This window comes from Microtus pennsylvanicus, chromosome 2, assembly GCF_037038515.1.
Source record: "Microtus pennsylvanicus isolate mMicPen1 chromosome 2, mMicPen1.hap1, whole genome shotgun sequence".
In the NCBI taxonomy this organism is placed as follows: Eukaryota; Metazoa; Chordata; class Mammalia; order Rodentia; family Cricetidae; genus Microtus; species Microtus pennsylvanicus.
Window position 1 is genome coordinate 16073095 of NC_134580.1, and position 288358 is coordinate 16361452.

A 288358-nucleotide genomic window follows, 5' to 3' on the forward strand; every position below is an offset into this window, starting at 1 on the left:
GAATAATACAAAATTAATGTGTGATGTGCAGGGATTATCCCTGTACATGGACAAGTATCAAAAGAAAACAGAGAATAATTAAGACATTTAGTTAATGTTGTAGAAATCTGGATAAATTTGATTTTGATTTTGGGCTGAAGTTATTATAAGCAAGTTTATGTACGAACAATTGTTTGGGATATTGAAGAGGAAGAAAAATGAAGCAATCAGCGATGAGGAGAGAGCTCAGTGGATACTAGTGCTTACTGAGTAAACATAGGGCCTAAGTTCATATCCTCAGCACCCATGTTAAGCCAGGTATGACCATACACACCTGTAACCTCAGTGCTGGGGGTTGCGGTTGAAGCACAGACAGGATTACTCTGGCTTGCTAGCCAACCAGTCTAGCCCAAACACAAGTTTCAGGTTCAGTGAGATGCTCTATTTCAAGCAGAAAAGGTAGGTGGAAGTAATAGAGGTCACCCAGTGTCTACCTCTGATCTTTACAAAGTTCTGCACATGCCCACTCCCATGCTCACACATGCACACACAGGCGTGTGCTACATACATATACACAAAGGATGGAGTATTTGTATTTAACTAGTAGGTGGCTTGTTTTCTGGTTTTTTTTCTTCTGTTTTTTCCTGTAAAAAATAGGTCAAGTCCACAGACAGTGGGGAAGCCAGTGAGAATAATTCCAGCAGTTATCACTGAGGAAGGCAAATAAAAAGAGTAACAGGAGAGCCAGATAAAAGCCTTTCTGAACCATCCTGTGAAGCCACAGGATGCCTGAGAACAGCCCAGAAGGGGTTATCCTCTGCTCTTGGGCTCATTCAGATTTATAAATGTGCAGTGTTAGGGAGAGCTTCACCATCACTCAAGGCAGAGAGAGAGAGAGAGAGAGAGAGAGAGAGAGGTGTGCATCATATGAAAGGCCCTTAGTGACCCTTCAAGGGAAGGTAAGACCCATGCTAAGTCACAAAAAGGATCTTCAAGCCAGGCGGTGGTGGCGCACGCCTTTAATCCCAGCACTTGGGAGACAGAAGCAGGCGGATCTCTGTGAGTTCGAGGCCAGCCTGGTCTACGAGAGCTAGTTCCAGGACAGGAACCAAAAAAAGCTACGGAGAAACCCTGTCTCGAAAATTTAAAAAAAAAAAAAGGATCTTCAAGAGTCCACCCACGAAAAGATGCAACTTTCTCCACCTCCCACAACAGCAGTGACAGCAAGCATCTTCTATGCCTGCCAACTCTAAAAGTATTCCATTTTGTACATTTTTGGTAGGCCCAGAGCCACGCAGGGATTCTGGCTACAGTGGATAGAGCATTGCCTTCCTACCTTCTGGGCTGCAGCCCCATGCCCCAGTGCCCCTAAAACATCTTCAGCAGACTTCTGGTATATACAGAAACTGCAAGTCACAGCAAGAGTCCCGGGACAGCCAGACCTCCTGCTCCTTCTCTTTGGCATCTCTACCCTGGAGACATGCCATGAAGTGCTGACATGGAGGGAAGGGACAGGCTGGCCCATCACTATGTGCCCACTGTGCTGTGGGTACCAGAGGTTCCCCTCCCTCTGACTATGCAAGACTATCCAGCCATCCCTCTACAGGATCCTACAGAGGTGTGTGCCATCCCATGGCCCCATGATGGCCCCTTAGTGCTGTGGACCTTCTTTGCTGTTTAGGTCCAGTGTAGCACCTTTTGAGACAGGGTCTGTCTTGGTTAGGGTCTCTATGGCTGTGAAGAGACACCATGACCACAGCCACTTTTAATTGGGGCTTGCCTACAGTTCAGAGGTCTAGTCTATTGTCATCATGTGGGGAGGCATGGCAGCATGAAGGCAAACATGGTGCTGGAGAGGCATGTGAGAGTTCGACATCTTGAGACACAGGCAACAGGAAGTAAACTGTGTACCATAGTAGGCATAGCTTGAGCATATAAGACCTCAAAGCTTGTCTGCACAGTGATATACTTCCTTCAACAAGACCACTTGTACTCCAACAAGCCACACCTCCTAATAGTGTCACTCTCTAAGGGGGGGCATTTTCTTTCAAACCACCACAGGGACTCACTATGTAACTGTGTCTGGCCTGAAACTTTCTATGTAGACCAGGCTAGCCTCAAGCTCAGAGACCAGCCTGACTGTACCTCCCAAGTATTGGTATTAAAGGCATGTACTACCATATCCTGTGAGCTTACTTTCCTAATATGTCTTGGGTGCCATAGACTCCCAATTCTGAACTGATGAATAGAAAGAAATTTTTATAGACTCATATGCTGTTTTAAGCTGATAAAAACTTAGAGACAGGAATAGGCTAAATTTAGAGTGAAATGGTCACATCTACAGTTTCAGGGCTGCCAACACCCGGGCAGGTTTCACTATTTGATTCCAGCAGGGACATGTGTCCATGCACAGACCCAGGATCACTTTTCCTTATGCCAACAAATAAATATAAAACAAACCCAAGACCATTTACCTTCATGTACAACAAGGTATCAATGTGTGTGCTGCCAGACAGCTGTGATGTTCCAAGGTGACCTTCACTTGGGGTGTGCTCTTGGTCATCACCAACTTCTCAGAGACTCTCAGTTGTACAGACAGCCTGACAGGTGGATAAAAACACAGTTTTGAAGCATCCATCAAACATTCTTAACAAGAAGAAGCTGTGGATGAGCACAAAGACTGTTTAAAAAAACCTGGGGCTTAGCTTATGTGTATAGATCTTCACCAATGTAACAAGCCAAGATTGGGGTTGAATGCAGTTGTATCGGGACACTACAATAGCTGCAATTTTCCAAAAGATGTTCAAAATTAAAGATCGCTTAGAAAGAGTACTTATTGATAACTTTTTACCTGGTAGTGGGAGATATTTACAGAGCTGGCCACCTGCTAGAAGCTATGCATGTCATAGCACTTGAATGGAGCCTAGTGTTCCCAAGTAGGAGATCCACAGTGATCTTAGAGACACTCTAAGATGGTGAATCTGCATGCTTTAACATAGGAGCTATTTCTAAAATGTGCAACAAGGCCTTAGCAGCAGCAAGGTACACTGAAACCAGTAGGAGCTCAGTCTTAGAAAGGCTCATCCCACCTGTCTGCACAATGCACATCTGTAATCAGACTTTCCTTTGGACTTTCAGCTCAAAAATACAATGCAGAGACTTATTATTAACTATGAAAGCTCGGCCTGTTAGCTCTCATAACTTAAATTAATCCATATTTTTGTTAATCTTTGTGTTGTAAGAGACTGCTTGTTTGTTTCCTGGCTGCTCAGACTCCTAGAATAGCCACACAGAAACTGCATTAATTCAATCACTGCTTGGCCAATTAGCTCTAGCTTCTTATTAGCTAGCTCTTACATCTTAATTTAACCCATTTCTATTAATCTGTGTATCACCACAAGGCTGTGGCTTACCAGGTAAAGTTCTGGCTTCTGTCTCTGGCAGGGCTATATGGCTTCTCTCTAACTCTGCCTTCTTTCTCCCAGCATTCAGTTTAGTTTTCCCCACCTAGCTCTACTCTTTTGCCCTATTATAGGCCCCAAACAGCTTCTTTATTAATCAATGGAATTCACAGCATACAGAGGGAAATCCCACACCATCTATGTTCTACCAAGTGGCTTTTACCTCTCTCCCATTTTGTGTGTCCAACTCATTCCGCATCTTGATAGCATCTCTCACACCTCAATTCATCTCCTCCTTCTTCTTGCTCTGCAAGAAGTTCCATCTATACTTCCTGCTTAACTATTACCCACTCAACTCTTCATTAAACCAATCACAGCAACATATCACCATACAGTGTACAAATATTCCACAACACACATCACAGCTGGAGACAAAGTGAAAGGAAACTACAAGAATTGTTAGTTGATCATGGAGAATGAAGGCTGAGCGAGCCAACTGCAGGTTCAGGAGATACACTGTAGGGCCAGGGCAGGTAGTATTGGGTGGGTGCAGAATGGAGGTCATTCCACAAGGATGGGTGATATTGGGTTGGAATGTTAGCTGGACAGTGAATGTATCAAGCATACTCTACTCCTCATGCTCTACTACAGAGCTGAGAGAGTTCCCCTGAGATGCCCAGCTCTGAAGCTCTACAGCCTGGGTGGTTTCCTAGCTTCAGCGGAAGAGAAAAATGAATGTTCTAGGTCCTAAAGACAGGGATGGTAGAGACCCACAGGCACTTAAAAGTCAACTGGTTGGATAGTGTTCAGCCAGAACAGTTCTATCCTCCCTCAATCCTTCTTCCTTTTTCTGCTTCTGTCTTACTTTCCTCATTCCATTTCTTCTTTTTTCCTCCTCTCCCTCCCTCCTTCCATCATCTCTCTTTCCCTTATTTTATTTTTTTCTGAAATACTTTATAGTAAGTGTCATACATTGGTGTTAATCTACCTTCTAATCAATTCATCACAAATACCTGAAAATAGACATATAGTCACAGAACCCAAGGCCCACTATTGTACCTCCCAGAACCAATGATGACTCAGAGCACCACCCAGAGTTCTCCAGTCATCTAAGTCTCTACTTTTGACAGGTAGTTTTTAACAAACCATGACTCATACAGGGTGTGCTGGCTTAGAGCTTGTGTTAACTTTGCTTTTTCATCCCTGTGACCTACCTACAGATATTACGACCTTAGGTTATAATAACTCTTTCCTGGGGTCACATCCTTGGCACACTTTGCTCTCTTCTTTCTTTGTATCACAGTCGGCAGTGTTCCTGCAGACCACATGCCCTATCCATACCTCTTATCCAAGAGAAGACTCTTTCCAAGTAGCATCATCTCATAGAGATGCTACATTCACCTCCATAGGCCCCAAAGTCCCTCCCTGTTACATGGTTTTTGTAGATGGAAGTTTCTGTCTTGCCCTAACCTGCAACTGTTCAGTCCCAAAAAACCACACAGGTTTATGTTAACTATAAGCTGTTTGGCCAATTAGCTCAAGCTTATTATTAACTAGCTCTTACAACTTAAATTAGCCCATAATTTTTGTCTTTGTTTAGCCTCGTGGCTTGGTAACTTTTCTCAGTGCAGCATTCTCATCTTGCTTCCTCTGCATTTGGATGATGACTGACTCTCTTCCTTTCCTTTCTCCAGAATTCTCTTAGTCTGGTTGCCCAACCTATACTTCCTGTTTTGCTATTGACCAATCAGTGTTTTATTAAATCAATATGAGTGAAAAATCCTTACAGTGTGCAAGAGCATTATCCCACAGCAGTTGTGATGTGAAAAGAAGCCTATACTTTCAGCCAGCAGGGCTACCTGTTGCTGCAGGTCTGACTTGATGGTAGTCAGTGTTCATATTGCTCTGTCCTTTGTCATCAATCCATACAAAACACCCAAGGACCTCACTGGAGTCTGACCTGCCTCAGGTTCTGTTTGTCCCTTCCCATCACTCCTCCTTCCAGGAGGTTGGAGCCCCAACCTCCAGGCTGAAGCATGGTTTGCCTTTCTTTCAGGGCTAAGAGGCACAAGGCACCACTGTAACCATGAGTTAAGCACTTAGCAAAGGTGTTTAGTCCCATGAGGATGACCCAACCAAGTACACAGGGAAGACTTTCATCTTCATCCCATCTTGTCCACACTCTCCAGGTTCAGATCCTGCCTAGGGTATGCCAGTCCTGATTCTGTGCATCTGGCATGCCTTCCACACTGTCCAACCCTGTGGTTGCCTGCTTACTCACCTTGGCCAGCAGCCTGGTGGAGCTGGAGTTCTTCCCTGACTTGAGGTCACATGTGTTCTGTTGAAGCACATGTCACCCCAACTGTGATTGTCCCCAACACTGAGAGCAGAGCTGTGCTGTGTCCTCTCCTGCCAGCACTCCAGCAAAGGAGCAGTTTTGCCCCATTCTTGTGAATTTGAAGTGAAGAGACAACATTTGATCATTTTTAATGGAGAAAATGCAAAACAGGAGACTTTTGCCTCCCAAACAATGAAATGGCAAAAATGAAACACACTGCCCGCAGCATCAACAAAACGGTGGTCGTGGGTGTGTATAAAGCAATGCTTTGAGAGAAACTGATACCAGGTGATGGAAGCCAGAGATGCTGAGAGACAGAACACACCAGAGACCCTAGCGGACTCCCTGAGAGGAGGATACAGGTGCAGTCAGGCCTTCTGTATGGAGAAAATGGAAGAGACATCTAGGAGAAGAAAAACCAGGTGAAGGTGCTGAATTTAGACTGAGGGACGCACAGAGAGGACTCTCAGACCAACACAGTTTACCTTCTCCAGCACGGATGGAAGGTTTGGTCCCCGCTGTTCACCTAGTGGCAAGGGTAATTTTTTGTTTGTTTGTTTGTTTGTTTTTGTTTTTGCACCATCAAAGTTCCCGAGATAGTGGCCTCAAGGGTGGGGTATGAAGCACTGTGCTTTATGCTGCCTATGTTTCACCTAAGAAGACCTGCAGAAGCAGTAAGACACGGTTGCATTGAACGAAGCCCCGTGATATTTATGGCAATACAAATACATCCAGCATCACAGGGACAGTTCATATTGACTGATGTCCAATAAAAAGTTGTCGGGAATGTGATGAAGCTGGAAATTTCAACACACGAGGGGATAAATCAATTCAAACCAACCTGGAACTGACACAGTGTTCGAATCAGCAGGCAAAGATGTCTGAAAAGACATTAAAACAAGAATCCATATGTTCACAAAGCTAGCAAGAGATGTGGAAGAGACCAGACGGCCCTCTATGAATTTCTAGAGGGTAGAAATTATAAGTGAGATAAAAGCGACACCAATGGGATTAACGGCAATTAGAAACATGGCTGTTATGCTCACCTGTGGCTAGTTAGAAAGCAGTTAGGGACTATGCTGGTTAGGAATGATGCTGGTTAGGGACGATGCTGGTTAGGGACAATGCTGGTTAGGGACGATGCTGGTTAGGGACGATGCTGGTTAGGGACAATGCTGGTTAGGAACGATACTGGCTAGGAACGATGCTGTTTAGGAACGATGCTGGTTAGGAACCATGCTAGTTAGGAACAATGCTTGTTAGAAACCATGCTGGTTGGGAATCATGCTGGTTAGGGACGATGCTGGTTAGGGACAATGCTGGTTAGCAAAGTGGTAGTAGTAGGCTTTCCGCTAGGGTTCATGCTTCACCAGCCTTGGGTAGTTGGCTAAGTTTGCAGTACCAGACATGAATTCCCTCCTCTTGAAAAGGCCCATTAGATAACTGTTGGGCTTCCCTCATTAAACAAGCTTGTCTTTGCAGCTGATAGAGGGCATTACAGAAGTCCACAACTGGTCAAAATGCAGACAACAACTGACGGTAGTGTGTCCAACCCTAGCCGGTACATCTACAACACAATTCCTACCCCTAAAGCTCAGGGAACATCACGGAAGAAGGGGCAGAAAGATTGCAAGAGCCAGAGGACCAGGATATCTGTGCTAGTATGCCTTCTGTGTTCAACAGAGAAGCTGCACTCTGAAATCTCAGCAACATGGCTGTCTAAAAAAGACCAGAAAACGACACCAGTTGATATGCCAACATGGATGGGTGGATTCTTACAAAGTCCCACTCCTAAATGAGGGAAGAATCATTTTTTTTCTAGTGAAGAGTCCCCTGATAGTTATTCTATCTCAAGTGGTCAACCCTAAATACATATACATGTGAAAAACACTAAATGGGCTCAACAGGATGTGTGTGTTTATGTGTGTAAAACAATTAAAATTAAAAAATAAGAGGTTGTGCGCTTAAGAAGGAATAGGGGGCACTGGAGGAGCTGGAAAATTGGAGGAGGAGGAAATGGAGGAGGGGGGAAAGGTGTAAACACAATACACACAGATGAAATTCTCAAAAAAGAGCACAAAGATTAATGAATTTGAAGACATGCATAGTAATGTAACCTATTCAAAATAATTTTAATAATAAGTATGCCATGGAGCTATTAAATACTTCCAAAATATGATGAGTGTTCTCAGAATGGGGCAAAAAGAGATATTTGAAAATACCTTTGAATTTCTGAAAAATTTGAAAAAGAAAGACTGAATTATTTTCTAATTTGATGAATGTTGTGAAGCCAACAATACAAGAAGCTGAAAAAAACTCCAAGTAGAAGAGACATAAAGAAAACTATACCACTCACATAGGATTGCCAAGCCCACCAGCAATGAAACTACCTTCCTCAACCATGTTTGTTCCCTTGGGTCAGCTTTCTCAGAGTCCATCCACACTGTCACAAGTGACAGATTTTTCCTCTTTCGTGCTGAAGAGCTTCAGTGGTTACACCACTTTGTCTTCATCCACTCACCCACAGATGGTCCTTGTCCTTGGACTGGGTCCCTGTCTCACCTGCGGTGAGTGGTGAGGCCATGAACATGGGAATTTGTTTCTTTGGTTTCTGATTTTCCTTCCTTCAGATATAGATCCAGCAGTGGGCAGGGAGGATCATATGACAGTTCTAGTTTTCATTTTTAAAGACTTTTAGGCTATGTCCTTTAATAACCATAATACTTTGCATTCCAAATATCAACATTATATATGATTCAGTGCTTCTGTATCAAGTATCCCCCAAAAGGCTAAGGTGTTGAATATTGAATCTGAGGTGGTATATCCAGTTAAGAGAAGATAACCAGATTATGAGGGCTCTGACTTCATCAATATTTTTGTGCTGATGAGTTCATAATTGGGTGGTGTTATGAAGATGTGATGGGGGTAGATTCTGCATGGAAGAAGCGTGCCTTTGAAGGAATTTGTCCCTGGTCTCTGGCTGGCTGCCATACTCTGCTCCAGCTTCTATGGAGTATGCAGTCCTGCCTTTCCACATTCTCCGACAATGATGCTCTACCCAACACCACCATTAGGTCAATACAAAGAGAAAAAGAAAGAAGCAAAAGGGAAAATAAATACTCCTTAAAAATAAGTAAAGAAAGGGCATACAGAAGAACAAATATAAGACTCAGAGTCAATTTTCCATTGAAAACAAGAGCAAATGGTGTAACATTCAGAAGGGCACAAAGCAAGTAAAACAGTTCAGGTGGCATGGGGCATCATCTGGGGCATCATCCATCCTTCCTTCCAAGGCTCAGGGAAGATCTCAAAGAAGGGGCAAGAAGCATGGAAGGGCTGGAGGTTGGGGGAGTGCTGTGGGGGATGGGGGAGTGCTGGGGGAATGAAGGGAATGCTGTGGGGGATGGGGGAGTGCTGTGGAGGATGGGGGAGTGCTGGGGGGATGAAGGGAATGCTGTGGGGGATGGGGGAGTGCTGTGGGGGATGGGGGAGTGCTGGGGGGATGAAGGGAATGCTATGGGGGATGGGGGAGTGCTATGACTTGCTGTAGGCCACCTACACAAGACCTGCAACATCCTAGCATGGAGGAGGGTGAGATGAGGTTCTGCTTAGTTTTTGACATCCTGACACAAGCTGGAGTCCCATGGAGGAGGGAATGAGAAAATTCCTCCCTTAGATTGGCCTGGGGGCATTCTTTTTTTAAGTTAATGATTGATGGGAGAGGGCCCAGCCCACTCTGGGTGGTACCACACCCCAGGGCAAGTACTCATGGCCGATATAAAAAAGCAGGCTGGTCAAACAGTAGTGGGCAAGCCAGCGAACAGCTTTCATCCATGGCCTTTGTTTCAGTTCCTGTCTCCAGGTCCCTACCTTCAGTTCCTGCTTTTGCTTCCCTTGACAATAAACTGCACAGCATACTTTGAAGCAAACCTTCTTCTCCCCAGGTTGGTTTTAGTCAGTGTTTTATTACATCCTCAGAAAGCAAATTAAGACAAGGGCACATGAAGGTCTTACCCACAGCTAATAGTTTCTGGTAGAGAGGGGCAGTCACTGCTAAGGAACTCATGATCCAATAAATAATCTCTACCCCACACGTATGGCAGAAACCCCAATTAAACTCAGTGGCTTATAGAATCTAATCATAAAGTAGGAGGGAAATGTACTAGGAAGAATGGCTCCAGAGAGATTGGGGTTGGAGATAGGGGCATGAGACAGGATTGTAGGTGGAGACTGCTCATTTGTTTCCCAGCTGCCCAGACCCAAATAATAATACAAAATCTATATTAATTACAATACTGTTTGGACAATAGCTTAGGCATATTTTAGCTAACTCTTATATCTTAAGTTAACCCATTTCTATTAACCTGTGCATCAGTACAAGGCTGTGACTTACCGGCAGGGATCTGGCATCTGTCTTCTTTGGCAGCTACGTGGTGTCTCCTTTGGCAATTACATGGCATCTCTATGACTCTGCCTACTCTCTATATCTCTTTCAGCCTGACTGTATTCTGCCCTGCTATAGGCTGAAGCAGCTTCTTTATTAACCAATGGTAATAAAACATATTCTTAGCATACAGAGGGGAATCCCACATCAGAGGACAACAAGGAAGAGGGAGCATATGGTCAAAATGCATTACATACATGTAAGAAATTGTCAAAGATAAATTAAAAGTATTTACAAAACACCCACTTAATTATTAAAAAGTAACAAAAGAGCCAAGTATAGTTGTTTGCTGCTATAATTCTAGCATTCAGGATGTTGAAGCTGGATGATTACAAGTTTGAGGTCAGGCTATACTGACTAAAACTTATCTCTGAGAAAGCTAAAAATACAGAGAAAAAAGTTGGACTCTGAGGAGTAGATTTATTTCAAAGTGAATGATTATGAAGACTAAAGATGGCTACATTATATGGCTAGGGACGTCTGTTCATGAAGCACCTAACAATTATAAATCACCTTGAAGTTAATGACAGAAGTTCAAACACTGATGTAACTTGAGCATAAATAGATAAGCCACAGTGATAACCAAAGAGTGGAGACATTCTCTCAATAATTGGCAGAATATGTGAATGGAAGACCAACGAGGGTGCAGATGACTGACAATGTTATCCACTAACTCCATGCAGTAGAGCTTTAGGGAGAACCCTCCCCCAACAGTGGTCCACACTATTTCTCTGTGAGCTTGAAATGCTGGCGTACAGACCCTTGTGGGTATAAGCAGCTCTAGGATGGATCATCAGGATGAGCTTAAGTAATACTCGTGGCCAATGTGAACTTAGTTAGGAATCAATTAGAGAAACACTCTTAAAATCATCAGATGGAAGAGTACACGTCTAAACGACTCATGGAAGAAATCACAAGAGATAGGTACCAGGAATATTTTAGACTAAACAGAAATGTGACTAATAAAGCAGCAGTAGTGGGGGGGAGCAATATGCTATTTCAGAAGACACAGAAAAAAATCACTTCGAAAAATCCAACATCCATTTCTGACTTAAAAAAAAATCTCCAAAAACATAAGTATAGGAGAGAACTTCCCCAACCTGAAAGGGTTATCTTCACAGTACCAATACCTGATGTGATGAATAATAGTGAAATACTGAGTGTAAGATCAGAAATTAGAAACAATGTCCTCTGTTATCATTTACATTCAACATTGTGGTAGAGGCTGTAGCCACTGCAATAAAGCAAGAAAATAAAATGTTATGTGTCTGTGTTAAAAAAGAAGAAGAAGAAGAAGACGACGATCTTACCTTTGCCTAGAGATTTTAGTAAGATAGTGCTTGTGGGGAAAGTGGTGGAATTGACTCAGCTGGAACAGAGCTGAAATCAGAGTTTACCAAGGCTTCATGATATTGAAAGTCAAAGGTTGCTCTGTACAGTGGGAGCCAACAGTCAAATGCCTTGAGAAAATAATCAAAATCATGCCCAAATCTGTTTTTAAAAGTAGAAAATATGGAAGCAATAGTTAATTGTAATTGTCAGCATGACATAATCTAGATTAACCAGGAAAAAAGGAGTCTTGGTGAGAGATAGTCTAGATCAGGTTAGCCTATGGGCATGTCTGTGGATGATTGAATTAATTTAGTTGATTGATACAAATGCTACTACTGTGGGTGGCATCATTCCCTAGGCGGAGCATCCTGATCTGTAAAAGAAAGGAGAAATTGAGTTGAGCACAAGCAAGCAGGTGAACATTCATCTCTCTCTCTCTCTCTCTCTCTCTCTCTCTCCTCTTGACTGTGGATGAATGAGGTGTGACTTGCTGTTTGGAGTTCCTGCCTTGACTTCTTCATAATGATGGACTGTGGTCTGCAACTATAAACTGAAAGAAGCCTCCATTGCCCACGTTGCTCATTGTCAGGGTGTTTTACCATAGTAGCAGGCAAGACACTAGGACAATGGCAGAGACAACAAAAGCAGATAAAGATTTGCTCATTGAAAACCTCAAAAATATTTCTGAAAATTAAAGAAAAACCTAAATAAATGGGGAGGAAAACTGTCTATAGATCAGAAGGCTCAACGTGAAGATCCAGTCACATTCCAAACAGATTTATATACTCAACACTCAGTTATGAAATGAAATCACAGGGAAAACTTATAGGCATTGGCAAATGGAGCTGGGGAGCCACTCAGTTGGTTAAGTGCCCACTGTACAAGCTGGAGGACCTGTGTTTGATCCCCAAAAACTAAGTAAAAAAGGAGCCAGTTAAGGTGTCATGCACCTGTAACTCCAGAGACAGATGGATACCAGGGCTCAGTCTAGACAAGATGCTGTGCCCTGGGTCTCAGTGAGAGATCTTGCCCCAAAAGACAAAGTGGATGGCTCCTAATGAACAGCAGTCTAGTTTGCTCTCTGGTTTCCATATATACACATACATGTGAATGCATGCGTACATGTGCATACACACATATACACATTGACAGACTAATTCTAAAATTCACATGGAAAATGTAAAGAATCAAGAAGAAATAAAATGCTTTTCCAGGGTAAGAATAAATGACATCACTATGTGATTTCAAGACATTTGAAACTATGCTGACCATGGAAGCATGGATAAATTGAGATGAATGGGTCAACAGAACAGAAATATATAAGTCCAATATTAGCAGCTGAGCTTTGGTAAAGGTACAATTATCTTTCAAACAAACAGTAGAACAGTTAAAAACCCACATCAGAGCTGCTGCCAAGGGCCATGTCTGGGTCTATTTTCCTCCTTCATCTGGGGTTTGCAATGAAGTCTAATGCCCATCAGGGTTGTAGCAACCATGTGTGTTGAAATCTGAGGGCCAAGCTGAATCTTCCCTACCCCTCATTGGCCCTGGGGTAGCTGGCCATGGCTCTCTCTAGACACTGCAGCAGGAGATCTGGCCTCACTCCCCATTGGAGAGTTGGGCCCTACACTTGGGAGAGATGGTTCCATCCCTCGCCAAGGGCATGGGAGAGCTGACTCTAATGGCTTGGGTTTAGAAAGGCTGGCTCTGCCCCTCGCCTGATGGGGACAGTGGCCCATACTAACCAGCTCAACTACCACCCAGACCCACACACTGGGCCTTGGTTTGGTCCATCCTGGCATCTACTCCACCCCATCTGTGGCCTGCTGGAAAGCATGAAGGAACTGGTCCTATGGAATGATAACTTCAGGAGCTCCAAGACCCAGGGCAAGAACAGGGTATCCAAGAGGAGTTTTAGTGAGGATTCAGTGATGATGATTTGCCAGAGGCCTTGAACCAAACCAACGACTCATTGCAGTAAGCATTTTGTGGATGGGGTGGCTTGGACAAGGGTATACTGTGTGACCCACCAAGACCACAGGGATGAGCGAAAAAGTGTTGGAAAGATGGATGAGTGAGATAGGCTGTTTTGCTTTGTTTTTAATTAATTTTCTGGGGGTCTTCTTTGGGGAAGGCACTCTGCAAGGGTGAGGGGCAGATATAGAGGAACTGGGAAGTGAGCATGATTGGGGGAGGGAATGAAGTAGAATTCCCAAAGAATCCGTAAATAATTATGTTTTTAAAAATCCATACCAAAGAATCAAGTACGTCTACAGTCTAGGACAAATGAATCATATACTGAAACATGGCATCTGAAACCATATATGTTCAGGAAGCAAACACACCTGGAAACTGTATCAGCTTTGGCTAGTCACTGGTATCCGAAGTAGAGGGTGGACATGAGAAGAAAAATGGAAAGCTGGGCTTTGCTGGATACGTTTTTATTTTATTCTTTGAGAATTTCGTTTGTGTTGATAATGTATTTTAATCTAAAATTTCTTACATGTAGATGTCTGTGTATGATGTGTGTGCATTGCTCACAGAGGCCAGAAGAGGGCGTCAAAGCCCCCTGCAACTGCAGTTAATGGTGGTTGTGAGGTTCTCAGCATGGATGGAAACTGAACTTCGGGCCTCTGGAAGAGCTGAAAGTGAGCGTCTCTCCAGGTCTGATGCTATGGTTATTTTGAGGGTCGTACAGTATATAGCAATGGAGAGAGAATAGTAAGAGGAATGGCTCCAGGTTGGGCAACTAGATATATTATGTCTTCACTCAGGTAGAAAGAGGGGGGTGGGGGCAGGGAGGGAAGGTGGGAGAGAGAAAGACAATGAGAATGAGAAAGAGAGGAATGCTGTTATTCACCTGCCTTCCCCCTTTGTTTAGTTCTGGGCCCAGCCGTGGGAAGGTGCAGCTCACCCTCAGGGTAGGCACTCCCTCTTAGTTACACCCTCTGGACAGTCCGTCACAGACTCACTGGGTGTGCCTTTTAGGGGTTTCCAATCCAATCGAGCTGACAGCGGCGATTGCACTGCAGAGGACCATAGTCAAAACACTGACTGTGTGCAACTAAAGGCACAGCAAGCAAAAGGGAAGCAGGGAGCTCATACGGGTGTGAATGTGCAGTGGTGTCATCCAGCTGGGGTTCATGAGGCAGCTGTGAGCCTGTCTCTGCCGCCAGCCATCGTAAAGGAAAACACGTCCTCATGTGGACACTTGTCCAGGACTTAGCTTCTGACAGCCATCCTGAACCATCATGACCTGAACACCATCAACAGGTGAGCAAATATGACTCCCCTGGCATGGCATCCTGCTAGCAATAGAGAGGGACTATCTCATTCCATGCATGGTTGGGCCAAAGTCATTAGCCAGAAGAAAGGATGTATGGACTGTGTGGCTCAAGGTATAAAAACTGCTAGAACATTGCTACCAATGAACAGGAGAATCTATGGCTCTTCCGGGATGCAGTGGGCAGGAAGGGGTGGCAGTGGCGATGCCAACATTTGGGTGATGGCTATGGAGACTTTCTTCATTCTGACCACAGTGACTTGTTCCCCACACCACACATCACAGCCGGTCACACAGTGCACTGTGAACGTGGGGTGCATGTCATAGCTAGCTGCATCAATTTGGCCAGGCCATGGCACTCTGCTTTCGGGTCCAACACCAGTCTGGCTGCTGCTGGGGAGACCTTTTAAAGATGAGCTCAGCATTCAAGTCAGTTGACTCTGAGTAAAGCAGATGATGCTTCATAATGTAGGTGGACCTCATCCAATCAGGTTAGGGTTCCGACAGAAAAGCTGAGGTCACCCAGAGAGCAGGGAATTCTGCTGGAAAGTGACATTAGGCCCGAGCCGTCCCTGTAGTGGTCGCCTGCTGCTCAATCTGCCCTGTGTGTTCTGAACCCACAGACTGAGCAGGATGCCAGCCAACCCTCAGGATCCTCTCTTTGCTCTCTGTCTCTCACCTCTCTTTCAACTGCTTTCTTAATCTCTTCTTGTTATCATTTTCAATCTCTCTCAAATCTCTCATCTTGATTTCTATTTCAATCTCTCTCAATATCTCAATTATAAACCTTTCGATTTCTCTCCCTCCTCTACCTCCCCACCTCGATTCTTGATTCTTTCTCTTTGGATAATGGTAAACATCTCTAATGTTACAAATACCAGGCATTCCGACAGATAGGACTTTCCCACACATTCCCGCTGGCTGTGCATCTCAGTCTCCATCAGGAAACACTGGTATGTGACAAGGCCCACAGGGACGATGACCTTGACAGGCAAGATGCTGCTGATGCTGACAATGTCTTATTTCCACCGATGCCTGTTTTTAAAATCCCACTCAACTTGAGAATGTTTATTTCAGAAATTGGAAGAGTTCCTTCCAGTCAATAGTGAAAAGATAAACACCCCAAGAGCCATTGAGAAAGAGATATAAATAGATGATTACCCCCCAGACATTAATGCGCTCATAACAACTGTTAACCCTTGTTAGATCAAATGAATGCAAATGAAAGCTATTGTGGGAGCCGATTGCCACCTGTGTGGATGTCCACAAGACTGATGTCTACCAGCTCATCGGGAGCTGGTGCGTGTGGATGGCAATGGATGCTCCCAAGGCACAGTGGCAGGAACGTGAGCATTCATATTAACACTGCTGGGGGCTGGCAGGGTGATCCACAGCTGGGTCTAAAATCACGTCCTTACTTTGACCTAATGATTCCGGCTCTATAATCCCTATCTATAAATAGCCGCAGCGATCCAAAAAACATTTAGTCTAATCGTGTTCATTTCTGCAAGTGTTTAAACAAGAAAAGCATGGGACATAGCCTAACTGTCCAAAAATAAAGACCAATGAATGAGATGGTGGTATTTATGTGTGACAGAACTTCGGATTACCACCACAGCAATGTCACCGCCGCAAAGAGCTGGAAGAAGCGATGACACCCTGAAATAACATTCACCCATACTTCAGGGGATCATAGGACATTTGCGGAAGGAGGAGAAGGAAAAAAAAGGAGCAAACTACGGGATGTGGGAGCTCTGGCGGGGGGGCGTGTTCTTGAATCTCTCTCCATTTGGCAGCTTTCAAAAACGAGCCCACTCTAGGAACAAGAGGCCAAGGAACACAGGGTATCAGAACATTTTCAGAAGCCAGAAGGCATGGGTTCTAACCCCAGCTGCCACCCTCCTGCTCACAATCCTTGAGACATTTTCCCAACCCCTTTCTGCTAAGCGCCATAAACTCTAAGGGTGCTATGAAAGGCCCAGGGAATCCTGGGAAGTGACTACACACAGAATGGGGTATTGAAACCCTACTTCCTGCATTAGGGCTGGTGCCTGCACAACTGATAATCACTGTTCACAGCGGCTCCTCATCTCCACCAGCAACTCCCTGAAGGCAGTTTATGTGCTCAAGTCTGGAGCCTGACGCCTGGGCGTCCTCAGGCGGCTTACTCTCTGCTGGGAAATGCCTTGTCTTGTGTTTCCTTCCTGCCTGCTGCTAACTCTTCTCTCTGCTGTGCCCTTGTCCCGTCTCATCGCAAGGTGATCCCTCCTTGTTTGAGGTCATTCCCTTGCAGCTGACCAGGAGCTGTCTCAACATACATGAAGATCAAATTCACAGCCTTTGTACCAGAAACCCGGAGGCACAGAGGCCATTTTAGTCCTAGCCATATCCTTGTGATGCTGCTGAGCTCACTGTGGTCTCCAAAGCTCGCAGGTGGGAGAGGAAGCAGACTCTTACCACTAGATCTGTAGTCTAGCCTCTCCTCCAGTTCCCATCTTGGCAGACAGAGGTGTTCTCTGCAAATGTGCACAGCAGAGAAATACAGAGACTTGGAAGTCTGTGTTGAACACAGGCTTGCTGCTGTTGCTGGAAGAAGAGCAGGTTAAGGACAGGACACACAACTTGTCCCCTGAACATCTGGCCTTCTTGCCATCCATAAAGAGTCCCTATAAACAGGATTATCACTTTTTGACATCAGCTTCCCTCTCCACCATCTCTGTAAGAACAACCCTATTTTTATGTCAATAGGCAAAGATCTGGATTCAGGGTCTTTGGGTGCTTTGGTCAGCCAGGCGTCTGGGACAAGCAGCAAAGGTGACAGTATGGAAGACACAGATGATGGAAAGTCTTGCCAGCCTGTGGCTCAGTCAAGCAGAGTGGGAAACACTGACAGCACACCTTGAGGTGCTGAAACTTTCCCACAAGGACGGGGAGTGCTTGTCCTGGGCAAGCTCAGAATCCCCCACCCCCACCCCAGGAGCTCACCCTTTCTGTTATATATACTCTGTGACTGATGCTGGAGCCACCAGGCTGGATGCTTCTGGCTTGGCCATGTCTCTTGGAGTTCATTGACTGTGAACTGGCCTTTTGGGAGACCTGGGGTTCTCCTCTGGCTAAACAGTCACCATCTCTTTTATTTCAGGCTTATAGTCAAGGTGAAGGTATGATTCTCTAGTAAGCTTCCAGTTTTCACATTTTAAAGTCCTGCTAATTCTGGCTGGTGATCAAAAGGAGCCCGTCAACAATAAAAACAAAAATTGTCAATTGGTAGCACATGTTGGGTTCTAGAACTGAGCCTCTGTCTCCTAGCAACAGAACTCAGCACTCTGCTTGTCGCCCCCATCCTCAATTCCATCCTAGTCTTTCTTACCAGGCCTTGGAAACAAGACCTGGAAGGAGCATGCTGGGCCAGGCACCTCTCCTTCCGTCTAGGCTACAGGTTGATCTTTAGGTCAGGGGTGCTATCCACATTCCAATTGTAGCTTTGAAATCTCTCTTACACTTCCCACAACTCCTGGCCTGTGGAGCCTGAGGCAGAGAACTGGGCTTCTTTAGCCTCCCGTGTCTCATGAATACACTTCCATGCTGAATCGGGAGACTCAAGCCGACAGTGGCTCCCCTCATGTCCCTCTCTGCCGGAGTCTTTAGGACTCAACAGGAGCCATTCTCCAAAATCCTAAACTTTCCCCCAACACTTTATCCCCCAGAAATCTCAAGGTCAGAGTGCAAAATAGACCGGATAGTGCACCTCCGTTTGCCCGACTCTCAGCACTGTCCCTGCCACTTCTCCCTGGGAAAGGGCCGGTTCAATTTACACCTCCACAACTCAGAGAACACATCTGTCCTGCAAAAGGGATTTTCAAACTAAGGCTGTTAGTGTAACAGCATTATTGGGTGGGCAACCAACCAGCATTTTAGGAAAGAAATTAGGGCAGAACAGAAACTACCAGAGCTAGTAAGTGGGTAAGTGCTGTTCTGTAAAACTTTTATTTCAGGTGTGTGTGTGTGTGTGTGTGTGTGTGTGTGTGTGTGTGTGTGTGCATATGTGTGCATATGTGTGTATATGTGTGTATATGTGTGTGTATGTCTGTGTCATCAAAGTCTGTCTCTTAACACATCTCATGGAAGTTCTCCCAGCACTTTCCTTACAGTAGCCCAGAACTCAACCTTGGGCTGGATGTTCCAACAGGGGGATTAAGGGATGACTCAGTGGTTAGAAGCTCTTGTTGCTCTTCCAGAGGATCTGGGTTGGATTCCAGCACCTAAGTGGTGGCTCACAAATACCTGTAATGGCAGATCGAGGGGCCCTGATGCCCTCTTCTGGCCACCGCAGCCTGCACAGTGCTGCACAGCAAAAACTGCACGAGCTTGTGCATGCACACACAAAGAAGTCATTTTCATAACAAGCACAAACCTTCAGCAATACCCTTGAATCTTTCTCAACATGATACCTAGCATATGAACGTGATTGCATTTTCCTTGTGTATTTTTCAGGTCCATTGCAAACTTCTCAAGGAAAGAAAATGTAAATATTATTGTCTCTCTGGCCCTGTGTGCCTGGCATCTAGTAGATACTCAACAGATGCATGTTGTGTGAAGGAACTCCTGTGTCAGAGTAGAATTTCAGGGTGGGCAGGATGAAGGGGGTGTGTGTAAGGGTTTAGAGCTCTGGTTCTTTTTCAGGATAAAAGGCACAGACCAAAGGAAGGTGTGTGAAGGCAGATTCAGACAGCCATGGTATGTAGAACTTTGTAGAAGCCAGCTGAGGGACCCCTTCCTGGGCTAGGGACGGAGATGTCCATCTGGAATACTCAAGACAAGAGGCGCCACCACCCTGCCCACTTGAGAATGTCAGGAGACCTAGTTTCTGCAGACTGTCCTCCCTGCAGGAAAGTAAGCTGGGAGAGGCTGTCCTGGAGGAGGTGGTGCCTGGAAAACCTGGGTCTTAGACAGGAATTGGAGATTAGTGGGAAAGCCCGTTGGTGGACACGATCTTATTGTAGAAAGAGCACTGCGAGGTCTTAGTGTGCAGTCTGCCTCACATTCACTAGCACAGCCTTGGATGTGTGTATGCTTGTGAGAGGGCGTACTTATGTATTCTCTGCACTGTGTGTAGGTGGTCTCATGGCTTGCACATCTGCATGTGCACACGGTGTATATGCATGTATGTATGTATGTGTGCCTGTGTATTGATGCGGGGGTGTGGCCACGTGCCATGTATACGTGTGTGGAGTATGGTAATGTGGTACACACCTGTGTATATGTGTTTTTCATATATGCATGCTCATGTGCGATGTAAATAGTGTTTATATACCTGCATGTGTGGATGTTTATGTGTGCATATAAGTGGGGGTATGTGTGGCCATGTAACATGTATATTCATGTTGGTGCTTTGTGTATGTACATATGCGGGAAAGTTTGTGCTTGTGCCCATATGATGACGTGTATGAATATGCATATATGTGGGTAGTGTGCATGTACAGGCCTGTGGCATGCATATATGCATGTAGAGTATGTGTCTGTGGAGTATCTTCATGCAGCCATGTGGCATGAATGCACATATGATCTAGCTGTGCTTGTGGAGTATATGCATGTGTGTGTATGTGTAGAGAGGGCCTGGGTGCCTGCCCTTCCTTAGTCCCTCAGGAATTTTCTCTCTTTCCTAGACCCTTTAAATGCCACACTGGACCAGGGTGCAAAGCGAAAAGCTCATGCTGGTGGCCACCTAGACTGGGGCTTCTATTAGCATGTCCATTGAGGCGTAGGAAGGGAAGGGGAGTGGGCCTCATGGCCATGTACCTGTAGAGCCACCTGGGAAACACATGGACTTCTGAGTTATCTCCTGGGCTCCAAGGAACTTACTAGGGACGGTGGCTCAGCTGGTTTGCGGGTGCAAACCTGTTCTACAGTGACAGGCGAAGCCATTGCTGCCCTTCTCAGAAAACCAGCAAAGTGACTTTGCCCTGTATAGACTCTAGAAGATGGATGAGGAGTGGAATGGCACTCAGGGGGCAAGGAAGAATTTCTGGGCAGGTGTAAAGGAATGTCTTCTTAGGGTAGACACAGAGTTCACAGGGTGGCACGCTCTGGAGATAGGACAGGGCAAGTGCCCCCAGATGCTCCCTAGTGGACCCACAACATCAGCGCACACCACGGAGCCCTGGTGCTGGGCACATGTGGGGAACGGGCTCCAAGTATCCTTTGCTTGGAATAAACTCTGGGTTCACTCTACCGGTCCATATCAAACAAGGTCTGGGGCCCCAGTGTCACAGGCCTTCTGTGGAAGCCTCTGGGGGGGTCCCGAGTTCACAAACTTCCCGCTGGCCCTGCTGGTCCTGCGCGCCCAGGGCCCAGGCTGTGGGTATGCTGGGCTGTCTCTGTCGCCATCCAGAGGCTCGGCTGGGGCGCGGCGTCCCCTCTGCCCGCCTCCCTCGCCAGTCCCGGGCCAGTGCGGGGCCCCGTCACGTCGGGCACGCGCTCCAGGCGCGCCGCTCGCACTGGTGACGGGGCGCGCCGAGCTGGGGCGCGCAGCGACGCCCAGAGCCGCGGGCTGGCGTCCCCGGGCGGGCGAGCACGGGCGCGGGCGGCGCGGGCGCGGGCGCGGCGCGGGCGGCGCGGGGCGCAGTGGGCCGGGGCCCGGGCGCGGCGGCGGCGGTAAAGGAGCACGGCGACGAGGAGAAGGAAGACGAGGAGGAGATGGCACACGCGGGGCCCGCACGTGGAGGCCGGCACGGGGGCGCGGGCAGGGCCGGCTGCTGAGACGCGCTGCTGCCCCCCGCGCGGGCACCGCGGCTTCAATGGCGCCATCGCCCAGGACCAGCAGCCGGCAAGATGCGACCGCCCTGCCCAGCATGTCCTCAACTTTTTGGGCGTTCATGATCCTGGCCAGCCTGCTCATCGCTTACTGCAGTGAGTACCGTGCACCGGAGCCCCACTCGGGCCTCGGGTCCCCGGGCCGGCCCCTGCCCCGGCGGGGCGCCCCGCGTCGGTGCAGAGTTGCGAGTGCGTGGCGCGCGGTCCCGGGTCTTGGCCGCTGCTCCGCTGGCCCGCGAGGGCTGGGTGCAGGCGGCTCCGGGTTCCAGGCACTCCGCTGCCGGGCGCATCAGCCCGAGCGTGCTTCCGCGGACTCGCCAGCAGGGCCGGCGTCAGGCCCAGGCCAGCACGGCGCGTCCCTGCGCGGGGGTGCCCACTGCCCGCCGTGCGGTCACCACTCTGGCCCAAGCTGGCGACCGAGCGGAACTGCGCGCGCTGAGCTTCCCGCCGGCGACACTCCCTCCGGGGACTTGTGGGGACGCAGCAGCCGAGCCCAAGCGGGACTCCTCAGGCAGGAGCGCGGCTTGGGTGCCAACGCGTGGCGGAGCTTCTTGCCTTTCTGAGAAGCGGGCTCGCCAGATGCTTTCTGTAAAAGGAGAAGTAAGGGGACGGATGCCACTGGAGGGGAGGGTCCGCTACCGCTGTGAGGGTGGTTTGGAGAAATGAATTGGCGACCCAGTGGGTCTGGCAAGGGCTGCGGAGGGAGGTGCGGGCTGGTCGGTGCCTGGCAAGGGGCGCTGGAGCTGGTCTGGACTGGGAGCAGGACGGTGAGTGGTGGTAGGTCGCATCTGGGAAACGATTATTTGAGTCCTGTATGTACAGACTTGGGGCTGATGTGGGGTGGGGAGGCATTGTCCTGCCTGGTGCCTAGTGCCTGGTGCCTGTTGGTAACTGGTGGGGTGGGTGAAGGTTGGTTAGCGTCCCGGGCACAGGCTTCATCAGGGACGGGAGCTTGCCTGGTTACTGGCTCCTGCCTTCCTGTCTCTGTGGGAAGGAAGAACTAGTGCCAGGGAACACCTGTCATGGAAAATTGCCACAGGCGGAGAGGGTGGGGGTTGATGAGAAAATGTGGATTCTTTACAAAATTAAAATAAAATTAAAGGCCATCACCAAGCGATTCCTCCCACTTCCCCCAGTCATTACCAGAACCTCGGGTCTCTTAGCTCCCAATTCCAGCTTCTCCTGTCTCTGAAATGGGATTGCAGGAGACTCGGAGACTCAAGTTATGGCTAAATTTGTCGCCAGAGTCCTGGGACAACGCTGCCTTGGGAATAGCTCAACCCCCAGCATGAAGGCGTCTTGAGGGAGATTCGATTAGGCCCAGAGCAGGAATTGTCCCAGTTGTTTCAAGCCGTCTGTGTCCCCCCAGTGTTGCTGTGGCACCTTCCATTGGGGTTCAACAAACAAGAGGCTTACTGCTGGCAATGTTCTAACCTGGTTGCCCTAGCTGCCCTAGGAAAGGAGACCATGGTGTGAACCACCAGAGAGTGCCCACTGCTTAGCCTTCTGCAGCCTACTGCCTGCTTTCAGGGGCTACCCAGGTACCTCTGAGGCTTGATTCCTTAGCGATACAGGAGGAGTTAAAGACAGGTAAACTCAAGAGCTGGACAGGGGCTGTCAGATAACACTTCTGGTGCTATCCCAGGGGTGGCACATTCAGGTGTGTATGTGTGTGTGTTGGGGGGAGGGGCCATGGGGGGAGCTGAAATCGGGAGCTGGCAGTACTTCCTGGGCAGGTTCTGGTAACAGTATCCTTGGGTTAGCATGAGAGCCCAGAGCTACAGACTGGGTCAATAGAGGCAGCTCTACACATGGGAAAAGGACAGATATCCACTAGTGACCTCATCACTCGGCACTTCAGGGTACCACCAAGCTATACCTTGTATCCACTCCCAGCCTCTGTCCCTTGTATTCTAGACCTCAGCGTGAATAAAAATTTACCCTTACCTCTTCATCCTGTCTGCTTGCCTCTTGATCTGACTGGAGGGAAGGAGCCTCATAGATGCAGAGAAAGGACAGGGCCTGCTGTACATGTCTCTGTCTTTATTTCTCTGTTTTTATTTCTCGGCTACCAGGGCAATTGGTAAGAATCTTATCCAGATGAACAGAAGTCCTCAGCAGCCACGTTTTGCCTGCTGTTGCCATCTCCACATAATGGAATAATTGACAATGAGCTAACGTTTTTTTAGACACACCCCATTACACCAGAAATGCAGTTGGAGAAATTAAAACATTGCTCTAAAATACAAAATAACATCATAATAATTTATAGCTGAGAACTGCAATCCTGGGGGGAAAGAATATTTCGTTTTTCTTAGAATCGATAATGCATAGGAAATGATAATTGAATAGTTCCCGTGATTTCCAGCCTCTCGTTCAACATATCTGGGTTGAAGGATAGTTAGCATCCTTGTGTGCAAGATGCTTCAGTAAAGGATTTTTTTTTACCCTAACCATCTTTTTGCTACAGAGCAGATACATTTGGGAAGCCGGTGTCCATCTTTTGGGGCTCAGGGATGTTGCCTATAGTGTGTATATTTCTCTGTTACACACATGATGCTCACTTCCTGGCACTAATCGGAGGAAACTGGATTATTTCCTGGCCTGGTTTCTGTTGGGGGATTCAACTGCTCTTGCCCATTGGATGTCCTTTGCTATGTGCTTGAGATTCATATTAAGGAGGTGGGCTCCACCCTCTGGCTAGAGAAAGACCTGCAGTCCACCAATTAGGATGGTTGCTATGGTGACTCAGCCTTGTCATTTTCAGGGATTGGGGAAGAATTGCCAGGAAAAGCAGAGAGAGAGAGAGAGAGAGAGAGAGAGAGAGAGAGAGAGAGAGAGAGAGAGAAGAGAAGAGAAGAGAAGAGGAGAGGAGAGGGAGAGAACAGGGCCCCTATGAGGCTGTTTTTTAAAATGGGTGCTCTATTTCGTGTGTGCTAAAAATGTTACTTACAAGGTCCACTTCATAAACAAGCACTCAGCGTGTTTACCAAGGGCTCCCGGTAAAGTTAGATGTTGTGAGAAGGGAAAAGTGCTTTATTCTGGGCTTGGGAAACTCCTCAGACTGTGGCTTCGAAGGGGCTGAAATGTTTGAATTGCTCCAGCTTGTGGAGCAGGAAGGTCAGCTGGCCAGACGCCGTTGTTGAATGAAGAAGTACCAAGGGCTGGTGTACTGTGTGCCGGGCTCACAGCTAAGAGTTCTTCTTTCCACACTGGCTTGCGGTCTATTGGAGATAATAACAGCTAGGAGTATGGAGAAAATGATGAGACTTGTGACACCCGAGCCTTGACTTGGATTCTTGCGAGCCATGTTCAGTTCCAGAATAAAGGAGTCTTCTTTAGCGTAGATGGCAAGTTCCGCCTTCACAGCCGCGTGGTGGACAGACGCTCCCGGCATGTAAATGCTGGAAGAACGGCCTCAGAACGGCCTCGTTTCAGAGGACTGGGGAGTCCTGTGCGGGAGAGGCATTGGGGCTGCCTGCTTAGCATACATTTTTTTTCAAATAAATCCTGCTAAAATTGAATTGTGCCGTTCAGTTAAATCTCATGGCCGCAGCTGCACATAGAAGAAATTACAAACAAGTTTTGAATTGTTTTTAATCCATTAGAATACTAACCGAGCGTAGGCACTTTGCTGGTCTCCAACATGCATTTCCTCTACAAATACAATTTGTGGCATATTTAGTGGCGATGACAATGTACTGTATTCCTGCTGATCAAATGTGTTTTCTAGAGTTCTCAAAGAGGTAACATTGAAAATACCAGAGGCTTCAAAGAAATGATGTCTTTTAGGAGTCAGTTGGGCTCTCTCTCTCTCTCTCTCTCTCTCTCTCTCTCTCTCTCTCTCTCTCGTCTCTCTCTCTTTGATGAATGTCTGGCTTGAAATGTGCTGTTTCTTTCAACCACATAATATAATGGTAAACGGCTTTCCCTGACTGCGTTTAGAGCCCAGGGAGAAGGAAGCAGAGGCATTTTGCCTTCTCTGAGGGTTTTCTGTTTATAGACCCGCAAGAGGCAACTTGGATTTGACTATCCATCTCCTTTTCAGAGCCAGGGCTGCTCCTGGACAGAAGGTCTCAACCACTTCTGCCCTTCCCCCAGCCTCTCCTTGGGGCCGCTTACACCAATGTCTACTGCCTGCTTTACACTTTCACACTGGGCTGACTTCTTTCTCCCATCAGCTGTGAGTTATCTGGACCTCAGTGAGGTCAGAAGCAGCGGGAACCAGGAGAGAGCTTGACAATGGGAACCAGACAGAAAGGAGCTTGACTAGACAACACTCCTCCCTGTTAAATTCCCAGCCCTGGCCCTGCCTCTACACTCAGGGCATAAAATATGTAGATCAACTTTGGTGGTGTGAAAGTACTTTCAGGTGACTTTATAGATGCAATTATGGGGAAACGTTACGATAATGGCACAGTAGACGAGGGGAGAAAAAGCAAAACATTAAAATCCCCATTTCTTTATATAGCTCGGCAGCTGCCTCTTTAGAAGACCTCATTTTTGCTTTAAAACTTGGCGTGCTGGAGTTAATGACCTCTACAGAGTGCAACCTGTCACCTAGGGCTTTGCTGATGCCCCGCCCCTGAGATTGCCCAGGGCTACACCCTGGCTAGCATCTAGGTGTGGCTGACAAGATTTCTCAGGTGCTTCTAATGTGTGTTGCCACTACTGGCTCAAGGCCTGTGAGGGGCTAGAACAGGACCCACTGAGGCTCCTCCTTCCTTCTTAAAGGCTCACTTGCCTTTACCAGAACCTCTGAACTGCCCCAGGGGTTTCTGTGAGCTGGGGTTTCTATGCAGGCCACTGGCATCCCCTGAATGTCACTGACCCCACTGCTCCAGAGTGCACCAACTAAATGAAGCAGCATCTGGTAAGAGCTGTCCTGGAGCTGAGCTATGGGGCAGGGACAGACTTAGCGTTGGCAGGGAGTCTGGGTGACTTCCTGGCCCTCTGTCACGCAGAGAGCTTGGTGAAGGACTGAAGAGTGCTTTGTAATACCCACTTCTTAAAAATTGGTGGCAGAGAAAAGAGGGCACACCCTATACCTAGGAGGTAAGTGGGGCTCCTTTGGGCTCTTACCCTCTCACATCCTGGGAAGGCAAGTCCCAGCTTGGCAGACTCTGCCATTAAGGATGGTGAATGGTGGGAAGGACTCCTGTGTCACTTTGTGGTTGGTCTCCCCTTTGCAAAGACCTGTCCCTGGACTCACCTTCCAGGCTTCACAAGGGGAGCCAGAGTGGTAGGTCAAGCTGGAGGCAGAGCCTCTGGCTGTGGAGGAAGGAGTAGACCAGATGACTGCTGTCCTAGTGCTGACATTACTATTGGAAGGAAGGCAGTTGACACAGAGGAAAGACTGGAGAGAGTTGGCAGAGGGCATCTTTGTTCTGCACTCTCTATAGCCCTTGGACTGTCTCCCCTCACCGCCCACCCAGCACTGGGCATAGAGGTGCTGTCCCATCCACCTTGTGGTTAGCCAGTGGCTTCTCAGAGCCTGCCTGTTTGGGCTTTGTTTGCAGAGTGAGAGATGGTTATGACAAGCAGATGGGGCAATCCAGCCCTCAGGGTCCCTGATATCAAGAGAACTGTCACAAGGAATAGACTGTCCAGATTGAAGAACCAGTTGATCATGGCTCTGGGGCATGGGAAATGGGGCGTGGGTGCTGTTCTCTGAATGCATATGAAACAAAACACAGAATGCTCAGCCTATACTCCTGATGAGGAAGGAGAATCTGATTCCAAGTTCAAGGTCAACCCAGACAACTTGTGGAGATCCTGACTCAGAATAAAAAGATAAAGAGGTCTAGGGGTTCACATTTCGGTCGGGGAGTGTTTGCTTAGCATGCACAAGGCCCTGATTTCTGTCTCTCCATTGCAGAAAAAAGCCCCGAACCACAAAGAAGCCAACCCCTACGTAGACTTTGACAAGCTGCTTGTGTTTGTCTTTCTTGCTGTGGAAGACAGACAGACAGACAGACACACACACACACAGAGCCACCCACTGCTACTCTCCCAGTCTAACCCTGGAGCCTGAGTCTGCTTGCTAAGTTTGTCTGAGTCTGTCTGCATCCGTTGGGATCTTGGGATGCAGAGATCCAGGATGTGAGTTGCTGGTCTACCTGATTATGGGTCTGGGCTCCTTCTCAGCTAGCCATGTCTATCAATTCACTATGGGCCTAGAGCTCACCATCAAGTGGCCCCACTCATAGGAAGCTTTGCCTGTTAGTTCCTGAGGCTGTGTCCTTCTCCGCTCCCCAGTTTCTCCAAACAACTCTTCCTCCTTTATGCTTGGGGTCAACCTTCCTCTGTGTAGAAAGAATAAGCAGTATTTTTCCTGGAACACTGCAGGTGCTCACTGCCTTCTGCCTATGTTCACAGTGATAGAAAATTCCAGAAAAGGTGGCGTTTCTACCTTACCACCACTGGTAACCTGGAGGGAAGTGATTGAAATTGCTGGATGGTCCTGGGTCAGCATCAGCTGTTTGTTATCTTTCTATGACTGGGAAGGGCCGAGAGGACTGGGTGACAGTGTTGGTAAGTGATGTCTCTGTAGAGAACGGAATTTGGTCGCAGGACTAGAGGTGATGCTGAAGAGCAGCAATGGGATCTGGGGACAGGGGTGGACATGGCAAGAGTCTGGAGACTGCAAACAGGCCCTGGCTGGAGCAGAGAGCCATTTCCTTCTGCAAAGAGACTAAGCCGTTCAGATCCCTGAAGACCCTCGGTTCTGCATTCTGACAGTTTTATTGAAAAGAAAGCAGACAGTGGCATTCCTGACCTGTGTTCACTCTTTTATAAAGTGTGCCTGGGAGTAGAGGGAGCTTCTCAGGATGCTGAGACAGAAGGCTCTCCACCCTCGGGTGAGTTCGTCGTTTACTTCACTCTCAATCAGCATTTTCTTGACTTCTCTTCTCTTTGCTCCTTTCTAACTCTGGGCCAGTTTCTCATGGGCACCATAGGCACCTGGACCATCTCAGTGCACTGGAGGACATGAACAGTACCCCCTCCACACACACACACACACACACACACACACACACACACACACACACACACTCACACTGCCATAGTCCCCTTTCCCAGTTGTGATGACCAAAGCTGGCCCGAGCCACTTACTTGCCTCTTAGAGACTGAACTGGATTCTCTTGAGTTTCCTGCCCATGGGTCCCCAGTGGACAAGAATGTGGAGGCATCTCTCAGCTTGGAGAATTGAGACTTTGGGCTTCTGGACTACTACTGACAAGGGGGTGAGGTTTGCATCCCTTCTGAGCTGCATAGCCTGTCAGTGATCCGAGGATGTCCCACTGCAAGGACCCAGTCGGGCTTTCCCCTGCCCAGAAGGCTTGTGTGGGCTTTGTGGATGCTGTGAGGCCTCTTGCTGGCTGCCGGTACTGTTGGAACCACTTCCTGCGGCAGGGAAGGTGTCTCCACAAGTTCCCACAGCTGCTGTTTTCCAGAGCTGGGACCAGCGTGTTTTGAAGGTGGCTTGCAGCCTCCTCTTCGAGGCTTCATTTTCTGTGTCTATCACACATGAAACCGTAGTGCTGATGGTGATGAAGCCATTTAGCGGCAATCAAACATCCCGGGTCCAGCGTAGCAGCAGAGGCGCCCATCAGCCCCTTTTCATCCACCCACTTTCTCAATTATGCTCGCCTCTCTCAGAGGAGGCAGCCCAGTTCCCGCGTGTGATTTCAGTGTTCTGAGGGTGTCGAGAGCCCTTCCTTTCCTCTCTGGGAAGTTCTGCTCCTGCTTGCCGTGGCTTGGCTGCTTCGTTTTAGTGTCTGGGAAGCTGTGGCCTGAAACTGTACATTGTGGGCGTGGAGAGTATGTGTGGTTCTGTTCCAGTCTGCCCCTTCTCTAGGCCCTGGTCACTCTGCCCTGGTTAAGTGCAGGCTCCCTCAGAAGCTCTGCAGGGACCCAATCCCATTTATGCCTGAGTATCTTCTCTCTGCCAATATGCTCTTTTCTTATGGGCACTTGGCTTGGGATTTCTGTGTTTCTGTATCTCAAAGATAAACATGACCCTTTCTGGTTTCTTATTGTACATAGGATGGCCACGAGTGTCCCATGGGAGAACTGAGATGTGTGTTCTGGTGTGGTGGTCAGTAGTGAGCATGCGCATGCACACACACACTCACTCACTCACAGTGACCCTTATCCCCCATATCATTGGACGGAATTGCACATCCTGGCTCTCCCTCCTTGATAGTGTGTATTAAACAAAATCTGTCCTTTGGGTCTCTAACCTCAGTAGCCTTTGAAGACCCCAGGTTGATAGAACAAGAGGGGACAAAGGCTGGACTGTTCTTATAGACCCCTCAAGGTTCATTCATTAATCTGTCCTTCACCCAGTAAGGCAAGGAACTGTAAGTGTGGCCCAACAAAGGGACAATGAGAGCCAGTGAGGAGATGGTAGAGATAGACCCCTCCTGCTACTTGTGTGCCTTTTGTGCATGTCACACTCCAAGCAAGAGTCTACCTCTCTTCTTTGGGTCCTGGTTCGCCTGCTTGGAATGGATGGTGATCACTGACCGCCAGGGCTGGGGTTTTACCATGCGTGGATTGGAGATGTCTCACTTGGGCCTATGGAGTCTGTGTTGGCTGCCTCAGAATAAAGCTGGAAGGCCACAGCATGCAGCCACAAGTCCCCTTGTACTCTGACATCCTCCCTTGTCATTGACTAAGATGAGGCTATAGTGACAACTGCTTACTTTTGGCTTTAACCATGTAACCTATGGGGATGTACCTGCGATTCCCTCAGTGAAGCTGGCGCATTTTCCAATGAACATTTCTGCTGTGTTTCGCTTTGATGATCCAAATGAACTCTAGAGGACATGGTAGGTGTCTGGACCCTGGGCATACGCTGATCGCCAATGTTGATGCTGATATGGGTAAGCCTGGAGAACTGGTGGTGGCTTGCTGGATTATGAGCTCTGTGCCTGCAAGATTGTGACGTGAGTCCTAGAGTTCTCAGCTGGTTCCTATCTACCCTTCGCTACCTCTTTGACAGCAGTAGACAACGACATACCTCAGAACCTACCTAGGGGCTTCCTTGCGCCCCCAGAGATGTGGGAAGCCAGGAGAAGCCTGAGCCTGTATGTACAGGCTGAGGTGTGTCTGGTGCCTGAAGCATTTGCAGTGAGAAGAATTGCTCGGGTGAGAGATGCTTAAGTTCATACTGGGGATAGCCCAGAAAGTCAGCCTCGTTGTTACCTTGTTAAAAGATGGCTCTTTCCTTCAGTGGCACTGTCCCTTGTCGCCTGCACTTGGCCATTTCCTTACCCCAGGTCAGCCAACCTATTGTCTCAGAACAGCTGACCCACACCCTGCACTCATCTTGTCCTTTATTCAACCCTGCAGAGGCCTAAGACAGGTGTGGCTACAGCTCCTGCCTGAGCTGCTGCCCCTCCCTGTTCAGCCCCTCTTCCCTGTGGCCACAGAACTCACTAGCATTTGGCTCCTTAGAGAGTCTTGGTTGAACTGAAGAAAGTCTTCTGTTCTGGGCACAGCCAGTCTTCACTCTCAGAGGAGCTCAGGTCTGGCCCCTGCCTGTGAGGGCAAATGCAAGGTCTGTGTTGTGTGGCACAGGGTTCCCAGTGCATCTTTCTGCCCTTCAGCTCTCTGTTCTGTGGGAGATAGGAGGACAGCCATGTCTGCTACTTTCAGGAAGCTCCCGTTTCCAGGCAGCTTAACCCCCAGCACGGGCTTTAGTGTGGAGAGAGAGGGAGTTAAAGGTGGAGGGGCTTTCAGGGTGAGCTGGCCTCACAGTCTTGTCTCTGCCACTGAATCCTTTTAGAAACACAGTGTGTGTCTGGTGGGAGGTGCTTTCCTGCTAGCCCCTCTCTGAGGCCTCCATTAGACTCAGGGCAAAGCTGTGGATGGGCTGTGCTGACTGCCTGTTAGAAATGTAGATAAACAATGTTGACGGTGCTTCTGGCCTCTATCTGGAAGCTCCCACAAGTTCCAGGACATCTGATGAAGTGGGGTGATGGGAATTAAGTTCATCAAGGAGCCCAGAAGGGAGTACTTTCTCTATTGTCAGAGACTCCTCTCTCTCTCTCTCTCTCTCTCTCTCTCTCTGTGTGTGTGTGTGTGTGTGTGTTCATGCCAGAGAAGGGTGGAATATTTCCTGATTCTTTCCGTTCACCTTCCAGGCATCCCAGCCACCATGCCTGGTTCCTACACACCATACCCCAGCTGGTAGATGGCTTCAGAGGATTTCTCAAGAAACAGAATAGAAGTGATACAGTTGTAGGTTCTAGGGTCTGGGGACTTTGTTAATTTCACCAAATGGCCTCACCTGCCATATCTTTTAGATCTTGAGCTTCAAGTGGGAGGGACCATTAACCCTCCTAGGCCTCTCCTAGTCTCATCACTGACAGCCATGACCCAAGATCTCTCTTCTGAAGGTTAGGAAGGCCCACGCCTCTGCTTTGTCCACCAATTTCTTTATTCATATCAGAAGCCACTGGGTAGCAGGACAACGGAAGGCCTGATTGACCCGAGAACAGATTTTAAAACCCTGTTAATGTCCTCAACTGCTATGAAACATCCAGGCTGAGCCAGAGAGCAATAGATGTGGCTTGTCTTGTTTCTGCCGTGCATTTGATTATGTTGAACACCCAAGCGAGCCAGTTTAGAGGAATCACGGAGCCTGGAGCCTGAACCTGGGTGGCTCGTTTTAGGGAATATTGGAGCGATCTTTGGAGGTCTCTAGAGGCTCCTCCCTGTGCTAGTTTTTATCAGATAAAATGCTAAAAGCTCCAAAGGATTCTTAAATGCTGTGTGGCCTCTTGCTCGTGGCCTTCCAGCCAGAAAGATACTTTTACCCTGGTTGAAATTGCTCCTCTCCTGTAGCATTTTGCTACGTGATGGCATATCCTAAATAAAGTGAAATGGGTTCATTAATTGGTGCTAATTTATGTTTCTCGGCTCCGGTGCTCCAGTGGCTGAAAGAGCCAGGCAGAGTCATCTGTAGCCTGCTGCAGAGCTGTTCTCACCCTTTTTGCCCTTTTCCTCGCGGGCTCATTGCTGGGAAGGAGCCGCTGCCTCGGTGTAGGGAGATGAGTAGGAGGCGCCCCCTGGGTCCCACCGATCTTCCCATCTTTGAGGGTCATGGGGCACTTGGCCTGGGCAAAACTCTCAGCTTCTCTGGGACTGATAATGTGTAGAATTCTAACCTTGGTGAGACAGCTTTGGGTCTGAAACTCCACGTGAAGCTAAGTGTTTGGAAACTCGTGTGATAGACCCCCAAAACAGGTGTTGTCCCCCTGGAAACCTGAGGAACCCACTGGAACCGATTCTTAACTGGGAACTTGGGGCTTGGCTGCTGGAGATGTTGTAGATAGTGACCCTGGAGAAGTGTGTGAAGGTCAGGGCTTGGAGTGCTGAGCTCCCCGGACTAAGAAAAACTCTTACGAAGTGAGTCCACGTACTGAGGCTTTGGAATTGTGTAGCCGGCAGGCTCGGTGCCTCTAGCATTTTTCCTGTTTCGAAACAACTACTGTCCCATTGAGAGGTGGCATTTCTCCGAGGACACCACAGTTTCGTCTGAATCCATGCTTTTCCTGAGCGTAGCAACATACTTCTCTTGCTTGCCTTCCCCCCACCCCGATGTTCCAGAATGGAGCAGAAGCCATTTGTAAAGTCACTCTGAAAGCCTCCGACTCTTCAGTGAGCATCAGGACATCCACAGGGCCGTCATCACAGTGACGCTGAACAAATCCCAGTCACCGACCTCTCCTCAGGTGGCCATGTGGTTTCTCTGGAATTCAGAAGTAGCCAGGATGCTATGGGAAATGAGAACATGTCGGTGTCAGGTAACCTTGAGCACATGGGAGGGACAATGGCTTTGAGGACAAATCCAGGACTGGCTGATCCTATGCTGGGCAAAATCACAGTGCAGGTGGAAGGAACCAGCCTGCCCATGCCTTCTATGCTCTTTGCATGCGAAATGTATGTTATAACTAAACAAACGTGAATTAAGCACACAAAAAATCCTGAACTTTCTCATAAAGGACCCTCAAGGTGCCTGTCAGTATTCAACTGTTTTTGGGAAATGTGACTCACGGGTTCCCTGTCTCACCTGCCACCAGTTCCACACCGGTTGGGGAAGCTGGATTTGCTTTCTGCAGTGTCCTTACCTGGATTTCTGCCTGGCTTGTTTGTACATGGGAATCTCTGTTAACTGTGCACTGCCACCTTGAAGTCTGAGGACCTATGGGGCAGACTCTCTGAAAATGTTAAGCTAGTACCCACACTCTGAGGCTGTGTGTACCTGCTCCTTACTTAACACCAAAGCAGTATTAAGTACCCGTGCAAGATCCTTCACCAGGAGCTCACAGAGATCGTTGGCCTGTGGAATACCTCTTGGAAGAAGTGGCAGCTGCCACCTGATGGTGGATCGTGAGGTGGGGTTTGAGGAGAAGTGGATTGGATCAATAGAGAAGTCCATTTCCCTCTGATGAAGGACAGGAGTGTGACAAAGACCTTGAGAGAAGGGCAGCTTGGTTAGTGTGGTGTGATGTGGGGCTTGGGGGGTTTTTGAGCTCACCTTGCCTAAGCAGAAATCCCTGAGAAGCCCTGGCTCCCCATGAAGACTTACAGTCCCTTCGATCCTTTCTGTGCCCTTCTTTTCTCGTTATAAAATATTTGTTAGCTGTAGACGGTGTGGGATGTTCCACAGCACACAAAAGGCTAAGAATCCTCAGTGTTCTTCATGTTCAGAAAAGCCAGAGCCTCTTCACCCCACAGTGTGGTGTGCCAGTGCTGGGTGATGGCTGATTGGCTGTGTCCCCTCTGGTGGGCCATGGGCCATGTGACTCAGCAAGAAACATTGGCACTGGTTAGCTGACAGGTACTTGCAGTTCCTGAGAGAAAGCCTGTTGTAGACAGTCCACCCATTTGCTGCTGCATCTTCCAGAAGGCATTGTTGGGCCTTTTGAAGTCTCAGGACACACTTCACTTCTAATGCCATGGGTTGGACCAAAGAATACTGTCTGACGACATGGCCATGCGCAAGGCATGTCATGGTTTGAGCCAGCTTCACTGCCTTGGCACTATCTTAATCCCCAGGGAGCCACCCATCCCCACCAGAATCCTTTGTTTTCAGCAAGCACATGCGTTTTAAATTCCTTATTGCAAACAGATGGTACCAGCCACTGTATGTATTTCGCTGCAGTGACCCTCCCAGGGGGAGGCCAGACTCACGAATCTCCTTTCTACACACAGAGAAGCAGAGGGTCATCAAGAAACACCGTGGTGCCCTTTTACCTCCGTGTTCAGAGCTCTCACCTCCAGATCAGGCTATGTAGTGTGAATTGCTTCCTGCCCATGGAGAGCTGGGTGCTCACTACTCTTGGTTGCTTCACTGAGCTATTTGACGCTCTACAAAAGATTCCCCATTTTCTTCTATGGTTCTTGGTGCTAGGTGAGCTGTGGAGAACACCACATCATGTCTCTGTGCTTAGCAGGGTAGGGAGCCATGCCCACCTGGGATAGGGCAGGCACTAGAGCAGGTGTGCTGTTCAGAAGAAGCCATATTTGGGGCAGGGTGGAGAAGGAGGTGGGAGGTGACTAGCTAATTGGGTGGAACAGGCTCGATCCTGACTTTGGGAAGATAATGGGGTACCAATTTGGCTTTTCTGGAAAGTTCTCTGTTGTCCCTTCCTGGGGCTAGTGCAGGGCTAAGGAGACTTCGAACAGCATTTAAATGTGGAGGCATTAGTCAGGGACCTTGTCTTTTTAAGAGGGAGCTACTTCTGCAGTAGGCTTCTGGAAGTAGCCCCCTTCCACCCTGTATGCTCTCCAGCCAGGCATGGATGGACTCTTGGGCATGTTCTGGCCTCAGAACCCTAACTTCTAATGATGCTATGAACGCTGTGTCCTGGGCTGTGGCTCTCCAGAGGGGGTAATTTTGTCTTGGTAGTGCCATGAACCGGTGACCCTCAGAGTGGACTGGGAGTGCTGCCATAGTGAACCATGTTGACTTTAGTAAAACTGGGTGGCATCAGGAGAAAGATGTGTCAACACGGGCAGAGATCCTTTACCACTCCACACGTCCTCGACTCCCAGACACCAGGGACTTGAAGGAAGCTCTCTGGCATAGTGGGACTCCTCTTTCTCAGGGCTTGGCTTTTGGGGGGCCAGGTTAGCCCTAGCCTTATCTGCAGTGGCCATGAGCTGTGTGAGAGGGCTTTCCCACTGGCCTCGTGGTCCTCACTATAAGTCAGTATGTTCATCCTGAGCCTTCAGTGTAGAGACGACTGTGTTTTGTCTTTGGAGCCCTGACACTGGGCCCCAGGCCACATTCATGTTCTAGTCTCAGTTCCTCTCTCCCAAGCTGCTGTTTCTTGCACTCAGAGCCTTAGGTGGTTGGGAAGGCCATCCTGTCATTATAGACAAGGAAACTGAGGCTAGAGAGGTAGGTGCCTCTTAGATTCAGCTGGGCCTTAAGCGAGGACTTGGCCAGACATCAGGGCTGCCTCTCTTAGAGACACCCAAGTTCATAGCTCGTAGCCTGAACTGGAAGTGGGAGCCAAGGTGCCCAGGAGAGGGGAGATGGAGCCAACAGTACTGAGAGCAAGAAGATGGGTAACTGGAGCCTGTGCAGTCCCCTGGCGTTCTAGAGGTCAGTGGGTCAAGGTTGGTGAATCCCAGAACCTATCTCCCGTTTCCTACCCTGTTAAGCTGTTGCCTCAGCAGTGGCTCTGCCATTGTTCTGTGTAAGTTCAGGAACCATTGCTTCTAGAAATGATGTTGTTTCTGGTGATTATAGCCTTAGGACATCAGTGGAAAGCATCATGGAAACGTAGTCCTCGATTACAGTGGTACGTTCTAGAGTGGAGACTGTAAGACCTGGGAATCTGCAGAGATACAGTTCCAGAGATACAGACTGACTGTCCCCATGAGTGTTCCTTGTAAAGTGAGGCAGAAAGACCCTTACTCCTGGAAGCTAGCCTGGACTCCCCACCTCATCACTAAGTCCTCCAGCTGCAGGAGCAGCTAGAGAAGAGCTGGTGATGCTGAGAGATGCCCCGGAGATGCCAGACTGTGTGTGGCGAGAGATTGGCAGCTGTCCTTCCAACATCCAAAGCACTTAAGCTCCAAGAAAGTATTGGCCATACTCCCTCCTCTCTCCTCCTCCCAGGAGTTTCTGGCCTTTGTCAGTGTTTTATGTTAAAGAGAAGTCTGTCTGGTGATACCAAGTAGTGTCCAGATTGGCCCAAACCAGGACTGTTGTGTGGCCGTATGTGTTGGCAAGTCCTAACCTGGATGACCCTACGGCTTGTGGTATATGTTGTCACCAAACTACAACCTACCACTCACCCACACTTCAGCCCTTAGTGCTCACACACCAGCGTCTGGGTCCCTCCACCAGGTAGAAAGTCCAGCCTGACCTGGCACACCACAGGCCCGCCTTTGGTGCCCCGACTTGGTTTGTCTCCTGGCACATGACATTGGGAAAACCTCCGCTTCCCAGGAAGGAATGTGCAACAGCCACTGTCACCTCTCTTCCCCACTTCTTGTCTTCCCCACTGGTGCCTGAATTGAGGCCACCATGTTAGTTTTGCATTGCGGTGACAAAAGGCAGGACAATATACTTTAAGGAGACATTCATTTCAGCGCACGGCTTCAATGATCTCAGGCCCATGACCTTTGACCCTCGAGGCAGAGCCATTCATGTCATAGCCAGAAGTGTGTCAGAAGCTTCCTATGTCGTGGAAGACAGGAAGCAGAGAGACAGAGGAAGAGATGAGGGATCAGGTGTAATCTTCACAGGCATATTCCCGGTGACCTACTTCCTTAATCACCCAAAAATTCCATCTTGTAATGACCCCATCTCAGAAACGATCCACTGATTAGCCCAGTCACCTCAGGATCCAACCACTTCCCAAAGCCCAACATCAGGTTACTATGCCCCCAGCACACCAGCCTGTGGGGACTTTGAATATTTTAACCTCAGCATGTACCCCCACACTCCCAGCCTGAATACTATATTACAGGGTGTGACTTCTCACAGAGCAGAGGGGGAAATTTATGAGAGCAAGGTTGATAGCCTTCAATCAACACCATATTCCTAAGCTGCAAAGTGTCTCTTCATTCCTATTTTACAGCTACCCCTTCTTTGGTTCCATCAGGCAAGCCTTGTAGACAGGCCCAGAAACCTTGTGGCAAAGCACTTACACCTTGCCATGGCGAAGAAAGGAAACTTTATTTGTGCTTCAGTTGCTGTTATAAGGAGGCTCTGCCTGCCTCAGGGAGCCAGGGACAGCCTAAGAGTTGGGGACCAGCATGTGGGTGGTACATCTCCCCTGTTCAGGTAAAGTCAGGTCTCTATGGCTAAGGGGAACCTGACAGTTACAGGTATTGAGTGGTCTAGGAGAGAGAGAGAGCAGCATTCATGAGCATTCCTAGGTTGGTGGCCAAGCCCTGGATCCCAGGACACAGAGAAGCTGGGGGGGGGGGCTTCTGGGAGGTGATGCCTAGGAAGGAAGCCAGGACACGGGCTGTGATCTGGAGAAAGTGGCCCCCACAAACTGTATGTCCTGTGTCTCTGTGTTTGTGAAGCCCATCTGCAGATCATCTGGCAGACCCAAGCAGCAAGGTGATGGGAGCCTGTTGAGGTGCCCCGTGGGAGGGCTGCCTCGCTGTGGGTGATGTGTGTAGAGGAATCCCTATCCCTCTTGTGTCTTGGCCACACTACAGTATAGAATAATGTCCTTCACTGTGCTTACAGACAAGCAGTCATTTCCAGGGGACTTTTAAGTAGAATTAAAGGCTAATAAAATCTGAAATTAAGAGTCTCCGGGTGTAGACTGGCAGGGAGACCAGAAGGTAGGCCAGGGGCCGGCCTGTGCTCGCTGTGCAGGGCCAGTGCAGCATCTCTCAGCAAGCACTGTCTCCTAACACAGTGCTATCCATACACAGGGGACTTCTGAGAGAGGGAGCAGTTTGGGGCCTGGGTCTCCTCAGGGCCAGCATCCACCTAGCAACGTGCTTGCGGAGTGAGACTATGTCCCGTTGGTTCAGGTTGTATTTTCAGTGACAGGGATGGCTTTGCTTCTGGGCAGCATCCAATGCCAGCTATAGGAATTGGGAAATTGTGGGATCGAGAGGATGTAACACACTCGTTCCTCCTTCAGCATGGCCACTGTGAACTTCCTGAGACTGTGGTTCACTCTGGTGCAGGCTGCATCCCTGAGTTGGTATGACTCGTGTCTGCTGTGTGCCCTGGTAGCCCGGCCTTGGGTCGGGTGCACAAAGAGTGACCCATGTATTGCTTGTTCCCTGGAGGCTCCCATATGCTCTCAATGTGGCCCTTCAGTAACGCTGATGCCTTTTAGAGAACTCTGGGCTGTCTCATGTGTTGGGAGCAGAGTGTCTGCTAAGATGAAGCTGGAGCTGTCTATTGGGAATCAGTACAATGACCTCAGCTTGGGTGAGATTTCTCAGTTGCCTAAGAGGACAAGGAGAAAAGAGAAGGACTGGGCTCCTTTCCGGTTCTTAGAGCCTTTCATGCATTTCTGTGAGACGGTCCCGTGTGTGCGTTTTCTCTTTGTCTCTCTAGGATGCTCACTCCCTATCCTGAGGCCAGTTGCTGTGTGGTACAGTGGGAGGAGGCAGGGCATGGCAATCTAGTGCTGGCCCACTAACTGCCACCCATCCCCCTGTGCGAATGGACGAAATGTGCACATGCTCCCCCGAAATTCCACACTGAGAAATTTTCATCTCAATTAATGTAACAATAAGTTTCTGCAGGCTGCGGCAGTGGGCACTGGAAAATGAAATGACACCTTCTTGGCACCTCACGTTGGTGGGTAGGCCAACTGATTATTTTTATATTACAATGCCCAGGCGTTGTCAAATTGATTAATAAATTCGCCGAAGAGCCGTTAACTCTTAATAAATTTAATTTTGGTATTGGGGGTGACTTTGTTATGACCTTTGAGTCTTGACACCCTGTGTGGGCATCAGCATGGGTTTCCTGTCCTGTGGACTGGCCACAGGCTTTCCTCCAGACTTGCCTAAATGCAGGGAGAGTTTCCATTAGCTGTGTTCCAGTAGACATGGTCTTAGGTGTCCTGAGGTGACATGGGGTGTCCTTTGTAGTTTTCTTTGATAGCTGCTGTGTTGAGTTCTTGGGAAGGCAAAGCATAAAAGGAAATGTCCACTGGTCACATGACTTTGCAATTCTTCCACATGCAATGGTCTTTACATGACTCATAGTGTCCCAGAGTATTAAAGTCACAGTCCCAGGACTGTCGTTTTTGGGGTGACCCTTTTGTGCCACTCAGTAGTCCATGTCTAATCTCAAAACTGCAAGGCTTCTGCTTTCATTTTGACGATAAAACCATAATGGCCCAATTTTTGGTGAACCATAGACCTCCCTTCCAGGTCAAACTCTGTTAGTAACCTTTCTGCAGAATTAGGTGGCCATTATGCAACTGCGGCATCAGGCAGGTCCCAGCAAGGATCAGTAAGTAGATCCCTGCCCCAAGTCTTTGTTGTCCTGCCCTCTTGGCCGCGCCCACTCAGCCAATCACCTGGACTCACAGTCCAGGGTTCCTCACTCCTACCTGTCCCATCCTCCCTCCGGCTCACCTCCGTTCCACCCTGGTTTTCCTTTCCTCCTAGACTCTCTCAAGGTCACTGCTGACCTTTCAATAGCCAATTCCAAGGCCTCTCTGTAGGGCCTCACCCCTTCCAGGCCTAGGGCTTGCTTCTCTTACTGTGTCCCTGAACCAGGCCAGTACTCCATGGATGCACACCCATGGCACTTCCTGAATGTCCTACCAGCAGCAACTGAGATTGCCTTGCCTTCTGATTCTGTGGGAGCTTCTTCCCTGGAGGACTGGGAGTTTGACCTTGGAACCAGCACAGAAACAAGATACTCTACTGCAAGCCCCTCAGGCATCTCTGTGGATGACAGAAGGTGTAGGGCAGTGGTCATGTAAATCCCAGTAGAGGAGAGGACATCTGGAGCCACACTTCTGACAGAAATTGTCATTTCAACCTGATGGGTGACTTTGTGGGCTCCCTACCTGAACTCCAACCAGGGCCATCTGATCATCCTTTGTGGACAGGTGTTCCTCCTCCATGCGGGCTCAGCATACAGGTTCTACCCTGCCAGGTCAGAGGGAAACCGAGTTGGCTATCCTCTGGGCCTCTATTTACCTCGTGCCATTGCCCAGCAGCACCGCCACCCAGCCACCCCCAGCCTTGACTTCTTATCGGTCAGGAGAAAGAAACACAGTGACATAGGGCTTCCCAGTCCGCCTTCTGATTGGCCCCACAATGTTCCTGCCGTTAACTTTATGGCGCACTACCCAAGGCCTAATTAAACCAGATGGCGGTGAAACCCGAGTAGAAGCACAGAGCCACTTTTACATTTAAGTTGATCAAAATTACTCAGAATGGCATATGCTGGTGGAGATTGAGAATTTTTTTAACTACATATTAACGGCCTCGCTTAATACTCTCCTGCAGAGCTCAGTATAGCCAGGGCCCATGGCACCACGCACTTCACATTGTCCCATCCCTGTCACCCAGCCACGTGGTCGTGGTGTAATTTAAGCGAGTGGGATATTCTCCACAGACATCCTCAGAGCATCCTGGGACATGACTGCTGGGCAGAATGGGAACATGCGCCCCTCCAACTCCTGTCAGTGCTGGGGATGCCACCAAAAAGGCCATATTCCTGATGATGGGACACTGTGACTTTGCGGAATGAAGCCCACTGACTTCAAGCCTTTGCAGTGCTTTGTTGAGGTCAGGGGCTGGGGATTGCGTCTGTGCTGAAGCTCACGGTATCTCCCATATCAGATGGAGGACTTCCTGTGGTTTGATTGCTGGGCCCACGTTGGAATTTACCTTCTAGGTAGAGTTTGTCTCCCAGCCTGGGGAAGTGTGGTTGCCTGTCTAGGCCTGGTCAAACCAGAAGATAGCCCCCACCCCCGACACAGAGAGATCCTGCTGCTCCTATAACCTCACTGAGTTGGGTTTATTTGATATGAATTTCTCCTAGTGCAACTCACTACGGCCACATGCTTTCTAGAAGCATTTAGTCTAGACATTCCCTGTGTGACCATGACAAGTCCTCAAATGTCCTCCTTACCCCCCCCCAAATAAAACTGTGCTGTGAGATGATCACCCCTCTGTCCCTCTGCTTTAGAAACCCCAGGGGTTGCAAGTTTTATGAGAGAGACCCCCCTAGATCTGGCATGTGGGACTCTACCAAATGCCCCCCATCTATAGCTGGAAAACTAGCTAGTCTCTGACTGGTATGTGTCTATATGTGTGGGGCTGAGAGTTACTCTACTCTCAGGCAAAAGGCTCCCAAGGTGGCCTCATCTTCCAGACCTGCAGTTCTTTCCGAGATAGGCTTTTTGGCTGGTTGACAGGGTGTCTGTATCCGTGTTGTTTATACCAGTAGGTGCCCAAGGGGAGGCAGGAACTTTAGATCTCAGGCTGCAGAGAGGTGTGCTATGGTATGCTGCCTGTAGTGGGTGTTAATGGAAGCAGCTTATTCAACTCCTTCCAGGCCCTCTGCTCTGCCCTTCCCCCTCCCAGACTTCTGAGCCTTCTGAGACCCATAGCGTGAATCTGGATCTGAGAGGATGTCCCAGAAGCCAACTCAGGCTGGGCCCAGGCCTAGAGTATGCTCAGTGCTGACTAGGAAGCTTGTGTCTGCTCTCTCCAGCACACACACACAGACAAAGACAGACAGACACACACACACACACACACACACACACACACACACACACACACACACACACCTGGGACCACTGGCTTGGTGCTCTGAGCTATCACAGGTTTTGAACTGTGTCCCAGGAAGAAAGCGAGCCTATACTCAGGGAGCTTCAGAACGTAGTCCAATTTCTGCTGTCTTGTCCTGCTGCTGACTCCGTGTCCCCATGTCCAGAGTCTACGATGAAGCCAGATGTTTATTTCCAGGGCCAGACTCTCTGCTTGGGTGCCCGAGAGGCCTACTGTCTCCCCTATCCCTTCCTTCTGTGTATTCCTCCCCCTGCTGTCCTCCTGGGCAAGAGAGATGGGGGTGAATGCTGGCAAAGGCCTGCCCTGTTTTCCAGTCCAGTGACACTGGCATGTGACAGTACGGGGCAGTCCCATGAAAAGCCCCTTTGTCTCCTCTCACTAATTAAGAAATAGCAGCAGGCCTCAAGGGAACCGGGCCCCGAGTCCTCTCTGGATGCCAGCTCTGGTCCTAGAGCTAAGCAGCACAACCAGTTATAGACTTCACGGAAGACCCCAGCTCCAGATCACACACTCTTGATGTTCAGTGCATCCTGAGTAGGTCTATAAGATATTTTGATTCTTCGGGGGGAGGGGAGTCATGGAGTGAAATAATGCTGGGGACCATCAGAAAATTTGCCACCCAGGACAGACCTGTGCTCTCCCTTAGCTGTCACTGAGCCTGGGTCTCAGTCCACATATCTAAACAGGGAGCAGTAGCCTCTGGGCCTCACTGTGATGAGACAGAGAGGTAGGTAGAAGAGCTGTCAGCATTGGACCCAGTACCTCTGGATGCTTAGCCACAACTCCCCCCATGTGGCAAGTCATCTCTTAGAGAATAGGGTATGGTGTCCTTGCATCTTCTCTTGTGTATCAGGTACTATATACAGCCCAGAGAAAAAAGCCATGACTCACAGTGGACCTCATATGTTCCCCCATGGCTGGATACACCCCCAGCCTGTATCACAGACATAGCTGTATTTCCTAGAGCTGGGCTCGGGCTTGGTGGAGCTCCTGATGGAAAACTAGGTCCTCCGGTAAAAAAGGAACTTCTCAGGGACATGATGACATTAAGCAGGCCTCTGGCCTCTGGTTGAGTTTCCCACACTTGGAAGGAGACAGCCATGCTGGGACAGGCAGATGTTGTTTGTCTCCCACTCTTTACCCTCCAGAAATCTGGGCACACCCACAGGCAGGACAGATAGGAGAGCAGAGCTTTCTCAGTGTGACAGGGTGCCGGTTCCCACCAACACATATCCCTGCAGAGTCTGGAGGACCTGTGGTCCACAGGGCAGGCCAACCACTCTACCCGCTCCTCCTAGACCCCGTGCCAGTAGCAGCCTCTAATAGCTGACCCCAAGCAGGGAGCCATAGGGAAGTTTAAATTTGAAAATTAACATGGAATCAAAAGAGACAGAGTAATTTTTCATTCTGCTTGAGAGGTTATTTGCTTTCTCAACCGATGCTTAGTATACTGATACATGATGTCAAAAGGTAAATGATTTTAAACCAGATTCAATTTAAATTTCATTACATATTTGTAAGAGATAGGGGCTCCAAGAATCCCTCGCCTTCTCCTTGAGCATCTTTCAGTTTTAATAACTCCGGTGCCTAATACCCTAATCTATTTATTACACAACCATGAAGAGGGGCCCGCTCCTAGGGAGCTGACTTCACATGCCTCTGAAAAGGCCTTGTCTCTGAGGTGACCCCAGTACTGGGGATCAGGGGAACTCTCCTGCCGGCGAGCCCATCACCTCACTGGTCCTGGTGATGCATGTGCCACTCCAGCTGAATAGGGAAACATCTTCCACAAAAGCAGACTTGGGTGTGATGCCTTCACCGAAGCAGACTGGAGCTTGTGAGATGGCACAGTGGAAAGAGTGTACCTCTGAGGCTGGCCACCCGAGTTCAGTCCCTGGATCCCACATAACAGAGGGAGAGAAAAGACTTTAGTGTGTTAAACTTTGAACTTTGTGTGTGCTGAGGCTTGTGCACTCACACAGCACACTTAATAATGACACAAAAGATCAAAACATGTATATTAAAACAAACAGAGCTGAAAGTTTGGAGCACGGTGCCCCATGCCCTGCTATGGCAGGGACCATGAGAGGACATTGGGAAAGGCTCCTGTGGTGGCTCACAGCAGGGGGCAAGATGGAGAGCTGAGAAGCTGTGTTTGAGACAATGGCGTGTGAAAGAACATCTTTAGGGGCAGAGTAGGGGACTGTCGGACTTGGCCGTGGAGGGATGAGCAAGCTGATGGTAGGTGGACATTAGAGAGGGCACCTGAGGATCAGAGACAAGCAGGGAGCCTGGGAGAGGTCAAGGGTGGATTTCAAGCAGGTAGTTTTCCCTCCTATTTCCAGAATGTGCCAATACACTTCCTGTCGCTCCTGGCGTTAGGTCTGGAGATATTCCACCACCGAGACCCTGTATTGTTTTCAGACTGTGGCATCTAACCATCCCTCTGGCTGGGAGTGGGAAGGACCTAGAACTAGGCTTGGGTGGAGACACTGGAGTGTCATTCCCCAGAAATGTTTGTCTGTGTGGAGCTACATGCATGAGTGCAGGGGTGGAATTTTCTTTTGAAATTTATTGCTGGGTACATCTTCCCAGTCGAGCCCCAAGAGTGCAGGATCCAGGCACCGGAAGAGCTACAGAGTGTCCTCTGCCTTCTCTCTGCTCCTGCCTCTGGTTTTACTTTCCCAGCAGGGTGTTGCTTTTGCATGCACATCTGGGCACTTTTAACAAAGCCAGCACCCTTGGGGAGTCCTCTCTGATTCTAGGCTTTTTTTCTTCCTCAAAGAGTGAGGAAAGGAAGGTTCCAGATCACAGCCCCAAGACCCTTGGGTTCAGTAGGCGCACTCCTGCCAGGCCTAGAGCAGGCTTCTTCTCTGACTTTTAGCTCTCCTTTATGCCTGCCTCCTCTCTCCTTCTCTCCCGCTCCCCACAATGATGATCTTGTTTGTTCCCAGTGCCACTCGGAAAAAGCACAAGATAATCACCCCGACATTAGTCATCATTAAGCTGGTGATAAAAACAACACAAAACAAAAAAAAATCTTAAGCGCTCTTTCCAGGATGGGCGTTGTGTCTGCAATGAATGGTGTTTATTACAAATGTGGGTTTGAGGTATCCATCACGGCCAGAGGCACCCAGACGAAGGAGGCGTGCTGCAAATAGACCTATCTATTAGGGGCTCAGCATGACTATGTGGGGCTCAGTAGCCACATGTATTGGCCCAGCTGTTGGGTTTGTTGTTACAACATTATATTCGTTGAGGGGGTGGGGAGAAGCTAGGCTGGACTCTGTCGAGGCAGAGTCGCCTTGTCGCTCTTCCTGGACGACTCCTGGGCAGGGTTGTACTCTGCTAGACCCTCTTTGTGCCAGTTCAAGGCTCTCGGTTGAGCTTTTGAGTTAGTCCTGGTTGCCTGCCTCTCCAGGAGCAGGAGGGAACCATGGCATAGGAAGCTGAATGCCTTAATTTCTCTTATTTCTGAAGCCCTAGTGCTCCTGAAACAAGGTTCTGCGTTCACCCAGGAGCCTCCTTCCAGAAACACCGCACACCTTAGGTGTTGACTCGGTTACCCCTGGCTTTGCCCACTGTCCAAGGATCCAAGAGACAGCATACGGACTGTCCACACTTTTTGCTATTCCTATCGTACTACCAAGGAGATTTGGAGGGACCTGTCCCCAGTAGCTGAAAACAAACCAGGGTTACAAGCAAGGCCAAGCAGAGCATGGATGCAAGTCCATGTGTGGAAAGACGGACGGGCTAAGGCTTGGCACTGCCTTTGATGATAGCCCTGGCTACAGGGCACTGGGCCTGCAGTTCCCCAGCCCACGCGCCTTCCCCACCTGCTCCTCTCAGCCAGGCAGCCTTTGATGTGTGTGAGGCTGAGTGAATGGAAAGATGAAGCGATGCCGTGTGAGCCGTTTTCATTGTCACTGTGTTATTTTGGTCCATACTGGCTGCTTTTCCTGGAATCTCACTATGCCCCTCTGTGTTGCCTGCTTCCCTCTCCCAGCAGATAGCCTGGCTAGTTCTGGCACTGATGTGTGGACATTCATCTTTGCAACAGTGTTGTTTCAAAGACTTGTGTGGATACAGCATCTCGGGGTGATGGGGGTCATGCTGGATGGGCCTTCTGTCATTTTGAGTGGAGAGGAAGCTCATTTGTAAACACAGTCCTCTGGAGTTCTGTGTGTCCATAGGAAGTTGATAAAGATGTCCCTGCCCCGTGTCCCTGGACCACGGGGACATTATCTCAGCATCCTCTGCCATCTGGAAGCCTGTACCGTACTCTCTGGACATCTGAGGATTAAAACAGGATGTCTTCTGCTTCCATGGAGCCCTTGAGATTTCATCTTATGAGTATCAACTCTAGAAGCTAGCTGGAACACTTGCCTCTATCCCTGTATCACATGCTCTTGCTCCCATTCTCCCCAGGGTCAAAAACTGGGGACAGGAAATAGTCTGTCTCTTGGACCCTTAGGCAGTGGGCAAAGACAGGGATAGCTGAGTCAAGAACTAAGGTGTGTGGTGTTCCTGGACAAAGGCTCCTGGGTGAATACAGAACCTTGTTCTAGGAACCCCAGGGCTTCAGGAGTAAGAGAAATTAAGGCATTCAGTTTCCTATGCCATGCCTCCCTCCTGCTCCTGGTGGTGTTAAGTCTATAAGGGGATCCCGCTCTGGCCCATAAACCACCCAAACAAGACGAGTCTCTGCCTTATTCCCAGGTTCGGGGTGCACTGTGAGTCTTAGAGCATGTCTCTGCTATGGTGACCCCAGCACCCTTACCTAGGAGGGTAAGTGGGCTGCACACCTATGAACCATGCCAGGAGCCAAGCCTCTGTGTGTCTATTTCCTGAAGACTCTGGATTTCTTTGAGAAAGAGGGATGGAGGCAAAGAAAGAGGAGGAGGAGGAGGAGAAAGAAAGGCGGTATGTATACACCGTCAGTTCATGTCTCTCAGGGGTCTTCTAGACTCATTGTACCCCATCTGGGCCAGGTTGGAATTTAGAAAGAACAGAGGGAAAGAGAAAGGCCCTGCTGGCAGGGACCAAGCACCTGCTTTCCTGGAGTGTTAAAGCCGAGGAAGGTCTCTGCCCTACCTTGCCCTCCAGGGTCTACAGAGCTTCTCATTCACTCCGGCTCCCTGCAGCTGAAGAAGGACACTGCCCCACCTCTTTGCGCAGCAGTCACATGACTTCTAGCGTGCACCAGGCCTCCTGCATATTCCCTTGACTTGATACTTTCCCAGCACTGTGGGAGGTAGGGTGGGTGTGCCTGCTTCACCCAGGGGCTTGATGCTGTCTTGGGTGGGAGCATGGAGGGGCACAGATAGACCAGGTTTGTGCTGGCCTGAGCTGTCACCTAGCTCCAAGCGGGTACTTACTCACTCTTAGTAAGACTTGTGGATAAATGCCTACTCTTCGTAGACATGGTTAGATATGCTGTACTTACAACAGTCATCTCCGTCTGCTTGGGAGCAGGTCTTTTCTTTTGCTTGCTTTTCATTTTGCTTTGGGTCCCATGTCCCACTGTGACAGTTGGAGGAACATGTGGAAAATAACATTCCTATGGATTCACTGTGACATTTCCACAAATGTCGGTGTCAGGATGGAGTCCATGGATCATTTGGTTGAATGAGGTCTGGGTACAAGAGTGCCTGCTATAGGGTCTCAGAGAGGCCTATTGGATCAGGATGGACCTCAATCCATAGGGAGCATTGTTGTCAGAGACCCTTTGTCCCCATTTTTGACCCAAAAGGAGGAGTGTGCATGCTAAGTGAGAGGCTCAGACTTTGAACACCAGAATGTGGGCTCACGTGGTCCTCACATGGTCGCCAGGAAAAGCCCTGGCAGCATTTCTTTCTCCTCAGGATTCATCTGAGAGCCAGGGAAGCATCTTTTCATAGGAAAGCAGCCTTTCCACCTTCCTGTCCTCTCAATCAGTATCTTCATCATATGCTGATTATCAAATTATCATCACTGTCATTGTCAAAATATCATCATGGTCATTGCCATCATCATTACTATCGTCATTTTCATCTTCATCCTCAACACCCTCATAGCCATCAGCTTTGTTGTCATCTCCAACATCCTCTTCATTGCTATCTTTATCATCATCACTGACACTGTCTTCATCATTATAACCGTCATCATCATCATTATAGCCAACATCTTCATCACCATACACCATGGCTTCCTTGCCATCACCATCATCGTTTTCATCACAACCATCATCTTCTCTGCCACCATGTTTTGCTGCCATCACCATGACCTTCATTATGGTCACCTTCATCGTCTTTGACATTTTCTTTATGTTGTCACCATTTTCTGTGCTTTCATCTAGCTGTGATCCTCACCATCATTCACTGCCAACATCGTCATCACCTTCGTCATCTTCATCACATCATCCTATTCGTCATCACTGTGGTTTCCATCGTAACCGTCCTTGTCACTGCCGTGTTTTGCTTCACTGACGTTCCCATCACCTTCATTATCATCACCATCATATCCTAATTCTCCTCACGGCCATAATATCTTCATTAAGACCAACATCTTCACTGCCTTCATCACCGTCATCTTCATTAACCATCCTCTGAACACCTAGAGTCTTCTCTTACAAGATCCAGGGGGAGTTCAGATCTAGTCCCATCCCTTCTCTAAAAGCCTCTGCTCAAGGTTCTTCTCGCCCAGCTCTTTTCAAGCAGAGAGCCGTGAACCTTTGCCACTGACAACCCAGCTCTGTAGGATGGGCCCTTTTTGCAGTAACTTAAAGGAATTCCTCAAATTCTCTTAGGCCCCTGTGAGCAAGACACACAACATCCAAATAGTCCCTTAATTTTTCCCTCTGCAGTCAAGTCTCGTGCCAGGCCCTGGTGGCCACTAGTTTTGTCTGTATAGATGTTGTATCTAGAGGACTCATTTCTGGAGCTTCGATTCTGCTTCTCTCACTCAGCCTGGCATATCTGAGGTTTACTGGGTGTTTCCTGAGCCCACCTCTCTTCCTTTCTCAGGCTGATGTAGATATATATTCATTATCTATTCCACAATTCCACTATCAGAAGACATCGGTGCTGCTTCTAGTTTGGGTTGATGATGAGTAAAGCTGCTCTAAACCCTTGTGTATGTGTCTTAGCGAGAACGTAAGCTTCCATGTCGCCAGGGATTGGATTTTGTGTCTCTGTGAAATCGATAGCCCAGTGCAGAGTCACGAGGTGCTCTGGCGGTGGTGGGAATCAGTCTCTTGCTGAAATTTTCATTCAGACCTGTGTGGAAACCAGGGAAGGTGTGACTGTAATTCCCACGGTGGCTGGTGAACCTCCCGTGTCACCAGGTCCTCAGGGACGCAGCTGCCGCCACGGGTAGCAGCGCTAGTGAGAGACTTGGTTTCCGCTTATTAGAATCTGCGTATCTGTTCACACTAATGGAGATATTTAGAGGAGAACTCGAGCTGGCTGGGAAAGTTTTCCTGTGGTGACCCGGGCCACACCATGGTTTGTAGGAGCACCTACCCACGAAAGCGTGCGGAGAACAAGGTCACAGGCTCAGCTGGAGGTCAGTCTGTTGTTGATGTAGAAAGTCCCTGACATCAGGCTGTGTCTGTCCTTTGGGCACTGTAGGGTCTGTTTTCAGGGAGGGACAGACTTGGTTTTTGCAGAGTGACTAGTGGGATCATTGTTCTGAAATGAGCAGGTACACACGAGACAACTCAGAGGTAACCCCATGCAAAGCTAGAGTCTACCCAGCCTCGGGGTCTCCTGTGATGTCCTCCTGGATATCCCCTGTGGACAGCTTACAGGTGGCCCTGTGGAGATTAGACTCCACCCAGTCTCAGGGTCTCCCGTGATGCCAGGTTAGCTATCTGCCCTAGAGACATTTCTCTAGCACTTCCCAGACCAGAAGAACTAAAACCTTGACCTCTGACCCTTGAAATATTCCATCTGGGGGAAGCAACGAGGTCATGGCAAGAAGTTAAAGTACTGGGGTGCCGCCTCTCTGGCTGTGCTCCTGACCCCCACAACTTCCTATCCCAACACAATCCTAGCCTCCTCCCTGCCCCTCCTCCTACCCCTTTCCCTCCAGCCTCTGGGCTTCTTGTCTGCCATTTCTCTGCCCACAAGTGACTTGTCCTGACAGATCTTACCCTGAGGTCAGCAACCCTGACACTCATTGCTCTCTTTCCTTCCCAGGAGTCTGACTCTGTCAACAGCCTTCTCCTGTGTGGACTGTCTGCTAACATCCTCCATCAGCTAAGTTGCTCTGTTGAGAGGCAGCGAGTATCCATGAGCATTGTAGATCCATGTTCTCTGTTGCAGCTACTCACCCCTGCTGTATAGCGAGAATCTGACCCCAGATGGTACAACAGCCAGTGAGCTGGGCTGCCAAGCGGGGTTGTCACAGGCTCACACTGTGACCTTATTCAGGAACACATATGGTCACACGCCATATGTACTGATCTGACCTTATGATGGTATGAAAGTGACACACGTTCAGTACCGATTGTACTTGTGACTTGAATTCTACTTCTTCCTGGCTAGTGGCACATGACGCTTATATACTCTTTCTGTGCAGTAGGCAGTGGCTGGAGCCTCAAATCTCATTCAGCAATTCGTTCTAGAGGCTTCTGCCTGCTTTGGGAAGCATAACTCCACAACTTGTGAGCACAGTCCAGTCCCAAGCCAGTCCTCAGCATCTATCGTTATAGAAGGGTTGAGGATGGTCAGTCAGACTCTCTGGCTGTGGACCAGCCCTGGCAACTCCTGCAACTGAGAGACACCTGTATTCATGGCCATTGAGTGACAGATGGTGGAATGTAACTCTTGAGCCTGGGGCAGTGGCCCTGTGTGGGACCTCCTGCATCTGCTGTAGCAGGGAACTTTACAATGCCCAGCCCCAGGATGTGGACCATCCAGTAGTCCCAGAGGAGATGTCCGCCTGTTGCTTCCTGGGCTGAAATAAAGGGCTCCTTCTCTCTGAACAACTGTAAGTGACTTTTCCAGAGCCTGTGCTCCTGGGCTTCTTACTCATCTCTAAAGCCAAGAGAATGGCTTTTCCCTGTCTCTCTCCCTTTCCCTCACATCTTGGCTTCTGAAGCTATTCACACTGTTTTCATTTGTTTGTTTGTTTGTTTGTTTGTTGTTTTGCTCTGCTCTGGTGGGCAAGGTCCCTAGCCTCCTCATCCTTCTATATAAGCTGGTTCAGCTGTGGGCAGGGACAGTTCTCAGCCCCAAGAGCAGGCACTGCTGCGTCTCTGGGGAGTCTCTTTTCTGAAACTTGCTGTGTCTTGGAGCTCAGCAGCTTCTGCCTTCTGAGGATTCTGGGAGAGTGTGGGACAACACAAGGGAGTTTAGGTGTGGTGAGGAACTGTGAGGACTCTGTGTGCCCAACAAGGTGTCTCTGTCTGGCCCTCAGTGACTATTCTCATCACCCTCCAGGGAGGGCCCATCTGCCCTGCAAGGCCCCAGGCTCTATCCTGGTGGCATTTCAGGAGGTCCTCAAGATAGTTGATTGGTGATCCTTCTTTCCATATCTTGGTTTGGGCAGTTTGCCAAGGGCCCTTGAACCCATTTGTGACCGCTACCCAGAGGAGAGGGCAGGGCTGCTGATGCCTTCCCCAGTGACACTACAGGCCTGTGCTAGGTAAGCCACCAGCTTGGGGAGACTCTTTTACCAGCATGGAGGTGGCCCTTTTGCCACCTCCTGGGTCTCCAGGTAAGGTTTGCCCTTGCACCTATGGTGGTGGTAAGGACTTCTGGTTGTAGCATTGGGTGTGCAAACCTGTCAGTGTGAGCATGTATGTGTGTACATGTGTATATCCGTGTGTGCATTCATGTTCCTGGTAATCATTGGGAGGATAAGGGCACCAGGAGGGTATAGTGGCAGCCATGGAGAACATGGATTCCCGTTCCTGGTAGTGGTTGGGAGGACAAGGGCATTAGGAGGTCATAGCTGCTGCCATGGAAGACACAAACTTGGGGCTGGCCATGCAAATTTGATGAACTTCTGCTCCCTCTGTGTCCAGTGACAGTTCCTGTCCCCGGCCTCACTTTGATTGTCTTACAGTCAGGCAACCTGAGGGGTACTTCCTGTGGCCTTACCCTGGTACTCTTGGAAGATGGTAGTGACCTGCCCTGGCTGGATTCAGGCCTGTGTCAATTTCCCACATTGATTTCCTTCCACTGTGGCCCTCTATGTCCCACTATTGAGCTGCATTGCCTATGCCTTTGGTTGGTTTCTGCAGCCATTTTCAGGGGACCACATCCTGTATCATCAGCTGACTCCAAAATGCTTTTGGGGGGGGCAGAGAACGATCAGGTGTCATCTTAAAATCTTGTGCTCCATGCCAAGACTTGCCTGTGCCCTTGGAGACCAGGACATGTCAAATGTGGGGGACTCTTGCTCACCTCTTACCTTGCACCAAGTGTCACGTGGACCTTCACTGAGAGGAGCTCTTGCAGGCGCATCCCCATTGTTCCCTCCTTCCTGGTCCTTACAGGAGAAACAATGTCCCCTGAATACATCTGCATGTTGATCACGCTGTCATTATGTATCTGGGAGTTTTTATCGTGAGAAGAATGAGATAATCATGTTGGTATATACTGAATAGACTTCAAAAGATTGCAAGGCGGCACTTTCATTGGGAGAGGGGAATCAGTTTAAAAATATGCTGTCAAAATATGTTGTTCTAAATGCTGAGTTGATGGTTCTTTTGTTTTGCTTTGTTTCTTGAATGTGTCATTAGAAAAAATTAACAATGACATCGACTGGGAGATGGGACTGCCGTCCTCTGAAAGGGGGAAGATGTGAAGTTGTCCTTGTGATCTTTAAAAAAAAGTGGTTTCTTTGCCTTTAAATCTGATCTCTGTCATGATGAGGCCCATCATAACTTTGGTTGTTTCCGTTCTGTGAAAGTCAGAGGCAATGCACTTGAAAAAAATCTGTTATCAAGGTTACCATGTGGTAGCCCAGCCCCAAGAGCCCCTCAGCAGGGTTTCTGGCCTCCTCATTCTCCCATAGAAACTGGTTCAGCTGTGAATGTGAGCGTGTGTGTATGTGTACATGTGTGTGCCTGTGTGTACGTGACAACACTTACACACAGGCACACACATGTACACACATAGACATAGACACACTCTGATAGCCACTCACACAGTCAAGGTTCATACATGCATGGTTATATGAATATACAATATATACTAGTATGTATTCATTGGCACACGCGTGCATACACTCACAGCAGCCCATACACATGCAAGGTGTATATGCACACCATCACATGACAGTCACAAGCACATAGGCACACACATTCATAAGCACATGTGTGCCTGTGCAGGGTGTATATGTGTGTGTGTACATGTATGTCCTCACATTTAAGAGCATGTGTATCATTGTGTATCATTTGTGCTCCTGTATGTGCGGAGTGTGAGTGTAGAGAAGGCTGGAACGTAGCACTAGCTTGCTTGGCTCCATGCTGTCAAGAATCCACACCTGCACCTACTTGTCCTGAGTAGTGGCCTTCAGCCTCTGCCCCTTAACCCTTGCAAACTAAGGACGCTCTCCACGTGTCTGCTGCCTCTAGTATGAAAAGACAGACAGAGAGTTCGAACGTGGGGGGAATAATTGGTTTTCCTTCTGGAAATCAGCCACAGGAAGGGTGAGATTTGAGAAGATGTAGTTCTTCCTGCCTTCCTGCCCCTCTGCAGTCACCTGTCCTGCCTCTGTGGTCCACCATTGTCATCGCTAAAGATCTTAGGGAGGCTCAGCCTGGTCATTCTGGGTTCATTTGACTTTTCACCATCACTAATGGCTGTGGTATCAGGAGAAGGAGTCAAAAGGTAACTGTAGAAGCTGGGTGGAGGGTGGGAGCTCTCCCTGGATTAAGGTAGCAGCGTGGGGAAGTTTGTCCCTTCTATTCAGATTCTTTTTTTCTGGAATATGTGTAGTTCTGAGTACAGGTATGGTTGGTCCCCTTGTGGATAGCCTTCTCTGATCTGCCCTGGTGTCTGCTGGCACCGTCTTTGTTTCCTGACAGCCAGCCATACCTTTTTGGACCACAGGCTCTGGGCCTCTTATTTCTCCATAGTAAGACTGAAAGCCAGCGATCCCTTGAGGTCCGCGAAGGTAGAAGAGAGTGGTGTTGGTGAGAGCTGACCCTGGGCTCTCCACCCATGCAGTCCCCCTGACTGTATGTCCCTCCCTTCTTTCTGTGACCTTGAGTGGGCTCTAAGTATGCTTCGGTGACAATGTACTGATGAGAACACTAAATTAAAAATGCTTAGAATCACCAAGGCAGAGTGTTTCCCCCTGGCTGATGACAGGAGAGAATTTCCTTGGGAGTGTGCTAAGGGACGGGTACGGTGAGTCCCCAGAGCAGGAGAGAGACTGTACTCAGTGTGCCTTCCTGATCTCATGGCTAACTAGGTAGCCATCTTGTTGTAAATAGCTGGACTATCCCAGGGAGACCCTCTCCTAGTCCACTGGGCATTCTAGGGTAACCCCCACCTCACTCTGGTTAGCTTATAGAGCCTAGGACAGAATTTAGAGACAATGCAGAGAGTGGATTTCAGTCTGTGCACTCAGTCTGGGCTGCCCCTGGGAGTGTAGCCAATCCCTGACCACGCATTGATTTTCCTTAAGGTTCCTCTCCTGTCTAAGCCACTGCTGGTTCAATCATAGGACTGGGATTGTGAGCTGAGTTTGTGTTAGTGTCCCCGAGATGTGGCCATGGCAGGTCATGCCTGAGGCGGTTACATAACTGGTAGTTAACTTGTGATGTTTTAGGTCAACACGGGTGCATTCTGGTCTTATGATGAGCCAACCCTTCTGACAGCTGGCGCGTCCCAGAGAGTCAGGGTCTACGGCAGAACTCTTGGCTAAGTTTGGACCTCACCAGCAGACTGGCACCCCACCAGGTGTCACATACAGTTGGAGGGTTTCTACGCGTGCATGCTCAGAAGATTCTCAGGGATTCTGAAGTGAGGTGACCATGCAGGAGAAGAAGTATACAGCCAAGAGAAAAGATGCGAAGTGTGCAGGCAGGACTCAAGTTACATATCTAGGAGAGGAGGTAGGTGCCCGGGAAGTCATGTCCACGTAAGAGATGAGACGCCCAAGCAGGAGACTATACCGGTTACTTGTTTCTGCTGCGGAAAAACACGATAAGAAGGAACTGAAAGAAGAAAGGGCTTTGAGTCACAGTTTGAGGTACAGTCCACCATGTCAAGAAGTTGTGGTGGCAGGAGTCACGTGGCAGCTTGTCCTGTCATCTGCAGAGTCAGGAAGCAGAGGGAGACGCATGTTAGTGCTTGGCTTGCGTTCTTCTTTCAGATCCATCCAAGACCACAGTCCATGGAATGGTGACACCATTGCCTAAGGTGAATCCTCACACCTCTGTTAACCCAGTCTAGAAACTCTCTCACAGACATGCCCACTGGCCCATCTCGTGGGCAAGTCTAGATCCTGACAGTCAGATTAGCTGTCATGTCAAAGCAGGAGATGGGAGATTTTTTTCCACAGGATGGTCTGTGACAGGGTTGGGTTCAGTGTCCATGTGGGGAGGTGTTCAGCACGGAGCAGGAACAGGCCTATGTGTGTCTCACTCCCGCCCTGTTCTGATCTGCGAATGATGAAGTGGTTGTGACCATTCTGTCACAGTGATCTTGGCAGACTGATACGGAAGAGGACTCTTGAAGAAGAAGCTGTCCAGGTGAATGCTGGACCAGCTGGACCAGTTGCTCTTCTCTGGAGACTGGCTCCTCTCAGACCACATCCCTAGTGTGCCTGTGGTTCCTGGACTTACTGGACACTGTCAAGCAGGAGTAGTTTGACTTCTGCAGTCTTCCCTCCTGGGCTGATGACCTGCACAGCCGGCTTGGTCACCATGGTGACGTGAGGAGGAGGTAGGAGGCAGGGTTCCATCTACATTTTTTGCCTGCAGAACAAATTTAGCCTAAGTCTCCTTGCTCTTGTGACATCTACACACATCCTCAGACAAATGGGGCAATCAAGCGGCTTTGTACCGCTGCCTGGTGCTGCAGTCTTCTGAGGAAATGCAGGGCTGAGCAAGCCTCCACAGCCAGCTGGGCCTGGTCAGCAGAGCCTGGAACAAGGTGGAAGCCCAGCATGAAACCTCTTACTGAGCACCAGATCACCCTCCTAGGAGGGGCACTCTCTAAGAGATAATTCTTCTCAGTTACCTGCTAAGCAGAGGAGCTAAGGGCCCAGAGTCCAGTGTGCCCTGCCCTTGTTTTACACACAGAGAGAAACTGTGAGCCGTCTTGCGGATTACCCATTTCCTCCCCTGCTTGACATGAGACAGGAAACCTAAGGCTGCCCCAGAGTGACTGCTGTCCTGACTTCTCGAGGCCACGGGCAGTGGGTCCCCATCCTTCCTGTCCAGTTGTTTTTAATCCCTGGGACCTACTCTTTATGTATCAGGGTTATCTTGTTCAACTTGCCATAGGCCAGACTTTAGTGACCGCCCCCCCCCCCACCAGCAGAGTAATGCCCCAGGAAATAACCTTGACCAAGTGAGGAACACCCCTTCCCATGCCCCTGGATATAAGATTATGTCCCCTGGGGTTCCTAGTGAAAGTAGACCCCGGTTTCATGGTGTCCTGAGTGTGCCCAGTGCCTGGTCATTTCAGGAAGTCAGTCAGAGTGTGACCCAAATAACTACAGTACGTAAGCGTGATGCAGAGTGTCTGTATCCCAGGAATATGACTCAGTGTCTGCCACTTGTGGCATTTTGGCCTTTCTAGAGACCTGTAGATGGAATGACACAAGGCCACGTGCAGTATCTCGGCTAATGGTTCAGGGAATTCATTGGTGGCTCAGCAGAGGGTGTGAAGAAGAGCCTGGGACAGCGGAAAGATAAAGGGACTTGCTCTTTGCCCCTCCCTGGAGTTCACTTTTCCTAATCTAGTCGTTGGTCTCTGCACCCAGACTTCCCTGGCATGGGACCTGAGTTCTTAAGGTCTCTGAGATGACCATACACCACCAATGCAGGCGACAGAGTCTCTGGGCTGGGTGCGGAGGACAGGCTGGAAGTGGTAGACCTGTACCTCATAGCTGAGCTTTGTGCTGGATGCCAGCCCAGATCCTCCTCACATGAGCGGGTGAGGTGACAGTGTCCTTTGAGGGCCTGGAACCCACAAACCGTAGCCACTGAGGGAGGGTGGGAGACATGGAGAAGGATGAGGCTGTCTGGGACAAAGCGAGGACTCTGCACTGTACCCCTTGAATGCAGTATTGGAGGGGTGACCCTAAAGTGGGTAGCAGCGCAGAGAGCTCATGCCCAGGTGGATCAGGGGGTGGATAAGTGGGTGAATGAATAGATGGGTGGAGAGAAGGATGGGTGGGTTGGTGGGTAGATGTGCGGACCAACCCTGCCCCATAAATGTGCTCTTGTGTTTGGGTCTCCAGGCCAAGCTTCTCCTCTCCAGGGAGCCTCACTACTAGGCTAGGATGGTGGAGGGTAACTCCCTCCTGAGTTCTCCCTCCCACCAAGAATTCCCTAGCCTTCTGGTAGCTGCAAGAGGGAGTTTCCTTGTCTTCTTAGCAGATGAATTCTCCCTTGGAGGATTTCTCTACGGAGATTATGCAAATGTCTGTGAAGTCTTGGGGCTGCCTGCTAAGGGCTCTGCCGAGATTACAGGGACAGGAGTCTAATCTTTGCGGTATTTACTCCCTTTTATTTACTTTTTACATTTTCAGCAGCGCTAACAGCTGCTGGAGGGTTCAAGTCACACACACCCCCTTTCTGGGCTTTTGTACCAAGCTCCCATTTTGGAAATGGGTTTCCCAGATACCCTTTGCCCAGGTGGACATAGGTTGGCTGGGTTTGGCAAAAATTAGGTCTGTCAGGGAGATGAAATCTTATGGGGTGACCCCTGGAGAGGGAGCAGAAGAAGGGGTAAGTATGGGCTGGTTGGTGGTCTGGTCACCAGAGGCTAGGTACCAGCTCCATCACCCCAGCCAATGTGACTGAACCAAGAGGGCCCTCGAGAATATTATGAATGTCCTGCCCTGTTCCCAGTTCTGACTTCCCCTCCCCACCCTGGGCTGTTCAGTTCTGGAGACTGCCCTGTGGGTCACTGACTCCACAGTTCCTGCAATACAAAGTGCTGTAGATGGATAATACAGCTAGACTTTCTTCCTTGTGGAAAGGGTCTGACTTTGCATGTAAAACTGACCCAGAAGTAGGAATGTTTTTAAGATTTGAGGGAAAAATAGCAGGTCTACTCTATATGTATGTGAAGCATTAGAGTATATCTTGTGTACGACACAGAGAAATGCATGCACACTGCTGTCCAATGGAACCTTACACATGCGTGTGTAAGATGCTCACTTATGACTGATGTGCGCAAAATAGATAAAGGAACCACTTGACCTGTCAGTCATCTAGGAGTGATGTCAGATTTTCATATTCCATGGGTATGCCTATATCACGGTGGGGCATGACAGTGCACACATGCACAAAGCCTGTGCTGATAACATCCACATGAGTGTACACTCACCTCACACAACCACAAGCATGCATACATGTGTGCACACATGAAGAACACTTGCAAATGAATACTTATGCACACACAAGTACGTCCTGTATCTCTCATTTTCCTTCTTTCCTTCCCGACATCCTGGCAAAACCCCCACAAAGAATGATCTGCTGCTGTCTGATCCAGGCTGAGAAGGTGCCAGTAGTGTCCCACAAGGCTATCTTCTAAGCCACCTTCTTCTTGAGATCAGCTATGTCTACTTGCTAGAGTCTATCATGGTCTGGCCTGTGAATAGTTGGTGTTCCTCCCATTAGGAGGGGGTTGAGAGGTCACTGGGCTCTTTATATGAGCTCCGTCCACTTTTCCCTGTCACTTATATTGGGTTTTGCCTTGGGTACCATGCAGGATGCTAGAATATTTAGTCTGGGAGAGACAATGGTGGCTATGGAGAAATCTTTACCCATCCTGGGTGAAGACTTGCCAGTGTAGCTGCTTTGGGGTCACCCAAACTACTGTCAGTAACCCCTCACCTACACTCTGTAAGTCCAGTAAACCCATTGGTCCCCCAGGATGACTTCTGGTGGAATCAAACTTTGGCTCTTGTCCTCAGAACCTTAGAAGGAGCGGGTAGACATTCGTGTCTCCCCCAGGGAGAAAATTTTAGCAACCGCTAGCATTATTTCTCAACATCGAATCAGTTTTCTTCTGAAAGTAACTTGGCAGAGGCAGCTGTCCATATGTAGGTGTGGGACTGTTTCTTGGTGTGTCCCCCGTAGTCCCCACACAGAGGCACTCACACGCACACTCGTGCATCCACACGCGCACACACATTCCAGTTAATTAGACGGGGCTTGGAAACCCACCACTGCTTGGCGCCGGGTGAACGCCAGCAGCACCAGGGTTTTGCAGCCACAGAGGGAGAATTGTCTGTCCGAGGGCTTTCTCTCCTCCAGCCCGGGAAACAAGGAGATTGCCCTTGTTCACTCGCAAGTTCTGTGTCCGAAAGAGAGATGCACCCACAGCCGCGTGGTCCGTTGAGTGTACAGCGTGTCAGCATGGGAGTGGTGCCGGTAACGAGCGAACACTGCCTGGCGAGGCAGACCCACGGCTGCGTGCCGCCCTTGACCTGCTGTCAGGAATCCATGGCAGGGCTTGTTTTGCCAAACGCCGCACTGTGGAGGAACACGGACTCCAGCCTGCTTATCAAAATCTGACATTTCAAAATAGCCTGAGGGTTTTTTAACTATTGGGTTTCCATGTCAACTGCGTGTCTGGCTTCATCTGCCGCCTGGCTTCCGGCCTGGGTGTCCCTTCACCATGGAGAGGACAGAGTGTCTTTGTGTGTTGGCAGCTGAGGGCCACACGCTGCAGCGTGCACAGGCTCACCATCCCTCTCTCCAGGCTCTGGGATGGCTTGTCCTGTGTATAGAGGAGTTTCCTCTGGAAGGGGGCTATGCCAGGCTGTCCTGGGAATGGAGAAGCAGACTAGGGGTGCTGTCTGTGTCAGGGAATGCCTGGACATTGAACAAAATACCCACTAAGTCTGTCTTCCTTGTCTGAGGAGCCTTGGTGCTGGTGGTGGCCAGAGGAGATGCCACCCCAGAGTGAAGCCCATTTGGCCTCCATTCTGGCAGGACCCAAGAGCCCTGCAGGCTGGAGCCAAATGACGTAATGTAGACAGGACGTAGGGATGCTGTGGTCTGCCTTCAGTCTCTAGCTGTTTCTTCTGATGCTGAGTATTGGGTTGTGAAGCAAGGTTGCTACCAGCCACATGGCCCACTCCCTCAGGGACCTGAGAAGTTGAGGGCCTCTTTAGTCTCAGAGCACTTCTGGGTAAGAGTGGAAAGTAGCAGAGGTGTGTCTGATGGGTGGGAGCCAGCTAGCAGTCAGCTAGGGGAGGGTCAGACAGCCAGTACTGAAGATAGCTGGCCCCTCTGGGTTTCAGACATGGGTCTGAAAAGGTCTGCCAGGACTTCTGTGAGGACTGGGCAGTTTTTAGCTCCTTATGGGCATGAAATAAATAGCCACATCCTCCTACTTGCTGAGGGCTGGCACACACCCTAGTCCCTGCAGTCAGGGACCCCCTCTGCTTTCGATTACCGGATACTTAGTAGCTAGCTCGTTACTGGGACAGATCCCAGGCTTCCTGCTAAATGCTTTCTCTCCTGAAGAGAGAGGTTGTGGGAAGAGTCTGGAGCAAGTTAAGAACCTTTGTTCTGAGAAGACTGTCAGGCGGGGGTGTTCTGGAAGCTGTTAAGGATTTGGTGTAGTCAGGGACAGATGAAAGGACAGCTAGGGCAGTTGTCCTGTCTCTGCTGGGTCACTGTTTGATCCGGATATAGTGATCTAAGACTTTAGACGGGTTCCCACCAACTGTGTGGTAGTGTTGCTTCCTCTTCCTTCAGGGTTCCAGAGGGGCCTCTGTAGTCTCTCGGCCCCATTTCTGCATTGCTAGGTTTTGAAAAATGTGTTTGGCAATCTTCTAACAAAGGAGTGCGTGTTGTGACCTTTGAAGCTAGAACCATGGTTTTCAAGCCCTCCAGAGAAAGATAAAAAGGAAGCAGTGGGAGCCAGGACTTAGCAGGGCATGGAATAGAGCAGGTTTGGTGTCTTAGTTAAGGTTCCATTGGCTATGAAGAGGCACCATCGCCATAGCAATTCTTATAAAGGAAAACAACTGGGGTTGGCTTACAGTTCAGAAGTTTAGTTCATTGTCATCATGGCTGGAAACATGGCGGCCTGCAAACAGCATGGTGCTTGAGAGGTAGGCTGAGAGTTCTATATCCCAATCTGAAGTAAGCAGGAAGAGAGTGACACTGGGTCCGGCTTGAGCTTCTGTAAACCCAAAGGCCACTCCCAGTGACACACTTCCTTCAGCAAGATCACACCTAACCCAACAAGGTCACAGCTCCCAATAGTGCCACTCCCTCTGGGTCTGTGGGGCCATTTTCACTCAAACCACCACACACGGCCAACAGATTGATGGGCTGAGGATTGGATCAGGCACTCAAGCTGGCTGTTCGGGGACCAAGTTTTCAGATATTTGGGACAGTTAAACCCTGAGTCACAAAATCTCCTTCCATTGAACTCTTTGAAATACTTAGTAGTGTTTGTGGAGTATTGTGACCAAACAGAATCATGGCTTAAGTTAGCATGACAGTCAACCCCTTTTACACAGGTCATTTGACGTGTTTCCTCCAGTGGCCTACTATAGTGACATTGGTTGTCTTACCTCAAGAGCTGAAGGTTTGCAGAGCTAGGCTCCATACATCTGGACAGTGGGATCAGATGTTTTGGTGTGTCTCCACCAGCTCTTTCCTCATGTCCTCCTGGCACGATCTTGTCATGGTGCATTCCAGGCATCTAAGACACCAAACTGGAAGCTGCAGGCTCAGAGTGCCTGAAGGACACTCACCCGCTCCATGTCCTTTGTGAGGACAAGACCCTGGGATGACTGGCATTAGGGGGACTGGGAAAGACTGTCTTCTCATGGCCTGTACTACAGATACTAGTAAAGAGGGGTGGGACGATGATAGGCAGTAATCCAGTCCACATCCTGGAGGGTGGAGACCATAACATAATCTATAAGGAAGATGTCAGGATAGGGTCTCTCATATCTAATGTCTGTTTTATTTAGATCTCATAAAATTGGCAAGTGGGTTTATATTTTAAATGTGAGTAATATGTATGTATATATATTAACATATATATGTGGGTTTCTGTTTTAAATGTGAATAAATTATACAATATATTTTATTTACACACATAAACATATATATTTATACAACACACATATATTTATTTACACACACACAGACAAACAGACACATACACACACTGTCAGAGAACCAAGTATGTGGATTTGGAGACCTCTAGGCTAGAGACATTGCCTTCTTTCTTTGCCGCCTCCGATGCAGTCAGGCTGAATTCTACTGAGAAAAATACCCCAGGGCCTTCTGCTGACCTGCTGAGTAATTGCCATTTTCAGACCTTGCTTTCTCGGTAAATAATGACATTTCTCATCTCACGGAGGATGCTGGCTGTATGGAAATGAAGATAAGGTCAGTTCAGCCAGGGCCCTGGAGAGGAGGCCAGAAAGACCCTGGTGGGCTCCCAAATTGGTTTATTTGCCAGATAATCGGAGACGAAGAAGACTCCGTAATAGGACATGGGTTTCTTTGTAGTCCTCAGCTCTGTAGGGGCAGCGTGGTCCGGGCTCTCACCGATTCTCAGGCAGAAAAAGCTCTTTGATTTCCCTCTTGGCACCTGGAATGAAACAAAGAGAATTACCGTGTTGACTTTTCCTAAGACGAAGTTACCTTTACGTGTGTGTTAGTTTATCAGCTTGGCTTTTCCTTTCCATCTGGGTGCATTCTAAAGCAGGCAGAGCTGAGGAGAAGCTTGCATGCGTCTAGTGGCTATCTGGAATACTACTACCTAAGTATTTGGGGTGGGGAGAGCATAGCAGCTTGGGGCTCCTACAGCCTGATGACCCCCATGCTCAGAGAGCACCTGCTCCTGGCATAGGAAATGGTGAGCAAGTCCGTGAACAGGTTCCAGGCCTCTGCAACCAGCTGCCATTGTGGGATTACTGTAGGGGGTTGGTGCAGCAGGCCAACTTCAGGAAACAGCCAATCAAAAAGGTCACTCATAGAAAGCGACATTTTAGTTGAGCCTGAACCACATGGAGAGAGATAGAGACTCTTCCAGTCCCCAAACTTCACAGAAGCCATGACTGGACAGGCCTGTCAGAGTAGGTTGGGAGATGGAGGTAGGTCAGTGCTTGGAACCTGCAGCTTCTCCTCTTGATTTGACCTGATTCTTGGCGAGAAGGAACAGGCCCAGTCACCTTCTGGGTGATCTTGGACCTGTCGACTGGTGTCTTTGGGTCTTCTCCAGCCCAGGCTGGCCTCCATGGCATGTTGACTCTCCTAGAATCTGAGCTCCAGGAATCCATGGCACCTGAGAGATTCTCTTTTGAATTGCAGCTTGACACAATCTAGTATTACAATGCAAAGGTCTCAGTTCTGACACAGAGAGAAACATTCAGAGCTAGGTGGACTGCCAGGCCCTAACCCAGCCTCTGTCCTGCCATACCCCTCCTGGGCTGGCATCTTTTACATGCCTGTTCATCCTCCAGTCCCAGGCTGTGTCTGTGCCCTCCCTGCACTGGGGATAGTCCTGAGGCATGGCCTGGCTGTGGAGACTGAGGTTCTTCTGGCTGAAGCAATATATGTCTAAAAGGTGACCTTTTTTTTCCTTGTGACGAGACACAGCATGTAAGGAGCAGGCAGTCCCCTTACCATGGCTGTAGCAGGTTGGGCATGAGGTAGTAGTGTTCTTGCTAAACTAGAAAGCCTGGCAAGCATCAGGGAGACTGAGACCAGAGCTGCAAGGCTTGGGAGACTCTGCACAGGTTTCAGATATGACAGAGTCACAGGTGACTCTTTGACTTGTTTCAGGTCACTTGGAGCCCAGATATTTCTCTCCATAGAGGAAATCAGCAGACACCCAGTCCCTCTGCCCCGATGCCTGCTTTTGTCTAAATGAGATGCTTATACTCTTGACCTATAGGTCTGCAGCTCCAGCCAGGAGAGTCCCAACATGATGGGGACTCCGCAGCAGACGTGTCCCAGGGTTCCCATTTGCTCACCTCAGATGCACCCACCCTTCATGCTGTCCTGAACCCCAGCTAGGTTCCCATTCTGTTTGGAACTCTCCACCCAAGTTGCTTTGCTGAAATCCTTTTGTAAGTCAATTGCTTCTTCTTTTTAAAAATGTATTTGATCTTTCATGATTTAATACTTAGCTGCAATGTACTTTGATCACAATCCCCCATTAGTCTCTCATCCACCTCCCACTGAACCCCTCCTTTCCAAAAAAAACCTCTGTCTACTCTCATCGTGTGTGTGTGTGTGTGTGTGTGTGTGTGTGTTTCTCTCACTGCATCTAATGAGGGTTGCCTGCATGAGGGTGGGAAGGGGTTATAAACTTGAGCAAGGTATCCTACCAGCAGCTACACCGCTGAAGAAAATGACTCCTCCATCCCTTAACAAATATTAACTGCCTCAGCCCCTCGGTAGGGTGGAGCCTGGTGTGTGATAACTCCTCATTCTTGATGGGGAAATAACTGGTGGATGAGAGTTTGTGCATAGTCCATGGGTACAACAGTTCCCGTTGTATCTAGAAGACGGTGTTTTATAGCATTCTTTTCCATTCTCTTGCTCTTTCATTCTTTCTGCTGCTTCCCCTGCTCTGTGACCTTCGAATGGGTCTGCTACAGCTGTTTCTTTTATGGCTGAGCACATAGCAGACACTTACTCTCAGCACTTTGACCAGTTACAAGTCTCTGCATTAACCTGTGCTCAGTCCAAACAATTCTGTCTCTCCCCATGGTGCAGTTCAGAACCCGGTCGCCAGTGAACCACGGAACAGGTGGCCTCAGATGTCTAGAAGATGGCCTGTGGGGCTCCATGTCAGATAGTTGTTTGCTTGTCGAGCCGTTTCCAACCTCAGTGACCAAAGTAGCCATTTACTAAAAGCCAGTCAGGTAGCACCTATCGCGAGCCAGGATCTGCATGTCCTTATGCAGTGCTGGAATCTGGGAACCTGCAGTGGTGCTAACAAAAGGGTAGCAGAGACCCGGGACATGTGATATTCCTGAGAATATTTGGTCTAGATGAGGCTCTGGGGTTTGAGCTTCAACTGTCTCACTCTCAACAAGGTTTACCACTGCAGGACTCTTTGTGACTAAGGTCCTGTCTGCAGGGACCCAGTGACCACAGGATCCTGTCCCACCGGAGTCGTGTCTACAGAGACACCCACTTCGACGCCCATAGGGCACCTTGTCTATGCCTGTTCTGCAGATGTGGATCCTGGAGAGTGGGGTGATCTACCCAGGAGCATGCTGGGAGGACAGTAGTGTGGTCTACATCACACCCGGCCCCTGATCATCCCTCCCTGGTATGAAACCTGCCCTGAGAAGTTCTCAGATCTTGTTCCCCGTGTTGGCTTCCCTGAAAACCAGAATCAGTGTGCGAGGCATCGGTGTTTATTGCCAACCCATCAGCCAAGTGCATGCTTTCCTGGGGCAGAGGTTGGGCCCCAGTCAATTTTTGTAATAACATTTGTGGAACGTAAAGACAAAAACCTTCATAAAAAGATCATAAAATATAATCATGACTATGAGACTGGCTGGAGTGGAGGGGAGGTGACCTTTCGGGCCATTCTCTGGAGAAAATGTCACCCAGAAGAGTGGGCTATGAGAACTTCCATTATGGGGCAGCTTCCCCCTGGGCTGTCAGCCACCCTCCTGAGACAGAAAAGGAGCTAAATGGTTCCTGGAGCAGGGCCTTTCTTAACATGGTCTAAATAAGGAGAGCTAGGGAAATGAGTGTAGCCCAGGCAGTCAGGAAGAGCCTTGAACTCTTTGGTCTGTTTGCAGGACAGACAGGGGAGCATTCATGATCGTGGGGGCCTCGTTACAGCCTGCGAGCAGACCTCGAGGTGCAGGAAACGGGAGCCAGGGTCCTTCATGATCACCCAGACTCATTCATACCAGTGGGTGTCTGCTAATAGCCATGTGGCCAGCACCTGCACCACATGTGTGTTCCTTAAGACTTGCTGGGGGTTCTCCCGAGCCCAGAAGCTCCTAAGTGCACTCTACACCTCAGATCCAGCTTTCTCCAGGCTGGAGACCCCAGGACTGTCACTGTCTTACTGGATCATACAGCTCTCAGATGATCATAAGATGCCTTGATGTCCTTACTGTCTGAGAACAATAATCTCTGGACCCAACAGTCTTGTCCAGCTCATTGGATCTGAGTGACCACAGGATGTTGCAGCATCCCCCAGCCAAAGTGAACTCTGCGGCCTTTCAACACTGGCTGAGATCCTAGCCCCCTGTCCTGTCTCTTCACTGCTGTAAACCTGGAGCATTGTTCATTCCAAGCTGTTTGCCCATTTTATCTGAGGATGGCCAAACCAGTGTGTCCACTGGGAACTGTCTCGGGTGCCTTTCCTCATGCGTAGGCCAATTCTAGGCTTGTTGGGGCCTCCATCAGATCTCAGTCGAGCAGACATCTGACAAGGCTTTGCATTATTGAAATATGCAGACCTCTGCACCGAATGCTAATTTGGGCTTTATTCAAATGAGCAGTGGCACCAAGAGGGTGGGAATAGTGTTAATTACATTAGCGCCATGCCAGCTTTCTCCTGGGGCTGGGGAGGAGCAGGCGCCAGCTGTGTGAGGTGGCTTGCATTTTGTGCACACTTTTTGAAAGTCCTGATGCACGCTACACAGTAGCTTGGAGAATTCACCGGGTCCTGTGAGCTGCCTGCCAATGAGAACCTGTGTGCATCTCAGTTGCCTATGTGGGCCATGGGGAGACCTAACAAAACTTTAGGTCTTACCTACTTTTACAGTCTTCAAGGGCCAGTGTGGCACACCTTGGTCTTAGCAGAGTCTGCAAAGAACAGATGAGCTTAGGGTTCTATGTCCCAATCTGGTTGGAGGAGCATGGGGACTCCTGGAAGAGCCTGCTCAGCCAGGGATGAAATTCTGAAGGCCTTTTGCCTGCCTTCAGGCCCTGTAGAGTCAGAAGTGAGGTGACACTCCCAGGACCTTTTCTCCCATAGGGCAAGAGGCATGGGGTGCTTTCTGCAGTGCAAGCATCGGTCCCAGAGGTTTGTCAACTGAAGGAAGACTTTTCAAAGACATGATTGCCATCATTTCCAAACGAACCTCCAAGTGATGCTGAGCCTCAAGTCTGAAGAGAATTGCATTTGTCGACTCGACTTTCACACACTTGCTTTCCCACCAGCCTTTCCCTCTGTCCACCAAACCCAGCTTCCCAAGTGTAACCATGGCTTACGTTTTGCCTAATGTTCTGGGGCTCTGACTTCTTTTCTCTGAATTTCCTAATACACCACTTGTCCAAATGCTCGATGGGCCCTGTCTCAGCGGGATCTGCTAGTCTCTCTAGGTAGGTATGTGGCCACTGTTTGACAGTCTTCATAGAATGAAGTTGGGCAGAGTGGAGTATCTTGTGTTGATGGTGGGTAAGTTTGGGGTTCCTAGATGATCCTGTTCCAGACTTCTGTGTGCCTGTTGGGCAGGTCAGGGCCAGGACCTGGTGGCCTTCTCACTAGAGGAGGACATCTGTAGACTGGATAAGAATGAGCAGGGAGCCTCATGAGACCCCCAAGGAAAGAATAAGATGCAATAACATGGCATCTCCAGGGCCAATCTCTGACAAAGATGCCATGTTAGCTAACAGCCCCAAGTCAGGTAGGGCAGAAGCACCCGGTCACTGTGAGTGAGTGAATGAGAGCGCTAGGGTGTGCGCATGAGTGCATGCCTTGTCCTGTGCACTGGCTGCATTCTCCACATAACGTGACCATGCTCCAGAATCCAAACGACCAGCCAGTCTTGTCCAGAGGAGTTCTCCTGAGGTTCCTGGTATTTGCGCCAAGCGTGGAGTAGAGGGATGGTGCATGGTTTGTGTTGAGTCCCAGATATCAGTGTCTGGCCCTCTCACCATCAGTGGAATTGCCCAGGTAGGCAAACTGGGCCAGCAGTTGGAGGACGCTGTGAGTAGCTGGTGGGACGTAGCCTCCAGGATGAGTGGAAGACCTGTAGCTGCCCTGAGTAAGATGTACCCTCAGTGAGTCTCACCTGGGCAGTGCTCACTCCTGGTCCTAGCATCCTGAAGTCTTCACAGGAAATCCTTGCTGAACATCTGTGGCTTCTTCCCTGCTCCTGGAAGATCTCAATGACTTCCTCTGAACAGCCTGCCCACTCTCCATGGCTAAGCATGTAGAGTCATCAGGCTTACCCATGTAAATACATGTTTTCAGCAAACATGTTCTAGTCACAGAATTACCTGGAGATCTGTTGGTGATCTTGGGAGTGTTGCTTTGCCTCTAAGAGCCAGGAAGGAGGAAACGAGGTTCTTTGTTTTCATGAACTTGCCAGCACATCTACATCCATGGTTTCAGGGAGGCTGAAGTAGTGTTGATTATAGGATAGGTCACTGATGTAGAGATCCAGGGCTTATGATTGTGTAGGACAGGAAGTTCCAAGTTCTCATTCTATGGTCAGCCTTGTACATATACCCAGTTCACATGACGAAGAGTCAGAGGTCTACCAGGAAATCTTAGGAGACACAATGGTGGTGCCTACTAGAGAGTTCTGGAAACTTCTGACTCCAACTGCATGTGCAGAAAGGCCCCACCATGTGCCATGGAATTCAGTCTCTGATGGCAGTAGGTTGCTCCTGTAGGCTACCCTGACTCAATTCAACAAGGATTGAAAGTCGCCAGTTGGCCAGACTCAGTCTTCGTCTTGTTTGAAGGGTTTGTTTTTCCAGACTCTTTCCAAGTCTGTTTTAATCCACCCAAAGAGGAGCTAAGTTTGATAAATAAAAGAAGATTAAAAATGGTAGAGAAAAAATGTGTTCCCCTCCCCAGCTCCCAAGAGAGTACTGCCAAAATTGAAGTGTAGAAACAAAAATAGAAATGATCAAAATGTCTGATGGTATCTATATTTTCCAATGAAAAGGCAGAGGCAGCCTGCCGCAGACCCAGTTAGGGGGGATCCGTGAGCCCAAGGGCTGACCTCATCGCCCAGAGCAGATAGAAGGCAGGTTTGAGCCCACCTCCTCCTCTGGCAGGTCTCATGGGTCACCCTCCACAAGTGGTGGCGGTGATGATGTCTAATTCATCAAGGGAGTCCCTGAATTATTCCAGGGTCATTGTTGGGCCCTGTGGTTTGGAACTGCCCAGGGATTCCCTGGGATGCTGAGGTCCCCTGTAACTGAGCCCATCCTTGGGAGGGAAGTGATGGAGTCCTTGTCCACAATGTTCACGTGATGTTGAGCCTAGAGCCCCTGTCCCAGATGAGAAACGGGAAAAGGTGTGTGTGCTTGGCCCAAGGCTTGGCCAGCCTAGAACACTGGGACAGCTGTGCTGACACATGCGTGCAGAGCGGGCAGCTCAGTCGAGCCTAGGCCTCACAGAAGGCTCCAGAATGGTTGTATGTTAGTGATATTCAATGATTTTCTGAGCCAGTGGACCCTCAGAACCATGTCCAGTACACCAATGTTGCCTAGGGACATGGTTGAAAGTCCTGCTCTCTGACATCCCTGTGCCTATGGATTTAGAACTGGGGGCTCAGGCTCCCTTGTCAGTGCCCTTATTCAGAGGACTGCCTGAGCTCCTGACCCATGCCTCTGTAAATGTATGTGTATGCCTATGTAAATACATGTATGCATGTGTGAGTATGAATATATATGTGTGTGTGCTTACCTGTGTTGTGTGTGGTTTACATGCGTATGTATTTGTGAATGTAAACATATGTGGTGTGTCTGTATGTGTGTGCATATGCATACATGCTCACACATGCATGTATGTTTTTCCTTCCTGCACTTTCTAGTGTCTGAGCTATCATTCAGAGAACTGCCTTTGTGCATATATGTATGTGTGTGTCTATGTAAGTGCATGTATGCATATGTATGTGTGAATATAAATTTACATGTGTGTTATGTATGGTATACATGTTCATGTATCTTTGAATGTATACCTATATGGTGTGTATATGTGTGCATGTGCACATGCTCCCACATTGATGTGTGTTCCTTTTTCATACATATCCTAACATCTGAGAGGTGAGAGCAGTTATCCTTCAATGCTGGTAGACTAGGCCAGAGGCATTAGGGTGCTGGGTGCAGACTCTGCCCCTTCTTAAAGTCCCTACAACTCTCCTGTAACCTAGTAACACTTGGAACTCTGACCTTTGACTCATTGCCCAGTCTGATAATAGCCACAAAGATAGATGGCTTACATTGCTATGTACCATCATGCTCCCCAACGCTCCCCCGGCGCTCCTACCAACCTGAGCTATGACCTTGAATGTGACTTGCTGGGTTTAAGGCATCATGAGCTTGCTTGGATTCTTCCCCAGTCTGAACATATTTTAAATGAAGCACCAAGAACAGTTCTTACAATAAGATGCTGGATCACACACCAGGAAGCCCTCTGTGGCTGTGGTCAGCTGGAGGCCTCGGCTGAGGGTTTCTGATTCAGCTTTGAAAGCGCTATCCCTGGTCTGCACTCCAGGCAGAGCTCGGAGTACAATGGGTTCAGATTGTGGGGTGGGTTCATGACCGATCCTCACAGAACTGGCACAGTCTCAGAAGCCACCAGTATCGCTTAGGGACATGGTTGAAAGTCCTGCTCTCTGACATCCCTATGCCTGTGGATTTAGAGCTGGGGGCTCAGACTCCCTTGACAGTGCCCTTTTTCAGAGGACTGCCTGAGCTCCTGACCCATGCATCTGTGCATATGTATGTGTGTGCCCTGTCCCTACCTGACACCAAAAGTCCTACTGGCTTCACCTGGCCATGTGCCAGGCCTTGTATTAGCTATGTTTTGTTGCTGTGATAAAAATGCCATGACTAAAAGCAACTTACAAAAGAAAGTTTAATTTTGGCTTATGGCTTCTTAGGGCTTATGGGACATGATGGAAAGGAAGGTATGGCAACAGGTGGCAAGAGTAGGAAGCTGAGATATCCTACCTCCAGCCATAAACAAGGCACAGAGAGAGCAAACTGAGAGAGGGGGCTCTCATTCTCAGAGCCTGTCCCAGTGACTTGTTTCCTCTAGCCAGACTCCACATCCAAGAAGTTCCACAACCTCCCCAAACAGCACCACCAACTGGGAAGCAAGGGTTCAAATACCCCAGCCTATGGGGGATATGTATCATCCAACCCACCACAGCCACCATTCATGGGTGGGAGTAAGCGTGCCCTCAATACTCATCCAGTATCCACACCTCTTCCTTCTCTCTGCCTCTTCACTGTGTTTCCCACAACACTGGGCATATAGCGGGTGCTTGTCTAATCCTTGTCTCCTGGTTGAACCAATTCAAATGGCTTTCACCAAGTTCTTTGCCTTTCTGAAATTTGAGGATGATGCACTGCTGAACTATCCATCGATATCCTTGTTGCAAAGCGCTGGCAGGTCAGAAGGTCCATTTGGAAAGCAAAAGAAGGGCTTTCAAATGCAAAGTACAGATCTGTTGGTCGGAAGTGACACAGTCAGATTCATTGCAAACCCTCCCCTAAGCAGATTTACTGAAAGCAGATACTTTACTGGTTCCTCATCTGGAGCCAACGTGATTCTTCCAGCTGGGAGCAATGTCCGTGGTCCTCATGTATTGTTTCTGTTCTTTTCATTCCAATGATGAGGATAAAGGCCGTGTTATCTGCGATTGGTAGTTTATCCAGCCCTGGTTCGAGGCTTCTACCTCCCCTCCCCAGCGTCAACGTGTTTGACTAGCGTGGGCCCTCATCAAATGCCAGGAGTGACCTAGATTTGAGAGATGTTGAGACCCACTGGCAGAGCAAGAGGTGTGCTTTCTTCCAGATCCATGCTAATCTGAACTTTGGTTCAGGGAGTAAGATTCTGCATGCATTTCAGAAGTGGCCCTGCTTTGCATTTAAATATCATTCATCTATTCATGTGGTGGCATTTGGAGAAGGGGACACGATGGCAATGCCAATCTGCATGCAGAAACTCAACAGAAGCAAAGGCAAGCACAGGTGCTTCTCAGGGCCAATGGCTCCTGGCCAGCCCTGCTGATTCCATCCATCCCTTCGACAGGGGTGTGGCCATGCCACAGATGAGCTTTTGGCTTTGGGGCTCAGGCAGCCTAACCCAGCACCTATCTGCACCCTAACTAACCACAGAAGCTTTGTACATTGGCCAGAGCTGCACCTGCATGCATATTAAGGCAAGACACTGGCCCTGCCCAGGTGTGTGGGCTGCTCACTGTAGTGACGATTCATGGGGCCAAGCCCCCACGAGAGTATCACACGCTCAACAGTTTGCTCTCGTAGTTGGTGTTCGCTGACAACCCACTCTGCCCTGGGCATGGATCCAACTGATTTGTACACAGTGACTCATCCTTCCACAACCCCCCTGTCAGGTGCCACCATGGCCCCTCTTTTCCAAGCAGGAGCTGAGTCACAGAGCATTTAAACAATTGAGCCCGTGAACGACCAGCATGTGACGGAAGCTGGTGACTTGGCTTCTGTGCCCTGGGGATACCTGCTGGGTACTCATCTGCTACTGTATTTTCTCTGGGCTGTTATTCCCCACCCCAGGGCCACCCGACCTGTGGGCCTGCTCCATCCCCTTGTACAGCCTTCTGGGAACCAGGTGATCTGAGTGAGAGTTGAGGGACCTGTCGCTAATTAGATGTAGGGAATGGATTAGCCAGGGCACAGGGAGACCGGTGCTCCTTGCTCCCTGCCCCAAAACTTAGGCCGTGTGAGGGCAGGGTTCCTTGATGCCTTGAGCTGCACATTATAACGCTCAAGAACCAGACACTCAGTAGCCATTCAGTCAGCACTGCGTGAATAAAGGAAGCTGGAAGCAGAGACTTCTCAGTTCTTTTAGAGCTTTAGGATTGGATAAGTCCCTTAAAAACAAAATCGCTAAAAGAAAATTAATGATCTTTGAGTGTAGAACAAACTCCACCCAAGAAGACATGAACACTGGTTTTTCTTCATGCTGCCCCCCACCTGCCATCCCTGGACAGGATCTTTGGGGGGGGGGCAAAGCTTAAAACCCATTCTAAGGAGAAAAAGGATGACATTAGGACACCCACAGTGTGGCTTCTCTACAAAGAAACCCTCTAAGGTTTAGCTAGCTGCTGAATCCCGGGACCAACGTTATTTGACCATGGGGTGTACATGTAAAGACTGTGCTGATCCCCAAAGGGTCAGTGAGACTACTTCTTCCGCTATGCAGACAGAGAACACAGCCTTCCCTGGTCAGAGCCAGAAGCCCTCTGAGTTGCTCCCGCCTAATTGGATCAATCTTTCAAATACCCCTCAAGGGGCTCTTGAGTCCCAGACAGATGGGGACAACCCTTATGAGGGTCTCCCATAGATTAACTCAGCTTTCTTGAGTCATTGATTTTGTCGGGGTCCGTTCATCATGCTGACATCTGGAAAAACCTTAAATAAATATTTATCATTCTCAGAGAGACCTGGCTTCTGGTGAGGGCATAGACAGGTCTATTGGTACTCTCGCAGGCTGGCCATTTGAAGGCAAGAGCTCTGTTACCCTCTGGGCCGGATCTGGGATGCCCACAGGTGCTCACCATTGATGGAGTCCCTTCCAAAACTCTCAGAGACTAAGGTCTGCCTGGGACTATCTGGAGGAAGGGTTGTTAATTCATTCACCTACCCACCCAACCTTCCTCCCTCCTTCCGTCTCTCCTTCTCTCCCCCTAACCCACCCTCTTTTTCTCTTTCCCTCCTCCCCTCCTCCCTCAGTCCTTTTCTCCCTTGTTCCCCTTTTCTCTTTACACCCTCTCTTCCCACAGCTCTCCACCCTTGCTCTACTGGGGTACAAAGGAATCTGTGGGTGTAACCCAGGAGGAAACCTCAACCTACAACCTTCAAGTCCATCTGCTCCACAGGACAGACTCAGTCACCAGGGGCAGGCCCATTTCTGCCTCCTGGGTCATTGTTGTTGTTCCCCGATCAGCTACCCTGGTAGCCTGCCTCCCACTCATGCCCAGTGCTACTCGTGTCCTAACTGGCCTCCTGAGGACAGCTTGTCTACATGATCTCGGGGATTCCGTACACTTTACCAACATCCCTCCCTGCTCAGACCCTCTTACATGCTATCTCTCTTCTTGAGACAGCCTACTCTGGCCTCAACATCTGTCCTGGCCTCTGGCCGCCTCCACCCATCTTCTTTAGACTTGTTCTTTCCTAGTCTTCCTCTTGGCTGGTGGTATGTCCAGAGATCACCTGACAAGGGTCCCCTCCTGCATCTGACTCCACATATTTATGTATTACTTCCCTGACCAATGAGGCTCTCAAACATGATTGGTGCATGGCCTCCCTGCCCAGTCTGAACTCAGAAGTCCAAGACATCTTAGGACCATGTACAAGGCTGAACTTTTGTGAGGCTCCTGGAAGACCCAAGGTAGTAGGAGGAATCGTGAGAGGACCAGACTGCCTTCCCTCCCCAGCATGTCCAGGGCATGCAGTCAAGACGTTTGGATTGGGTAGAAGATGTGTGTCTAGGAGCTGAGCCAATAAGATGGTTGGAGAAGACAGGAGGAGGAATTTGTGCATGGGTGTAGACTGGGAATTGCTCTGGGGTTTGAGCTTCTGGTTTGGGGACTACTGAGCTGGAGAAAGGCATATTGAACAGGTGAGAGGCAGATACGAGTCTGGAGGAGAAATCAGGGGTCAATCCTGAGGTACTTCTGTTTTATACTAAAAGTTGGAAGAATTCCTGGAAAGGGTTAGAACAGGCCAGTGGACAGAAAGACATGACTCACAGCTTCTGTGCTTGATACTAGAGTGGGATTTGCCATGCTTTCCCAAGTCCTTCACATGGCTACACACTGCACCTGCCTGTCCCCCTTTGCCTGGGCATGCTGGGAGGGCCCGCACTCTAGCGCTTCCTAAGATTGCCTTCCAACTTAGGCCAATCTGCCACTCTGTCTAAGGTGTGTGTTGCCCATGGATGTCTACCTAACATTGGCTGCAGCAGACTCCTGGCTTTCCCACCATCCACCTAATCAGCTGTGGACTTCTCTTCTTCAGAGGGTGTGTAGAAGTCAGAGAAGTGAGCACCAGTGGATGAGTGGCGTGTGCTCCTGCATGGAACACATGCCCTGTGCCCGGCCTTGGGTTCTCATCTCTGCCCATTGTAGACCATCCTGCTTGCTCCCACACCCAGTGTGAGCATCAAAGTAGATGTGGAAGTTCCTCCAAAGTGCAAAATGAGGAACAAACCACAGGTTCCTTTTTATCCCGCCGCAGCTCCTGGATTGTGCTCTCACAGCGGCTCAGAGGGGTTCACCACCCACCTGGGCTCTGGGGGACCAGAGCGGCTTTGAAGCATTATGGAGGAGGCCCAGCAAGGCAGCTTCTTGGGGGCACTCCTTGGAGCCTGGGGTGTGCTTTGAAGGTACAGAGATTTGACTACCTTATTCCGTCATTTTTTTTTTGCATTAATAAAACTTGAGGTAGGAAAGAAATTTAACACAATCCAACACTGACAGCTGAGCTCTCCCATTTTCTTCTCATTCTGTAAAGGTTTTTTTTTTAATTTTTTTTATTTTTTGGAAAAAAATCAAAACGAATTATGATTAATACAGTACATATTAAAACTTTTAACCTGGTACCTTTGTAAAGTAAAAAATGTTCCCAACATATTACATTTTTAATCACATGAGTTAATTACTCTTTAGGGAGGCCCTGAAAGTTCTGGAAAGGAGGGCATTGCAGATTTCAAAGAATGAGACAGAAACTGTCATTTTAATGAGAATGCAAATGAGGATTTTTAAGGTTCAATGAAGGTCACAGAAGCTTAATCATCAAATTACTGTGGTCATTTATTGCCAGTAACAAATGAATATTAAAAGCTATTGTTTTAACAGATTAGACCTCCAAATTATTATTATTCCAAAATTTCCCAGGTGCCTGAATATAATTTAAGAATTATTAATGTTGGGACTCTCTTCAGACTTGCAGGCTTCTCTCCAGGGGTATTAGTCCTGGAAAGATGTGGGCTATCTCTCTCCCCAGATATCAACTGCGGGTTCTTCTCACTGGTTCTTCGACACTGTGGCTAGGTCTGTCTACCCAGGAGAGGTACCCTGCTGGCCCCTCACAGGATCCTATTCCGTGTCCTCAGGAGTGTCCTCATAATGCCCCACTGTGACAGCACAGCCACTGAGGAGGTGGGAACCGAAGAAGGATATGGAAGACACCACCACAGAGGCATTGTGTCCTGGCCTCTTCCTGTCACACTCACTTCTGTTGTTCTGTGACAGCCCAGGCCTGGCATACTGCAGCAGGCTTTGTGGTATCAACTCGAGGGAGGAGGAAGGGCTAAGTGAGCGCAAGTCACATGACCTTCCTGGGGTGACAATAAGTAGCATCAAGTCAGTCCATATAGGAAAGAACAAAGAAAGGATCCTGTCTGAATCCTGCCTCGTGAACCAATGAATGTACTAGGGTTATTTTCAGGTACATGAGTGGCCTAAAGATACTATACTTGGAAGCCCCAAACCAATCAATCCTTCCTTTTCAAATACCGTCAGGCAGGAGTGGAGTCTTGTGATGGACTTTTGAACATCTTATGGTCCCCTTGTGAGTCTCGTGACTTTTTTTTAACCAGAGAATGTTATTTGATCTCATGAGGGTCTCCTGCAGGTCGTCACAGTGGCTGTAATTCAGGACTGAAATGACTGCACAGCTGTCTTCATCTCAGAGGAAACAGCTACACCACAGTGTGGGGCTGGTGCAAGGTGACCGCGTGGCACAGCCATTCTCCCCTCATGGCCTTGGATGTTAACGCGAGCTCTTCCTCTCTCCCAGCACAGCAGGTGGATCCCATTGTGCTTCTGGTACCCGGCAGGGGCTCAGACCCCTCTGCTGGAGAGCATCAGGTGCAAGGATGCTGACTCCCTAGGGAGATCCCTTTCTGGCTTTTCTCAGTTGTCCTTCACCTCTACACAGTGGATCCTCAAGTGGGAATGTATCTTTAGAAATGAAGATCATTGCAGGAGGAGAGAAGAAGCTTAGCATTAGACGCCCTAATGTTAGCTGGGGTGTGTGCCCTTCCACAATGTCAGCACCCTGGAGTTTGAGGCCTTCTGCATCCAAGCTGTGTCCATCCTTATCGCCGAGGCCCAGGATATAGGAAGGTTGTTACTTGGCTATAGTTGGCTGATGGTTCCTTCTGGGGTATCTGGGAGATTGGTATGCTTTTGCCTGTTTAAAGGTTGCACATATAGGACTGGTGGCTCCCAACCAAGGCTCTGGCAGATAGATGGATCTGTGCATATGGGGCATGAAGGCTAAAGCCCACTGATTTCCTCTTCCATCCCTCCCTGGCAGGGGTATCTTCATCTTGGGGCTTGGGATTTTATAGGTAAAACTGGGATCCAGGGTCTTAACCAAGACTTTCTGAGACTAAGTCTTCCTGCAGATAAGGGAGACTGACGGTGTTAGCAAGCATTTGAGGCATGGGGGCTTGGAACCTAGCTGTGGGCTTATGGCACAGGGGCATAAGGTTTGTTCTGGCAAATGGAAATGCTGTGTGGTGGAGAGGTGAGTCCCTGCCTCTAGGACAATCCTCACCTCCTCCCCTTCCATGCCAGCCTCCCTCACCGAGCTGTCTCTCTGGGGTTTGCCAGGCTCCCAGGACTGTGCCATTATCACTGCTTCTGTATCTTCCACACCACAAGGAAAAGTAATTAAATGTAATAGATGCTGAGGCTTCCAAAATCACATTATTTAGGCGCTGCTTGCACACACACACACACACACATACACACACACACACACACACACACACACACACACACACACACACAGAGGCATGCTAAGCTGCAGATAATTAATAGATTTATTTAAATCAGCCTCCGCCATCTGTATTCAGCAAGGACGAGTGCTTTCTTCTCAGGCCAGCCTACGTTGGAACACCTCAGCCTTGTGAGAGAAGCTGGGAGGCCCCAGAGGAGCGTTTGATGCTGAGTTCCAGGAAATGGCACCCGACAGGTGTCATTGATGTGGGGTAACCAGGGCTACCACAAAAGAGTTCCTTCAAGGAGACCTGATAAGGGAGTGGGGCAGGCAAGGCCATGGTGTTGCACAGGCTGGCTTAGGAACCTACCCCACAGGCACACACTAGAGAGGCAAGATGCTCCTGCCCTTTTTATCAGTCACTGAGGCCAGTGGCCCTGGCCCTGTGCAAACTGTGGGTCTCTGCCTTCGGCATTTGGCTTGGATCTAGGCTGTGGCTCTCTGTTCTGCCATACTCCATACTCTCTCTCCCTCTTCTCAAAGTGCAGAGACACTTCCTGGTGCTGGTAGCTGCATAGGGGGCAAGAGGTTCCCAGTCATCGTTGGCCAGATGCCAGTTAGATGACTGGGAGTGGTCCTCCTTCTGAGAGGAAGGTGGCTCTGCAGTGGGGGGGGATGGGTGACATGGCTGAACCACAGCCTGGCAGAGAAGAGTTAGAGAGTTAGTGGGTGTGCCCTTGGGGGAACCCAGCTCCATCCTTGTACCTGGAAGGGGATCGCTGTCTCATTGTGACAGATCCTAGCTGTGGAATCCATCATCATCTCTGTTGGAAGAATCCTAAGGGGTCAAGTGCAATGTCATAGTTTGGAGCACGTTTGGTCCTTGGGGTTGATCGCATCCTGGGTAGCTGAGCTCTGCTGTTGCTTGCAGGGCCCCCCCAAGAGTGTTCAGAAAGAATCTGACATCAGGTGCTTCTATTAGAGGCTCTCCCCGATTCGTTCCAAGGCTGAGCTCCAGCTCTCTCTTCACCAATTCTGCAGCCAGTGTGGGTTTCCTAAATGTGAGGGAAATGTATGAGCAGCAGAGAGGACGATGGAGAATGAGTTCTAGTCTTGCTAGACTTCCAAGTTCTGGAAAATTGGGATGTCCTGGTAAAGGAGATTATGCCTCCTTGTCCCCCGCCTGCAGTAGGAGCAGCTTGGTGCCTGTCATAGTGTCTCAGGTAGGGAACCCATAGAGAAAACGTTTTGTCTCAGACAGAACTGGAGCCTCGGGCTCAGGTTCTCCTGTGAAAATGTAAGCACATGTTTTACCCCTCCCTGCCAAGGTTGCCAGAGGAACTGGGCCCTTGAAGTGGGTGGAGAAGGCAGTGCCTAGCTTGTGCTGTTGCCGTGGCTGCACAGCCTCCTCATTCAGCACGGCTTCATGTGGTCATCCTTGTGGCTGTTCCTCCCGGCACAGGAAAGTACCCAGTTTTGGGTCCAGTGCCTAGAGGTGGCCAGGATGGAGTTGGGCTACTTCCTTGTCCCCGTGGCATGGACTTTTAAAAGCTGGAGTGACCCACTAGATCCTCCATATCCCTCCAGACATGTCTATGAAAATAGCCAGGCCTGCGTTACTGGTAAATCTTTTATCCACTCTTGGCTATGGCTTGCAGGAACAAGATCGTAGGGTCTGTTGTGCAGAGGGGCAGTTATTTCTCCTGGATTCCATAAGAGAGCCAGCTCCAAGCACAGGCAGAGTCCTTCCTGTGTGAATTCCCAAGACCCAGCCAAAGGCAGAAACAGGGCTGATCCCCTCCTCAGAGCCGTGCTCAGGCTCACCAAGCAGCTCCTGAGAAGCTGACTTCCCTCTGGGTCGTCCATGGGCTTCTTAGGGAAGCCGACAGACATGCCAAGCGCCACAGCTCCTGGAATCCTGGCTTTACCCACATTTCCTCCCCACTTGGTCCTTGAATTAAAGGAGAAAATGACACTGAGTTTATTCCTGGACAGAGGGAAAGCAGTCTTTTTTTAAAGCTCAGCATACCCATCACGCGTGTATACACTTGGCAGAATCTATTGAAGGAGGGGGAGGAGCATGGGGTCTGGGGACTCATGCTTCGTGACATCACCGGTATTTAGGGTGAATTATGGGCCAATTATGTCTCCCTGTCAACGGCATGTGCCAAAGTCTTCTATCCAAGTACTTAAGACTTTGAACGTATCTAAAAAGGGTCTCTACAGTGGGGATTAGGGTGCAATGAGGTCATCTAATCCAGTATGGTTGGTGACCTTGTAAGATGAGGAGATCAGAACAGGGCCAGCCCCTGGGAGGTGACTTTGGAAGGACACAAGTGCCAGGGAGAGGGGCCTTTCTTGACCAGCAAGCCTCACTCCTTGCTCTGGGATGTCCAACCTCCTGTGGTAGAGGAGACTAAGTTTCCGTTCAGCGTCAGCTGCCCCTCTGTGACGTTTCACCATGGCCAAGAACCACCCAAGGAAGAAGCATGGGGGGAGGGCAGGGAGTGCTGATCACAGAGTTTGAATTCCTGGAGGTCTCCTGAATTAATGATTGCCACTCAACTTCACCCAATCCTCCACGCACAAGCTCTCCAAGGTCATGGCCATCCACAGCCACTCCCAGATACAAGGCACTGTGGCTGTTCTCAAACAGATGGGTCACCTCCAAATCCATAGCAGGGGTCTAGTCTCGGCGCACCCCCCCTTCTAGCGGGGAGTTTTCCTAGCAGAAGCCCTTGTTGCTTATGGGAACAGTGACCTCCATTTCCCTCCACGCCTTTGCTGGATTCTGCACATTAGGAGGATAAGTTCAGACTCTCGGGAGCAGGGAAGGTGACGGGAACTCCCAGATGGCTAAGGAGCTGGCCTGCACCGATTCGTTCTCATTCAGCACCATGGTCGCAACATCCCAATATAGTCATTATTGCGTTTTCGCTTTCTGTAGCCGCATTATAATGCGAGCTTATGTTCAATTTGCTGGGAGCCAGCAAATCGTCGCCTGCTTTTTCTCAGCACACCCTCATTTGCTGCGTGCCCTAGGTGTTTCTTAAAGTCTAGGTTTTACACATAGACAAATTAAATCTTGTTTTTGAATGTGTCCCTCTCCAGAAGCGACATAATGTGTTTTAATAGCCATCGCACCTCTCGGGGCTCGGAGCTCACGATCATCTGCATTTTCAAGCAGCGCATTACTTACAGGGACATGTCCTCAACGCCAGTAATGAAGCCAGTGAATGGAGTGGGCTCTGTGCGGGGCCTCCCTGTCTCTCTCCTGCCTCTGCTCCTTGGAGGCTGGTGTCAATAAGAGTTCTCCTTTTGTTCTCTGCATTTTTAATTCATCCCACTGCCAGTCAACCCGCGTGTGCCTTCTTCGTATCTTGCCCATGGGGCACCCTTAGGCAGGAGAGGGGCAATGTGGGCAGGTGCATGCAGGTGACAAAGCCATGTCAGTGAGTAAACCAGGGCAGGGAGAGGTCGGGATCAAGCCCATGAAAATGGGAGGGTAGCAGTTCCTGGACCAGAAACATGCAGATGCCTCTGTGTCAGACAAAGGAGAGACATTCTGTGCTCAATTGGCCATTCACCTGTTAGGATCTTAGGGGACACCAGGAGCAGGTGCCACCCACCTGTGGAGTCACAGCCCCACCAAATGAATCTACTAAAGGACTAACTAGAAAGTGGTGTTGCTCAGAGGTAAGCCTCTAGAGGTCATTTAGGTCACGTGGCGTGCCCTGATAGTGGTGCCGGTACCCTAAAGAGGAAATGTGAGAGCATTTCTATAAGCTCTGTTTCCACCATGTGAACACTAAAGAATGACAAGGGTCCTTCTGAGACCCAAACAGAGAGCCTCCTCAGGGCCATGGCTTGGCCTATGGATCTTTGAGACAGCATGCAAGCTGATATGGACAGTGGGCATTCCTGCTGTCTCACTTGGGCCAAGACAACAGAGCCCAGATGCTGTGACAGTTGAGCAGTGACTGTGACACAGCCCTATGGCTGCGAAGACATCTGAAGAGGTCACCCATGAGGCTTTGTGATCCAAGGCCTCTCCAAGGGCATCGGGGGCTTCCTTCCCTACCACTAGACTACTCTTTCTGGATTTGCTCTTACAGAAGCTCAGCTGTGGACACGGACTTGACCATGGAGAATACAAGCTTCCTCTTCATGTGCTTCAGAGTCCTCTGTTCTGGTTTGGCAGTTTTGTGCAATGAGATAACAAGTGTAGCAGAAGCAGGGGACCACAAGGGATGACCTGGGGAGCCATGGGGTTTACAGTGGCACAAGACATGCCGCCTGTCCCATCAGGAAAGCAACAAGCCACCCGACCAAGAGGGTCAGCGGACTAATGACATCACATGAGTGTTACCTTCTTCCTTCATGTTTCTGGGATGTTTTCCTGGCACACCTATCCAGCACACTTGTCTACAACATCTTTTCTGCTTTAAAGAGAAACTCACTCAGCCTATGGCAAATCCAACTCAGGATGCACAGAACACAAAGCTTTTCCTGCATCTGGGCTGAGTCTCCTCGTCTCTGTGACGCCCTCTTTTCTTTCTCACTCCCTGTACCTTTGCAGATTGTAATATCCTGGGGCCTCTCCAGGGAAGAAGGCTGTCCCAGAAGTATGCAGGCTGCTGGCTAGGGAATGTGTGTGTGTTGGGGGAATCTCAGCTTCTCCCCAACTAGGTGGCAGCCAGATGTTTCAGGCCACAAGCGTGGCTTAAAGTAAACTCAAGCCTGTTGTTCCTAACTGATCTGCCCTCTTGGGGCCAGGACACTTGGCAGCTCCTAACCAATCATCCTCGCTCTCTCATCCTCCTCTCCCCAGTGTAAGGACTGAGATGATTGACTCCTCCACCAGTGGGATATAATTGCAACCCACAGACCACATCCCTGTTAGAAAGTTCTGGATGCTAGCGGGCAGGAGTGAATTACTTTTGCAAGCTGAGATCCCCCATGGATTTTAAAATCAATAAGCTATTTCTGACGCTCAGGACAGAGGCGCACGGTGGACTTGAGCTCCGACCTCCTCGGGAAGTGGATGTTCTCGCTGCTGCCCAGGACTGAACCAGCTGCCCACACTCTGGGAAAAAAAGTGACATGGGGCCAAAGTCATTTCCATTCATTGCTGCATAGTAAGGGGAGAGGTCTGAGGGCAGTAGCTCGGCCCGTAGCTTCAGTGTCCAGCTCCAGCCCAAGCTTGAGCACGTGAGTTCTCCGTGCCTCATTTTCCCTTCCTGAGGATGAATCTAAGGCATGGACTGATCGTGTGTTCTATGTCCTCTGCTAGTTCCTGTCATATAGCGAGCCCTAAAAGATGTCAGCGGTACAAACCACCATTCCTGCTAACTCCTTCTAGAGAAGGGAACCACAGGATGACTGGTGGTCAGCTCTACAGACCTGGCATAGCAGCCTGTGACATAGAGGGGACAGCCTTTCCAGTAGACCTGTGTCTTGGGAGGAAATGCCAGGATTCCATTTTGATGGGAGGGCTTTAGGACCCTCTAGATTCTGTTTATAGAACCTTTGACTCTACCTGCTTTTCCAGGACTTTCAGAGGGCCGTCTGGACCACTATAGAACCTGGTTACATCAGGTGAAGGTGATTGGAACCTGGTCCTCTACACTGCTTTTCTTGGACTCATCAGCCACAGAGAAGGGACCTGTAGGAGCCTATGAAGATGTTTTATCTTGGGATAGGACACTGGCGCCTGTACTTACACAAAATGGAAAGAAAGGATGAAAACATACATTGAAGCTGACAGTGTGGTCTCTTCCTGTGGTAGCCAGAATGCCAGTGATGAGTCTTATGTGGGACTGAGGGGATCAGACAGGAACCTTCCCAGTGCCAGATCAGACATGTCTGGTCCCATTGCCCTCCCAGCTCCTCTCCAGCTGAGCAGCAGGGAAAGCGCTCACTTTTCTATCTGGGCGATAGAGGCTTTCTGACACCACCCCGTGTGTCGCAGCTCACCTGAACCCCCTGCTTCTACCTGTGGCTTTGTACCTACCCTTCCTTCCACCCCATCTGTGTTTTCTCCTGCCACTGTGGGAACATTTCACTAGCTACTTCAGTGAGGTCAAATCTATTATACTAAAAAAAGTCTGTAAGGACCACGTCTCTCTCTGTACCTAAGTGAGTTCACTTAGGATATTATCCTCCAGCCTCATTCATTTTGTATTAGATGTCAGGATCTTTTTTCAAGGATGAGTAGTATTCCCTCACTTATACCGGTATTTAATACATGTATCAATGCACTAATTTGTACAATAGTATACAACTCTCTCACACATACATCGTTCTCCCTTGATTCATCAATCTGCACACAAATCTGTGGACTCCAAGGCCAAGTCTGCATCTTGACTGTTGTGAACTGGGCTTCAGACACATAGGAATGTTGGCATCTCCTTGGTTACCTGATGTCTTCCCTTTGGATATGGATCCTGAACTGGGACAGCTGGGTCCTACAGAAGGTATGTGTTCAGTTTGAGGTTCCTTCATAATGGTTTCCATAATGGCTACACTAACTCAGTCTTGAGAGAAAATTTAAACTACAAGAACTGAACCATGTCCCTCCCATCCTCCCCAAAGATTCTTTGGGGGCTTAGCCAACCTGAAGGTGAACCTAGATACCACAGATTGAGAAACAATCTTGGTCAATAGGTGTCTAAGCCAGGCTCCTGATGGGTCTTGGTGTTCTTTGCCTGAGTGCTCCATCTGTAGAATGCTCTTGGGGAAATCAGATGTGTATAAGTGGGTGCCGACTTCCTCCCGACTTACCCTACCCACAATAGTTGTTGAGATATCATGTTTCTAGAACCTTTTGGGTAAAAGGAGGGTGCAGAAATGTTCCTGGAATTTTGCTTAGTTTCATCAATGATCAACGGGCAAAGACTTTACTCCTTTCTGCATGCTGGCCTCCCCCTAAGTCTGAGAAAGACCACACACACACACACACACACGCACACACACAGTGCCGAGGAGATCAGGAGTGGGTGGATTGATAGGGAAGGTACAACAAATGTTTATCCTACAGATGCCAGCACCTTGTGGTTGAGATGCAAGGTCGCAGGGAAGCCCATGGTCTCCAGGTAATGCGGCTTTCAGAATATCCGCGTGGCTTTCTAGAGAAAGTATGGTGGTACACACTTGTATGAACATAATAGGGATGCACAACGACCTCTGTCCAAAGCAAACAGCCACAGATGTGCACATAGGGATATACCTAGTCATGTGTGCATGTATGAACACCAAATTAAGCATATCTGCATATTTGGTACACACAAACACATGTGAGCAAGCACAGAAATTTGTGACCGCATACCTGTAGACATGCATATAGATAAAGACACTTTTACTAATGAACACATGGCTCAGAAGCTGCTTGTAAGCAACCTAGGTAGCCTGCTGGGCGGGAGCAAGTCAGCTCCTCATATTCCAGTCTTTATGCATCTAGATGTCTTCATGGGTCCCTCCATGGAGGGCCCCGGATCTCTGAGAGGCTCAGTCTGTGCTGCAGTGACTAAGATGACCCATCTCTTCTACCTCAAGGCTGCAGCACTTGCTTGGGAACTACGCGTATGTCTTTTTCCTCTCCAGCCCTATTCACTGAGGGCAGTGCCCTGCTGAAGTCTGCCTTCCTCATTTTTTCACGTCATCTGCTACCCCCTAATTCCCTGACCTGTGCCCATGGGTCCTCCTGGGGCCAGCCTATATCCCTTCTCTTCTTATCCTGGCTCTCAATTCAAGTTGGTGTCCAAGCCATGCCCACTGTTTCATTCATTCACTTGCTCATTCATTCATCCACATACGTGTACAAATACATTGTGTTCTATGCATGGTGGGTGGTGTGTGTGTGTGTGTGGTGCATACACACAAGTGTGCAGATATGCATACTCATGTGTGTGCACGCCTACATGTGCAAATGCCAAAGCCAGAGCAGGACCCTGGGTGTCCTCTTCTATCCCTCTCCATCATACTGCCTTGAGAAAGGGTTTCTCAGAGAACAAGAAGCTCACTGTCCAGGTGGCAAGCTCTAGGAACCCACCTCTGTGCTTCCAGACACGCTGGGCATTCAAATTCAGATCCCTCTGCTTGTAGAGCAAGTGCTGGTACCCAAGGAGCTGTCCCCGCAGCCCCTGTGCACACGCATCTTTAATGATGAGTTTAGGGCTCCGCGTTTGGCTAGCTGCTGGACTTTTTCTGAGACTTGTCTGCGAGCTGGTTTTAAGACGTGCATAGCAACAGAGGGTTTATGGTCCTGTTCCATCCGTGGAGCTTCCCACAGAAGAGACCACTGACTAGAACCACGGAGAGAAAGAGAAAGACCTGGTATTTTACTGTTAAGATTTTGCCGGTTGAAGGAGATTCTTCCCAATTTCAGGGCCCAGTGCCTCTTTGTGCATATTCTGCAGGCCTCGTCTGCATCTCAAAAGTCTCCTGGTTATCTCTTCTTCCCTGTGATTCTTTTCTCCGCCGGAGCCCTGGTCAGCTTTCCCTGTGGGGGTGGGTGGAAAGGTTCCTCCAGCTGCCATTAGTGACATATAGAGCGGCCGGTCAGTACCTTGGTACCTTCTCTTTCCCCACCAGCATGGGAGGACACTGCTCTGCTCTCAGGGGAAAGCCAGCAATCTCGAACAAAAGCCCATTATCGGTTCACCTCAGATTTGATAGGTCAGAACTGACTTACTCTTCTATTCGATTTTCCAGGGTTTCATGGCTGCTTGGCTCTGGGTCTGCCCATCAGATCTGTTTAGAATATAGCAAGCCCTTCCATTTCTTACCACTCACCCCTCTATGTTCTCTTTCCTGACTTCACAATTTTTAATAGGAAGCTTGCACATATGAGGTATCCTCTCCACACTGTAACACCCCTGGGCGTTTTCTTTGCTTCTCTTCCATAGGCTCCACACTCTTGGCCCAATAGATTCTCCGCCCCTGGCCTAAATGTGTGTGTCTGCGCATTTTACCACCTAAGACCTAACCCCGGCATCTTAAGGCATGACCAAAACATTCCTTTTAAGCCTCTTGTTTTCTGGCTTTGTGTGATAGCTACAGTGTTTTCTTGTGTTTTTTAGCATGATGGAATTTAGGGTTATTGTAGTTCCTTTATTCTTTCCTGAATCATTTCTGTCCTCTTGGAGTTAGATGTGGAATGCGTGTCTTCAGCCTCCCTTATCTATTCTGTCCTGGCTTTCTGGAGACACCTGGTGATCCCGTCTGCCAGTCCATGTTACATGGGAAGGGGAGCTGAAATCATAGAGCCAGAGGGCAGTAACTGGTTGGTGTGCAGGATATGATCGGAACACAGTTTTAATTTGTCAGCACACGATAAATGGTCTGCGTGCAGTGACTGGTTAGTGCCTGTAAGGGGCCAGAACTGGACAGTGCACAGCAATGATCCGGGTGTAGAATTTGCCAGCGCACAGCGAGGGACCAGTACGAAGTGACTGGTCAGAGGACTGCCTGTGTTCTCTGTAAATAGAGTGTAGTGTTTATAGATAGGCCTCTTTGGAAGTGGGCATAGAGTCTAAGAATGGACTGGCCTGGTGAATTTCACAACCAGGGCACTCTGGTGCCCAGACATTTGGGCTGTGTTGCGTAGAGGTACTCCCTGCATTCCACCCCACTCCACACCAGCTGTGTATGCAGCCCTGACTTTTCCATGAGGGCAGAGGTCATGGGCATAATTGGCTAACTGCTTAAGTCTATGAATAACCTGTCTTAGAATAGCATAAACATATGCAAGATTACCAAGAAAAGCAATTATATTAAATGCAGTTATCAAATGTAAAAGAAAAAACCCATTTTGATACAAGGGTATGTTTGCGTCTTTATTAAAGCATTACATAAAAAGCCTAGCTGTAGAATGACTGTAATTTGAAATAATGGTGAACATAAGCAATGTACTATGATAGCCATAGATCTGTAACTTGATATGAAAATACCTGTGATTTCTATTGGTGACAAAGCCACAGTAACAACTAAACTATTGTGTTTACTGCCCCCCTGCCTAATTGAAGGCAAGTTCATTTTTGCCTAGAGACATGTAAAATAAAATACCTCTTCCCCCCACCTGGGTTCCTGTGCCTGGGGCATATGGCATGTAGGGACTGTCCCCTCTTTGGGCAGCACGACATGGTTTACTCAGCTAACTTCCCCTGGCAGTAACAGTTTCTGGGGTACAGAGCCTTGATCACACGAATCTTCGGCGAGGCTGCTCTTTGGCTAAGTGCCCTTCCATGGGCCGGCTGGAGAGACCTCTTAAATGGTTCCAACTCTGGCATTCCAGGTGCTATGGCTGGAGGAAGGGGCATTCCTCATAGCCCCCTTCTTCTTTTCTGTCCTCAGCACCAGGATTTCCCTGGTTTGCTAGCTCTTGATACTCATTCTCAGCACTGTCACGGTCTTACGACTTTTAAAGGGTCTTTTCCTCTGTCCGCTGCACTGGTCTGGTGTCCCCTCCTGAGGCCTGTGGTGGCTTCCTCTATTTAGCTGCTGGCTTAAGCTGAATGCCCCATGGGCTCCCCTGTCTGTACAGTGCACCTGCTCCTCTGGGTGCCAAGCATAGGCTGTTTCTCACCTGTGGTTTCTGCAAAGGGTACCAGCAACACTGCCTGCCAGCTCAGTAGGAGAGCTTGGCACCTGGGGGAGGATGCTTCAGGTCCTTAAAATTGGAGATACACCCATTCTATCCAGTGGGTATGAATTCATTGGTGGGCCATGAATTTCTTTAGGAACTTTCTTCTCTTTTTATAAATTCAGTTTACAGAAGGATCCTTCAAATGGTTAGTTCTTTTTAGGTAGTGATCCGTTTTTAGGATTTCAAATAATGTGTGCCTGATTGGGGACAGAGCAAATGTCAGGAGTGGGGCCTTCTCTCCTGGTTGCTGTCTTTTGGGGGGTCAGGTCTGTGTGTGTGATGAGCACCTGCCTGACTCTGAGCCCTCTGAGGTGGAGCTCACTGTTCCAGGTGCAATGAGTAGGCCAGCGACCTTGGCGGAGGTCAGACTTCCTAAGATGGACAGGCAGGATCCTGAGGCTGCTGTGGGGATGGCTTTGCTGGAAGATGTATGGGAATATATAAATGGATGGGGTGGGGCAGTTATTTGATGGAGGGGCTCCAATGAACTGCACAAGAGTATGCCCAGTCTCTCCTATGGTAGATCTATGGTAGATCCTAAATCGTTCAGTTGCTTGGCTGGTGCAAGACTGGGCGACCTCTTCAGGTTGGGGGTGGGGAGCTCTGACTGACTTCTGTCTCTCTCTCTCTCCTCGATGTCTTCTGGGGTGGGAGAGGGGTGTTGGCAGCCAGAGAGACAAATTACTTCCGAACAGCTCCTCCTCTGCTCAGGCGTGAGCATAATAGAGTCTGGTCAGCAGACAGCATCAAGTTTGGTGGCCTGGCAGCTTTACCTTTAATGGTGCTGGTTACCCCGCTACTATAGGCCTCAATTTCCCCAAGTGCACCCTAAGAAGTTTGATCTATCTGACCTCTAAGAGCCCTTCAGAACTGGCCTCTTGCATGTCACCTACACACTTGTGCAGAGAGGGAGGGAGAGAGGGAGGAGAGAGAGAGAGAAAGCTGCCTTTATGGGAAGCAGGTGAGCCCCAGACTTAAGACACACACACACACACACACACACACACACACACACACACACACCGCTCCTGAACGACACACAGAAGACAAAGCACAGGTCCCTGGTTCCTATCCAAAGCCCTGAACTGGCCATTTGAAATTCTATTCAGACAAAAGTACTTTCAGGCCTACCGTGCTGGTGCTGGTGTTGTTAGCAAGGAAGGACCCTCTAAAAAAGACAGCACTGCCTCCAGCTCTGGGTCTCCAGACACAAATGCCGGCTCTTCCTTGCGGAAGAATGGAGGCGGCAGCAGGGTAATGCCTGCTGGCTTCTTCTGGGGTAGGCTGTGTGCATCCACTATGCCTGTGCTATTGGGTGTCCCGCAGCTGGCTGGAGGCGGGCACACAGGAGGCCTAGGATACAATGTGATGGGGAAGGGTGTGCTGTTTTCAAACCCCTCGGAACCGCCTACCGAGAGCAGCCTCCTCTAAACCTATCTAGTTGCTCGTCAGCCCGCCAGTCCTCCTTCTGGTTCTGCATTCTTCCGAGGACCTGGGGTAGAAACGGATTGGGGGCTGGGCTCGCTTCCCCTACTCAACGGAGCCAACCCGGCCGCTCTGCAGTGAGGCCCCAACGCACCTAGGTGGAGCCCGACCCGCAGTTTTCAGCTGGACCAGCCCCACCTGACCCGCTGGCACGCCAGACGGGGGCGCTGCAGGGCGGCCGGGTCCCCGGGGTCCCCTCCGCGGCCCAGTGCGCATCGGCAGCCCGGCGGCCCGGGCGCTGCACAGACGGCGGCAGGCGCGGGCCAGAGTCCGAGGCAGCGCGGCCTGGCCGCCTGGGCCGACAGAGACCCACACCGCGCTCCCGTTCCCGCCGCAGCTCGCAAAGAGGCCGAGCCGAGTGGCGGGCGCGCGCCACCAGCACCGGAGCAGCGGCGTCCCGCGGGCGGCGAGGCGCGCAGCGTCTCCGGCCCCACCTGTCGGCGCGGCCACCCTCAGCGTCGCCCCCGGCGTCCCCAGCCAGCGCGGGCGGCTCGTGGGAAGGCTGGGCCCGGCCTCGTCCCGGCTGCGGCGGCGGAGGCGCGCTCTCCCGGCTAGGCGCGGAGGCCGGCACCGTCCCGGGCGAGGGGACCGGCCCGGCATCTCCCGGGCCGTGCAAGTTGGACTGCGGCGGACTCGGCCCGGCCGCGCGGGCCCCGGCGGCGGCGATGGTGCTGCAGCTCCGCGAGCGGTGCACAGCCCCGGCCCTGAGGCTGGCCCTGCGCGGCGGTGGCAGCGGCGGCGGAGCGGCCCCCTAAGCCCCCCGCCCGAGCAAGAGCGGGCAGCGGCGGCGGCGGAGCCTAAGAAGGCGGCGGCGGCAGAGCAGCGGAGGAAGGCGACTAGAATCTCTGGCGCGGGGCGACAGGCGATCAGCGCCGGGGCCGCGCCGGACCCCCAAGCCCGCCGGGCCGTTGCGCAATCCGCGGCCGGTCTGGGCCCTGCTGGCGGCGCGGCTCCGGGGGCGGCGGCGGGGCTGATTCATGGGGCCGCGGCGGCCAGTCCCCCGCGCCCGGGCCCCCGGCGCCCCGCAGCGCGCGATGGTGGCCGAGTGGCCGGAGTGGTGGCCGCCGCGGCCCGAGACTTTCTGCTAACCTCCCCGCCCCCGCCCGCCCCCTCCCCGGCGCCCTCCCTCGCGCCGTCCCCTCCCCCTGCCCAAAAGACACAGATCGCCTCCCGGAGTGGCGCCTCCAGTCGCGGCGGAGCGCGGCGTTGGCGGCGGATGGAGGGCGCGATCGGGCGGCCGCGGCGGCTGCACCCAGCGGGGCGCTGATGCGGCGCCTGGACCTTCGCTGCGCGACTTCGGGGGCGTCGGCCGAGTTGGCACTCCGCGATGCAGCTCCTGAAGGCGCTCTGGGCACTCGCAGGGGCCGCGCTCTGCTGCTTCCTGGTCCTGGTGATTCACGCGCAGTTCCTCAAAGAAGGTAATTGTTCCCGGCGCGCGCGGTCCCCCGCACTGCTCGCGGCGGCCCCTGCGCGTGATACTGCTTCCAGCACCTTCCACCACTGCTAGCGTGGTGGGCCGAGGCTCTGCGGGGCTGGAGTGACCAGTGGCGTGAGCCTCCCAGAGCCCAGCGCCGAATCTGCCGCCTGTCGGCGCCTCGGGGCTCACGGGTGGCACGGGTTAGGCGCGAGCCCGGGCGTACTGGGGCCTGGCGAGCTCCGGTATAGTCCCGGAGCCCGGGCTTATGCCCAGGCTGCAGTTGCCATCCCCTGCCCCGCAAGGCTCGGTGGCAGTTGCGCCTACCCGCATGCCATCGACCCTCGGTAGGTGGCACCAGCGCTCCACTTGGTAGCCTGGCTGAAGCCAGTGCTGAACAGGCCAGGACTGAATGGATTGGGGGCTGGGGAAGCAAAGGTGTCAAGGGGGTGAGGACAGCGAAACTGACATGACCCATGCTACTTTCCGTGCGGAGTTGGGTACCCATCAGACTCAGGCTAGTTGGGCAAAATTCTTCATTACCGTAATGCCCAGTTCCGCGCAAGTTTGATTCCTTTGCCCTCCTGGTCCCCTCTAGATTGCAGGGTTGTCCCATCCACTTCTCGAGACTCTGTTGAGACTTACGTGGTACTCACATTGGACTTGTGATCTTAAGGTCACAGTAGCCCTTTGGGAATCCCTCCTTTGAGTTAGTTAGTGTGCGCTGGCAGACAGCAAATGGTGGGCACTTTCGGAAACTGCCTGCCCGCCCTTTGGTAGCACCTCTTGGTCTTGGTGCCTCTGGGCACAGCCTGCTAGGTCTGTTGTTGGTGTTCTTGTCCACAGGCTGTGCCTGAACTGGCTAGCACTCCCCGGGTGGGCAGGGAACACTGAGCCCTGGAAAGTGCTGGTACAGGTTCCCAACTACTGTTCTCGGCATTCCTGAGGAGGAAGGACTTGCAACATTTGGCTGCTTCCCGGCCTAACTAGTGAGTACTTGGACACCAGGAGCCCCCTGGAACCTGGGAGGGCTTATGGCCTGCTCCATATTGTTCTCCCTTGATTTCAGGTGTTACTTTGGAGAAGCTAGCTAGGTTTTGCTGCAGGTAGTTGATCCTGCTCTGCTGGAACTCCCAGGCCCTTCTTGGAGTTGGAGGCCCATCTTTCCTCAAGTTTAGGCGACTTAATTCATGAGTGGGTGGTCCTGCCACTGGCTGGGGTCCCCTGCTATTGAGATAACGCTTTCCTGAAAATATGAGTCGTTTCCTTCAGCACCCCCTCACCACCAGAGAGCTGGGGCGGGGGGGGGGGGGCACCTCATGGTATACCTCAGACTTCAAGTCATGGGGTCCTTATACTTTGAGACTTTGTTTGGGCCACAAGTTCTCTCCCAAAGCTTTCCACTCTTCTTTGTTGGTTAGGGCATTCATCTTAGGGAAGAGCATGGGTATTGAGGTTCCATGGCTCCTCTGAGTTTAATCTAGCCTACTAGAGTTACTATGTTGTAGTAAGCAGTAATTGCTTACTACAAAGAGATCCTGGTCATTTGGAGACGTGATCCAGTGAATGGGTCCATTCATTCTGTCTTGCCTGGTGGGGATGAACTAGTCACGGAGTCTTCTAAGCTACTAGATTCTGTCTTTTGGTCAAGAGGGAAGAGGTCACATGGATAGCAGTAGCGTGCATTGATTGGCGCCTGTGTTCTGAAGTGGAGGGGGATGTCCCCCGAGGGGGTGGATTTGCAAGGCAGCCCTTTATAGAAGCCTGGGTATTGGATGCGGATAGACATGATCATGTAGTGACAAACAGTAGAGTAAAAGAGGAGGTGGTACATACTGGCCATGGCTCATAGGACCCAAAGGTACAGTGTCTTGGAGCTCGCTGTTGAGGAAAAGCCCAAGCGTTTACCCTGCCCTATGGGGCTTTGTGAGCTCTTGTTGTCCACCCTGAGTGTTTGCCTCTATGACCCTGCATCCCAATTCCCTTTGCTGTTTCTTTCTGTCACAAAGGTCAGGGCTGGCATTCCTGTCCTTGTTTGCATGGATTTTTTTTTGTCTCTGGCAACAGAAGCAAGAGCCTCAGGATAGGCCTTAGGGTTTGCAGTGAGAGGCTGGAGACTGTGGTTCCCAGGGGAGGCACAGGGCCCTTCTTGGAGAATTGGGCTGCAGACTGAAATCCGCTAGGGGAGAGAGAGCTAGGCAGCTTGGACAATTGTTACTTGTTGCCTGGGGATGGAGTGGGAAAGAGCTGTATAAATAGCCACTTCCATGAATTTGGGTCCCCTCCCCCTCCAGGGGTGAAGAATGAGGGGCCCAGGGAACCGTTTTTCCACACTTTCCCTTTTGTGTGGAGATACAGGCCACCCCGTGGCTAATCTATCCCATTCTGGCCGGCCTGTCTTGCAGCGATTGCACAGATGAATAGGGCTGTGAACCCAGAGAGAGGAGAATTGTGGTCCTAATTGCAGCCCTGGTTTGTCCAGTTTCTGTAAGAACAAGCCTTGCCCACCGTGCCTACTCAGTGGAGGCAGGCAGAGGGCTGGGGGCTGGTGTGTGTACTAAAGCATGGGTTTCAGGCATCAGTAGGGTGCCCTAACTACCCTCCTGAAGCATCATCCGCCCTACTTGTTAGTGCACTCTGGTTTCTCAGCTAGAACAGGTCAGGGAAAGAGTGATGTGTTGGGAACCCTGCTTGGATCCAGCTGCCTCGTGGAAGCCGACAAGGGTGTGGGATGAAAGGAGGAGGGGACAGGAGGCTGTGCCCACAGTTTCTTATTTATGTGGGACTCGGGACATAGAGTTAGGGCAACAGCTGGGTTTATAAACATTTTTGAACTCTTAGAAGCCCCTAGAGTAGGGCACAGCAACCCAGTATCTGTTTTGGATATTTATCAGGCTAGGAAAACAGTACCAGTACAGAGAGACCTGCAGTGGTCCATAGTGATCCATGGATTTCTGGCCTTTCGGATCCAAACGAGACAGGGATTTGTCTGGAGGAGACATCCCTATGTGTCTCCATTAGCTATGGATTTAAGGTTTAGCTCTCTGTCCTTGTAAATCCTTTTGATGGCTGGGTGGGTATTGCATTAACTGAGTATGCTATTCAAAAGCCTTTCTCGGGTTAATATTGAAAGCTTGTGGATGAGCTGAGTGCCTGTGTCCAGCCGCCCCAGCACAATGTCCCAGCATCTTAATTCCCAGGAACTTGGAGTCACCTCACCCAGTGTTATCTTCCTCAGCGGCTCCGAGGACTGACTGTTGATTGAGCAAATAGGATCCAACTTTAATTTATTTAGTTAGCTTACTACTTTGGAAGTCAAGCACATTCTGTGAGCCTGTGTGCCGTGGCCAGACTGAAAGGGACACACTTAAAACCCTGTGCAGGTATGCAGTGGTACTAAGTTGTGTCTCAGTAGAGAACACTAATTAGAACCATCCGTGCAAGCCCTCCAGCCATCCCAGGACAATTGTGCATCTGTGACATTGATCAGTTTATTTACTTTGTGTGTGTGTGTGCATGTGTGTATGCTCATATGTATGTGTATGAAGAGGCCAGAGGTCAACATTGGTTGAGCTCCAGGGACTCCCCCGCCCCTTTTCCTCTCCAGCTCTGGGATTACAGGCCACAATTCCAAACCTGGTTTTTTCATTTGATTTATTAGTTTGTTTATTTATTTTATGGTTTCTGAGGATCAAACTCAGGCTCTCGCACTCACAAGGCAAGCACTTTACCAACGACCCTATTGCGGACCAGCTTCTAAAAAAATTGACAAAGAATTTCAACAGCATAACACAGTTACTGGCACTAAGAAATCATTAAAGTTTTTCACTGAAGGGGCTGGAGAGATTTTTTGCTGTTAAGTGCACTGGTTGCTCTTGCAAAGAGCCTGGGATCTGTAATTCCAGTTCCAGAGGATCTGATGCCCTCTTGTGACCTCCATGGGACCAGGCACACCACGTGGCAAACAGGCATACATTCAGGCTTAACGTTCGTGTGTGTGTGTGTGTGTGTGTGTGTGTGTGTGTGTGTGTGTGTGTATTTCCTGTTATAAATACCTGTTTCCCTGCACAGCCTGTGGCAGTGGGTGGGGACTGGTGGGGCCCACTGGTATTGGGTAGGGGCCTGAGGCTGTTAGAACAACCTTGCTGTTCTTGGTAGAGGCTGAGCTGTGCTTGGCCCTTGCATGGATCCTATAAGGTAATGAAGGGACGAAGCCTGAATGGTTCAGGAAAGGTTTTTTTTTTTTTCCAAACCTGTCTTCCTATGTTCCCACAGCTGACCTGGATCTTATACCTCCCCTCCATGGTTCAGGGTTGCATGCAGAAGGGAACCCCAGGGCTCCCCAGTGCTTCCTTCTCCATTCTTAGGATGTAGAGCTCTGTAAGGATATGTTATAGGACAGGGCTTGTGCCTTCCCAGTGCCCGAAGGCTGCTTTTCTCCAGCCTTCCCCTATACTTTACCGAGAGACCAAATGAATGGATGGCAGCTAGGAAGGGTGGGGTTGGAAAAGAGTTGGAAATGACCGACTTCTTTATCATCATTTACGATCACTTCTGTGTCACATGGAATCTAAATAGAACCCACACTCACTGTACCGGGAGTCTCACGGCTGCATGGCTGACCGCTCTGAAAGTTACAACACGAAGGGGTTGGTAACGGAGGTGACCGGCTCACCGTTGCTTGCCGAACAGGAGTCTGGAGTCTGAGTTTCCCAGTTCTCCAGCACAGAGCCAGCAGGAAGACCCTTGAGAGTCAGGTTGCAGTAGGGATGGGCTGTGCTAGGGTATCTGAGCACACTGGCCACATCTGAACACACACTGGGCCTGGCTGCATAATGACATGATTGGTCTTCCCTGTGCATCCTGGGAAGCCCAGTCTTCTATCTTGCTTTGATGTAAACTTGGTATTGGAAAGCCAGGCCCAGTCCTTGACTCTGGTGAACTGGCTGCTTGTTCGGCCCAGGTGGTATGTGTATATGTGGTATTAATATCTGTGTATACAGGGTGTCAGAGTGGGTGGCCTTAGGATGTCCACTGCTGACCTCTTAATAAGTAAGTTGTTTGTGTTTATGCATATGATTATATCTTAATTAAATACCGAGATGTTTGTACAGTTGTAATTTGCATAAGCATATAAATTTATGAACATGTATTATGAACTTGATTAAAAATACAGCTGTGGAATGAGGGTGATGGTGGGGGCTGTTCCCTCTCGCTGCTTATACCCAAGTGGAGCCATTGGTACCGTGTGAAAGCCTGTGGCTTCCTATGGCTTGAGCATACATGAAATACTCAGTGTGACTCACAGAACTGCAAGTCGGCCTGTGGGACACCGATGCTAGCTAGTATTCTGTTTACTAAGTCAGGTCTGCCTGTTATGATCTCTCCCATCTGCAGGCCCCGTCCTGCCTATGTTGCCACCCCTCCCCCAAAGTCTTCTCTCTTCCTTTCACTTGGATATCATGTGCAGCTTAACTCACCCTTGTCCATAAGGCATGGCACTGCACCACCTGACTACACACAAGCACCACACACACCTCATGCATACAAACCAAGTAAACACAACACTTATGCACGGCATATGCATACCGTAATACATCTAATGTACTGTAGTGATATTTTGTTTATGTTTTAACAACTAAAGCTAGCCCGAAGATAAGAGTGCAGAGGTAAGCTACTAGAGGCCAGGGTGTGGTAGCACACACCTTTAATCCCAGGACTCTGTTAGTACAAGGCCACCCTGGGCTACACAAGGTTGACTAAAAGAGAAACAGAGATCATACAGAGGTGGTCCCAGCACTTGAGATCCCACGCCTTTAACCAGCAAGGTGGAGACAGGAGTGCTGTGGCTGGGCAGAGAGAGAGATAATGTAAGACTGAAGGAGACAGGAGCTCGAGGCGGTCTGAGGCTTGGTGAAGACAGTTGCCGTCTGAGCAGGATCGCCCCTTCACTGAGCAGTGGTTGCGGTAAAAAGTCTCTCTAGTGGCTGGCCATACTGCTTCTCTGATCTTTCAGTTTTCACCCCTTAATATCTGGCTCAGGATTTTATAACTAAGAGCAATTAGAATTCGTGCTACAATGTACCACATAAACACATGTTCTGTATACATGCATTTTGTTCTATCACATGACATATATACATGTATATCTCATTTTAACACCATATGAACTCACAATACCCACATACAACATATATATTCATGCCATATAACTACACTACCTACAAATACATGTCAAACACATACATACACTGTAGACCATGTAAGCACAGCACAAATAAAGCTAACACACACCATGTATACATGTAACCCACATGTACATATGACACATTGACACCTCATACATATATAATTCTTATAGCTATGTGATATATGACACCTCATGCACACATACCCCACATATATTTGTCACATATTAATAGCTCATATACATGTAGCCTACATGTATGTATATTAATATGTCTTGCATGTACATCTCACATCTATAAATAACATATTAATACCTTATACAATGTAATACCCTACCCATACAAACCACATACATAGAACATATACATACACAATATACTACATAAGCACAACACATAAACACTGAGCATACACCACCTATGACATGTATACATACATACATACTGAATATGCATAACATATACAAGCATATCACATTCCTCATGTACATACATATATTATGAATGTTGGCCTTGTATACATACAGATACAGTGGAAACACATGTATGAATATTTCACATTTACACACATGCTGAACTTCACACATACATGGTAGCACCATACTCTGGGTATACTACACAGATTCCATGCAAATAACATCTATACATACTTCCCACAGACAGAATACATAAAAATATACACTATAGATACATCCATGTAAAACACATACATACCATGTGATACACACACTACTCTACCACATACTTCACAGATACATGCCAATTCCATTCACTATCAACGCAAACATGTGCCACACATTTATACCTTACACAAGCATGTCACGTGAAAACATACCATACACATATCTCACACAAACCCACACCACACAAACACATTCTACACACGCATCCCACATAGACATAGGCCACACATACACACATACACATACATCCCACACAAACCCACACCACGCATACAAAGAAACTCCCACACAGACATAGGCCACACACACACACACACACACACACACACACCAAATAAACACACACCACACTTGCAGACTCCAAGGCCTGTTCTCGCGGCCCGTCCTGCACCTGGCACCTAGCAGCCAGGTCTTCCCAGAACAGTCTGCATACAACAGAGGCTAGGCTTTGTCCATAGGAACGGCAGACAGTGTATTTTGCAGATGAAGAGACAAGTGTGGCCTAGTGAGAATAAAGGGTGGACTTTGGATTCCTGAGGCTAGAACAGGAGGTCAATAGAAGACAAACTCAGTGGTCACTGGGAAGCCTGGCAGACAAGTGGTACATGAAGTGGAATAACCCAGGCCCTTTTAGGAAAGCAGTCTCAGCCAAGCAACCATGACACAATGGTCCTGGCTCCACTGTTCCTTCCACCTGGGTCCCTTTCGCTCCTGCCTTCTTCAAGTTAGATGAATGCTGGAGCATCCACGGAAAGGCCTGGCTCTGTCTCTCTGTCCTCTTAGCATCATGAATGGCTGGCTGCATCCTGTATCCTTCCTGGTCTTGTGGGGGAGAGAGAAGGGCAAGGATGTCCTTTGAGAGTGGCAGGTTTCTACAATCTCATCTGTAGGGAGGGGATTCCTATGAAGAAAGTGAAACCTTGTGACCAGTATGAGGGACAGGTGATCTGGAATGGCTACACAGGTTCACTTCCACACTGGTCCACTTCAGAATTGGGGCCAAACCTGGGGTCTAGGTCACACAGAGGAGCGAGAACGGATGTGAGCATTGGCCTATTGGGGACACCTTGTTCTTAAGCTCTTTCCTTTGGCTCTTTTGGAGAGTTCATTTAGCGATTTGTGTGATGGAAACCACAGACCTCTTCCAGGTGGTTGGTGACCGGGTTACTAATTGTCAAGATGACAACAAGGGCCACATCCATATGGGTGGTGCTGCAAAGGTCATGCAGTGTAGGTGGGGAGGAAGGTTAGTCACTTGCGCTTGGCATCGGCTGACCCATGGTTGCCCCACTCCCCAGCCGAACCTTGTTCTAAGTTCAAGGGTAGAGCCTGTCTGGAAACTCACCGTGCCTCCATGGAGATGACAAAACCTGAAACACTGTCACCTTCTTCAGGGAAGGACAAGCAAATATTGGCAGTCTGGAGGAAATGGTGTCCCTCAGGAAGGCCTGACTTTTATGGATGGTGCCTGCATCCTGCTCAACTCCTGGTTGTTAGTCCTGGCACCGTTGGATGCATTCTTAAAGCCCCATCTAGATGCTGCTGTACACAGCTGCAACCTTCACAGTGCCCAAGAGATCTTAGGCCTTTTCTTCAGCAAACAGCCAATTTATTGAAACAGTGTAGCACGAAGTGGGGGCCAGACCCACCATACACATCCCGAGCCCCATCTCCAGGGATATGAGTTCACTGCCATAGGCAAGCTCCAAGGTCCCCATCTTTTGGAGAAAGTTTACCAGTGAGTCAGATCAGGCTGGCTACTCTAGAGTAGCCGTGTGACTGTGCACGTGACGGATTGCATGCGATACTTAGTGCGACTGGAAGGACAGAGGAGACCTTGGAGCAGTGATGTCCCTAGTCACTTTCAGCTCCCTGCTGATTTGTTTTCTGCTCCCGCGGACAGGGCACATGCAGACATGGGTCTAGACTAGGTAATAGGACACAACTTTCAAACTAGTCCAGTCTGCCCACGTGAAGATGACCACAGGCAGGTCCTTGAGGAGATGCACCAACTGTATGCTGCTAGTTTTATGTCACCTTGTCACAGGCTAGTCATTTGAGAAGAGGGAGCCTCAGTTGAGGAAATGCTCCTACTAGATTGGCCTGTGGGCATGATTGTAGTGCATCTTCCTGCTTGGTGATTGATGTAGGAGGGCCTAGCTTATGTAGGCAGTGCTATTCCTGGGCTGGTGGTCCTTGGTGATATAAAAAGACAGGCTGAGCAAGCCACAAGGGGCAAGCCTGTAAGCAGCGCTCCTGTGGCCTTGGCAATCGGCTCCTGCCTCCAGGTTCCTACCTTGCTTGAGATCCGGCTCAGACTTTCCTCAGTGACAGACCATGACCTTAGAGTTATAGATGAAGTAAACCCTTTCCTTTCTAAGTTGTTATAATTGTGCTGTTTTATCATGGCAATAGAAACTATAACAAATATGGAAATTGGTGCCAGGAGTAGGATATTGCTGTGATGGGCCTGGCTGTCTTTTGGAGAGAATTATAGGAGGATTTTAGCCTGGAAAAGTGATTGAGTTCTCAGTGCTTCATGAGAAGCTGTAGGAGCTTGGACGATGATGTTGAGGACAGTGCAGGTGATGGAAGTCTGACTTTTAAAGTTTCAGGAGGAAGCAAAGACTATACTGGGGCTATTTGTGTGATATTTTGAATTAAGAATTTGTGGTTCTGGTCATTTGGGGCTGGAGAATCAGCTTGTATCTAAGAAGAGACCAACATCATTGAGGCGGAACCTTCTGAGAAGTGATTCCTCAGAGTTAGCACATAGAGGTTATGGTCCAGAGGTGACCACAGCCACACCTCATGCTGACAGCCAAACTTGCAATGTGTAAGAGTCTCCCAGAGGGGACTGGTTTTGAAGAGGCTATAGAGAGCTCCGAGTGAGGCTTGACACTATGAGAAGTCAGGACAGGCCGTTAGCGCGTGCGAGGCCTTCATTGCGGTGGGAGCCCCAGGACTGAGTTGTGAAGAGAAGTTGAGGCTTGGTACCAAGTGGAAGAGTGAGTTCCTGAAGAGAGGTCAGGAATGGCTGTTGGTGAAGGCATCCTAGTTGCAGAGCCCCTGGTGGTTTTGGAGATACCATGTTTTGGAGGTACCATGGGATGACTGCCAAGGACAATGGGAGCCTCGGATTGGAGCCATTCAGGCCTAGGGGAAAAGCCATGTAGGCTGTAAAGGACAGAATTGGAAAAGTGACTTAAGTACCGTGGAAGAGCCCAGAAGGTAGCTAGCACTGAACCTTTCACACTATTGGCCTTTGGTTTTCTCTGATTTGATTGTGTCTGTGCCCTGATTCTTCCCTCTAAGAGTAAGAAAGTAAGTAACTTATTTTTGTTCTTACAGAAGCCCTTACTCAAGAGATTTTGGAATTTTAGAGAAATATTGGATGTTTTAGACAAACTTTGAGTTTTGAAAGAGACTGGGCATTTTAAAGAGATTGAACTTTTAAAGTATTTGAATTATTAAAGCTTCTCAGACTTGTAGAAGTTGCAATGTTTTACACTACGATCATATGAATATTGAGATCTTATGTTTTAACAGTGTTTGTGTGTCCACTTGACAAGGGGTCAACTGTGCTGACTAGTTTATGTTAACATGACAAAAGCTAGAGTCATTTTGAAAGAGAGAACTTTCCTTGAGAAAATGTTCCCACCAGATTGGCCTGTGGGTAAGCCTGTGGTGCAACTTCTTGATTGATGATTGACATGAGAGGCTCCACTCACTGTGAACAGTGCCATCCCTGGGCTGGTGGTCCTACGTACTAAAAGAAAGTAGCCCGAGCAAGCCAGTAAGCAGCATCCCTCCCTGGCTCTGTTTCAGTTCTTGCCTCTGATTTCCTGTGCTGGCGTCCCTTAATGATGGAGTGTGACCTGAGAGGTATAAGATGAAACAAACCTTTACCTCCCCATGTTGTTGGTTATGGTTTTGAAGAGGCTATAGAGAGCTCAGAGTGAGGCTTGACACCATGAGAAGCCAGGACAGGCCATTAGCACAGCAATAGAAGTCCACACTAAGACCAGCAGTGTCTCGTGCCTTCACTGTTCGCTCGCTCTCCTGATGTTTCTCTTGCTCCGTCTTGTGTGTTCTTCTCTTTGTTGTGTGTAATTCTTCAGAGAATGTAGAGGCTACGGTTGTCAAGGAACAGACTCTGTTGACAAGGGGCTCCCACCCCACCCCCAGTTCAGTTCAGCTAATTTCCTTTGTGGGTGGCCTCTGTTGAAGGTCTAAATGGTCTTAGATATCTGGTCTTGCTCTTAGGAACTACCAGTTGGCTATTCCAGGAGAGTACATAGGGGTCTTCACCTGTCTTACACCCTCTGTGTAGACAGAGGACCCATTAGGCCCTGATTTATCATTCAGCTCCTGGACTCTGGTACCATCCAGGTGTGGCCTCAATGCTTTCACTGTAGGCCCCAGGACAGTAGCAATTGTTGACTTAACCTAAGCTGGGCATTGTGGGCTCAAAGTCCATAGCATGGAGCCTGATCAGGTCTGGATGTGAATGATGTCAGCAAGAGTGGCCTTCCTTTTGGGGCCTCTCTGTATAGTCAGGTAGCAAACATTTGCTTCTGGGATGCCCTCACACCTACGGCATTTGTGTTTATGCTTTAACAGACTGGTCTGGTTGTCATGGTTCTCTGGAGCCAGGATGGATGGATGCAGGGAAGGTGGAATCATCTCTGCAGTGACAGAGAGGCAAGGCATAGTTCTGGGGCTGCTGAGCATGCACATGTGTCTGGCAGGTAACCAAAATGATAGCTCTTAGCTGTCACCTTGGCTAGTCCTCAGCCCACCTTCAAGAGACTATTTCTGCCCTTGAGGAAACTCTAGGACAGAGGCACGGAATGTTGGCCACAGCTCCAGAAGTGTGAACTTGAAGCCCAGGCAAGGGCCAGGTAACTATGCCAGGGCCCTTTCTAGACCTGCTTCTAGTGAGGAAGACCTTGAGGGATGCTGCATGGCTGGAATGTGCCTGCAAGACACAGGGCCCATCAGAAGTTTCAAGACATAAAATAAGAGGCCACCCACAAAGGAAATTAGACTCTTTGACCATCCCCTAGGTGGGACTCAAGTTGAGTCATTGTGGGCTGTGGGAGATTGATCTCTGGTGCTGAGGCTGGCTTCTGGATTAATGGTCTCTGGCTCTGACATCAGGGACCAGAAGAGGGAACAATGCTATCTTCCTCTATGCTCCCCCCTAGCCATTCCTCTGTGTGTCCTTGTCCCATCTCAGGTAACACAGGGCCTGGGAAGTCTAGAAGCTCTAAATTGGGGCAAATAAGCTGCCCTCTAGGACAAGGCCCAGCAAAAGCCTCAGGAGGCCGTAGGCAGACCTGTCCCCGGGATCGTCCTGCATGGAGCTTGCTGGGCCCATGTGATCCTTCCAGGTATATTTAGAAGAGGTCGTACGGCCTTTAAAACATACACTTTTCAAAGCCAGCTCCTGCTTCAGAAAAGGCAGATTTTATTAGCCAGTTCCCTCCTTTCTCAGGAGCACAGAGGCAGTGAAGCGGGCCCTCCGATCCGCCTCACTGATACAGCCTGAGCCCTTCTTATAAATAGCCCCACCTTCACAGAGACACGGACTGCATCCTCAGACCTCCTGTCCCCAGGGAACATCTGCACAGTGACAGTTCGTGTTCCTTCTGCCTGTTGCCGTGGGAACAGCCTTAATAGGTATGCCAGACTCGTTTTACTGTGCAAGTCTTGAGTGCTTACTGTATGCAGGCTCTGAATGTGTGTTGGGGGAAGGCAATGAGGGTCTCTGGCTAGGGTTCCCTGGGATACATGTGGAAGATGGAATAGGAGCAGAATTTGTGTACTCTGAAATCAGGATGCCTTGAGGGATCAGCGACTGGTTGGTCCTCAAACAGGTGAACCCAGGAACTCAGCGTCCCTTTGGCTGGTTAAAATGTTCACAGATAACATTGGGGATACAATAGATGTTTCTAAAATCCAAAAGAGGCCCTTGTATAGACACCCCCTCTCCTACTGCCATCAAATGTACACACAGATAACACTCGTGCAGACACAGCGCTGGAAGAGACACATAAAGCCAGAAGCAGTGTCTGGGGACATGCTGCAGAGAGCACTGTCCCTTGGAACCTGTGGGGAAAGCATGTCTCACATGTGGGAGAAGCCCACACCTTGATCTCAGATCAGGCCTTATGTAACCAAGGCAAAAGTGGCTTGTTTTACACAAGGGGTTTATGGGAAATTGTGGGCTTGTTTCAAGAAACAATGGAAGCATACACAAGTAATGGAGGGATCCTAAGTTCCAGGAGCTACAGCCTACCCCTGTGTATGGGGGTATATGTGTATGCATGTATATGTGGTATATATTTCTATATATGTGTATGTGGTGTATGTATGTGTATTTTATGTGCGGTGTGTGTAAGGTATGTGTGGTGTATATGTGTACATGTATATTTGGTGTACTATGTGTGTGTTGTGTAGGTATGTGTGATGTATGTGTTGGTATGTCTATGATATGTGTATGGTGTGTTTGTGTATATGGTGTGTGTGTGAGGTGGATGTGTGTGTGTATGTGGGGTGTGTATGTGTGTGGTATATGTGTGGTGTGTGTGATGTATGGCGTGTATGTGTGGTGTGTGTGATGTATGGCGATGTGTGGTGTGTATGTGTGGTGTGTGTGATGTATGGTGTGTATGTGTAGTGTGTTGGGGAAATGTATGTGATGTGTGTGTTGTGGCATATGTGTGTGTTGTGTTTGACTTGTGTGAGGGGATATCTGTGTGATGTGTGAGTATGTGTGGTGTGTATGTGGTGGATATGACGTGTGTGTATGTGATGTATGTGGTGTGCATGTGTGGTGTGGGGGGATATGTGTGTGAGAGATAAGTGATGTGTGTGTGTATATGTGGCAGGAGGGACGTGTACGTGCTAATGTATGTGTGGTGTGTATGTATGCATATGTGTGGTGTGCCTGTTGGGTGTGTGTATGTTTGTGCTGTGCTCTGTGTTCTGTATGTGCCTGTGTGTGTGCTCTGAGCAGGATGGCTCATGAGTCAGGTCAGGCCTGGTTCATCTTCTGTACCTCCTGGAAGTCCTGACAAGGCAGATGCTTTATCTTCATGAAGATGAAGGTATGACGTCCTGATAGAGGTGGGACCCCACAGGAGTGACCTCTTGATGTGGGGCTTCTGGCAGACTGTTGTTCCCATCATGTGGGGTTGGTATGGGAAATCCAGAAAATCCTAACATCCCTTGGCACACAAATGCAGCCTCCTTTCAAATCAAGGGCACATACTGTTGTTAGCCTGAAAGAGGGTTTTACACGGGATGCGGATGGCATTTTTCATTTTAATGGCATGAGTTTACTTTTATGGCTGCCTTCTATTTATGGAATGGTGCTGGCTCTATTTACAGGGTGATGGAAAGTGTCTTTTTCATAGGAAAGTGATGCATGGACGTGGTGAAGTCCCTGGTCACGGGGTGGGTGGGACTCGTTGGAAGAACATGTTTATTTGGCACCCGTGCTCAGAATGGACTGACCCAAGGTGGGCAGAACCAGGGAGCCATGGTTTAACGTGGTAGACAGCAGGTCTTTGGCTGTAGGCAGTAGGTACGCTGGAAGTTTTGAATAGGTATGTGGAGGGCAACGTGGACCAGGCCTTGAGGAGGCTTGCTCCAGCCTTTGCAAATGCACAGGATGAACTGATGTACCATGGAAGGCTAACGGATAAGGGCTCTACAAGCACCTTCTGGAATGGAAAGGTGGGCTTGTCCTGATGTGGTGACAAATGGCCACAGGCTGGGAAGATTGAAAGACTAGTTGACTCTCTTGCAGGTCGGAGGTCAGCCATCTGAAATACAAGTTTCAGCAGAGTGGGGTTGGAGGTCAGACATCTGAACCAAAGCATCAGCAGAGCAGGCCCTTCTAGGGGATCCAGGGCAAAGCCGTTGTAGGCCTTTCCTGGCTTTTCTTGGCCGCCAGCAGCCATACATCTTCCTCGCTCCTGGCTGCATTTCTGCAGTCTCTGTCCTTTATTTCCACGGCAAAGGGGATCAGTTAAGGCTCTTAGGACCCATTCACTCTCTGTTGGTCTCATCTCTAGATCCTCTACTGTATTACAAAGAGGGCTGGTTCGGTGGACATATCTCTGAGGCCACTCTTCAGCCCACCGTGTGGGAACATGAAGGAACTGTGCCTGTAGCTCTAGCCTCAGTCAGCTCTGGGGTCCTAGTAACGTAGGTGGCCACTTTTCACCATGGGATATTCAAGACTGTCATGTGAGGCCAGGAGGGAACTGCCACCTGCATGTGCCTGCTCATCCGTAGTGTCCTCTAAATCGGATCCTGCCCTTGGCTCCCCTGCCATTTTCTTGCCACCAATGAGGTCATTTCTGTATCCCCTGGACCTGTTAAATGGACTAACTATTCTATTCATGGGCCCAGGACAGTGCCTCTGGGAGCCCAGGAGCCCATGTTCATTTGGAAGCTTGTTTTTTGCCCGTTTCTTGTTTTCTTTTTATTTTTCAAATCAAATTGCAAAAAAGCAGCCTGACATTTGTATCCTGCTTCCCCACAGGCATTTCTGATTACAATTGGACGAGACTGTGGCCAATTTAGGAGTTACTTGGTGTGTTATTAAAAATGTGTTCCTAATGCTTATTCTCTTTATTTGTGATTTATTCTTCATTCATTAATTCTCATTAATTGAAAGTGAGATAGTTCTCTTTTCCATTAAGCCGGCAGCCTGGCAGCGAGAACTAAGCATTTGGTTGTGTGGGTTATTTTCCATTATCTCAGTAAAGTCTGTGAGTGGGGAAGGAGGAGGGAGCCCCTGCAGTTCAAGGTGAATTTTCCAGGGCGACTGCAGCCATCTGTCAAGGGCTCTGGTGGTGTCTGGGGTTCCAAGTTGGGACAGTCCTACTCTGGTCTACTCTTCCTAGTCATGAGCCTCCATCCCTCTTTTCTGCTTCTCTCAGTTTTCTTTCTGGTTCTTGTGATTAAAATACTCTTACAAAAGCAATTTAAGGAGGAAGAGGTTTATCTAACCTCTAATTCCTTGTTACAGTCCAAAGTCGGTAGGAAGCCGTGATGTTTGCATGCTGATACTCAGCGCCCTCCCTAGCCTTACACAGCCCGAGATCATCAAGCCTAGGGAATAGTGCTGCCTATAGTGAATGGGTCTTCTCATGTCAATTAATATCTTTAAGATAATCAGTCACGGATGTAATGAGAGGCTCTTCCCCTCCCCCCAGGGGATTCTAGATGTGTCAAGTTGACAGTTAAAACTCCCTCCTACAGCTGCATTTGACCTCCAGGGTTCACAGAGGGGTGGGAGACTGGGTTGAAGAGTGAAAAACATCACTCAGTGTGGACTCTGGTAGCCAGTGTTGTGATCTTGAACTATTATCGGGGGATACAGGCAATGGAGTAGCCAGTCCATCATGATATTTAGTGCTGGGTACCGAGCCTAAGGGTCCTCAGAGCTGGCTAGAGTGGCAGGAATGGTAGACAGGATGATGGCTCCATCTGCAGCTGTGGGGATGATGTCCCTGTAAAACCTAGGCAGAAATGACAAGTAATATAAAGGCAGTGGGTGCAGAGCATGTTCATGACCAGTGTTCATAGAACTCTCAGTCCCCCTCTCCCTGAGTGATCTCCTAGCTAGAGTCCAGCCTGAGTGTCTGATTCACATCACTGGTGGCTCTGTAGTATATAAGGGGTATTTTTGGATCCTGTGTGTGCTTCTGAAAGGTTATTTCCTTTTCTTGTCTTATTGCGTTGGTTGAATCTTTCAGAATGACTATGAGAAGCCACTAGGTTATGAAGAAAGGGGTGGTTGCCCCTCGGGCAGTGCCTGCATCTTATAAGATCTAATCCTTGCTGAATAGCATCCTATGAAGTACCCACCACCACCACCATAACACCTTTGAGCTGTCAGGATCAGTTCTTTTGACTCTGCTGGTCCGTAAGCATCACAATGGGCCATGTTATCTAAGGGTCTCTCTCTGTAAGATTTTCTGTTCCTGGCCCACATTGGCTACTACTTTAGTTGATTTTGGCATTATTTTTCATGTATATCCAATATTCTTTTTAATAGCCATTGTTTCCTGGGAGGCCCATTGAAAATGACAGAAAACAAAAGCCTCCCTGCATGATGCTAGACCTGCACTGTGCTCTTCCTGCTTATAGAGCAATGCATGTATCCTCCCATGCTGCAAATGGTGTATGAGGCCAGAGAGCTGCACAAAACTGATCCATCCTAGAGCATAGCCCAGGCTCAGGGAATGAATTTTCTAGCAAACCCTAGCTGGCCTCTTGGTGTCTGTTTTACCAAGTGATGAAAGTTGGTGTGAGAGTTGAGGAACAGAGAGGACCTTGGGGTACATACATGTAGGGAATCCCCTTGGTATGCTCTCAGCATTAAGTACAACAGCATATGTGAGCTGGCACATACGTGATTCCGTGTATATACACATGCCTTTGGATGCTGTGCCCATGGAGGAGAGTCAGGGCCCCACTTCCTAGCTAGCAGTTGCTGTGCTAAGGACTGGTTGTGATGTGAAGGTGGACTTGTCCCAACACCACACACACACACACACACACACACACATGCACGCACGCCACGGCTAGTGCTCTTGGATATTCTGCTATCCTGATGGATCAGCTGTCCTTTCCCAGCATCTAGCCTTTGTATACATGTTATGGCATCCACAGGCCTTCGGAGAGAGCAGTGGGATGGATGGATGGATGGAAAGATGCTGGGACTTCATAGTCTTTGTCTTTCCATTATCTGCCTCAGGGATGACAAAAGAAGGATGGGCAAGTAAGTGCTTGGTTGGATATGTGGAGGATGAATGGATAGATTTGTAGATGGAGAGATGAATGGCTGAATGAATGGGCGGGCAGTAGATGGATGAATGGGTCAGTAAATGAATGGATGAATAGAAGGATGAATGAGTCCATGTATGCATGCATAGCTAGATGGATTGTTGAATGAATATGAAGATGTTTAGATGGGTAGGTTGATGGATGTAAAGATGAGTGGATGGGTGGGTGAGTGAATAAGTGGATGGATGGATGGATGGATGGATGGATGGATGGATGGATGGATATGGAATGGACAGGTTGATGTGAGGACGAATGGGTGCATGAAGCCCTCAGTGCAGAGCTGTGACTGCCATGCTCCCATATGCTGTCTTGCTTCTGAGAGCTGAGAGATAGTTCACAGATGTAATGGAGTTTCTCCCCACCTCCATGTTTGCCTTTCATCTGCCCAGAACAGCCCTTTTGACTCTCCTACCCCATGAGTTGTATGTAGGTTATATCATCTAAGGGTCTCTGTAAGACTTTTTGTTACTGGTCTACACTGGTAAGCATGGCTCCCATTGGATGACTCTGGGAATCAGCATTTCTACAAGTCCCATGGGCCTTATGAGTCCTGAGTTGCTTTGGAGTTACTCTGAGCATGACTGAGACTTTATCTAGCTCAGTGCCTTGCAGCCCTCAAGGCCCAGCAGTGGCTTCCCAGGGTGGTACACCCACAGGGCCTGGGAAAGCTCTGCTACCTTGACTCTGACCTCAGGAGCACCTTATACCTTTCTTCCCTCCATCCCCTGAGTGGATACCAGTCTCAGCCCATGAACCCACTAGAGTGGTCCAGAAGCAGATGTGTCTGCTAGTAGTGGCCAGACTGTCCTTGTCACCTTGGAGACATCTAAAGAAGTCAACCTGCATGTTAGATAGGTTGGCACACACGGCCAGCTGCTGGCAGAGTCTTACCAAGCACCCTTCTGGATTCAGCTTAGTCTTAACCGGCCCTATATAAAGATACAGTGTCCCAGGGATCACGCAGAGCTCCAGGGGCTGCAGGGACCAGACAGGGATTGCCAAGACTGGAAGGGCAAGTGCTGAAGCCACAGCAAAGGAGCCACGAATGACAGTATTAGGCAGCAGCCCAGTGTGAAGTCTGGGAACAGGGCTGCTCAGTGCCCGTTCTGTGGGGGACGAGGCTCCTCTGGGGGCTGGTTTCCCCCAGCCGTGGCGGTCCCCACATGCTGTTTAATTAGAGCCTACACAGGGCCACGCTAACTTTAATGTGCTCTAAATCCTTTCAGAATTGAGATTTTTTTTCTTGACTAAGGCTGAGTTGCAAGCTGAATAAATTAAAATTCTCTTACATGAGATCTTGTAGCCTTATTAAGTGGCGGGATTATGCAAAAAAATCGTTAAGTATGATAATGCATCTTTGGGCGTGATTTGTAGCAGGACATTCATTATCTCTCATTCGGCTCTGTTTAAGCTCTGTTACAGGGGAATTAGTGGTATTACTGTTTAAATCTTAACTTTTGTGTTGTGCAGGCATGTTCCAAAGCTTTGAAACGTAGCTGAAAGTCGTGCCTGGATCTCACAGGTTTAAAGAGAGTGAGCGGGAGGGTTTTCAAAGCTGAGATCATCTGGAGAAATCATTCCTGCCGTACCAGGAGTTTCCATCTAATTAAAAATACGTTGCTTTCCTGAGAGTTCGACAGATGGAGTTGTATCATGGAGCAGGAGAGAAGGAAAAGAGATGCTGCTTTGGAGGCCCAGGGCCTACTGTCTGTTTCTAGTGGCCTCCCTGATTTCAGGGCTCTGGGCCAGAAGGATGAGTGGCCGGGTGCTCTGCCCTGCAGGCCTTTGCTAACCTATATGCTCTTTAAGATTCATGCAATCTCTCTCAGCGCAGTCCCTCAGTTTCCTGTCTTAAGCAAGGTGCCCTGGGTTTGGCACATTTGTTAAGATTGATATGCCTGTATTGACTCACTTTTCACAAAAGCTGTGTTTATGTTGGGGTATTCCCCTGAGGAGGCATATTCTATGAGTTTGGACAAACTAGTCATGCTATGTGCCCGCCATAACCATCTTCCGCAGAGTAGTCTCTGCCCTGAGACTCGCCTTTGCTCCATAAGCCCTCCCTGAGTTTTTCCCTCTCATTCCTCCACTGGTTTATGAGCAAAGAGCAGCCCCCATATATGGTTCCTCTTCACTTCGCTTCCCACCGTAGCACCTGGTGGGCCCCATTGCCCCTGCTCCCTTCATTTCCCCTGAAGTCCTCAGGGGCCTGGCTGCAGCAAACAGAGGTATGCAGGCTAAGCTCTTTTTCTGGAAGTGTAGATCCTGTCACAGAGGAGGTGAGGCTGGGCAGAGTGGAGAGCAGCTCAGTTAGGCCCCCAGGTAGGACCCAATAGGAGGGATAGTGACTCTTCAGACGTGCAAGACTGAAGATGGATCCCTTGGCCAGGACAGCAATGGAGTAGATGCAGGAGTTCCTGACCCTTCTTGGATAAGGGATCATAAAGGATCATCTGGAGATAGAGGGGTGGACAGAAACAAGGGGACTGGGGGCAGATGGGAGTGGGGGGAGAAAGACAAAGACAGAGAGACAATGACTAGCCCATGTGGTGTGCATGCTACACATGGAACTCTGTGGGACAGGTGGTAGAGGGCCTGGGTCCAGTGAAGGTCTCTGCTGGCCAAACTCCTTTGACTCAGTTGGCTTGGCCTTGGTTCTGACAGCCTTCCTGCCTGGCTGAGGCCCACCCACGTTATGGAGGGCGATCTTCCTTGCCTGTGTGGGGTTGACTGATTTGAATGTTAGTCTCATGCATAAAACATCCACACAGAACCAGCAAAACAGTGACCAAATACCTGAGCACCGTGGCTCGGCTGATCGAGACTTAAACTCATCATGCTTTTTCAGGAGGGCAGGGGTGAAAGCCCCTGATGTCATGGCATGAGGCTTATAACAGCCACTCTGAGGACCAGCACTGGGAGCCTGTCCATGCAGGAACCTGGCAGTGGCCTTGTTTTCAGACAGCTGTGTGACCTGTCACTCATGCTGGCAGGATATCCTGAGATGTTGGGGTCCACGGGTTACAGGTTCCTCTCTCTACCTTCTCACACTCCCAGCATGGGTTTCTCACACCTGCCAACTCTTCAGCCGTTAAGCCTTTCTCTGGCATTTTACTGCAGCGTGGAAAGCAAAGCCAGGCACAGAATTAGGGCTCTGTGCACAGCCACTGTCCTGCAGGTTTGGGTCCCATCCTGTACTTATGACTGACTGGCTGGGGGCCAGGGGCTGCATACCTCTGTCTGGCTCCATCTTAGAACTTCTGAGAAATCAGGGAAACTTTTGTTATAAAGGATGAACTTCGATCTGCCAACTTTGATAGAACTGAGTATGGAATACTGGGCCTTCTCTGGAATTCCCCTTCCTGTACTGGTGTTCCTCCCATCCAAAACTGGAACCTCTTCCGGGAGGTTTTTATAGGTCAAAGGCCAGAATGTGATTATAATGTCATCATGGTGATTAGTTCCATGTCTGACTCCTTGCTTCCTTTTAACTGAGCCATGGGATTGGAGTTCTACTCTCTTGCCTAGTTTGGTCTCTTTTAGCAGTCCTATGTTGGGGCCATCTGGTTTTAGCTACCTTCCCCATCTCTGGCAATGCAGAAGAGATGTAGGTGACGAACTGGGCATAGAGATAAGAGTCTCTATTGCTTGACTTATCTCAAGGGCCATGAGAGCACTCTGGGCCAGTGGGCATGTTAGGGATAGGCTAGCCTGGACACTCAGCAGAGATAGGTCAGGCTGGGCATGGGGTTTAATTAGATACAGAGCAAGGCAGGAGAAGTCCCCATCCTTCTGACTCTTGAGTGGAGTTGGGTTGGGGCTTTGTCTCTGTGTGCCAATGTTTCTAGGGTGGCATGTAGGCATAAAAGGGAAGCTCTGTTATCATAGGCAGCTTCTGGTAGGACTCCCCTGAGAAGAGACAGTCACCACTATTTTTAGACCCTACCACAGCTCCTAAGCCCTCACTTGAGAGAGAGAGGAGGTGCCGTGCCCAGAATGCAAGCTCGCAGCCACTGCAGTTAGGGAAGGAGGCACCATGACCCAAAACAGGGACCATCAGCTGTCGTCCAGACAGAGCCTTCGGCCTGCGTTCCCTTCTGGTCTGTGCTTGCAGCTTACTTTCTGTCACTTGATTTTCCCTATTTGTGAGTGGCCCTCTTTCTGTCTCTCTATTTCTGTCACTTTTGTGATTCCAGTAAAAATTAAGAAGCAGAGGATGCATGGACAGAGGGTGGGACCTCCTGAGGACCTCGGATATCATGTTCTCTGCGACATGATTTGTCACAGTTGGCTGGCTTCTCCCCCACGTTACATGGCAAGCAGGATGTACCAGTAGGCAGGGCAGCACAGAGGCCCCACCTATCTACAACAGTCACCATGGATACACTACTCACATTGTAAAGCATTCTCAAGCTAACACTCCGAGATGTGCATATTTGTGTGCACATGTATAGATGTGTTCTTGTGTGTGTGTATATGTGCTCTTGTGTGTGTGTGTGTGTGTGTACACAAATATGCAGCTGCATCTGTGAACATTAATGGTCAGAGGTCGATGCTGGGTGTCTTCTTTAGTTATCTCCTGCCTTATGTTTTGAGAATTGTCTTTCATTGGAACCTGAGGCTTGCAGATTTGCTGAGAAGGCTAGCAAGCCTTTGGGGTTTGTCTCTTTCCACTTCCCCAGGACCAAGATTACAGGTGTACCTTGCCACACCTAGCTTTTTATGTGGGTGCTGGGGGTCCAAACTGGGGTCCATTTAAACGTGTGGCAAGCATTTTACTGACCAAGCCGCCTTCCCAGCCTCTGTTTTCGGTATTTTAAAGCATTCGCGTTAGTGTGCATTCATGCAAGTCTTTTGAAGTCATCTTGACACACATATTTATGTTTATATGCCTGTGTTTGAACAGGTTCCACACCAGAAGTAATTGACATTTTTACTATTACACAGTTCGAGAAATGCCTGGCAACATTCCATGGAAATGCCCCAGCACCTGGTTGTCCTATTCAGGACCAGTTGCCTTCTGGGTATGTGTGTTTTCTCTAGCCACCAGGCTTTGGAGGGTGTGCTAAATGAATAGCCCACAGTGAGCTCTGTGGGCCACTTAACCTGTCCCCACACTCGACAGAATGAATTCATGAAAGACACTTCTTGGCTCTTGGTGCCCACGCCAAGCCAGTGTTTCAAGACCCTGCATGGTGCACTGGCCTACCACAGTCTTCTGCATGTTCTGTTCATCTCTGCTGCTCATATTGCCAACATATTCCCCATCAGTAGGACCTTAGTGCCTGGAAGCTGTTATTCCCAAAATGCATTACTGGGGCTCAGCCACTCAGCTCTGAATCTTGCCTTCTTAGGTTCCCCTCCCTCACAACAGGTGACATCACAGAGCAGCTTCATTGATTTGGGCAAAGGGCCATGATCTTTGTTGAGATACCCCATGTGTCTGGAGTCCTGATATAGGGTCATGCCAGCTTTTAGACAGAGCCATGCACGTTGCTGCAGGGCTGCTGGTGTTCTGTGGACTTAGACTTGTGGCTCTGGATCAGCAGTAGTGAGGGTCAACAAAGAGATGAGTCTCCATACTTAGCCTTTACAGAAGATCCTTGGCCTGATCCTGTTTCCTTGTCCAGGCTACCCTGACACCACAGGAGTGCTCCAAGTAGATATCTGTCTGTGTTCCTGGGTTTTGGTTCTAAGGCCTTTACTTACTACATGGTTGACCTTGGAGCAGGGCCTGTTCCTGTGTTGTATCTGATCCCTGCCATGAATCTGGGAATTATGAGAATCCCTTAGCTGATTGTCTGTTCTTTGGCCTTATCAATAGCCTAGGGTTAGTGTCTCTTTCCTCTCTTCTAATTCCCTCCAAGGAGGAGAAAATGGGGGAAGTTGAGGGTCCTGGGCAGGCTGGGGATCCCTGTGGGAGGGATGCATAGGAAACATGTTTGTTTGAAATGAAGGAACTACCCAAACTTAACTTAGAACAGTGGTTCTCAACCTGTGGGTCGTGACCTCTGGTGGAGGTCAAGTGACTTTTTCACTGGGATCACATTTCAGATATCCTGCAGGTCAGATATTTACATTATGATTCATGACAGTAGCGAAATTACAGTTATGAAGTAGCAGCAGAGTAATTTTAAGGTTTGGGGTCACCACAACATGAGGAACTGTATTAAAAGGTCACAGTGTTACTACAGTTGAGAACCACTGGCTATCGCATGTGTTCCTGTTAGTTCATGGGGTCACAATGGTGTTGGTCATGGTGGAGATGATTATTACAACGATTATGATTGTGACGGTGATAGTGATGGTGATGAGGTAGATGGTGATAGTGGTAGTAGTGGTGATATTGATTGTGACGATGCTTGTTTTGGTGGTGATGTTGGTCAAAGTGATGGTGATGATAATCTTAGTGATGATTTGTTGATAATCATTCAGTGATAATCATCGATGATGTTACCGGTAGTACTGACAGTGATGGTGCTTATAAGGATGGTGGTTATAATGGTGGTGCTGATGGTGATGATAGCGATGGTGATGAAAATGGCAGTGGTGGCCATATTGATAGTGGTGATATCAGTGTTGGTGATGATAGTAGCGGTGACGATGGTAATAGTGATGCTTACTATCATGATGAGAAACCTGATGGTGATAAGTAAGGTTGTATGGGTGATGGTGGTGATGATAGTAATGATAGCGTAGGTGATCATGATATGATGATACTCATGATGTTGGTGGCAATGGTGGTATGGTAATGATAGCATAGGTGATAGTGGTAATAATCATGATGATAACAGTGATGGCTATGATGGTGTGGGTGATGGTGATGATGAGTATCATGATGCCGATGGCAATGCAATGCCAGTGATGCAGATGGTGATGATAGTATGGCTAATGGAGTTATGATGGTCTTAGTGGAGATAATTACAGTAACGGTGGTGAGGAGTGTGTTCTAATCCAATCTACCCACCATATCCTCTCTGTGTAAGAACATTGCAAGGCTGGAGGCAGGCATTTTACCCGTAAGACATTTTTAAGGCTTAAGAGGTAATGCAACTTGCCCCACGTCCAAAGCCAGGAGATGATTCGCTCATGTGTTTGAACTTGAGCACAGCTACTTCCAAAATCAAGGCCCCATCTTTTTCACCCGAGGTCTCACAGGGCTAAGTGATCAGATATCTGGCTGGTCACCAGTGTTCCCACATTGCTCCCTGGGGTGGAGTGGTACTAATTTGGGACTGTAAAGTCAGCCTCAAGGAGCCCAGGGTCCGGGGAGGCTTCTTCATTCACAGTGTTCCACAGCATGGAGGGAAACTGTTTCTCCCTGGTGGAACATGAGCTCGGCATACTTAGGCCAGGGGTGGAAGGAGTGGGCAGTAACAACGCGATGACTCAGCCCGGCAAGCCTCATGAGTCAGCACAAGTCGGACCCTAAGGACTCCTGTTCCTCGTGTGACAGCAGGTGTGCCCTCCTTGGAAGCCACCTTGAACGTCAGTTGCAAGGACTCTTTTCTGCTTCACCTTCTGGAGGACAGTCTCCCTTCATACCAAAACCTTTAAAAATATTAGGAACCCCAAACTGGAGAACTGTCTCCTTGGGACACAAGGAGGGGGAGAGGTAAAGACAAGCGCCTCAGGAAGGGACCAGCACAGATTAGGAACATTCCAAGTGCAACTTGAATGGCTCAGAGTTCATCTGGGAAAATACCCTATGTCCCTAGAACACTCTGAAACCTGGAAAGGTTGCTGATGTGTTAAAGACTGAAGGAAGTGCGCTCGCTCAACACATAGTGATCCTGCACTCTCTGAGTGTGTCTACTTTGTGAACATGCACACTTGTACCAAGACCTATTGGGAAGAAGTGCAGGGTGTGTGCCACAAAACTCACAGCAGCTACCAGGGTGGTAGGATTGTGAGGTCATTTGTTTCCTTTCTTCTTTGAGTCTCTTCTTTGTCTACGGAGCTGACTGTTAGACATGGTAGCACATTGTTAAGGGGCATATTTGCTGTTACCCTTTGTGGTAGGATTAGCTCTCTGTTTGTCCAGGAGTAGTAACTATCATGATTTAACTATGCAGTTTCTCTCTGCCCATCTCGTATCTATGGGATCAACATAGTGGAGGCTAGGGCTTTAGAGTACAGAGAGTGCTGACATCACCTATGCCCTGCTGTGTCCTCAGTGTCAGAGAGATGCAGTGCTGACATCACCATTGCTCTGCTGTGTCCTCAGTGTCACAGAGAGATGCAGTGCTGACATCACCATTGTTCTGTTGTGTCCTCAGTGTCACAGAGAGGTGCAGTGCTGACATCACCATTGTTCTGTTGTGTCCTTAGTGTCACAGAGAGATGCAGTGCTGACATCACCATTGTTCTGTTGTGTCCTCAGTGTCACAGAGAGGTGCAGTGCTGACATCACCATTGCCCTGCTGTGTCCTCAGTGTCACAGAGAGATACAGTGCTGACATCACCATTGCCCTGCTGTGTCCTCAGTGTCAGAGAGAGATGCAGTGCTGACATCACCATTGTTCTGTTGTGTCCTCAGTGTCACAGAGCTGTGCAGTGCTGACATCATCATTGCCCTCCTGCATCCTCAGTATCACAGAGAGGTGCAGTGCTGACATCACCATTGCCCTGCTGTGTCCTCAGTGTCACAGAGAGATGCAGTGCTGACATCACCATTGCCCTGCTGTGTCCTCAGTGTCACAGAGAGGTGCAGTGCTGACATCACCATTGTTCTGTTGTGTCCTCAGTGTCACAGAGAGATACAGTGCTGACATCACCATTGCCCTGCTGTGTCCTCAGTGTCACAGAGAGATACAGTGCTGACATCACCATTGCCCTGCTGTGTCCTCAGTGTCAGAGAGATGCAGTGCTGACATCACCATTGCCCTGCTGTGTCCTCAGTGTCAGAGAGATGCAGTGCTGACATCACCATTGTTCTGTTGTGACCTCAGTGTCACAGAGAGATGCAGTGCTGACATCACCATTGCCCTGCTGTGTCCTCAGTGTCACAGAGCTGTGCAGTGCTGACATCACCATTGCCCTCCTGCATCCTCAGTGTCACAGAGAGGTGCAGTGCTGACATCACCATTGCCCTGTTGTGTCCTCAGTGTCACAGAGAGATGCAGTGCTGACATCACCATTGCCCTGCTGTGTCCTCAGTGTCACAGAGAGATGCAGTGCTGACATCACCATTGCCCTGCTGTGTCCTCAGTGTCACAGAGAGATACAGTGCTGACATCACCATTGCCCTGCTGTGTCCTCAGTGTCACAGAGAGATACAGTGCTGACATCACCATTGCCCTGCTGTGTCCTCAGTGTCAGAGAGATGCAGTGCTGACATCACCATTGCCCTGCTGTGTCCTCAGTGTCAGAGAGATGCAGTGCTGACATCACCATTGTTCTGTTGTGACCTCAGTGTCACAGAGAGATGCAGTGCTGACATCACCATTGCCCTGCTGTGTCCTCAGTGTCACAGAGCTGTGCAGTGCTGACATCACCATTGTTCTATTGTGTCCTCAGTGTCACAGAGAGATGCAGTGCTGACATCACCATTGCCCTGCTGTGTCCTCAGTGTCAGAGAGAGATGCAGTGCTGACATCACCATTGCCCTGCTGTGTCCTCAGTGTCACAGAGAGATGCAGTGCTGACATCACCATTGCCCTGCTGTGTCCTCAGTGTCACAGAGAGGTGCAGTGCTGACATCACCATTGCCCTGCTGTGTCCTCAGTGTCACAGAGAGGTGCAGTGCTGACATCACCATTGTTCTGTTGTGTCCTCAGTGTCACAGAGAGGTGCAGTGCTGACATCACCGTTGTTCTGTTGTGTCCTTAGTGTCACAGAGAGATGCAGTGCTGACATCACCATTGCCCTGCTGTGTCCTCAGTGTCACAGAGAGATGCAATGCTGACATCACCATTGCCCTCCTGCATCCTCAGTATCACAGAGAGATGCAGTGCTGACATCACCATTGCCCTGCTGTGTCCTCAGTGTCACAGAGAGATGCAATGCTGACATCACCATTGCCCTCCTGCATCCTCAGTGTCACAGAGAGATGCAGTGCTGACATCACCATTGCCCTGCTGTATCCTCAGTGTCACAGAGAGGTGCAGTGCTGACATCACCATGCCCTGCTGTGTCCTCAGTGTCACAGAGCTGTGCAGTGCTGACATCACCATTGTTCTGTTGTGACCTCAGTGTCATGGGGTGGATCCAACCTAGGCTCCTGATCATGAGGAGGAAGCTGTGTCCTCACACTCTTGTTCTTTGTTCAGTCCCAGGGATAAGGTTCTGCCCTATTACTGAAACGTAGATACAACATGGTACTCAGCCTAAAGACAGTTCCCAGGGTACATATTAGGGTGCCCACCCACTCCTGTATAACTCATAGCCTGTGTTCATTGCATCAAAAGAAAAGAAACCTTTATTTCTTAGTAAAGTAACAACAAAACAAAAATCTGCTACCTTGCCGTGTTGCTTCACTTGTGCCTCTTTCTGACCATGCCAGGCATCCCAGGAAGGAGGGCCACTAGACCAAGCCCTAGAAGGGGCGTGTCAGCCTCCTTTGGAGGACCCTGCCTCTCCCTGAGCTCCAAAGGACCTGGGATGTGTAGGACAAGGAAGGACGTATCATAGCTCATGAGTTCATGGTTGGGGCTTAAGGGCATGGCCTACCATGAGCAGGGAACTGCACAGACTGTTTCCAGAAGGTAGAAGGTCCTACTCGCAGCCCTGGGGCTGTAGGGCCTACATCATCTTCATGACCTCTTGCCTACCATCATGGCTGACTATTTTTTCTGATCTGGTCATGAGTTTGAAAAACCCGAAAACTTCTCAGCAGACTCTACTCCCCAAGAAGCCACCAACACTCCATTGTCATAGGGTGGTCATAGATGGCCTTGACTGGGTCTCTACCTCTTTCTTTCTTTCTCTCTCTCTCTCTCTCTCTCTCTCTCTCTCTCTCTCTCTCTCTCTCTCTTTCTTTCTCTCTCTCTTTCTTTCTCTGAGTTTCTGTGGATTTGAAGAATTTGAATGCTCTGCTAGAATAGTTTTACTGCTAGCTTTCTGTTCTAACCAGTACAAAACACAGTTAGATCATGTCCCAGAATCCTCTTAACAAAAGAACTCTCTATGTCCTTCTTAGATGGAGAAGCTGACTCATGCCCCATCCTATGACTAGACTGGTTAGTGGCTCCCCTCTGGTCCCCTGTGAAGGAGATCTGTCCAGGGTTTCCTCTAGCTTTTGGTGACTCTAGATGTTTTTTGGCCAATCTCTATCTCCATTCATCATAGCTGTGTTCCCTCTGTTCTTGTGTCCCATGTAAGGGTGCTAAATCAAATCTTAGTGACCTCGTTCTAACTTAACTACATCAGGCTCTGCTGTGTTAGGGCTCCAGTATATAAATTGGGGGAGAGTGTGCACAGTTCAAGCCATGCATTGACGGGGACTCTTAGGGTTAAGGTGGGGCATCAAAGGTTGGACTTGGGGTCAACTTAGTAGGATCTAAACAGAAAAACCTTCCAATAATTGGTGGCTACATGGGCCTCCCAACTTTTTAGGAGGTGGGGTGCTGAGGAGAGCCTAAAGACAAAATTAATGCTTACCCCTCCTCACTCTTACCCCCCCCCCCGTCTTCTGCTAATAGAGACTGCACTTTTGTTCCTCGGCCGCCCAGACCCAAATAATCACACAAAACTATTTATTACAACACTGTTTGACCAATAGCTTAGGTGTATCCCTAGCTAGTTCTTACATTTTAAATTAACCCATTTCTATTAATCTGTGTATCACCATGAGGCTGTGGCCTTCTGTTAAGGTCTGGCATTTATCTCCTTTGGCAGCTACATGGTGTCTCCCTGACTCCATCTTCTTTCTCTCTATATCTCTGCTCAGATTTCCCACCTGGCTTTACTCTGCTAAGCCATTGGCCCAAACAGCTTTATTCATCAACCAATAAAATCAACATATATACAGAAGGACCTCCCATATCAGTCTTTATGGTGCCAGGCCTTTAACTTTGCCTTTTGTGGGAGTTCATTACTTAGTGTGTGCACGATCCCATTCTCACACCACATCAGTGTGTGAGTCAGGGCCGATGGGTACATGGACCTCGAGGAAATCCAGTTAGCATCCTGCCAGGGTCAAAGGCAGGCAGGCCTGCAAGAGAGAGTAGGGTGATTCCTGCAGGGGAATTGGGGTCAGGGTGACTTTACAGGTGGGGTCCACTCTCAGCCCAAGTTCTGCCTGCTGGCAGCTTCCATCTCAAGTGCTTTCTGAAGATGGCAGGAAAAGGAATGACCAAAACTGCCAAGTCTACACTCTCACTTCCCTCCTGGCTGGGTAGCCAGGGTCAGTGCTTGGTTCCCACGTTGGGGGTTTCCATGTGCATGAGTGAAGCTCTGCTAACTGCTGACTCTAGGCCCTAGCAAACATTCTCCAGTTCTTTTTCCTTTGTGTTGGTCCGTTGTCCTGTAGTATCTCTCTCACGCTTTTCAATGTTGTTGTGTGGTCAGAATCTGTCCATTCGGCAGTGCGAGTAGATAGCTCTCGGCTCCAGTTCAGATAGATATTGCAGCTTCTGGAATTTTCCATTATTGTCACTATTGTTTTTGCCTTAGAATTTGCCCTTGGGAATCTATGACTTGATATGCCCAGCTTGGCAGGGTTTATAGTGGGCACTGTCCCGGTCTTGTGGCTCAGAGACCTTCTACACAGTTACCGTCTTCCTTTCTCACAAGGGCTCACAGGAGGCTATACTGTGGCCTTCTCCTGCTGTCATGTGTTCCCCAAGACTGTCAGAGTACCATGTATGGCGTCCTGATTGTATTGATGTGGGACATATCTTTGGGTTTATTAGGAGAGTGTGTTGGGAGCCCTCTTCATTCCTTCCCTCTCCTTTCCCTCCCTCCCCTCTGCTGACTCATTCACAGCAGACTTTCTGCAAGCTCTTTCCATGGGTGTGTATCCAGGCACTAGGTCCATTAGAGCTGGGAAGTCCCTAACCCTAGAAGAAGGCAGAGTAGCTGCCCCAGTGGTTCTCAACCTTCCTAAAGCTGTGACTCTTTCATACAGTTCCTCGTGTTGTAGTGACTGCCGACCACAAAATTATTTCATTGCTACATCCTAACTGTAGTTTTGCTGCTGATATGAATCATAATGTAAATGTCTCACACGCAGGATCTCTGCTATGTAACCCCTATGAAAGTGTTGTTTAATCCCCCCAAGAGGTCGTGACCCACAGTTTGAGAACCTCTGGTCTACCCTGTGATGAGGCAGCATAGAGGGTACTGAAAAAGTTAGGACCTACACACACAGTGCCTGATTTGATGAAATGGTGGGGACTCAGGCATCAGCCTTATTTGCCCAGGAGCCCTGGGACTCTGAGTCAGTGTTTGGTGTCCCCAGCCCGGTGAATCACTCTGGTAGAGTTAATCACATGGATGGCACTGCCCAGCACAGAACAGTAATTAAAGTTGTGTGAATCAGAGCAAGGCTGTGGACCAAGGCAGGCACCTGTGGTCAGCAGGTCACCACCTCCTGCCACTCTGGGGGAATGTGTCACCGAGGCATGGATGCAAGAGGTCACGCTTGATGGGAATAGATGGAGCTGTGCCTCTCTATATGCCTGCTGTGATTAGAGCGGCCCGTGGAGCGGAGGCGGACTGGGAGCCACCAAAGGTAGCAAGTCTATCAGAGCTAAGTTCTGGGAGCTTGCAGTGGGCCTGCTCACTATGCCCTACCTGAGGAGTGTGTGTGAGGATGTCCCAAGATGCAGGTCGCTCTGCACTTCTCTAAATTTGTTCCTGTTCAAGTCTTCCTGAGATTTCAGCTAAAGACCTGTACCCCTTGAACCCATATGGCCCGGCTGTAAGCACTAAAATTACTGCTGTCTACTGCCCAGGCATGCTGTAGGCCTGAGACCATGAAAGCTTCTCCACTGGTCAGTTCCTGTAGGTCATGCTCCCTCCTGCTAAGGTTCTTTTCCAGAACTCCCAAAGACCCTGCATGGGAGAGCACCTGCCATGCTGTCATTGGCCTGAGTGAGGATCCCAGACTACTTGTCTGCCTTTGCTGAGGCATCAGCAGAGTTATGCTAAGAGGCTGTGGAAACCCTTCTCATCCATGTGAAAGGCAGTGTGCAAACTTGGTTCAGGGTCCCAGCTTTGTGAGTCAGGTTAAGACTCACAGATGGTAGAGAGGACAGTCAGGCCTGGCTTGCTCCTTTGTGAGATCTCATGTGACCTTTCTCACTGGGTTTCTGCTCTTTGAGCTATAGTTCACTCTGGCCCGTCTACACTGATTCACGCTGGATGCCCTGACATTAAGGGGACTTATGCTTTAGGATTACCTCTCTCCGTCATACCCACTTCTGGTGGCTGCAGCCTGCTAAGCATATGGAGGGGGGCCAGGACATAGGGCATATGGAGTGGGCTTTTGTGTACAAACCAACTGATGGGTAGAGTGGCCTTTATGCAGTCCCTGCTGCTTGCAGGCTATCAGACATGTGAAATGGTTTTATACACACACACACACACACACACACACACACACACACACACACACACAAGTAACTTAGACCAAGGGACCAAAGGGTCTATCAGAACAGGAGATCCCTTAAACAAATCCAGAGAGGAGTGGGAAGTATTGTGTGATATTTTGATCATGTTCTGACAATAAAGCTTGATTGGAGTCAGAGGGTGGGGCTAGCCACAAGCTGGTCAAAATTAACCATAGAGGTTTTGGAGGACTGAGGACAGATAGGAGACAAAAGTAGTAAGGCAAGACTGAGAGAGGACCTCAGCCCTTTTGGATTGAGAAACTGAGGAGAGAAGGTGACTGGTGGCTTCTCCACCTCTGTGATCTTCCAGGTTCTTACCCCAATATCTGACTCCTGATTTTTTATTGATTAAAAAATAATTAGATTAATACTTCATCAGGCACCCAATATGAGACACCATTTATAGGTGGAGTTTTCCTGCCTCAGCAGGAAATAGCCACTCATAGATTTAATATTAAATGTAAATACCTGGCCAATAGCTCAGGCTTGTTACTAGCTAATTCTTACACTTTAAATTAACCCATATTTTTTATCTGCCCTCTGCCACGTGGTTCATGGCTTGTTACTCATTTTCCACACACCCTGTTTCCTCTGCATCTGCTAGTGTCTCCCTCATCTCTGCCCTTCTTCTTCTCAGCATCCTTAGCTTGGTTGTCCCGCCTACACTTCCTGTCTGGCTACTGGCCAGTCAGCCTTTTTATTAAACCAGTTCGAGTAACACATCTCTTTACAGTGTACCAAAGGATTATTCCACAGTTTGCAAGTGCCAGGCTCTCACACAGGTTGGCCTGCCTAGTGGGAAAGCCTCATGGTGGGGCGGAGTGAAGACTACATACAAGAGGCAGTAGGTGCCAGCGTCAGAGTCTCCTCCGAAAAGCATCTCCCTGGACTGTCTGGGACTGCACAGGTTATGAGGCTGGCATCCCAAATGCACCATCTCAAGCATCACTAAGGTTTGGGGTCACGGAGCCTCTCTCTCTTGGGCTGCTAGATGAATAGGAAATAGGAAGGCAGGCATTAGAAGCTCTTCTGGAATTCACGTCACCTGTTTGTGGCTTCATGCTGCTCTGAGCCTTGGTTTCCCTACTTGAAATAGAATGTTACCTTCTTTGTACAGTGAGTTTTGTGTTGGATGCTGGGGCATCCCAGGGAACTCTGGCATCCAGCTCTCCACCATGTGCTGCAGCTGCCCAGGCTTGCAAAGGTGGCCCCGCCAGCAACAGCTAGCCCTGCCGAGTGAGTCTTAAGCCCTTGAGTCCATTGTCAAGACTCTTCAGTAACCTGTTTCAGAAAAGAGAAGGTCTGGGCAGCCTTAGAACTTTGCCAGTCTCATTCCCATTGTGTAACTTTAGGTTTATGGTAGGTAGCTGCATCTGGCAATTCCAGGGGTCAGGCAGGGTTTTTTTGGGGGGGGGTGGCTGGGTATGGGAGCGTCCTATGGTGGTGGCCAGTATACTGTGAAGCAGGGAGGTGGCCCTGTGCCTTGTGGAAGAGGCTGCTTCCTTCCTCCTGCTTTGGAGGCCAGGACAGCTGAACATGAGGCATCTGTTTGCCCCTTGCGTTAACGATTTGTAATCTTTATGGGAACAAATCCCCGGGCCGCGAACAGGCTTGACTTACAGTGCACTCTCACACGAGCATATTGCCGCTTATTTGCATCTTAATGTGTAATCAAAAGCAAGAGTATAAAATTCACGGCAGGCCAATCATGTTTTACAGTCCGCGTAAATCTTGGGAAACTTGAAGGGGATTAAATCGTACACTGCCTTCCAGCCAGCGCTGGCGGTTCCAGTGTGTGCCCATATCACAGGGTGTCACCTACAGCTCTGCCAACAGCCAGGTCCCATGCACGAGCAGCACCCTGCCAATCCTCCTTGTGCAACAGACTCCTGGTACAGATCTCAGACGACTGCCACTCAGCAAGCAGGTGTCATATCCCCTGTGTCTGCCATGCCCCTGTATCTGTCTCTGCGTCCCTCCTATCTACAGCCCTCACTGAGAGCTCACTTGCCTATCTCCTCTGCCTGCCGTGAAAACTTCTCCTGGATGCAGCATCTCCAGTTGTCTTCAGGTCCATGGGCTAAGATCGCAGTTCTAGGCACTCCAGGAGACAGGAGTGTCCATTTAGCTCATGTAGCCATGCCAGTGGACAGAAGGTGGCCAAAATGAGCGGAAAATCAGATAGTGGCCTTACGCAGCCAGAACCTCATTAAATTTTCATCATGAAAATCCTTAAATTTCTACCATGAAAATGTTTTTTGAATTATTTTTGAGAATCTTATATATGGATACTGTAGTTATATCATTTCTAATTCTTCACCTCTTCAGAATTCCTTGCATGCCCCCAGCTCCCTCTCAAATTCGTGACCTCTTTATTATTGTTATACATTAATATATGCATATGTATATATAAATATAACCTACTGATCCCGTTCTGTTTTGCTCCCGTGTACGTGTGTTTAGAGTTGATTGTGCATGCCTGGAGAAAACGGGTTTTCCTGATAGCAGCCGTCATTCGCCTGTACGCTTCATCTAGGGGTGGCCATGCCTTCTGGAATTTCTCATTGTCATCATGGTGTGGGTTGTGTCTAGGCAACCATATTGGTGATACTTCCTTGGTGCACCTTCGCTATCGTGTATAGAAAACAATATCACAGCTGACTTCCTGGTCCTCTGACCCTGACGGTCTCTTCTTCCACACTGGGACATTCTTATGGGAGCACAGTAGTGAAGAAAGTAGCATCCCCACAGGCATCCTCCCCACCTGATAACCTCATGGAGGAGTTCCTCAGCTTTTTAACTGTTGTTGGGTTTGCTTGCTTTCAACATGCTGACACAGGTACATTTGGTCTACACATGTGTCCATTTATACATGTCGACTTCCTGTTACTCATTTTCCATGGTAACCATACTGAGGAGACCCACTTGCCCCCATTTGCTGGAGAGCTTTGGTTTTCAAAACTGAGCATCCCCAGTGGCACCTGAGTTCCAGGCAGAACAGAGGACTCCAGGACAGGAGAGCAAGCTCCTCAGGTCCTTCAGCTGTGTCAAGGGAGACCTGACAAGAGGGAAGCCTGGGTTTGTACATGGACACTAGGCTGGGCTTCCTCTGCGCCCATGTTTCAAGAGACCATTCAGTTGTAGATACGCTTTAGGTGAACACACCTGAGCTCCTGCATGCTCTGTGTGTCCTCCAGAAACAGGGGTGGGCTGTCTTTGTCTTTCTGCAAACAAGTCCTGACTCTGTACAGCAGGGCTGAGTGGGCTAGTGGTATTTCCCCAAGCCTTCTGTGCCTGAGGATGCACACAGTGTGTAGGATGTGGTAGATAAGGGAATACAGGATCCCACAGTTACCACAGCAGGCCATGATCCCCTGTGGCCCCATGGGGAATGTAGACACTCTGCATGGGTAGATTCCCTGTGAAGGCTCGGCCTCCTGGAGAAGGCAGGCACTGTACATGGATGGGTCTCCTGAGGATGAAGGCAGAACTTTGTAATAAAGATACACGGCTGCCTCCCGAACCTGGGGGAATCACCGAATTTTAAATGTTCATCTTCTGGCTTATAAGCAAAACCACCAACGCAGTTCTGGGGAGTTTAGATTAAAAACCATGTGTCCCCCAGATGCCCCCTGTAGTTGGAGGCCCCGCTGCATGCACCTCAGGCCGGGCTGTGCTGCGTGGGGTGGACAGGTGAGTGTGTTTCCCCCGGTGACGGAGCTGCTTTGAGGAAGATGGAGATGCTGATTAGAGCGTCGAGTTTGGCAAGTCTTCACACTGTACCCTGCTGCTGACGGTACACATGGAAATCACTTTGGTTTGACTTGTGGGAGGAGGAGGATGGGGTATCACGCCTGCCTGCAAGAGAAGGCGCTGATGACAGTAGCGGCATCTGCTTATCTCAGTTGGCCCTGGACTGTTCTTCATCGGCCTTGCTGGCCTCATGAGTGACCTCTATGGCTGTCTCTGAAGGCACGCATGTCTCTTTATGGTTTCACTCAGTGCAGTTATAAATAAATCCCATTAGTCACCCCGTGATATGCCTTCCGTTTATAAGGACAGTCCCCACAGCCGCTCCCGGGGTCCTTTCCTCCTGCAGGATGCTATCCTTCTGACACATGTTTGAGGTCCACTATTAAAACCAGTGCAGGAACTTTAAGGACATAGTCAGGCATGCCTCAGTCCTGCAACCCTCCTCCCTTACCCATCATTTTGAATCCTAGAAACAGGCCTGGGATAAGAGACAAGTATATGGGAATCAGTGGGCTCATTGGGCACTGAGGACTGTAGCTGTTCCAGAATGGCATGGGCATGACTGTCTGGAAGGAGTATCCTTCTGTCTAGAGTATCAGTCAGAGCAAAAGGAGAGAGCTGCTGGCTCTGGACAGAAAGGTCAGCACTGTCACTGTTTTGTTTACATACCCTTGCAGTCATCTGTGGTGGGCATCTCTGTTTCTTTTCCTGTTGCTGTAACAGACTACCCTGACAAGAGCAGCTTAAGGGAGAAAGGGCTTAAAGCTCCGAAGGGATAGTCTGTCATGGTGAAGAAGGCATGATAGGAGGCAGGGACAGTGGATATCTTCGGAACACCAGCATCTCATCATTATCTGTAGTCCGGGAAACGAAAGTTACAATATTCTAGAAGTATTGATTACTGAGGTTACTCTGTGTGGCCCTTCCTGTAGATCCAGGGTGTGATCAGCCAAGTGGTACTACATCATGAATAATGAACCCATATCCTGACCCCTGAACTCCAATGGATGTGGTCTTACACTAGGTAAGACCTAGTGTTGGGGACTGGGTTGCAGACTTTGCAGCGGTGACGCTTGAGAGGAAAGCTACATGGGTGGTCATGAATGCAGTCATGGAGAGCTTGTCAAGGGGACACAGGAAGATCCAAGGAGAAAAGGACAGGACAGAGGGCAAGGAGGGAGTTGGTTGAGGATATAGCAGCCCTTGGGTGTCCCTGGGAGCTAGAAAAAGCAGACACAGATTTTATCTGGGTCTTCCTGAAGGAGCCAGACCCAACACCTTGGCTGATTCAGGAACGTAGGATCTGTGAGGGAGGGGCATGTCCCATGCCATAGGCCCCAACTGTGGCCACTGTCTGTGCAGCTATAGGAAGTGCACAAACTATGTAGAAAGAGAACCACTAGGTCTCTCACAGGTTCTTCTAGCCCAGTGACCTGTCACTGTTACCCTCACACTGGTCCAGTGACTGACAAGGCAAGGACAAAAGTTCAATATGAAACAAATTGCTCATAGCGCACCTACTATAGCTGTGGCTCCTGGGGCTGTTTCCTGGGAGCCTAGAGACTGGGATTTGGCCATTTTTCTGATCAGTGTTTGGAGTGACTGGCAGTGCACCTCCAGTGACTGCTTGGGGTCAAGGTCTTCTTCATCCCACAGAATACTTGGAGGCACAGGTCCCCTTGGGCTCAGTGCATCCTCATGCATGCTTCCTGGTGAGCAGCCTTCATGCACCTTCCATCATCCATATTAAGAGCTTTGCCCAGTGCTGGGACCATGGCCCACTTCTCAGTTTGGCAAGCAACAGAACCAACACCTGAAGAGCATCCTGTGGTCCAGTGGACCCCCAAGCTTTTTGCAAAGGCAAGCAGCATTAGATACACTGGGCTTGTATCTTAGGAGAGGTACTCTCTGCTTTCTTTCAGGGATGTGGTTACAGCAGGCCAGGTGTGTCTATCAGTGGGATCTAGAGAATGCACATGGTCTCTAGTTGTCTCTCTATAGGGTTCTTGTCCCTTTCAGGACTTCCATGTGTGCGGAGTCACCTTTCTAGGACCCAAATACACCTATGTGGGCTGACACCATATATGTGTACACATCTCATCATTACCTTAGAGGGATGGATGATCTAGAAACAGGCTGTGTACAGTTTTGAAACACGAGATCTCATAAATACTTTATTGGAATGAGCTTAGGATTTAGTTGCTCATAAAGTTGGCCTGGATGGCTCTGCCTGGCGTCAAGTAACAGGCTGGCACAGTTTAATGTTCATCATTCCTAATCAGGCAGTTCGACACCCTCATGGAGACCGGGAGGCCCTTGTGGCAGAGTGCGGAAGGATTCTTGCTACTCTGCAGGGTGTCTCACAGATCCTCTGGCCACCAGGGTACAGGCAGGTGGCTGGCGTAGGGCATCGGATGGCCAAAAAGAGCCTCTAGTTATCTCCGTCTCGTTCACTTCCTTCCCCCCCGCAGCCCACAGTGACTAGCCAAGAGTAAAAGTATCAGCTGTTTGTGATTTTTAAGAGCGTGATCTTCTCTGAGCCAGCAGTGTAGTCTCCTCTCTTTATAGATGTTGCCAGGCATCGCCAGCTGTGCTAGTGTGTCAGGATCCAGGCCTCCTAATTACCTTGGTCATGGGGTTGCTGTAAGGGGATGTTTAGCTCCTGTTGGAAGGAACCGAGACAACTCCAGATTTGAGGCCCTGGTCAGGGAAGCTGATCAGAAAGAAGGTAGACATGGCAACTGTTCCTGTCCCTTCCTATATCCAGGTCACACCTGCTTTTGCTAACGTTTTGCACAGGTGTTTCTTTTGCACCCCTGTCCCCAGGCTCCATGCAGCAGTGTTGATTTTGGCCTGTCGCCTACACATGGCCTGGTCATCACTAGAGCCAAACACAAGGGCTGAGGTTCTAGAGCTTTCTGTCTAAGTGGATCCAGACCAGCCCTCCATGTTCCAGGAGGGCTGGAACATCCCTTCTACTTCAGCTGACCTGAAGCTCCATCCTCTACCCTCTCACCGGTTACTGCAGGCAATCCCAGACCCCAGCTTCTTCCCAGGATGTGAACTACATGGTGGTTAGAGGGTGATATTCCTGCTGTGGGTTGTTGGTGCCTCTGAATGTGCCAGTCTAGGTCTTAGGAGCCTGGGAATTGGGAGTGCTGGTAAAGGGCCAGAAGGAATACACTGTTTGGGCCAAAGCACAATTGTTCCTTTATCCAGCACCCTCTGCCCTGGCTGGCTGGGTAGTGGCTGGCTGGGGCAAGCCATGTAAGTGGGGCCTGCAACTTAGCCATGCTTCTGGCCCGTGGGGAGCAGGGTAGTTTTCTTTTTCCTCTGACTGATGAGTCTTCCAGGACTGCAGGTAGCAGGCTGTGATGAGAAGCCTCTCTGTGTCTTCTCTCGTCCGTGGGTACATTGCTCATCTCTTCTACTCTTACTCCCAGCAGGTCCCAGGCTGCTACTTGTTCCCACTTTGTTGGTCTGTCTAGTGACCCCACATATTCTCCTGTGTTCCACAGCCCCCAGCATCTTCTCCATAGCATCCCAGGCCCCTGACCTCATCTGCATCTCCAGCCTCTTCCCCGGGGCTCTGTGAGCCCCTCATCGCCAGGGCTCTGTCTTGCCTGGAGCTTTCCTTCCCACATGTATGCAAATCCATGCACATATTTTGACTTCATTATCTCAAAATGGCCCAGTTTGGAGTTGGACTTCTCTGATCCTCATGGAATCTGGGAGGTGGTTTGTAATCAGTTAGTTCTGCAGCAGCCGCCTCCTCAGAGAAGGAAGAGAACACTTTTCCTTAGTCTCCTGTTTTTGTTATTTTTTGCTGAGAACAATTTAATTTGATCTCCAAATGTGAGTTTGCAAAGCCTTTGCTTGCTTTCTGGTGAGTGTTCCCAGCTCTACTGTGTGTGTCCCAAAGCTTGCAAGGAATACTGGCTTGGTCTCTAGGGGCAAGCCTCTATTCCATGAATTTCTTGGATCCTGCACGGATGGAATCCTGTTTGCACATAGGTTCTTTATTCAGCTTCTATTTCAGGGCACTTATGCCATGTTAGGCCCACCGTCAGGAAACATGGAAGTGAATGTGGAATGTCCCGAATGCTTGAGTGCTTGATGGTCAGTTGTTGCTATCTGTCCATTCTTCCATCCACTGGTCCAACTGTTCTTCTATCTCTGTATCTTTGCTGGCTCACATGCACTCTGAGAACTTCCCTCTTTATCTGCGTCTTCTTTCCATACACCTTCTGAACTATACAACTCCATAATCCGTCCATTTATCTGTCCACATACGAGATATCTACTACCCATTCACAAATGTATCTATTCATCCATCCATATTTACCCATCCACCTTCCTATTCTTTCATTTACCTACCCACAAGGACATTCATCTATCCATCATGTATCCAAATTCCATCTGTCCATCCATTCATTCATCCATCCCCTTATCCATCAGTCTAACCATCTATCCAATCATCTGTTCATCCTTCTGTTCTCCTACCCTCACAATCAACCATCTATCAACATATTTACTGAACTATCAACCCATCCATCCATCTACCTATTCATCCATCTTTTCTCCTATTCATCCACATGTCTATTACCTATGCATCTATCACTTATCCGGCTATCTACTATTCATTCACATTTATTCATTCATCGATTGGTCCATCCATCTGTCCATCCTTTTATGTCTTCCTTCCCACTCATCCATCCATTTATCCACCCTTCCACCTATGCATCCTTCATCCAAGAGTTCTTCTACCTGTGGTTGGTATGTTCCATTGATAATAGCTGCTGAGAGGAGTGGACCCTGAGGTAGGGTGTCACACCCACCTACATGATGGGGTGACATTGAAATGTCATGATGAAGCCTTTCAGGATTAGAAACTTCTGAAGCCCTACTGGCTATTCTGCTCAGAAAACCTTTGCTACTGCCCTCAGCTCTCACTGATCCAGAAATGAAGGGATACTTGGCCATGGTAATTGGCAGCTTACACATGGGATTAAGACCTCTGCACCTACAATGGCTATGTCCTGTCACTTCTGTGTTTTAATAAAGTATACAACACTTGTATTATTTTAGGTTGACTAGAGGAACACCCCTACACACAGAGACGCATTATTTTTTTTTTAAATTATATTACATTTTTTTTATAATAATTAGGTTTAGTATAATAATGGCATGGTAAAAACAGATATATTGATCAAAAAATAAAATTGTAGATACTAACTTATGTCCACTCATCTATTACATTCATTTTGTAAAAGAATCTAGAAAAATGCACTTGAAAATTAAGAGCATTTAATCCTAATCTTACCTAAGCAGTTTCCAACAGACCATGAGTCCACAAAGAAAAAATAAATTTTCTCCAAGTGATTTTCAGTGGGGATAAAAGTAACACTTACAGGAATTCCCTATAACCAGCACTTGAAATATATCACCAACACAACTCAATGGAATTTTTGTACATTCTTTTCCCCCCATAATGTATAATTTGGTAATTTATTTATTTTTATTTTTGACCATATAAAATCTTTATGTACATTACACCTTCTAGAGTTTTCTTTTGCTTTGTTTTATGCAATGTTCTGGCAGAGACGGCATTATTGTATTGTCTTGAATGATTGAAGTCCTGCAATGTCTGTATGTATACTGAAGACTCGGAGAACTTTGTAGTTTCTTAGTCCACAAAGCAGGGAACCTCAGCGCATGGTGTATAGCCTCCTCCTAGGCTGAAGGGCTTCACCCCCTCTGGAGTTGTTGGCTGTTAGTCCATGCTCAAGAAGAGCTGAAAAGGCCAGGGTCTGATGTTCATAGACAATGGTGACACTTGCAGGCCTTTGGCTGGTTTCCCTCTTTTTCCACTCTGATCCATCCCAGGTCCCCAGTCTATTGGATGGTCTTTCTCCCAGCGTCTGGCCCACATGCCAGCGATCCCCTGAAATGCCCTCACAAACCCATCAAGAACACGGTTTACTGATCTCCAGTCAAGTTGACATTTGAGATTAATCGCCATAGGCCCCTTATTAAAGAAAAAACACGGGTGACTCTGACCACGACTCTACAATGTGGGGGGGGGGCTTAACCTAATATAGTGGCAAGTTGGGCTTAGAGGATTAAGGAGCACCTCGACACTGAGAGGGCCCTGGGCAGCCATATGATGGGTGAAGGGTTTTGATGCATATCAAGGATGTGGGGAGTGGCCTGAAGTGGGTGTATTCATCCAGTGTCTGTTACTAACAAAAATACCTGAGGCCGAGTGTCTGCACTGGAGGGCTCAGTCGTCTCACAGCCTTAAAGACCGAAAGCACAAACTACTGTCATGGATGAGCCTCCTGGCATTGAATCCCTATGGAATTACATGCAGTCGATCTTATAATGACACAAGGAGCCAGAGTGGAACGGTAGTTCTGGTCCCCTCCTCTGTATCAGTTCGCTTTTGTGTGAAGTAGCTCGAGTTACACGAGCATTGCCTGAGTCCCCTTTAGGGGTCTCTCCGTCATGACCTATCCACGCCCCACTATGCACCACCACCTCTCAGAGACCCCATTTCAAAACCACCACATTGGGGACCAGCTTCCAGCCCATGAACACTGTAGAACACAGCACACCAGGCTGGAGCACTGGCTCCCTGTGGTGCTGTGCTGACACTGGGCTGGCCAGGCTGAGGCCCAGCCCTCGCGAAGGAGGTTCCAGGAGCCTAATCAGAGCTTGATGCTGTGGGGCTGTGGCTGTGACTTTGTAGAGCAGTGATTCTCAGCCTTCCTAATGCTGTGACCCTTTGTCATAGTGATCCCCAACCATAAAATTATTTTGTTGCTGATTCGTACTGTAACTGTGCTACTGTTATGAATTGTAATGTAAATGTCTGATCTGCAGGATAGCAGGTATATGACCCCTGTGAAAGGGTTGTTCGAACCCCCAAAGGGCTTATGACCCTCAGGTTGAGAACCACGGATCTAGACGATAGCTCATCCATAGGGCACTTCTTGGAGCAGATAAGAAAGGCTGGACAAATGGCACTGCTGGGTCCATCCTTGAGTGCCCAGCCATCTCAGGCTGAAGTGGTCAGGGTCTGGGCTGAGATCTTAAGCTGGACAATGCTTGGTGGTTGGAGCTGCATTTGGCTGCCTTACTTCAATCCTAGCAACAGGTGCAGACAGAGGACCTGTACCTCTGCACACTCTCGGCTCCATTCTTTGCTGTGCTCATTAACAGAAGGTCTCATCTCCAGACTGCCCTCCCAGTGTCTCCCTAATTACCCCAGCAGAAGGTGAGCCCAGCTCCATGGAAACGTGTTCTGGAAGCTGTATGGGGTGAGCTCAGACTGCAGCTGCCACCTTTGACCTTGAAAGAAGCTCAGATAGTACAGGTTTCTTGTTTTTATTTATTTGTGTGTGTGTGTGTGTGTGTGTGTGTGACACAGAGAGAGAGCTCCCTGGCAGCCTGTTGCGTGGATCTACGAGGTCTGCTCTAAGCTGTTCATGGGCAGCAGCCCACCGGATGTGGCTATGCCTGGCCGTACCTTTTGAGCAGAGATGTCTCAGCCAGGACTCCTGGTACCCAGGAGAAGGGAAATGGGCCGTTTGTTGCTAAGCACACAGCTGATGTGAAATTCCCAGGGCTCAGCGCATTTCCTGGAAAGCCAGAGACAGGTGTGAAGAAGGAACAGGCCAGCGGGCCCGTGCATGCCCCATTTAACCGCATCGGATGCTGGCGCAGGCCCCACAAAGCCTTCGCTGAGCTCCCCAGCATGTGCGCCACAGGGGCCATCATCCTGCATGCCGTCATGGATTTTTCAATCGAGCTTATTCCTTCTTTGGAAAAGTTTGATGTTTACAGGGAAATTGTGGAGATAGTTCAGTTCAGAAAACCCCATGTGCCTTCTACTGAGGTCCTGGCCAGTAGTCAGCAGTGCAATAATCCTGACCTTGGTGTGGCCTATTTGTTACCATGGAAGGAACAACACCAGCGTGTTGTTGTTTCCAAGTTCTGAATCCTCGTTCCTTACCTGGTGTCCTTGTGTATTTGGATCCCACTGGGAACACCACCCAGTGTTTCACCATCCTGTCCTGTTGGCACCTGGGAACCGTGAGCCTCCAAGACATCCTGATGGCCGTGACCTTGGCAACTGTGCTGTGTACTGGTCAGAGCTTTGGTAAAGTCTCACATGGTTAGTCTGCATCTAGTGTTTTTCCCTCTGCTTGGACTGGGGTTCTAGGGTTTTGACAAGAAGAGGGTTGAGCTACTTTTGCCCCCCCCCCCACATTCAACATGAGCTATTTGACTCGACTCCCTGTAAGAGGCTCGCTCTGTTTGCCAGGCTTCCGCACCAGGGAGTTGATCGTTCCCTTGCCACTGTACACTCTGTGTAGGGAAGTCACCACATGGAAGTCTCACTGGAGGTGATGCTGGGCTGGCAAGGGCAAGTGTCCACAAAGGATGTAGATTTCTTCGTGGAAGACTTTATCCCGTCCCTGTGTTTATTGGTTCAAATATGCAGGGCAATGTGGCATCATGCATCTTGGACCTTTGAGTTATAACCAGTAGCATTTTCTCCATTATCTTTGGTTTTGTGAGTCTGTTCTGTGGTTCCTGGGTCCCCTAACACATTCACCACAGTTCTGCTCTGCCTTCTGGACATTTCTTTACTTTGGGGGCAACCAGGTCTCTGGATTTTTCTTCCATTTTTATTTTTTTCTGCCCTTGTCCTACATACTTTGCGAGAGTTCATGTTCCGTTTCCTTGTAGAGAAGTCCTGAAACCAATGGATTAGGGGCCCCATTGCTGATGCGTGTCATTGCCCCTCAGCCCTCTCAGCTGCCAGATGAAGGGACTGATCCGATACATGTGTGTGTAACTGTATCTCTCTCACACAAATGTGACCTCACACTGCCCACTCTGAGTCTAACCTGTCACCATCAGGATCATCTTGTCCCTTCCTCTTGCCTATCTGCAACCTCCCACTCCTGTACAGAAGGCTGCCTCCCACTGCTGCCATCCACTTATACAATTGTGTCTTCAAGTGTGCACACACACGGGTGTCAGACCGCTAGTGTGTCCCTATGGAAACGGCTCTACCACCCAGTGCACAGAGCTGGGGGGCAGTTCCTTTGCTCTCAGTCTCCCAGGCTCTGCTGGGTTCCAGCGTTGCTTTGTCATGGAGGTGGCTCTGTGCACCACCTGAGTCCTGCTGTCTGGGCACAGCCACAGTGCTGTGTGTCCCCATTGCAGTGCTGCACAGGAGTCACACAGTCCCTCTCCCCAGTGAATTCCATCTCTTCCTCCCTCCTTCTGCCCCCCTCCCCAAACCTGCGATGACCCCTCATTGCTTGGCCTTTCCTGCGGTTGTGCCCTTTGAGGAATGTCATAATTAGACTCCTGTGGTCTGTGGCTTTCTCCACTGCTCATCCTCTATTAGAGACAGATACTCATGGATCCCCTGTGCCCTCTCGTGGTTCTGCAGCTCTGCCCCATTTACTATTAAACAATGTTCCTTAAGAGGACTAAGCCCCGGGTTTTTTGTTTGTTTTGTTTTGTTAAGTTTATAATTCTCTCTCTCTCTCTCTCTCTCTCTCTCTCTCTCTCTCTCTCTCTCTCTCTCTGTGTGTGTGTGTGTGTGTGTGTGTGTGTGTGTGTGTGTGTGTGCACCCAGAACTTTCCACATCAATTGGCTAAGTCCCTGGGGGCGTGGTCTCGACTGGTGGGAGAATCTCGCTTTGTCAAAGCTGCCAGCAGTCTTCCAAGTGGCTGCACCATTCTGTGTTCCAGCAGCTGTGGCTGAGGACTCCTTTGCTCCACACTCTGGCTGGCATTTGGTATTTAGGGAGGACTTGGAATTTTTCCATTTTAATCGGTATGTGGTGGTTTGATGTTTCCTGGTGGCTTGTTTGCCACTTGAGGTGAGGTGTCTGTTGCAATCTTTTGTCTGCCGTCTTTGATCTCACTCTGGCATTTTAAAGGCTTTCTTGGAATGTCTTGGACACCCTTCATCCTCAGCTTCGTGGCTTGCAGATATCATCCCCCTGTCTCAGCTGGTCTTTTCATTCCTCCTCGCAGCCTCTCTGCAGAGCAGATGTTTCTGTGGTAGCAAAGTCTAATTTGTCACATTTTCTTCTTTCAAGGATTTTGAATTTGGTGTTTTATCTAAAAACTTGTCACCAAATCCAATCTCGCATACATGTTTTTTTTTTATCTCCTGTGTTACTTCTAGAAGTTTTACGTTAATGTGTTTTATATTTAGGTTTCTTAGGCATTTTGAATTTCTCTGGGAAAGTATAAAGTCTATGTCTAGATCCAGTGTTTTCCTTTTTATATTTTTCTGTCACAGGGCTCATAGCTGCATGAGCCTGTGGTTGACACTCCTATTTCTCATGGGCTTTTTTTGCACCTTGGTAGAAGACCTTTTCCAAAGGAGAAGGGTTCCTCACTGTGAGCAGAGTAATCTGATCTCCATCCCAGGCAGTGGTCCTGTAGATTCTGTTTCTTGTAATCTACAGGACAAAGGAGGGCTGGAAGGCTGGGTTTTTCATCAGCTAAGCATCCATGCCACCAGGAAGGTCTGAAGAAAATTCACCAAAAAGCCAGACAGTGGTTCGATCCTCCTGAACTGTCCAAGCCTCTACATTCGTGGCCTCCACAAACAGAGGGTTTGCAGTAGCTCCTGAGCTTCTGGCCCCTGGCTGCTTGTGCTGAAAAGCTGTTGGCTGCAGGTACAGAGACAGCCTGAGCAGCAGCAGAATATGTGAGAAGGTGTGTCCCCAGAAACAGGGCACAGGCTAGACAGGTACCTGGCTGCTGGCTTCCTCTGCAGGGCTGCCAGTGGTTTTCCGAAAACCCTTGTCTCAACCTTGAACATGACACACTCCCCATCATGGCGTTCTGTGAATAAGGAGGCAGAAGGCAGAGCAGCACTGAAACAGAGTGGGAGCAGACGTGAAACTTTTCTGTGACCTGGGACCCCCAAAGTTGCCACCCCCACCTCATCTCTATGTTTATCCAGCATGGGATGGCATGTGGCACACTGGTCTAGAGCTGAGCTCGACTCCAAAAGCATCCCTGCTGTGCAGCTTAGCACAGAGGCCACAGCAGGCCACAGGAGGAAGAGACAGGTGACTGGGTGCTGCTGTTGCCCCTTAGCCATGTCAAGTCTTGGCCCCAGAGCCTGGAGCTATAATACCTGTGCCACATGCTCCCAGGTGGATGGACTAGCCTTCCTCCTTCCAATGCATAGGCCAGAAAACCAAGGCTTTAGTAGAGTAGGTGCCTCAGCTGCAGTGGGAGACATGATGCTGGCCAAACTCATTTGCTGTACTGGCAGGGAAGGATGGCAGTGAGTGACAGGACAGGTCTCAGTAGGTCTGGCCTGAAGGCCCTTGAGGGGTCCTCAGGATCAAGGTCTACTTGGGAAGTGACACTCAGTGCAAGGGAGAGTGTCAGGAGGACTGTCAGTATATGTAATCATTGTTAGTTTCTACAGTGGCCTGGCAAGAGTCCTCATGAAGCCAGGATGCCCAGGCTACTGAGATGCCAGCAGAGTCTGTCGGTAGCATGCCTTCCCTTGCCACCTCTAGGTCCTGCAGATGTCTGGATCTGTATCCTCTGCCTCCAGAGAATGTCCCTCCACCTTCCCTCTTCTGGGATGCTGGGCCTTGCCTCGGGTCAGCTGGCTCCATTCAGGATCACCTGCTTCACCCACTGCCCATGTGTAACCGATATGGCGTGCCATCAGTGAAAAGAGTATAGCCAAAGCACCTTCCGCTGCCCTACAACCAGACAGTGCCATGAGATGAAGTGTCCCCAGCTGGCCTGTTGTTCAAACTGGACAGGAAGAGAGGAGCTCCAGTCCCTTCCTGGAACCAGAACTGGAGCCAGAGATAGGAGCGATGGCTAACATATCTAGTTCTTCATCAGGGCATGGCTTTCTCAGACAGCTAGCCATCGCTGGAAACCGCCCCGCCATGGCTGGCATCTTCGGGAACTGTCAGACACTTTGGTGGTTTTGCCAAGTGTTCTGTGTGCTGTGTGTCTGCAGGGTTGAGGGTTTCCAGTTAACTAGACAGAGGCAGCTGGCTCTGCAGTTCCTGGGCTAGAAGGCAGGGACACAGTGTTACCAAGGAGCAGGTGCCTGGTAATGCCCTCCTCTCAGAGCCAGTAACCTGAAGCAGCAAAGCGTGGAGGGTTTGCAGACAGATTGCAGCTGTGGCTGCAGAGATGGCCCAGTGGTTAAAGAGCAGTTGCTGCTCTTCCAGGGAACCATGGTTTAGTGGATAGCATTCACACGGTAGCTCAAAACAGTCTGTAACTCCAGTTTCAGGGGAGCCAATGCCCTGTTCTAGCCTTCACTGGCAACGGAAATGCAAGTGATATACAGACATACATGTAGATAAAACACCCAAACCTTAAATAAACAAACAAAAAGAATAGAAAACTGTTAGCTACAAGAAAAGGTGGGAGCCCTCCCTGACAACATAGTCAAACTCAAAAGGACAGACTGGCCAAGTGACATGCCCTGACCTTCCCACCTTGCAGATTTCTCAGCATCTCTACCCCTGTCCCAATCTGGGTCTTCCAGCTCATGTCCTTGCCCACAGTTGGCCCTCTTTATTACCTCCTCAAGCATGGAGCTTCCTGGGGCTCAGCCCTGGCTACTGCCTGTTGTGTTAAACGTATTTCTCTTAAGCATCCTTGTTATTCAGAAATGTTTGAAAGACACAGGGGTTCACTGAAGACTGAAATGGTTTTACCAGGCATCCATTTGATTACTGGCACCGTTCCGTGCTGCTGTGTAGAATCGACACGTGTATGTTGTGAGCACACGCTATCCTTATGTCTTCATTTTGGCCTTGGAACTGACTTTGCCTTTTCTGCCATGTTACGTTAGTTGGTATCTCTTTGTTCTGTGGTCATTGAGGGCTGCCCAGGTAGAGCACCCTGAACGTACAAGAGGAGTATTCCAGACTCCATCCCTTTCTAGACCCACAAAGCCTGTGGCCCTCCTCTCCTGGCAGTGGTATTCTGGGCACCTAGGAAGATGAGGTCTGAGCTTTTGTCTCTGCTTGAAGTTCTTGTTCCTTTTCTGGATTGTGAGAATATTAGGGTACCCAGGCAATCAAGAATCCCTGTGTACCGTGCATTGAAGAGGCCTTGAAAGCCACCATATCCAGGGCTTACCTAACTTGGAGTAGGGTGGAAGATAGGGGTAGGGCAGGCTGTGTGAACTAGCTCTCCTAAAGAAGCAACTTGGGTTGTGGGGTGCACTGGACATTTTTCAGCTGAGTGTTTGTGGGTGACACTGTCCCTTTTACCCAGTGTCATTGCCCACAGCGTATGCTTGCAAGTGGGATTTGGACATTCTAGGAAAGGCCTGTTACTGTAGCATCAAGATCAAGGAAGTACCATGCTGCCTCAGGTCAGATGTCTGTGTTTTCCTGGACTCTGGTCCCAACTCACCCGCCATGAGATGCTCACAGCTAGCTTGCAGCCTGTCTTTTATTGACCTTGGTGAAGTTGTAAACTGAGGCATAATTGCTGTGTTTATGATGTTGTAGCAACAGCTTTCCAAGACAATCTCAGGATCAGTCTTGGGCCCTGTACCGGACCTGCCAAGGCAGGCCACAGCACCTCGTTAATATACACATTAAGGGGATAATTGAATGGAGGCCAGCTGGCCAGGCACATCCCCGTGGACATCTCTCTGAGCATTGGAACAGCTTCAGCCCGTGGAAAGCAGAAGTCAGCAAGTGTGCCCCAGTCTCTTCCTGCCCTCCACCAAAGCCTGGGTGATAACAGAGAAGTGGGCTATTGAACTCTCATAGGACATCCTAAGCTTCAAGTCACTGAGCTAACCGTGCTAGGAGAAGCAGGGAGTTTGGGTTGCCTGTGTGGGCAGAGGCTTGGGGTGTTCCTTGTTTGCATCCAGCTAGGCCCTAGGGACAAGCTTGAGAGGGAGCCCAAAGCTACATGCTTTTACTCTGATAATTAATTCAAGAGAATGGCCTGCCTGCTGAGGCGCAGGCAGCAGGGGAGGTGGTGCATACTCAGACCTAGAAAAAAAAAGGCAACAGGAACAGCCGGGTACTTGAGAGTCCCCAACCTGTGGTTAGAGCTACAGGTAGAACCCCCTCCAGAAGGATCTGCCCCCACTCTGCCCTCCCAAAGGGATCAGCTTATAGATCAGGTGAGAATTCTACCTATCACTCAGGCCAAGCAGTCTTAATGGCCTGCAGCGTCCAGCTGCTGAGGATGCCCAGGAACCTTCTGGGAGACGTACAGAGCTCACCGACCTCTAGGGACTTGAAGCACCTCTTGGGAGCTTATATCCTGCGATCTATTCCTAGGGGCAGCCTCATCTGTGTTAAGTGCCCACATAGGTCCAGAATGGAAGGGAACAGTTCTGTCTACCTGGGGAGCACTAATGGCTGATTGATTCCTCAGGGAGGAAAGGGATTCCCTGGGCAGCTGGTTTTTCTGGGACCCCTGAGGTCAGGGCTCTCCCATGTTGTTGAGTACTGTCCTCAACATAACCCATAACAGCCATCACCACCATCCCTGTTCCTGCTTGAAAGGCACCCTGAAGTGAGCTTGTTGCTGTTGAAGTTCTACGTAGGAGTCTGGGAAGTCACAGGACGTTGGTCTGAGATTCCAGCTGGTCCCTCTTGCACCTCCTGGACAGTAATTATGTAAATATGTAATTCTGCCCTAGCTATACATGGCCTTGTAGTCTTGGAAAGTTCTAGAGTATAGACTATGGGAGGTTAGCTGAGGGGAGATTCCACCTATGCAGCTATGGAGACATCATCATCTTTTGCTGATTTGGGATGCACCAGACAGACTCCTGGAAGCCCAGTCAACTCATTGGCCCCCCAGGGTGAAGTTTGGCAAAGTTGTATTTTGATTTGTCAGTGGAGCCTTACTAAGGAGGGATAGATGTTGGTTATGTTTCCCCAGGGAAGAAATTCCCAGAACACCTGCTACCCTGCAGCCTGATGGGTCATGAGGTGATGGGATCTTCTCCTTGCTCTTCTCTCCTGTTATGCAACAGAATGCTGTGGGTATTCTAAGTGTGTTTAAGCCAGGCAGCTGGAAGAAACCCTTAGAATGAGAGCCTTCATGCCTCCTTACCCAGACTCAACTTCATCTTGGTCCTTGGGACTAGATCAGCCTCTTCTACAGTGCACAGTTACTGCCTTCCATGCTAGGAGCAAGGTCGTTTGTTACCCTGGAGAGATGTGCTGGGAGTGGGGATAGGGGGTCCACACTATTGGGGCTTTGGAGGCGAGTCAGAAACTCGGAGAATCTAGTCTGTGAAGATATTTGGAAAGGGCAACCAGGAGTCCTGGTTTGTGAAGTTGGGATGGAGATTAAAGAAGCTGCTTTGGAAGCACTGGACTGAGAGGCCTTGGCTGTGGGTGCCTCTCACCTCTCCCAAACATTCTAACCCTTGTACATCTACAGCCAGTGGTGGCACATGTTCCATGTGTCCTCCAGTCAGAGTGGCTGTAGGGATCTGTCCCAGTGGAGAGGTAAGGGACACAGCCTTAGTTCATGGGTTCCCTGGGGAAGATTGCTGAACTTGGGCAAGTACTGCTTTTGCAGATAGAAAATAGGTGCTAAGCCAGAAGAGCATTGCACACACATGTTCCTGAGTGTGTAAGGCTGCAGGTGCAGGCTGTGCTGTGCACAGCCTCTGCTGTCGTGTGTTTCTATGGTATGATAATGTAGCATGGTGCATATGTACAAGATGCCCTGTTTGTATGTGTGCATGTTGTGGTCTGTATGTACATGTGTGTTTGTATCAGAATACGTGTGGCATATGGTATGCAAAAGTTTGTGTGCACAAAGTGTGGTCTGGATATGTATGGGTGCATTTGTATGTAGGCAGCACCATGTTTGTATCTGCCTGGGTATATATGTGCTTCCCATCCATGAGCCATAGGCTGCATGTGACCATGTACCTGTATCTCTGTAGGAACCTACACAGACCTATGGGCAGATTGGGATGGCTTTATGGTTCTGCTCTGTCTCTAAAACATGTCAAGCATGTTTATTCAGGGTTCTGTGTATGTTCGCATGAGACTCCAGGGATGCCACTGTACCCAAAGCACTAGTTCAGCACCATCTTGCTGGCTGTTCCTCTGTACTGTCCTTACCCTCTTATTCTGGGACACCATCCCAGCCAGCTGTGCCTGGGCCAAGGGGGTCCTTCGGGAGCCTCCCTAAGACTGTAACCAATGCATATGGCGCTCTCCGGAAGCATAGCTGGCCCCAGGCAGAGAAGTGGATCTGTGGATCTGAAACCAGGGTCCCTGTAAACAGCTCAGGGCCAGTGAACCTGCCTTCATGCTAGTCCCTGGGCTTGTCTTGTCTCCTAGTGACAAAGCTATGCATTCCTTTGCCCTCTGCAGGGGTTTGACCACCGACTGTGGGGTGTGCCTGGTCTTTCCAGAGAGGGACCAGGCCTGTGGTTTGCTGATCCGACCCTTGCCATCTTCTGTCCCAGTTACATATCTAGATGGGTAGCAGACCGGCATGGCCTGTCTTACTCGGTTTTTTAAAATCTCGCCCCCCCCCCCATGCTTCTTATCATGCAGGGATAATCCTCAGCTGGTCTCAGAATTGGGCTTTGTGATCTGTGGCACTCACTTAATTGACTCAGTAGTAGTTGGGTGTAAGAGAGAATTTGATACTGGGATTTAATTGAGACTTGATTTCATTCTATATCAAACATTGAGATGGAGTCTCCTCCGGATCTTAAGAACATTTTTTTTCCTGCACTTTTAATCTTCGTACTATGTGTCTATAGAACTGGGGATAAAACCAAACATTAGTAGCTTAATTTTTGAGCACTGCACAGGGCTGGTGGTTTAGTTGTCTTCGTTTTGAAGTTGAGGTCTTGTGCAGGGTAAGAGATGGAAACACCTGACTCAGGTTGGCCATGGCCACTTCCAAACTTCACATACCCCCACATGGAGTCCCAAGTGGCTGGGTATGAGGCCTGCCCTGATGAGTCAGGGCTACAGGGGTTTAGGTGGCACCCAGCATAGCAGAAGTTATCATACCTTCCAGGAGTGACAGGAAGGAGAGGGATCCTTAGACAGGGCAGGGGACAAAGAGGGACAGAAGCGGGGCCTTGGGACCTCTCTTGATCCCCTACCCTCTGATGTGGGCAATGGTCAAGATAAGTCAGTTTGTTAGCCTTTTGCATTATTTTGAGCAGATTAATACTTCATCCTATCAGGGCCTGAAGCACGATTAATAAAAGCTCAGGGTCAAAATTTGTGATTCAACCTGAAGATCTGAAAAGCCAAACAGCCAGCCACTGGCTCTTCTTACCTTGATCTCAGTCTGAAATGGTGAACCTGCTTCCAGGAATCTCAGAATGAGACTGTGTCTGAGAGCCGTCTTCCCCCATTTTATATTCCTCTCTAGGGCTGGGATTAAAGGTATGCACCACTGGGATTAAAGGCATGCACCACCCAATTTCTTTGGCAACTAGTGTGGCTACTAGGATTAAAGTTTGAAAGGGTGAACCTGCTTCCAGGAATCTCAGCCACTGCTCCCTTCCTCCATGCCGAAGCCCAAAAGTCTATGGTGCTGACTAACATCCACTGAGTAAGCTGTCCTTGCCTCCAGATCCAGCTCTTTCTCAGTCTAAAGAACCACTAAGCTCTTGCTCCTGATTGTCTTGGTATGGGTGGCCTGAGAGCATTAGCGAAAGTTTGCTTCCCTATAACCAAAAAACTTAACACCACCTTCCAGGTTTTCTGGGGAGCCAGCAGGCTCACAGTAGACCCCAGACCAAGGACACTCCTGATGAATCTGCAAGTCTTCTCATGAGTCATATGGTACCCAACTATATTTTGTCACAGATATATATCTATAACTCTATCTATCTATCTATCTATCTATCTATCTATCTATCTATCTATCTAAAATGTTTAGTCCCTATTGGTGTGCCCCCTATGGAGGGACACTGAATGAGAGAACCCGGTACCTTGCTTCTTATGACCCCCAGGGCTTTCTGCCCATCCGCCCTGGAAACCCTGTACACTGGCTGTGGAGGTCTAGCCTTGTCACCTATCTGGAGTCAGTGGCCTTGGCTATGTCCACATGAAATCTTGTTAGCCTGCAATCCTGTGGCCCATGGTCTCCATGTCCCCTTTGCTGTTCGAACAACCTGTGGGCTTCACAGTGCTTTCTATATATTTTGGAGTAGATCTGACCTGGGGCCAGCAGTCATGCCCAACATATTGTGGGCCATGGACTAGCAACCTTTGTATCTTACCAAGATGGTAAACTGTAGGCTGACCTGGGAACTCTAGACGGGTTGTGGGTGCCACGTCTCTCTTTGCTGGCCCTCCTTGATTCCTGTCTTATGAATGACAATGAATCCCATAGCCAGGTTAAGCTGCCTGATGCAGGCTCTAGATCCTCCCTGGCCTCCTGACTCCACCTTGTCTTCATTCTAATCCAAACACGGAGGCTGACATTTATGATTGTTAAATGCCACCGTCTCACTCTGCACCTGTCAGAGTCACTTTGAATCTTTATTCTGACATCCATCATATCCTATATCCTCTCAGATATAAGTCACAACCCTGTGGGACTAAAGAGCTTATCGGTGTGTGCCCCAGGTGGAGGGATGCTGCATGAGAGAACGTGGGACCTTGCTTTTTACTGACCCCCCTTCCCAGGGCTTTCTGCCCACCTGCCCTGGAAACCCTGTACATTGGCTGCTGAGGTCTAGCCTTGTCACCCTGTCCAGAGCCAGTGGCCTTTGCTATGTCCACATGAAATCTTTAACAGGTGTGGAAGCTGTCCTGCCTTCCTCATCCAGCATTTAGGACCGAGTTTGCAAAATTTGCCTTCAGGGCATTCTGTTCCCTTTATTGACCTGGCCCTAACCTGATGGTCTGAGGGATAGCTGGGCATTCTAGTGGGACCTGTTCTGTGCTGTGATCTCCAATCTGATGTTCTCTGTACCTGGCTATGTCCTCTGGGCAAATTGTATCCTGCTCAGAAAACAGGAAGTGGCTGAAGTGGATGGACATCCATCCGTATGTGGCCTTCAGGATCCTAGAGACCCAGGAGGTCAGAGGGTTGAATGTGGTTCTGGGAATTTTTGTGTAGATGTATTCAGTATGGCCTTCATCTCGTTGCAGCATTGATGTCATGCCTGTGTATGACATGGCCTGAGAGAAGTGTTTCTCCAGGGAGAAGGATGACAGGGTGCGCCTGGTTTGAATGCCCAGAGAAAGTGTAGCCATTGACTCCCCTAGGCCAGTGTCATTACCGGGACCCATTCAGTGTTGGGCTAACCCAACCTGTACAACGTAAGACAAGATCCAGATCACAGCCTGTGTGGTATGGAACCAGTGCTCAGATTCCAGCATATGGGGGTGTCTCATTCTGATAAGCTCCTGTACAGAGCCAGCTCTTGCCTTGAGGAAGTCCCAGGATTTGATTCAGTTGTCATCAGCACCCAGTAGAGCAGAGAGCGTTTGTGTTTATCATACGACTGTGTCAAGGCCTAATCCCACTGCTGAGCTGGCAGGCTGACATGTGAGCAGGCATCAAGGCACGCCAGGGCCCAATATCCCTGCTTGCTGAGGCCCAAGGGCTAGCCCTGCAGAAACCCCCTGCAGCTGAAGCCCAGGAATTGAAAGCTCAAATCACTCCACGGTCAAGTTTGCTTATCTCTCGTGCTAAAAGGGACACAGTCCTGCATGGGGCTTCCCAGAGACCCTGAGCTCAGAGCCCACACAAGGCAAACAGGGCAGGTGGGCCCAAGTGGAGGAAGGCCTGTTCCCAGGATGTGTGCTTAAAGGGACAGCTGGGGTCCTGAGTATACAGGCTCTTCCTTGCCCCTGCTGAAAATGACTCAGGCTGGCAGGCTCCAGTCTGGCACTGTAAACCGCAACTCCCCTGAGCGCAGGTTCTCCACCCACCCACTATGTGGGAACGAGGTGGAGACCTTTCTTAGCGCAGACACAGAGAGAAGTGGTATGAGTGAGAGGGTGTCCATCTGTCTAACGCTGGGGTAGTGATGTCACCACGGAATTCGCGCATGCAGGTCAGTGTGAAGGTAGCTGGTGGTATTGTATGGACAGCCACCATCTCAGAGCAGTAGAAGGCCATGTTGCCTATATGGATGAGTGACTTAGGAACCTGTTTAGTGAGGTCAGCCAGTCATGGAGGGATGTTTTTTCTTGCCACAGTTATGTGCACCTGAGTGTAAACAGAGCCTGGTCAGTTGTTGGGACTGGGCTTATCCTTGTGGGGGAAGGGACACTTCCGGTCATCTGACATTTGCCTGAATTATGTCGTATCTTTCTCCAGGGACAGAGCCTGGGAGTTGTGGTATTTGCTGCCCCTCCCACTCCTGCTCTTTGCAGCCAGATGCATGTGCATGGTCCCTTGATCATGTCACGTGACCTTTAAGTGGTTGCTGATAGGGAACTGGGGCCCAGGGTGCTGCTGCTGCTGGCCCAGGGCAGACTTCCCCAGTGTCCAGGAGTTACCACAACTGTAAGATGTCATTGACTTGGTAGTATTTCCCCTACTTTCAAAACCCTTGTTGGGACAGACCCTAGCTAGACAGCTCTAAACAACTTTCCAGGCCTTCCAGAGAAATCATATGTACTAAGGTGGCCCAGACACTCTAAACCTTGGCCAGAGTTACAGTGGGGCAAGCTGGGCAGGAACAGCAAAGTGACTGGAGCCAGTGTGCCTGTTTTAAATAGAAATGTAGGGTAGTGTCCGCGTGGCTTCCCAGCCACACATCACAGTGACAAGCACGAGAAGGAAACCACTTCTTTCTTGTGTGCTGCAGAGCTTGCTGTCTGCTTCCACCCAGTTTGTCCTTCAGCTCCCATCAAGCCCAGTGCTCTGGTTCTGGGATTGGTGCTAGCTCTGATTGGTTGTTCTGGGTGCTCCTCCTACCCTGCCTATCCTCCTCGCTTGTCAATGGTGCTTCCCTTTGCTTGTACTTGCTCCTTAACAATAGCACATAATTCAGAGTGTGATTGGGTAGAATGAGTCAAAACTTGCAGCTTGAGGAAGGCAGCTCTGGCTGTTCTTTGCCTTCAGCTTGAGACAGCATGGGCATTTGCAGGAGGGGCGGCTCAGAGTTGTCTGGGAGGTCCTCGTTGCCCCATCATTCCTCTCAGTGTGTCTGATCCATTCTCCCAACATGAACTTGGTCCACCAGCCAGGATCTGTCGGCATCATCATAGATATGAGCAGCTGAGTGTAGTCACCTTGGACAGCTCCTGCCAGTACTGCCTTACCAAAGTGGCCCAGGTCACATCCAGACAGGTCATACCACAGGCTCTGTTGGCCTGGCCATTGCTGGGCTGTTGGAGCTGAGCCACCCTTCCCCATAGTTCCTGCTAATGTGTGTGATACCTGCTCTAACCAGGCTCTGGGTTGGCCTGAAGTATCCAAGCAGCAAGGCTGATACAGCACAGGAGCCAGTTGCCTGGAGAAAGAGTGGTGACAGTAGCAAAAGGATCCTTGTGGTAAGGAAGGACACCCCAAATTGAAGAAACTACTGTTGAGAAGCCCTGAGAGCTACCAATCAATCTGGTTGCAAATCACATGGCCACTCTTGTGTGCCTGTTCCACTTTCTTTCTCGTGTCTGTCCCTGTGACCCTGTTCCATTTCTTGCCAACACCTGTATGGCTTTCATCCAGGTGGGTGGGATTCTGACACCCAGCGTCTCTGTGATGTGCCCTGTAGCCAGAAGGAGCTCCCAAGTGTGTGTGGGGGGGTACCATGTGCCATGAAGTTTTCTGGTGCCCACAGAGGGCAGCAAGTAGAAGGTGCTTACTGTGTGCTGAGTGAATGGAAGACCCTGGTGATGGGTGACAGATCCCAGGGTTTCTGTGAATGCGCCCTAATGAGACTGTGAAGCTGCGTGATGGAGCTCACCGTGCTGGGCCAAAATGTGCAGCACCAGCCGGGCTGAGGGATGCCCTCTGTCCTCCTACAAGGTGGCCAGTTTTTCATGTTTATGGCCCACTGTGAGCACCACGCTATCTTTATTGGACAGCATCGCTCTTTAGAACTTCCTGGTACTGGCCAGGCAGTGACAGCTTAAACCACAGGGCTTTATTTCCCACTGGGATTTTCTCTCATGAGGTGAGGTTGGCGCTTTGGAGAAACGTGTCCCTTCTTCTAGAGTCACTCCAGGGCCCTGTGTGCCTGTGTGCAGCTGAGTGTACCTGTGTATCCACACTGAACAATACCCAGAACATGTACAGATGAGTGTGCTCATGTGTACCTGTGTGTCTACATGGGAACTTACATGTAGCCTGTGTACCTCTAAGCTTATCTTGTGTACCTGTGTTTTTACACAGGAACATACATAAAATATGTGTCTAGCTGAGTGGCCTCTATGTACGTAAATGCTTACATTGGCCTATCAGTGTAGCCTATGAGCTCCTGAATGCAGATAAGTACACCATGTGAAATTACATGTCTACGTGGACACACCTGTTAGCCTGTGTGCACACGAGTATAGCTGAATGTACTCATTAGAGCCTGTGTGTACACATGAGCTCATCCATACAATCTGTGTACACCTAGGTGTAGGTGTACATGTAGGAACTTGTGTGTACCTGTGTATGTGTGAGTATCTACCCAGCACATGACATCCCTACAAGTCTGTGCCCATATAGAATGTGTGTTCTCACTTGAATATCTCCTGTGTATACCTGTATAGTTTTCCCCATGTCTGCCAGCCAGGCATGTGGCTTGTAATATCTGTTCTGTGTGTCTATGTGTTCCTCTTATGTATGTCCATGTGTATTAGCATGTCCAAGTTTTCAGAAAAATTATAACTTGGTCTCTGGCCATCCTGCCTTCTGTGCCCAGGTGAGGATGATAATACTTCCTTGCAATATGGTAGCATATATATTATGGCTGCTCCATTTTGTGGGTCCAAGATAGTACATCCTGCAGGTAGCGACTGACATATTGGGATGGAAGCTGCAAGGCTTGTCTTGATTTGGGGACCCTGTGCTCTGGGCAGGTGGTTTTTCTGTGAAATCCAAGTGTGTGGGGGATGAGGGGGAGGCAGCGCCTTTCTCTGCAATTCTGAGATTTCATTTCCGTGTGTGGCAGAGATGGCCACATTTAATTTCCTGTCCATTGGGATAGGCTGACTGAAATCCCTGGCAGAGCATACAGAAGATGGGTTGCTGGCTGTCACAGAGAGCTCTCTCCACATCGCTTTCGCTGAGCCAGCGGTGGTGGCACCCACTCTAGGTGGGTGCTGGGTGGACTCCAGGGTGTGAGACTTCAGGTTGTGGCCACTCAGCTTGTGGTTGTTCCTTCCTTGCAGGTCAGCTGGCCGCTGGAACCTGTGAGATTGTGACCCTAGACCGGGACAGCAGCCAGCCACGGAGGACGATTGCCCGGCAGACAGCGCGCTGTGCATGCAGAAAGGGGCAGATTGCAGGCACCACGCGAGCCCGGCCTGCTTGTGTGGACGGTAAGAGCACCCAGCCTTCTGGGGATACTTCAGGGTACTGAGCCCAGTCTTTGAGGGCTTCTGTGCCAATAGGTATCACTCTAAAGTAGCTTTCTTTAGAATGCTCTGAGGCCAAGACCTCAAGATGTATCCCTAGAATCTGGCCTTTGGGCAGTCTTTCATTGGGCTGGCAAATCTGGTATGATTTATCTATCGGCAGCGAATCCTGTGCATATGGGGGTGGCCACTAACTACATGATTCCAGGTATCACAAACCTGAAATCCAAGATATGGTTCCTGTTCTCAACCCACAGAGATGTTCATTAGAACAAGCTGGGCCAAAGCCAGGTAGGCGACTGAGAAAGGGATCCGCAGAATCTGGGGCATGGTCACAACAGGACTGACAACATCCTGAGCTAGATCCCAGATGGTGCCCACTGTGGATCTCAGATCTGGCTTGGTACCTGACCAGGCTCTAGTGTAGCTGAGAGTTCAGAGTTAGCTCTGCTTTAACTGGGGACCTGCCCTCCTCTGGATACCCATGGGTATAGTAAAGAAGCATCCTAAGCTTACTGAACCTTGGCCTTCCTCAGCATCTTCCCTAGACCCCCACGGTGTGGACACTTAGAAGGGCTTGAAGACTGTCTACAGCACTCAGGAAAGTGCAGAATGAGGCTAAACATGCTGACCAAAGCAGAGAGTGCTGGGGAAACCATAAGCTGCCTGGTTCATAGCTAACCATATATACAGCTAGTGAGGTCTAAGGATCGAGTTCTGTACACCCTAATTTCCAAGAGGCCGGCATCTTGATCCTTGTGGGCAGAGTGGAAGCCACTTCTTGGTAACATAGATTGATTTTCTGGGAGCAGGTTGGGGTGGTGTGAAGCTCGCCAGCCACAGCACTTTCTCTTCCCTCGCTCATTCCATCAGCCCGGGGAGATGGGGTCTGGACTGAGGCTAATTGAATTTGGATCTGCCCATCTGTAACCAAATCCCCGTCCCTCCCCACAAGCAGCCTCCTGGTGCCTTAGGAACTGGGTCCCAGAGACTCATATTAAAACCTCACCATTTTCAAGGGAGGCCAAACAAATTAGTTGGCTCGAGTTTTCTGCACAGTGGGCATTTTTTGGGCTGCCCTGTAATTTAATTTTTGCATTTCTGTTTTCTTTCTCTGTGTGGATAATAAGTTTCCCTGTATGACATTGTGTCTGCTGAAGATAGTTTGGGCCAGTGATGTTTAGCCTGGAGTGGTCTATGCTGATGCGGAATTCAGGAATGAAAGTGGTAGCCAGCCCATGGCTGCTGCTGGGTGTTCTCTTGCTGGCCGACTTTGTACCTGTGAATACGTTTGCTCACTTACTCATTCATTCATTCATACAAATGTGGTGCGTCAGGTGTAGGCAGGTATGAGGGAGATCAGGTCTCAAAGTACCTGGTTCATAGCCCCCCCCATATAGGCACACCCAGTGCGGTGACACTGGGGTACCTCACCTGGGCAAGGATGCATCGCCGAGGCAGTATTTGAGTGGGGTCCTGATGAATGAAGAGATCAGCAGTGACGTTCCTTTCTGTGGAAAGAAGGAGCTGACGGTGAGACTGACTGAATAGGTGTGATCTTCCCTGGCCTTGAGTCCGAGCTGAAGCAATTCTGCAGAAGCCAGTCTCCAGCATCATGACCCAACGTACCAGCAGCCATTGATCCACCTGACAGAATCCACAAGAAAAGAGAGCTGACAGCAATCTGGTCACCTGCCCCAAGGCAGGTTAACATTTAACACAAATATCAACAAGCAGATATAACCTTATGGCTATGCTTTGTGAGCTACGGAGTCAGTCCTGGCAGCCCTAGCTGGAATTGTTGTTGTTCTGTCTTACCCCACATGGTCCTGCCCCTTTCATGGTGCTGCCCTGTGGACTGAGACCCTTGCTGGGCTCTCAGCAGAAAACTATACACTCTCCTCCCTCTGGCCAGAGCATAGAGGGGCTGCCTCCTTCCCCTCTGCTGAGTTCTCATGAGATTCCTTTGGAAAGAAATCCAAATAAAACGTGACTGTTAGGCGCCAGTGGGCAGAGGATGAGGAGACGCTTGATGGATTGCTTTGGAGATGAGATGCTCAGGGTTGAAGTCCACTAAAGAGCAGTGACCATGGATGGCCCACCTAGACCTGAGGGGGCTCCCCCGAGAGCCTTGCAGGAGGGTAGGCTGGGATGGGGCGCAAGCAGCCCCAGCATGAGGCGAGTCCCCTCAACTGCATACAGGTGCCCCATAATGTGTGGTCAATGCCGTTCCTCAGAGGAGACTTTCAAGATCCCTGCATGGCTGATGTTGATGACTCTGCCAACTGCCTGGCTGAATGTGCCAGTCGGTACTTCCTAGTAGGGACAGCAACATGGGCTGGGAGGCAAAAAAGATCCAAGGTTCTGACCCAAGGCTCCATCTTCATCTCTTCTCACCACCCAGAGTTCATGAGCAAAGCTCATATCTTCTTGAAGTGATGGGGACAGCAGCTCAGCAGTCTAAAACTCTGAGCGCTATACAAGATACCAAGTGCTCCACAATACCAATTTGGGGACCACCAACCTTCTCCTAGTAATATACAAGACTTGCACACAGGAGGCAGTGGGGGCTATGCTAGGAAGTGGGGAAAGGGAAATATGTTTCAGGACCAGTTCACATGAAGAAGGCTGCTGTGTTTCTAGGTAAGGATGGGGCCCCTTAACTGGGGGGTTGATTCAGAAAGGCTGAGGGAACAAGTGACCTCCACTCTTAGGAATGGCTACAAGGGACTGAGAATGCAGAAAGCAGCCCTCAGTCAGTGAGCCTATTTCCCATGAGGTTGCCAGAGCCCCTCCTGAGAGGTCTGTCAACAGGTGTCACTAGAGCACCTAGATCTGCCCATGCTGGAGGGTGACAGCAGAGCCCTGCCTCACACCCTGCACGGGCAGCAAAGTGGATGTGAGGACTGAGAACTGTCCAGCCCTCGGAAGATCAGTGAATCTTCATGGTCCTGGCTTGGGCTAAAGCTTCCTAGATATGACCATCCACACAACAGTCAAAAAGGAAGGAAAAGACACTGGACTTCACCGAAGCACAAAGTCCCCTGCATCCTATTGTCCCACCAAGAAAGTGACACTTTCACTTGTGAAATGACTTAGTGGTTGTAGGTGCTTGCTACTAAGCATGGCCACCAGAGTCTGAGCCCTTGAGCCCCAGGACCCACGTGGTAAAAGGAGAGAACAAACTCCCCAAGTTGTCCTCTGACCTCAACACTCACACCAATACTCATGCCCCCCTCACACACACACACATACACACATACACAAATAAGTAAGTAAATATAATCTTTAACAAAAACTTTTAAGCAAAAAGGCCCGGGCTATGACTCCACGGGTAAAGGCACTAAGTCTCAATCCTGACTTTGATCCACAGGACCTGGAGACTGGAAGAAGAGAAATAGGTTGTCATTTGACCTCCATATCCACCCTATGGCACCTGCGTGCCCACACAAAATAAATAAATAAATGTAATAAAAAACCTTTTAAAGAATAAATAAATAAAATGAAAATTTTCATGAATGCAGGAATATAGAGCCCATGAGTTCCTTAAATGTCTAGCACAGAGTTGTGTCATGAATACGGAGATTGCAAAAGGAGCACAGGCATGCGCACAGGTATCTAGAGCTTCAGGAATGGTAGCAGCTGAGAAGTCGACACAGTGGAGTGGCCATCATGGCCCCTGGGAAGAAGCAGACTGTGGCTATCCACAGTAGCTAACCAGGCCAGGATGTGTTGGAGCTTCAGGGCTGGGGAAAGAAGCCACGCCCCCCAGAGACTGCACCCTGCGCCTGTTGCTGTGAAATGTATTGCAGAAGTTCAGAGACAAAGATTCCTAGTCATCAGACTGCAGAGAGGTGTTTGCCTTGGATGACAAAACCAGCCTGCCGTGGCCAGGCTGTGCTCAGCTTCGGCAGCCGTCAGTTGGCAGTGGTCTTTCACTTGACAGCTCTAGGGTTCTCTCACCAGCCTGTGGGTCTGGTAATGACCAGCCTCACCCCACATGGATCTCTACTTCCCAGCGTAGGCTTTTGTTGCTGGCTTGTACATCCTAGGACTCCTCTGTTTGTCAGATGCAGCAGGCAGTGACTAAATCTGATAATTAGCCATGCCTGAGGTAGGCTACACTGTAGACTCCTAGAAACTGAGAGATACTTAGGATATTCTCACTGCACTCCAACTTCCCAGCACAGCCATGCGCAACATCTTCATGCCTGAAGATCAGCCTGGCCCAGGGGGAGTTTGGGTCCCTCTCTGCATCAGGACCTGGTCAGCTCCGAGCAAGCTGTGGCTGGCATCTGGGATGGAGGTGACGTGAGGAGAGTCTCCGTTCCCTGGATATGAACTTGCATCAGGACTACAAAGGGGGAATCTCAACAGGAACATAGTCTACTGGCTTGTCCAGCTTTAGCTGTGGCCACAGGGTTTGATGACCACTGCATCCATAGCCTGTATGCTTCCTCACAGTTCCGCACTATAATAGGGTGATTAGGCACAATGTGCTTTGGATCCTTCCAGATCTTACTGTTCTCGGTGTCAGAAACATCGCGTGGCAACCCAGTAGCTATCTGATACTTGGGCAGAGCGGAGAGGATGAGTCCCAGGACTCTTGCTTAGGACTTGGGCTCCCCTGAGTGTGCCCACTGGAGAAGGCCCTGCCCTGCCTCTGGGCACCTGATCTGGGTGAAGGAAAAGAAGCCACAGAGTGTGGAAGACCTTTGCCTGTGTCTTTAGCAAACAGCTTGAGACGCTGGGCTTTCTGTGCAGAGGGAAGCCGGCTAAGGTACTGCTGAGCATGCGTGGGGCTGAGCATGCTTAATTTTCAACATAGTGACTCCAGATATGGTTTCCTGCAACCACAGAGGAAGAGACAGGCAGGCAGTCTCCTTGCTCAAGTCCCTTCCTCTTCTGAAAGCACAGGGTCCCTGGGTCATGCAACTGTCACTTTTCCCTAGGACAGAGTGTCACACCGAGGGGTTGCCAGTGGCAGTGGGATGGGATTGGAGACACAGCTCCACATTGCCTTCTGTAGTATTCCAAGACGCTCTGTTCAGAGACCTCCACTCAGTAGAAAGCAGGATTCCTGACTCTGCTGCGGAGAAGAATTTTAGGACAAGAAGGTATGAGGCAGAGTTGAAGTTCATTGAGAACAGGTTCGACTTAGATTGAGGGAGGAAGGTTAACATACCAGCATGGCAGTAAGGAAGGGTAAGACACCCAAGTGTAAGTGTGGGTGTTGCAAGAAAAGGTGACAGGAAGATGTCTAATTGTCTTTTCAGTAGCCACACAGACAATTACATCACAAAAGGTGGCTGAGGAGATAAATGAGGCCATAGGGAGGTTCCTCCGGACAGCTTGTAACACCTTAGATCACAAGGGTTGCAGGGAACAAAGGTGCCTTTTCATGAAACAGAATTTATCTTGTTTCTGACAGTCACAGGAAATAAATCTGGGGAAAAGAGTAAGGCCATGTTCAGGTTCATACAAGCTTGGGATTCACACATGGATCTTTGATATTATAACACTTTTATTTGGAAATATATATATATGTATATATTCTTATAGATATAAGGTCATATACATATGAAAGAAAGCATACATATAAAATTCATATATATGAAAGATCATATATATGAAATATATATATGAATGAAAGAGTCCAAACTGAACAACTCAGGGTATATGAATACTATGCTTTATTAAAAATATATTAGAAACAAAAAGATAAGGAATATTCTCTCTGCTGGCAACCTTCACAGCAAATGTTAGTTGTATTAGAAGTCTGGATCTTAGCTGGCAAGAAACTTCAACCAGACTCTGGGGTGAGGGGCTCCTTTTCCCTTCCCATGTCTCTAGAATCCTTCTTATCTTTCTGTCCTGCCTCAGCCTGGGACATTGAGCCTCCCACGTTGCTACTTTGTGGTCTAGAAGATGTTTACCAGTGTCCACTGATCTCACAAGCCGTTGGTGTGGATCCCGCGGTGAAAGCGTGCCTGCTGTGTGTGCTGAGCCATGCTGGAGCCCATGAATTCTGGGAATACACCTCTGCTGCTGTCGTAGTTCTACAAAGCCCACTGTCCTTTAGCCCCCAGTGAGGACTGCTGGCTGATGGGCAATGAGGGTCCATTCTCCGGAGGATGGAGTTACAGGATCCAGACTGAGTATGCAGTCCCTGATCCATGATTTCCTTTATCTGGGGACAGAGAGATGCTGATGCCAGGCCAATTCCCTCCCAGGTCCTTCATCCTGATGAGGGGACCCTGTATTGGTGTCCTCATCCCAATAGCACCAGGGGCTTCAGGGCTATTAATTACTTCAGGTTCTAATGTTCTGAGTTGGTGAGAAGTTTAGTAACTAACTAACTAACTAAGAAAAAAGAATGGGCTGATCTTTGAGGAGTTGCCATGGGAATCTGTCTGGTCTCCTGCCCAGCATTGCAGCCTTACAGGCAGAAGGTTCAGGCATGGTTCAGCAAACCCACAGGGCGTCCTCTGCTTCACCTCACAGAAGCACTGGGGACAGACGAAGCCGTCATAGGCAGTATGGGGTCCCACAAAGGGAGCCTTTGGCATTGCAATGTAGGAAGGAATCTTGCTGGGCTGTGTGTCTTGGTGGGGCACTTCCACCTGTGCTCTCTCAGCTGGCAGTTGGTCACATGCCAACACTGTCCCAACCCTTGCTGCACCTTGAGAGCTGACCGCCAGCAGAGGGCACAGTTGGCAGCAGGGCCTCCTTTCCCAAGAGTGGGTACTTTTCCTTCTGTTTCTGTTTGGCCCACTCTGTTGCTCCAACAAAATCTATGTAACTGGGCAATTCTTAAAAAAAAAAAAAACAGACATGCATTTTTTCTGTTTCAGAGGCCAGGAAGGCCAAGTCCAGCATTGTCTGTGCAGTGTCAGCCAAGGCCTTTCAGAAGCTAAGAGTGCTATGTTCTAACGTGGGCCAATCTGCCTCTTCCAGAACCTTGACGGGCAGCATGAATCTGTTGATGAGAATGCAGTTCTTATGGCAGAACTTCCATGACTCAGCATGTGATGTAGGAGTTTAGTTTTCAGTGTGTTCACTGGAGGACAGTTTCAAGATGTGGCCTTGTGGAAATGTGCAAACTCTTAATGCAACTGTGCAGCTAGCTGCAGGCAGCAACTGTGCAGCTGCAGGCAGGGCCCCTGGTATCTCTGAGTTGTGAGCAGAGAAGCACAAGAAAGCTGTTGTGTGATGCCTTCCTGCAGCCTGGCACCCTCTTTGTGTCTTGGCATCACTGTCTCCCTGCAGCCTAGATCTTCACTGAGGACCTGTAGTTGACTGACAATAACTTGGCTGAACCACAGATGAAAGATTCAGGTTTGCAAGTTGACAGCTACGTATAGCCGTTGTTATTATTGTGAATATGAACTCATCTGAAATTAAGCTATCCAAGCAATGGTAGGTAACCTTCTGACCATGCTAGGGAGACAAGAGCAGATCACATCCAAAGTCAGAAGAAGAAAGCAAACAGTTAAGGTGTGTGTGGAAGTGGTGAACTAGCTAAAGCTAACCTGAAGTTGGTAAGTAGATAGAAATCAGGCATGGGGCAAGAGAGGAGAGGCAGAAGGCTCAGACCATCACATCAGGAACAGGGGGCGGGTCCACCCAACTTACAGACATCAAGGGGGTTACAGAGAACAAAGCAGACAAGTGTCTGCAAGTGTGTAAGATGACTACAGGGGAAAGGACACAGACATCCATAGAAAGACACAAACAGCCAAGCCGAGCAGAAGTATGACAAGGCCATGGTTTCTCTGTTGAATCACCGAATCTTCAGAGAATTGGAACCATGGACATGTTGAAACCCCTTCTACACCTCACTCTGTCTCAGCCAGAGTTCTCTAAAGGACCAGAACCAGTCAAATAAAGATGTATTAAATAAGATTTATTAGATTTGGCTTATACACTGTGGTCTGGGTCGTCCACCAATGACCATCTTCACACCGAAGAGGCTGAGAATCCTTTAACTGCTCAGCCCACAAGGCCAATCTCAGCAGTCCAGTCTGTTGCTGGAGGCCTGGAGGATTCTGGAGAGCCACTGATCTTCAGTCAGCATTGGAAGGCCAACAAAGCTGTTCTGATGTCATCAAAAAGTTCCAGAAGCGCTGGGTGGTGGTGGCGCATACCTTTAATCCCAGCCCTTGGGAGGCAGAGACAGGCAGAACTCTGTGAGTTCGAGGCCAGCCTGATGTACAAGAGCTAGTTCCAGGACAGACTCCAAAGCTGTAGAGAACCTTGTCTGAAAAACCAACCAAACAAAAAAAGTAAACCCCATGTATTACCAAGAAGAATAACTTTAATATGCCAGTGTGGTGGCATATGCCTGTGTCTCCAGCACTTGGAAAAGAGAGACACAAGGCTTCGGGATTCCTGGGCAGTCTTGGCCACAAAAGATCTTGTCTCTAAAAATAAACCAATAAATAGATAACTGATTTACCAAGAAGTAATATTTTACACCAAATCTATGAAATAAATGAGGCTGAGGTTAGCAAGGAAGCTGCATCTCTCCCAGGTCAGCTTCTTGGTCTTTTGTTGGTTTTTTTGTGTGTTTCTGTTAAACTTTGCAGTACACTTCACCCTTGGTGTGCCTCTTCCCTCCAAGTAGCCCTGTCTTGCATCCCACCTGGAAGGACTGCCTCTTTCACTCAGCATCTCCTGAATAGTGCCTATTTCCTGTGTCTGACATTGCTCCAATGAATTTTGTCTGATCCACCTGCCCTCTCTCTCTATGATACCCTACTGGAGCTGGATTCTAGGCAACTTGGTCATGAACAAGGCTGGTGAACCTGCAGGACCACAGCCGGGAATGTGGGGATCCTGCCGCTCTGGTGTTGCAGGAAGCCCCACCCTCGCCCCGTCCTTGATATTTCTTGTGCTCAGCACATACTGTGCTGATAGTGCCGCTCCATCTTCATGGCTTAATCAGTGTGAGCGAATAATCAGCATGTCCAAGAAGAGATAGCTTTGAGAAGTCTTTGAGGAAATTCTCTCCATGAAATGCAGAACTGATGGGCCCAGCATGTGGTGACAGCCTGCCTGCTCTGATTGTGGCCATCAGTGGGGGACACTCTGAAACTTCCTGGGGAAGGATGCAGGAGGCCTGCGTGCTGCCACAGAGCTGCGAGTCCCGGCACTTCTCACTGGAGTGGAGGGAATCTGTCAGCGGTGTGTTTGGTGGCGTCTGTGAGAAGTGTGATGCTCTCTGCTCAGGGTGGGAGCAAGCATGCCAGCCAAAAATGATGGCTTTGTCTTTCCTTGGTTTCTATTGGGTGGATGCCCACAGCTCCATAAACCTGGGCCAGTAGCTCCAGCTCTGCAGCTCCTGACTCTCAGAACGGAATGTAAACGTGGGTGATGCCTATACACACCTACTCTGGGCAACTGGGCTCTGTACTGTTGATATTCAACCATCGTCAGTGTGGAGGTGACATGACTATCCCTGTTCCCTCCAGCTCACAAGAGCCTCACGCGAGTCACTTTCATACAGTTTCACAAAAGCCCTGCTGGCCTCTTGGAGGGGAAGTTACAAACGGGGAAACTGAGGCCCATATAGGGTATACAGTTGGCTCAAAGCACACAGCTGGAGAATAGGCCACATGGAATGCCTGTTACTTCGTAGAAACATCTGAGCTGGCCCAGGCCTGAGACATTGGGGTATGGAAAGAGATGGAAAGGGACCTGTGGCTTCAAGCAGAGTGAGGGTGTCAGGGTGTGAGATGTTCAGAAGATGGAATCTGCACTATGACATGCGCCATGAGGAGATATCAACAGACTGAGATGGAAGCATCAATGGAAGGCTTCCTGGAGGAGGTGGCATCACCCGTATCTCTTCTCCTAAGGAATGGGTCGCATCTCCAGGCAGTGCATCAGCGAACTTGGCGACACTGGGCTGCTGACTCAGTCAAGGGCAAACCTGAGCCCGGTGCCAGGAACAGTACCTTCCAGACTCAGAGGGAGGTGGCACAGGTGTCACACAATCCCCGGTGTCACAGAACATCACCAGATTTGGGCAGGTGGAACATTTGCCATGGACACTAGATCACAGGATCAAGGGTCTTGGGGAATCATTTCATGGAGGGAGTTCAGCCCCACCCCGCAGGCCTGCGAGAAGCTGAGTCCATCACGGAAGGCTTAGGTTCCATCATTAATTCATCTGTATTCCAGATTACAGTGTTAGTGAAAAGGTAGCAAGCCAGGGTGACTTCCTGGAGGACATGGCATCTTGCTGCTTACATCCCCACTGTACTGTGAGCCACGCTCAGAGATTACTACTAGATCTAGTATGAGGTGTCCCAAGGACCTGTGTGGCAGGAACTCACTGTGCAGGTAACTGAGGGCAAGGACCTGCCTACTGAAGCTTAGCCTCACCCATACACACTCCTGACTGGCTCAAGGCTTGGTGTTGACCCTTCCTTGAACCCAATTGCTGTCTTTGATGGCAGCTGAGGTTTCAGACCAAATTAAACAGTTTACTGAAGAGCAGATCAAAGTCAAGTAGCCTTTCATTTTGATGTTTGAATCATCATCTGGTGTGGCTGAGTATAGGATGGGGGCATGCATGTCTCCTCTCTATTCCTATGATTGATGTAGGGTGGATGGTTCTGGTCACCACTGAAGCATACCTAGCTTTGTGCTTCTGGAATCTGTGCTCCTTGGGATCGAGCATCCTTTCAGCAATGGCCCCAAATGCAGCCTCAGCTGTCGACTGTCTTCCAAAACCTAAGGGAAAATGACCTTAGACACACCATTTTTCTGGGATTCCGCCACACCAAAAACCCATAGGGAGCACCCCTGAGGGACACTCCTGCTTGCCAGAGGGGATGAATATGGCTCCAAGACCTTGAACTGAACTTGCTCCTGAACACATTTGGAATCTAATTCTGGTGTAAGTTCTGTGGGCTCTGGAGGTTGTTGGTTTGTGGTTTGTGGAGGTATGAACAGATTGCTGTGAGGTACACCAGAGGCTTTTATCAACCCTGAATATATCATAATAGGACTGTAAATCAAGGGGTTCCGTAAGATCTTTTCCTCTAGAGACATTTCCTTCTCCCAGTGTGATGCTCTCCAGCCCTTCAGTGTGGAATGCCTAAACTGGGCTGTTGAACTCAGGTAGACAACTGTGTGAGCTGATGTCATAGCTGGGGGTGAGGAGCCCCAGCCTGCTGTGTTTATAGTCTAACTACCTGAGCAGCTGGGTGAAAGAAGGCCGGAGTGTCTGCCAGGCCTTGGTTTTCATGCACGAAGCAGGTTTAAATACATCTGTACTAAGCCTGTACCCGTGGTTTCCATGCCTTTATTCCCTAGACATTGTGAAATAACAACTAGTTACGTGGTGTTTATTTTGTGTTCGGTATTATAAGTAATCCGCAAGTGATTGAAAGCTTAGTGGTGGATCTGCATAGATCTTTCTGCCAATATTACACCTTTTAATATAAAGAATCTGATCATCTAGGGATTTAGGCGTATTTGAGGGCACTGAGGAACAGCGATGTCTCGTTTGAATGGTGTGGAGATCATCAGCAATTGATGTATTGAGCTGCCCCCAGGTACATCTTATCCTGTGATCTGGTTTCCCTCTTGTGTGATACAGTTCCTGTGGAGTCATGAACAAACATCTACTCAACCCAGTGATGGAACTGACAAGAGACATGACATATGGTACCACTGAAGTCCAACTTCGTGAACTGGAGTTGGTCACATACAGTAGTACCAGTGAGTGGTTACTTATAGGAGCCGAAGTCCAAGACAGCTGCATCTTCCAAGCTCAGCCCAACATAGATAATGGCTCACTGTGCAACACTCAGTCAGCTACACAGGTTGTGGAGAAGGTTTCCTTTAAGGCAGCTTGGATTGTCTAGGAGGGGCTTTTAGCTTGAAGAGTGAGGAGCATTGTGAATCTGATCTGTTTTAGGGACTTCCTAAAGCTTCTGAGTTGTCTACTTCCTGAGTTTGAGTTGCTTCCCTGCAGAATGCAGTGTGTCACCTCCCTTTAGATCATCCTGATCTCAACGAGCTTCCCCCCACGATGGAGGATTTAAGCCAGGAGGAAACTGCTGCATCAGAACTGTATTCTTACACCTTCGGATGATCTTTATGGAGGAGCGTCTACACCATTACACAGGTTCACACACATTCATCTGTGTAGACAGTTTGTAGAAGAGATTGTGGTATCGCATAAAGCTGCAGATTCAAGATAAGTGATTACCCTGGAAAAACATTGCTGAGACGTATTATAGACGTGTGTGCTCATGGCTGTGATTTTGAACTCTGACCCATGTCTGCTGTTCCGTGTCTACTTTCCTGGATGTGGGCGGCTCCACTGCTGGACTCAAGCAGCCTTTCTGGTGTCAATGTATGTCATTTGTGAGAGCCATTCGCACCATGAGTAGCCGTGTTCCGAAGTCTTTTCCAATGCTCAGTTTTGTTCTGTGACCACACCGTTGTGTTTGTCTGCTCTACAGAAGACAGGCGTGTAGTTTATTCTGAATTCTAAGTCGAGCAAAACTGTTATGAACACACACCTGCATCTTTTGGTAGCCATGTGTGCTTATTTTTCTCTAGGAATGCCTACAAGCGGAGGAGCTGTGAGTCACTGATTATCAGTACTGCCAAGTGTTTCTCAATGAAGGTGTACTATGTAATGTGCCACCTGCAGCCACGGACTGCCGTTTGCTCTGAGTTCTTGCCAACACTTGCCATCCTCAGTCTTTAATTTTAGCCACTCTCTTGGAAGCACATGAGACATCCTGGTGGTGATGACTTGGCTTTCTCTGTTGACTGAAAATGGCCTGGTGCCCTATTGAGGAGTTAAATGGCCACCTCCACAGACTGTCTACCTGCCCCCTGTCCATTGCTGGTTCCTGGTCCTTTGTTAGATGTATTGCAGGAGGCCCTCTGCCTTTTACTTTGGAGTCTATTACCTGTGCCCTAACTTGATGGGTGGGTAGCCTTGCCCTTTGACTAATAGGGCGATTTGATAAAGAGAAATCTTCTTTGTCTGATCCATCAAGCTCTGGCTTTTCAGGCAACGTGCTTGTGCTTTGGTAGCTAACACCATCTAACCCTGTGTGGAGAGGGATGGCCTCTCTTGCTCTAGAGATCCCGTGCCTGAGTCCTGCACTCAGGTCCCGTTTGTCTCTGATCCCTGCCCTCTGTGGTATGAGAGAGTCCAAGTCTCACCTTTTCTCTGCCGCTGGAAACCTGGTGCCACTTGTTGGAAAGTTCTAGCATTTTTCTTGAGGCGATGATTTTTGTGCAACATTCCAAAACACTTTTTGAGGTGGAATGCGGGAGATGGGCCTTTTCTCTGATTATCTTGTGTCTAATTAGCTAATCATCTTGTACTGTCTAATCAGCAGCAAGCGGAGGCTGTCATCACTCACAGATTACCCTGTGTATCTGTGCTCCTCCCCTCCCTGAAATGCATACAAACCCTTCTGTTTCCTTTTTCCCTTTCCGCCTCTATAAACATCCGGGGTTGGCAGTGGGTTAGGGGCACTTGCTTCCCCTTCCCCATCACTCTCCTATGCCCAGCTCATAATCACATGGGGTGGGTGCCACAAGGCATTGGTATGTGGGCTGCCTCAAGAAGCCCTGGGCCTTCACTCTTGGATTCATGGGAGCAGAAGGGGGTCCAGTGTACCCCCTCAGTGTGATAGAGACCACAGTGTGCCTGTCTGGAAAGGAGCTTGTCCCCGTGGGGAGCTTCTCTCTTTCTCCTCTAGGAACTGCAGCTGTGTAGTGAGCCCCTAGTCACCATCCTGCCTGCTAGGGGAAGATGCTGAACCTTAGCTGAGAGACAAGCTGCGGGACATCTGACTTGTCCCATTGTGACTGGGCGGGACCACTGCATTTTGTTTTAGTCATAGACTTTATATTAGGGGCATTTTATGTTTGTAGAAAAAGACTAGAAAGCACCAAAGGTCTCCCTGCCTAACCCATGTTCCCGTGCACCAGCGAGATCCGTGCATCAGCCAGATCTTGTGTGCCAGAGAGATCCTATGCACCAGTGAGATCAGTTAGTTGGAGTTTATTATACTAGCTAGAAGTATGGTTTGTGTATTTCCCCTTAGTGTGATGTGATGGGCTCTGGACTTTACCAGACAAACCGTGTCATAGGTCACCATTGCAGTATCATAAAGCCTATTTCCTCAGCCCTAAAACTGCCATCCCTGAGGATAGTATCAGGTTGGGCCCCTTGCTACCATGGTGAGAAACAAATGGACTGAGTCTGCACATGCTCTGTCAACACTGTATGGGAGATACTCCACAGGTCCTCCTAAGATAAAGGCTCCAATTGACCAGCCCTGGCCCGGTCCACCACCACATGGCTAATGGCTGGAATTTCTGTGACAGGGAGTAGGACAAGATTAGGAGTCATCTACTTCAGTTGGCCAGTTGTGCTCACCACGGAGACCATTTCCTGGAAACTAGGTCTTATGTGGCAAAGTTGAGCAGGTAACCAGGGAAGCTGTTTGTAAGGTGTCCTTGCCTGGCTGGGGAGGGCCAGCTGCTGGCCCTTGTTCTGCTGCACGCCCAGGGTTGCCGAAGGTATCTGGTGTCACAGAGGATACCTGCTAAGAACCAGTCCCGTACCTGCCCAGCTTGGCCACTGCCATCTAATGGCATGATTATCCACCTTTCTTGTCCAGCAACCTGGGAGCGGGTGCGTGTCATAGTGGGAGGGGCCACGGGCAGCACTGGGAGACGGGCTAGGAAGAAGGGAGGAAAGATTGGAAAACTTCTAATAGAATTACATTTCCTGAAATAGTGTAACTGTGAGCTTGATGTATTTGCAGCCTTATGGGTTCTGACACGGGAATTGCATATTGGGTGTTGGGAGTCTTCCACGTCAGTGCTCCCCCGCTTCTGCGCTTGCTCTCTCCCGTTGATGTTTATTTATCTTGTGGGCTCTGCTTGAATATTGATGCTCCCTGGTGCTCCGCACTGCATTATAACTGCTGCCCGCTTAATTCAATTTCTCCTCCATTCTGACTCCTGACAAGAGACGGTGGCTTCCGACTGCCAAGGCTGCAGAGATTTTTGCCTGTACATGCTGGGGTCTTTAGATGAACGGGCCCCAGCACAGAGGTTGAGGCTGAATTCTTGGACTGGGCACCTGCTGTTCATCTACTTTGTTTCAGCAACAGATGAATGGAGTTGAAAGATAAAGCCGCCGAACAGGCTAGCCCTGGTCAGAACGTCTGTGTTTCCCCTATCCAAAGACTGAAATCCTAATCGCTCCCTCCCTACATAATGGGATTAGGAAGTAGGGTCTTTGACCCAGCTAATAGGTAATAGATTCTGTGCCTTTATGAAAGTGAAACCCCAGAGGGTATTTTTACCTGTGAACCACAGGTCCTTATGATGGCAAATCTACTGATGCCGACTTTGGCCTCCAGCCTCTGGAGTCACAGAAGAGAGTGTGTGTCATTTGCAAGGTGCTCAGTCTGTGATGATGTGTCCAGGCAGACGAATAGACTAAGCCATTGCCTCATCTCTAGACTCCTAGGGAGGTGGATGCAGCTGTGGGCTAGATCAGCATGTAGAGTTCCATCTGTAGGGAAATGTGGGGGATCTACTCAGGGCACAGGTGTCCCCCACTCCCTAGCATTCCTTCTTTTGAAGTCTACGTAGCTGTGACCTTCAAAATGTAGAACCTCACTACTGTCTGCCAATCTTCACAGCCTGAATCCCCGGTAGAGCTCCACTGTCCCCATAACCTGGTGTCCCCAGCCCATGCACCTCACTCCTTGGAGTGGAATTCAGCACCCTGCCTATGGGATTTCATAAACTGTTAGATATGCAAACTCTTTAGAGCCATTAAATTGTCCCCGTTCCTTTCTTGCCAGGAGGGTTTCAGTATCCCTAAACAGGATGTATTTTATGGCTCAGAAACAGGTCTCATAGTCTTCTGACATGGGAGCCACCATGACAAGCAGGCTGTCTATCAGATGCTCCCTCTTCCCTCCTCCACATCTCTGGCTTTATGTGCTCAGAGAGCCTACTGGTCACCTTGAAGGCTGTTGCAGAGCTGAGCTGTTGCAAAACTGAGCTGTGGGTCTGCCATTTCATATGCTCCAAGGCCAGGCAGCCTCCGGTTAGTTGACACCAGGAAATAAACGCCTCGACCCCAGGCCCCTCCACTGCGTCTCCAGGCCAGGCCACTGCTGACCTCAACTTACAAGCAGCTTGTCCATTCTGGCCATTCCGTCCTTCAGCAGCTCATCCTATAATGTTGGGAGGGGGTGAGTCACATTGAGAGGCAGGGAGTGTGAACCCTTAGATGGCTAATTCTTCTGGAGCCTCTTGGGGTGGCTGAATCTCACCCACATGACTGCTCTGGACCGCTAACATGCTCTGCCCTAGCTCTGCCCACCCGTAATCCTGTAATTGGCCACTAATCACTGTGTGCATTTGCGGGTCTGCCATCCTTAATAGTGGCTTTTATGGAAAATAAGTGCAGTGTTGGTTACAGCTCCTTTATCTAGGGCAGCTTTCCTCTGAAGAGGTTATTATGATTGGGTTTACGGAGAGGCTGTGGAATGTTCTTTGAACCAAGGTTCTTGCTGGATGGACGATTTAAATACACACCCCATAAAAGGCTGTGGCAGGCAGGTTTGGGGGGCACTTGATCTGTGCACCCATATCAGTCTGCTTGTCAGAGCCTGAAGCCTGTATGCTGTGAGCTCACACTCATGGGAGGATCCGGACTGGGTGAGCCCCGTGCTGCAACAGTCCCAAGAGGGGACTCAGGAGCTCACTGATAGGAGGGCATCTGTGGATGGGGTTTGGGAAGGCAACCCATATGACCTAGTTAGAGAGGAGCCTCAGGTAAAGCGCTTGGCATTTGGGAAGATGTACGAGCCGTTGGTACCAACCTGGCAATTCTGCTGTTTCATCAGTTAATGCAAAAACTGTGGGTCCAGGCATTTTGTCATGGCTCTGACGGCCATGAAGCGCCTCCTGTGTTGTATGAGGGTGATTTTCCATGATGGAGACCATTATGAACCACGGCTTCTCTGTAGCGGGCTTTATGAGCCCCTGGCGACTCTACTCAGGATAATAAATAAGGCCAGGAAACACCATTTCCAAAGGCCAGGACAGGTGGTGCTAACTTATCTATTTGGATGAAAATCTTAAGCCTTGTTAAGTCAAACTGTCATTGCTCATTACCCATAAATTAGGAGGCCGGGGGTACCATTGCACAAGGGTATTTATCAGAAAACACCCATGGGCCGTCTGTATCCCAGAGACACATAGGCCTGGAGGAGCAGAACGTGTTTATGAAATGACACGTTTGAGTCCAGTTGCACAGAGAATGGGGAAACTGCCCCCTCCCTGCTTCACACACATTTACTCCCAGATTTACCCTGTAATAGTGTCTACATTAATTATCTTAACAGTGGGCATCCAGTGGTAAATATTTAGACAGAAGGGGATAATAGGGTCTAGAGAAGAAAAACAGAAATAATTTTTACCAGCCAAAGGAGACTGCTTAAGCATCATGACCATCCCTTGAATTAATTTGTCATGGAAAAAAACAGAAGAGCATATGGTTGAGGACCCTGCCTGGTCTACAGAGTGTGGTATTTTAGCAGGGTATAGAACTGCAGCCCAGCTGACTTTCTCCCAGAGCTGGGATGGTGCCTCACTCTCACGACCGCTCCGTAGTCACTCATTCTGGTATGTTATGCTAGCTCAGGGATTCCCATACACCCCAGAGCCTGCACCCATTCATCTGAGTGCTCCCAGTGGGTAGCATCACTGACTTGCCTCTTTGGGAATAGAAGTTACAATTGGACTGACAGATTTTCACCTGATAGCTCTGATTTTTCTTTTCCCTGTATTTGCCATTCTTGAAAGTCCTGTGGGGAAGTTGTCAGTCAGCACAGGCCTCAGCACTGGAGCGTGTGTGAGTGATTAATGGCTGTGTGGACCAGGGTGCTTGGGGCTCTTGGTCTTCTGAACCGAGGTCGCCAAGTCCTGACAAGTCTACAAGGGGTCATAGGTTTGTCACTCCACCCCTCAGTTAGGTCCTGCACACTGAGATTCATATCCTCTATGGCATTCCTCCCTTTCCTTGCTAATACAACGCCTCCTACCCTCTAATGTCCATGCATTCCTAGGGCCCTCTTTGAAAGGCTCAGATCTTGCTGGAGTTGGTTGCCTACCCTTGTACTCAGTTCCTGACTGTCTCTTTTGTTTCTGGATGAGAGAAACTTAGGAGGATGCCAATCCGGTTGCTCAGGATCTACTGTCCCTGCAGTGGGGATAAGAACATAGTGACAGGTGGGACAGCTGATACCTATTCCTGCTGGGCTGAGAAGACTTTATGTTCTGGAGGTGGACTTCTGGCCTGTGTTTGTAAGTGTGTGGTTGAGTGTGAGTATGTGTTTATACATGAATGTACAAATGAAGTGTGTGTACACATATGTGTGCATGTGAATGTGTATGAGTGTACACATGTGTATATGTGTGCGTGCCTTTGTGTGTGTGTACACGTGAGTGCATATGTGTGCATGAACATATGATAATTTCCTTAGAATGTTGGGTACTAGCTACCCTTTACAATCCCCAGGCTACTTGAAGGCTCGTTCCTTTTCTCCTGTTTCTTTGTGGCTGTCACTGTTATAGCTTGAGCCTCTGATGGTACAGTCTATATATCCTGGCGGTAGATCCCTGCCTCCATACTGAAGTGGTAGAAAGCATCTCTGCCCCTCAGTCAGCTGTCCACGTAGGTCTAGACCCAGGTTTTCACCTCTCTTGCTCCTTGACCTTCACCTCAGCTGAGTCAGGTCATCTACAACAGAACAACAAGGACGCCATTGTTTGGACACAGGTGTGGTCTGCCCCCTTACCCAGGTAGCACATGGGGCTCCCAGAACAGAAAGGGCAGGACATCTCCCCCACAGCACATCTTGGTATGCTTGCTAGGCACTCAGTTCTAAACCTACTCACTCCTTCTTAGGACCCTTGCTGCTCGCACAGACCGATGAACACAGCTTTGTCGGTAGCATTGCAGAGTTTTCAAAGTGGTCTTCGATCTGGGTGTTGACTCTGAGCTAATCCATAACAGCATGGGTGGATGCTCCATTTTGACCTCAGTTACTATCCTACAAGAGTGCCAGGACACACTGTCAAGGGGTCTGACAAGAGAAAACCTCAGGAGCATAAGCTTTAGGATGATGGGCCTCTGAGCATCTGACCCCAGTATGCCAGGGCTCCCTTGACAAACTCAGGCTCTTCCAAGTTTGTCTGAGGGATCAAGGCAAGGACTTAAGTCTCAGATTTGAAAACTCTCTATTTATTATATGGGGTTTAGTGGTAGATGACGCCAAGTGGGAAGCAGAGTCAAGGATCCTGCTGTTCAAGTTACCTCTTAGCTGCTGAACCCCAGAAACAAGCTGTCTGGCTCCCTAAAACTTCCTTGCTTTGACTCAGCTCTGTTTGCATCTTGTCTTTGACCCATCGCAGTTCCCAGGCCAATGAAGCTATGGATAGAGCCAGGCATCTGGTCCTGGACAAACCTTCCCTGTTGATAGCAGTGCTATGGACAGACACTCCTCGCCTAGCGAATGGATCTGTATGGACTGTGGTCTGGCTTGTCAGCTGCACATGTTCTGGCATGCATGCGCCAACCTGATGACCAGCACTTTGCTAGGATGCTTCCCACAGTCCCACGCCATGGTAGCAGCGAGGGTCTGAGATGAGAGCTGCACAGCCACCTTGGGGGACACTCTCAGTAAGTGTTCTGATGCCCTCGTGTCCTAGCAACAAGCTTTGTGCTGTCTGACACAGTTGGCAGGTGGATCTTTCTGCTCCTACTTCCTTCAGGAATGTCACTGGATGGGGCAATTTCTGGTCTTGTTTGCAGGTGGGAAGTGGGGACAGGACAGATCTGTCACTCTCTAGAAAGAAAGACAGGGAGCAGGGATATGTCTTTCTTACTTTTTGTTTGTTTGTTCTGGTTTTTCGAGACAAGGTTTCTCTATGTAACTTTGGTACCTATCCTGGAACTCTCTCCGTAGACCAGATTGACCTCAAACTCACAGAGATCTGCCTTCCTCTGCCTTCAGAGTGATGGGATTAAAGGTGTGTGCTGGAAATGTCTGTCATTCTATGACCCTGGAATGCCTCCCTTATTCTAGTATATTTGTAGGATGTTGGAGTAGGCGATGTTAGGAAGGGGCTAGGGAATAGCTCAGGAGAACAAAGGAGCATGGAGTTACAATAGGAAACATAAATGTTTTAGCAACTATTAGATTCCTCTGTGCAGAGGACCCAAGCAGGGGTGGGAATTTAAGCCACAAAAGGCACAGACCCTGCCCTGTCCCATAGAATAGATCTCTCAGGACTGGTCAAGGCCTCACATCCATACATTACTGGCCATATTGGGAGGAACCAAGGTACCAGGAGTATGCTGGGCCTGTGGTCCTGGGAAGCCTCAGAATTGAATGAGTCTTGAGATGATGGTGGGAGCATGGTTAAGCGGAGCAGGGTTAAGAATCTGTGCATAGCAGGATGGAAACTCAATGCTCCTCTGATGACACTGGGGAGAAATGTCTCACAGGGCGAGTAATCATACAGCAGAACCGAGAGGAAAAATAAAGCATGAAACACCAGATACATCCTTGTAAGCCACAATGGCTTTGGAGTAGAAACTTAGATGAACACAGGGCTGTCTTCTGCCATTGTTCTGGATCACGTAATGGACAGAACACCTTCTGAAGAAATCTTGCTGAGTTCTGCATGTTTCATACTATTTGGAGGACCCTAGACTCCAGCATTCCCTAGTGTTCTACATCTAGTGCTAACCAACTGGTCTGTGTGCCATCCTGGGTCCATCCAGCTTTTTCTTCTTTGGCAGCCCCAGGCAGGCCTCCTGAGCCCCAGTTTCCTTATTTAGAAGGGCAGGTGTCTCTAGGAGTCACAGGGGCCTTCTGAGGCTACCTGTGGAGCCTCTCCTCTAGCTACTGCAGCCATGGTGACAACCCAACTACCCCGTATAGAGTTCATGCTGAACTCTACCTGTTTAACATGAGGTCCCAGCCCATGCTGGAGACCTGCCCCTGCTAGAGGCAACACTATAAATAATGGATTCACAGCTGTCCCAGTGCTGGCAGGAGACTGCTTGTCCTGTTGCCCGGGTCAATGCTAAGCTTTCCTGCATGCTCAGCAACAAAGGCCATAAGTGACTAGAAGCGGAGAGAAGGCCGCAGACCAAAATGTGCTAGGGAGGGTGTCCTGAAATAGCCAACCAGAAGAGGAAAGTAGGAATCAGGTACAGAGCATGGGGCAGAATAGGAGCTGGGGGGACCAGGGTCTGTACAGCACAGGGCCACCCTGCAGGCACCTTTTAGAGAGTTGGTCTGCAGAAGGTCTGTGCTTTCAGACTCTTGTGGAAGTAAGGAAGAAATTCTTACCTGGGGAAGCCAGTACTCTGGGAAGAAGGCAGTTTCCCAAGAATGCTGTTACAGAAGCTGCCAAAATACCATGCTGAAGAAATCCTGGGAGCCTGGAACTGTGGAACGCTCACAGGACCACAAAGTTGGGACCCAAACTGTGATCAAAGTCTTGGGGAAGAGTAGCTGGGGACGAGTGTGTGGAGGCATGAAACAAGAGCTCCAGCCCAAATTTGCCTCCGCCTTCCAGAAGGACTAGCTGCCCAGACTGATGGGATGTCTCTGCTGCTTCTTAACTATGAGGAAACTCTATCCAAATATGATCTTCTCCAGTTTCAACGCTCTCGGGAGAAAATGGGAAGCATGCCAGGAGGGGTTACACAGCACATGTTAGAGACCCCTCCTGTGAGTCTACCAAAAGCCAGCAGAGAGAGGTTCCCAGTGGACACTGCTCACTCCAATTCTAAGGCTGTATTCAGGTGTAGCACTCTTAGAGTGCCGTACCCTTTCTGCAGACAGGATAGATGCTTGTCTGGTATCCAGATGTAGCTTCCTCCTCATGGTTTGAGCAAGCAGCAGCGCCCTGTCCTAGGGTCCGGAGTCTAGGGAGAGTGTCGTGGACTCTGCACAGGCCAGTCCACTTCTCTTGTTACTCTGGTGTCTTCTCAGCCACTCACAAGCCTACAGTGTTGTTTCTGGCTACAGGAAAGGCACCTGCGGTAGGGGGTACTCGATATAAAGCATTTGGTGTTAGGGTTAGGGGGATAGGGTGGGACAGAAAAGATGGCTTCAGTAGTGGAGTGCTGTCTGCTCTTACAGAGGACCTAGATTTGGTCCCCAGGACCTCTGGCAGCTCACAACTCTCTATAATTCTAGTTCCAAGCGATCTGTCTCCTGACCCTCTTCTAGCCTCTGATGTCACCTACACTCAAGCATGTACACAGCTATGTGTAGAAGATAAGTCTTTCAAAGCAGGACAATAACAGCATGCTGGGAAGCAGGAAGTGTCCTTGGACAGAAGTTCTCTGCACATGTGTTCAAGTTAAATGAAGTCCTATGAGAGGAAGGTGGAACCTCATCCGTCATAGTCACTGTCCTGGTGAAAGGAATCTGGACACAGATGGCCATGAATGAAGGCCATGTGACAGAGGCCCAGTGGGTGCCACATCTACTAGTCAACAGCATAGGATTGTCCACAACCCCCAGGACCTCAGGAGGTGGGGGGACCTCAGCATCTCCTAGAGCCTTTGGGAGGAGCACAGCTGAGACATACCTAGATTTACATGCATGACCTGCAGAGCCACACATCATACTTCTGTTCCAGCTCCAGTGCAGTACCTATTACAGCCACACTAGGACTCAACCGTGTCCAGACGAGCTGGCTCCTCCCACATGCCAGGCAACCTAGGGCCAAGTCCACTTCTCCCTCTGCCTCCCTTCTTTCATGGCAGCCTGAGCTTCAGGTCCTCTATGCTATGACTGGGCCACCTTGCTAGATGAGACCCCAGTCTCTCCCTTGCATCTTGGTCCCTGTGTGTGGCCCAGCAGTACATTTATTATTTGATACCGTTAGCCACACACTGACTGTCAGGGTCCTTGGAACCAGTGGAGTAGCCTCAATATGTGCACTGACCTATGAACCCAGATGTATCCCCTCAGGCAGTGTCTAAAACTCTGATGATGAGCAGATGCAGTATTGGGGTCACCTGGGTATGGAAAGTCCTTGGACTACCTTGTAGGTACCCTACCTACTCAAGAGCTGCCCAGGAATAGTGATCAGGTGAGGTGGAGGGCAGTACTGTGAAACACTGCCTCTTCGTCCTGGTGGCTTCAGGTTTACGCCCGTGCCTGCCTTCCCTGGGCCTTCTGTTCTACCCACACCTTTTTGTTCCTGATGGAATGGAGAGTATCCCAAGACAGGCCATGGCCCTCTCATTCCTCAAGCCTTGATATTCTGACCCCACAAGTTGTTGAGAGCAGAGAGTCACATGCAGTGTGTCTGTACTCGGCAGGTACTTTCCTGGTGCGGGAGCTCAGTCATTGACGGCCTCCTGACCTGAGGTAGGGGGCCTCTGCTATGGGCACAACCTGTGATTTGTGCTTCTGTGGCTGTTTTCCACACTTGACTCACTCACAGTGTTGCCTTGGATTTGCGAAAGAGCACTGAGTGTGAAGTCCGACTTCCCAACGGGCCCCCAACAAATGTGGCCATCCTAGACGCACATGACGGCTTCTGTAAGTTCACGCTTCTGCATCTTTGCCTAGTGGTATGTTTTTGTTGTTTTTGTTGTTGCTGTTGTTTGGTAGGAGCAGCCCCTCACATTCCTACACAAGTCACTCATTCATCAGTGGTCACAGTCCACTGTCACATGCCCCTATAGGCTGGGAAGGGTACACACTTTTTGATTAAACACATTCTGGGCTGAAGTCACTAGAGGCTGAGATGAGCCAGGTCATCTAGCCAGCTCTCACACAGGAGGCAAGAGTGAGGGCTGATGGTTTCTACATGGGTTCTGGAGGCAGCTACTGACAGAAGGCACATGCCACCAGCCCTTCCAGCTTGATGTAACCTTGTACTATAGCGATATTTTTCATACTCCATTGCTATCTATAGATGCTATTCAAAACCTTGTTTCTGTATGAGGACACAGGGCTCCATTTGCCAAAGTGACTTTACATAAGGAGAGAAACACAGCTGGGGGGGCCAAGCCTCTGGGTCACAGCCTGTCTCTCTCTGTCCCGTTAGCAGTGTCTATACCAGTGTCTATACCAGGACCCTGGGTGGTTTCCTGTCTAGACCATCACCAGGTCATAAGCTCAAAATTCCTTTGGCGTAATCTTGAACTCCAAACCTGCTCATGTCGTACTTCAGAGCCAGGAAGCCTCAGGACTTCTCGAAGCCTTTCTTGTCCTTTGCAGACAAGGTACTTGGAGGACAGTGACCTGAGAGCGTCATGGAGACAGGCAAAGCTTAGAAGAGGTAGGTAGTCACAATTGCTCTAACAGACTGGCGATTGAGGTTTCTATCTGCTGCTTCCTAGAGACTAAATGGTTCATGGCAGCATCACTGGGGTCCAGAACCAAGGTCACATACAACTCACAGTCCAGAACATGGGAGTGAGGTGGCCCACGATGGGTCAGCCAAGACCCAGGGACAGTGCAGATTGTGTCATAACTAATGTGTTGTGACCATAGGCTCAAGCAGGTGATTCTGCAGTTAGGATGGAATCTTCCAGGAGCATCTAGGAGCCTGTTTCCTTCTATGTACATGCTACGGTCCCCAGCTGCAGCCAAGGTCCTGCCTCCTCTGCCCTCTCATTTCCATCTCTGCTTGCCCAGCTTTCCTTGTGGCCTCAAGGGAAGTTTCATGGCTGGTACAAATGGATAGTAAGTAGAAGAACACTACATGTATAAATGGGTGAATGATGCTGTTGGGATGAATGGTACATGCTAATAATAAATGGATGGATAGATAGGAGATTGATAGAAAGATGATAGGTAGGTAGATAGGTAGGAAGATAGATAAATGGTTAGAGTGATAGATGGGTAGATGGATGGATAAATGGCAGGGTATGAGACTAAATAATTCAAGAATTTGCCAATGATATTTTCTCTAACCCTAGGTCTCGGTCCTAGTGAGGGCTGTCTAAGGAGGCTGTCAACATTATTATCCTCAGTGCCCATTTGTCATGGTCATTGTCTCATCAGAAAAAAATGTCATTCACATGTAGGCAGGACTGCCCCCTACCCTCCCACACTAGCCCTATGTGGAATGCTCTGCAGTTCCAGTTTAGCTTCTAAAGTGAAGGAATGCCCCTTCTGTGACTTCAGGGACATGTGGTTTTCCCACATAGTAAAGACCAATGTTCCGGGATTCCTCATGCTCCCAGGATCTGCTCCCCCAGCAAGCTGCACCAACCCTGGAACGGAGATGTTTGAGTTCCACACATGGGAATTAAAGCCTCTTCCTCACCTGTCTCAACTGCCCATCAGTTCAGTAGAGTTTGCCCATGCAAAATGATTGGAGTAGTTTTTTTTTTCTTTTTTCCCCCTCCACGTACCTGTCGTGATCCTAATGAAATAATGAAACAGGCACCCCACGGCAACTGCAGGCTGTGCTTTCTCCCTCCTCTCTCAATCTAATTTGATTACCCAAATCTGAAGTGTTTTGCACTGGCGTGGCGTGACGTGCTAATCATAAAGTGGGGCTCCCTATTCTTGAGGGCTAGGGGACAGTTCCAGGCAGCTAATGAATCACTGTAATCAGAGAGCCATCTTGAAAATTAATCCATTCTACTGCAACTATTTAAAGACAAAATCATTATCGTGGCAGTTCTCATTAAATTATGTTGTCTAAGGGTTGCGGGAAGGAACTTGTCATTTCAAGACGCAGCCCTGGTCTTCGAGACAGTTCTTCCCCAAGTGATGGGAAGGTTTATGGTGGAGTGCTCAAGAACACCGCCCTGCTTTGGTTAGTTCCTCACTTCCCCCAGGCCCTTGGTGCTCCTGTGGCAAGGCTGGACCAGTCTGACATCCGCCCCATGAATGGCCACCAAGATCTTCAACTCGGCCCATGGCCTGCCCTAATGTTGGTTGGTGTTCCTCACACTAGACTCCTGTGCTCTCTCTGGTGGTGGAGCTGAAGGAAGAAGTCTCCACCTGTGGGAAGGGGTGTCTTAGTTTTGAGAAGGAAGGGGCTCTTCTGGATGTGCTACAATGGTGCAGTTGTTGAGCTGACTTAGTGTGAAGTCCTTCTAGGCTCATGCATTAGCCCCCTGTACAACTCTGGTCCTACACCAAGGCTTGTGACAGAGGCCACTGCCAGAATGGGTTCAGTGCTATCAAACCAGTAATCCTTTTGTGACCAAGTGACACTCTACTAGTACCCACCAAGGACCTGCTTTCATTGGGGCCACGTTCCTCTCAAAGCAGGAACAGATGGCCATGGGGCAGATCTCATATCTGTGACTCCCAACTCCTGGGGCAGCCAAGCCTGGTTTACCACCTGCTGCTGCTGGCTCTTCAGGATACGAACTGACCAGTGTACTCTAGGCACACAGCATTACCTATGAGCATATCTGATAGCACAGACCTATGTGTCTTCCTGCATCGCTTCCATCAACCCAAAGTGTCCACTCTACACACTTAATGGGGCCACCTCTTCCTCCAAGCCTTACCTCTTTCTGGAAGCATTCCTGACTGCCTGGGGAAAACCTTGGAGCCACGGCTGCCTTGTGCAATCTGTATGCTGGCCCTTTGAGTAATACAGTACCTGGGATAGAGTGCTCAGAACATTTCTGAGGACAGAGCTATACTAGGAACTGGGTATGCCCCCACATGCTATGGTAAGGGCAGCCTGAATCAGTGACCCTGCTCTGTTCTGCCCAGAAAGCACAGGGTGAACCTCCTCAGCACAGGTACAGTGTGCAAGGTCCCTGCCCTGCCTTCCTCATGGGTACCTGGGCCCTGAGCACCTAACATTGTAAGAAGACACCAGTGACTTCTAAGCTCATCCCAGGATGATCAGGGCATCTTGAGGAGGCTCCAGTAAGCTTGCCGGCCATGTTCACCCATGACAGTGCTGACTCACTATTTTCTCCCAAGTACAGCCCCTTATGTAACCAAGGAGACCAATAGCAAATCTGGAAGCAGGAAGCCAGAACTTTATGGTGTTAGAGTTGGGATGAGGGTAACTCAGCCCACCCAAAGGTCTGGGCCCTCCAAGGCCTGCCAGGGAGGCACGGCTAGATCCTTCAGTTTATGAAGCCCAGCAATCTGCACCTCCTCAGACAGGTTTCTGTGGACCTGGAGGAATGAGGTAGAGGCCTGTGTGGCTTCAAACTGTGGAGACTCATGATCATTTATTTCTTCAATGGAGTGTCTGTGTTTTGATATCAGCCTGTTCTCACTGAGGGTCAATGCTGAGGAGGTTCAGGGGTCAACAAAAGACCTGGACCTGTATGAGAGGAGAGGGAACAGGACATGAGCACCGCACATGAGCACAGTGTCTTCTGTTGGTCACTGTGGTCATGGGAACTGCTCAGACTGTGAGTGCATCAGGAGAGGACCTGCCTTAGGCCAGGGCTACAGAGGAGCAGAGAGGATTCTGGAAGGCTAAGATAGCCCCTACAAGTGACCCATCTGTGTGGCCTCCCTATGGCACCTGAAGAAACAAAGTGGCAAGCATAGAGAGAGGAGGCACATCCATCCAGGGCAGCAAGGCCTTGACTGGCTGAGTTTCTTAGGTATGTCCTTGTCTTCGTGCCCATGACCTGTGCTCAGCCCAGGTCTTGGGGCTACCATTTGTAAACCATGGCAAATTTCAGATGGTGAGCTTTGGGCTTTGCATGGTCTGTAGACAGGATTCTCACAGAGTCTTCCTGGGATGGAAAGAAGGAGACAGACATTGCCTAGAGAAGAGGCAAGAATGGCTATAAGCTCAGTGCTGAGCCCAGCGTGGCCTGTGAGACAAGGCAGCTTTGGGCTCTCTACTTCCCTCTCTTCCTCCTTTCTTCCACTTGTCCCCTGTCTCCTACCTCATTAGGAAATTTGCTGGGGTCCTTGTATGGTCTGACCCAAGGAAAGTAGTGAACTGGGGAACCTTCGCTGTTGGACCCGTTGGGTCTTCCAGAGTGAACTGAACGGTCATAGTTCTACTGCAGGTCAGGGCTCAACCAACCACAAAGGGTGGACCCAAGAGAGGTGACCACAGAGGCTCTGTATTTCAGGCACCTGGGACTTAGTGCCTGACACCCTTTATCCTTAAAATGACCCATAATTCTCACTATTTCTACTCCTTACCTCCTCACTCTCCTCCTCTTCCAGTGAAGGTGGAGTAGTGTTGGAACCTGGTCCTCCATTTCTGAGTTCAAACCGTCTGTAGCAAGGGATGTAGGCTACTTGTGTAGAGTGCTGGCCTGCAGAGCCCAAGCTTGCTGCTACCAGCATAGCATGTCAGAATCTGTGTGATCCAGCATGGAGCCTGACCACAGGGTACAGAGCTGTTCCTTGATTCTACCCAATGTCTCTTTGCCAGGGCCCATCATCATCATCCCTTCCCTATGAGCCCCTGCTGAAATCCCAGTGGGAAGAGGCCAGAACTGTAGGAGAGCTATAGCCCTCTCTCTGGGGACTGGAGCTTTCTGGGCCCAGTGTGAGCTCCTTACCTGGGCTCCTGAAGGTCAGTATGTAACAGGACTGTGTCTCCACTAGTGGAGAGACCTCTTTAACCCTATTCTGGGGCAGATCAGGCTTCTCTCCAGTTAAGCCCTACTCCATGTAAGCCCTACCCCAGCTGTGCCTCCTGCTCCTCTGACCAGCTCTCTGTGGCCTGGATATGGGCAGAGAGTAGCATTCCTCAGAGTCAGACAATGCAGAACGCTCTTGGAAGGGCGGCTCCCTCACAGCTGTTGCTGAGCTGTATCATTTTTATTATAATGTTGTAGGAATATGAACTCAAGCCAAGATAAGCCCTCCCAGACTGTAGGGTAGGAATAAACCAAAGCCCATTTACAATTAAACACAAACAAAACTGCAAAACCAATAAAATTGAAATTTGCAGCATTAATTTTACAGGGCAGGTGTTTCCCAGAGCCGCAGCTCAGGGAGTAGACTCCAGGGTGCAAGAACTACCTGCTGGTACTCAGATAGCTTCTGTGTTCATTCAGGGGATGCCAGTTCGCACATACGTAAGGGCAGCTGCCTGAACTGTGCTAATAACAGAGGCTTTGTCTGTTGTCATCACACCTTCCATTTAACCCAGAGCCATCCCAGAAGGCATGTTTAATAGCGGGTTCTTGATAACTCGTTTACGCTGTCGCCTTCCCGTGCCAACAGCTCTACCTTGCAGCCTGACAGGGTGCTGCTTTAAATGGGAGTAATCCAATTACTGCAGGGCCCGGGAACGGGATCTTCGTTGCTTATTTACTGCCGTGCTTAGTGCCAATGAACTGCTGCAAGGCAGGGAGTGGGAGGCAGAGAGCCCGCAGATGAGCTAGGTATTGCCACTACAGGCTGGCATCAGCCTTCCCGGGAGCTCTGCCCCACTGCCCTGCCTGTGGAATTCATGGAGGAACTTCTGCTACATTTGAGTGCATGGACACACTTTTGTACTCATGGGGAAAAGCTGGGCGGAAAGCATGGGGAGCCTGTGTTAGTTACATTGCTTGTTGCTGTAAATGAATGCCTGACAAAAGGCAAGTTAAGGGAGAAAGGGTTTACTTTGGCTCACAGATTGAGGGTGCAGCCCATCATGGTCAGGAAGGCATGGTGGCAGAATTGTGAGGCAGATGGTTACATTGTATCTAAAGTCAGGGAGCAGCAATGAGTTTTAGTGCTCAGGTAACATTGTATCCAATGTCACGGTGGGGCAATGAGTGTTAGTGACCAGGTAACATTGTATCCAAAGTCAGGGAGCTCAGTGAGTGTTAGTGACCAGGTAACATTGTATCCAAAGCCAGGGAGCGGCAATGAGTGTTAGTGACCAGGTAACATTGTATCCAAAGCCAGGAAGCAACAATGAGTTTCAGTGCTCAGGTAACATTGTATCCAATGTCAGGGTGGGGCAATGAGTGTTAGTGACCAGGTAACATTGTATCCAAAGTCAGGGAGGGGCAATGAGTGGTAGTGATCAGGTAACATTGTATCCAAAGTCAGGGAGCAGCAATGAGTGTTGGCGCTTGGGTCACATTGTATCCAAAGTCAGGATGAGTATCGGCACTCATCTTGTTTTCTCTCTATTTGTTTTTATTATTTTGAACACAGTCCAGACCCCAACCTACACATGGTGCAACACATTTTCAGGTGCATCCTCCTACCTCAGTTAACCCAGTCTAGATAATGCTTCACAGACACTCCCACAGACTTGTCTCCATGGTGATTCTAAAGCCCATCAAGTACACAGTCAAGATCAGCCATCATGAATTTCCCCTCCAGACCACACAGGACCTACTGTATATTTTATAGTCCTGAATCTCTTTTGATAAGACACACACTGAGAAAAGACAGGCAAGAGGAGGCTCATCTCCTGAGGCTTGGCCTGGGTATTCTAGCAAAGGAGACCTGGGAGAAAGCTCACAGTTCTTGTGGCCCTCCTTGTCCTCCCATAATGAAAACAGTCAGGACCAAGGAATCTTCTCCAAGGACCCATATGTAGCCACAGAACATGGCCTCAGATGTGAGGCTTTGCCTCTTCATGATGGTCGTTTCCTGTGGACCCTGGTAGCTCTCTCTCTCTCTTTCCCTTACCCCCCAGATTGAGTTCAGGAATATGATGCCAGACAGTGTGTCTTACAGCTGGGCAGTTATCAAGTGTTGTTCCTGGGAGTTTGGGGTTGCCATGCAGTTGAGGAGTAGCCCCAGGGTTGGGGTCATAACATGCCTGGCCAAGCCTTGTCTGAAGTGCAGAAAGCAGGGTCTACAAGATTTGATCTCTCCAAATGTAGGGTGTCATCACTGGTTCCTGTGCTTAGGGCCAGTTATGAGTTCCCTAAATGGATACAGGAGTGGACTTGCCATCTCTACTTCCCCGGGAATATCCAAACTAGGCCTGAGCTGGCCCAGCAGAGGATTATGCTAGGGAAGTGAGTGATATTAGGTGGCTTGGGATTTATTTTGGCAAACAGAATATAAAATCATTTTATAACAGAGTGAACTAAGGTGAGTGGCTGCCACTGCTGGAAATAACATGGTGGTGTATGACAGACCTGCCAAGATTGGGGACAAAAACATATCTGCGCTTTGCACAGGTGACAAAGCCTTCGGTTGCTCTAGGTCCTCCCAGCCTGTCTAAACATCACTAGAGAGCCCAAGCCCAAGTCCTCTAGCTCACAAGGCCCCCTCTCTCTTAGCATCACCATTGTGGGGAGCGTTCATTCCACCTCAGATCTGTTTCTCTCCACAACTCTGTGCTCCTTTGTCCAAACTCTACCCTCTGTCTGAGCTTCCGCTAGCTATACAGCTGCTTTCAACTCCATTTAAGGTTGCCAGGCTGTGGCAAATTGCCCAGGAGCCTTCACAACCTATGACCCATCCTAGGCCTAAAAAGCCCCAGGCCCCTGTACCCTGCATTACTCTCTGCATTCTGCCTGCAGGCTACTTGTCTTCCCCTGTCAGGCCAGGGTCTGGGTTCCAGCAGCTGCTTCGTACTGGATCTTGGGACACTGGGGACAAAATTCTGTCTCATACCAGACAAAGTGTCCATAAGAGAGGCTTAGTGAAGGGAGCAAGTTGCCCCACTGTCCTCAGAACACTGCCACAGATCCTGGCAGTATGGGGCTGTCAGTCATGGACATTGGTATAGGTCTCTGTGGAACCAGGGTGGGGGGGTGGGGGGGGAGATTTTGCACTCAGCTTAAGGTGTGCATGTGAAGTGTGTGTGTGTGTGTGCTCTTTATTTGCAATGTGTATGTAAACAGCATTTTGTAGTGTAGGTGTGTGCAGCCCTATGGTATGGCACGTGAATGCTGCCGTGTGTGTGTGTGTCTGTGTATGTGTTGTGGAGGGGCATGCTATCTGCACAAATGTATATGTGGGTGATGCAGACAGTCACTGTGGAGAGGAACTATTGCAGTCTACCATGCTGCCTTTGGGGAAGCGTATATATGGAATTGGTGTGGCAGTGTCTCTGGGTCCCACTCTGTAGCCCTGTAGAAGGCTTGGGCTCTGGAACGTTCTCCCTCCCAAATGCAGTCTCCTCTCCTTCCCAGGCTGGAGCTCACATGCTTGCCCTCTCTCCGTATTTCTAGAGTATCCACTTTTCTTCTAGGACCCTGGGATACACGAAACTCCACCTCCTGACTGCTGAGGAACCCTGCAGGCTGTGGCAGCTGTCTGCCCAAACTCGGGCCACTGACCACTTTCACTTACACTCCTTAAGAGTACCCATCAGTCCCTATGGACGTCCTTCCCTTGTGCTGAGAGCTCTGTGCCAACGGGGCCAGAGAAGGACCAGCTCAGCCCATGCTCTGGGCGAGATGAAGTTGTGAAGTGGAGGCATGAAAAGCCCCTTTGTCCCTAGGATGTGGTAGCCTGGTGCTGGCCCGGCACTGTGTCTCCCACCGCCCCCAGCAGGAAGTAGGCTGGGCTGGGTGAGCTGAGTTCCAGCAAACGAACAAAAGGACCTGTGTGTTCAGTGTTGTTCAGTGTCCTCAGAGGCTTGGTCCCCGGGTATGCCCAGGCTCTGCTTGTCTGTGTGCTGCTACAGACCAGCCAACGACACAGCCTAGCTGTGTGTGCTTATATCCTTGCACACACGGGTGTAGATATGCATATGTGTGACATGGTGTGGTGTCTGAGTATGTGTATATATTTACATGTGTGTACTTATTGTTCATGCATGTGCACATGTTTGAGATGCATGGTGCATATATCTGTGAGTACTTGTGTATGTGCTCTGAGTGCATGTGTAAGCATATGTGTGTATCTGTGTGCACTTGTGCATGATGTATGTATACATGTATAGTGTGGTGTGCATACATGTGTGTTTATGTGTATGTTACATATCCACCTGTGTAGGTGTATCTATGTTATTCTAAACATGTGCGTTTGTGGTATGTCTAGGTGAGGATTTATATATGCATATGCAGTGTGTGAATATGTTTGTGTGGTGCAGGTACATGTGGGTGGACATCCTAGGTTTACATATCGAGTGCATGTATGAATGTGTGCTCTGCTTGCATGTGTATCCACATGGGTTGCTTTATGTTGATAGGTACTGTGATTACACCTTGTGAAATATATACCCTGTGCTCGTGTTTGTATTCATGTATTTTATGTGTACACCCATGTCTGTACACATGTATGTTCATGAGGATGTGTATGTCATATGGCCTGGACAGAAGCTCTGTCCCTCCCATAACCTAAGGCCATTAGGACCTTGATACTCTCTTCCTGTCCTGTGCCTGTCTGTGTATGTTGTCCTGTCAGGTATGGGCTTTCCCCAGTGGCAGCAGAGTATAAGCTTTATCCTTCTTCCCACTTCTTACCCAGATGTTAAAGGGTGAAGGAGGCTCAGAAGCCCTATGTGTGTTTCACAGAAAGTAGTCTTGATACAAGATAGGATGGGATCTGAACTGAGACCCAGAGACCTTTAGCCCACCAGCCATTCCCTACTTCCAAAGCCCACACATTCTTGGTACATCCTTCCGACAGGCAGGCCACAACTGGTGCTACCACCCTACCCTAACCAGTTCACACACTACATCACCTCAGGACCTACTCTGGGTGACAGATATGTTGGCCTTCGATCTTGCTTTTCTTCTAGTAGCTGGAGGCTTCCTTTTCCTTCACAACCAGTTCTGTTCTTGACTTGTTAGGCAGGCAGAGACAAGGCAACTGGAAGCCTATGGTTCCCTAACCTGCAAACCCCTCTCTGAGCGGCTTTCTCGGGACAGGTTGGTGCAGAGAGGGACATTGCTCATGGCACTGTTTGATCTATCACTTGCATCCTTTCGTGGCTGAAGGCAGAGAGAAAGAGGAAGGAAAGGGGGAGACAGACAGACAGAGTTGAGAAAGATCTCAAGCACTGCAAACAGGAGTTTGGGGGCTGAGGTGTGGGTGTGGATCCCGAGGCAGCCGATTTCAGGCTTTCGGGCTTACATTTGTTGGTGCCTGAGACGGTTTTCATACCATCTTTTGCTGTCACCGAAAATGACACATCAGGGCTGGGAGAAGCAGCTGCTGGTGACTTTGCACAACTAATGAACAGCCAGGGACAGATGTGTGACAGAAGCCAACTCTGCTTGCCCACCAGCCACCTGTGCTGTGTGATTAGTAGGATCCCAGGAGAGTGGCTTGGGCGGATACCTAGCTCTTTGGAAAGTCCTCAGCCTAGGGATACCCATGGCCTGGGATGTGGGTGGGGTCACAGCCGTGGGTAGCCTTTCTTCTTGAAGCCTTTTCCCAGGAAGCCAAGGGGTTTTTTTGTTTTGTTTTGTTTTTGTTTTGTTTTGTTTTTTCCCCCCAGACCCTTGAGGGAGCAAGGTCTTTTCTTCATGGGGACTCCAGAATGATTCACGTAAGCATGAGGCAGGCCTCACTCCATCCATCAGTTTAGGCTTCCATAGCAGAATGCCTCAGACAGGCAGCTTAGGGGCTTAACTTTAGCTCTGGGCGCTAGAAGTTCAAGGCCACTATACTTGCAGGACCAGTTTCTGGCTGGTAGCTTGCTGAGTCTGCCTTCTTGCTGTGTCCTCACTGGTGGTGTGTTGTGAAGCAGGGATGGGGAGGGTATCTTTGGGTCCCTTAGAAGACCACTAATCCTTCTAATTCAGAACTCATCCTGTGTCCTTGTTTGAATTCAGTTATTTCCGCGTGGCCCTGTCTCTAAATACAAGGGTCAGGGACTTAGCACACAAATTTATATTACATCTCTAGCAGTAATGTGAAAAGAGTTGGCCTGGGATCCTGGCTGCTGCTGGCAACTGATATAAAGAGCCTGGGATGGAGTGAGGCAAGTATCGTATCCTGTGGCATTCTCTCCAGTGCCTGTGGCAGGCATAGCTAGTCAATTACAAAACTCCTGTCTGCTATGCTACGTGCACTTCATCATGGAGCCCCTGCCGGCGTGTCAAGCCTGCTACAGAATGCCCATCAATCTATCTAGGATGCCTGCCTTCGTGTCTTCCGAACTATTCCAGGCCCTCCAGACCCAAGGTCCTTGTAGTAACCCTGGAGCCCAGCCTTCACTGTGTGAACTCCGTCCTCCGTCTTTGTCTCCATTGGCCATCACTGCCACCAGAGCCAGCTCTCTGGTCCTTTGTGAAGAGTGACTTGTAGGACTGCTTGGTCGAATCAAGATATCAAGAAATGGGGAGCAAAGCACTGCCAGTTGCACCCTTCCTCTGCCAGTTCATGGGCACATACTCTGTCAAAGCAGTGAAGCCCACCAATTGCCTAGCTGAAGGACTGTGTCTGAGTACATGATACCCAAGCTCGTATGTGTTTGCAGAGCTATTTACTTGCCAGTTATCACCCCTTACTGTGAGAAAGTGGGGAGAAATTGTAATACACATATTCTGCGGAATTGTACCTCTCATTTAGGCAAATCTGGAGTCCTGTGCATTGATATTTTTTTACAGCAAAATTGAAAAGAAATTTTAGGAGAAGAGAGGAAGCCCAAGAGTTGGAAAGGTTGTGTGTGGAACCAGGGATGGAGCTGGATTGGGTGGAGACTGTCGTCCCCTCTTTCCTGGGGATGGAAAGGTCTCTGAAGCTGTGTCTTGTCCTGAGGCTTAACCACCAGCTTTTTGCACCTCCTAGGCTCTGGGGCCAATCAGCATGTGGCTTCCTGAAGGAGGGGAACAAACGGAAAATGTGATGGTTCTCAGTGCACAAGTCCTTACTGTCCAAAGGGAATTAACTCAAGCTCATAGTTGAGGCAGTGAACTCTGGGTGAACATGAGGAGTCCAGGCTAGGCCTTTCTGTGTGTGGAGTAGTATGTCAGGCATGGAGGTCGCAGAACAGGCAGATAACAGAGGCATAAGCCTATTCTTTGTCTGGTCTTTTTGTGACCCTAGACCCCAAAGGTTTTGCAGGTTCTTTTTGGTTTCTTTTTTGTGAAAGATTCTAAGTGTACTCCAGTCTCTGATGTTGAGGTTAAAGTTGGGTGTGGAATTCTGCATAGCTGAGTCTTCCAACAATGCCCACAGGTGTTGGTGTTTACCACTTCCTCGCTGCTGTGATGAAATACCTAGCAGAAACAGGATGAAGAGTTGATTTTAGCTCTCGGCTTCATGGGTCTTAGCCCGTGCTTGCATGGCTCACACCAGGAGGTAGACACAAAAGGCCCATTCTAAGCTGACTTTCTCCTTGTTCTTGACTCTGTTCGGGTACCCAGCCCATGCATGATGCTTCCTGTGTTCAGGGTAGGTCAGCCCCCTTTGCCTTTCTGGAAAAGCCCCCACAGACACCCATGGGTGTGCTCCACCATCTCCTAGGTGAACATAAGTCCCATCATGTTGAGCATGACTGACCATCTCAAAGACTTAGCTGTTACTGGGACCACAAGCCTTGTTTATGGGTCGTTTGAATGAAGCAACAGTTGTTAGAATTGCCTCAGGAAGGAGGTTAGCAAGGTGAGCAGGTCATGGAAGATTCTGGTAATAAGAATACCAACTCCATTATGAACCTCTTTTTTCATAAGCTTCTCACAGCCTCTGTGTCTACCAGGCCTGACCACCAAACCTGGGTGGGTTTCCAGTGAAGGAGAAGGGTGGTTTTCTTATGTCTAGGCTTTGACGTCTTGTTCAGATGGACACTGTGACCACCTCCCCACTTCCAGCTCTTCCCTAGACCCCTGCAGGCCCCAGGGCTCAAAGACTTAGGCCTAGCAGTCTCAGAGCCCTGAGTCAGGTCTGTGTCTGTAGATGAGAGGTAACTTGGGGTCATGCTTCCTATAGAATTGCTGACTCTCTATCAGGCCTCACTCCTGACACTGAGCCCTGGTCCTACCCAAGCTGTCCTGTGGGTGCCCACTGCAATAGATCTAAGACATGCCCTATCAGTTTCTAACAGAAAAGAAGATTGAGGCATTTGCCCCTCGGGAAGGGGAATGGCGCCATGATGAAGATGTTCTGACACTCTCAGTGACTACTTGCAATTGGGGACTGATGATAGGACACCCAGGAGAGGCAGGGTGTGGCCAGCCTCCATGTGGAAGGTCTCTGAATGGCATAGTACCCGCTCATGGGACTTCCCACTGTGTGGTCCAGGTGCCAGGCCCAGCTTTAGGAAGCAGGCAAGCCATTCAGTGAGGCCTGCGTGTTGGGAGTGGCGTACTGATCAGCTCTCTGCTCTCTCCCACAGCACGAATTATCAAGACAAAGCAGTGGTGTGACATGCTCCCCTGCCTGGAGGGGGAAGGCTGCGACTTGTTAATCAACCGGTCAGGCTGGACTTGCACACAGCCCGGAGGGCGGATAAAGACCACCACGGTATGTGGCCCCTTTCCTTTCTTGTGGGCATGTTGGGGGAGAAGTGAGCGGACACCACGGCCCCGTGATGGATGTGGATACTTCGGGATGAAACAGGGACAAGTGGCAGCTGGTAATTCCATCCCTGTCAGCTCCTCCTCATCCTCTGGCATTGAGTCCCAAAGAGCCTGTCCCTAATCAATTGGTCTTTGGGTACACGGGGACTATGCCACAGAATGCAGAACCCCATAGACTGATCAGCTGGGTTGGTCATCTCAGAAGAGAAGCTAACACAGTGCATATTGCACGGTGCATATTGCTGGCAGCGAGGTTGCTTACTTTGGAGGGATGATGTGGAAGTACATCAGGCACCTCAAAATCTAAGAGCAAGTTTCTCTACCCCACCTGAGGCCAAGTGGAATCCAGATTCAGGTTTAGGGAGGGGGCTACCTCTGGTTCTGCTGCTGCCCTAGATACGATCTGGTGACTGCTAACAGACCCCAATGGCTCCCTAAACTTCAGCCCGCTCATCCTATCGAGCCAGGCACACTAAGCTCTTTCTGGAGGCCACAGCCAACTTGATCTCCAGAGCCACTCTTTCCACAGATGGCTGAATACAGAGGACTCTGGGATGCTCTGATTTTTGTTTTTCTGGTTGCCCGTTCTTTGAAATTTCTGAGGTGTGATGGCTCCACATACTGCCTAGGCACTGCAGACAGTTATCCATCTGTGATATGCAACTGAGAGGTGAAAAGACAGTGGGCAAGACAGATGGGTAAGCCTCCTCAGGTCAGTGACTGGTCACTTAGCACTGGCTTCTTTGAGAACAAGGCTGGGTGAGACCTGTTTGGGTTAGTGTGGGAACCTGTTGGGTTGAGTGGACACAGAATCAAGCACACTACAAAGAGACTTAGGCTCTGAAACGCCTGTAGAGGTGTATGGAGGGGGAAGCCACAGGTATAGGATGCTGCCCTATGTCTGCCTCTGTCCTGTGAAGACCACAGGTACAGGTTGACCCCCTGAGCTCCCAAGATGCCCCAGGCAGGGGCCACAGATAGATATGAGATGAGATAATAGATAGTGATGAGCTCCATCAGCCATAACCATGCAGAGGGATGCTTGAAGGCTCGCCCAGTGCCCCAGCTTAGTCTCCTGTATAAGGCCTAGCATCCCCAACTACATCCCAAGCTGGGTAAGTGCTACAATGGTGAAAACTGATGCCAAGAAAGGAGTTGCATATCCATAGTGCCCCCCCCCATGATTCAGTTCAGAGTCACAGCAGGGCTAGATGTTCTTAACTCCTGGCCTGTGTCCTTTTGGGGACCAGATGTAGCCCTAGGCTTGGTGTATTCCCCACTTGCCGGAGTCACACTTGGAAGGGATGGGAAATTAAGGGCATGTGTAATTGCAATTGGGCACCACAGTGGACTGGGTGGGTGTGAGGGACTCCTGAGCCAACTTTACCCCCTCAGAAGCAAGGAGGGAGCTGTATAGCTCTGCAGTCTAGTCCACATGGTGTCCTTGAGTCTATAAAATGAGACCCATCTCGTACTGGAACCTCTAGCCTAAGGTGACGTGTTTTTAAGCTGTCTAAAATGTTGCTTCTCAAGCCAGATCTAAAGAAACCACAATTAGCTGGACAGTGGTGGCACACACCTTTAATCCCAGCACTTGGGAGGCAGAGGCAGGTGGATCTCTGTGAGTCTGAGGCCAGCCTGGTCTGCAGAGAGAGTTCCAGGACAGACTCAAAAGCTACATAGAGAAACCCTGTCTCTAACAACATAATTAAAGTCTCTACTATGTGATTGCTTCAAGGCCTCTTATATTGTAAATTAGTAGCATAGGTTCCACGTGTCACCATAAATTGTTGGAAAATTGTTTTTCCAAGATGTCAGTTGTCACATGTTATATTAAGAAGCCTGGTGACCACGTAATGGCTATTAATTTCTTTCCAGCGTCACTCATCCCAGATAGAACCTCCCTTCAACCAAGACCCCTCTCTACTCTGCACCCCAGCTATACCAGCTCTACATCCATACACCTCTGTGACACCCTAACCCTAGCACGGTGTCACTTGCTGATTATATTTCTCTGTGTGTCACCCGAGTGGGGGGGGCTATTCACAGGCATTTAGCTGGGTCTGGGGATCCTATAGCCTGTCCCCTCCTGGGGCCTCCTAAGTACGTGTGATAAATGGATCCATTGATTAGCTCAGCCCAGACCCCAGGCGCATGCTGATGTTCGCATTTCTGAAATCACTGCTTCTCAAAAGCGTGGGTCACCACCCCATTAGTGGGTCATGAAATTAATTTACTGGCTCATGATCAGCATGTAAAAGGAATAAGAAAGGTCATAAAAATACTAGGATGCTTCTCGGGTCACCGGAACGAGTGCCACTTACAGCCACATAAGCACAGTGGTGCTGTGTGAGATGAGTGTCACTGTGGAAAGTGGGAAGTCCATGGCCCCGATGACTCAGGAGACAAACGAGCCTCTGGGCTAGCTCTGCTGCCTCTGGAGTTGCCCCTTAGACTTTGCCCTGTGAGCATCCATCTGCACTGAGCCAGGTGACAGTGAATGCTAAAGGTTCTCCTTGGGTGTGGAAGCAACACTCCTTCCTTTCTACGATACATTGTTTCTAGAGGTGGGGCAAGGGGTGGGATTCCCTTCCCTTCTACAGCTCCCAGACTCCTGTTTTCCACATCCAGGGGACCTAAATGAAAAGGGCTAGAGGATCCCAGGTGGGGACTCTGGTCCCTCATAGCTGGCCAGCAATGGATGTCAGTGCAGATGTTAGCTGGCTTTGGCTGCACTGCGCCCTGCATATATTAGTGGCTTTCGGGAATATTCTAGTCAGTGTTTACTCTGCATTTCTGTGATGTTTATGAATTGCAAGATGCTCGGTGGTGAGCCATACCGTTCCCTAAATCAGAATAAACCAGCTGGATTGGAATCCATCTTTCCCAATTAGCTATTAAGCATCACATTTTGATTCCATATGCATAAACACACGTTTGTGGGGGTAGGGAGGTTTGGGGAGGGATTTCTGGGAGTCCTGCTCAAGGGTTAGCATTCCATAGCAGTGTGTGCCCCAGAGAACATAGAGTCAATGACGTCCACATGCCGACTGGAAGAACACATGTGGATGTGGATATCTGGCCTCTGCACCCAATGTTTGGGGGCCTCTATTACAGAAGTAGAGTCCGCTCAAGCAGTCAGTCTGAGCACCAGTTCCTCTCAGCTTGCCTGCAACTAGCTGCTGACTTGAGCTGGGCAGCCTGTGCCTCCACGCACTGGGGCATCTGGAGGTCAAGAGCACCGAGATCAGTCATATCACCAAAGAACACAAATGCAGATGGTCCTGCTTCTCAGCCATCCCAACAGCATCCTCTACCATGCTTAGCATCTGTCCAGGGCAACCTTTCTTCAGGAGAGCTGCCCTGGAGCAGGGAGGGCCCTGGCCCCTTCTGGTGCACAGCCAGTTGTTCAGTGGGCTGCCAGAGTGAGGTATGAGGCCCTGGAAGGTGCTGAAAAGAATCTAAACATCAGAAGGATGAGATCAGTCCCACACTGTCCTGTCTTGACACAAGGTAGAGTCATTTGTTCTAAAAGGGACTCTCAGTTGAGAGAATGCCTTCCTGAGTCTGTAGTGCATTTTCTTACTTAGTGATTGATGTAGGAGGGTCCCGGCCTATTGTAGGCAGTGTGACCCCCTGGTCATATGGCCCCAAGTGCTCTAAGAAATCAGGCTGAGGAACAAAGCAGTAGTATCTTTCCTGCCTTGAGTTCCTGACCTCCTGGCCTGATTTCCTTCAGTGGTAGACTGTTTCCTGAAGTATAAGGGGAAGTAAATCCTGTTCTTCCCAAGTTGCTTTTAGTCGTGGTGTTTATCACAGCAATAAAAACCCTAATGAACGCACACATACATACATACACACACACACACACACACAGAGAGAGAGAGAGAGAGAGAGAGAGAGAGAGAGAGAGAGAGAGAGAGAGAGAGAGAGAGGCAGACCTCAGAATGTAGTACTCTTCAGGGGACTGCTCAAGCAGGGACTGGCATCCAGGTTCCCCCAGCCCAGATGTTGCAGGACACAGGTGCCAGATGTGACTCTTAACCTCTAGTTCCCTAGCTGCCAGAATGTTCTATCAGTGTTTTCTGGGAGAAGAGACTTCCTTAGCGCAGACAAAGCAGATTCCCAATGTGACAGCACAATCTATGAGGCCAGGAAGGCAAGGCTGAGGACCTAGAACCCCTCCCCGAGGACACAAACGGGAAAGGAGGTAGCATGTGAGATCATCTCAAGGGACAGTTCTCCCCTGTGACAGCCTGGTAGCGGCTCCAAGGAGGGCACCTGTGTGCCTTTCTGCATCTCGCATGAGCAAGAGGAGTGGTTCGTGGTGATGGGTTGCCTTCAGTGGACACTGGGTGTTCTTGGGGAGGTTCTCCGTTTGAATCCCACAACAGGAGGGAAGTCAGTGAGCCCCCGTCACACAGCTGACGTAAGTGAGCTGCATTGACCTCCTCTCATTCTTAAACCTGCTTGGTTCCCAACATCCTTCGAGTCCTGATGCCAGGCCCAGTACCGTGAGGACCCAGGGAACCAACCCTTAGAATGCAAATCAGGTCTCTTGTCCACCTTGCAGTATACTGGCACACCTAGGCCAAAGCTTAGAGCCTGATGTCCCCACCTCCAGTGTGATCAGAGGCCAGCCCAGGCCAGACGCACAGGGCAGAAGAAAACCACCATGCAAGACAAAATACTTTCAGCAGGCAGACTGCCAAAAAGGAATGTCACAGAACAGGAGGAGGAGAAAATCCTGCTTGCGACCCTCGAGCAGGGATGGCCTCTCGCCCAGCAGCCCCGCACCTCGGATCGATTTAGATGCTCTCTGGACGTGACGTCCTCACAAGGACAAAGCAGACTGGATTAAAAAGTGGTGTGAGCCCTGAGGCAGGCAGCCCAGGAGTCCGCTGCCTGCACCCTAACCCGTCTTTTTCGGCGCAAGTGATGAAAGACTAGAGTCATTACTTGGATCTGTACGCGGTCCATTCTCTGCTCCTCTGAGTCACCCTGTTCATCACCACGGTAATAGCCGGACATTTTAATAGATTCCGTGCGTAAACAAAAATGTATATGGAGGTGCTGCATCAAGTAGTATTGTAAGCAGAGGCATTCTTCATGCTCTCGGTGGATATGAGCCCAGAAACAACAAACAAAAAAAAGAGATTGGTTTGACCAAGCTACATTATTCCTGTCGGCATTTTTCAGAAGGAGAGGCATTACTGCTGGTCCCTCTTTTCTGTAATTGGGCTGCATTCATCTCAATTTTCCTTAAAGCGTTTGTTCTTTGAATTGTTTTAAATACATAAGTAGCAAATGGTTGAAGCTGGGGAAACTAGCTCAGTGGGGAGTGGGAAATAGGGCCCGTCCTACAAGATAGGTGGGTGTGGGGTGAGCCCATTGCCACGGGAAGGGCACACGGCAGTGGCATGATAGGGGAGAGACCAGAAGCCGGGCCAGCACCAAGCACACCTGAAGGTTGCACCAGAATGTCTAAGGGTTCCCGTGAGATTAAAGGTGAGATTTGGGGTCTTTTTAAGGTTGTGTTCTTAGAGTAGAGCCTGTGAAACTGGGGACAAGACATATGCTCAGCCTCTTTGTGTCTCCCTGTCTGTCCCTTCTCCCATCTCTCGGGCACATTGATTGTGTGTTGGAGGCCAAGGGTATAGGTCTGAAGTACGTGGTCCCCTATGTTAAGAAGCTGTTGAAACCCTCACAGCTCTCTGCAGGCTCAGTCTTTGGTGCTCAGTGGACACACTCATCTATCTTGGTACCTAGTGCACTGCTTAGAACATCGCTAAAGTGCGACCTGTTCCCAGTGCCACAACTTTTGGGTCGCATAGACACAGCTGCGCGACAGGCCTACTGCCTAGATTGTCCTCCACCCGTGGAATGTGGTAGTGGAGCCAGCACCGGAAGTGAGATCTTCTTGCAGCAGCAGCACTCCCACCCAGGCCTTGTCGGTCCAGTATTCTGAGCACTTAATGATTTTATGCTAACCATAGAAAAGATGGGGCTCCTGAGTGTAAAGTCTACATAGGACCCCATGTCCTGGGCCACCCTCTTCCATGGCCTACATGCCCTCTAGACTCGAAGAAGGCTGCTCATAAAAGGCAGGTTATAGAATGTTCCAGAAAACTGTGTTAGGCCCTAGAGTCACAGCTGAAGTAGAGCCCAGGATGATCTGTAGCATAAGTTCTAATTAGTCTTAATAATAAAAACCTGGAGTCAGATACTGGGATGAAAGCTAAAAGAAACAGAGCAGCCAGTCACTAGTTCTAAACTACTAAATGCTCAGACCGAATGGGGCATCCCGTCTCTCTCTACAGGTCCTCGTACTGAATGCATTGAGCTCCTGTCTCCTTCAGCATTATGTTCCTCTCTCTGCCCAGCCATATCCCTTCCTGTCTCCACCTCCTTAGTGCTGGGATTAAAGGTGTGTGACTCCCAAGTACTAGGATTAGAGGTGTGAGCATGACCCCTGTTTCTCTTTCAGACTGGATCAATTTCATGTAGCCCAGGGTAGCTTTGAACTCACAGAGATCCATCTGTCTCTGTCTCCTGAATGCTGGGATTAAAGGTGTGTGCCACCACTGCTTGGCCTCTATGGCTAACTAGTGTGGTTATTCTGCATTCTGATCTTCAGGCAAGCTTTGTTTGTTAGATCACAAACAAAATACCAGCGCAATGTGTAGAAGGAGACTCCTCGTTCATTTCCTGGCTGTCCAGACCTGAATAATGACACAGAAACTATGATAATTACAACACTGCTTGGTGTATTAACTCAGGCTTCTTATTAGCTAGCTCTTATATCTTAAATTAACCCATTTCTACTAATCTGTGTATTGCCATAAGGCTGTGGCTTACCAGAAAGGTTCCAGGGACATACTTCTCCTTCTGCAGCTGCATGGTGTCTCTTTGACTCTGCCTGCTCACTCTCTCTATCTCTGTTCTGATTTTCCACTTGCTTTACTCTGCTAAGCCATTGGCCTCAGGAGCCTTATTCATCAACCAATAAAAGCAGCACATATACAGAAGGACATCCCACATCAGCAATGGTCAACTCTGATAGGCCCTTCAGGATCCCCTACACACAGTGAAGTTGATACCCAGGTGACCATCCTAAGGTGCACCACCCCAGGCCACTGCCACCTACTGGGCCAGGCATGTGTCCAACAGGGAAGCCTTTCACCAAGAAGGGGCCAGGCTCCATTTTGAGAGGCAATACTATCGGAGTGCTTCAAGTTTGTTTTTCTGTGTTGGTGTAATTTGGCCTTAGACTCTCAGATAAAAATGGTGTTGTTATCATTAAGGACAGAAGTAAATGCAGGTCTGAGCTATATCAGAAATAGTGAGATATTATTGAGTGTAAAAGCTGGAAGATTAGTCAGTGCCTGTGTGTTCATCATGGAAGCTGTTGGGGTCATGCCTCCGTACACCCTCATGAGCTCTCTCCCTGGACTAGGCTATCCCTTGGTCCTCGGCTCCAGGTTCCCTGAGTTGTCCTTGTTGTTAGGGTGTACAGATTTGACTTGCTGACCTTAACCAGCTATGATAGCAATGAGTGAGCAGGGGTGGCTTTGCTGGTAGCCGACCCTTTGCCGTGGCCTGTGTGCTAATAGAGGCAATGAAATATGAGCCTCTGGCCTAGGTATTTGTCCTGGGGTTTCTGTTGCTGTCACAAAACACCATGACCAGAAATCAAATTGGGGAAGATAGGGTTTGTTTGTCTTACACTCACTTTCATATCTCTGTTGGTTAGTGAAGACAATGAGAACAGAAACTCAAATAGGGCAGGAACCTAGAGGTAGAACCGGGTGCAGAGGCATGGGAGCAGGCTGCTGCTTAACGGCTCGCTCCCCATGGCTTGCTCAGCCTGCTTCCTTAGATAACCCAGGACCACCAGTCCAGGAATGGCACCACCCAAATAGGCTGGATCCTCCCCTATCGATCACTAATCTTTAAAAATGCCCTGTAATGGGTATTATGGGGGGCCATTTTCTCAATTAAAGTTCCCTCTTTTCAGATAACTCTATCTTGACATAAAGCTCTCCAGCACAGTGTTTGGGATACATCTTTTAAAAAAGCAAAATTGAGGAATTTGTGTCACTGTCTACATAGCTTTAAATTTGCTCTGTTAAAATTGCACTGTTTAAATTGCACTTGGCAGGTGCATCAAGTCCTAGGTCATCTGTCCCAGTGATAGCACTAGCTTAGTTGACACTGAAGATCTGCCACCAGGTCCCCATAAATGCCCTGTCCCCTGCACTGGAGCATAAATCTCATAAATTAGCCTGCGGCATACATAATAACACCTAGGCACATCTTGAGAGAAGAGCCCTATTGTAGGACTGATGTATGGTACCAAGTGAAGGTTCTGCATCAGACACTATCATCCCTAGCCTAGGGAACTGACACTTGTGTGTTCTGGTCAGGTGACATGTGGCAGTTGGGTCTTCCCAAGCCTTGGTTTTCTTGTTTGGAGAAGGCAGGAGGGTCCCTCAGCTAGCCTCACAGGTTATTGGGATGGGAAAGGAAAGGATGGAGGGAAAAGGCTTCTGAGATATTAGGGGGTCTTTATATCTAAGGTTGTTGTTCTTTTACACCCAGCATATCCTGGGGTACTCACACCCCATTGACTGTGTGAGATGAAGGAGCCTCTTCTAGGAAGCCTTCTTTTTGGTGTGATAGCATTCATGCAATGGGAAAGATCAGGGCCCTGCATCTCCCAAGTGTACAGTTTTGATTCTGATTGAGTCTGCTATATGTAGCCATGGCCTTCAGGATCTCACAGGGCACTGCTGGGTGCGCTTCCAGGGGCGTGGGGTGAGAGAGCGATATTTTTCTTCACTGTAGGAGAAATGTAACTATGGGAAGAGAGCACAGTGCCTCTCCCAAGTCCTTGGAGAAGGATCCATGATTTGTAAATTAATACAGTGGCTGGACTCAACAGGCTGGCTTCATCTTCTGCCCAGCTTCAAGTTACAGAAGGTGTTTGAAATAATGAAATAAGAACTCTCAATATCATCGAGACTCAAGGGCAAGAAAAGACTCCCCTTGTAAGGTGGTTTTGGGCTTTTCCGGAGAGCAAACAGCCCATGTCACCAGTGATCCCTACTTTGACTGTGAGTCACCATGCAAAAGAATCCTAGGACATCTTCCTCTTAGTGTGATTAGCATCTGAATATATGAGGATGGTGAAGATGGGAACACAGGAAGGCAGAGGGTGAGCCACCAGAACTCTGCTCCTGTAAGAGGAACAATGGCCACTCAAGAGAGTTGGCTGGCAAAGCTTACTTGGTGGACAGAGCATCTTTTGTGAATGAGAAACAAAGAGAGGGCCTAGTTCAGACCCTGCACTCATCCTGTCTGCTCCTTGATCTCTAAGGGGAGTGAAATTAACGAAGCTGAGGTAGAACCCAAATTTCTAATAGCAGGAACCGAGTCCTGAGGCCACCTCTGGCTGGTGGGAGCCTCCTGGTGGTCACATGAAATGAGTATTTCTTCACAATTATGAGCATCCAGGTCCAGCCTGGAAGAGAACGAAGCAACCCATATCCAGGGGAGCAAAAAGGATCTGAAGACTTGGCATCCAAACCTTTGAGTACAGGGCAACTTTGGTCTTTGCCTGATGAGATGCAGGCCATAAACTGGAGCCTGGGGAAATGAGCATTATTTGTGAGGAGGAGTATACTGAAGAGAGGGCCAGGTAGCCCTGTAGCACCCCACAGGGCTCACAATGGCAGCCCCAAAGATGTTACCTGGATATACTGGAGCTGAACATGACCATGGCCATTATTCCGGGATGACATGGCAGAGAAGAGCATAGAGTGGGGGCAGACCCTCTGTGCTTTCCCACAGAGACACATGGTGCTTGTAAAAACACTAGAGACCTAAGAGCAGAATTCAGATGTGTATTGGAAGCTACAACTAATAGGACCGTCCCTGCAGACATGGAAACCACAGTGTGAGAGCAATCTTAGAACTAGGAAGCAGCGAAGAAGAGGAAAAAAGAAGGTGAAGGAGACAGGTTTGGAGGTCAGGGGTGGGACACGCAGCCTAAGAGCAGGGGTGCATCAGGAAGGGAAAAGATGAGCTTCAGGGGGAAGTAAGGTGTTAGAAAGAAAGAGGCAAGTCTCCTAGGCCGAAGAAAAGTCCCAACTAAAGAAAAAGCTTGACTAGATCATAGGATGGGTTTGAGTTTGTAAATGAAGGAAACCTGTGTGATAGCCTTTTAGGGGACACTGAAGAAAAATAAAGTTGGAAGAACGTAAGTCCATGGAACCATGTCGACACAAACAGTCTTGAGAGCCCATAAAGACCCGAAGCCAGAAGATAAAGGAAGGGCTGTCAGCAAGGGAGACCAAAACACAGTCTCCCTCATGAATGCAATCCTATTTCTAATTGCTTTGGACTAAGCGAGTAACCAGGAATATTTTCCATGACTGGGAGAGCATACCCTCATAGAGTGTTGCTAAAAAAGATGAATAAAAGATACATGTCAGGTCTACTCAAGTTTCTTCTCTAGTTGGGACTTTTCTTTCTAACACTCAGATCAAAAAGCAAGAAGACCCTGAAATCAGGAAGGAAATATAGAAGAGTCCCTGCGTGGGAGGGTGGATGTTCACTGCTGACACCAATCTCAGGGTATGACAGACACACGTATAAAACCCCAGCACTCAGGAGACTGAGGCAGGAAGATCTCCAGTTTGAAGCCAAGCCCGTTGCTATGGCTACACAGTTGAATGCAAACTCCCAGGCCTCTTCCTTAATTTCCTCTGAATTGTGCAAAACTCTCCTTATGTAAATGATGCTCTAGTGTCACCTGTGGTTGATTCAGAATGGCCAGGGAGAAACCAGCAGCAATGTGGAAAGGATCACCCGAGCCCATCCTTAGTGTAGGGTCATCCCTCTTTGTAGTCAGAAATATTCAGGATGGCCTGCTTTGGTCCTTTGGGAAATGGTCTACTCAATTCGATTGACATTGAAAGCTACCAGTGAAACTAAGCCTGCTGCCTGCTAAAGCACCCCAAACAAAAGAGCAAAGAAAATCTGAGCATGTGTGCAAACTGAGTGGAGCCAGGAGAGAAGGGTAGCCAGAAGACATTACAGAGCATTGTGGATGACAGGACATCGCTGCCTGTGAAAACAATAAATATAAGTGGACCAGCTGTCACCATCAAAAAGGCAAGGACTATAAGGGCAGTTTTTCAAGATACCAACTGTTCAGAGGTATCTGAAGGTACTTTTAGCAACACAGGAAGGTTTAAGGTGAGTAAAGAAAACTGTACCAAGTGATGGGATCAAAAAGAAAGCAAGAGAAGAGATAAAAGAACTTGGAGCATGGTGATGTCATGTTGGTACAGTTACTTAATGCTGTGGTTGTTTTGCACATTGTAGTTCAGGTTGAAAATAAGGAGTAAAGTCTGGGACCCCCGCAGCTGACAAGCATGTTAGAGACACAGATAAGGGAAGCATGACCGCAGACAAAGTGGCCAGAATTGGTGTTTGAAGTTAAAGGTTACATGGAGTTTGAAAGTTGTATATCTGGCAGACTGGGAGAGATCAAATCATCACTGCCAAGAGCAGGAGGCTGGAAAAGCAGGACATGGGTCCTGTGGATCCCACCTTCCCACAGATGCTTTTGTAGTTACCTGTGGAAACTGGAGTATAAGCAAGGCTGTTCCTATTGTATCATCATTTTCAAAATCACCACAAAAATATCTGTAACTCCCAGACGGAAGAGGTGTGCCAGCCTTCCTTTCCAGTCTAAATCATGGAGCTCTGCTTCCTTAAGGCCACAGAGGATTGAAGCCAAGTTGTCTTGCAGCATGCTACCTCAGAGGTAAACTGGCTCGCACAGCTTTGGTCTGTGTCCATATAAAATAAGCAAGATGCTGCCTTCAGCGTTGGTGCTAAAGTGAGCCATCACTGGTGAGGTCAGTGATCAGAACAGGGCTGGACCACACTGGACAGTCACACCTGGAACTAAGGTCCCGTTTAGGTTGAAGCAGAAAGAATTCAGCGTGTCTAATGAAAGGTGTTCTTGGAATGAGTGAGTCTTTACAAATCAGGAATCGTGAAAATAAAGAACCTAGATTTGGGGTAAGCAACCATCCAAAAATAGGAAAAATTAACATTGAAATTATTAATTAGCTTAAAAAGAAACACCTGGACTCCGTTACTGTATCTTTAGTAATCTTATAAAGACATGTTGTTTGTTTTGTTTTTAACTTCTATTTAACTCATATTTTTAAGACCAAAAAGTAAATGTAGAAGAAAAAAAATGTCAGTCTTACATTCAGACTTTTCAAATGTGCAGGAGATACCCGTGTATTCACTGGGAAATGGGAGCTTTGACTGTATGCATGATTTTGTGTGTGTGTGTGTGTGTGTGTGTGTGTGTGTGTGTGTGTGTGTGTAAAATGAACAAACATATCAGAAAGGGAAATGGTGTTAATAATCTCCTGTAAACTCCTAGGCTGAGGGAGTTTAATAGGCACATTCTTTAAAGTATTTAGCATGCAGGACTCTTTCCCCCTAAGTAATGAGAAAATGGAAAAATGCTGGTTTAATTTCAGGAAGCCCTGATTGCAGATGTATCCCCAAGAATGGAAAAGCAGCATTGCTTTTTGTCACGAAGACTGAGGCTGGTGTTACAGGATATTATGGGTATGCAGGAGGCACCCAGCTAAGTACCCCTGGGGACTGAGCCCTCAGCTGTCTGAAACACTACAGATGCATCTGGGTTCCTGCCGCTGCAGCATGCCTTTGCCAATGACACTATCAAATGGGACACGTGTCATCTACACCTGCAGGAAACCGCAGCACCCTTGAAAAGTAAGACAAAGCCAGTGGCCATACAGCAGGGTTTGTATAAGAAATGAAGTCGTACTTCTGTTTTTCAAAGTCAGGTAGTACGATATACTTCAGTATTTGGCCGCCACCACGCCAGAAAAATGAGTTTATCCATCAGTCAGTATACCCAAAAGGCAGCAGGCACACACTAACTGTACATGTAAATTGTGAAAATCAAATGAGCAGTACCGGAAGCCTCAGACTTCAGCGTCACAGTGGTTCTGGTGTTCCCTGTACTGGATCTGCCTAAAGCCAGAGGCATTGATTGTCCTGCAGGCAGGCCCAGCCCTGCAAGGAGGCCAGTCAGGAGCTTCGGTTTACCGCCACCACTGATCACTCTCTACACATTCTTGAAAAACCAGTGCTGGAAAGATCTGAGGTGAGAAATGCAAGCCCCGTGGGCCCCAGAAGCTCAGCTGGATGCCTCAGAAGTAAAAAATTGGACCTGCAGTCAGTGCCTTCAACTTCGAGTGTGATGTGCCCACGCACACCCTGTGGTGAAGGAGTTGGACAAGCAGTGGATCCACAGACCAGACCCAGCTGCCCTGTTTGGAGATAAAGCCTTGGGGGAGGGGGGATCTGTTGTGCTCGCTCACATCTGATGCCAGAATTTCCATTAAGTTTCCAATGACATTTGGGGGCTTTACAGATGGTTTTACATTTTTTCAATGTAGGTCACTTAGGGGAGTGTGCAGGTCCTTGCCCTGCTACAGCAGACACATGACACCAACGTTGGCATGGAGACAAAGGTCACATGAGAGTCATACGAGGGTCTTGGTTCTGGGCTTGAGGCTCTGGCCAAGCCTGAGCTCTGGTTCTGCCATTGGCCTAGATGACATGTGTTGACAAAGTCCCAGACACTTAATTAAAGTCTGGCAATGCTTAGCCCTTGTTACGGTTGTCTCCTAACTCACGGAACAGACCTGAAATGTGGCCCTGAAATGGAGCTAAGCATTCCTAAGAGTTGGATTTGGGACACGTCAGCATTTCTGAGCATCAGCAGTTGCTGGGAGGATTGCTTTAGGATTTCGGGAAAAGGGCAAGTTGGATCCTTACCACACACCATGTCCTAGATGAAATTCCCTAGGGATTGCAGAATGGGATGAAAACAGAGCTGGCTGGTGAAGACAAAGCAAGGAGGAGCACTGAACCAAGTTCAGAATTAGGAAGGACACTGCAAGCTCAAGCCCCGCCTGCAAAATTCCATAGCAGCAGCTCACGCCCCCTGGTATTGTGAGCTGGGCAGCGTTCTCTAAGAAGGCAGGACGTACCAAACGTGGCAGAGGCATGAATGCACCGAATTCATGGCATGACTTACAGACTGCAGCTGCCAGGCATTTCAAGTACCACAAATCTCTAGCCTGGGGTGGAGAAACCCATGGACTGGAGGTACAGCTCTATGGCAGATCATATGCCTAGGATGTCTGGTGCCCTTTGTTTAACCCGTAGCCCACTGCCCCCTTCCTCTCAATGATCAGTGTCCCAAATATCTGTTCTACTGAAATCATTTTAATACGTAATCCATCGTAAAGCTGAAGAATTATAGGTAGAACCGAGGTAATCTGGAGATTGGATGGAACAGTGGACAATTTTGTGTGCTGCAGAAACAGTCTACAGAGGAAAAGGAATGAGAGGTGGGAATTGCCAATTCCTGCTGTGTGAAACAGGAATGCAGAAGAACGTGTGGAGGTTCTTCTCAGACCATAGTTGATAAAAACACAAATGAGGTGGCAATCATCAGAGACATTGCTTTTCTCTCCTTCCAGCTACCTCTGTAGCCTTCCAGAAGACACGAGGATGTATAAACTCATCAGTCTTCTGGAAGGTGTTTGGACAGCATCGGTCTGGATAATCAGAGAGAAGTGCTCAGTGCACTTGGAGCCCAGGGTTGCCATTGTTCAGGAAAGCGAGCCTAGAGTTGGCACAGGACCCTCAGTTCCACTCCTCGTGTCTTTCTACCCACGAAAGAGGATTGCCTGGCCACACACGTGCACACCTGTTTATCGTGACGTTGTTCAAGCAGCCAGCCACTCAATGGCTAGGTGTCCATCAGTGGCCAGTGGGTGAATAACTGTAACACTGCCCTCAGCTGTGAAGAGGAATGGGCGCTGCTGCTTGCCACCATGCGGTACACCTTGTACGCTTCGTACTGCGTGAAAGAAACCAGGACTGAGTCCTCACTGTGTGCCTCTTCTGCTTCTGTAAAATGGCCAGTCTGAGAAGACCAGAATGATAGGAAAATGCCAGGAGCTTATAGAGAAAGGGGATGATGGCTGACGGCATGGTGTCTCATTGAGGACACAAAGTTAAACTAAACCAAACGGTGGTGGTGATTGCCCAAGCCCTGTAAATATACAAACACGATTCCTGATTAAATATCATGAAATGGTTAGCACCATCTCCATGAAACAGCTACAGTGGCCATATTGATGTTGTGCGCTCCACCTAGGGAGATTTGCTCAGAATCATCTAACTAGCCTGAACTCAGGAGCCCTTTCCTGATGGACTTCAGTGCTGAGGGACAGTAACATCTCTTTGCTGCCTTGAGTCCTGCTCAGAACCTGAAATCTAGTCAGCACTCTATTCCCAAAGCTCACTGCTGGGCTGCAGGGTTTAACTCTTCTCCCTGCGGCTCAAGATTCAAGATAGCAAAGGTGAACCAGCTACTTGCACTTGAGTCCCTGTCTCTGCTCTTTTGGGTGTCTGCACCCCTCAAAGGCATCCAGAGCACCTCAGCTTCTAGCTCTGTCCCTCAAGGACCTTCTGCTATGGATCCTGTGGGGAGGGATGTCACCTCACCAGGGACCATCCTCACTGCTAACAGTCACTAAATTGAGGAAGGAGGCTAAAGCTGCGGGTATGATAGTTTGATGTGCTCATGCCTAACCTCATTCCAGTTTAAAATGTATAAGAAGCTAGTTCTTCCTGGGCAGGATGGGTCAGTTTTCTATTGCTGCATACTGAACTCACAGACTTTGCAACCCACTTTGGCATGCTTCTGAGGTCAGGGGTCCCACTACTGACTAGCTTTTCTAGCAGGTATACACTGTAACTGTGTGCACACAGATATATGATCCCAGCAACATTTACACATTCACATGTACGTACCTCACTCGTGTGTATGTGCTATCTCACAGCTATATACATGCATACAAAACAGCCACATGCACACAAGGCACATGTATTGCATGTATACATGAATCATACGTGTATATATCATATCTTCAAGCACATACATGTGCATGCCATTCCCACATGTGCACACGCATACACCACACCTGCTTTCACTCACAGATACATTCACATACACATGCACATATAGCCTACACAATACATACATTTAAACATGCACATATTTGCCTGTTGACTGATGTTTCTGTCCCACCAGGTCCCACAGCCATTTAGTCCCAAATAAACACACAGAGGTCTACATTAATCATAAGCTGACTGACCTATTAGCTCAGGCTTCTTATTAGTTCTTCTAACTTATATTGGCCCATAATTCTTGTCTGTGTTAGCCACGTGGCTTGGTACCTTTTCTGGCAGTCACATCTTGCTTGCTCTGTGTCTGGCTCCCTCTGTGTCTAGGTGACGACTGCAGACTGAAACTTCCCTCTTCCCAGAATTCTCATTGCTCTGCCTCTACTTCCTTCCTGGTCACCCTGTCTATACTTCCTTCTTGGCCATTGGCCAATCAGTGTTTATTTAAAATAGAAATGACAGGGTGCAGACCATTGTCCCACAGCATTTGCCAGTATTTTTCTCATAGGTACTGTGGTCACCTTGTCATTACAGGCCCTTAGCCACTGGCGGTGGGTTAGGTATAGAAGCAGGTCAAGTGCTGAAGTCCAATCAGATCTACAGCAGTTATGAGGGGCGAGTGAACACCTATCAGAACACTCATTTTCACTTGCTTTTGGTCTTCACACTGAGAGTCAGTTAACCTGAGGAGACTCCCAATGTCTTGACCTTTTCACATCCAAGTTCTGTGAGACTTTCCCTTGAGGATATATAGTCTTCCTCTGGGGTCTCCTTGACCAACAAACTTTTTAAAAGCAGGGTACCCCTTGAATGAGGACCAGGCCTACATCCTGATCATAGTGATGGAGAACTATGCTGGTGCCTGTCCTTCCCAAGGAACATGGAATGGCCAGCCTGGCAGCTGACCTGGAAGTGGGGTACAATAAAAAGAGCCATCAGCCATGACTACCTGGCACTTCTGAGAACTGCCCCACATTACAGCCCAGCTTCTGGAAGTTTCTAGGAATGCTTCCATGAGAATAGATGCCAAGAAATATAGATATAAATTTAAATGGAGTTTTTAAATTGTTTTTCTTGAGCTATATATTTTTCTCTACTTCGCTCCCTTCCTTTCCCCTTCCCTTTTATCCTTTCCCATGATCCCCATGCTCCCAATTTACTCAGGATACCTTGTCTTTTTCTATTTCCCATGTAGATCAGATCCATGTATGTTTCTCTTAGGGTCCTCTTTGTTATCTGGGTTCTTTGGGATTATGAATTGCAGACTGGATTTTCCTTGCTTTTTGTCTTGTGAGTGAGTACATATGATATTTGTTTTTCTGGGTTTGAGTTACCTCACTCAATAAGATGTTTTCTAGATCCATCCATTTGCCCACAAATTTCAAGATGTCATTATTTTTTTCCATTGTGTAAATGACCACATTTTCTATGCATTCTTCGGTCGAGGGGCATTTAGGCTGTTTCCAGGTTCTGGCTATGACAAGCAAAGCTGCTATGAACATAGTTGAGCACATGTCTTTGTGGCACGATTGAGCATCCTTTGGGTATATACCCAAAAGTGGTATTACTAGGTCTTGAGGAAGGTTGTTTCCTAATTTGCTGAGAAATCGCCACACTGACATCCAAAGGGGTTGTTCTAGCTTGCACTCCCACCAACAATGCAGAAGTGTTTCCTTTACCCCACAACCTCTCCAGCATAAGTTGTCATCTGTCAGAGGTAAGATGGAATCTCAGAGTTGTTTTGATTTGTATATCTCTGATGACTAAGGATGGTGAGCATTTCCTTAAGTGTGTTTCAGCCATTTTAGATTCAGTTTGCTCTTTAGGTCTGTACCCCATTTTTTATTGGATTATTTGTTTTGATGATCAATTTTTTGAGTTTTTTGTATATTTTGGAGATCAGCCCTCTGTCCAATGTAGGGTTGGTGAAGATCTTTTCCCATTCTGTAGGCTGCCATTTTGCCAATCATGTCCTTTGGTTTACAGAAATTTCTCAGTTTCAGGAGGTCCCATTTATTAATTGTTTCTCTCAGTGTCTGTGCTACTGGGGTTATATTTAGAAAGTGATCTCCTATGCCAATGCTTTCAAGTGTACTTCCCACTTTCTCTTCTATGAGGTTCAGTGTGGTTGCTTTTATGTTGAAGTTTTTGATCCATTTGGACTTAAGTTTTGTGCATGGGAATAGATATGGATCTATTTTCATTCTTCTACATGTTGATATCCAGTTATACCAGCACCATTTATTGAATATGCTTTCCTTTACCCACTTTATATTTTTTGCCTCTTTGTCAAAAATCAGGTTTTCATAGGTGTGTGGATTGATATCCGCCTCTTCGATTCTGTTTCATTGGTCCTCCTGTCTGTTTTTGTGTCAATACCAGGTTGTTTTTATTACTGTAGCTCTGTAGTAGAGTTTGAAGTCAGGGATTGTGATGCCTCCAGAAGCTCTTTTATTGTACAGCATTTTTTGGCTATCCTGGGTTTTTTGCTTTTCCATATCAAGTTGATTACCGTTATTTTGAGGTCTGTGAAGAATTTTGCTGGGATTTTGATGGGTGTTGCATTGAAATTGTCAATTGCTTTTGGTAAGACTGCCATTTTTACTATGTTAATTCTACCTATCCAATAGCATGGGAGATCTTTCCATTTTCTGGTGTCTTCTTCAATTTCTTTCTTCAAAGGTTTAACGTTCTTGTCATACAGGTCTTCCACTTGTTTGGTTAGAATTACTCCAAGATATTGTATATTTGTGGTTGTTGTGAAGGGTGATGTTTCTCAGAGTCGTATCTCAGCCCATTTATCATCTGTGTAAAGGGGGCTACTAATTTTTTTCAAGTTAATCTTGTATCCCGCTGCATTACTGAAGCTGTTTATGAGTTGTAGAAGTTCCTTGGTAGAATTTTTGGGGTCCCTTATGTACTATCACATCATCAGCAAATAGTGGGTGTTTGACTTCTTCTTTTCTGATTTGTATCCCCTTGATCTCCTTTTGTTGTCTTATTGCTCTAGCTAAGACCTCAAGAACTATCTTGAATAGATATGGAGAGAGTGGATAACCTTGTCTTGTTCCTGATTTCAGTGGGATTGCTTTGAGTTTCTCTCCATTTAGTTTGATGTTGGCTGTTTGCTTACTGTATATTTCCTTTATTATGTTTAGGTATGTTCCTTGTATTCCTGCTCTCTCCAAGACCTTTATCATGAAGAGATGTACTTTGTTGAAGGCTTTTTTTTTGTTTTTGTTTTTTGAGACAGGGTTTCTCTGTGGTTTTGGAGCCTGTCCTGGAACTAGCTCTTGTAGACCAGGCTGGCCTCGAACTCACAGAGATCCGCCTGCCTCTGCCTCCCAAGTGCTGGGATTAAAGGCGTGTGCCGCCACCACCCGGCTGTTGAAGGCTTTTTCAGCATCTAATGAGATGATCATGTGATTTTTTTTTCAGTTTGTTTATATGGTGGATTACGTTGACAGATTTTCATATGTTGAACCATCCCTGCATCTCTGTGATGAAGCTAACTTGATCATGGTGGATGATTTTTCTGATGTGTTCTTGGATTTGGTTTGCCAGTATTTTACTGAATATTTTTGTGTCAATGTTCATGAGAGAGATTGGTCTGTAATTCTCTTTCTTAGTGATGTCTTTGTGTGGTTTGGGTATCAAGGTAATTGTAGCTTCTTGAAAGGAATTTGGCAATGTTCCTTCTGTTTCTATTGTGTGGAACAATTTGAGGAGTATTGGTTCTTCTTTGAAAATCTTGTAGAATTCTGAGCTGAAACCATCTAGTCCTAGACTTTTTTTGCTTGGGAGACTTTTGATGACTGTTTCTATTTCTTCAGCAGTTATAGGTCTGTTTAATTTGCTTATCTGGTCTTGATTTAATTTTGGTAAGTGATATTTATCCAGAAAATTGTCCCTTTCTTTTAAGTTTTACAATTTTGTGGAGTACAGGTTTTTGTAGTATGATCTAATGATTCTCTGGATTTCCTCTGTGTTTGTAGTTATGTCCCCCTTTTTCATTTCTGATTTTGTTGATTTGGATATTCTCTCCCTTTTGGTTAGTTTGGACAAGTGTTTGTCTATTTTGTTATTTTTCTCGAAAAACCAACTCTTTGTTTCATTGATTATTTGTATTGTTTTCTGTTTCTATTTTTTTTTATTTCAGCTCTCAGTTTATTTCCTACTGTCTAGTGCTCCTGGTTGAGTTGCTTCTTAAAAATCCCACACCAGAAAGTTAACACCTGAAAACTCAAAATGGATTTTAAAGCGTTGAAGGCAGAACTATAAGTACTCTATATTCAAACTCAGTTAAAACTCAAGCTGATGTTCAAGAGGACTTAGGTTATTTAACTCACCAGTGTATGTACACATGCCGCTTGTACCTTGCTTAAAGCAGTGCTGCAGCCGGTTCTCCCTGTAGCAGTTAAGTTGGGGACAGTACACATATAGCTCAGGGGGTCCCAGCATCGTGTCCATGTATTTCTCTGCCTCATAGCATAGAAGGGCTGCCTTGTTCTTGCTTTTCTACTCTCCGTCTAGCCACATGTATCCAGCCACAGTGTCCTTCAGCAGCTAGTGACACTCCACAGCTGTGACCGGGTAGACTTTTGCCTCAGCCCCTCTAGCCATGTCTACCTTCCTCCCAGCTCAGGTTCTGGAGGTCTAGATGTTGCTGATTAAGGGGGATCTTGGGAAGAAGCATGTGATGTTCTGTCCATCTTCTTGAGTGTGTCCTGGGCTGCTCTCATAGCCTGGCCCTACCTGTACCTGTTCTGTCTCTGCCTTTGTATGAGGGTCTGAACTGTCCCTGTGTTCTCTGCTCTGGGCTGGGGCTAGTCACCTGGGATTGCAGGCCTACCTGCCTTTCCTTCGCTGCCTCTGTGGGGTCCGCTTGGAGGTAGGCTGAGGACCTAAAGAGCTGTTTCTTTACCGTCCCGCCCATGTCCTCCTCTGTGTGGGTAGAGGGTGATTTCCCATCTTTCTTCTGGCTCTTAATCAGCCCAGCAGGAAGTTCACTTCAGCTGCTATCTCCGCTAGCCAAGAAGGAGCAATATTAGCAGACCAAACGGAATCTTGGGAGCTAGAAGAGGGTCAGGGGACCCCATGATGGCAGCAAGGAGAATAGGGAATGACTGGTGCTGTACACAGTGGAGATCAGGACCTGGTTGTTCAGGGCCTGCTATGCAGTAGACAGTCTTCAGGGTTCTTAGAGGATAGAGGAACCCCTGGGTGTTGTAAAGACCTCTAATTTTTCTCGAGGCAGACTGCCCACTGGGCTTCATTGTGAAGGTTAACAGAGGTATTTGTTTCCGATCTCAGCCCATCACAGCCCTTGCCCATAGTCAAGATAGTACACAGAGACTCTGGAATGGTGGATGCTAATCTAATCCAGCAGTGACACCTCAAACCATCTTAGGTGCAAGTGCCTGTAGCACCTGAGTCCTGCCTGGTTTTGTGGGGTTTATATGGTAACAGTGTGGGAGCCCCATTGGGCACAGGTAGGTGGCCTCTAACCTCAGAAGCTTAACTTGTTAACAGCTCTAAGTGCAAAACTCTAAGATGAGGGTGTATACTGAGCCGGCTCCCTCCATAGCCTCCATAGAGGAAGACTCCTCCTGCCTTGCCAAGTCTCTGGTGCTCCCAACATTCCCTGGCTCATGATTGCACCAGTTCAGTCTCTGCCTCTGTCTCCATGTGGCTGTTTCTAACGGCACTGTTTGTATCGGTGTTCAAACCCTGAATCCTGCCCTTGTAACAACATTAACGGTTGGATTATGATCCTCCATAATCCAATGGGACTCTATCTTGCCTTGATTACATCTGCTAGAATCAAGGTCAGGGTAGGCAGGTCATCCCGTCTACCATCCAGGGTACCAAGAGTAATTGGACACAGTCTCTGCTCCCAGTCACAAAGGCACAAGAGCCAAGTGACATGCACAGAAGTTCAGCTTTCCTCCAAGGCTAGCTGCACAGGCAGAGCCCTCCCGTTGAGAAGAGAGTCCGCATCCACTCCTCTCTGGTTCCCTCCTTGTTAAGGAGTTTGTTTATGGAAGATCAATAACTACTTGATGGAAGGATGAATAACTGTGGGCAGATTCCTCAGGCAAGCCCAAGGCTTTCCTCTGAGCATCCTACGAGTCCTGTACATAGAGCCCTGGGTCCCAGTGGGCCCTGGAGTGCTTCAGTGATCACACCCCATTTTGATTAGTGTGGGGAGACATTGCTTGTGAATTTTATCAGGGCTGCTGTTTGCCATTGGGCAGTTTAAAGGTACAGGTCTATACTGGGCTCTGTCTGCCCAGCCTGGTGGCATTGGGTCACTTTTCAGAGCTCTTGTCTTTGGCTGTTGGCAAAGGCTATTCCGAGATAATCCTTAGTCTCTGACATTTCCTGGGTGAGGGACTTTGTCTCCTGGAGGTTGGCCCTGATCCTCAGGTAGCAGAGTGGTGTTGCTTACCTCAGGTCTCCACTGGACTGAAAATGGGGCCAACGATGGTGCAGCTCCACCTTTAGAGATGGAGCAGCAGATCCCAGGAGTGAGAGCCAGGCACCTAGGCCCAATGCCTTTCCTGAGCCTTGAGGTTGCTTCTGTGACTGTGTCTTGGGGAATTCACATTTAGGTAGCCCTAAGCAAAGGCCCTCTATGAACAGAACCCAGCTTAACTAAGCTAAGTAGCTCACATAGCTGCTGTCTGAAGGTATAGATCTGATCAGATTCTGCCCCACAAACCATGTCCTGCTGTCTTCTAAACCAGCCTGGAGGGGCAGGAGGTCGTTCTGCTGTGTTCCTGGGACCATTGTCAGCCAGACAGGGGATCCTGGATGCCTTGAACCTGAGTACAAGTGACTCTATACTCAGTGATGTCAGTGTGCAGGTTCCTTATACAGGAACACATCTTTGTCACCTACAGTGACCCATCAGGCCCTTTATCCCATTACCAGCATGCTATCAAAATGTACACAGTACTTACTGTTTTCAGGGCTCAACCCTGTGTGTTGACTGCAGAAACGACCCAGTGCCTTTGAATGAACCCCATTTCCATTCTCAGCAGACATGTCCTGTTGCTTTGAAGTCAGGTAGAACCTGTTGCCATGTGTCCTTCAGTCCACCCCAGTCACTATGAGTGCTGAGCTGGAGTCTGCAGGATGCCAGAGTGACCTCGTGACTGCTGTGTGGCTCTGTTGCCCCGAGCTCACAGTCACACTGTGACCCCAGAAGTGCGTCTGGGCACCAGCACTGTAGGAAATGATCCAGAGACGTGCCGCCTGAATAGCTGGTTACTCCTGGTAGCATCACCCACTGGCCTTTCTCCCCTAGGTGAAATGAGCAAGGCAGGTTGCAGGCTGGTCTTCCTTGTACTCATCCCACTAGGGCATCCTTTGCGGCCCAGTGTGTGTTCTCAGGAGCTGAGTCAGTTTGGGCTCTGAGGCAGGTTTCTCTGTCCTGTGTGGGCAGGACATTTGGTCTCAGGTCTAGCTGAAAAAGACAGATCTTTGATTGTGCTGACCCATTAGATAGGACTTGTAGCTACTCATGGAGTATCTGGGGACATCCAGGACCAGAAAGGGACAGTGCTCAACTGGACAACTGGGAAGGGGAGCATGAGGTTAGGGTGAGTGGGAAATGATGTAGCTAAAGGTCTCGGGCTCTCAAGGGTGAGATTTGTAACCATCTCTGGGCATGCCTGGTTATACAAGTCACTTATCATGGGCACACACATGGAACACAGATGGTATACTCCTGAGATGGCAACTGTGACAGTCAGCAACATATGAGTCACAGACACTTGGGGCTGTGGGACATGGCCAGCCACAAATCTTTGGCTCTTGGGCCCTCTGGCTGGCCTCCCCCAACAAAGATGGATGTTGGAAATCCATCATAGCCTGGAATGCATGAGCCCAGAAAGGCTTGTGGGTCCTACTTTTGTGGCCACATAGGTGTCGTGCTGACCAGGCTGCTCTCCTAGGATCTTGTCCAATCACCCTGCCCTCCACTCAATCCCAGAGTGGTTTGGGGGCAGCTAAGAAGAGACCTATTCTAAATGTCCCAGCCTGGAGGTCAGGCCCTACAGTGGTCATTCTATAATGTTAGATCATGTGTGGACATGGACTTCCAATCTTTGTCATACTGCCTCTGTAATTCTTGGGCAACTGTGGCAGTGACATTCAAGCTGAGACCTAGAGACACCATGAACCATCCAGACTGGTCTCATCCAGTAGCCACTGAGGAGCAGCAGTCCTCAGTGTCCCTCTGTGTCCAGCATGCACGTGAGGACCCTTGTCAGAATGACAGTCACGTCTCTGGAGGAGTTCACAACACCTACCTACCACCCCTAAGCTCTCTCCAGAGATCTTTGGCATCCCCTAATTCTACCTGAGGCTCCCTCGAGGCCTGGAAAGGGAGGTGGCATCCACAGCGCCTGTTTCGGTGGTTAGGTATTCCATAAGATCCAGAGCTGGGTGCCGAAGAGGTTACTGCGGAGGAAATCTGTAGAATGAGTCCTCACTGTGTTGCCGATGGAGGAAGCCCACATGAAGGATCAGTGAAGACCTCTAGGAGGGTGTGGTGGAATCCACCAGAGAAATCCCAGCCCTCCACACTCAGAGGCTGTGACAAGGAGGTTCAACCTGGGCTATGGACATCAAGACTCTGTCTCGAAAAACAAATGAAGGGAGAGGAAGGGAGGCCTAGCTTTTGTCTAATGTGATATAAATAAAAGCAAAAGATTGCGGATTGTTGGCCTACAATAACTGTGCTAGGGAGCCACAGATTCAATAAGTAAGAAAAGCGAATCTCAGCGGCACACCACAAAGGATCAGCGTACCCAATGACCAGAAAATGTGTTGGGCGAATTACTAGTACCGCCAACCACAAAAAGAAAGTAGAAAGGGGACCAAACAAAATGCTGCTCTGCTACTTGCCAAACTAAATGTAACATGTGGACCCTCACCTCACTTCATTAAAAAAAAAAAAAGCACCGGAGGCCCAGGAGTAAGAGCAGGACTTTTTATTCTAAGGCTCTGAAAAGTCAGGCATCAGCCCAGAGTGGCAGGCATGCTGATTAAGCATAGGCACCTTTTATACTGCTAATGCAGATCCCTTCATCCCTTCCCCCACTGGCTCTGTAATCAGGAAGGTTAAGTCTTATATGTCATCTAGGTCTTTCCCTCTGCTGTTTGGGTTTGTATTTCTCTCTCTTGTATTTTCAATATTTACTGCATGTATGTCTATACGCCAGGAGTGTGCAGTGCCCATGATGACCAGCAGAGGGTATCAGGTACTCTGGAACTGGAGTTCAGGATTGTTGTGAGCTGCCATGTGGGTGCTAGCAAGCAAACCCTGGTTCCCTGGAAGAGCAGCCAGTGCTCGAACCACTGAGCCATCCCTCCAGTCCATGTTTGTATATTCCTTTATTGAACTAGAATTTGTTCTGCGAGTTTCACACAATTTTTTTATATTATATTCATGGTTTAAAACATTCATGGATTCATCTCTGATTTGTAAATTATTTTTTATCAATTCTTAAACAAAAATTTTAATTTTTATTTATCTTTCAAGTTGGCAATAAAATAATGGATTTCATGAGAGCATTTTTCATGCTCATGTGTCGTTATACTTCAGCACAGTATCTGCAGCCAATATTCCATTAAGTGAGACAACAGAGAGCAAGAAATAACGTCTCTGCTGGATAAGTGTGTGACATCTTGGCTACAATAGTGTATTAGTGACAAGGCCCTCCAGGCAAAGTGCACTTCCATGTTTAGAGTGTCAAGTGGCAACTGCCCTAACTTGAGCTGTGTAGGAGAGGTTGGGATGGGGTTCTGTCACCATGAGGCTGAGACCACAGTAACTAACCTCAAGAAGATCTGGGTGATCCCCTGCAGCTGGAGCCAGCTCTGCTGAGCTGCCCTCAAACGCTAGCCCTAAAACTGTGAGCTGCAGAGCTGATGACCATGTGCAGCCATCGTGTCTGCAGACCCAGGCAAACTCAGAAGCAGGAGCTCAGCATGGAGTGGCCAGCAGGCTATCCCTGCTGGCTGGATGGGAGACCACCTGTGAGCTATATCCCAGCAGGTTTATGCTCAGGGGCAGCCTCACTGACCATTGAGTGACCTGGCCTCATGAACCCTGCTCTGTGACCCTGGCACCTAGGGGCAGGGTCTTGGAGGGAGAGGACAGCCAAGAGCTTCTGTGCTTCTGAAAAGGGTTGTTTCAGCCAGCCATGCAGTATCAGGTAGAAGGCTTTAGGTGTAGGGAGGGGGAGCTCACAGGGCTAAGCATGGCCTGCTTGGTCCCTCACCATGAAGAATCTTCATGGTGCTGGAAGATAGGAGGGGTTTATAATGGAATAAGAGAGCATGAACAGAAACCAGCTGTGTGTGTGTGTGTGTGTGTGTGTGTGTGTGTCACAGATGGAGTAATACTAAGACCTTCCACATCATTCCTTTCTAGAAAGAGCAGAGACTATTGCTACAGAACAGTGATGAGAGAGCGGCCCCCAGAACACATCTAGAAAGAATGAATTTTTGATAATTCAGCAATATATTTGTCTTCCTAGGAAATGTCACCAGATAACAAATGTGTGTGGTTTCAGCTGTTGGTTTTCCTGTGTTTGCAGACAGCCCCCATCATCCTATCATATGTAACAATCACCTTCCAAAATGTGCTGCAGACACAGACCACAGACCCATCTCAGTTGGGTATGACAGTAGAGGGAGGGGGTAAGCATCCCTGAAGCCCACACCAAGTCTGCCAAGCCACAGAGACAGGCAGGATGCTGTGGTCTTAGTCAACATCTGTAACACGAGGCCCTGCTAGCTGGGGTTTCTGTCCTACCCAGTTCCCACAGCCGGCAAGTCCCAAAGTCAATCACACAGAAGTCTCCATAAGTTATAAACTGAATGGCCCATTAGCTCAGGCTTCTTATTAGCTCTTATCACTTATATTAACCCATTATTCTTATCTATGTTAGCCACATGACTCGGTACCTTTCTCAGCAGGGCAACTCATATCTTGCTTCTTCCGTGGTCTGTGCAGGACTGGGAGGAATGGACTTCCTCCTCCTTCCTAGAATTCTGTTCTCATCACCCTGCCTCTACTTCCTTTCTTGTTGACCCGCCTATACTTCCTCCCTGGTCAATCAGCATTTATTTAAAACATGATTGACAGAATACAGACAATTCTCCCACACCAAACATCTGTTAACTATGGTGTGAATGCTGTGTGAGCTGTTCTTAGCATGCCCTGTTGAGGGATATTGATAAAAACAATCTGAGCTTTTCAGACGCAGTTGTCCCCGTGTGTTTGGTAAGTATACAAGGATACAAAGAAGCTGCTACACCTATAAACTTGCCCAGTTTATGGGGTGTGGCTGCCACCAACAATCCATGGTCTCCCTGAAGCCCCCTACATGGCATGTGGCCTGGAGAGGCCACTCAACAGCTGGACCTCACTCTATGTTCTGGAATCAGTCCCAGGGCACTTTCTCAGAGTGACAGAAGTGGGGTTGTTGGTAGGGTTGTTAGACTTCATAGCTTGAGTGCTGACAGCCCCGACAAGCAAGGCCCGTCATCCATCCTAATTCAACAGAGACCAGCCTTGGTGAAGAGCAGAGAAAGCAGATTTATTCCACTCGGACACAGTGGGAGGAGGAATCAGAGGTCCAGTGCTCCCTGCGTCTGTGGGATACTGAAGAAATTCAGGCGCAGAGGGTAGGAGGTGTATGTGTAACTCAAGAGTCTTGGTCAAAGTGTGGTCCCGCCCATTGTTGGCCCATACTTGTCTCAGCTCAGGTCTCTCCTCCAAGGTGTTCTGCTAAGTTGTCAGAATTGTGTGAGCGCTCTTCCTGGGGGACAAGCCTCTCCCATGGCTGATACCAGCCTTTCACCTCCCCCTTCTGTCACTGTAGGACTCCTGGAGATGTTTTATTGTCTGTTGTCTTGGTCTGGTTGCTGAAAGGTGGGGGAAGGGTGTGCCTCCTCTCCTCTTGGCATCTGTTAAAGGGTCCAGAGGGGAAATGCATGCCTCCTGGGCCAGCATGGGGTAAATGCTAAGTTTGCAGATTGGTGCCACGCACTCTTAGGAGACCAAGTGGACCTAGACCAGCTGGGGAGTTTACAGAGGTTCCTCTGGGTCCCCAGCAGAGGGCAGCCTCCCCTGGAACACTAACAGGGTGGTGCTCCTGGGGCATAATCTTAGGCAGAGTGACCCCTCTCCCCCATCTGCCCACCCCGCACCATCATTCAGGTCTGCAATCTTAGCTTCCGGAAGATGATAAACTTGCCCATGATGGGCAAGAGGAGAGGTATATGTGCCAGGGACTGTGCCGGAAACATGGCTGGGTGGTTTCAGTATAAGGCTGACTGCTGTGTCTTTGCTCTTCAGGTCTCCTGACAGTCGCAGCCCCTGCGGTGCCCCTGGGAGTGGCCGTGGCTCCCTGGAGATTCTACACCTCAGCCACAGTCCTCCATCCCGTATGGACACCGCCTGTACTCCACATACCCACAGTTTCCCAGAGGCCTAACCAGGACAGCCCAATTCCTCGTAGCTCTGAGCTCAAGTCTGTCCAGCTGAACCCAGGAGGCCGGGACTCAGACCCACAGGTCAGGGGTGGTGCCAGGAATCAGCAATACCTGGTGTGTGGAGCCTGGCTGCACCCACCCTCCATAGCCACTTGCTCCCTGGAGTCGGAGGACAAGAACAAGGAGGCTGCAGCCCAGCCAGCTGAGCCACAACGCAAGGTCCGGGGACTGTCGGGTGCAGAAGCCACCACTTCCTGTGTCCCAGACTGTCTGAATCACTTTTATTTTCTTATACTTTCAGTATTCTCAATAGACCAAAGAGCAAATCTATTTTAACGTGGACGCATCCCTGCTGCCAAGAGTTCCCGGGTTTGATTGTGGGGCGGGGGAGGGCACAGTGGCAGATATGCTGGTGGCCCAGGCAGCATGGAGAGGCCATCCGCGGCCAAGACCCCCGCCCCACGAACACTGCAGCGTGCTCTAGGAGGATGGCTTTGCCCAGAAGGACACCACTGTGGGGCACCTGCAGGACGCAGCCGGGGCGTGGCCGGAGACGGCCCCCAGCGGACAGCAAAGGGCCCCGGACACAGACCCTCTGCCCCTGTGCTTAGACCAACTCTGTCGTACTAAAATCACTTTCTGTTTTAACCAGTTAGACATGCCTCTTCCACAGCTCCATTTTTGATAGTTGGATAATCCACCATTTGCCAAGAGCATGCTGGGTCTCCCGTGACTGCTATCTCATCTGATACACCATTTAGCTCCAGAAAGCAAATTAAAGAAAACTGAAGTAACCCTGTTTGAAAGAGATCATTAAATGTATTTTGCAAAAGCCTAAAGTTATATATTTAACAGTTTTTATATGTTGTATATTTGTAGAAAATCCTATTTAACATTTGACGGCAGGTCTGACCATCCCAAGAGTTGTGGCCAGGCCCCCCTGAGACTCCGAGGTGGCCATGGAGGACCTCAATGCAGGCATGGAGGGGCCAAGCAGTGGGTGAGGTACAGAGGACCTTGCCCATGCTAGGAAGCTATGTCTCTCTTTGCTTTGGTTTGGTCTGGTAGCTCACAACCCCCTGTGAGTCTGTTGGTAAACATTGTGTGTACAATACTTTGGTCATGCCTCCTCTGATGGATTTAGGTCCCTCTCTCTCTCTTAACCCCCTTTTACCATCCCATAGATCTTGAGTCCATGTTCGGCCAACTTGCCCTTCCCCAGTAAATGGCCCCCTTGGTTCTCAGAGTTCCTCAGTCTCCACACCAGGAGGCTGAGACAGCAGGGCTGGAGGGGGGCAGAGGAACTGGGGAAGAGTCAGTTTCCTTGGTTGCCCTACATACACTGTGGTGCCAGAGGCCAGCGGATAAGGGACAGCCACAGTCCCCATTCATTTTCCTGAGTTCTTCTAAAAGTATACTACCTACACGTCCAATTAACATGACTATCATGCTAGTAATATGCTACTAAAGGAAAAAGCAAAAAAAAAATGTATTTAACTCCAGTATATAGATGCCGTTCCAGCAACCATAGGCTAAAGATAGGAACGAAAGCCCATTTCTGTGAGACGCATTCCAGTATCCACGTGTCTTCCCTTCATTCATGTCGAGGGATGAGCATCCTAGGCAGAGCGACGAGGCTGAGATGAGGGATTCTCTTCAGAGGAGGTGGCCAGGCAAGGCCACTGTCTGCATGGTGCCAGGCTCCGGTGGCCTATGTCTCCGGGGGGCAAACAGGGCAGGAGGTCTCATCTCATCTCTGAACCTCAACATACATTCCGCCTCCCCTCAGCCGTTTCTTTGGCAAGCTAGCATAGACACCTCCATCCGAGGGCAGAGACCGGGAGATTTAAGATGTTGCAGCGTATTTTCCCCTTGTTTTACGGTATCCGATTTTGTGTTGATTCAGCTAAATTATGAAAATAAAGAAAAAAAGTCCTTTGATAAGCATGGCTTTTGTTCCCTGGCCGTGGTGTCCTGGGAGAGGGGAATAGTCCGTGTGGCTGGTGGGGACAGTAGGTGGGCACCATGCCCTGGGTCCTTCCTGATCACCGCATCTGAGGCTGACGCTGTCACCAACTCCTGCTTGCTGCACTCTCTGGGAGCTGAGTGCCAAGAATTTCCAGGGCTTGCGCAGTGGGCTCTGAAGCCATCCCTGATTCAGAGGTTGTATCCAGGGTTTTTATACCATATGATAGCCCTGCTAGGCTATACTCCATACCCATAGGATGAATCCTTGAACCTCCCAGACACACCCAGAAGGTTCTCTGCTTGTTGAAAACACATAATCATCTGCTTTACTTCATCCTTGTGGGCCAGAAACATCCCAGGTGACCTGAAGGAAGATAAACTGCCATATGTATCTGCCTGTCTCCCAGCTCCTATGGGCCATAATGGCCAGGACACAGGGGAGTCCTGTTCCCCAAAGGACTCCCTTTTCACAGAAATCTGCTCCAGGCTCCAAAAAGCAGTCCTTAGAGATGAGGCCTAGAGTCGCCACGCAATGCCACTTGCCAGCTCCTTGTGACAAATCCCAACCCTGAATAGCTGTGGCTGTTGGGTGGGATATGGTGCTCCGATATTCTGTGCTGTGTTCCAAAGAGACTCTCATCGATCTTCAGAGCCACAGAGGTAGGTAGACAAAACCATTCTGCCTTTAGGGATCTGGCTTGCGCTGGGGTTGAGGAAATAGTACAAGGCAGCTTGTGTTAGCCTACGAAGGCCCCAACCAAGCCCTGCCCCTTCTCATGTGAAGTCTGAATGCCCAAGCCAGGAAGAATCAGCCTAGGCTAGGGCACCCTCTGGTTCCTCCTCAATGGTATAATGTGGTAAGCTACCCTGGAGTATGACAGTCAGAACATAGTCAGTCTGAGACAGTGGGACCAATTCCAGGGTCCCCTCCTCCATCCGCTAAACACATGTATGGCATTATTTTCAGGGAGATGTCTTTTCACCCCAAATAGGGAACTGGCAATAGACTAAAGCAAGAACTACCAAAGTCCTACGTGCTGTATCAATGAGTTTTCTGGAGTTGCAGGAGATGGGAGAGGGGTTACTGACAGGTTTATAGTGAATTCCAAGGCGGTTACATCACCGAAAACCCACCCAGCATGGATGACATCTCATGAAGAGGGAGCTCCCTGCGTGACTTGCAGACAACTCAAAAGACGAGTCTTCTCAGCATCTTTATGGCTTACACAGCCTTCAGGAGGGAGGTTTTGCGACCGATATGCTTAAAGGATTTTTTTTTAGGCTTGTGGCTTGTGTACTTCCTGAGTCTTAAAGAGCTTCCCCCAGGATGGAATGTTTCAGTTGTGATACGTTGGCACACACCACTGCCCTAAGGACTCGTCATAGGAGAGATACAGGAGTCCGGCGCTGAGAGGAAGATCAGCTCCCTCTCCAGCACAACTGGGGCCCGTTTGTGCTGTGTAACAAGCAGCCCTTCCTCCCAAAACTGGCCACCGGAGGGCATGAGGAGTTTTCTTTGGGTGAGGAGCCAATAGAGGCCTGTGGAAACATTCCATTCAGGAAACGTCCTGGGCAAGCAAGCAAGCGCTCCAGAGTCTGGGAAGGACTGGAAATTTATCCCTGGCCCAGAGACACTGAATTAGGTGAGGGGTGTGGCTTCTCCTGAGTAAGGGCATGGCATATACGGGCTTTTGTTATCTCTGGGGAGAGAGCCAGCCTTGCTGCTGGCACCTGAGCCCTGTGGTCAGTCAGTAGCTTTTGTTTCCCCTCCCACCCATAGAATCACCCTGGGTGCTTTCCTTCCCACCTCACGATGCCCTCAGGGCATCTGGGGGTTGACAGCAACTCCTCCACATTTGAGTGAACACCTCTATAAGGTTCTGTACACGCCCAGATGCCACCTGACAGAAGAGAATTCAGGGACAAGAATCTCCCCTCTCTGCAGATGCAAGCCCAATCCAGGACAGCTCTGCTCCAGTTTCAAAAGCCATCAGACATCAGGATTCCTCTGGGCCTGGCTACCATGGCAGCCAGGTCAGCTGTCCAGTGGACAGGGCTTTCATACCTCCCACCAGGCCTCTGCAGGGTAGATAGATACATAGTAGCGGAGCCATTTAGCCAATCAAATGATGCCACTTGATTGTATTTTCCATGGAGGATCTGGGAAGTCATGCTTTCTCCCTGAGCCTCAGTTTACCCAGTAGAGGAACGACAGGACTTTGGGGAGGCTTTTGGACCAAGAGCATGCTTCAGTGTTGGGAACCACAGCTCAGGCATGACATCACCTTCCTTCTCCCCTTTGGGGACCTTCTGAGCATCCATGCCTGTATCAAGTTCCTGCCTCTCAGAACCGTACCCTCGACAGTGATCCAGGACAAAATGCTCTGAGCCTTATCTCTCCAGTATCACGTTCTGGGGATCGGTTGAGTTTCGCCCCACATTATGGCAGGTAGGCACACCTGTGAAGCCATGGACCCATGCAGTGGGAAGTTCATGAGCCAATGCTTGTGCTCAGAGATGTAGCCTGGTGGTATTCTGACACCAGGAGGTGCTACTCTGTGGATAAGCCCAGAGTTCCAGCACCCAGAGCCAGTGGGAAAAGGTGGTGGGGAGAAGTCAGGTGAGTGTGTGAGCATTGGTGACGGTGGCAGAACACCAGCATCAGAGTGCAGGTGCTTGGGGCTGGCATAGACTATGTGTCAGAGTGTGTATGCAAGTGTGCTCATCTTCACCGTCACTGAAAATGCAAAACACTTTCTGATCTGGAGTCCTGAAAGGGTCCCTGTGGTGTTTCCCACCTCACTGAACACCAAGATGGTGATCAGAGGTGTCCCTTGAAAGTAGGAGATAGCTGAGGTAAAATGACCTATGGTGATAGCTACTGACACCCAGAGAAAGTTTTGCTCCCCTTTCCCTGCCATGTCTGAGTCTTCCCTGCCTCCTATTAGACACTTGACATCCAGATGGAAAGGCACATGCAGGTCTTGTCATGAGCTGCCCCTCAGCTTGAGAAGTGGGTAGACATACAGGGCTTGTTTCTCACAAAACTCTCCCTAGCATGGAGAGATCCCAGATCCTGGGGGAATCCAGGATTTCACCTGACAGGAAGACATGGGCTTCTGTCCTTCACTTGGCCGGGTCATCGATAGGTTCTTCCCTCCTACCTGTCTGAGCTGACTGGCTATTCCCCAGCAAGGTCAGCCAAGGGTTGAGCAGCCACTGGGAAAGGCAGGTAGGGTAGGGTAGAATGGGCTTTGAGTGGTGTGGTCGTGCATGCCATCTTTCAGGGATGAACGACTAGATTTGAGGGTCGTCTGTGTTGCTCCACAGAAAAACCAGTATCTCAGCTCTCAGGATAGTGACCCATTGTTGCCCTAACACATATCCATCCATCCCCACTTCAGGGTTCTGCCTCTGCCTCTGTCCCTCTTTGTTTACCCAGCTCAGCCTGCTTACCAGTCAACTCCGCAACAACATGTGTGTGGGAAGGGGTGCAGGATTTGGTCCCTTTTCACTCCTGGCCAGGTGCCTGCCAAACGGAGACAGGACATTGCCCAAGATCCAATCTAATCTTTGTGCTCCCTCAAACCTGGGGTAACTATCATGGTTTCATCTCCTCAGAGCTCCTACATGCTGGCTCCTTGCAGTGAGGGCTCATCTTGTTCTGTGGCCTCACGCACCTTCGTCCAGAAACCAACACCTCTGGGACATGCTGCTTCCTAAATATATTTCATTTCTTTGTTTGTGCCTGAAGTCATGGAATTACTCTGAAATAATAACCACATTTGTTTTCTGCTTTTAAGAATATCATTCGTTTATTTCCCCTCTGCCAACGCTTCAGGGGGGAGAATTTGTCTCTGTCACTGGTCATGGGTAGCCATTGGCCCCATGAAGCTGGGGCGGCCTTTGGTGGCTCAACTGAAGCAACTGTCTCTCTTCCTCAGGCTTTTCTCTGAGAAAATTCTCTTCCTGGACAAAATCAACCAGAAGAGCCCATCTCTGTCTAAGGCCCAGCCCAGTCCTGCTTCAGAAGAGGCCAGTGACTCTAAGGAGGGACATGGCCCTTGGCTTTGGAAGTGAGTATTAAGAAAAACCTGTTTGGATTCCCATTAATCAAGATGAAAAAGGAAATGTGTCCTCAAGACCCTGGTGGCAGGAGCCCATACCAGAGAGACACACAGAAAACCTCAGCTAAACTCCACTCACAGCAGATGACAAGGCCTTCTAGCCACTGAGCGGAGGGAACTGAACAGAATGAAGAGGACACACGGGGACAATGACTAACAGTTCCCGTGGAAGGCAGGACACAGGCACAGATACCCATGCCAGGGGGAGCAGAGCTTGATCAGCAGTGTGGGGGTCCCCAACTGCACAGGGCTCTGAGGCGTGGACACACAGTAGCACAAGTTCCCTCCTGGACAAGAGGAGACTCCAAGTCTGAGCAAAGCACAATCAAGAAGTACCTCTGTTATGAGTCTTCTTTGGACACAGCAGGGAGCCTCTGAGAGCTCCCCACTCACCATCCTGAGCAGTAGAGAGAAGAATGTTCGGAGAAGTGAGGGGACTCACATGGAAGGAAGCAGTCTCAGCTCTTCTTGAATGACACCGCTCTGTGATTCCCAGGCCACAGGGGTGTATAGAAGAGAGGGATGGAGACAGACACTCCGTGAAACTGCCATCCTATGTGACTCTAGTTTGTGTCAAGTTGACAACAAACTCACCATCACAGGCAGACTCTCTGGAAAAACGAGACAGGGCATTCTGGCACAGCCAGTGTGGGTATAGAACTCATCAGCCCAGTATGGAGTCCATTCTCCAGGAAGGAAGAGCTGCAAGGAAGAGAGCTTGCCTTAGAGTTCTGACCATAACACTGTGGACAGGGGACCTGTGCCACCCGGTGGGGGCTATAGTGATCTTATTCCAGAATAATATCCAATTTTCCTTTACCTCGGGGAAATTGCAAATCCCATTTGATGGCAAAATGATACAGGGTGGACACGAGACTTTCATGCTTCCAGTAACAAGCATCCCTATTGGCTCATGAGCCCCACATGAGTTTTGTGGGAGAAAGCAAATGCCACTGCACTCCCTAAAGTGGCTCATCTGTGGCAGTGGCTGATGGCTGTGGGCACTTTTGAGTCACCAGGTCACTGGTATGCACTTTCATCTGCATGATCCTACTACCAGCAGACAGGTTTGTTCCAGTCAGGGCTTCAGAATGAAGACAGACCCAGAGTAGGTGCCATGCCACAGATAGGCACTGGGACCAGTCTAAGGTATTTTGTTGGAACCTCTAAGATTTAGGGGTCACATCCTACCACACCATAATGCATCCTTACCCATTAGTAACAGAGACCATGTATGACACCTCATCCACCTTCAAGTGTGGGGTGTAAAGTCTGGAATTGTAGGTATTTCTCTAAGAAGAGTTACATCTGCACTGGCTCCCCTGCCACCTGCCCTGGGCTAGAACTGAACCTGCCCTGAAGCAGAGTCCCCCATCCAGGTCAGTCCGAGGTATCCAGCAACTTGGGGAATTGAGCATCATTTCCCAAAGAGTGGAGCATCCAACAACTGCCACCCCCCCCCTTCTGTGACAAATGAGCCCATGTTCTATGTGTGAAGTATGCCTCCTTACTGTGTAACACCTTAGCACAGGCATGTGGCGATAGCCCAGGGGGAGTTGTGTCAAACAGAAGAAACTTTCAAAGCATCCATTTCCTGACTCCATGTCAAATGCTGTCCTGCCTAAAGTGGGAGGGCTCAAAGAGAAGGCCCCTCCCTCTGACACAGGCCAATCAAGGTCATTGAGAAGGTTGCAGATCAGATGGTGCAAATCTTGGTTTTCATGGCCCCCATGATGCCCAGGCGCTGGGGTCCTCCTCTTGATAGTAGGCATGTGGAAGCCAGAAACCTGTATGAGTCATCTTGCCTTGTGTAAGTGTGCAGCAGGAAACTCTGGTTAGTGATATTTTGTGAGTCCTGACCCCTGAGTAAAAGCACAAACTTCAGGTGTCATGACCACACACACATGCAATACACATGTATGTATATACATTCTTGCATACCATGCACATATATATGCATACACACATTTTGAGCACACACACATATAAACACACACATGTGCACCACACACATATTTACATATACACTTGCAATTGCATAATACATGCACACTGATGCATGCACATATTTATAATCACATGTATACATATTTATACACATTCTCTCCATACACACAAACACGTGTACATATGTGCACTGACATGCATAGATGCACATGCATGGATGTATGCACATAGTTTATAAACATGCACACAGACACATAGACATACACATATACATGCACATAAAAACACAGTTATGCCATGCAAATGTATGCATGCATGTACCCGCATGTACACACACACACACACACACACACACACACACACAGTGCTGCCAGTGGCAGTGGGTGTGTTGACTTGTCAGACTATAGTAGTCACCTTAAGAACCATTTGCTATAAATCTTGTGTTTGGACAGAACATAAAACAAGTCACAAAGAAGCTCCCATGAGCAGGATAAGGGAGGCCCCAGAGCAGAGATCAGGACAGCCCTATCATTGCACCCAGCCAGTCTGTTTCCATCCTGATCATGTGTCTTCACACTCTCATGAATGCCTTGCTGCCTGACACAACCCCAGCACTCCATGGTCTAGATCCCACCCACTCTGCAGGTTTGAATTCATACTTGGCCATTGGAAGGCTGGTGTGCCCCAACTCTCCTCTTCTCTTTCTTTCCTCCACATCTGCAGAGATCTATGTCCCTCCTTAGTTTCCTCCCTCAACACAAGGGAACCTTCCCACAGGGAAAGGTCTAAATATTTGTCTTCACTGGCAGACTCTTGCCTAGCATTGCTAATTGCATGCTTATGTGTGTGTTGGGTCACAGAATTTCCACAGAAAAGGTTGTAGGTGAGGTGGTGATGTATGAGATCCCCAGGAAAGTTCTGTATGAAACATTATGGGAAATCCTGTTCTATACCCAAACACCTCAATGCTGGGCTCCATGGGAGGGGGTGCAATTGTCCACTATGAGGCTTCGGGTGAAGAAGGGTTCCTCTTATGAGCAATGTGGACTAGTTAACTTAGGTTCAGCCTGCATTTTCTGGAAGGTTCCGCAGTGCATGTGTCACATGCAGCTTAGCATCAGATGTGGAGCAGTGTAGCATTAGCTGCACTATCCTGGACACTAGTAGTATACAGCTGCTTAGGCCCACCGGGAGAAAAGGTATGCCCACCGATTCAAGTTCATCACTCTGGGTTGATGGATAGTTGGAGCCAAGTGCATGATCCCACACCTCCCTGTGCAATCCACACTGCCTCTGAGTTTGGCCCCATGACCTCTGGCTAAGTCGCTGGCTGCAAGAATGCTGCTGCAGTGATGTGGGAATAGCTGGCCATGCAGGTCTGCTCACTCACAGCACCTCCGGACAGACCACACTGCACCCAAGTGCACAGTGCTACAAGAGAAGCAAGGAACACAGGAGAAATCCCCTTACCCCAGAACCCAGCTAGCCAAAGTCACGAGCCACCAGCCAGCCAGGTCCATGCTCAATCTACTGACCCTGGGGATGACTGTGCGTATTTGACATTCCATGGCCCGACAGCAACAGCATACCTTGAAAGTTCTGATAGGGAGAAAAATCAAAACTTCCTGAAGCACGATTAATAAAATTCAGAGATAGAAATTGGGGTTCAACCTGAAGATCCACAAAGCAAAGCAACTGGCTCTTACCTCAACCTCAGACCGAAATGCCAATCCTGCCTCTAGAAATCTCAGAAGGAGATTTCGTGCGAGAACTGTCTTTTCTCATTTTATAATCTTCTCTAGAGCTGTGACTAAATGCGTGTACCCCTGGGATTAAAGGTATGCACTGTCTGGTTTCCATGGCAAACTAGTGTGGCTACTGGGATTAAGGGTGTGTGTTGCCTCTACCTGGTCTGTAAGACTGACCAGTGGAGCTGTTTAACTTTCTGATCTTCAGGCAAGCTTTATTTATTAAAATACAAATGAAAGGCCAATACAACTTCCCAACTTAATAGTCTAGGTCTGGTAAAGATATACCTGTAAATGAATGGAGATACTTGGAGATGGGGAGAATGTACTCCCCCCAGATGCCCACCTCAGAAAACCCCAAAAGGAAGGGGCAGAAAAGAGATCTCCTGACCCCGGGAGAATGCTGGAGCCCGGGGGATGAAGTAGGATCAACTGACCGTAGAGACCCAGAGGGAAGATGAAGAGGCCGGAGTTGATTCCTCCTGCAGACGACAATTGAAGAGTCTAAACACAGCTATGCATGAAAGGCACTGGGAAGCAAAAAAGGCCAGAATTGAGCAGAACGGGCTTTGAAGGGATGCCTTTGTGTCTCCCGAGGACCACAGGTTTGCAGCTGCTTGCCTGTGGCTGCTCCTTAGAACCTCACCTGCTGTGAAAGCCACAACCCTGCCAGCAGAGGTGGCAACAGTTCCCTGAGCAACAGAACAACTGGAAAAGCCAAGGGGACATTTGTAAGCCTGGCACACTAGTGGGTGAGACCTGCAAGCTGAGAGAGACTATCCAAATCCCTTGCTGACCACTTATGCTATGCATGAGTGGGAGGCCCACAGAGAAGGCAGAAAGAGCACAGGAAATGATAGGCTATATTTGCAAGAATCCTGTGTCCCTGGCCAAGTTTCTCTACCACCTATGCCTTTCTCATGTTGAAGAAGGAAGTTTCTGCCTTGAAGAAGGCATCCGGAGGGTGGGTGAGCCTCAAATTTAAGGATGAGCTCTGGCCAAATACCCTAAGCAAAGGCAAAGATATTTCAGAGTGTCCATGACTTCTGAGTGAGCTTCCTGACACCATTTGTTAGACATGCAAAAACACTGAAAATTGGAGAGCCAGGTGGAGGGCTCGAATAGTAAAGTACTTGTTATATAAGCGTGAAGACCTGAGTTTACATCACCAGCAACCATGAAAAGAAAACTGGGGGCAGGAGAGATGGCTAAGATGTAAAGAGCACTGGCTGCTCTTCCAGAGATCCTGAGTTCAATTCCCAGCAACCACGTAGTGTCTCACAACCATCTGTAATTAGATCTGGTGCCCTCCTCTGGCATGGAGATGAACCTGCACAAGGAACATTGTGCAAGGAAATAAATTAAAAAAAATACTGCTGAAGTAGCACATGCCTGTAATACCAGTAGTGAGGAGGCAGAGGCAGGAAGATTCATAGGACTTTCTGGTCAACCAGTCTAGCCATGTCATTGAGCTCTAGGCTCGGTGAAAGACCCTACCTCAGAAAATGAGATGGAAAGTAGCCGAGGAAGATACACAACATCGGCTTCTGGCCTCTATGTACACACACACACACCCGTGCAATCACACAAGTATGTGGATACCAACTAAAAAAGCAAAGGAAACTGGCTGGCACTCAGGAAAAGACCCAAGCATAGAAGCCAACCAGAGACAACCTTTTGTTGGCATTGGCAAAGGTTTCAGAGTTATTACAGTGTAGATTATTAACATGTATAGACATTATAAATAAGTCCACATGATTAAGAGAGAAGATGGTATTGATGAGTGAATTTCAACAGAGAAATATATATATGAGATAGTTGTTCTAGAGGTGAAAAATACAATATCAGAAAAGAAATGGAAATAATTACCAGATGGCTCAAGAGCAGATTGAAGGGACCAGAAAGAGAACTAGTGAACCTACGACAGATCAATAAAAATGGCTTCATCTGAGAAACTGATAGAAAAATGATTGAAGAAAAAATTTGAAAGTTTCAGAGACCTTTGGGTCCACACCGAGCAGTCCAACCTGTAATCAGAGCTCCAGAAAGTATAGTATGGGGAGAAAAGATTTCAAGAAATCACAGCTCAAATCTTCCAGCCTTAGGCAGAAGAGTAACAGACAGATCTATTCAGAGTCACTCCCAAGTAAGGGGAAAAAAATCAGAAAACTTAGCTAGCAAAGAGAGTCAGAGCTTCAAAGATGAAGATGAAGATAAATTCTTGAAAACAGCAAGAACAAAATGACACATTTCATAGATGGGCAATGGTGAGATTAATGGGTCTACATCCAAAGTGCGGGAGGCCAGAGATACTAAGACTTAGGAGAGTGGTGACAAAGAAAAATACCTGTCAGCCAAAAGGTATAGCCAGAAAAATTAGTCTTCAAAAATAGAGATGAAACAAAGGCCTTTCCAGGAAAACAGAAATGGTAAAATCATGGCCAGAGGGTCCCTACTAAAAGAGATGCTGAAGTATTAAATATGCATGTATGTGTATGCACCATCTCTTAATTTATTTAGAATATGCAAGACGATTTAAAATAAATATATTATTGTGTATTTTCTCGGGTTTAAAGGGTTTAGAAAGTCTATATTATATATGTATATTGAGCAAAGGATCGGTGATGGAATGGAAAATGATGGTTTTAAAATTTATTATTTTCAGAAATAATTTAATTTTAACCTTAGACTGGCATGACATACTTGTGATCTGTAGCGTTAGGAAATAATTCCAAAAATTATATTTGACAACAGAATTGAATCAACAAGCTTGAAATGTTTTATGACCACGAAGAAGATAGAAAGGAATAAGCCAAGAGGAATAGGAAGGCATAGTGTAAAAGAAATAGAGGTGCACATACTTCCAATTGACTGATAGACCAGTAAATCCAATAAAAATGACAAAGAGGCTTCAAAGGCTATGTGGAGACCCAGGTTTTCCAACCTAAGAAAAAAATCTAATTAGAGGGAATAATTAAGGCACAGATGCCATGAAAGGACAGGGGGATAGACATGAGATTAAAGGTTTAATTAGGGATGGGGGATTGGGATGAGGCAAGGGTAGCAGGTGGGTTAGTCATGACTAAGTATACATAAAGAAGCTCTATGGAAGTCTGCTAACTTGAAATTAATTAAAAATATATACATACACATTTGTATATTGGGAAGAAAAGAGGAGTTTGAGGGGACAGGAGAGGACAATACTGCTCTCAGACAACACGTTATTAAACAAAAATATCAATGTCAGCCATAGGATAAATCCCTTTGATTCATTAATTAAGGTAGCCCTGGAGGCACCCAAAACAACATAGACTGTTGCCGTTGCTCTGGGGTGCCCACCACAACTACATGGTAAGACTACATTACTCCAGACACAACTCACTTTGGATGCAGAACATAGAAAACTCCATCTCAAACTGACTAGGAAACTTTCTCCCTACTGGTTAGTTTTCACGGTGCCAGAAGGTGCTTTTAGGCTGCTGGAGGAGAAAAGACATCAATATCTTACCCATTTACTTGACTGGGCCATTATTACCATTACCATGACTGGACCCTGCATGCTAGAACATTGGCCCACTAGCAAGATGTTCCTATTTGTGCAATAGTAGCATGGTGGTTAGGGGGGTAACCAAGTGCTCTTTGATTGCATATGAAGTGTGCTCTACAGGAGGGATTTTATGCTTGACACTGTAAGCCCCTAGTCAGAAGCTTAGGACTATGGAGAGCACGGGTTCCTGCGATGGTGTGGAGGGAACCTACTGTCATCATTTCACTGAATTGTCATCTCATCAAAGTGCATTCTAAACATGTATGTTTGCACCCGCAGATTTTCATTGCTCTCAGCTTTGGTCAGAGGAGGTCTTGTTTGTTTACTTTTGGCTTTTGTTTGTTTGTTTGTTTTTGCAGTGGGTAACAGCTGAAGTGGAGATTAGTAAGTGGTCAAAGTGCTGAGGAGAACAGCTCTAAGTACCTAGCTGTGCATGAGCCTGCAGAAAGAATGTAGGAGTTACCGGATGGAACGGGCAGCGGTGAAATGCCGACTTCTGGTTTTGCCTGGCTATGCGCTCAGGAATTGGCAGCAGCTGAGGTCACCTGCACCAGTCCAGCGCGAGGCCAACCAAGGCATGACAGGGGTAGAGGAGAGGCTCCCAACTGAGGGATAATGTCAGATGATGGCAGCTGAAGAAGAAAGGGGGGTCAATCTGCTTTGTGGAGATGGCCCCTGGTAAGCCACTCATGGATCTCACACACCCATATGCATAGAGGTAGCTCCCATTAATAGCATATTATCTAACTAAGGATATTATTAGTAATAAAAAGTAAAATAAAATAGAGAGCGTGAGGCTGGGAGGGAGATGGAGGACACTCTGGGGGTTGGAGGAGGAGGATGACAGATGGACATGGTCAGCATATAGTGTATAAATGTATGAAACTTTTAAAGAAAAAAATATTATGAAAAATAAAACATTTAAAATTAATTGTCACAAACTACAATTTTCAAAAGAGAAAGATGAGCTTCAGCTTTATACAGTGAATATATTAAAATATTTGCATTTAAATGACAAAAACATAATTTATTAAAATCTATGCATGAAAGTGGAGGGAGGGAAAAGAGATGTCACAGAACTGGAAATAGAAAGTGACGAGGGATGGCTATTCCTGTGTCAGAAAAGCTGACTTCAAAACCCAAACCGTGACACAGGACAAAGGTCACCCCACAGTGATGCAGGAATGTACCCAGGTCAGGAACATCAATCTTGTCCGAGATAGAAGGAGCAAACAGCTCTAGCGTGGTGACAGTAAGATCTCTAGCACCCCATTCCCATTGGTGGATAGACTGGGTAGACAGAAAATTAACCAAAAAACATCAGAGCCAATTGACTGTAGAGCAATGGGCCTAGCATACATGCGAGACAATGTGTTCAAGGCCTGTTAGAGCAGATTCTTCTCAGGGCATGTGGAACAGCCCCTCCATCATAAGCCAGATATTCAGCCTCAGAACATATCATATATTATTTCTGACAACAGTGGAATAAGCCTAAATCAGCAACATAAGACAATTCAGGAATTACACAAACAGGAGTAGACTGGCAAAAGTCATTGAATGAACCCTGGGTCATTGACTGAATCAAAGGGAAATTAAGCAACAACAATAAAAAAGACTTAACAGAATTCGGTTGTTGTTGTTGTTTATGGGTTGTTGCTCATTTGTTTGGTGTTGCTCATTTGATTGATGCATATGTTGTTTGTTTGATAAGAGTTTTCTCTGTGTAGTTCAGACAGCCTTGGGATCAGCTGGGTAGTGTGTAAAAGTGACAGAACTAGCTGAAGCCCGTTCTATAATGTCAGCACCTCTTTGATACCAAAAGCAGAAAAATCACACACCCAAAGGATCACTATATGCAGCATCCCTGGTGATCATACATGTAAATGCTCATAGCTAAATTCTAGCCACCATGTTCAACAACACACCAGAAATATCATCCATCATGATCCTGCTAGATTTACCCCGGATATGCAAGGATGGTTTAATATATCCAAACCAATAGTTGTAATTCATCATACTAGCAGAATGAGTGATAAAAATCACACAATCCTATCAATAGATGTTCTTTTAAAAAAAGCATTTGATAACATTTAACGTTCCTTCATGATTTAAAGATAACTGGACAAATTAGGTATAGAAGGATTGTGGCTTAATGATGAAGGATACATGTGTCAAACAAACCATCACCAACATCATACTGAAAACTGAAAACATGCATCCAAAGCTGGAACCAGATGAGGCTGTCTACCACCAGTGCACTTACTCTGCAGGGCACTAAGACTAATCCAGAACATCTGGATGAGGGTGGTAAACTGAAGGCATGCAAATAGAAGGAAGGAAGTCCAATTACCCTGGTTTGCAGATGTTAGGATTCTGTATAGATAAAACCTAAAGACCCTATTTAAATGTGTTTAAAATTGCATCTTGGCCTTGGATAAGATCAAGTATAAAAGGCAACTTGAATTGACAATGAGTTCAGGAAAGTTGGGGGATTCAAATCCAACATTCAAATATCAGTAACATGTGTAATGAATTTACTGGAAAAAAAAACATGAACTAAATCCCTTTAATAGTTTAATAGAAGAAAAATACCTAGGGATAAGTTGTTAAAGAAGTGAGAGTTCTAGATACTAAACATTGACAAAAGGAGACAAAAAAATAAAAATAAAATAAAATAAAAAGACACATCAAAAGGAAGATGTGCCCTGTTCATGGGTGGAAAAAAAATTCATGTTAAAATGCTCAGACTACTCAAAGTGGCTTAGAGAGTCTTTAAAACTCCCATTGAAATAGCAATAACACTCTTCATGGAACTGTAAAAAGCAATCTTAAAATTCGTATAGCAGCACAAAAGATCCCGAATAGCTAAGGCAATCTTGAACAAAATGATAGAGTACCAGCAGATGGCCCCTCACCCAGGAGTATATGGAACACATGTGACTCGGTGAGTTATTTGAAAAGAAGGGCATGGAATTGGGAGGGTGTGGGGAGGTCAGATTTGGATCTAGGAGGAACTGGGTGAGGAATAGGGGTATATATGATCAAAATATATAGTATACATGCATGGAATTCTCAAAAAACTAATAAAATTATTATATGAAAAGCTGTAAAGCTGTAGAATCAAGACATACTACAGAGTGCCGTAACTACAGAACAACATATAGGCACAGCACACAAAACAGTGGGGCTGAACAGAGGACCAAGAAACCAACCCTTGTACCTACAGACAACTGGTTCATTACCAAAGCACACAGTATAGAGAATACTACCTCTGTAACTTTTTAAAGTTTGATTTGTTTTTATTTTATATGTGTGGGTGTTTTGCCTACATGCGCCCCTATGTAGACATATGTGCAGTGCCCAGAGAGGCCAGAAGAGGGCGTTGGATCTCCTGGAACTGGAGTTAGATGTTAAAGGTTGGGGGAAAAGGTTTACAGATGATTCTTCCAGTAATTAACTAATATGAAGAATTTGTAAGGATATTTTTAGAGCTTCCGAAAAGAAATCATCTCTTAAAGAAAGCATCTCTTAAAGAAAGGAAAATGATAAACAAACAAATGGGAAAGAAACTCAGTATTGTCAGCTGTGGAGAAATGCAAATTAGGACACATGGGTGAATGGTCGGTATTCGAAAGACCAAAGGAGGAAAGGAGATGATGTCAAGTGTGTGAAGAGAGAGGAACCTGAACATGTGACTGGCAGAATCAAATAAACCCAGAGAATACGGGAGGCTGGGCAGGGTCAAGGAGGGAATGCTGTGAGTTTGGATTATGGGAACTCTGATGGCGAATCTTGGTTGTTAACTTAACATACTGAGATAGAGGGAGACCCCAAATAAGCATTGCCTCCCTCAGAATGGCCTGTCAGTATGCCCATGGGACATTCTTCTTGATTCCTAACTGAGGTGGGTGGGAGAACCCAGACCACTGAGGGCAGTGCCATTCCTGGGCAGACAGACCTGGGCTGTACTAAAAAGCAACCCGAGCAAGCCAAGGGGGACAAGCCAGTCAACAGTGTTCCTTCATGGCCTCTGCTTCAGTTCTGAGCCCACTTGGGTTCCTGCCCTGATGGATTACAACCTACACCTTTTCCTCCCCACAGGACTGTTGGTCATGGTGTTGATCACAACAATAGAAAGCAATCCAGGAAAGGAAGCAAACAGTAAAATGGAGGATGCAGCTTCCATAACACAGTGGGTGAGTATAGTTCCTGGCACCTGATCTGTCTTCCTGGGAGCTCAAAGCCTCTAAACAAAGACAAGGTCAGAGAACACTAGATGTCCTGATCTGATCATACAGGTAAATATGAGTATGTTCTGATACACATCCCTCTTTTGCCCTGATCTGATTCATACGGGTAGGTATGCGTGTGTTCTGATACACGTACCTCATTTGCCCTGTATCTGATCCATAGAGGTAGGTATGTGCGTGTTGATACACATACCTCGTTAGCATGCAGGACTGTGACGTGTTACTAAAATAAAATTCCAGGAATCAGACTGTGAGAAACAATATACGGCACACCCTGAATGCACCTGTTCCTAGTGCAGTGCTGCGGGGAAGAGGGGAGCAGGTAGGAGAACCCCACGGAAGAAAGCATGGTACAGAGAACACTGTACAAATGATCAGATGGCGATGCACAGTTAATAAAAGCGCAGAGGCAGATGTTGGGGTTCAACCTGAAGACCAGAGAAACAAAGCAGCCAAGTCACTGGCTCGTACCTCCACCTTACTCTGAAATGGTGGTCTGCCCCCAGGAAACCTCAGCATGAGACTGTGTCTGAGAGCTGTCTCCTTCTGTTTTATAATCCTCTCTAGTTCTGGGATTAAGGGCATGCACCACTACTGCCTGGTTTCTATGGCAAGCTAGTGTGGCTACTGGGATTAAAGGCGTGTGTCATTGCTACCTTGTCTGTAAGGCTGACCAGTGTGGCTGTTTTACTTTTCTGACCCTCAAGCAAGCTTTATTTACTAACATAGAAATGACATGCCACAACAAGATGGGGCATGAATAAACACAGATGGTAACAAAAGCAAACTTTCACTTTTAAACATGACTCTTTTGGGGTATGACAAATAGATAGCTAACAGCACACATTTAACACATAAAATTGTGGGGTTTAATGTATAGCTTCAGCCTGGCACTCACCCCGCTCCCAGTCTACCATACCCATCTCAGCAGCATCCCACAGACGGGGCAGGCTAAACGACAGTTCCTCCTTGTTCCGAGGGCTGCAGGTCCAAGGTGACGCTGCGGGTGGAGTCTATGCTGGCGTGGAGAGGGGGTCGTTTTCCCGTGCACAAGGCACCTCCACACAAAACAAAACCCATAAATAAATGTGATAAATAAGAAATAAATTTAAGCAAATGATACTTTGCAATGTCAGGGGTAGCACTTTGTCCGTCACACTTCGAGGAAAGACTTGGGGGCTGCTTAAATGTTCTCCCTTTATGGAACCTCCATCCGGTTTCTCTATAAATGGCTGGAGGATGTTAAAATGTGCTGAGTGTGATGCTGACCGTTTCCAGGTACCTTTTACAGTTTTCCTTAATGCTTGTAAATAGCCATTGAGCAACACGTTTGGATAGCTCTTTAAAATTCCTCACCTTTTGTTGAGTTATAAATCATGAGTAGGCACAATAGCTTTCTTGTTGCGGGATTGTATCTTACTGTGGTTTGTCCCGGTTGGCATCACACACCCAAAGTCCCTATAGCTAGCAGACAGCTTTATTTTATTATTGCCCGTCTCATAGAAAACAGTCCTTTTCAAGATTTATTCTTGTTCTTATCCATGCATGTATATGTGTGCACATGTACACATGTACCCGATGAGATCAAAAAAGGGCACCAGGCCCTCTGGACTGGCAGTTATGAGCAACCGGAAGTGGGTCGTTGGACCTGGGTCCTCTGCAAGAGCAGCAAGTTCTGTTAACCACTGACCTGTCTCCCAGCCCGTGGCTATTTTTTTTAGATCTATCAGTAGAATTTTGGGCTCTTGTTGCTTGTTTTATTTTTGTATGTTCCTCTGCATTTCTTCTGCTCTTGCATTTTAAAACATACATTTTTATCCTTTGACCTGGAATTTTGCAAGTCTGCAGTGTTCTTTAGGTGCTTTTCTGTGAGTTAGGATATATATATATATATATATATATATATATATATATATATATATACACACATCCGTCTACTCTGAGTTGATGCTCTGTTTTGTGTGGAATGTAGAATGCTCCTCGCTATAAGGCCTTCCTTTCTCTCATCATGGTATTTTATTCTATCCCTGCGTAGACTTCTTCAAACACTGAAAAGCTCCGAGACAATGCAATCATCTTCACTTTATTTCATTAGACACATTCATTTCAAAGGGAAACAGTCTTTCTATTTACCCGTGTATTCATCTATTCTGGCAGTCTTCACTTGTTCCCGGGGAATCTGAGTTCCCCTCCTGCAGGATCTCACTGTGGCCCCAGGACACCTTGAACTCCTCCCAGTTTCCCTCCTGGAGAAGGTCTCCTGGCAACAAATGCTTCTATTTTCTTTTATCAGAAAATGAGGGTGCCTTGCCTTTGTTCCTGAATGATTTTTAGGCTTCGATGGTTTTGTTGTTTGTTTCATTTCTCTCTCTCCTCCCTCTAACTTTGAGGATGTTGAGACCTGTTTTCCAGACTCTGCCCTCCCTCGACTGGAGGCTCTTGCCTGCCGACTTTCTCTCTCCTGTTCTCACATGCCCTTTGTCTCCAGTTAACCTCAATGATTTCTCTTCATCTTTGCTCACCCAAAATATTATTTGATATATTTTAAAAATCTTTTTGGATTTTTTTTTTTTTGGAGATAGAGTTTCTCAGTTTAGCCCTGGCTGTCCTTGAACTCTTCCTGTAGATCAGGCTGTCCTTGAACTCACAGAAATCTGCCTGTCTCTGCCTGGGAAGTGATGAATTAAAGGCATGCACCACCACTTCCAGCTATTTCTGGAATTCTTGCATCTATAAATTCATGCATTTCACCAAATTTATTAGTTTTGGTTCCTGAATATTAAAATGCCATTTTCTGTCCTGAAAACTCTTTATTCTTTTAACTTAAAAATGACATTTAATCTTTTTTAAAATTTCTATTTATCTTGACTATTTCTTCTGTCATCTACTTTCATCCAGCCATTTAGATGGATGCTTTTAGAAAGATTTTTTTAAATTATGTGTATGTGAGGAGTGTGTGTGTCTTTGTGTGTGTCAGTATTCTTTGTGTGTATGTCTTTGTTGTGTGTGTGTTTGGTGTATACATGTTCATGTAATGCTTAGGGAGGCCAGAAGAGGGTGGTAGATCGCCTGAAGCTGGAACCACAAGCTATAGTGAGCTGCCTAATGTGTGTGCTGAGAGCAGAACTCAGGTCTTCTGCAAGAGAAAAGGGCTCTTAACCACTAGGCCATCCCTCCATTCCCTTATGGTTTCATATATACTATTCTTTTGATCAGATTTTCTGCCTTTTATTATTATTTAAACCATCTGTTATCCTTTGGTGGCACTTATGATTTTTCTCATCAATAGACTTACCTCTCAGGGTTTTGATTTTTGTTGTTGTTATCGTTTGGTTGGTTTTATTTCATTTTGTCTTGTTTTACCTCACTGAGTCTGTAGGGGGTGTTTTGTTAATTTAAATAATTTCAATTCAGTAAAGTAACCTGCTACTAATGTCAGTAATGATCCTCTTACACTTCACCCGTTTCTCTTGTCTTACCTCACTAGGCTGGAGTATCACTAACTGGCTGTGAATTTTAAGCAGAGTTTCTAGAAGGATCGTGCTTGCTGCAAGGTTCACAGCTGACCTCCTTCAGGTGTGGGATGCTCTCCTGTGCATGCCTCACTCAGAGCTTCCTACTAAAGGTGGAGTTACATCTTTAAGCGCGCCGCCATGAATCCATCACAATAATTGTGTGGTTTTATGTGGTGAGCCGTAGCAAGAAGGGTTAATGCACCCTTTTACTCCTAAGAAAATCCAATTTGGTCATGAGTCATTTTTCGATGGGTTCCTGCTCTTGAATTGTTAATATTTTGAATGCTGTTTAAAAGTCTATGCCCATTAATTATATTGACCTGTGATTTCCATTCTTATGATGTCCTTGCCTGGCTGGGGATCAAGATTAAACTCATGTCATAAAGTAAGTTCATTCATTTTTTTATTGTCTGGAAAATTCTTTATGAATTGGAGTGATCTATTCCTTGCCTACTTGGTAGATGTCATCCATAAAACCACTCATGCCTCTTTTTAAAAAATAATAAAAACATACCATAGACGGTCTTAAAAACACAATTATTCCATTTCTTTCATAGCTATAGGTCTACTTGGGCTTGGTATTACTTTTGAGGTCATTTTTTCTTTGAAGTTATAATTTTCTAGGAATAAGTTTAAGTTTTCACATTTATCAGGGCAAGAATCTGTAGAATTGTCTTGTGTTTCTGCGACCTGTGTTATGCCTTCAAAGTTGTGTGTAGACAGCTTGAAGAAGTATGAAACATGAAATACATGGCCGCCCCAGCCCTGGATGGACAACTCCATCAGGACAGCCCATGATGTAGACATAGCACAGCTCACTCTGCTCCAGTGTGTCTCCACCTCTTTGTCACTCTGAACTGGATTGCATGCTCACAGACTATATATTCTGTTTCAAGGTACCATTTTGTTTGCTTTACACTATATTGAGATCTGGTGGATGGTCTCATACAGATGACTTTCAGGAATGTCCTGTGTACACCTAGAGACAACAGCATACAATTCTGTCATAAAGCATGGTATGATCTAGATTCCCATTTATCCTGCCTGTCATGTTTTTCGATCTTTCTATATGTTTATGTTGATTGCACTTTTTCATATGTGCCAGACAAATATAACTTGTACTCTCTGGTAAAATTTTGTTTGTGTTTTAACAAATAAAGCTTGCATGAAGATAAGAGCATGGAACAAGCCACAATAGTTAACCATAGACACCAGGCAATGATGGCACACACCTTTAATCCCAGTACTCGGGAGACAGAAGTAGATGGATCTCTGTGAGTTCAAGGCCACCTGGACCACATCAGATTGAATCAGTCTAAAGGAGAAACAAAACCAAGCAGTGGTGGCTCGCACCTTCAATCCCAGAACTAGTGGGGTGGAGACAGGAAGTGATAGGGTTGGGAAGAGAGAGGAATATAAGACCGGAGGAGACAGGAGTTCAGAATTCAGTCTGAGGACTTGTAGAGACAGGATACCCCATTCGGTTTGAGGATTTCATAGAGATAAGAACTAGTAACTGGCTGTTCTGCTTCTCTGATCTTTCGTGTTTCACCCCCTAATATCTGACTCTGGGTTTTTATTAATAAGATCAATTAGAATTCATGTTACAGTCCCCCAGTGGTGCTGACTTACAAAAGAGTTCTACAATAGCCCGGAATGGAGTATATTTATTTGGAGATAAACTCACAGGAAGTGTAGTGATCCACAGTCCTCTGCATGTGCTGGGAACTGGAGCCGAATCCAGCAGCCGAGAGACTCATGCATGCTTTTTGTCTGCATTTATAGTACATGAGACCACACCCAACGTGGGCCGGCATCTTAAAGGCTATTGACTGGATGAGTTCCCACAGCACAATGGTTTTCTCTTTTTCACTGCAAAGTGGCTTTCCTTTTTTCTAGAACGTTAATTTTGTTTTTAATTTAATGCCACAAGAATGGCTTCTTTCTCTCACACATTTCCAGGATTCTGTCCTTCCATTTGCTTTCAAGGTTCATTTTCTTTTGTAATAGGTATGGCTCCAGTATTTAGCTTATGCCTACTTGTCAGAATTGGCTGAATTGAGTGTTTGCTGTGAGCATACAACTTCATGGTAGCCAATTCTGTTTCCTATGTCTGAATGCTTTACCCCCCCCCCCCCCATTTCTTGCTTCCTCTGGAAAGCAGATCTTCCCTGCCCTTAGGAAGAATCAGAACCAAGCCCAGAGGCATTATAGAAAGTGCTCACTGGAAACTGGAAGGTGAAGGTGGTGGCTTGAGAGGAGCAGTGACTTCAGCCGTGGGACCAGCAGCTCAAGGAAGGTCTCGATGGAGGGGCTCTGTGACCATCTCTTGTCTTCTCTCTTAGATCACTTGTATCTCTGTTGGCCCAAATCAACTGCATTAGGCTGGGGCTGAAAATGCAAGAGTGTATAAAATGTATTACTGGTATAGTTGTTTTTATTTATTTTCTTGGTCATGCTAATACTGCATAATATATCCCTTCCTCTGTTTTTTATTTCATGAGCCTTACGCAATATCTATTGACCTGAGCTGACAATGGCATTGGATCATTGTCACTGCCATCACCTTTGTCATTGATGAAAGAGCTATCACTTCACTTTTTACTTGGGGAATAGCTTAGCTGGATATAAAATTATTATAGCGCTATTTTCATTCCACTAAAGTCTTTATGAATGCTGCTCTGCACTCTTTTGACACTGAAAGAGCCTACAGAAAATTCCAGTGATAATTCAGTATTGTCCTCTATATTAACTACATGTTTGGGGCAGTGGAATCCTGCAGTAATGTTTCTTTATCTCTCATTCTTAATAGCATCACTCTCCTTTATGGCTAACAATTTAAATTACATATATGTTATATAATTGCACCTATAAAATGTAATTACATATATATTATATATAAATATATATCATAATCTGTGTGCATATATCCATGTATACAAATATAAAGACATATTTTGGAAACATTTTTTTGGAACTATCACATGATTCTTACCTGCTTCCGTTCCCTGATATGGTCTGAGCCAATCTTTCCCTGACTGTGGCTTGTCACCCACAGGATGCACCTAGCATAGCTTCCTCTTGTCACGACTGCTGTACCTTTTCCCTTCTGTCACAACTAATTTCCGTCTCTTTCGTTATTGCTTTCAGGGCCTCTGGCGTTTTGTTTTTTTTAAGACCCCAATTTCCTGACTCATTATATCTTAAAAATAAAGCTAGTCTTTTTACTTTCATGTGATGAGATGTCTCCCACTAATGTTTTTCGATCTGATCCCAGGTCAAATATATGGTTAATTTCCTTTTCTTCATTATTTCCCTTTTCTCCCTTCTTCTCTCTCTCTATTTTTGTTTAGATGGGAAGAGATAGTTTCAAGCCAGATGTTCATAGAGACAGGGTAGGAAAAGGGCCTAAAGTTAGTACTTAGCTATTGCTCAACTTTCTTTGACTCCCAGTCCTGTGTGAGTCAGACTGTGTGTGAAAATGTGTGTTTGGGTGTCTCTGTATATGTCTGTATGTGTTTGTCTGTCTCTTTCTGCATGCATGCATCTGTGTATGTACCCATGTGTCTATCTCTCTCTACACGTGCATGTGTCTATATACACATCTTTCTGTCTATGTGTCTGGGCAGCCCCACACATGGTATCTAGTGTGAATTCTCCCTGCACTCCACCTTCATACCTGTCATCGACACTTTCAGGTTGGAGAGCCTTCCACAGCTCTTCTGGGTCCCTAACTGAGGACTAGCTGTCCTTGCTAAGGCATCAGACTTGCTTTTCTCACCCATCCTTCCTTCAGTGTGTGTGGTTTTAGGGAATCTGTGACAATGTGCTAGCCCATGCTATCCTCATGAACGGCAGCCGAGTGCAGTGCCTGCTGGGGGCACGTCATGTTCCACCACCCTCCTTGGGACTGCAGGGAGCACCTGGGTCTTGCTAATAGTGCCCTCTTTGTGTTTTGATTTTGTAAATATACTGAAGACCAAGTGTCAGTTCTGTCCAATCTTACAAGAGGCTGTGGTTTCCCCTTCTTTGCTCTTCGTTCCCTTTATGTCATCACTCAGAGATGGAGGGAGTGAAATCCAACAGCAAATCTCACTTGGTGTGTGACCCTTGTTTCTGACGCATGGTCTCAAGGAGCCCAGGAGTTATAGGTGTAAACCCAGGTTTTTCTTTCTACCCCTGCTATGGATAAGGAAGACAGATCATAAAATACACACACCCAGAGCCCTTTTTTTCTGGAATTTGCCATTGCTCAATGTGTTAGAAGCAGAAGTCACCACAGAGAAAAAGTGATTAGGTCAAGGTTCTGGGCACTGGAATGCGGGTGATGAAGTGTTGATGCTTAGGAAGGGGTATTAAAATGTTGGGTGCTAAGCTGGGAAGGAGCTATGAGGTACTAGTGTGAGTACTTGGATGGATACTGAGCTGGGGAGTGGGTTATGATGGTAGTGTTGTGTTCACACATGGATGGTGGTGTGTGGATGCACACATGCTGGGATTTCTGGGGCTTCATTCTGTAGGAGGCTAGGGTGGACACTGGGATCTATAGTCACTAAACTTATTCTGGTTTCCCTGTTGCTCTGGGTACAGCTCAATCCCCACAAATGCACTCCCAGCAGACAGCGAAGCCTTGGGGATATGTCTTTGTGGGAGGTACGTTCATCACCACGAGAGTCACGAGGGTGTGCCCTCAAAAAAAATGATAGACTCTTTTTGTTCCCCACTCTATGGCTTATGTCATGGCATTTGCTACTGATAAGGGCTCCCTGGATATGTTGTTTCTCACTTTCCACAGTGGAGCCAATGCAGGCAACCCTGCTTTTCAGTTTCCTAAACCTTGAGCTAAGCAATCTCTGCTTTCCTCGTCTCAGATATATTGTTGTTGGGACACGACTTCCTTCATGATTAGCTTCAGGAAGTCCCAGAAAACATCCAGACTCACTAGGTTACCATGCCAGAGTAAGCAGTAAAAGCTGCAAGGCCCTCTCAGAAGCACAGAGCCAAAGGGCGAAGAAGACTCTGAGACCAAACCAGCTGCCCAGAAGAAATAGAAAACAGCCAAGCTACCTGGAAGAAGTTTAGAACAACAAAGTTACTTGGAAAGGACACTCTTTGACAGCTTGAGCTGCCTATGGGCTGCACAGTGAGCTTCAGGTTCCCAGCTTTCCTGAACTGGCAGCCATGCAGGGGTGGGCTTTGGTGGAGCAGCTGTCTTTGAGTCATTGCTGCTCCCTTCAGTAACCCCTCACCCACACTCTCAATACAACTCATGGTTCACAAAAGTGGACTTTGGTGGTACCTATATTTGAACTGTTTGGGTGTCCCTATCTTGGATGAGTAGGTATGTGCGTTGTATCTCCCCAGGAAGACTTGTCACACAACACATGTCATTGCTGCAGCATGAAGCTGACATTGCATCAACAGAGGGAGGAGAGGCATGGGAGGAGAGGAGCTGGAGGCAGAGGGCTTGGAGGAGCTCCTGACCTAGCACAGTTGGGGCACTAAGGGCAGCAGGGATGCTATAGGGTCAAAGTGGAAGCAGGCGTGAGATGAGCATAGTGATGGACTATGAAACCCTAGAGGACTTAAGATCGCTGAGAGCCCTGGCTGACACTGGGAGGGAGGAGGAGCCACTGTGGGACTTGCCAGGGCAGTGGTGTGTTCTGAATAAGAACCACAGACACTTTTTGCTATTGTGGGTTCCTTGGCTGCTGGGGGAAACTAAGGCAAAATGGAGATATTCTTAATAGGATCAGGACAGTCAGGGACTGTCAGTGCTGGCGCCCTCTCCAATGTCCAGGAATACTGTCCTCTAGAAGAGTGCCTTGGCTCTTGTGACCAGTACCCAATGTCCTGGGGAAAGGAGCTCATGGAGAAGTAATGGACAGGGCACTGCTCCCTACATTTGGAAGAAACGGGGTGTGGGGGAGATTAACCCACCCATTTCCATGCTAAGGTGCCCACTTACCCGTGGATGGTAGCTGATGTCAAGCCATAAAATGGACCATTTGCCTTTATTTTCCTGTAACCTTGGACATTGCAAAACTCTGAGCAACTTGCTGGAAATTTAACTGAACATCAGCAAAGTGCCCAGCTCGACGGGTTTCACTGACCCAAGCGAGAGTTTGGTTTGGTCTTGGCTCTGGCTCTTCCCACCCCTGAGTAGAGTCCTAACAGGGTGGAGCCTGGAGGGGCTGGTGCAATCCTGTCTGCAAGTTTCCTCTTTTGCTCCTAAGAAGCCAGAGATCTTGCTTTTCAAGGCTGTGATGGGGTGAAAAAACGTCGTGTGTTTGTGTGTATGTATGTCCACATGTTTTCAAGTGCATGTGCATGTGAAGACCAGAGACAGGAATCAAGTGTCTTTCTCATTGGCTCTCTACTTTCTATTCTTGAGACAGGGTCTCTCACTGTCATAATTAAGGTTACTATTGCTGTGGAGAAACACATTGATTAAAGGCAACTTGGGGAGGAAGCAGATTATCTGGTTTACACATTTACATCACTGTTTATCATTGAAGGAAGTCAGTACAGGAACTCAAGCAGGACAGGAACCTGGAGGCAGGAGCCGATGCAGAAGCCAAGAAAGGCTGCTGCTTACTGGCTTGCTCCTCATGGCTTGCTAAACCTACTTTCTTATAGAACCCAGTATTGGGAGCAGTGAGACCCCAGATCCTGAATTTCTTGTAAACAACTTGTTTTCCCCTGATCTGAGTGCCTACAGCTGCTCTGAGCACGAGGCCTTCAGGAGTTCCTGATGGCAGGAGAGTGGTTTCTGGTGGGTTTGGCTGGGGCGTGGCTATCTCTATATAATCTGCCCCTGAACACAATAAAGAGAGCATCCTTGGGGTTTTGGTATCAGCATTTGAAGGTCTGCCTCTGCATCTGTTTCCTCAGCCACCAGCCCCTTGCCCAAAACTCACAAACTGGGGTCTAGCGCACAGAACGCAGACACGGGGGCGCGGTGCGTGGCAATCCAGGACCACTAGTACAGAGGTGGTACCACCCACAATGGACTGAGACCTCCCATATCAGTCACTAATTAAGAAAACTTTATTGAGGTCCCCTCTTCTCAGGTGACAATAGCATGTATCAAGTTGACATAAAACTAGCTACCATGCTCAGAGAACCTGGAATTTGCCAATTTGGCTAGAATGGCTGACCAGTGAGCCCCAAGAATCCCCCCATTTTCAGCTTTCAAGCACTGCGGTTGCACGTGTACAATACTGCGCTTAGTTTCAACACTGGTGATGGGGACAGAAGTTAGGTCCTTGTGAGGGTGCAGCAAGTGCTTCACCAACTGGTTCAGCTCCACAGCCATTAAAGTGCATTTTATTTCAACCAACAAAAGCAAACTATTTCTGAGGCCAGAGGTCCCAAGTCAGAGAGGAAAGTCTGCAGCAGTATGGACCTGGACCAAGCAGCCTGTCCCTGAGACAGGTCTTCTAGCCTGCAGGGTGCTTCTTATACAGGGGCAGCCTATGCCTCCATCCTGGAGAATAAGGTCTCACTAACCACATGGGCCTCAGTGACTAGCTGGCTGCAGAGACCAGGTTGGATAGAGTAATAATAATAATAATAATAATAATAATAAGAAGAAGAAGAAGAAGAAGAAGAAGAAGAAGAAGAAGAAGAGAAATATGAAGAACAGAAATAAGGGAATATAAATGCCAGACATTGTCTGATATTTGGGAGGCCACAGCAGGAACATTGCTTCAGCCCAGGAGTTTCATGCTGACATGAACTTCTCTACATAGAGTACTGGTCTCACAAACAGGAGGGGAAAGCAAATAGTTTTAAAAATATTTTTATATGTATGTTTTACCTTCATGTATGTCTGTGTTTTGCAGGTGGTGTCCATGGAGACCAGAAGAAGGCATTGGATGCCTGGAGCTGGAATTAGAGACTGTAGTGAGCCATCATGTGGGTGCTGGGAAACCGAACCCAGACCCTTTGCAAGAACAACTGCTCTTAGCTGCTGAGCCATCTCTCGAATTCCTTAATCACCTTTTTTTTTTTAATGAAGCAGAAGTGGCTAATGGAGTGGCTGAGCTGCGAAGGCGGCTGCACCACAGCTGTGTTTGGGGAGCTGCTTCAGAAAGCATGGCATACCACAAAATCACCAAACACAAGAGGGTGTGGGGTAAGAGGAACACTCTTCCATTGCTGGTGGGAGTGCAAGCTGGTACAGCCACTTTGGATATCAGTATGGTGATTTATCAGAAAATCAGAAAACAACCTATCTCAAGACCCAGCAATACCACTTTTGGGTATATAACCAAAGGATGCTCAATCATACCACAAGGACATATGCTCAACTATGTTCATAGCAGCATTGTTTGTCATAGCCAGAACCTGCAAACAACCAAAATGCCCTTGAACAAAGAATGGATAAGGAAAATGTGGTACATTTACACACTGGAGTACTACACAGTGGAAAAAATAATGACATCTTCAAATTTGCAGGCAAGTGGATAGATCTAGAAAACATCAAATTGAGAGAGAACCTAGACCCAGAAAGACAAATATAATATGTACTCACTCATAAGTGGCTTTTGGACATAAAGCAAAAAAAAAAAAAAAAACAAAAAACAAAAAAAAAAAAAAAAAAACAAGGCTGCAATTCACAATCCCAGAGAACCTAGACAATAAAAAAGTACCCTGAGAGAGACATACATGGATCTAATCTACATGGGAAGTAGAAAAAGACAAGATCTCCTGAGTAAATTGAGAGCATGGGAATCATGGGAGAGGGTAGGAGGGGAGAGGGGAGGGAGAGGAGTGGAGAAAAATAGATAGTTCAATAAAAGAAAAGAAAGGAAAACAAAAGCTTTTTATTACAGTGAGCCCAGAGGTGGCAAGGCAAGGCATCTACAGGGCTGGCTCCTCCAGAGTCCTCTCTCCTTTCCCTGGGTCTTCAAACGGGGTTGTTCCTCACTGTGACTGTGTCCTGGTCTCCTCTTTGCATAGAGTCATGGGTCCTACGTGATCATATCCAAGATTGTGACCTCACTTAGCTAGGTCCTTTCATAGTGATTCTAGCTGCGGATGATCTATTTCAGGCCCCAGGAGCCAAGACTGGACACATGACTCTGGCTATACCATTATTCTATAGCAGCAGGCTCATGTCCGGGACACACATGCCTGTTGACTTGCACCCTTGGAGGTGTGAAGTGTGAGGAACATGGCTCTCACTGGCCCTTCCTGCCTCCAACCTGGGATTAGGTTCACGTGCCAAAGGCCGTGGGTCACTGAGGGAAGGCGTCGTAACTATCATGGTGATCCTCTCTAGGGTTGGACAGAGTCTGTGTTGATACAATTCAGGAGTCCAGGGTGGAGGCTCCATGTGACTGTGCCACCGGGCCTAGGGCCATGTGCCACCTGCTCTTTGTTGTCGTTTTGTTATTTTCCCTAAAGTGGCTTTGATTTGAGGCAGCATCAGTCTTGGCAAATCTATAGCCAGTGCTGGATTCAGGCACTATTTTCATCCTGGGATGAGAGGCAGGGACCCAATCAAGCCCCTCATTACTCATGAGTCAAACCCAGTGAGGATCCAGGCTCACAGTCCCTGGGTGAGGGGGAGGAGGGGCTGAGATACACCCCTTCCACCCCCTTCTATTACTTTAGTTTAAAACACTTCAATCCTGGTCATTCCCTTATCCATGATGTTCTCCAAACAGTGCCAAACCCAAGTTCAGTTTGTCCTTGAACGCACATGTCAAAGTTTAAGCTATAAATCGGACACAGGAAATAACAACAGCAACCAATAATGAGGTAGACCAATTCAGATAATATCTTATAACGAAGGAGAATTAAAAGTGTGAATTATTTATTCATGCATCTTCCTCATTGCTCTTATCAGATGAAGGTTGGCTGCAATCGAAACCTGGAGAGTAAAGTCGTGGGCCGGAGAGGCCTGCATCAGAACCTCTGTATGAAAACTTATACAGAATCAAAACGCCCTGTGTAGCCGGTGGGAAGCCAGCCTGGCTTTCATAGAGAGTGGAGGTTGTGACCGGAGCCCTGGAAGATGAACCAATTGTCTATTTGCATCTCATGGGACAGGACCCTCACCTGCTGGCTTCCTGCTAGAACCTCAGAGCCTGGAATTTTCTACCATGTGATAGATGTTCCATTAGTGCCTGGGCTGACTGAGTAGGTACCATGAACCCTGCTTATACTCCATGGTATTCATATACCTTTCTAGCATTGAAACGCTGCCCATAAGTGGAGGTCATCTCACTACTTAAAGTGCTGGGAAGGGCCCGTCCCATGAGTCATTGTACTTACTGCTCTGTTACTGTGAGGACCCTGGTAAGCATGGTAACATCTTAGTCCTTCAACCTCACTTACTAATTTTGAGACGATAAACTCTTGGCAGTGGCATCACTGGGCGGAAAGGCATGAAAGGCTTTGTGTTCTAAAACCAGCTGTATGCTGCCAATATCACCCTCTAATAGGAGGTACTCTGACTCACCCACCAGCCATACAGTGGGCAGGAGGGTGCCCACTCTTCAGTTTGATGCCAAATTGGGGATTATAGTTCTTCATAATCGTTGCCAGCTTATAAAACAGAAAAGATATCCATCTCTTTGTGGCTCTAATTTGCACGTCTTTGATCTTATTGAGTTTGGACACCTCTTCATGCATACATCTGTTGGCCACTTATGCAAGTACACTTGAACATTTATAATGCTATTTTAAATGCCAAGTGATTTGCTGGAATCAGAGGTATATAGCCCAGGGGTCAGGGCCAGCTTAGAGAGAGAGGGTTCAGGCCATTGGTGGCTTTGTAGCCCACTTACCACAATGCCCCTAGTTACTGGGCCCTCTCCCTTTGTGTTGAAGGGTCAACCTCTCTCTCTTTCTCAGGGTTACAGGTCTCCAGGCACAGCAGAGTAGCCTGGCAAGGCTTTTACTCCTGGAAATTTGCATTTCAACAGGGAACTCTACTTCAGGCCAAAGAGAGCCTGCACAAAGGAAGTGAGAGTTTATCTCTGATGCTTTTGAACTTTAATGCTAAATCAATAACCAGCAGCCCTGGTGGCAACAACCTAGCCAAGTGTGTTGAACTGTGCCCCCCAGCAGCAACTCCACTGGAGTGTGGATTGGGGAAGCAGAAGAAGCTCTTGCCTGTCTCTGTACTGAGTGCTGAGTCCATGACATTTGGCAAGGAAATATCTCTGAAGTACTCTTACCCCAGGCCTTAACTCTATCACCCCATGGAGGTGTGCCGGTTGAGGGGCAGGGCCAGCAGGACTGATCTTCACTCTCCCTTTACGCCTTCTTCAAAGCTTAGTTTCCCCCGCACCCTGTCTGTGGCTGTCTCCAAGGCCAGCTCCAGCCAAAGGCAACCCCTCTCCTCCCCTCCTCACACTACAAGCCAGCGTTCCACTTTATCTATTTTAATTTCTGATTAGTCACATAGAGTTCATTAAAGGGAAGAGAGAGGCTTTCATAAAATATGTAGCAGAATCTTGGATTATTAATTTCAAAGTTAAAAAAAAGGTATCACTTTGGTGATGAAAGCATCTGATTGTAAAACTCCTCAACTATCTGAGGATAGAGTTTATGATCCAAGGGAGGAGCCCAGGAAATGCCTGGTTCTTTGCTGATCCCTCTGCAGATCAGGAGCACACCAGATATCAAGTACTCGCTTGAGGCAAGCTGTGTGCCTGAGGTAGAGAGGCTGTTCTGGGAAGCCTCCAGATCAGAGAGACTGCCCTCGGATGGGCAGTGGAGTTCATTCAGGGTCTCCTCTGAGATGGTCGTATCCATGGAAATGCCCATCTCCTCTCTGTAAAAGCAGGGGCCTCCCCTCTCTCCTGCCTCATTCTCGGGAGGTCCTGGCGTTTGGAAAGCCTGCTGTGTCTGAGCCCCTTTAGAGAGTACCCTGAGGTTGTCACTTATCCACGTGGTAAATACAGTGTGGTGACCCTCGGTGAAGCCTGGCCAACGTACCCTAGGGTACTGCAGCCCAGTAGCCCGGCCTCCTCCAAAGCTTGAGTATGAACTGGGCTGGAACGTGCAATCCCATGGTCGCGACAGCTCCTTTGTCTTGTGACACCTTGGACATATCACTTCTGTTTTCTTCCTGGCGAGTGAGAATTTTGACACCCAGTCAAAGCAGTGGGGAGTAGAAATCAAATTAAACGCCGAGCCTGGTCTGTGCCCAGAGAGAAGCCCCTTTGCCTTCCAGCCCAGAACCTCATGTACGTATGGGGCGCAAGGAGAGTTATACCGGTGGAATGAATTCAGGTCTTCTGTGCATTTCCTGGAATTATGGGACTGGATACTCCCCTCAACTAATGGACTTGAGTCTTCAGTCTGGTCCCAGGCCTGTCTTCCCTGCTATTCTGGTGATGGAAGGGACAAGAATGGCTTCACTGGACGTGGGTTCTGGTCCACTAGTCTGGTTTTCCTGACTCTGGAGCAAAGACTGAAGCAGAAGGCAGCGGAACAACTCTCTCTCTTCCCTAAGGTCGGAGATATGTGGGTCTATGGGCAAGGACTCAGGAAAGGCCAGTTTCTTTCTGATGCTCTCAGCCCCTCCTTCTGAACCAAAGACAGGTAAAAACTGGGATTTAGCCAGGCCAGGCTTCTCAGTGGCTGGGTCTCTGCTTTCCGGAGCAGGCGACAGCCCTTGTCAAACCACTAGTTGAGAAGTTCTGCCCAGGGGGAGAAGGTGGAAATGAGAATATTCAGAGCTAAGAACTGACGAACACAGCCTGGGCACTGTCTGGTTAATCACAGTGGGAGCTGCTCGAGCTAATCACTTATAAGCATAGGAGATACTGTCTTCCAGAACAAAAATGCTAGATATGGATTTTCCATAATTGTAAGTTGGCAGGTTTTGCCTCCTGTGTGTAGCTGAAGGTGAGCCATTTATAGCAGACTGGCCCGGCAGCCAGGAGAGCATGAGGTCTTAGCCCCAAAGTGTTGCTCCCAGGGAGAGTCTGTCTTCTGCCATCCTGCCTCAGTGGTTCACTTAACAGATAATGTAAATCAGCTGTTCTGAATAACTTCAAAGGCCTGATGGGAGGCCCAACGAGCACATTGAGGCAGGCAAGAGAAGATGATGGGTACGGGGTGGGTACCTACAATTCTGGAAGCAGTAGCCTGACCCTGAAGGTCCAGTCAAGAGAGAAGTAGAGTCAGACTCCATTTCCACCAGGCAGATCCCAACTCACACGATATGAAGCTGCTAGCTTCCTGCAGTCCTGGGGTCTGGAAACCTAAGAAGGGTCTGGCTGTACAAGGGAGTACCCTGTGGAAGGGCTGGATGGGGCAACAGATATTTCCAGCTCTGGCATAGATGGGAGGACTGGAGAACTCTTAGTCTCACAGTGACGGCCTATAATATGAAGAAGCCACGTGGGGTGCTTGTTCATCCCCTTCAGACACTGACTGGGAAGGGAGCTGTGAGAAGCCGCCTGGAAAAAGCCCTCTTCCCTGGAAGGAGGTGGGGAGCCAGCGAAGGGGGATGGGCACAGCCTGGGGATGTGCAGATGCATTTTTTGAAGAGAAAAACCTGAGATTGGGAAGGTTTCTGCAAGCTTCTTCAGGATGGATGGTGGCTTTGGAGCCGAGATGACAAGCTCCCTGAGAGGTATGTGACTTTGCATGGGCAGGGAGCAAGGCCCTCCGGTGTCCTCTGGTTATTTGGGTTTGGTGGCTCCACTCTGAACTTGCTGTGTTTGTTCTCGGCCCAAAATTCCAGGCTGGGCACAGCTGGGGAATCGCTCAGTCCCTGGGCAAACTGCACAGCAGAGGATGGAGATTTTGGAAGGCTGGAGCCGAGAGGCCAGAGGGACAGCCCAGGTCAAGGCTGTAGCCACGGGGATAAATGTAAGACTTGACAGACCATTGGCACATGGGCCATTGTCTTTGTTTTTAAAAAACAGTTAACTTTTTGGACAGTTTTAGAGTCACAAAACTCTGGAAAGACAGTTTAGAGAATTCTCCACACCCAGTTTCCCTGCCTGGTTATGGTTGACTGGGCAAGGCTGCTGTGTGGCACTTACCCAACTGCCCAACTCTTCTCAGATTTCTGTATCTCTGTTCAAGGATCTGAGGACATTCAATGGTCATGTCACCTTTTGGTCTTCCTGGCTGAGGTAGTTGCTTAGACTTCTCATCTGAAACCGTCTTGGATGTTCTGAGGGGTCCTGCTCACTACATTCTGGGCCTCCCTTGACCGGGATTCACATGGCGTTTCTTGATAGATTATGCTGTATTTTGGAACAAAACTGTGTTTCTACCATACCGTGTCCAGAATAAAAATTCAACCTGAGGTGGTGCAGGGATGGGGATCCTGCTCACCTCTTCGGGGTGAGGTCACCCGGCGTTCCTTCTCTGTAGTCTTTGCACTGGAGTGACAGTGTGTGGCCCATGCTTTAAGGCTGAGACAGCACTCCCCTTCACCTAACGTGAATGTGGTAAGTAGAAAAATCACCTGGCAAATGCCCTGTATAGATCTATTTCCCATATGCATTTTTCTGGTATTTAGTCACACCAACTCTGACTCATGTATTTTTTTTAATGCTTTTAACTATTTCTATATGAAATTTATCCCACAGTTCAAATAATTCTAGTTCTGGCATTAGATTCTCTCTTAGTTGCTTCCTCTTTCACATAGCCTCCTTATTATGTGTGTGCATGTGTGTGTTTCCACACAGTGTACATGTGTGTATGTGTGTATATGTGTATGTATTTTCATGAATGTGTGCATGTGTGTATACATATGTATACACATGTGTGTTTTCATGCATGTGTACATGTGTGCATGTGTGTATGTGTGTGCCTGTGTGTATGTGTGTTTTCATGTATGTGTACGTACATGTGTGCACACTGTAAAAGTGTGCATATGTGTTTCTTTAACAGGAGGAAACTGTCACTCAAGAGAGTCTGGAGGACCTTGTGTAAGTGAAATAAAGCATGCAGAGAAAGGCAAACCCTGCACATTCTGCTGAGATACAGAAGCCGAGACAGTCAAGCTCACAGAGATGACAGTGGGATGGGGTCATGGTGGCTGGGCTCATGGAGGGGAGATAACAGTCAGAGGGGGTTTCCTGCTTCCAATAGGAGGAGTAACTGTGTTGGAGCTGACAGACGAGAAAATCTGATTGTCTCAGTCTTCCACTGTGTGTGTTATACTGCATAGATATATCTCTTCCACTGTGTGTGTTATACTGCATAGATATATCTCTTCCACTGTGTGTGTTATACTGCATAGATATGTCTCTTCCACTGTGTGTATTAAACTGCATAGATATATCTCTTCCACTGTGTGTGTTATACTGCATAGATATATTTCTTCCACTGTGTGTGTTATACTGCATAGATATGTCTCTTCCACTGTGTGTATTAAACTGCATAGATATATCTCTTCCACTGTGTATGTTATACTGCATAGATATATTTCTTCCACTGAGTGTTATACTGCATAGATATATCTACAATAACTTGCTATATTCAAAACATAGATGAACAGCTATATTAACTTTGGATTTTTGTGCTGTGGAGTTGTGTGCATTTTACTGAATACCCAGTATGTTGCAACAGACCACAGTAGCTCACAGAGTAGCTAGGAAATCCTGTTTTATCCATTCAGCTCTCCTCCCTTCCCATCAAGCCCCTGGTGACTATACCTGACTGGAACCTAACTCAGTTGGGAGTTACACCCGTGGGTCTCTCTGTGGGGATGTTTCCAGAAAAGATTAGCTTAAAAAGAAACCCTCACTCAGTTGACACAGATATAAGGAGATGCTAGAAAGAAGCAGTACTGCCTGCCTCTCTGCTTCTTTCCTGCTGGTGAGGGCATCCACTCTGCTGCTGCGACTGTTGCTGTCATCAGAGCCAACATCTTTTGCCTTCCAACATGGACTGGAGACCACCACTGCTCCAGGAGTTCCCTCAGTCCTTCATCACAGAGACCACGTTAGGCATCCAGCCTGGGGGCTGAACCGCTACTGAGTTTTCATTTTCACGCTCAGTCAATGAGAGTCCCATGGCTCAGCATCCCTCGGCTGCACTTAAGGGCTATCACCTTGTGGTTTAGTTGTACTGACACCCCCTTCACAGTTACTGGCACTCAGCCTCCCCCCCCCCCCCGCTCCTCATGCTCATTCGCCACCCATGTGTCTTTCAGGCACAGGCCCTCTTCCATTCTCTCACTCATATTTTAACTCTCTTGTTGAAGTTCAAGGGCTTTTTCTATATTTTAGGAGAAAATTCTTTCTCACATAGACATTCTACACGCAGCTCTGCCTGTGCTGAGGCTCATCCTGCTGTTGTTCATCAGGATTTCTGCAGATGTTTTCATCTGAGTGTCCTCTGACCCACCCTTTCTTTCAGGGACCGCACCAGTGTCTCTTGACTTAAAATTCATCACAGATACAAAGCAATCAAGGTTTTCCTCTCATGGCTTTCTTCTAGTAGTTTCATGGTTTTGCATTTTGGTTTGATTTAAGAGGTGTGATAAACACAAGTTGGGCCATGTGCCAAGTAAGAATTTGTGTGTCTCAGTTCTGCTGGTCTCACAAGGGAGACAGGACTGCTACTCTGTTCTCCAGAAAAACCTGCTTGTGAGGATCATATGACTTCTTTTGGACACATTTTAAGAGTAAATCCTGCATCTTTTGTGATATTTCATATATTTATTAATTAATTAATTAATTTCCCAAGGCAGGGTTTCTCTGTGTAGCCCTGGTTGTCTTGGAACTCACTCTGTAGACTAGGCTGGCCTTGAACTCTCTGCCTCTGCTTCCTAGGTGCTGGGATTAAAGACATGCACCAGCACAAAATTTTTGTTCATATTAGACCTATTCCCTTTACATTATTGAAAAAAATAATAATTCAAATTAAGATTTTTCTTACTGTGCTAAATTTAATAATTTCGATTCCAAGGAATTTTTATTGTTCTCCGGACTGTTAAATTAGCATAATACTCATCAATAGGTGTTCATTTTCATTTTAAACAATATATATGAGTGTATGTCCATATGTGATTATGTATACATTGCTGCTGATGGTGCCTGTAGAGACCAGAAGGGAGCCTTAGATTCTCTGGAGCTAGAGCTAAGGCTGTTGTGGGCCACCATATATGGGTGTTGGGAATAGAACTTGGGTCCCTGGAAGAGCAGTACATGCTCCTAACTGCTGATCTATCTCTCCCGTCTCAGTGTGTCTTTTTGGTTTTGTGTCTGAGACAGGTTTTTATTGCTCAGACTGCCTGAAATTCAGGATTATGTAGCTCAGGCTTGCCTGGACCCTGGGACCACCTTCAGGGTTCTAGCACCATTTTTATCATCCATTTAATGTAACTGAAAATATCCCAGGGCTCAGAGAGAGATCTGAGCTGTCCTTAATCCCAGGAAAGGATGAAAGTTCCTGAGTTGAGTGCCTTTCTCTGTTTCACCTGCCAAAGTCATTGATATTTCATCTCCCTTCTCAGACTTCCCGGGCAAAGCTATCTGGAGTCTTTCTCATTGACTCACCACAGCGGGAGGCAGGGGACAAGCTGGGCAGGGCCCTTGCTGACAACTTTGATGCCCTTGCTAAGGCCCTCTATATGCTCTGGCCACACAAGCCTCTGGCTTGAGGCTGGTGGAGTGTGTTTCTAGTGCACCATTTGCGGGTCCTGAAGATTCATCGCGTACTCACTCTCAGGAGCACATTCTGGACTAGAAAGCATGGCTCTCAGGATGAGGAGGCAGCATGCCCAGGAGTATCCCACAGAGGAAGACTAGGGCAAATGGATGGAGTGTGCCCTGGCCCCCTGGATCTTCTCCTCTTTGTGCAACACGGGCAAAGACACCCTGGGCTTTTGCAGTGCCCCCAGTGCCATCAGAATCACCACAGCTCTTCTGAGCAATGCAAGCCCCTGGTCTGAATGCCAGACTCAGGCTCAGACTCCAGAGAAAGTGGCAGGGAAGGGACGTGCTCCTGATGGAAGCTTCTAAGTGTTCTTGGCAGCTGGAACCCCTGAGAGAGTTTGCAGAGTCTGGCATAAGATGCTGCATTTTATATTTTATTAATTTATTTTAATTGGTTTGTTTCTTTAATTCTACTTATTGTCCATTTTGTCATGATCACCTAAATATCTATCATCTACCTATAATCTATTTACATATTTATCTATCATCTGTGTGTATATCTATTATCTCTGTTATCTATCATTTATCTACCACCTTTTATCTATCAGTAATCAACTATTTATTCATGTATCAATGAATAAATTTTATCATCTATCTCTTTGTAGATATCTTCATCTACCATTTACCATCTTCTATCTATCTTCTATCTATCTATCTATCTATCTATCTATCTATCTATCTATCTATCTACCTATCTATCTATCTATCTTCTAACTGCATATTTATCTTCTATCTCCAGCTATCCATCCATATTCATCTATCTTTATCTGTCTTGCTTCTTTATTTATCTGCTTCAGAAGGTCCTCACTGTCATCCTGGCATGTGTTCCAATGTCCTGTTACCTAGAGGCTGATGGTATAAGAATGAATGGATAGCAAGGGTCATGCGGGTGGTTGCAGTTACTTTCTGTGGGCTTCATGGCTGTGTGTTCTGCACACTCACTGCACCCAGGGCTTATGATCTAAGAAGAAGCAATGGGTTTCTTTGCATTTCTGAGAATTTGATCCTTCAAAGAGAGCATCCTACACAATAGTGTGATCTGTTCAATGGGTGCCCTTCTGCCATCTTCAGAGAAGTTGTGGTTGCCATAAAAGGCACAGTATAAGGCACAATGGCTCATGAATATAATCCCAGAACTTAGAAGGCTAAGGCAGAAGGATTGCCATGAGTTTGAAGCCAGCCTGGGCTACATAATGAGATAGTATGCTCCCAGGACAGCCTGAGCTACAATGTGAGACTTGCTATGTCCTTAGGTATCCCAGAGAGTGCCTAAGATGGGCCAACTCACCACAGGGGTTTGTCTTCACACAGTTCTAGAGGTTGAGACCCATCCAAGCTTCTGACTTGAGTCTAGAGAGGAAATGTGGCCAAGACAATTGATTATGGTATTCAGATAATCCCAGCATCCCTGGAAGATCAGCCACTGTATACTTGTGTACACATGAATCCACACACCCACGGTACATCTCACCTAATGCTGCCCACCACAGTCCTACAGAAAGGAGAGGAATCTGGGCTAAGCAGATCCTTCACTGAGAATGTTGAGCCTGAACACTGCAGCAGGCCAGGACCTTGGGACTGAGCTGGACATATCAGGACTCCTCTGTTCCTTACTTCCTCATATATTTACTGGGTTATTCTTGCTAATTTAATTTGTGTGGTTCCCAGGCTTCTCATAAAAATGGGCTTCTCCAGGCCAGAGGGTCCATTTAGCACTCAAGATTTCCTTCTAGGAGCTGTCTAGAGGCATGCCCTCTGACCTTCCTGGAGAATTCCATGGTCATTGCTGTGTTCTGGGTATCGTATCACATAGGGATCCAGGAGAGATGATTCCCATTGTGTGAGATGTCCTGAATGTGCTAGTGGGGTTTACAGCATTCAGGTTCCTGCTGTCCCTCTTCTAGACATGCCCTCTCATCCCATGGTCCTCACAGATGTGGCCATGTCTCTTCAATTATTTCTCTGGTTGAGTGTCCCGCCCCAATGGCCAGCTGTGCTTGGTGGCCAACTTCCCCTCCAGCATCTCTGTGCAGTCTGTTCTTGCTACCAGCATCCAGTGATCATCCTTCTTAGCAAAATGTCACAGAGCTTATTGCAATGAAAGGAAGCAACAGCCTATTAGAGTCTCAGGAGACTGACAGGTGTCAGGGATCCAATCAAAGACTATCCTTCGAAAGAAGCAGCGTGACTGGTTTCGGATGGTGACCCATGCGTCATCTGTAATTTGATTACTGGCAGCAGACCTTACTTTACACCTACCATAGTTTGCATGTCAAAGTCTGGAGTCTAGACTGCCTGGTGAGATTTCATGATGTGATGCATAGACTACCTGAATCCTAAGCCAGTGATGCTGCCAATGTCTCCAGTGCTAAAAGCAGATGACCAGACACCAAGAGAGAGTCTCCACTTGGCTTCATACCCAGGGACCATCTGTAAAGTCTGCACTTCTAGCCCCTGCCACTTACCTGGGATTGCTCGCAGTTCATGGGAGGACACAGCCTGTCATGCCCCTGATAGCTCAGTGCCCAACATAGCAGTTAAGAGTGTGCCTTGATATGACACCTTGAGCAGCTGATACTGTCCTGCATCCTTCAGAATCTTCTGGAAGAGCTAACAAAGGAGTTATTTTCCCAAAATGGCTATTATGAAGAGGTTTAGTGGATTTGGTGACACTACCTTGAGCCCTGCCCTGTTCTTGGCTGGGCCCTCCCTTGGTCTGTGCTATAAACTTAACTAGTCACAAAGGCAGCCCTCTTCTTTGGACCAGGCAAGCAGTAAATGACCATGAGCTAGGACAGATGTGAACAGATATAGCAAGGGAAGTGGCAGGTAACCGTCTGCTGGGACCAAAAAAACAGACCCATTTTCAACTATATTGTTTAGGGATAAGTAGGACCTCATCCTTACCTGAGACCCCTTCACATACTGTGAGCAAGAAGCCTGAACAGCCCATTTGCACCCAACCACAGCCTCATTGAAGCTCTTGACTGACCTGTGGGTGACCTCCAACCAACTGGGCCTAGCTTGCTTTTGTCTGGGCCAGAACAGGCCCATTCAATCAGGCAAGTCAATGGTGACACTCGCAGTTATAAATGGAGTCATTAAGGAGATAGATGGCCAGGGACCCACATTCATGTGCTTCCTGGGCAGGACATGAGGGGCTGGCATCTTTGTCAAGGCAGGGCATAGTGCACAAACCCTAGAGGAGGGCAGCCTGCTGCCCAGCCAGCAGCCCAGCCTGCTGCCCAGCCTTCAGTATCTGACCCTGTGGGAGGCTCAGGACATTGCAGGACAAAGTTTCCCATGTGGTTGGAAGAAAAGGGAAGAGTCCAGCAACAAGGTAGCCAGGCTGGACAGGAAGTCAATGATCAAGGCATGCTCCATGCCAGTACCTCCTTCACCGCTGGTTGCTGCCTGGCTTTCTAAGGTCTGGATTCTGTGCCAGACAGCCTGATACCAGCGTGGACAGAGTCAGAGTACCTCAGGGACAAGTGGGTGGTGCTGCCCTCATAATTGTAGGTGGAACATGACACCCTGAGCTGTGTAACATGTGAATCTAAGTGACTCCCCAGCCTCACCTGGCACCTGCTAAACGGGGGATCCAGGTTCATTGCTATGGGAGAGACTAGATAAGGACAACTCTGGGGGAACCCAGTGGTTAAAGCTCTTGTCACTCAAATGTGGGGTTCAGATCCTGAGATCCCAAGTACATACCCATGGGGCTTGTTATTGTGCCAGCATGGGAAGACAGATACAGGGGATCTCCAAAGCAAAGCATGATCAGCCACATCACTGAGCTCTGGGTTTAGTTGAGAGACTTCAATGAATAAGATGTAAGAGCAATTGATAGAGATTCCAGAGAGCATCCCTGGGCCTACACCACACACACACACACACACACACACACACACACACACACACATGGGGGGGGCACAGGCAGGTATGCAAACTTGCATGTATCTGCATGTACACCACACAAACACATGGAAGTGGAAAAAGAAAAGGACAAGCTGTAGGCGGAAGTTTCCTGTCCTGACTGCCTAGTCCCAAATAACCACTCTGAGACTTCTATTAATTATAAATGCTCAGTCAGTATCCCAAGCTTATTACTAACTAGCTTTTACATATTCCTTGTTTACGCTCTGCCACATGGCGGTACCTCTATTAGCATAGCATGTTCATCTTCGGCTCCCTCTGCGTCTGGCTGGTGGCTCCTCAGATTCCATACTTCCTCATCCCACCATTTGCAGTTCGGTTTTCCTGCCTAACTTTATCCTGTTCAGCTTTGACCAGTTAGCTTGTTTTTTAAACTAATCACAATGACATATATTTGCACAGTGTAGAAGAATAATCCCCAGTCCTCTGGGCAGTTGGGGCTTCCTGAGATATCCGTGTCTCAGGGTTACCCCTGCCTGCAGCTCCGAGGAGGCTGAGCTCTGCACTCTGCTTTGCCCTTGGAGGCTTGGCAAATACCATACCATTGCGTGACAGGGCCCAACCCCCAGCTCGATGGCAGTGATAGAGCCTGTTGGCACCCAGCTTGGTCTTTCATGGAGATCCCCGCTGTCTTGCCCACTGTGTCTTCGACACGGAGGCACAGGGCACAGTTCCAGACAGGCCTAGTTTGGCTTTCTGCAGAGGACTTGCTCAGCCTCCAGGATTCCTTCACCACACTGCAGCTGGGCCACACATGGCTGCTTGCGACCCAAGGGTTGTCTGGGCTGCACACATGCTCCAAGCCCGGCCCACCTTGTCCTTTCTGGTGAAGAGTTGGATTTAGACCTGCGGGGCCTCCCCTGGTGCCCTCCACAAAGCTGCCTAATCAACCTCCTCCTAAGTGGAGGATAAGCAGGAATTTGACTCCTCAGGTGGGCGCGCAAAGCATCTTGCCCACGGAGGCCTCTTGGAAAACATTAAAAGATTATCATCTGCTCAAAATGCCCATTAGCACCCTGTGCGATTGCCACTGTGGCCTCAGGCAGGGAACAGTCTTGCTGCTGACAGAAGTGGGAAAGGAATGCGCATGCACACCAGGCCAGATAGAGAGGTCTCAATGACTGGACCGTGCAGGTGCTGACACTGGGTTACCTGGGAGGGGAGACTCTGCACACTGGGTTACCTGGGAGGGGAGACTCTGCACACTGGGACCACCTGGGAGGGGAGACTCTGCACACTGGGTTACCTGGGAGGGGAGACTCTGCACACTGGGACCACCTGGGAGGGGAGACTCTGCACACTGGGACCACCTGGGAGGGGAGACTCTGCACACTGGGACCACCTGGGAGGGGAGACTCTGCACACTGGGACCACCTGGGAGGGGAGACTCTGCACACTGGGACCACCTGGGAGGGGAGACTCTGCACACTGGGACCATCTGGGAGGGGAGACTCTGCACACTGGGACCATCTGGGAGGGGAGACTCTGCACAGCAGAAACCACCTGGGAGGGGAGACTCTGCACACTGGGACCACCTGGGAGGGGAGACTCTGCACACTGGGACCACCTGGGAGGGGAGACTCTGCACACTGGGACCACCTGGGAGGGGAGACTCTGCACACTGGGACCACCTGGGAGGGGAGACTCTGCACACTGGGACCACCTGGGAGGGGAGACTCTGCACACTGGGACCACCTGCGAGGGGAGACTCTGCACACTAGGACCACCTAAGAGGGGGACTCTGCACAGTGGGGGACCACCTGGGAGGGGAGACTCTGCACACTGGAACCACCTGGGAGAGGAAGCTCTGCACACTGGGACACCTGGGAGAGGAGACTCTACACACTGAGACCTTTTGGGAGGGAAGTTCTGAACACTGGATTCACATGGCTCTGCACAATGAACTCCTGGGAGGAAGGCTCTCCACAATGGGACACTTGGGGATGAAGGCTCTGCATACTGGGACCATGTCAGAGGGGAGACTCTGCACAATGGGACCATATCAGAGGGGAGACTCTGTACACTGGATCATGTGGGAGGAGAGGCTCTACATACTGGGACACCTGGGAGGGAGGCTCTGCCCACTGGGGCCACCCAGAATGGGAGGTTCTGCACACTAGAAAACCAGGAATATGAGAATACACATCAGTTGTCCATTCCCTCTCTGGGCATAGCTTTTCTGCCTGTTCAACTTCACATCCTTCCATCGATCCCTCTGTGACTCCCCAGCATTTAGTAGGCTTTGCCTTCCCACCTGTACTTCAGGCACAACTGGCTGGATGCTTCATCCCTGGTGGGAAAGAATCTCCTGGAGCCATCCTTATATGCAAATGGAGACCAAAGGGACAGATCACCTTGGAAACATTCTGGAAAGGGAAAGGAGACATGATCAGTGGCCCATTATATGTGTGTGTTGAGGGAGGGATCTTGGGAGGCCCATATGGGGCTTGATACTTCCACCTGCCCGTGGTAGGTGTGGCTGAGGTCTCTGTAGAGTTCAACACAGCTAATGATAGATGACCCCCTACTGGAAGGGCTGCCTAAGGCCTCAACCTCTCCCACAGCAAGGTTAAAAAAAAGCAGGTCTAGACTCATTTTACAAGTTCAGTCAAGCTACAGGCAATTATCGAGCGTCTGTTGCATTCAAGGAATGTTCTTTCTGCTAAGACGTGGGAGAATGTTCCAGGGTTTGATATGGTATGGTGAGGGAGTGGGGCGAGGCCTCAGAAGGTGTCATGGGAACAATGTGAAGGAAGGCTGAGACCCCGCCTTACAGAGTGGCTGTGCCTCACATAGCTTGAGCTCCCACATGGTGAGTTCATCCTGGCACCTAGAGCATAGGGAGGAATGTGGACTGGCTGTGGCAGGTTGCTCAACACTGAGGTCCACTGTGGGGTTGGGTGGGAAGGGGAAGGCTTGCTCCTTTGGCTTGGTGGGGTTGCTCACAAGGGCAGGGGGTTATCTCCATCATAGCAAAGCCTAGACGGCTCTAGGTCTTTGAGTGTGTCATAAATGTCACCAGGGATGGATCTTTAGAGAGCATCAAGGCATGTCGGGATGTCTTCCTCTCCTCCATTCACGGTCTGAAATAGGAATCTGTGTGAAAAGGGTCCAGAACCCTATGAAGACTACGAAGTCTTCCTTTTCCTGGTATCTTGTACAAATGAATGGCTTCCCGGCAGCTTCTCATAATTTCTGTGGGCTTACCATTTTTATGTCACACCAGGAACTCACAGGTTTTATATACCTGAGTTGTGTCCAGTCCACTCTGGTCACACCCTGGTGTCTAGAAGAAACCAGATCTGTCAGGTTGGTAGGAGCTCTGGGGCTCTGTGTTGATACAGTCCCACTAGCGTAACATAGCTTCCTGCTTTCTGATATCCCATGAGGGCCTTCTTCCCCAGAGTGGGCCACGTCTCTCCATACAGTTCCAACCCCTTGAGAAGAAAGCAACTTCAGAGACAGATGGGCATTGGGTGTCTTTCATTGCCAAGACAGACAGACAGACAGACAGATTATCAGATTATATATATATATATATATATATATATATATATATATATATATATATATAGAGAGAGAGAGAGAGAGAGAGAGACTGATAGAGGAAGGTCATTGGTTAAAAAATAAAGAAACTGCTTGGCCCTCATAGGTTAGAACATAGGTGGGTGGAGTAAACAGAACAGAATGCTGAAAGGAAGAGGAAGTGAGCTCGATAGCTCTCCTCTCTGGGGCAGAAGTGATGAAGCTCTGACCCAGGATGGATGTAGGCTAGAATCTTCCCGGTAAGTGCACCTCGTGGTGCTACATAGATTATTAGAAATGGGTTAAGAGGCTGAAACTAATGGGTCAAGCAGTGTTTAAAAGAATACAGTTTGTGTGTTGTTATTTCTGGTGTAAAGCTAGCCGTGCGGGAGCCGGGCGGGACGAAAAGCAGGCCCGCAGCTCCCACAACAAGAGACAGGGATAGAAAGAGACTCTTTATAGTAATAAAGTAAAGGAAAGTGGGGCAATGGCAGAATCTATAATTTTAGGCCATCATTATACATAATAAAACCAGACACAGTCATACTCAGGATGATAATTTTTGTTTGTTTGTTTTTCGTTTTTTCGGGACAGGGTTTCTCTGTGGTTTTGGAGCCTGTCCTGGAACTAGCTCTTGTAGACCAGGCTGGTCTCAAACTCACAGAGATCCGCCTGCCTCTGCCTCCCGAGTGCTGGGATTTAAGGCATGCGCCACCACCACCTGGCTATGATGATAATTTTTAAGCAAGTAAGAAGACAGCACCAACATGGCAACACCTCTTGCTCTTCTGAAGCACACTTTGAGTTTGTGCTCATGATTCCCCCCTGCCTAGCTTTCCTACAATGTGCACAGTTGAAGAATCACAGCTAGCACTTGCCGGACGGAGTGTGTGTGTGTGTGTGTGTGTGTGTGTGTGTGTGTGTGTATCCAGTTATGTCCACCTCCTTTTTATTATCAAAACGCCATGCTTTCATCTTGTGAATTCAGTCCAGATGATAGCTTGCTCTCGTCTGCTTGTTACGGAATTAGGTTCAGGGTTCTTAGCTTGCTGCACAACTGTTAGGACTGGTTTCCCTTTTGATTTCTCACTCCACAGAGCACTTCAGTGGCCATACAGTCACAGGCAGTTTAGAACACAGACACACCTCCACCAGTCCCCTTTATACTTCTATTCCCTTTACCTTCTGGCTCTACTTTATGGTGACATTACCTCGTTCTGAAAACGTGAGCATATTGGAACACATGTTGTGCCATCTTCTTATTTGCTTAAAAATTAGCATCACGAGTACAACCCTGAGTCTGGCTTATTTATGTATAATATGCATAATGTTGAACCAAAACTAAAATTCTCCCATCAACCCATATTTCTTTATCACTACTATTATTACTGTAGATGGATAGATCTAGCTAGCTATCCATCATGTATTTTTATCATCTATCTGTCTGTCTATATATCTGTCTACTTATACTATCCATCATCCATTTCTATCATCTGTCTGTCTGTTCATCCGTCCATCTGTCCAACCATCTGCCTATCCATGTACCTACTTATCTGATAGGATGGCTGCCACACGATTCTGTAGACAACAATAGACTGTACAATATTTTTCTTTGTTCTGTCCACAGGGACAAATCCCATAGAATATTTCTGTGGATTTGAACAAAATACTTAGATCTGTAGCCAATTTATGTCTGCAATACAGTGATCAGTTGACGGAATCAACCTGCAAAGGAGTGTCTGATTGCTACTGGGTGCGTGGAGAAGTCGCTGATGGATAAATGCTGCTCACATGTGGATGTTGGTTGCTGCTTTCATTTGCATTCATGACAACCACAACAGAGAAGGAAGGCGTGTGTCCCGTTGCCTTCGCCTCCTGTGCTAGAGTATGCAGCTTCATCTACAAGCATGCAGCATCTCATCATGAGGGCTGTAGATGTGGCCCAAAGATTTATGTTCTGGAAGCATGGGGCCCAGGTTAAAACCAAGTAAAAGACAGGAACTCTTTCAAGAGACAGGGTCCAAGGGGGATGTCTTCTTCACAAAGGGGTTAACATTCCTCTCCTGGGACTCTAGTTACTTCACAAGTTGCAATAAAAGAACAAACTTAAGCTCCGAATTCTGCACTGGCTCCTCGTCTTTATAGGAGACCTGTCTTTATCTCCTATGCTTCCACCTTGTTATGACATCCACCCTTGAGTCCTCAGTGTTGAGCCGAGCTGGTAGCATGCTTAGGTCCTCCAGAACTCTGAATCAACAGCCTTCTTTTCTCTACAGATGTCCTGGCCTCAGTTACTTTGTTATAGCCGCAGAAAACAGAGTGCTGTTTTATCGTCTCTTCTATCAGTCCCCATTGCTGGTTTTTCCCACACTGAGTTTTGCTGTAGAAAGGAATGCCAAGGTGCACAGAGGCTCCTGTCATTTTATGTCATGGCAAGCGTACTTCGGAGCACAGTGGCACAGTGGCTCTTGTCATTTCCCGAGTCCACTGGTTTTAATTTTTTTAGTAGTTTCTTATTTTCTGTGTTTTCTTAACCCCTCTCATTTATTATGTCTCTGAGAATTTCGTACAATGTATTTTGATCACATTCAGCTCTCTCCCACTCCTCCAGACACCCCCACCTGACCAAATCTTAGCTAGAGCAATAAGACAAGTGAAGGAGAGAAGGGAGTGCCGATCAGAAAGGGGTAAGTGGAAGTGTACTCCCTCGCCAGTGATATGATCCTATATATTAAGATATATTAAGATCCCTAAATACTCCAGCAGAAATTCCTGGCCACAGATGAAGACAAAGTAGCAGGGTACAAAATCAACATATGAGAAACAGTAGTCCTCCTATAAACAAAGGACAAACCTCCTGAGATAGGAATCAGGGAAGCAACACTATTCATCACAGCCTCAAAAAATCTGACCAAAGTAGTGAAAGATGTTTACAGAGATGTCTTTAAGACTTTAAGACACCAACAAAGGAATTAAAGAGGAGACCAGGAGGTGGAAAGACCTCCCAAGCTCATGATGTGTAAGATTAGTATTGTGAAAATGGCCATGCTACCAAAAGCAACGTACAGATTCAATGTAATGCCCATCAAAATCCCAATCTGGTGACTCTTCACAAGTAGGGAGGTGGTGGCATACGCCTTTAATATCAGCACTTGGAAGGCAGAGGCTGATGGATCTCTGTGAGTTCGAGTGAGTTCCAGGTCAGCCAGGACTGTTGCACAGAGAAACCGTGTCTCAAAAAAACAAACAAACAAGAAATTTTGAATTTTATTTAGAAATACAAAAACCCAGGATATTAAAAAACAATCCTGAACTGTAAAAAAAAAAACAAACAAACAAACAAAAAAGTTAGAGATGTCACCGTCCCTGATTTCACATTACCCTACAGAACTATAGTCATAAAAGCAGCATGGTTCTGTGTGGCTTCTGAATGTCATGGCATCCTTGAACTAAAAAACATTCGTCTTTTCCTTTGTAGTCATTAATACTGTGGTTAGATTCTTTTGCCAAAATCTTTGACTGTCGCCTGCTCAGTAGTGATGGGCAGGAGTGGAAGGGGTGGGTGTTCTTGTCGTGGTGTGTTCATACAGCTGCTTCTGGTGTTCCTCCGTTAGCTTGGTTTTGGGTTGGCTACTCTGTATTAACCTAAAAAATAATATAGTGATCAACTTCTTTGACATTGGATGTTACCTAGAATAAGGAACTAGTGTTGAATTCTTTCACAGGCTCTCCTGAATTTTGTAGAGATGGCCAAATGAGCTTTTCCTGCTCTGTCACTTATTATGATGATAAATCACTGAAGGTTCCTCTTAATGCTGAGTGGCACCTGTGTTCCCAGGATGAACCCCAGTTGTCATGTCATAGTTAATTTTCTATGACTCAGATGCTGCTTACAAACCATCTGTCATATTGTTTGCAGATTTTTAAATATCATATTTGACATTTCGAATTAATATGCACAAGTTGTCATTAATTTGACTTTTTATTGTGAATAATGTTCAAATATTGGTATTAAAATATCAGATACCTTGCTTCAGAAAGAGAATTTGGAAACTAATTAATCCTGAATAATGAGATTTTTAGAGCGTTTGGGGTTGTTTCATGGGTAAAGAGCTTTATAGCTTTCTTTTGTCTTTTTTCTTTCCTTCTTTGTGTTTTTTATATTAGCGCCATACAATTTAAATATACAAAGCCGTTAGTGTAGAGTTTTCTTAATACATTGTTTTTATTGATTCTCTTGCCCCACTTCTTCCCCATCCTCCCCCTCCTGCTGCCCTGCTCCACTAGTCCCTGTTACGTTTTCACAAGTATCCTGTTACTGTGTTGGTCAGTTTAATTGTCAAGAATGGATACAACCTAGAATCTCCTGTGAAGAGAAGGCCAGTGAGGAACTGATGGATAAATTTGACCTGTGGGCGTGTAGGGTGGACACATGGATCATTCATGCTTTCACATCTCCTTGTGATCAACTGTACATGTGACAATGGCTTCAAGCGTCACCTTGACCTCCCCATGTGATCTACCAGAACCTCAAATTGTGCATTAAAAGAACCCTTTGTCCCCTCCTTGCTTTTTGCTTTTCATCACAGAATATTTTATCACAGCAACAAGAGTGAAATTATACTAGCCACCCTCTTTCTTAAAATTCCCATTTTTAAGTTTCTTCCTGCTCCTAAGATTTCCTTTCCCGTTCTGATGCCCCCTTTCTGTTTTCATGATCTATGGCCCCTTATGAATACTACAATCTAGGATTCACACAGGCAGAAAGAATTGTATTTGCCTTCCTATGTCTGGGATACTCTGTTCAAGATAGTACTTTCCAGTTCCATGCAATTTCATGCAAATTTTATTATTTCGTTTTTCTTTACAGCTAAATATTATTCCAGTGTGTGCATGTGTGTGTGTGTGCACAGTCTCTTTACCCATTCATCTGTTGCTGGACTTCTGGTCTGCTTGTAAACAATGCAGTAATGAACGTGCATATGGGAGTGTCTTTGTGGTAGGACTTAGATTCCTCTAGGTATGTCCTCAAGGGTGGGTAGTGGAGCTGTGTCATATTGCAGGACTATTTGTGGCTTCACACTGAGTCCCACAATGGTTACACCATGACATTTCCACCAGCAGTGAATGGGCCTCCTTTCTTCCCATTTGTGTTTCATCTCCAGCTTTCTTCTCTAAGCCATTCTGGCTGAGATGAGATGGAATCTCAAAGTAGTTTTAATTTTCCTTTGCCTGATGGCTGAGAGTACTGGACACTGCTTCATTTCTTATAGAAACTTGGCCTTGCTAGACTGCCTACCTAGACTTGAATTACTTACTAGTAAGTGCAATTTTTTTGCAGTTTCCTTTTTAATTCAGTCTTAAAATTTTATTTTTTTATGTTCATAAAAATAACTTATTCTGGTGTATGTGTGTGTATGTGTGAGTGTGTACACATGTTTATGTGTGAAATTGCTGTGGGATCATGCTCTTGCACCCTGTAAAGATTTGTCACTCATATTGGTTTAATAAAACACTGATTGGCCAGTAGCCAGGCAGGAAGTCTAGGTAGGGAAACCAGACTAGGAGAATTCTGGGAAGAGGAAAAGCTCAGTCTGCAGTTGCCACACAGATGCAGAGGAAGCAAGATGAAAATGCTGCACTGAGAAAAGGTACCAAGCCATGTGGATAAACATAGATAAGAATTATAAGCTCATTTAAGTTGGAAGAGCTAGTTAATAATAAGCTTGTGCTAATAGGCCAAACAGATTATAATTAATATAAGCCTCTTTGTGTTTCTTTGGGACTGAACAGCTGTGGGACCAGGGGGGACAAAATTTTCCATCTACAAATGGTTACCAATGTGGGGTGAGAATTTCCACATAAAGCCTGAGAAAGCTTTTTAACAAAGGATTGTAGGCAGACAAAAGAACAAAGTTAAGCACAGCTTCTTAGTAGCAGCTTTGTCTCAGGTGGATTCTATTTACTAGAGGCAAGTAGAGGCACGGCTCCTTCAAGAAAGACTTGCTGTAGGTTCTCCTTATTTAGCTTCTCTAGGATCACTAATTATAGGCTCAATGTCCTTGGTTTATGGCTAGAAACCAAATATAAGTGAGTACATCCCATGTTCCTCTTTTTGGGTCTGACTTACCTCACTCAGGATAGTGTTTTCTATTTTCATCCATTTGCATGCAAAATTCAAGAAATCCTTGTTTTTTATTGCTGAGTAGTACTCTAATATGTATAAATTCCATACTTTCTTCATCCATTCTTCCATTGAAGGGCATCTAGGTTGTTTCCAGGTTCTGGCTATCACAAACAATGCTGCTATGAACATCGTAGAGCATATACTTTTGTTGTATGATAAGGCCTCTCTTGGGTATATTCCCAAGAGTGGTATTGCTGGATAAGGAGAACCTAAAGAAAAACATATAGGCATCCTCCTGAATATTAACCTTCAGCAAGCAATGAAAGGAGACAGAGACAGAGACCCACATTGGAGCACAGGACTGAAATCTCAAGGTCCAAATAGGAGCAGAAGGAGAGAGAGCACGAGCAAGGAACTCAGGACCGCGAGGGGTGCACCCACACACTGAGACAATGGGGATGTTCTACTGGGAACTCACCAAGACCAGCTGGCCTGGGTCTGGAAAAGCTTGGGATAAAACCGGACTCTCTGAACATAGCAGACGATGAGGACTACTGAGAACTCAAGAACAATGGCAATGGGTTTCTGATCCTACTGCACACACTTGCTTTGTGGGAGCCTAGGCAGTTTGGATGCTCAACTTACTAGACCTGGATGGAGGTGGGGGTTTCTTGGACTTCCCACAGGACAGGGAACCCTGATTGCTTTTCGGGCTGGGGGGGGGACTTAATTGGGGGAGGGGGAGGGTAATGGGAGGCGGTGGCTGGGAAGAGACAGAAATCTTTAATAAATAAATAAATTTAAAAAAAGAAAGACTTGCTGATTCAGTGTTAGCAGTAAAAACCTCGCAGCTCTTTTAGGAGACCCTGCCACCAAACAATTAAATGGTGTTTATGAGTAGCCACTGGAATGCTTCTTGGTAGTGGCATATACCTAGAAACTCCACTGAGTTGTGGTTAAAAAAAAAAAGTGGTTCCTGCTAGTACCTCCACCATGAAGCTAGACTCTCAGGAAGCCAAGGAGAGGAGTGGATCCAGCTGCCAAAGCCATAGCTTTAATCCTTTCCATAATGCTTAACAAAGGAAAGACTCATTTGGTCAGAAAAAGAGAGATATACAGTAAAGACAAATTCAGACAAAAACAAAAACAAAACCAAAAAACCACTACTGGTCTACAGTGTGTTTAAAAATATATGTAAACTTAGTAGAGAAAAGAAAAGGGATAGAGAAGGTTCTTACAAAAACAAAAAGAGTAGTTGGGTGTGGTGACACATAGCTTTAATCCCAGCACTTAGGAGACAGGGGAAGGTGGATCTCTGTAAGTTCAAGGGCATTCTGGTCTATGAAGTGAGTTCCAGGATAGTCAAAGATACACAGGGGAACCCTGTCTCAAAAAAAAAAATTAAAAATAAAAGAAATAGTGTAAAAAATTAAAGCCAAGTAAAGATGGAAAATAAACAGATAATCTGGATACTCTATGTTATTGTGTTGTCTTTGAATTGTTTGACTACTGAGAAAGGAGCAACAGCTGCTAAAAGACATTTGATTATAAATGCTGCTGAATTAATTCAACTTATATATTTTGAAAATGCCTTGACATCAAAATTTAAGTCAAAAGATATGTTACTTTGGAGAAGAGGTTTTGCTTTTCTTTTTACAGGAAATGAGAGGCTGTGGATTCATTCTGGGTTAAGAAAAATAAGGTTTAATCAAGGAAGATCCCCTGAAAAATCTCCAATAGGAACAGATAGCCCAGATGATCCAACGTTTTAGAGCACCTCTGTTGCAGTTTCTTCTGAGTTTTATATCCTGAGCAGCCTCAAGACTGCTGGCTGAGATGATTCAGGTTCACAGAATACTTCAGTCAGGACTTAATCTTAAATTTTTTTGGGTCCTTATAAGATTATCAGCATCCCTTGTCAACAGGAAATAGCATAAAAACCCACATTCTCCAGAAATAGATTATGGATATTTGTCTTTGTTTGGAGTGTTGGTTTTAAGTTGTTATTGATAATGGTCAGGAAAAAAAGCTAAACAAAAGAGATTAGATTCAGAGTTCTTGTTTTGAAAAGAACAAAAAAGGAAGTGCTGTGGGATAATGTTCTTGCACCCTGTAAAGATTTGCCACTCATGATTGCTTGATAAAACACTGATTGGCCAATAGCCAGGCAGGAAGTCTAGGTAGGGAAACCAGACTATGAGAATTCTGGGAAGAGGAAAAGCTCAGTCTGCAGTTGCCACACAGATGCAGAGGAAGCAAGATGAAAATGCTGCACTGAGAAAAGGTACCAAGCCATGTGACTAAACATAGATCAGAATTATGAGCTCATTTAAGTTGGAAGAGCTAGTTAATAATAAGCTTGTGCTAATAGGCCAAACAGTTTATAATTAATATAAGCCTCTGTGTGTTTCTTTGGGACTGAACAGCTGTGGGATCAGGTGGGACAGAAACTTCCATCTACAGTAACTTGAGTGTGCATGTATGCGGAGTCTAGCAGTTGACATCACATGTCTTTCTTGGCCTGTCTCTACCCTGTTTTTGAGACAGTGTTTTGCACTGAGCCTGTACCTTACCAGTTGGCTAGATAACTGGCCATTGCAATCTAGAGCTCTTTCTGCCTCCATCTTACCAACTCAGAGATTAGAGATACAGTTCACACAAGCTCTGTGTTGGGGACCTAAAGTCAAGTCTTTATGATGTAAGGCAAGCACTCTACCCCCTGAGCCAACTCACAGCCCTGTCTCTTTCTTTTTTACTTCTTTATTTAAATAACACTTGGTTTGATTATTTTACATAATAACCACTTTCCTCCCCCTTCTCTCTTCCTGACCCATCCCCTTTCCCATCTTCCCCTCCCCATTCTTAAGATTAAACAGTCCTCTACTTTAGAAGATGTTGCCTCTGTCATCTCCTCCTTCATAGATGTATGGGCTTTCCTTTAAAGACTGTGGTTGACATCAAGATCTCTTTACTGATTTCCAGGGTGAAACAACAGAGGAGGGGCCCATACTCTTTATCAGATAACTGTCAGAGAAAGACGGGGCAAAGGGGCCTGTAGAGAAGGAACGAAAGAAGGACGGGCATTTTAATCAAGGAGGTCTGAGCAAGCTTTCCAGGACACCTGAGCGACACATGCAGTCATTTTGCACCTTTCCTGCAGCATGCAACCATTTTCTCGTTATTGATTACACGCTATTGCTTTTCTACAGGTATGTGACGCTGTGTGACCACTTACTGAACTGTGTAGTTATTTTGTTCATTTCATGAAACACTACTGTCTGCTTTCTTCAGAGCACAGCTGTGTTCAAACATCTAGAAGCCTCATTTTCTTTTCTGTTATTTGTGAAGTGCCGGGGTTTTGTTTTGAGTTTCTGACTCCTGATAACTACATATTGAAAGTTGCAGGCATGAGCCACTACGACCGAGTTACGGTTTCTCTGTATCAATTTTATGTGCTTTCACATACATTCATATCTATAATGCTGTGCTCTTATGACCTCTTGTTTTGCCCAATGTTCCGGTTTGACTTACCTTGTGTTGGAAGTTAATGGTGTGATCCTTGACTCCTGGGAATGCTGTCTTATGATCTCAGCCCCTGGTTTGGTTTATACCTCCTTCTCTGTCTCAGGCACACCCCATGTGCCCAGGATGGATTTAATTTCTCTTTGCTAATGTGGGTACATGGAAGATGTGGAAGAGCTCATAGCAGTCCACACAGACCACATAGGTGTTTCTACTGCCATGTACACCTTTATTATCATCTATTCTTTTGAAAAAACACCTTGATTTTTATCATATCCATCTGGTGTCTGAGGAACTTTTGCTTGTTCTCCAGGATTGTCCTAACACATCTTAACCTCTGGAACAGAAACTCACGGAATCAGCTAGCTACTCTTTTGTCTTCCCACCCTGGCCCAGGAGCTATGAGGCCATTTACTTCCCCTGTAGTCTGTTTGTCCCTGAAATCAGTTACTTGTGCCGTTGTTTTGATGTATCATGTTGTCACATGCCAACTATAAGCCTATCACGTGATGCTGATTCTCCAATTAAATCTAGTGAGTCTGGGCCTGGGAAATGGGTCAGTAGATAAGCTGCTCACTTTTGCAAGCTTGAGGACCTGAGTTTGGATCCCCAATATCTGTTCAAAAACTGGGTCTGGAGACAGTCCTCACATATAGCCCCAGAGTGGGGCTAGGTCGGGGGGGGGGATAGTAGGAAGATAGGTGGGTTCCCACAGCTTGCTGGTCAGCCTAGACAATTGGTGAGCTCCACGTTCAGTGAAAGATTAGTACCTCAAACACAAAGAAGAGTGACAGAGAGACTCCTAACAAGGACCTCTAGCTTCCACATCCATGCAAACCAGCACATGCAAACTCATGGACAAATTTGCACATGCTTGTGTTTGCTTCTCCCCTGGATCCCTGACTGACCTCAGCAGACCCGTCTGCCCCTGGATCCCTGACTGACCTCAGCAGACCGGTCTGGTGCTGGCCCCAGGAAGACCTGTGAGCGATTTTGGGCTTGTGTTCACACTTGTTCAGAACTGTTCTTCTGTGGTTTTGCTGGTCCAAGTGGTGAGATTACAAATCCCTGGGCTTGTGTTTTGCTATACTGAGGTTCCATTGTTTCCCAGTGCCAGGCTTTGCTGGTGATCAGTCCCATGATAGCCTTGCTGTTACTCTTCATGAGTGGGCTGACTGTCTGTCAACACCTCGGCTTATGTTCACACAGTGGAAGACATGCAAACATGGCTATCGTCTCTCTGATGTTTCTGCAGACAGATACGCTTGACCCTTTAACCTCATTGCTCTAGAAGACCTTATCGTTAGAATCCAGAAGTGTATGGAATACTGGCCTTTCTGCACCCACAGATCTGGGCACGCCGACCTCTCCTGCTTGTCACATCTTTCTTTGGAAGCCGTGTCCCACCCCTTTGCCCTCTGAGGAACCCACTCAAACCATCCCGCATCTTCCTCGCTTCAATTCTCTTGCTACCCATTTCTCTCTAATCTCTGTAAAATTGTCCCCATTTTCTCCCCTTTTCTCCCACATATCTGACTGATCTCTGTCCATTTTCCCTTGTTGAACTGTCACTTCTAAACTGTGCTCTTTCTCTGGAAAGCTGTCTTCCGAGCTGTCAGCCGTTCTCCGTCTCTCCCTGCTCCACTGGCTCATTTCCTGGCTTTTCTATCCTCTGCTTATCAGAGATCTGATGCCTCTCTCTCTTCCTCCAGCTCACCAGTGGCATTGAGCTCTTTGTATCCACTCAGCCTATTGTTATTCAGCTTATGGTTGGTCACACTGGGGCATCTTTTTAGACCATTGTATAACTACATGCTCACACTGAGGGATCCTCAAGCACTGTCTGTTTATTTTCACCAGGGCAGCTCTGGACAATCTCAGACCAACTTCTTTTTGCTTACTTTTCAGTGGTATCCATGCTCCTGTGCTTGAGAGACAGGTCCCTGTGTGGGAGGTAGTAGCCCAGGACATCTCCTAGCCTCGTAATGTGTTTTGGCGTTGCCACTACTAGATTCACCTACCCCTGATTCCTCTCTCTCTTCCTACCATATTCTTGCCCTTAGCAAGTTAGACTCTCTCCCAAGAGGCGGGTGTCTAACCTCTGGGAGGCCACCTTTTTGGGACGTTTGGCACCACTGGAGCCTTGGCTGTCTGAGTGAGTCCTCCATCTTCTTCCCATAATCCTCATAGTCTCTTGTGTTCACATGAAGACTGGGGCTCAGAGATTTTTTGAGTTTGACACTGCTTCTTGCTCCTTCCTGCTTCTGTGAAGGATTTGTGTGGGCATCCTGGTAGAGATGAGCCCTCATCCTGCCATCTTTCATCCCCTAAAGGTCCATGTGATCTTGATGCTCATCTATCTGCATCCTCCAATGATGGTAATGCCTCATTAGGTAGTTTTATTAAAGGTTATGTCAGAGTGGAGTTGGAGCGGGGAGACAGTTAACAACCTGGTTTGTAATCATTAGTTTCTTCCATCTGTGCCTTGAAGAGTTAGTAATGCCATGTCATCGTATGTGGTCTGGTTTCTAGGACCTGTGGTGAGAGAGTTCTTAGGTTGTCCATTTGTCTGGTGATCATGGCATTGAAGGTTCCTATCACCACATGCCCATCACTGGCTCTGAGGTGTTCTTCTACAAGATCCAGGTACTGAGGATGCTGTCTAGTGGCACTAACAACAAACAGAAGATCTGGGTTCTGTGGAGACCACCTGGCCTAAGAGCTGGTACCTCCAGAGACCACCTGGCCTGGGACCTGGGTTCTGCAGAGAACACCCGGTTTGAGATCTGGGTTCTGTGGATACCACTTGACCTGAGAGCTGGCATCTCCAGAACCACCTGGCCTGAGAGCTCAGTTCTGTGGCGACCACCTAGCCTAAGTTCTGGCATCTCCAGAGACTACTTGGCCTGTCACTGTCTTTTCTGTTTATGTTTTTTTAGCTCTTAGCTACCCACAGATACTTTCCATGTCTTTTCCCCTGATAATGGGAGAACTTATCCTGGCCCTGGTAATGGAGAACTTGCCCTGGAGGGACCACAATGATGAAATGTGATTCTCTCTTCCGCAGTGGACCATCAGCACAAGGGAAGTGTCCTGTGAGCCCTGGCTGCTGCTCCTCAGGAGTCTGCTCCCTCCAACCTCAATTCTTTCACCCCAGTGTGCACTCTCCTGACCCTTCACAGCCAGGGCTGCTTTCCTCGGGTCTTGGTAATTTTTCTGACACTGTCGTGTCAACTGTCACTACTTTCATTTCTCACGGAGGGACACCTATCCAGGGTCATGCTCTGCCTGAGGGTGTGGCTGAAGCATGTGGCATGACCTCTTTGCAAATAAAGAGGGGGCTTTCCATGGGCAGATAAGGAAGAGCGTAGACGTAGAGCCTTGCTGAATCGCTATGGCAGGTAGTCTGCATTCTCCAGGGGGAGTCCAACCCTCTCTGTACTGCATCTTCTCCCAGTTTCATAATAACAATTTCTGCTACTGGAGAAACCATGATGTGGGGACCCCAGGACATGTACAAGGAGAGAAGAAAATATAAGAATATAAGGCATGGCATGTGAAGTCATTTGATGTGTCTGCAGAAGGCAGGATGGTTGAATGTCCCTACTGAGCTCTCTGCCCTTTGCTCCTATTTCTGCCTGGTCGTGTGACTTTGCTTGGGAGCTATGATTAAATGTCTCTTCACTCTGGTAGGGCAAAGGGGGAAAGCTAAAGAAATTTCCCACCCAAGTCTAGTGTGGCAAACCAGTGAGTTTATTGGGGTTTTCACAGGACCGTGGACGCGTCAGAGGTAGCTGCATCACTTAAGACTCCACCTAGTATAGGTAATGATCCCACAGCTTTCTACACAACTTACAGCCAGCTCCTCTGTGTAATAGTCTCCCTAAGCAACTGTTTTGCCCTTGAGACTTGTGATTGTTTTACCTCCCTGAGCTTCCCCAACCCAACGTACTTCATTTACTTGGGGAGTCTTAATGAATCCCACTCCTCCTTCCAAGAGAGAATGCTTCTATTTAGAGGAAACGGCAATACAAAATAGCAATTGCTGGTATCTGGCTCTCCTGGGCATTGTTCGCTTGAGCATCAGTCCCTGCCAAGTAACCACCAGGGGTTGACCATAAAGACCAAAGCTGTGTCTTAGGACCAAACAGGTCTGGGACCCAGCCGTTTCAGAAGCACTGCTGACTGGTTGTCGCTAGGTGGCCATATGTGAGCTGGTTTGTCCACCCTTCGTTAGGTGGACTTAGTGATGTCTCTTGGAAGGGTTGTAAGGATTAAGGGAGACAGTGACATGAGGTCTTCATCTGAGCTCTGCTGGGACTTGCAAAGTTATGGTCCTTGGTGTGGGGTTACGGAACTCTACACTGAAGCTTATCAGAATTCTTCTTGGGCCTTGAACTTGAGCATCTCTCTGGAGAAAAGATAGAGCTATAGCTCCTTCCTCACTCCCTGCCAGGAGGAATCCAGCATCTGATCCAACCCCCCGAGTGTTTGGGGCACTACAGTCACAGGGCTTCTGTTCTGAGCTCTGGCTCTTTGTGCTATGGAGGTTTCACAGAGCCTAGAGCAGTTCTGCCCCTCACGGGGGCTCCTGGTATGCAAGCCAGTCGTTCTGAGGACGCCCCTTGCACCTTACTCAAACCAATAATCTCATGTTGATGGACAAAATTAGTCTCTGAATTTTAATGAGACTATGCACCCAGGAGACAGACAGCCCATCTGAAATTTAATGAGAGAAACTGCCACTTCCGTGGCTTCCTTCAGAGGCGCATTTGCATTCTGTCAGCTTCCATTACTAAGTGAAGGTGGCCACCAGGAAGGAAAGGAGCCCTCTGCCAGGCGGGTCAGGGCACTGCAAAGTCTGCAGAGGGGATGGACACTCAATCAGGCCTGCTCTCCCGGTGACTTCTCTCTTCTCTGCCCTTTCCTCTGTTCTCGGAGGCCAGTGCCTCTATCTAGAGCCTGTTTAAGGGAGATGCAGTCACCCAAATTTCTCTCCTCTCAGAGGCTTCTCACTCAGCCCTGAAGTGATGACAAATCCTTCCCAAGAGCCCTCACAACCTCCATCTCCTGGGCTGCTCTTGCACTGATCTGGTCTTGTGGGGCTGATGTATGGGACTCAGCCACAGACTGATCTTTCCCTTGTAAATCACACAAACACATGGAAATATATGTTATTATATTTATTAGCATTATATATATACTATTTATTGACATTATATATTATATATGACATCATATTTATTAATAAATATACAATAAAATTTTCTAAAAGTGAGTCTTGGGTATGGTGATGAGCACCTATAATCACAGATCTCCCAGGAAGGCAGAAGTGGAAGAATTGCAAGTCTGAGGCCAGCATGGGCTTTATAGGGAGACTTTGTATTATATATAGGCAACCTAAAGACACACCCACATATCTGCTTCCTGATGCTGGGACAGAGATTTTCTGTGTTTGGAAGGTCCTTTTATGCCCCTAGTTTAGAGTTTAGATCTTCACCTGGGCCCAACAAAAAGTCTCACAAAAAACAGTCACAAAAAATATCTGCAAACCCTGAAAGTCCTCAGGGCCTGGGGCTTCTCATGACCTGAGCAGCTTAAGGGTCTTTGTTTGTTTGTTTGTTTTAGATGGTTGGAATGGACTGTAGTTCCAAAGAACCCACCATGAGTTGATCAGGGCCTTTTTTTCCAGTGTGAAATGAAAAGACTAACGCATGTCAACCTTGGGGACCTGAACAAAGTTCCTTCTCACGGCCTGCCAAAGCGCTGTAGAGTCCTCATGGCCAGTGTCCCTCTTCTGTGTCTGGCTGTGGGCTTTGAGCTCCTGGAAGGAGCTGGCTGCCACACGGGACAATGAAGGTGCAGAATTCAGCGAGCGAGTGAGGTCAGGTCAGGGCCTGTTGTGTCCAGTGGACAGAGTGTGAGCCATGCTGTGTGAGGTTCAGGACAAAGACATGTGGATCAGACGCGGGAGCTCTGAGTGCATATCAGATCATTTCACTGGACATCCGAATCACTGTTTGCCCCAGCGACCTCTCCTTTCAAGTCTCATGTCAGAAGTATAATACAGGCAGATCATTAAGTCAGCCACCAGAGCTAACAGCTGACATTGGCACTAATTGTAATTAAAAATTAGCATAGAAATGTGCTTTTAGGAGATTAAAATTATTGGTGGGTCCTGACCCCCGTGCATCACCCTAAGTGATGGACGACAAATGAGCCCCGCATTAAATAAAGTCCGTCTAATAGGCTTCTGAGAGAGGAAAGATGCAGATTCATTGATTTTCCTTTCTCCTTGATTTACAAACACATCCCCTGCATAGATAAACAGCACACACCGGGACTGTTGGTACAGCAGACGTCACACCGCCTTTGAGAGGCCGTATCTCCATCAATTTTCATACAGGACCTCGACCTCTGGTAACAGCTTTGTACTGTAAGCACTTTCTCTACTCAGCAAATTGCATTACATATTAGAAATATTATCTCCGCGCAGCAAAGTATCAGTTAATGATTAGCCCAGTGGCTAAAATGCGTGTCAGGAAGAGGATCTAGATTTCATGGAGCAATTACCGCATGGCGCTGTGTTTGCATTCCCGTGCTGGGTTTACATTGGGGGTACCAGAGGCTCCTGTCAGAGGCAAAGTGACAGGCAGACAGAGGTGTTATGGAGGCATACAATACCTCCAGCTGCATCTTCTCCATTGTCTCCACTAGAGTACCAAGCTCTGTTGACGGACAGCCTCCTGGGTCAGTTGGAGGCTTCTGAACCCTTTAGGTAGATGGAGCCACTGGTGGCATACTGGGTTGGGAGGTAGCATCATGAGACAAATGGCTGGCAGGCTGCATAGAATGGGGATAAAACAGGCATGGCCTTGTGCTCGTGTAATATATAGAGAGGAGAGAGATGCTGGAGACCAATGGAGCCCGATAATAAGGAGCAGGAATGGGCTAGGCATCATGAAGAAATGCAAAGCCAAGGGTGCAACAGGCACCATGGGTAAAGGATGGCTTGGCTGCTACCACCAGGCTCTCTCTGAAAGGACAGCCCATGCCAATGTCCCTAAGGAGATCCTGGAGCAGTGATATGAAGGGGGTGATTCCAGACAGACTCCTGGCCATGGAGCTTTGGGGATGTCAGGATGGTCAGATGGGCTGGAGGAGAGAGGATGAAGGGAAAGAGAGCAATGGCAGACTGGGGAAAGGTGCATACACCACACCGTAGGGATGCTGGGACCCAAGTGGAGCCACACCACAGAATCCTCTGTCAAAGAGGCCTGGTTAGACCCCGTTTTCTAGGGGCTTTCTGGCTTCTACATGGACCTTAACAGAAACTGGAATGGAGAATGGGGCAGTCTGGATGAGGGGGCTCAGGGAGGCACTAGAATCTACACATGGACTGAGGATCACTTAAGCCTTAAGGCTTGCGTAGACTAGTGGGGAGAGGAAGAATTCAGGGAAACTCTAATCCCAGGGTGCCAAGGGGCAGCTATTGAAAGGTGTTGAGGTGGGCAGATCCTGTTGAGGGTGGGGTGGGGGCAGTTATGACGATAGCCCAGATACCTCTAGAATGTCCTATCTCCCAGTGGAACTAAGGGAAGGCAATGACTTGTCCACTGTTTTGCCTCTTGCTCATATGCACCATTCTTGGTCTATTGACACAAATTTAAGGTCAACTTTTTATGTATATTTCTGCCCTTGGTTAAGATATTGTGTTTGTGCAACTCATTTAAAAGTGTGATGTATAATTAGAAACATGGGTTAATATCTAGTCATCTGTAATAGTCAAGCTTGTAGTCATGTTAGTTAGGTTTTCTAGATGTACAGAGATATATTTCAGATAGGTAGGTATTCTTCAAACCTTTCTAAGACTAACAGAATATGGCATTTACAATATTTTAAGAACTTGGGACTTTTCATGACAATGAGACACATCTGCTCCTGGCGGCACCACTCTACTTCAAGAGGATGATGGGCATTGAAGAGGCTCCTTATGGAGTTTGATAGCCATTTGGGCAAGAAACTGCACCTGCCTAAACTGCTTTATGGTATGCTGTATAAACTGGACATTCAAGACCCACAGAAAAATGACTGCTGATGGTACCTAAAGAAGGTGAGACAGTCCTTCAGGGTTCCTGCTTCATGAAAGAGCCTGCCAGACAATCTGAAGGACACAGAAGAAAGTGACTGACAAACTGCCAGTATAGGCAGAACTGTCTTTGAAATTTCCTGCTTCATGGAAAAGTCTACCAGATAATATGGGTCTGTAGGCTGAAGATGGATGCCCCAGTGTTATATAAGAACTTTGGGTGACTGTTCAGGCAGCAAGATTTCTCTGTCAATTCAAGAGTTTTGGAAGTTGCTTACAATGAACTTTCTATTAACTTAGGTAATATTATATCCTTCTGTGGTCTTTGATGAAGTTGAAGAATAGATAATTATAATTATAGTTTTCCTTAGTTATGATAAAAGATAAAATAGATATAAATATTGTAACTAATTTTGCTTGATACCTATTTTATTATATGTAATTTTACTATGTTAAAGTTAAAACCTTCCTTTTTATTTAGACAGAAAAGGAGAGGTGATGTGGGATTCCCCTCTGTATGCTATAGATATGTTTTGTTACCATTGATTAATAAAGAAGCTGCTTTGGGCCTATGACAGGGCAGAATAAAGCAAGATGTGAATTCCAAACAGAGATAGAGGAGAAAAGTAGATGGAGTTGAGGATATACCATGGAGCTGCCAAAGGAGACAGACACCCTGAAACTTACCAGTAAACTGCAAGCCTCATGGTAATACATAGAATAATAGAAATGGGTTAATTTAAGATGTAAGAGTTAGTTAATAAGAAGCCTAAGCTAATAGGCCAAGCAGTGTTGCAATTAATATAACTTCTGTGTAATTATTTTGGGTCTGGGTGGCCAGGAAACAAGCAAGCAAGTCTCTGCCTACACACCAGTATGTCCTGAGAGTTTTCATTCATCATCAGAGATGTTTCCAGCAGACTAGGCCAGTCAGCAAAAGTCTGCTGATTCTAGTACCACAGGCCAACATCAGGCTCTGTGTGTAGGGTGTGTGTGTGTGTGTGTGTGTGTGTGTGTGTGTGTGAGAGAGAGAGAGAGAGAGAGAGAGAGAGAGAGAGAGAGAGAGAGAGAGAGTTTGGGAAGTTCACTGTCATCCCTGGCCAGCCTCCAGGATCCCCAGAGAGACCATGTGGTTTGATGTCTGGCTTCTCCTCTGTGGTGGACACACTCCTGCAGAAGTGTACACCTGGTACAGCAACAACCTCCCAACTCCCCAGCAACCTGTAAGGTCCTCAGCATTGTTGCATTCCCATTGGTGTACACGCTCTCTGCCCCATTTCTTGTTCCAGGTATTTCCTCCAGGACAGGACCATCTGCCCTGCTCAGAGGCCACATCTTGTCTGTAACCAAGAGCCACTCTAGCAGGCACCAGCTGCCCATTTGCTCTCCGGTGCTGCCAGGGCAGTGATTACCACTGCAATAGGTTGGGTCCAGGAGGCTGCCCAGGGATGGGAAGCAGGCTTCAGGAGCACTAAGGTTTATGGGGCACCTAGGCTTGTCTGGGCTTGGGGATTGGTGGGCAAAACAAGGTGGAGTGGGCTCCTTAGGATTATTTCTTGAAGTGGGGTGAGCCCGTATGCCTCTGTACCTGTGGCTACCTAGCGAAAGCCAGGTTTTTGGCTCAAAGCCTAAATTCCTAGAGATTAATGGACAATGCAATCATATTCCCGAGAATTGGGTCCTGAAGTCACAGGAAGAGATGATGATGGGGTCACAGGAGGAAGATACGTGCAGGCAGTTTTATTAACCCTCGGTGACCTCTACAATCCCCTGCACCCCTGCCCAGGCCCCTCTGCCACGGGCAGCTGGAATTGGCTGGTTTGGGTGGGGCATCTCAGGCAGGGGCTCTAGAAAGATGAGAGGTTTAGGCTCCTTGCTTCTCAGCCTGCTCAGTTAGGCTGTTTGAAGAATATCCGCCGCTGCTTTTTGGTGTCAGAGTGAATTATTTAACGGCGAGTGAAAACCTGCCCTCGGAGTGCCTTTCGGAACACGAAGGAATTAGGATCTTAGATTTGTTTTTCTTAATATCTCTTTGTTTTTCCCGGAGGTGCCCTGAGAGAGCCAGATCTTGGCTCGGTGCAGCTTAAGAAGAGGCAGTCTGGGCTCTGTCTTCATGTCCTCCTGCCCTTCCCACAAGCCACATAGCTCCCCCGAGTCAGTTTAACTCAGCACACATTGGCATTGTCGAGCCTGTGACAATTCATCCAGCGCCTGCCCTTAGGCTGACTTTGGGGACCCCTACAGTTCATCCCCATTCCCCACACCTACTCTCCTGCTCCATCAGGCCTCCTCTCCGCCATAGACCTCAAGGCTTGGAAGTGAACCCTGGGAGGGGTAGATATCTGTTCTCTATGCTTATCTCTCCCTGTCCCTGGTCTGGCAGCGTTTCAGACGTGGTGCTGCCCCATTGCTCTGCAGATGGGGCACCAGCATCCTCCTTGCCACACTTCACACAGAGCTGTTCTGCTCCAGGAGATGCAGTGAGAGCCAGAACCTGGAATCCCATTATCAACATATCCCAACTCTTCAGAGTATGGGCAGACAGTATTGGCAATCCTGAGATCTCCAGGTGTTCTAAGGGGAAAAATGGGAGTTAAAATAGAAACTAGGACTCCAGTGGAAACGATGTTGATTCATGCGGCCATCACCTTATGAAAGTGGTTCCCATTGTGTGTGCAATCTTGGCCCAAGAGTAAGTCTTTCTGGGCTTTTAGGCACCCAGGCCTACTTTTGAGAATGGAGAGGAAGAAGGGCTGATGTGGGGGAGTAGATCCACATCCCAGTCAGGCTTCTGGGCTCCAACAGCTGTCCACCTTCTACTCAGTCAACTTCTGCTTTATTCTGAGCCCTTGGACTCCTCTGGGCACAACCCTGGACTTCTCCAGGTGCTGCTTGATGCTCTCATGCTGAAGTGAGTGAAGGTACTTGACGAGGGAACTCAAGTGTGCTGGATCCCAGGACTCCAGGTGTGATGCTGGGAGCTCCAGGGTGTGTGTGTGTGTGTGTGTGTGTGTGTGTGTGTGTATGTATGTGTGTCTGTCTGTCTGTCTATCTGTATGTATTTATGTATGTATGTATGTATGTGGTGGCTTGAATAATATGGCCCCCAAAGGCCCATAGGGAGTGGCACTATTAGGAAGTGTGGTCTTATTGGAGTAGGTGTGGCTTTGTTGGAGGAGATATGTCCCTGGGGACAGGCTTTGAGGTATCAGACGCTTAAACCAGAGTTACTGGTTCACAGTCTCTTTCTGCTGCCTGTGATCCAGACATAGAATTCTCAGCTACCTCTCCAGCATCATGTCTGCCTGCATACCACCATGTTTCCCACCATGACAATAACAGACTAAACCTCTGAACTCAGCCCCAATTGAATGTTTTCCTCTATAAGAGTTGCTGTGTTCATGGTGTATCTTCACCACAAGAGAAACCCTAACTCAGATGATGTCTATGTTTGTCTGTGTGTTTATTTTTATGTATGTATGTATGTGGTGTATGCATATACATATGTATGTTTATGTATAGGTGGTATATGCCATGTATGTATTCATGCTTCTGGAGGCCAAAAGAGAGCATCAGACTCTCTAGAACCAGAGTTACATGAAGTTATAAGCTGCCCAATGTGGGTGCTGGGAACTGAACCCAGTTCTTCTGTAAGAGTATCAAGTATGCCTAAGAGTTGTGTATGCCTCTCCCACCTGTAGTTAAGATTCAGGAGTGGAATGACTGAGGGATCACTGAGTTACATTTTTCCCACAAACACTCCTTTCTTCCAGCTCAACCTCCCTGCAGCTCCAGAGAGCCATCCTTGGCCCAGGTTATGGCTCCCTTGTTTAGCTCTGCTTCTTGGCTTGATTCCATCTCAGTTTATGTGCCTCTATGCTTGTTTCCAAACCACAACTTTCAGTTCCTGTTCCTTCTTTCACTGACAAATCTTTCTGCCTAACCGAGAGGTCCCATTGTCTTCTCTACTCCTTTAATTTTGCTATCCGTGTCTTGCATTAATTGACACAGGACAGTGGGTTTCACTGTGACATCTTCATGCATGTGCTTAACATGCTTTAATCCCATCTAAAACACTTTCCTACCCCTGGCCAATTTCCCCTCCCTAAGAGACCCCTTCATCTGACTCATAGTCTGCATATAAGAGAGCATAATATTCATTGATCCGGCCTGACATATTTAACTTAATATGATTTCCAATTCTCCCCATGTTTTTCAAAATGACACTATTTTGTTTTCCCTTATAGCCTAATAAACCCTGCTGTGTTGATATGCCACACCTTTTGGTACATTTTTCGGGAGGGGGGGTGTCTTCTTTTAAACTTTTCATACAGCTATACCAATAGTAGTTTAATCTGCCTTAGTGTTCTTCTGTGGTTTATTGCTTCTCATGCTCCCTACCTTTTGATTTTATCCACCTGTCTTATAAACCTTCTCTATATTGGTTACTTCCTGTCATTGTAATAGAACACAAGAGCCAAAGGCAGCTTGTGGAAGAAAGGATTTATTTGGGCGTACCATTCCCAAGGGGTGGGAGCCCATTGTGGAAGGGAGCACGGAAGCAAAGTATAACGGAAAGCTGAGAACTCACATCTACCAAAAGCGTGAAGCAGAGAGAGCAAACGAGAAATGGATCAAGGCTATGATCAAACACTGCCTGGACCACATACTTCCTCCAGCAAGGTCATACCCCTCAACCCTGCCGAAACAGCATCTTCAAATGGGTACCAAGTATTGAGATGCCTGAGCGAACGGGGCAGGGGGGCATTCTCGGACAGACCACGCCACTCTCTGTATTGGAGTCATGTTCTCTTTGGCTAGAGAGCTTCTGGCTTTATGCAAGGAACTCCTGGCTTCATTGCACTGGATACAATTAAGTGTATGCTAAGGATTAATTATAACTTCACACAAATGACCTGCCCACTCAGCGTGGCTTTCTTAGTCACTCCTTGTTGCACTTTGGATGGTTATTTTTGTCATTTGTCCTCTTTCCCGTTATCTGGCTCACTATCTCCTGTTCAATGTTGAGTAACACTGCGGCCTGCACTTTGGACGAAGAGGCTCTAACAATGATGGATGTTCTAACACAAATCCCTAAAGAGGCAGGATTTTCAGGCCTTTGATCTCCCCCCTATAATATACCTGTGCTGTCCTGCACTTAAATTCTTACCTTAGATGCCTCAAATATTACCACAATTGTGATATAAAATTGTCATCACTGTCCTCTAAGAGGAAACCCCACTTCTACTTACATTCTAAATTACTCCCTCCCTGCTCCTCTCCTGTCTCCATCCTGCTGACCACAGTTTTCCAAATCCAAACAGCAGTGACATTATAGTCTGATCCTGTCAAGGCAGGTCCTTGTGCACTTCTGTTCTTCTTACTCACTCCATGCCGTGCCTGATCTCGGGAAACAGTATAAGGAGGAAACTCTGTGATCTTCTGTCCCCTTCGGGTGCCATTCCCTGCTCCCTCAACTCACTGTTTCTCACTCACAGTTTTAGAGTAAATCCTTGTTTTTTTGTTTGCTTTTTCCTCTATCATTCTTAAATTCCCCCAGCTCTCTGGCTGTCAGCAGTCCTTATTCTTATATACCTAAGGTTGAGTTGTTCTTTCCACAGTTCCTTGTAGTTCAACAGATTCCTTCAATCTGAGATTAATATCTGTCAATTAAAATTTTTCTCGTCATTTTCCTTTCACAAAAATGCAAAACTTTATCTTTTAGAGATCTTTTAGGATTGAAGAAGAACTCCAAATGTAGACTTTTGCACATGAATCTGGCCCCTCAGTCCCTTCTCCTCTCTGCTGGTATCTGACAGTCCAGGAGCATTACACTATTAGGTTGTGGTCATTCTACACCCGTACCAGCAGCATTACGGTGACAGGCCTTCATCACCCTGTGTCTGTGTTCACACCAGGGCTCACTCCTAGAATGGCGTGTCCTGTAGGTCAGGATGAATGACACGGCCTATGGTGAATTTATTGACCTATAACCCTCTGTGAGACACCTACTCATCTCCCTCTCCTTTTAAGTCCTGTGATAACCAGTGTTTTGCCTTTTCTGCAGTATTATTTAATTGCAATAATATGGTTTTTTTTTACATTGGCTTTCTTCATTTAGGAATACTGCTAGCGTTCCTCCATGTGTTTCCGTGTCTTGGTAGCTCTCTTTGTCCTACTATTAGTAATATCCCTTTAAATGAATAGGAAAGAGTATTTGTCTCACACCCAATGATTTAGGATTGATTCTAAACTTCAGTGACTATTTATAAAGCTGCTGTCAACATCTGGGTCCAGAAGCTGTAGGGACATGAGTTTTCTGTTCTTTCATGTGCCTGGCAATGGGGCACAGTGTTGGGTTACACAGTGAGAGTCTTTAGTAAAACGACGAGCTGTCTTTCCATGTGGCTGTCCTGTTTCCGGTTCCCACCAGCAGGGAGTGAAAGATCATATTTCCCCACATCGGGGCCTGTATCCTGTCAGCACTTTGGGTTTGGACAGTTCTCGCGGCTGTGCATCTTGTGTGAATCTGTAAGTGAACAATTTTGCACATGACTGTTTACCACCTTTTCTTCTCACTCTGCCTCCGACTCTCACCTCTCTGCCTCTCTGTCTCTCTCTGTGACTCTCTGTCTCTCCCCCCCCTTTGTGAAGACCCCCTACCTCTCTCTCACCCTACACCTGTACAGACTGGGTTTACTTTGTTGCTCCACCCCTCTGAGCCCAAGTGCCGCTTTTGCCTCAGGTGCCGGTAGCTGGAGTGATGGGTGTCACTGTACCTGGGTTTTGTAGTGGGAAGTTTCTGCATCATCTTTTTGGTAATAATCTTATTACATGTTTTCTTACTACCGAGCTTGAGAGGCTTTTTTGTTCATTTTGGATCAGAGTCTTTTATCTAACATTTCTTCTTTAAACCTTTCTCCTAATCTTCTTATTCTCTTTATTATGGTTTTCACACAATGGGAGTATTATTTTTGGCGACAGCTTATCATGTATTGCTGTTATGGATTGTGCTTCGAACACT

The 288358-nt window shown here is 48.2% G+C and overlaps 1 protein-coding gene across 2 annotated transcripts; it reads left to right on the plus strand.

Annotated features, from left to right (window-relative positions):
* Window positions 1–21301: 21301 nt before the first annotated feature.
* Window positions 21302–219323, plus strand: Tafa5 (TAFA chemokine like family member 5). 2 transcript variants are annotated; one of them, XM_075960268.1, is made up of 4 exons: window positions 21302–21686; window positions 151154–151303; window positions 188570–188697; window positions 217243–219323. In XM_075960268.1, exons 1-4 carry the CDS (start codon window positions 21575–21577, stop codon window positions 217249–217251), a joined length of 399 nt encoding a protein of 132 aa, XP_075816383.1. In that variant the 5' UTR covers window positions 21302–21574; the 3' UTR covers window positions 217252–219323. The 2 variants fall into 2 exon arrangements, with proteins under 2 accessions (XP_075816383.1, XP_075816382.1); XM_075960267.1 differs by lacking the exon at window positions 21302–21686 and adding an exon at window positions 91622–91752.
* Window positions 219324–288358: the final 69035 nt, after the last annotated feature.

Bases quoted from the DNA above. Each gene is read 5' to 3' on its own strand.
- Tafa5 (XM_075960268.1), top strand. From the start codon at position 21,575: ATGGCGCCATCGCCCAGGACCAGCAGCCGGCAAGATGCGACCGCCCTG. The intron at 21,687-151,153 runs GTGAGTACCGTG...CCTTCCTTGCAG, and splicing joins CCTGCTCATCGCTTACTGCA to GTCAGCTGGCCGCTGGAACC. The intron at 151,304-188,569 runs GTAAGAGCACCC...TCTCTCCCACAG, and splicing joins CCGGCCTGCTTGTGTGGACG to CACGAATTATCAAGACAAAG.